Source organism: Tachypleus tridentatus, chromosome 12 (genome assembly GCF_004210375.1).
Source record: "Tachypleus tridentatus isolate NWPU-2018 chromosome 12, ASM421037v1, whole genome shotgun sequence".
Lineage (NCBI taxonomy): Eukaryota > Metazoa > Arthropoda > Merostomata > Xiphosura > Limulidae > Tachypleus > Tachypleus tridentatus.
The window spans coordinates 134,497,702-134,730,854 of record NC_134836.1 but is presented as its reverse complement, the minus strand read 5'-3'; the positions used below and the strand labels follow the sequence as shown (position 1 = coordinate 134,730,854).

Sequence of the window (233,153 nt, the reverse complement as noted above, 5' to 3'; positions counted from 1 at the left end):
GTTTGTCTTTGACATAATAAAAATTGTTCTAATTTTCTGTTGTACATCGTCCCCAGTCTCTTTATTTCTTAATGTACTATATTGATAACAATATGGCGCCACTAGTTAAGGAATAAAGGAGTCTTTTCAATATGCCATACGGATAATTAGGTGTTTCGTATTATTATTCGTGCCATCAAAAACAGTACAAAACTGGCGCCGAGGATGGAAAAAATCAACCGTTTTTGGTATAACCCAAATTTTGTAGAACAGATTATCTTTAGACACTCTTTTCAATACACGGATGGTCTATGTTGTGTAGGGTTTGATAGATTGAAATCATTCTCTAAATAACTGTTTAAAAGTAGAACTAGGATGACATTATGTTGCAAGAACACACTGCAGACCTACTGTACAACAATACTGTGTATATCTAATATTAGTTGAGCGAGTGCAGCAGAAACAGTAGGTAACCTAACATACCTTATACCACGAAATTAACCGACGTATCGGGAAATAGACGTAATTGAAAATGGCTGGAAAAGGATTTATCGGCCCCACTGGTTGTTGATTACATCCGAGAACTAAAGACTCTCTGTATTGCGTTTATATAAGTACTTTGCCAATAGCCTGAGATACATTTTCAAAAGAGGCCTATCCATTCCCGAAATTCAGGCCATACTCTTTCAAAAGAGGAAAAGTTGACATGAAAAGATGAATATCCGTTGTTAGCAATGGAAATTGTAGAAAAAGCATGTAAATGAAAGTAAAAAAGCTTGTAACTGGGATTGAAGACCTATAGCTATTCCATCTGGGGAAGTCCACAGTGTAATCAGAAAGATTAAATGTTACTGGCGTAATGGTATGGGCAAACAACTCAGTATCTGTTGACACAGAAATACTGAGTAATTTGGATGCCATAAAGTTAGACATTAGAAGAGAGCTTGCAATCCAAATGGTATTTAGGTTCATTAGAAGAGAGCTTGCAATCCAAATGGTATTTAGGTTCATTTGAAGAGAGCTTGCAATCCAAATGGTATTTAGGTTCACAAAATGCGGGTACTGGACGTGAACAAAATCAAAGCAGAAGCAAAGTTTCAAGTAAAAATAAAGTGAGCAAGACTCAATTGATGCAACAAGACAAACCCAACACCCAGGAAATTGGGGAGCCATACCAAGTTCCCCAATTGTAAACACTTTTCCACACTACAAAGTCAGAGAAAGAGGTCCCTGTATATGAAGTGCAAGTGTAATTGGGGTGCCAACACAGTGAATTTCACTTTAGACGTGGCAGCTTCTGTAATGTTTATAAGTGAAGCTGATCACAACAAACATTTCATTGCGTGATACCCAGTTCGCCTAAAGAGTTACACTGGTGGCCAAGTTCCACTTGCATGTAATTGTATGGTAAATGTTAAGTATGGTGGCAAGACTTATTATTTGTCATTAGTTGTGGTGAAAAGGAGAACTGGCACTTTTAAGCCAAAACTGGTTGGAAAAACAAACTAAATTGGAATGAAATCTTAAAATTCAGTATTGGAGATTTAAGAGAAAGATCCTTAAATATATTCTCAGAAACTCTGAGTCAGTATTTTTGCTTTAACTACTAGTTCTAAGAACAAAATTAAATGTCACATGGTAGAAGAGGAAACTGAAATGAAAAGTGTTCCAACATTCTTTAAAACTAGGATAGTTCCCTAATGAATTCAGTGGGTAAAGAACTGGACAGATCGGAGTTTAGTGGTATAATTAAAAAGGTCGTACATTCAAAATAGGCTTCACCGTTTATGATTGCCCCAAAATCTGATGGCAACACCAGAATTTGTGGAGAATATAAGATAACTGTGACTAAAGTTGTGGAGCAGATGTTTTCCCTTTACCTACTGTTGAAGATTTGCTTGCTACCTTATCAGGGGGAACAATATTTAGTGAACTTAATCTCAGAAATGTCACTCAGCAGTTAAAACTGACTGAGAAGAGTGAGGAGTTGCTTACTATTAACACTCACAAAAGGGTTGTATTAGTTACAAAGATTAACATTTGGTGTGTTGGTAGCAAACAAGCAATATTTCAGAGTGTTTTATAGATCAGATTTTAGGCAGAATTGATGGTGTTAGGTGTTTCCTAAATGAAAATTTGAAAAGTAATAAATCTGAAGAGGAACATATTAAAGTGCTGGATGAAGTATTATCAAGACTGCAAGAGCATGGATTAAAGAAAAAATAATAAAGCAAGTGTTGGTTTATAAAGTCTAGATGTGATCTGATTGGGCCATAAGATTGATGGGGATGAAATTATCCCATAAAAGACAGTTTTAAACCATCTTGCAGGAAAAAGTCCCACAAAATGTGGGTGAACTGGAAACCTTTATCAGCATAGGGGTGTACTGTTGTAAGTTCATCCCAGATTTATCAACCATCTTTGCACCTCTTTACTACCTACTGCAGGAAGGAGTGGAATGGAATTAGTATGTGGTGGCCAAGGAGTATTTGATGAAGTGAAAATCTTGTTTAGGAGGGATTAAGTGCTAGTATACTGTGACTCAAAGAAACCTTTAGTTTTAGCCTGTCATGCATAACCAGTAGGTTTTAGAAACCTTTAGTTTCAGCCCGTCATGCATAACCGGTAGGTTTTAAAAACCTTTAGTTTTAGCCCGTCATGCATGACCGGTAGGTTTTAAAAACCTTTAGTTTTAGCTCTCATGCATAACCGGTAGGTATTAGAAACATTTAGTTTTAGCCCGTCATGCATAACCAATAGATTTTAGAAACCTTTAGTTTTAGCCCGTCATGCATAACCGGTAGGTTTTAGAAACCTTTAGTTTTAGCCTGTCATGCATAACCATTAAGTTTTAGAAACCTTTAGTTTAGCCCGTGATGCATAACCACTAAGTTTTAGAAACCTTTAGTTTCAGCCTGTCATGCATAACCACTAGGTTTTAGAAACCTTTAGTTTTAGCCCGTGGTGCATAACCACTAGGTTTTATCACAAATCATGGAAAATTAAGAGGAAAAAAACTAGCAGACTGTACTTTTTACACTTTAATTGACTCTGTAGAAAACGAGGTATTATCGATTATCTGTGGGGTAACCAAGTTTCATAATTACTCGTATAGCAGGAGTTTACTGTCCAAACAGACCATGAAGTACCAACAATAATAATTGGGTCCAAAAATGGAATACCATCCTTCGCAGCGACAAGATTACAGATATTAGCATTACTTTTAATAGGTATGATTAGTCACTGGAAATTCGCAAATCATGTTCAGTGAAGATTTCCAGTGTTGGCTTGTGAGTGGGAAATCAATTACTTTATTCAGGACTTTCCTGTCTCATTAAGGATGAAACCAGAAAAGACCTAATCCAGAGCAAAGTTTTGTATTACGTCTTAAATTATTGACCTAAACAGAATGATGATGAAAGAATCAATGACTACTTTATTAGATCCAGTGAACTGACTACAGGTCAAGGTTGTGTTCAATGGGGGATTAAGAGTCTCAAAATATAGAGAGCGACTTCTTCAGGAAGAGTATATTAGAGTAATATATAATAACTAGAAGATCTTTTAGTACCTTAGACTTGACCAAGATATTGCCACCCGCTTGTAAGTCGACAGACTTACAACGCTAAAATCGGGGGTTCGATTCTCCTCAGTGGGCTCAGCAGATAGCCCGATGTGGCTTTGTTATAAGAAAAAAACACACACACAACCAAGATATTGGAGAGATGGTAAAAAATAATAAAGTTTTTGCATCGTTGCGAAACAAGTCTCCGAAAGCACCATTTGTTCCATGGTCACACACGACAAAACCATGGAAGAAGATATATATTGTCTTTTGTGAATTGGAAGGAAAATACTTTTCAGTTACAATTAATTGCTTCAGTAAATAGATTAATGTCGAAGCAATGTAAAAAAAAAAAGAACTGGTTCCAAAACCATAGAAGTGCTAAGGGGATTGTTTGCTATTTTTATCAGTTCAAATGAACTTTTGTTAGATAATAGATCCCCAATTTAGGTCGGACGTGCTGAGTTATTCACTTTGTCACCTCCATATGGTCCAGCTACAAATTGGGCAACTGAGATGAGTGCAAATTGACAAAATGCAATCACAAATGCATATTCATTGATAACTTTGGCAAAGAACCAAAAGTGTTATTGTGGCACTGACTAGATAATTTCTTGTTATACTATCGCATAACACAATATAAAGCACACCTTTGTCAACTGGCACTGGAAATATCCAGCTAGGCCAGTCCGCAGTAAAAGAACTGAAGATCTACGTTTTCTAACTCTCACGAGCCACCAAGAATTCAAAACCAAATTCAAGTTTCACTAGAACTGAGACAGGGATTAGTGATACAGAAGAGAAGGTTTAAAAATTGGGCACTCAGAAAGTCATCTGTATCTAATCCTTCATTGGTTCCCGCCTGTGATCCAAATCCCCTGGATAATACAACCTATCTCAGATATTAAAAGAGGGCAGTAAAAAAAAAAAGACCATAGATTAATTAAAAGTTTGATTCATATTAGTTCTTTTTTGTCACTTGCACATTGAACAGGTCAAAGTTAAACTAGTTGGTCTTTTTCATATTAAAAATGCTATTACTGTTTATAACCTTAAAAGAGTGAGATGAAACGTATATTGAACTTTGAACTCTAATGAGGGTAAAAGTATCCAACATGTTTTTGTTTTAGCATAGGGGAAGTGTGATAATTGATAGCTATACATGACTTTTCCAGTATTTCAAGGAAATAAGTGTGTTGTATCATTATTAGTGACACTCAAAACATTACACTTCAGTATCAGTTTGTGACTTATCCTACCAATCATTCAATTATGCAGCATACCAACCTAATACTCTTTGTGGAATTCGGTTTAACCTGAAGATACTACAAAAACATTATTTGCTGCAAATCACTGCATAATCTCCGACGGTACTACTGGTCATCAGTTAAATAATTTTACTTTTAACAAAGTTGGCGAGAGTGGTAAGGTTAAAGCCCTACCATATTTTAGGCTAGTGATTATATGACTTTAAAAATTGTACTGATTAATGCAGTAGAAAATCTTACTACTTTTATATAAACTACAAGTAAACGTACCCGTGGTAGGAAAAATTAAGTTAATCTATCAGTTTAAATTATTACATAGATTTTATAAAGGTTGTGCTCTATTACTGGTTTCACTCAAAGCCAAAGCTTTGAGCTATTTATTCTGCCTCCACGAAAAGTAACTGTTGAGCACTTGAGTCATGCTAAGAATCATTCGACAATACCATACAGTAAATCTCATTTTTATTATTTACGGTACGCCAGAGTTTGCGATGTGGATGACAGTATGATTAATTCCTAAACATTTAGTGTAGAATATCCTGCTTGTCAAATAAAACTTGACAACACGATTTATGTCTACTATCATGTCATTTCAAAAGTGAATCTTAAGACTTGCTGCGTGAACAGCTTTTCAATCGTAGCGCAAGAAGCAGCCACTGTAAACAGGAGACAGACAAACGCTCAAACAAACAACGCAGCTTCTAATATATAAAAAATGTAGCTTTCACTGGAATTGTTTAGAATGATTTAATATGTTAAGTAATATTCGTCGTGTTTATACAGCTATTAAAGATAAAACGAGATCTAGTGTCCTTGTATATACTTTCTGACATATTTTCGTAAAATGAAATTTGTTACATTTTCAGATAGAATTGTTTCTCCAGTCACAGCAAAGGAACAGCGGGGTAAACCGAAAGGGTCAAAACGCTTTCATTTGGAATGTGCAGTTATTTCTGAACACATCTGCATACATGCAACCACGTAAGTAAGTGGATTGGTACAAGGGATATTCAGCATAATCATGAAATTATTTCATAGCACCTTAGAATTACATTAAGTATAAATTATTTCATGGTCCACTAAAACATCTGTATTTACTCGGCAGCGGTTTAGTTTCTTATTGAGACGTCAGGTAGCGATGTGGCATCGGTGTCCTGTTTATAGATTTATTATTCATACATTTATTAGGCCTAGTAATAGTAACTATTTTAGATTTAGATCTGTGTGTAGCCTATAGTATTGATTAATATAATTCACAGAACCGCATATTTTTAGAAGTATTAGTGGATAATATGCTAACTTTGTATCGAAACAGACTTCTCGAAAGTCGTATGTTGCTGAATCGTATTAGGTTTTCTGTTGGCGAGAGGCATCTTAATAGGCCTAAGTCTATAATGCTCAAGTCCAAGTTTACTTATCGTCAATATCTATCGTACATTCAAAGCTCGCCTATTGTTACTAATTTCAAACATGATCATCTGTTGCCAAGGTATTACTCTGCACATATTGGTGGAACTATCAACGAATATCATCAGTCCATGACTAATGGATCGGATAAAAGTCGTAAGGCATTGTCTCTTGTAAGTTCTTTTACTATTACTACTAACAAAATGTGATTCCACAAAAACTAAACATTGAAAACGAAGAGAAATATTTCTTACAACAGAAACAGAAAATATAGATTCATGAAGTTTTTCATTTTTTTTATAATGAAAAAATCTGAAGATGGGTGTGTAAAACAGCAAAAAGTGTGAAACACCAAACTGGGATATGAAGAATCAACACATAATTGTTTTTAAGAGTAGAATCTGTTTATTAATTTGTATATGCTAACTTGTATACATTTGGAACCAATGTGCAATTGTTTTGCAATATATAAATATAGTAGAGATGTTTCAGTCAGATAAGAAACATTTTTTTTCCACAGTGTCTCGTGAATTTAAAAACTACATTTTGTGACTTATTCATACTGTTTCTTGGATATTAAATTCCACTTTTGATATCACACCACTTTTGAACAACTGTCACATTCTACAGCCTTGCTATTTAATTGCATACTTTTGTGCCAGCTGTACAGCCCATTACTTATTTCACTTATTTGCTAATATGACACTTTCCAGAAATTGAATAGAAAGTTGTCCACATACAAAATATCCAGTCAAAGAATATTTTGGCTCTTTATTGACTGTTTGTACCAAAAATATCAAAGCAATCCTCACATTACACATGACAATGTAAGTGTATAATAGTTTATACACTGAAATAAGAAGCTATCCTTTATGGCAGGATATCATTGTCAAAAAGTGAAAACAATAAACAACAACCAGAAAAGTGAAATTATAGAAGACAGGTAATTATAGAGTAATAAAGGTTTGGTTCTTATTGTCAAAATTGGTATAGCCAAATAATGCGTTACAAACAACACTTGAAATGAAACATTAACTGGCCATATGTTTTGTTGGTAACAGTATTGGATACTCATCAGTGCTAGTGGTGACTTGTACTGATTGAGTATGAAGACTACTCATGCCAGATACACCTGATGTGAATTTCTGAAATAAAGCAAAAACAAGTTAGTATACAAACAGTTGTACATTGGTTTCAGATGTATACGTGTTTGTAGAAAAACAGTTGTACATTGGTTTTAAGTGTATACAGGTTAGTATAAAAACAGTTGTACGTTGGCTTTAGGTGTATACAGGTTAGTATAAAAACAGTTGTATGTTGGCTTTAGGTGTATACAGGTTAGTATAAAAACAGTTGTACGTTGGTGTCAGGTGTGTAAATGTTAGTGTAAAAACAGTTGTACGTTGGTGTCAGGTGTATACAGGTTAGTGTAAAAACAGTTGTACGTTGGTGTCAGATGTATACAGGTTAGTGTAAAAACAGTTGTACGTTGGTGTCAGATGTATACAGGTCAGTGTAAAAACAGTTGTACGTTGGTGTCAGGTGTGTAAATGTTAGTGTAAAAACAGTTGTACGTTGGTGTCAGGTGTGTAAATGTTGGTGTAAAAACAGTTGTACGTTGGTGTCAGGTGTGTAAATGTTGGTGTAAAAACAGTTAGCGTTGGTGTCAGGTGTGTAAATGTTGGTGTAAAACAGTTATAACGTTGGTGTCAGGTGTGTAAACGTTGGTGTAAAACAGTTATATGCGTTGGTGTCAGGTGTGTAAATGTTGGTGTAAAACAGTTATAACGTTGGTGTCAGGTGTATACAGGTTAGTGTAAAACAGTTAACGTTGGTGTCAGGTGTATACAGGTTAGTGTAAAAACAGTTGTAACGTTGGTGTCAGGTGTGTAAATGTTGGTGTAAAAACAGTTGTACGTTGGTGTCAGGTGTGTAAATGTTGGTGTAAAAACAGTTGTACGTTGGTGTCAGGTGTGTAAATGTTGGTGTAAAAACAGTTGTACGTTGGTGTCAGGTGTGTAAATGTTGGTGTAAAACAGTTATAACGTTGGTGTCCAGGTGTGTAAACGTTGGTGTAAAAACAGTTGTACGTTGGTGTCAGGTGTGTAAATGTTGGTGTAAAAACAGTTGTACGTTGGTGTCAGGTGTGTAAATGTTGGTGTAAAAACAGTTGTACGTTGGTGTCAGGTGTGTAAATGTTGGTGTAAAACAGTTTATACGTTGGTGTCCAGGTGTGTAAACGTTGGTGTAAAACAGTTTATACGTTGGTGTCAGGTGTGTAAATGTTGGTGTAAAACAGTTATGCGTTGGTGTCAGGTGTGTAAACGTTGGTGTAAAACAGTTATAACGTTGGTGTCAGGTGTGTAAATGTTGGTGTAAAACAGTTGTAACGTTGGTGTCAGGTGTGTAAATGTTGGTGTAAAAACAGTTGTACGTTGGTGTCAGGTGTGTAAATGTTGGTGTAAAAACAGTTGTACGTTGGTGTCAGGTGTGTAAATGTTGGTGTAAAAACAGTTGTACGTTGGTGTCAGGTGTGTAAATGTTGGTGTAAAAACAGTTGTACGTTGGTGTCAGGTGTGTAAATGTTGGTGTAAAAACAGTTGTACGTTGGTGTCAGGTGTGTAAACGTTGGTGTAAAACAGTTATGCGTTGGTGTCAGGTGTGTAAATGTTGGTGTAAAACAGTTTAACGTTGGTGTCAGGTGTGTAAATGTTGGTGTAAAACAGTTATAACGTTGGTGTCAGGTGTGTAAATGTTGGTGTAAAACAGTTATGCGTTGGTGTCAGGTGTGTAAATGTTGGTGTAAAACAGTTATGCGTTGGTGTCAGGTGTGTAAATGTTGGTGTAAAACAGTTAATGCGTTGGTGTCAGGTGTGTAAATGTTGGTGTAAAAACAGTTGTACGTTGGTGTCAGGTGTGTAAATGTTGGTGTAAAAACAGTTGTACGTTGGTGTCAGGTGTGTAAATGTTAGTGTAAAAACAGTTGTAAGTAGGTTCCTAATGCTCTGACATGGAATTCTAATGAACCTTAAAAGACCAAAAATGATTTTTTTTTTACTTGTAAAGAATGTCAGACATAAAATATATTTAATTTTTAAAGAATTGTACTTTTCCTTTCTTACCAGTGTTTAGCCCAGATCAGAATTACTAGTTGTCTATACAAAAAATGAATAAATAACAGTGTAATAAACCTTGAATTATCAAAAAATGGTTTCTTTTATTGGTATCACTTCATTAGTAAAGTTAAAACAGACTATTAGGTTTGAAATCTTACTATAAAATTTTCATTCTTGAATATTCCAGCAGGTACAAGATATTAGGGTTAGTTCTTTTCAGTTGTTGTTTGTAAATGTTCAGTTTTTATACAGAGGAATTGATAATCAGCCCTTTGACTGTGTGTGATAAATTATTGACCATTGTAATTCTCCAACTTCTGTTTAACACTCCTACGAAAAGTGGGGCCTAATAGGCCCCAGAGCAACTTGAAAGGTTATTAATATTAGGCTAATAATTTTGTATTTAAATGAAATTGCCATTTAAATCCATTAATGAATGGATTAACGAGATTCCCACTGTCCCTATCTACTATCTAGCGAAACCACAGCCAGGGGAACGGGCTTGGAGAAATCAGGACTAGAAACGTCTTTTCGTAGGAGTGTTAAAATATCCTTTATGGCACACTAAAAATGATTAAAATATTAACACCATAATTCATTAGTTTTTATTTAAACTTCCACAAATGAAGCCAATCATTCTAAAAAATTACTGTTCTAGACTTTTATAAACCACACATCCAGATTAGAAGGAACTTGTTATTCAATAATATTATGTTGAAACAACTTTAGAAATGTAACTGGCATAAAAGATTAGGAAAAACAAAACAATCACAAATATTGACGTGATGAAAAACAGCAATAAATTAACAACACTTCTACTTGATATCATCCACTAAATTAGTAACACTTCTGATATCATATACTAAATTAACAACACTTCTATCTGATATCATCCATTAAATTAACAACACTTCTACTTGATATCTTCCACTAAATTAGCAACACTTCTGATATCATCCATTAAATTAACAACACTTCTGATATCATCCATTAAATTAACAACACTTATAACTGATATCATCCATTAAATTAACAACACTTATGACTGATATCATCCATTAAATTAACAACACTTATAACTGATATCATCCATTAAATTAACAACACTTATAACTGATATCATCCATTAAATTAACAACACTTATAACTGATATCATCCATTAAATTAACAACACTTATAACTGATATCATCCATTAAATTAACAACACTTATAACTGATATCATCCATTAAATTAACAACGCTTCTAACTGATATCATCCACTAAATTAACAACGCTTCTAACTGATATCATCCACTAAATTTACAACGCTTCTAACTGATATCATCCACTAAACTTACAACGCTTCTAACTGATATCATCCACTAAATTTACAACGCTTCTAACTGATATCATCCACTAAATTTACAACGCTTCTAACTGATATCATCCACTAAATTTACAACGCTTCTAACTGATATCATCCACTAAATTTACAACGCTTCTAACCGATATCATCCACTAAATTTACAACGCTTCTAACTGAACCGATTATCCTCCACTAAATTTACAACGCTTCTAACTGATATCATCCACTAAATTTACAACGCTTTAACTGATATCATCCACTAAATTTTCTAACAACGCTTAAACGCTTCTAACTGATATCATCCACTAAATTTACAACGCTTCTAACCGATATCATCCACTAAATTTACAACGCTTCTAACCGATATCATCCACTAAATTACAACGCTTCTAACCGATATCATCCACTAAATTTACAACGCTTCTAACTGATATCATCCACTAAATTTACAACGCTTCTAACTGATATCATCCACTAAATTTACAACGCTTCTAACTGATATCATCCACTAAATTTACAACGCTTCTAACTGATATCATCCACTAAATTTACAACGCTTCTAACTGATATCATCCACTAAATTTACAACGCTTCAACATATCATCCACTAAATTTACAACGCTTCTAACTGATATATCATCCACTAAATTTACAACGCTTTAACTGATATCATCCACTAAATTTACAACGCTTCTAACTGATATCATCCACTAAATTTACAACGCTTCTAACTGATATCATCCACTAAATTTTACAACGCTTCTAACTGATATCATCCACTAAATTTACAACGCTTCTAACTGATATCATCCACTAAATTTCATCCACTAAATTTACAACGCTTCTAACCGAGTATCATCCACTAAATTTACAACGCTTCTAACCGATATCATCCACTAAATTTACAACGCTTCCACTAATCATCCACTAAATTTACAACGCTTCTAACCGATATCATCCACTAAATTTACAACGCTTCTAACTGATATCATCCACTAAATTTACAACGCTTCTAACTGATATCATCCACTAAATTTACAACGCTTCTAACTGATATCATCCACTAAATTTACAACGCTTCTAACTGATATCATCCACTAAACTTTCAACGCTTCTAACTGATATCATCCATTAAACTTACAACGCTTCTAACTGATATCATCCACTAAACTTACAACGCTTCTAACTGATATCATCCACTAAACTTACAACGCTTCTAACTGATATCATCCACTAAATTTACAACGCTTCTAACTGATATCATCCACTAAATTTACAACGCTTCTAACTGATATCATCCACTAAATTTACAACGCTTCTAACTGATATCATCCACTAAATTTACAACGCTTCTAACTGATATCATCCACTAAATTTACAACGCTTCTAACTGATATCATCCACTAAATTTACAACGCTTCTAACTGATATCATCCACTAAATTTACAACGCTTCTAACTGATATCATCCACTAAATTTACAACGCTTCTAACTGATATCATCCACTAAATTTACAACGCTTCTAACTGATATCATCCACTAAATTTACAACGCTTCTAACTGATATCATCCACTAAATTTACAACGCTTCTAACTGATATCATCCACTAAATTTACAACGCTTCTAACTGATATCATCCACTAAATTTACAACGCTTCTAACTGATATCATCCACTAAATTAACAACACTTCTGATATCATCTACTAAATTAACAACACTTTTAACTGATTTTATCCTATAAATAAACAACACTTCTAACTGATATCATCCATATACCATATAACCTAGTAACAGAATTCTTACAAACATTTATTTGATATTTTACAAGTAAAACATACAATGGATGATATCATCTACTAAATAAACAACACTTCTAACTGATATCATCCATTGTATGTTTTACTTGTAAAATATCAAATAAATGTTTGTAAGAATTCTGTTATTAGGTTATCAACATTTCTGTTGTTATTAGTCTAGAATAAAGGAGTGTAAAGTTAAGATCTTTCTGACTGCACTACACCAGACTTGTTCATACAGTTTTGTTATTATTAGCCTAATACTTACTTTAGGCTATGCCATGCTTATGTACTCTAAAGACAACTAGCATGAGTATTAAACATTTAATTAAAAGGAAGTACAGTATAATGTTTTGACCTTTTTAGATCATTTTTAGGTTAACAAAAAGCCTGCATTTTGTCCTATTAAGATGACCTAAGAAGTTCAAAACATTGTTCTGTGCTTTATTTTAATCAAAGTTTTAATACCCATACCAGCTGTATTTTTCATACATTTTTACTTCAAGTGGGTTTCTCATCATTGTGAATGACATGCTTGCTTTGTTATCTCATGAAGTTCTTGAAATTTTCTTCTCAGTGATTATGCTGCAAAAATGTTTGTCACATCCTCATATAATGCTTTAATTGAACTTAACTGTCAAATACAAACTGCTCATTTTCTTTACTGTACAGAGAAGTTACACCTAAGTAAAACTTGATTACTTCTTCTGGTATAATTTCTGCAAGTTTTTCTCAGTTTTCCAGTTGTTGGTCTTATACAGTTTTATTGTTACAGAGTGTGTTGGAACATTTTGAAATGGTTAATTTAAGCAACTTGTTATACTATGAGATGAGTACATAATCATCACAAACATGGAGACTCCTTGAGCTGTATTAAAAATGAAAATAATTATATGTTATTGATTTTTTCCATTTTAATTTTTGAACTGCAAAAACTTTCATCCAATAGCATCAAATATTGTTATTAAAATAATTTTCTTAACTAAATGTAATTTCTTTGTTTTTTTTGTTTCTTATAAGGTATGTAGAACATTTCTGTTTCTACAAATGTATTAAAAACTTGCATTGTTATTAATAGTGTTTGTTGTATGTAGCTAATAATCAGGACTTTTGCTGACTTGTTATACTAACCTGAATATATATCTATTATTTTCTTCACATTATAGCACCAGGACCGACAGCTCATCCTAATGAGTTGCACAAGAGAAAGATATGACATAAGTTGACATAGTACCAAGACATACAGTTTGTCCTAATGAATTACACAATTGAAATACATAACACACTACACGGCCAAAAGTATGCAGACACCTGACCATCACACCCATATGTGTTTGTTGAACATCTCATTCCAAAACTATGGGTATTAATATGGAGTTGGTTCTCCCCCCTCTGCCTCCACTCTTCTGGGGAGGCTTTTCACAAAATTTGGAACATGGCTACAGGGATTCACTCCTATTCAGCCACAAGAGCATTAGTGAGGTTGGGCACTGATGTCGGGTGAGGAGGCCTGGCTCACAGTCAGCGTGCCAATTAATCCTGAAGGTGTTTGATGGGGTTGAATTCAGGGTTCTATGCAGGCCAGTCAAGTTCTTCCACACCAATTTTGGGAAATCATGTCTTTATGGATCTTGCTTTGTGCATGGAGACATTTTAATGCTGAAACAAAAAAGGTATTTCCTTAAATTGTTGCCACAAAGTTGGAAGCACACAATTATCTAGAATATCAGTGTATGATGTAGCATTAAGTTTTCCTTTCACTGGAACTAAAGATCCTAGCCCAAACCACAAAAAAAACAGCCCCATACCATTATTCCTTTTCCACAAAACTTTATAGTTTGCACTGTGCAATCAGGATGATAGCATTCTCGTGGCATCACCCTAACCCAGATTCATCCATAAGACTGCCAGAGAGTGAAGCATGATTCAACACTCCACAGAACACATTTCCACTGCTCCAGAGTCCAATGGCGATGTGCTTTATACCACTCCAACCAACTCTTGGCATTGTGCATGGTGATCTTACGCTTGTGTGCAGCTGTTCGGCCATGGAAACCCATTTCATAAAGCTCCCAACAAACAGTTCTTGTGTTGACATTGCTTCCAGAGGAAGTTTGGAACTTGGTAGTAAGTGTTGCAACTGTGGATAGACAATTTTTACATGCTTTAGCACTTGACAGTACTGTATTGTTTGTGACCTTGTGTGGCCTACTGCTTTGTGGCTGAGCTGTTGCTGCTCCTAGACATTTCCACTTCACAATAACAGCACTTACAATTGATTGGAGCAGCTCTAGCAGGCCAGAAATTTGATGAACTGACTTGTTAGAGAGGTGGCATCCTATGACAGTGCCACATTGAAAGCCACTGAGCTCTTCAGTACGACCCATTCTATTTCCAATGATTGTCATTGGAGATTGCAGGTCAGTATGCTTCATTGTATGCACCTGTTAGCAATAGGTGTGATAGAAATAGCCAAACCCACTAATTAGAAGGGGTGTCCACATACATTTGGCCATGTAGTGCAAGTTGACATACCATTGAGGCCTACAGCTTATTCTAATGAGTAACACAAAAGATATATATGACATTAGTTGACATAGCACCAAGATCTACAGCTTGTCCTAATGAGTTACACAAGAGAAAGATATGAAAATTCACATAGCACCATAGCTTGTCCTAATGAGTTACAGAAGTGAAACATGTGACATATGTAGACATAGCATTGAGGCCTAGTTTGTCCTAAGGAGTTACAGAAGAGAAAGATATGACATTAGTTGACATTGCACCAAACCTACAGTTTGCTCTAATGAGATACACAAGTGACATACATAAGTTGACATACCATTGAGGTCTACAGTTCCTCCTGATGAGTTACAGAAGAGAAAGATATGACATTACACTAAGAACTACAGCTTGTCCTAATGAGTTACACAAGTGAAATACATAATATAAGGTGACAAACCATTGAGGCTATGTTTTGTCCTAATGAGTTACACAAGGGAAATGCATGACAGATGTTGACATACCATTGAGGTGTGTGTTTTGTCCTAATGAGTTACACAAGCGAAATACATGACAAGTTCACATTGCACCAACACCTAGTTTGCCCTAATGAGTTACACAAGTGAAATACATGACATAACATTTAGGCCTCTAGTTTTTCCTAATGAGTTACAGAAGAGAAAGATATAAGATTAGTTGACATAGCACCAAGACCTACAGCTTGTACTATTGAGTTATGCAAGAGAAATACATGACATAAGTTGACATAGTACAAAGACCTACAGCTTGTTCTAAGGAGTTACACAAGAGATACATATAACATTAGTTGGCATACCATTGAGGCCCATAGCTTGTTTTAATGAGTTGCACAAGAAAAAGATATGACATAAGTTGATATAGCACCAAGACCTATAGCTTGTCCTAATAAGTTGCACAAGAAAAAGATATGACATAAGTTGATATACAATTGAGGGCTACAGTTTCTCCTAATGAGTTACACAAAGGAAATACATGACAAAAGTTGACATACCATTGGGGCCTATAGCTTGTCCTTATGAATTACCTAAGAGAAAGATATTATATTAGTTTACACAGCACCAAGAAGTACAGTTTGTCTTAATGAGTCACACAAGTGACATACATGACATAGCATTGAGGCCTGCTGTTTGTACTAATAAGTTACACAAGTGAAATAAATGATATAAGTTAACATACCATTGAGGCCTTCAGGTTGTCCTTACGAGTTTTATAGAAAAGAAAGATATGATCACAGTTGACATAGCACCAAGACATACAGCTTATTCTAATGAGTTATACAAGTGAAATACGTGACATAAGTTGACATATTATTGAGGTGTATAGTTTGCCCTAATGAGTTACACAAGAGAAAAATGAGATTAGTTGAGATGGCACCAAGACCTACAGCTTGTTCTAATGAGTTTCTTTTGTTACTATTTCAAGATGTTTTTAATTACTTGTTTTTAGTTCTTTATGTATTTCTTGTAAATTTCACTACAGTAAGGTTTTTGAACAAAGTCCAAGCTTTCTGGAAGTATCATAGATTAATTGAGAAATGTTTTTAGATAAGAGAAATTAACAATTTGCCCAACTGGATGCCTGAAAAGACAATAAAATTTATTGTGTTTCCTTATTAAATTATTTGAGAGTCTATTGGATACTATTTTATAGAAGGTTTAAATGAGTTACAAGATGGATTTAGCTGTGTACAAACTAGAAAAGAAATAGGACCTATTATGTGTTATTGTTTTTAATAAAATACTTCTATTTGTCACATATGAAGAAGTAAAAGTCAAACCATATTTAATGAAAAAGATACACATTTGAACCAGAACTCTACAAGTTTTGTTACCCTTATTAATGAAATCATACAAGAAAACATATCTTCAGTTAACTGGGTCACTGTTGAATTTTTTTGTTCCTCAGTAGACTAAAAAATTAAACTATAGTCTCATATATTATATTATTCAGAACACAGTGTAGATGATTTATTTATTTTTAATTGTCATTTCAGAAAATGAACTATGTTCATCTGAGGCATCAAGATCCATGTGCTGGAGTTGTTGATTTTTTAAGAAAGAACCTCAGTGCAACAAAAAACACTGTTGTACAACCTGTGTACATTGGACCTCTGGCAAAACAAATTAGAGTGGTAAAGTTTTTCTCCATTTCCACAAGTGCTTTAGGAACAGTACTGCAGCCATTCCTGTTACAAAGTTACTTGTCTTTCAGTCCACTTGCTGGTCTTCTAATAGGGTCATTCTTTACTTGTTTTATTGTTGTTACACCTATTCTGCTCCATTGGATAACAAAGAGTTACGTTGTGGAACTAAGTCTTGATCCAAGCACTCAAATGTTTACGGCAACAGTTCTCACTCTGTTGAACAGGAAGAAACAGCTGTTGTTCACAGCTGAAGACGTCCATGTCCCCGATCTACCTGGGATTTTTACCAGTTTTGTTATAAAAGGTGTACCTCTGTTTGTAGACTCCCGATATTTTGAAAACCCACAGATCTTCAAACATTTAATGGGGTATGACAAGCCCTTGAATTTACATTTAACAGAAGACAATGTATCAGATACAAAGCAAAAAGAAAAGACAAACTAGAAAATGAGATTATTTTAACAGCTTCATAAACCACTGGATTTTGTATAAAACTAGTATTTTGTCCTGTAAAGAATGGTGGTATTAGTATTTTTACCCAGTACGTTTCATTACTAAAACTCCATAAAATAAAAATCCACAGTGGATAACATTTTCACTAGTTAGGAATAAATCCATTAATTTTCAGTCACTCACAAAAGCCCTAGAAAAAACTGCATATCACAGGACTTTCTCTCTTACTACTTGCTTTTATTAGTGTAGTAACAACATATAACTCATGGTACTTGAATGTCTAACAGTTTTCAAGGAACAGGTGACTCAAACATTAATGAACAGTTAGAAGGTAGGAATTGAAATTTTAAAATAATTAATCTAGCTGCAGGTGTGATAGGTGTATGCTTCAGTGTTTATTACATAACTTGGATGAAAAGTGTCACAGGAACATACTAGGAATACATGTATGTAAAGCACAGGGAAGTTTTATGTAATTCAGTGGTAAAGAGTACTACCATATATATTTATTAATGTCACAGAAATAAAAATACTACTGTCTGTGAACCATTAAGATAAATACTACAATCTGTAAACCATTAAGATTTAAAAATTTTGTATGTATAGATAAGGTATTAGAGCTATAGTTTTATCATGTATCTTATAAAGAATAAATGTAGAAAAATAAACTGTAAAAATAACACTGAGTTAATTCTAAATCATCTCAAGTTAAATCTCAACTATAAAGGTTTAAATAACTGATCTACAATAAAAACTTAGTTAAGTATAAATAAACTGCACAAGCTCACTTAGATTTTTGATGATGAGAGACCTACTTGAAATAAAAATGTATCTCAGAATGGCTGCTATTGGCATTCATACTTTTACTGATAAGGAGAGAACAACATTTCAACCTTCCTAGGTCACCTCCAGATTATGAAAAACCTGAATATAACCTAGGAAGGTCAAAAGATTGTTCTTTCCTTATCAGTAAGTGTTAATAATCATACCAGCCATTCTGAGATACAAACTCATGCAGTATTAAAGGTAAATAAATAGTACAAGCTCATGCAAAAATAAATGTAAATAAACTATACAAGATCACACTGAATTAAATGTAAATAAACTACAAAATCACACTAAATTAAATGTAAATATACTGCAGAGGATCACACTAAGTTTAAAGTGGTTACAGTGTACAAAATTACACTAAATTAAGTGTAAATAAGTTGTACAAGTTCACACTGAAGTAAATGTAAATAAACTAGAAGTTCACACAGAAATGTAAATAAATTGTACACGTTCACACAAAATTAAATTATCTGTACAAGTTCTCCCTGAATTAAATACAAATAAACTAAAAGTTCACTCTGAATTAAATGTAAATAAACTGTTGAAGTTCACACAGTATATGTTTGTTTGTTTGTTTTTTTTAATTTCGCGCAAAGCTACTTAACAACTATCTGTGCTAGCCGTCCCTAATTTAGTAGTGTAAGACTAGAGGGAAGGCAGCTAGTCATCACCACCCACCGCCAACTCTTGGGTTACTCTTTTACCAACCAATAGTGGGATTGACCGTTACATTATAACTTCCCTACGGCTGAAAGGGCGAGCATGTTTGGCGCGACGGAGATGCGAACCCACGACCCTCAGATTACGAGTCGTACTCCTTAACGCGCTTGGCCATGCCGGGCCTCACACAGTATAAAACGTGGACGAGCTGTAGAAGTACACACACATTTAAATGTAAATAAAAGTCTACCAGTTCACATGAAGTTTAAAGTAAAAAATCACACCAAATTAAATCTAAATAAGTTCTCCAAGTTCACTCGAATTATAAATAAATTGTACAGAATCACTCTGAGTTAAATGTAAATTATAATCAGTGATGTCGATAAAACCCACTTGTAGAGAAATATATATGCAAAAACGGCTCGTTTGGGTTGAGAAAATATTTTACATAGAAGAGCGAACAACGTTTCGACCTTCTTCGGTCATCGTCAGTTTCACAAAGAAAGATGTAACTGACCGGAAGCTGACCATATGTTTGAAAGGGGTTGTGTAACTGAGTGTCAGAATGGAGAGGGCGGTGTTAGATGTTTGAATATATTCACACGTTTTCGAACACTGCAAGTCAAATAGACACAACATAACCATAGAAAACACTCAAATACTAAATAAAGAAACAAACATAAACAAACGCAAAATTGAAGAAGCCTTACTTATACAACAACTTAAACCCAAAATAAACCAATATAAAGGAACGCCTTTATACCTATATTAATATAATAAAATAAATAAAATTATATATTCAAACATCTAATACCGCTCTCTACATTCCGACACTCAGTTACACAACCCCTTTCAAACATGTGGTCAGCTTCCGGTCAGTTACCTCTATCTTTGTGAACCTGACGATGACCGAAGAAGGTCGAAACGTTGTTCGCTCTTCTATGTAAAATCTTTTCTCAACCCAAACGAGCCGTTTTTGCATTTTAAATGTAAATTAGCTGTACATATTCACACTGGATTAAATTCAAATAAACTGCACAAGTTCACTCTGAATTAAATGTAAATAAACTGTACAAGTTCACCTTGAATGAAATGTAAATATTAGGGTGCGTCAGCGGATAAAGGATAAAAATTAAAATGTCCCAATTTTTTTGCTCAGTTGTGCTACTGCATGAGAAAAGAACATAGACAAAGTTTCATTTCAATCGCGAAGTATTTAGGGGTCGTGCATCCCTCGCAAAGTTCACTATTTTCCTTAAATTTACCCTACATTACATTGTTAATGGTAATTAAATTATTTAAAGAAATTATTTAATATTTATTGATTATACAATTAGCAAAAACATAAAAACTTGAAAGAAAATTTATTTCATTGAAGTTTTATCTTGCCTGCCCCCTCGCATTATGTTCGCCGATGTTCATCTGCCACCTGAATCATATACTGAAATTGATCTTCGTTCTTGGTGCGGTCCTTTGCTGTAAACTGTTGAATTAAAGTTACTCCTCTTTCAGCTGCGTCATTTGTCACAAAAAGTTTCTTTACTCTGTCCTTTCCTTGTTTGTACTCTTCGGAGGCTTTATTCTTTCGGTGGTAATGATAAAAATGCGCTATTAATATCCAGATGGAAGAAAATTTTCTTCGTTGCCGAGGGAAAAAAATCTGGACGTTTTCTGGAAACAGCATTGCTTGCAGCATCAACTGTTAAACGTGGAGTTGGCCTAGGAGATCCTTTCACGGTATTCATATTTGAGACCATCTTGAGTTTGTCGCTATTCGTTACACCGTCATCAAAGAGCGCAAGCCCAACTGCAACCTCAGATAAATACCATAAATGCCGATTCATTGCCTTTGTACCAACTTCCTTAATCATATGATTTTCATGCAATGCAAGTTCCTTGAGTAGTGTAAGGTCCCTTCGAGCTGCCACGGAAGCATCCTTAGCTGTAAACCATGAGAGCAAGTAATGTTTAGTTATAAAGACACACAAATCGCCAAGTTTGCTGCAGAAATGTGCGTCAAATGAAACACGAGATGAAGCAAGCCGTGGTTGCAGTCTACCAAAGTCCTCTTGGAACATCCCAAATTTTTACAGAATATATTGCTCGAGCCATCCATCGTGCACGATGTACAGCACCAGAAGTACGGAAAGAAACTGAAGAACGTCCGTGTAGAAGAGATCCAAGAAAAATGACAGCTAATTCCAAGAGCTCTTTATAATCGTCCCGTGGTTGATGAGATTGAAGGAGATTCTGACAAAATTGAATAATATCATCCTTCCAAGGCTGTATTCGGAGTGGCATTGCTTCTACTGCTGTTATGTACTTAGTTTTATTAATTTTAGGCCAACAATCTCTAAAGTTTAAAAAACAAACTAATATCTGGACTTTTTTATGTCTCTATCACGAGAGTAGAGAATACAGCGCTCAGAAGAATCTCCAAAATGTGATGTCTTCAGGCAAGGTGCAAGAGCTCACGTTCAAGTAACATTTCAATCCTCAGACAGACGCCAGATTTGGATCTTGTATTGGTCGCCGTGGTGTCAAAGCAAAGGGATTTAATTCTGTCTTTTACATTCCATTCTACTAAAACTGATCCGATCTCAGAAGCTACTGAATTTGCATCCCCACTATCAATCTTGGGCACTGAAAGAATCTTCTCTACACCTTCACCTAAAACTAAAATTGCCAAACGTTCGATCTTCTCTCTGCCAACCAAGTCAGGCATCAGCTTACCATCCCAATGTAATGTCAAAGGAACGTTTGGAGAAAAATTTTCCTTCAATTCAGCTGCTAGAAGAGTGCGGTTAGTAATTCGTTTCCTCCTTATGGAACTTGGGCTAATGGCAAGATCCTCGATATTATGTCCAATATGAGCTGCAAAAGGAAGCAAAATTTGCGCGGCTTTTCGGTCACTGATCTGGGTTTTGTCTAAAGCCGAAGCTAGCCTTTCACTAATGCCAACTTTTCGTTTGGTTCCGGAAGCACGTTGTTATTTTGTATATTTCATATTTAACAATGTATTCCTTGGCAGCATTTCCAATAGAAACTGTCTCATCAGATTCATGTAAGGATTCATTGTTGTAGTCAAGTTCGGTGATGTTGCCATCAAGATATCTGGCTTGATGTATCTGACAAGTATATTTTTAACTTGTGTAATCAGAGTTCTATGCATAATGTGAATGCAAGGTTCTTCTCTTTGCAATATCAAATTGACTTGCTCAAATAGAGGAATTGCAGACTGAAGAAAAAGACAAAATAACAAGTACATTTGGTTCTCCAAGAAAACTGTTAACTTATCTAACTTGCTCTGTACATAACTTTTCTTGGTTACGTCCTTGCTAGCTTTCGTTTTCTTCTCTTTTTTTCATTGATTGTCTCTTCTTTAGTTCATGGTCAGACTGCCTAAACATATATTGAGTTATATCAAATGTTTCTTTGTCTGCTTTTGGAGACTGTTGTCTTGTGTCCCTGTGTGGCTGAGAAGGTGTCTTGACTGTGTTCCTGTGTGGCTGAGAGAATATCCTGACTGTTAAAGTCTTGCTGCCTGACTGAGATGCACGTTTAGATCCTTTTGAATCTAGTTTTTTCTTTTCAGAGTGAAAATACTTCTTCAATGGCTTCCACATGTCCAATATTCTGTTGAGGCACACCCCAAGTGATAGCCATCTTGTGTTAACAAGTTGTAGAATTTTTCTTGTTTCTTTGTCATACAACCCTTGAAACTCTTTGAAATGTTGTTTTCTGCTAGCACTTTTGTCCAGAAAATAGTAGATATCTATTAATATATCAGAAACTTGGCAGGGAAGTTCTCTGGAAGCTTTCTGGGCAGCAATAATCATGAGGTGACAGGCATAGCCCATGAAGTAAATGCTAGGCTGTCGTCTTGAGATGTGTCTCATCACACCTTTACTTATACCAGACATAACTGAAGCATTGTCTAAAGAAAAACTAAGTTTTCCCATGGAATTTTCCTCTTTGTCAGTTCGTGATCCAAAAGCTTGAAAATATTCTCTCCCGTTGAAGCTTCTTTCCATTCCACCATTGTCAAGAGAGAACAAACAATTTTTCCAAGCAAAATGTCAAGATATCGTACAACCACTGGATAGAGTTTTGTATCATCCATGTCTGTGGATCCATCTGTAGCTAAACTGTAAAAACTGTTAGTAAGTATGCTTGAAATTATTTTTTCATCTTCACAACCCAACATTTGTACAATGGATGTAGTTTTGGTTCTAGCACAGCCATATTTTTTCGCTATATCAGAGTCTGGGAACATTCTTTTGAATAGATGTCCTGCATTTGTCGTAGATTTTTCTGCAATAGATGTCTGGCTACAGCTAGGGGTAAATTATGAGCAATGACAAATTGCGTGAACATCACTTCAACATTTATGGTTTCATATTCTGAATTCTTACTCATAAATGCCGTTATCTGCATCGTTTTTGTCTTCGCCTCAGCCTGTTGTTGGTGAGATGCCAATTTTGAATGTCTGGAACAATCGTTTATCCCGCCATGCGCCACAGAAAAATCGATGTGACAAACTTTACAAAACGCATGACTGTCACTGACTTTTGATGCAATGACTGGATATTTTTCACTATACTTTTCCCTAAATTTTTGATTCACAGTTTTAGTCCTTTTAGATTTGATAGAAACTAGAAAACGAGAAATACCCATCTACGCGAGCGCTGATTGGCTGACAAGCACTGATGACGTAACTATGGATTCCCCCACGTAGTCAGTATGGAGAAGCACCGCACTCAAATTATTGTACACGTCGGATATACAAATAATTTTTATTATTTCAAGCACAAACATGATTATCGCAAGTACCTATTTGGACTATGTCTTTTATTTATTATCAAAATTTATTTGCATCTCACTAGAAATTTTCTTTTCACCCCTTTCAAGCCCTGGGGGACAATATATCACTTTATTGTATAGGCCTATATAATATTTAATAATTTGGGAGTTGCAACAAGTAATATTTGCCTGTATGAGCGTATTTTCGTAATGTTTACATCAAAATCGTAATGGTTGACATCTGTGTAAATGTAAATAAACTCTACAAACTCACACTAAGTTTAAATTAAATGTACAAAATCATTCTGAATTAATTATAAATGAATTACACATGTTCATCCTGAATTAAATGCAAATAAACTGTACGATTTCACAATGAATTAAATGTAAATCAACTGTACATGTTCACACTGAATTAAATACAAATAAACTGTACAACTTCACGCAAAAGTAAATGTCAGTAAACTGTAAAAGTTAACTCTGAAGTAAATGAAAGTGAACTGTAGAAGTTCACACTGAATTTAATGTAAATAAACTGTACAAGTTCGCCTTTAAATCAATCTTAATAAACTGTACAACTTCACGCAAAATTAAATGTTTTGTTTGTTTTTGTAATTTCGCACAAAGCTACTCGAGGGCTATCTGTGCTAGCCGTCCCTAATTTAGCAGTGTAAGACTAGAGGGAAGGCAGCTAGTCATCACCACCCACCGCCAACTCTTGGGCTACTCTTTTACCAACGAATAGTGGGATTGACCGTCACATTATAACGCCCCCACGGCTGGGAGGGCGAGCATGTTTAGCGCGACGCGGGCGCGAACCCGCGACCCTCGGATTACGAGTCGCACGCCTTACGCGCTTGGCCATGCCAGGCCAGTAAATGTAAGTAAACTGTAAAAGTTAACACTGAAGTAATGTAAATAAGTTGTACATGTCCACACTGAATTAAATGCAAATAAACTGTACAAATTCACGCAGAATTAAATGTATGTAAACTGTAGAAGTTCACACAGAATTAAATGCAAATAAGCTCTACAAACTCACACAAGTTTAAATAAGATGTACAAAATCACTCTGAATTAATTATAAATGAACTATAAATGTTCACACTGAATTAAAAGCAAATAAACTGTACGAACTCACGAACAATTAAATATAAATAAACTGTACAATTTCACAATGAATTAAATGTAAATAAACTGTACAAGTTCGCCTTGAATACAGCGTTAATAAACTGTACAAATTCACACAGAAATAAATGTAAATGTTCACAATGAATTAAATGCAAATAAACTGTACAAGTTCACACAGAATCAAATGTAAAGAAACTCTGCAAGTTCACACTGAATTTAATGTAACTAACCTGTACAAGCTCACTTTATTATAGCTCTAAAACAAAGATTACCAATGTTAAAAGATATACTATTCTAACTTTAAGACAAAGATTATTAGTGATAAGAAAATATACTATTATAACTTTAAAACAAAGATAATTACCACGGTATGTAACAATATAATATTATAACTTCAAAACAAACGCTATTAATGCTAAATAATATACTATTGAAACTTGAAAAGATAGATAATAACCACAGTATGTAACAAAATATTATATTAACTTTAAAACAAAGATAAACACCGCGATATGTAACAATACAGTATTACAACTTTAAAACAAAGATTATTAATGATAAACGATATACTATTGTAACTTTAAAATAAAGATAATTACCACGGTATGAAACAATATAGTATTATAACTTTAAAACAAGATTATTAATGATAAAAAAATACTTTTGTTACTTTGAGACAAAAATAATTACAATGGCATTACGCAGAATTAAATGTCTGTAAATTGTGGAAATTCAGACGGAAATAAATGTAAATAAGCTGTACAAACTCACACTAACTTTAAATAACATGTACAAAATCATTCCGAATTAATTATAAATGAACTACACATGTTCACACTGAATTAAATACATATAAACTGTACAAGTTCACGCAGAATTAAAGGTAAGTAAACTGTAAAAGTTAACACTGAATTAAATGCAAATAAATTGTACAAATCCACGCAGAATTAAATGTATGTAAACTGTAGAAGTTCACAAAGAATTAAATGTAAATAAGCTCTCACACTACGTTTAAATAAGATAAAAATCACTCTAGAATTAAATGTAAACGAACTGTAAATGTTCACAATGAATTAAATACAAATAAACTGTACAAGCTCACACAGAATCAAATGTAAAGAAACTCTACAAGTTCACACTGAATTTAACGTAAATAACCTGTACAAATTCACTTTATTATAACTTTAAAACAAAGATTACTAATGTTAAAAAATATACTATTATAACTTTAAAACAAAGATAATTACCACGGTATGTAACAATATAATATTATAACTTCAAAACAATCGCTATTAATGCTAAATAATATACTATTGAAACTTGAAAAGATAGATAATATTATAAATATTAACTTTATAAGTAAATATTATATTAACTTTAAAACAAAGATTATTAATGATAAACAATATACTATTGTAACTTTAAAATAAAGATAATTACCACGGTATGAAACAATATAGTATTATAACTTTAAAACAAGATTATTAATGATAAAAAAAATACTTTTGTTACTTTGAGACAAAAATAATTACAATGGTATGTAACAACATTACGCAGAATTAAATGTCTGTAAATTGTGGAAATTCAGACGGAAATAAATGTAAATAAGCTGTACAAACTCACACTAACTTTAAATAAGATGTACAAAATCATTCTGAATTAATTATAAATGAACTACACATGTTCACATTGAATTAAGTGCAAATAAACTGTACAAGTTCACGTAGAATTAAATGTAAATAAACTGTACAATTTCACAATGAATTAAATGTAAATTAACTGTACATGTTCACACTGAATTAAATACATATAAACTGTACAAGTTCACGCAGAATTAAAGGTAAGTAAACTGTAAAAGTTAACACTGAATTAAATGCAAATAAATTGTACAAATCCACGCAGAATTAAATGTATGTAAACTGTAGAAGTTCACAAAGAATTAAATGTAAATAAGCTCTCACACTAACTTTAAATAAGATAAAAATCACTCTAGAATTAAATGTAAACGAACTGTAAATGTTCACAATGAATTAAATACAAATAAACTGTACAAGCTCACACAGAATCAAATGTAAAGAAACTCTACAAGTTCACACTGAATTTAACGTAAATAACCTGTACAAATTCACTTTATTATAACTTTAAAACAAAGATTACTAATGTTAAAAGATATACTATTCTAACTTTAAGACAAAGATTATTAATGTTAAAAGACATACTATTATAACTTTAAAACAAAGATAATTACCATGGTATGTAGGAGTATAGTATTATAACTTTAAAACAAAGATTATTAATGTTGAACAATACACTACTGTAAGTTTGAAACAAAAATAATTACTATAGTATGTAACAATATACTATAATAACTTTAAAACAAAGGCTACATCCTTGAGCAAATTAATTGAAACAAATGATCGTTTTACAATATTTTCAGTATGGCGGCCGGTGTTGGCTCACTGGACCCGCTGATTTCCTTTAATAGTCATTTTTTTAAACAGATGGCGTCATTAGCTGTGTTTTGCAATATGGTCATCTAATTTTGAGATATATGACGAAATTTTGAGGAATATTACGTCATTCGAAATTAGAAGGGCAAGGAGACCAGTAGAAAAACTTCTTACCAACTCAATGAAGAAAAAACGGTATCAATGGGATCTGAAATACATGAACTGGACGTAAGTACAATGGAGGAAGGTATTATTCTGTGGCAAGACTCATTTCTTCGTACAGGGTCAAAGAAGTCTGCATGTTTGCAGATCTCCAGGTGAGAAACTTCGAGAATCTCACATTAATCAGTTCGTAAAACATCCCTTGAAGAAGATGTTTTGGGGCTTTTTCAGCTACTATGGTGTCGAAGGCTTACATATGGTAGAAGGTATGATGCAAGGACCACAGTACATCAAAGTTTTGCAGAGAAGAGTCGTTCCAGAATTGAAAAAGAGATTTCCAGATGGATCTGGCATTTTTCAGCAAGAACTGGCTCTACCACACATCGAAACTTGTGAAGAATTTTATAACTACAACGCGAATAAAGGTGCTGGACTGACCTGGAAACTCTTTGGACTTAAATGCTATTGAAAATCTTTGGGCGATTTGTAAAGAAAGACTTCGGGGGAAAGATTGTACTACGAAAGATAATCTAATTGAGGCAACAATTGAGGTGTGATACCGCGATCCAAAAATTAGTAAAGGTTGCAGTCAACTCGTGGACTCGATGCCAAAGCGGATTAATGATCTTCTGAAAAATAAAGGCGGTCATATCATGTATTAATTTCTGAGTAATTTTAGAATTCTCAGAAATAAAACGCAAAAACATTAAAAAAATCGTAATTTTCCGTCTTGTTTCAATTAATTTGCATAAGGGTGTATCAATGTTAAACAGTATACTATTGTAACATTAAAACAAAGATTATTATTGTTGAACAATATACTATTGTAAATTTAAAACAAAGATAATTACCACGGTATGTAACAATATAGTGTTATAGCTTTAAAACAAACGTTATTAATGCTGAACAATATAGTATTGTAACTTTAAAACAAAGATTATTAATGTTAAACAATATCCTATAAAACTTTAAAACAAAAATAATTACCACGGTATGTAACAAAATAGCATTATAACTTTAAAACAAAATTATTAATGATAAAGAAATACTATTCTTACTTTGAGACAAAAACAATTACAATGGCATGTAACAACATTACGCAGAATGAAATGTCTGTAAATTGTGGAAATTCAGACGGAAATAAATGTAAATAAGCTGTACAAACTCACACTAACTTTAAATAACATGTACAAAATCATTCTGAATTAAATGCAAATAAACTGTACAAGTTCACACAGAATCAAATGTAAATTATCTGTACAAGTTCACAATGAATTATGTGTAAAGAAATTGTACAAGTTTACACTGCATTGAAGGTAAATACAAGTTCATAAAAAATTAAATTGAAAAACCAGAAGTTCACACAGAATTAAATTAAGTAAATTGTACAAGTTCACACTTAATTAAATGTAAATAAATTATACAAGTTCACACAGAATTAAATGTATATAGAATTGTACAAGTTCACATGAAGTTAAAGATAAACAAAGTTTAAAAAAACCACACTTAATTAAGTATAAATAAGCTCTACAAGTTCACACTAATTTTAAAGTAAATATATGGCCTAGCGCGTTAAGGCGTGGGCTTCGTAATCTGAGGGTCGCGGGTTCGCGCCCGAGTCGCGTCAAACATGCTCACCCTCCCAGTCGTGGGGGCGTCATAATGTGACAGTCAATCCCACTATTCGTTGGTAAAAGAGTAGCCCAAGAGTTGGCGGTGGGTGGTGATGACTAGCTGCCTTCCCTCTAGTCTTACACTGCTAAATTAGGGACGGCTAGCACAGATAGTTGTTAAGTAGCTTTGCGCGAAATTCAAAAACAAAAAAATAAAGTAAATAAACAGTACAAAATCACACTAAGTTAAATGTAAATACGCTGTAAAAGTTCACAGCAAGTTTAAATAAGCTGTACACAATCAGCGATAATATTTAATTTTGTTTTTGTAGATCATTAGTTATTTGACGTTGGTTCGTAGTTTCAGTGATAATATTTCCATTTTGAATGTTTTTATGTAGATTACGAGTAGTTTAACGTTGGTCCATAGTGTCAGTAATAATAATTCCACATTTAATGTTTTAGTATAGATCAATACAAGTGTAACGTTCGTCCATAGTTTTTCAATGTTTAATGTTTTCACGTAGATTACTAGTAGTTTAACATTGATCCATAGTTTCACTCATAATATTTCAATTTAATGTTTTAATATAGATCACTAGTAGTTTAACGTTGGCCCGTAGTTTCAATGTTATTATTTCCATGTAGATCACTGGTAATTTAACATAGGTCCGTAGTTTCAGTGATAAAATGTCAATATTTAATGTGTTGACGTATATTAATAGTTCGACAACGCGAGTTTCCAGTTTGTGTAACATCGCGGATAAACAGTTGTAGATCTAATGTATCATATCACATAGTATAAACGAAAGTAAGCTTTGTCTAAACAACATCACCTCGTAAATAAACTACTTCTATATAATTCTGTATTTACAAAGTTCTCAATGTCCATATGAGTAGAAAGAAATCAGTAATATCCGGAAAATAGCCGTTCAAGTGTTAGCAACAGGATATTAAGTCAAACCACAAAACTTGAGAAACCAAAGGAAGGTCACGTCCTACGCAAGAGTATACAAACCAAACTTCGAAAACGAGTTCCTAACACCTATAACATTCCGTGCCCTGATAAACCAAGATTCAGAAGTGATTTCTCGTTACGACCAAAAGTTCTTCAAAAGGATCAGCTGACAAAAGTAAGTTGAAGTATGAACACTCTCTAGGGTGCATTGATTATAAAGAGCACTCTGTGAATGTCAACATTCTTAGTACCGTGTACAAAACTGAATGCTATTTGTAAGTATTTAACTTGTGAAGAAAGAAAGCTCTCTAAATATATAAGAATTAAAATCTCGCCAAATAATGAAAACGTATAATTTAACTTAAAAACATAATGATGTCAAGTAAAAAACAAAGATAATTACAGTGAGAAGTAACAATATAGTATTATAACTTTAAAACAAAGATTATTAATGTTAAACAATATACTATTGTAACTAGAAAACGAATATAACTACCTCGGTATGTAACAATATAGTATTATAACTTTAAAACAAAGATTATTAATGTTAAACAATATACTATTGTAACTAGAAAACGAACATAACTACCTCGGTATGTAACAATATAGTATTATAACTTTAAAACAAAGATTATTAATGTTAAACAATATACTATTGTAACTAGAAAACGAACATAACTACCTCGGTATGTAACAATATAGTATTATAACTTTAAAACAAAGATTATTAATGTTAAACAATATACTATTGTAACTAGAAAACGAATATAACTACCTTGGTATGTAACAATATAGTATTATAACTTTAAAACATATGATTATTAATGTTAAACAATATACTATTGTAACTAGAAAACGAATATATCTACCTCGGTATGTAACAATATAGTATTATAACTTTAAAACAAAGATTATTAATGTTAAACAATATACTATTGTAACTAGAAAACGAATATAACTACCTCGGTATGTAACAATATAGTATTATAACTTTAAAACAAAGATTATTAATGTTAAACAATATACTGCTGTAACCAGAAAACGAATATAACTACCTCGGTATGTAACAATATAGCATTATAACTTTAAAACAAAGATTATTAATGTTAAACAATATACTATTGCAACTAGAAAACGAATATAACTACCTTGGTATGTAACAATATAGTATTATAACTTTAAAACATATGATTATTAATCTTAAACAATATACTATTGTAACTAGAAAACGAATATATCTACCTCGGTATGTAACAATATAGTATTATAACTTTAAAACAAAGATTATTAATGTTAAACAATATACTATTGTAACTTTAAAACAAAGATAATTACCACGGTATGTGAGAATATAGAGTTATAATCTTAAAACAAAGATTATTAATATTAAATATTATAATATACTGTTCTTTTCTTTAATTTCTGTATTGAATATTATATTATATCGCAAATGTGATGCTATAAAGTCGTTTATTGTTGGAATTCATATACTATTATAGCTTTAAAATAAACATTACTGGGTTAAGAATATACTACTTTAATCTTAAAAACATAGTAAACTATAATAAACAACACACTACAACAAAACAGTAATTTTAGAATAGAAATAATCAGTTAAACAACGTACTAGAATAGCTTTACATAAGGTTTCGTTTGGCTTATTTTTAATTTTGCGCAAAGCTACACGTAGGCTATCTGCGCTTGAAATGAGGAGTTACGTTAAAATATTATGTTTTAGTAATAAATTTACTTTGAGCACGAGATAGAGTCACATTATGTAAAGGAAACATCTGTTTGAATAATACATTCTTACCTGGAGGTGTTTGAAATTTTTATTGTATGTTGAAAATGTTATGCTTAAACAAAGAAGCGTTATCACTTGACATTCTATCGAAGAGATTGGTTTATTTTAGAATAAGCTCCGCCCTTGTATTTCGTATTTCTTAGCTTGCATACTCATCGTGCAATATTGCGAGAAAATGTACGTGAATGTATGTGCGAAGAGACTTTCTTTCATGCTATCATATTTCATATCGTGTTTTCACAATCTACATACATCAAAATGTTTCCAAGAGACTCTTGTCTTTTATGTGAAAGCACCTTCCTGAAGTTATAGTAAGCAAAATAATGTGATTAAGGCTGAGATGACTTCATCAGTGAAAAATAATTATTTCAATACACTTTTCCATCTATTTTTGAAGAAGGGAATAAAAAGCAGTAGTTGGCTTCGTAGCACAAACAAAACATTTATAGCTTTGTTTACTGAATGAAATATTATATAATCAGCTGACAAACAAAGACTAATACTACAGTAAACAAATTCTAATGTTTCTCTCGCTATCAAAGTGATTAGCCCAGCCCCAGTCCTCAGCTGATTGTTGTAGTGTAACTAGGAGTGTTGTCCAGGTTTTGGAAAAGAAACCCTACTCTCTCTCTGTTTCCCTGTTCCATATTTCAATCGATAAAACTATTTTGTGAATTTATAGAAAGAAAAACTATCAAACTGGTTTATATCAGTGAGAAATAAACTACCCAACTCAGGGGTGTAGCCAAGTGAAGTTTCATAAAGATCCGTGATTGCATGGCAGATAATTTCACACACAACAAATGGTCAAATGCAAATTTCTGATTGAACACTCTTTTAATACAGCAAGTTTTTGTCAGAACTAGAGAAATACAATCGAATATCTATGAAAGGCTCAAATGCCTATTCGTTCTTGCCAGGACTTCTACAACACAGTTTGGTTCAACTTTAATATCACGGTGAATGTATAATGAGGCCAGGTCATTCAATCGATTTTCAGTGGTGGTATTTCTCAAATACGTTTTGAGTCTTCTGAGAGTTGAAAACGAACGCTCCACTGAGCTCGTTGACACAGGCAGCGTGACAAATACTTTCAACAGTCTAGAAATGACTGGGAACATTTCTGCATTGCACATTGCATATGCATCTATGACATTTTTTGGTCTGTTGTTCGCAAGTGATTTGTACCAAACCCTAAGTTCACCGACTGTACCTAGTGAAGTGCTGTCAATATCAGCCTTGTTTATATTGACCAACTCTTTAATTTGGTCACATTGTTGTTCTGTAGGTTCTGACCTTCTCTGGTAGATCCTGGTGGTAGTAGACACATGAAGTTTGTAAGGAGAGTTTTGTGACTGGACAGACGGTCACATATTTGTGAAAGAAAGTGATCAACAAATGGTACAAAAACAACAATACGAAAGTACTCCTCAGGACTAATGGTTTGTGGGTTAGCACGGTACACTGTCTTTTAGCCTGCCTTGTCATTATGATGTCAATTTGAAGCTCACTACACAGAGTTCGAGCCTCACAGAAAATGTTGTTAAATTTATTCACAGTATTATTTCTGAGTGAACGGATTACATCTTCCACTATTTTTGCGTGATGCATCATAGCACCTAAATCAATGTTCTGTTGCTGCAGTAAGTTGCACAGAGGTAAACCAAAGGAAAACAATTTAGCAATGGTAAGTAGAGTGATTATGCATTCTGGCTGTGTTATAGAACACAACAATTGATTGGCTTGCGTGGCAGAATCTCTGTCTTGCCAACCTGATATGGTCTCAAGGGCATCTGCAACTACATGGATTAATTCTAGAAAGACAATGACTGAGTCATGCCTCTCAACCCACCGGGTGGGGCAGAGACCTTTCAAACTTTTTTTCGATTCAGGTGCTTTATTCTCCACCGAAATAGCCAAAACGTGCTTTCGTTTGGTTGTATTAAGAAAATTTTCAATGCTAGAAATTACTCCCATGCAATTTCGCACAGGAACTTCTTTACAAGCATCAGAAATTGCCAAGTTTAGGGAATGGGCACTGCAGTGTACATAGGGTGCAAGTGGGAATTTATCAGTTATGTGTCTCTGGACACCATTAAATTTCCCACTCATAGAGGTAGCACCGTCGTACCCTTGTCCTCGCAGGTAAGCCATATCAATACCATATTTCGTCAAATTGGTTATGATAACATCAGCCAAATTTTTCTACCTGTCACATCATAAACAGGTATAAATTGCAAAAATATTTTCTCTCATTGCTACAGAGTTGTCATTGGCATGCAAATATCTAACACACAGCGAAAACTGTTCAATGCCTGAAATATCTGTTGTTTCATCAGCTAATATTGAGAAACACTTTGCAGCATTAACCCTGTTGACCAAAGCATCAAGAACATGAGTATTACAGGCATTGATGATTTCATTTTGAATTTGAGGACTCAGATACGTAGTATTCCTCTTTGTACTCTTAAGGCTTGCTGAAAGCTTGACATCACCCTTTGCCCTGTAGCGCAAAATTGCCCAAAAATTCCCATCAGTTTCATCAACAAACATTGGACCAGAATCATATTTTCCCCTCAAAGCTAAACCATGTCTCCCACACAGCAATACAGTGTCAATAATAGGCATTAGATATTGCCAGTTCTGTTCAATTTTTTGCTTGTAAGTTGCATCAAGCTGCAAGTGCACAGATGAACTTGTGTTTACGACCTGTAGAAAATTGTTAGCTTTTTCTTTGCTGACTTGGTGGTACTGTTTCAATTCATGTGCCTTGAAGTATTCAACAGCCTTCTTCCAGTTTGTGTATGGAAATTTTACTGGTTGTCCCAATTTATGGCTTCCAACACCAGCACCATCAGGAGCAAAAAGACAGCAGTACTTGCAGAAAGCACCCTTTGCATGTTGACTGTAGAGTAGCCATCTCCACTGTGAAAGCCAACGATGCTGAAAACGCAGCTTTCTTGGACCACACTGGGGGAAAATATAATCACTCCCTGGCTTCAAGGCATTCTCAAGGAGGCATTTGTTGGTTTCAGCGTTTACCTAAAAGAGACAGAAAGACATAGTTCTTATTACGCACATAGGAAAGTTTGTTACGAGAGTACAATAACCTCGAAGAGAAAGGCTTAGAGCTGTAATTCACAGAGCAGGCCTAACATCCTGTGGCTCTAGGCCTACAATCACTAGCAGCAATGAATATTCAGTCTAAAACTCATCATAGTGTTTGCATGATTTTTAATACAAAATTAATATAATGAGGAGTCGACTTACCTGTTTACCAATGCTGACATCATCAAAAATGTAATTTTCAATGTTCCAGACTGGACCTGAGGTGGTAGTAGCAGTACTGGTAGAAGGCCACAGTGATGACTCTGACAATTCAGTTGACAATTCTGATTAAACCTGATTGACTGCAGCAGATTGATCAGGTTCAGCCTCATGAATGGGTTTAAAGAACCCATGCAGTCTTTTGCTTTTTCAGGCTTGACATAGTGAATGATTGTTTATCGCAACTTCTGTTTGTCAACGTCACATTCACAGTACCATTGGCGCCAGGGTGCTGCCAGCCTGCCACGGTGCCACCCACTGTTTATTTGTAAAGTTAATTATTGAAATCCAGGGAATCTGAACATACACTGTCCATGATATTTGAATACAGATTATAGACACTATACATATATTTTGCACTCTGAGTGACTCTGTATTTTATATGTTGATGACAGGACTGTAGGCCAACTTTGCTGGGCCTGATAACTTTAAGTTATATATTATATATATAGGCCAATATATTTATTTATAATTTAAAAAAATAAGACAAACACCTCAGAATGCATAATTTAGGCTTTTCTTTTATGTTTTTATTTAAAAATGTCCCGGGGGGACATGCACCCCGGACCCCTTAGCATGGCTTCGCGCCTGCGGCACTTGCATCAAGCACTCAAACTAATCCCCCAAATGGCCATTTCTGGCTACGCCCCTGACCAAACTGGTTTAAATCAGTGATCCCTTATCAACGATGCTTCTTTTAATGGTTTGTTTGTTTTTCCCTCACTAGCCAGGGTAAATAAGCCCTTATGGAGGATGTTTATATTACCTATAATACACATATGAATATCCGTATTGGCGGACAGGATAAGCCTAGTTGTACAACCTATTCCCAATCATTCTTCCTCAAATATTAAAATTTCAAATGTAAATATGTGTATACCATTATATTCATTTTGTTTTACTATAAATTTAATATAATTTTAGGAATGTGATAGTGTATTCATATTATAACACTGACGTACGAAATAAACTACAACCAAAATGCGATATTGTCCTTTATAATATATTAAAAGACAAAATTCCACTTGCAGGTACCGAACCACTTGGAGGAAAAAGGTAGAATAAAATAAATTCGCTGATTTCACTCTCATTTTACACATTAAGTTTCATCATTTAAACTTTACTCTTTTTCACATAACATTTTAAGGTAAAAAGTATCATTTTATTTTATAGGCTAGATATATATTTCTTTTATGTGTGAGACTAAATATATAATGTATTAATAAATGTATAATTAATAATCTATAAATAAATAGGCTTACATATTCTAATTCTCATAAAAAAAACCCGCTAGTACAGCGGTATGTCTCCGGATTTACAACGCTAAAATCAGGGGTTCGATTCTCCTCGGTGGGCTGAGCAGATAGCCCTTTGTGGCTTTGCTATAAGAAAAACACACACACATAAAGAAGGTACAATTTTCAGGTTCAACCCATTTTCCACATCATGCAAGCGCTCTACCAATTACAGGTAGGCAGGGCGCTTCACTCGCAATCTGAGAGTCGGGTGCTCTAATCCACGTCCCATCAAATATGCTCGCCCTTTCATTCGTCGGACGTTATAATGTTATTGTCAATCCCGCTATTAGTTCGTAAATGAGTAGCCCAAGAATTGGCAGTGGGTGGTGATGATTAGTTGCCTTCTCTCTAGTTTTTCACTGCTAATTTAGGTATGGCTAGCGCAGATAGCACTCGGGTAACTTTACGCGAAATTCAAAATAAACCAAATATACCAGTTACTCATTGTACAGAATAAAATTTAAGCCTTATTCTTTTAGCGTTTTGTTTTATGACAGACTAGGCTGTTTGCTTTTTCACACATGACATTCTAATGCTGCATACATCTCTTTTGTGTGTGAGGTTTGATCTATAACCAACTAAGCCTATAATGAATATTCAAAATTAAATGTTAACTCAAACTTACCAAAAGTTATTCGTGTAATGTTTATGGTAACGACAAAATTAACAGCTCAGTTTGGACGGTAGATGCGTAGATCAACAAAAACTTTTCATTTTGCACATCTTCACTTCATGGAAATGTGGCCTGCGCAGAAAATGCGGTGGACAAACAAGCAGCAGAGACTTATATAAACAGGGTAGCCCGTAAGTCGCTACCCATCCGTATGTTAATGTTATATTCAACAATACTAATGATGAGTTGAAGGCAGCTGTTACCGCGGCATTTAGCAATAACCCCTGTTTTTTGTGGGGGAAAATGTCTCACAGACCATGGCGTCGCATAATATTATGCAGCAAGAATGAGGGACATCACACAGATACACTGGATTGATTAGATATATGGATGGGTAGGGACTTACGGGCCACTCTGTAGATTATCATTTGTACTACACTAAACTAATTAGAATATATATTTTGCTATAAAGTGGGGAAACGAAAGCTCTACATATACAGGTCTTACAAGTCATATTACAAAGTATTACTGTAACAACGTTCTTTACCTTTTTTTGAAAAATGTTGAAGGAGATGAAAATATCGTTATTCCTGTAGTGCATTATAACAATAGCATAGCATCGAGCTGTCTTTCAACTGGATTAAATGGAGAAAGTGTATTATGTTAAATAATGCAAAACTATTTTTTGTTAAGAAACTGAGCCATATTAAACAATACACGATTGTAACTTTAAAACAGACATGTCAAACAATATATTGCTACAGATTGAAATAAGTCTTGTCGATGAGATAAATAATTACGTCACTTATCTGATTACAGTTTCTTGTTAAATACGTAAAGTCTGAGAAATAAAACTTTCTTTTTCAGATGAACGACACCCAAGAAAATTGTACACCATCTGTAACTGAAGATTATTGTATTGTTGGAGCCTTTGGGGCCTCAGTCGTCATAATTCTGTCGATAGTCGGTAATCTTGCGGTGATTATGACAATTATTACGACAAAGAAATTAAGGACACCATCCAATATGCTTATCTTATTTATGTCAATAAACGATTTCCTATTTGTAGTGTGTGTTATGCCATTGTATGTTGATCCTATTCTGTACGGTAGGTGGCGTTTCGACAATGGGAAAGTCGGGCCTGTGTGTCTGTTTAATGCTTATGTTGGAACATTTTTCCAGATGACTAATCTATTTATTCTTGGGGTCATTTCGTTTAATAGATATATCACTATCGTCCATCCCAAGAATTCTCAGAAGCTACTTACTATGACGACAATGCTTATTTCCATCATAATATGTTATCTTCTCCCTGTTTTGACATTTATTCCATCCTTTGCTGGTTTTGCAAAGTTTGAGTTCAACCTTCAGATCAGACGTTGTAACTGGAATCGAGTAGACTCAGACGTCGTCATTAACGTTTTCTTCTTCACTGGCTTCTTCATACCACTTATCCTGATGGTTTTCAGCTACGTGAAGATTTTCATTGTCGTTCACAGGAGTCGAAATAGAGTTCAGCATGTCCATGGTCCAACAGGCAGTCAGAAATCCCGAGTTTCAGATAATGACACTAGAGAGTTCAAGCTGACCAAAATGATGGCTGCCATCTTCATTGCATATCTCATCACCTACCTTCCCTGTACAATACTTGTGCTTGGACATTTGGAATTTATTGTCCCTCGTTCCCTTGTTCTATCTTCATACATTATGTTGTGGAGCGGTTCTTGGATTAATCCTGTTATTTATGGTTTAATGAATCAACGTTATAGAAAGGCTTACAGATCCATGCTAAATTGTGGATATCTTAAGAATTCCAACCAATCTCATTCATCGACTTAGATTATACTTACAAGATAAAACATCTGCCACTAAGCAAAAATATAATTCATATTTTACTGACTAGATAAAAGTGTTGTATTTAGACAGAGAAAACACTCAATAAGGCTATAAACAACCTTTTTCTACCATGTTTAGAGGTTTTGCTAAATAAACAAAAACGTGTTATGTTTCAAAAGAAACCATACAATAAAATTCACAAATTACTTTTTAAAAAGGTAATAATTTACTATACACTGGAAGTAAAGCAATATACTATTTTGATGATGTCAAATGATAAGTGAAATCAGGATATTCCATTTAAATCACAAAATCAAACCTCTATATGTAAACAACAAAGTGACAGTACTTAAATTATAGTTTTTAAACATGATGAAAAATTTAGTCACAAAGTGAAGCCTCTACAAATAACGAACCAAATTACATCTTCTCTATTAAAATAACAGCAAGAAATTATTTAAGCATACATCTCAATATCTGATAAACAATTGTACAAGTTGACAAATTGAAACTATACAAACACACCAAATCATCTGGCAAACAATTTCTGTAGGGTCTTTCTAAGAAGACAGATGAATAAAGTAGTACTTGTGTATTACATAGTTAAATAAGGTAGTTTATCTATCAACACAGTTAAATAAAGTAGTGCTTATGTATTACATAATTAAATAAGGTAGTGTATCTACCAACACAGTTAAATAAAGTAATGTTTATACATTACATAGGTAAATAAGGTAGTGTATCTACCAACACAGTTAAATAAAGTAATGTTTATACATTACATAGGTAAATAAGGTAGTTTATGTATCAACACAGTTAAACAAAGTATTGTGTATGTCTTACACAAAGTTAAATAAAGTAGTTCATGTATCAACACAGTTAAATAAAGAAGTGTTTATGTACTAATAAAGTTAAATAAGATAGTTTATTTATCAACACAGTTGAATAAAGTAGTATTTATGTACTACCAAAAATGAAAAGGTATATTATGTATGAAGACAGTTGAATAAAGTACTGTTTATGTATTAACAATGTCAAATAATATGCATTTTCTATCAACACAGTTAAATAAAGTAGTGCTTCTGTACCAATGAAGTTAAATAAGGTAGTTTATGTATAAACAGTTACACAAAGCAGTATTTTTCTGTTTTACCCAGTTTAACAAAGTTAAATAAGGTAATTTAGCAATCAACACAGTTACATAAAGAAGTGTTCATGTATTACACACTTAAATAAAGTAACGTTTTTCTAATAACACAGTTAAAGAAAGTAGAGTTTATATATTACAGAGTTAAACAAAGTAGAGTCTATATATATTAAACAGTTAAATTAGGTATTTTCTCTATCAACAAGTTTAAACAAAGTCGTGTTTATGTATTAACACAGTTAAAGAAAGTAGTTTCTGTATCAAAACAGTTAAGCAGGGTAATGTTTATGTATTACACAGTTAAATAAGGTAGTTTCTGTATCAACACAGTTAAGCAAAGTAGTTGTTGTGTATTACACAGTTAAATAAGGTAGTTTCTGTATCAACAGAGTTAATCAAAGTAGTGTTCATGTATTACACCAATAAATTTGATAATTTCTGACTCAATACAGTTAAACACAGTAGTGTTTACGTAATAACACAGTGAAATAAAGTATTTTCTCTATAAATATAATTAAACAAGGTAGTATTTATGTATTAACCCAGTTAAATAAAATAGCTTCTGCATTAATACAGTTAACTAAAGTAGTACTTATGTATTACACAGTTAAACAAAGTAGTGTTTATGTATTAGCACTTTCAAATAAAGTAGTTTCTTTATCGACATAGTTAAACAACGTATTTGATGTATTACAGTCTTAAATAAGGTAGTTTATTTATCAACACAGGTTAACAAGGTAGTGTTTATATATTACACAGTTAAACATGGTAGTTTATGTACTACACAGTTAAATAAGTTAGTTTCTGTATCAACACACTTAAATAAAGTAGTTTTTATGCATTAACACAGTTAAATAATGTAATTGTATGTGTTAACGAAATTAAAAAGTGTTCTTGTAAAACGCAGTTAAACAAGGTAGTTTCTGTGATAACACAAAAATAAAGTAGCTTTTGGTTATTACACAGTTAAATAAGGTAGTTTATGTATCAACACAGTTAAACAAAGTAGTGTTTATGTGTTACACAGTTAAATAAGGTAGTTATATCAAAACAATTAACCAAAGTAGTTTATAAACTATATAGTTAAATAATGTAGCTTCTGTGTCAAGACAGTTAATCAAACTAGTGTTTATCTCTTACTGAGTTAAATAAGGTAGTTTCTTTATCAACATAGTTAAATAAAATAGAGTTTATGTGTTAACACAGTTAAACAAAGTACTTTCTGTATAAACACAGTTAATGAAAGTAGTGTTTATGTATAAATACACTTTAATAAAGTTGTTCTTGTGTATTACACAGTTAAATAAGGTACTTTCTGTATCAACACAGTTAAAGAAAGCAATGTTTATGTGCAACAGAGTTGAACAAAGTAGTTTATGTATTAACACAGTTAAATATGGAAGTTTCTTCATTAACAAAGTAATATTCATGTATTAACAAAGTTCAAAAAACTATTTGCTATATCAACACAATTAAACAAAGTAGTTTCTGTATTACACAGTTAAATACAGTAGTTTTTCTATCAACACAGTTAAACAAAGTAGTGTTTATTCAGTAACACAGTTAGATAAAGTAATTTTGTATCAAGACAGTTGAAGTATTTACGTATTACATATTGAGATAAGGTATTTTCTGTATCAATACAATTAAACTAAGTCGTATTTACATATTAAACATTTAAAAATGTACTTTCTGTATCAACACAGTTAGCCAAAGAAGTTTGTGTGTTAGAGAATTAAATAAGGTAGTTCATGTATCAACACTTTTAATCAATGTAGTTTATGAATTATATTTTAAATAAGGTCGTTTCTCTGTCAACACAGTTAATCAAAGTAGTGATTATGTATAAATACATTTAAACACAGTAGTTTTTACGTATTACACCATTAAAAAGGGAAGTTTCTGTATCAACACAGTTATATAAAGTAGCTTCTGTATCAACACTGATAATCAGAGTTCATTACATATTACACAGTTAAATAAGGTAGTTCATGTATCAACACAGTTAACTAAAATAATGTATTACACTGTTAAGTAAGGAAGTTTCTCTGTCAACACAGTTAAACAAGGTAGTTTTTGTATTAACACAGTTAAACAAGGTACTGTTTCTATATTAACACAGTTATACCAAGTAGTACTTATATATTACACAGTTAAACAAAGTTGTTTCTGTATTAACACAGTTAAATAAAGTAATTTCTCTAACAGCACAGATAATCAGTTCTTTACGTATTACATACTTAAATAAGGTAGTTTCTGTATCAACACAGTTAAACAGAGTAGTGTTTACGTATTATACAGTTAAATAAAATAATTTCTCCATCATGACAATTAAACAAAGTAGAGTTTTTGTATTATACAGTTTGATAAGGTAGTTTATGTATCAACACAGTTATCCAAAATAGTTTATGTATCACATAAATAAATAAGGTAGTTTCTCTGTCAACACAGTTAAACAAAGTAGTGTTTATTTTATGTATCACACCATTAAATAAGGTAGATTCTGTGTCAAAACAGTTAAATAAAATAGTGTTTATGTATTAACACAGTAAAATAAAGTATATTATGTATAAACACAGGTAAACAGAGTTGTTTACGTATTACATAGTTAAACAAAGTAGTGTTATGTATCAAAAAAAGATAAATAGAGTAGTTTCTGTATCAACATATTAAAGAAGGTAAATAATGTATTACAAAGTTAAATAAATTATTTTATTTATCAACACAGTTAAAGTAATGTTTAGGTAATACACAGTTAAATGAGGTACTTTATGTATCCACACAGTTGAAAAAGTAGTGTTTATGTGTTACAGAGTTGAACAAAGTAGAATTTATGTATTTCTGAGTTAAATAAGGTGCTTTCTATATCAGCACTGTGAAACACAATACTGTTTGTGTATTAGCACAGTTAAATAAGGTACTTTATGTATCAAGACAGTTAAAAAAAAGTAGTGTTTATGTACTACACAGTTAAATAAAGAAGTGTGTATGTATTAACTCAATTAAATGTAGTAGTATTTATATAGTACAGAGTGAAATAAATTAGTTACTGTATTGCGGATTTAAATGTGGTAGTTTCAGTTAAGCAAAATAGTTTATGTATTATATATGAAGATAAGGTACTTTCTGTGTCAACTCAATTAAACTAAGTTGTATTTATGTATTAAACATTTAAAAATGTAGTTTCTGTATCAACACAGTTAGACAAAGAAGTTTATGTGTTAGAGAGTTAAATAAGATAGTTTATTTATTAACACAGGTAGTGTTTATGTGTTACACAGTTAAACAAGGTTGTTTCTGTATCAACAGCTAAACAAAATAGTGTTTATGTAGTAACACAGTCAAATAAGGTAGTTTATGTATCAAGACAGTTAAACAAAGTAGTGTTTATGTATTACACAGTTAAATAAGTTAGTCTCTGTGCAAACATAGTTAACCAAATTAGTGTTTATGTAGCAACACAGTAAAATAAAGTAATTTATGTATCAACAGAGTTAAACAAAGTAGTTTATGTATTACATATTAAATAAGGTAGTTTCTGTATCAACATTGTTAAATAGTGTTTATGTATTACACAGTTCAATAAAGTAGTTTCTGTATCAACACAGTTAAAGAAAGTAGTGTTTATGTATTATACAGTTAAATAAAGTAGTGTTTATTCCCCATGTGAGGCTTGAACTCACAACCTCAACATATCCCACAAGTACTGTCTTATAAGTACCGTGCGCTAACCAATTTGCCTATGTCATGGGCGGGCACCTTGTAGCAAGCTGAGAAGCTGTATGTCTCTTGTTTTTTCTTTTCCTCGATAAAAATAGAAAAAGTAGTGTTTATGTATTGACACAGTTAAATAAGGTAGTGATTCTCTATTAACACAGTTAAATAAAAAAAGAGTATATATAAATTACATAGTTAAACAAAGTAGTATTTATGTATTAAGAAACTTAAAGCAGTTTATACATTAAAACAGTTAAACAAAATAGTGTTTCAGTACCATAATTAAATCTAGTAATGATTATTTTATTTACGAGAGATAGACAGTGTATTTGTTTAGTGGTTCTTTTACCCAAGAAAGATGGATGACATATGTTTAGTGGTTATTTTATTCAAGATAGAGTGCTAGTGTATTTGTTTAGTGGTTATTTTGTTCAAGATAGAGTGCTAGTGTATTTGTTCAGTGGTTATTTTATTCAGGAGAGAAGGTTAGTAGTGTATTTGTTAAGTGGTTATTTTATTAAACAGAGAAGGCTAGTGTTTGTTTAATACTTATTTTATTAAAGAGATATGGTTAGTATATTTTAGTAGTTATTTTATTAAAGACAGAAATGTAGTATATTTGTGTGGTGGTTATTTTATAGAGAGGTAGTGTATTTGTTGGATATTTTCTTCAAGAGGGATAAACTGTATATTTGTTTTGGAAATTTTCATTAATAAATACAGTGGCTCTTTGTGCTAGCTAGCCCTAATTTTGACTGGAGGGAATTCAGCTAATGAACAGCACCTTCTGACAACTCTCAGGCTACTGTTATGGAATTATAGAATTTGACTGTCATGTATGACCCCAAAGTGTGGAAGCTGTCAAAGAATGGACACTATGTGACTAATACAATTATGGTTTGTTACGTATGTTGCTACTTGTTGAATAAATCTGCCTACCTACCACCAAACATGAGATTTTTTTTTATCCAAACCAATATATTCTAGAAATAATTTTCGTAATATGAAAATAAATACTTGGATAAACAGAATTCATGCAACATTAATTTAATACTTGCTCTAGTATGTTCAGTTGTTAAAGAGGGAAAAAAATTATCTTTCTTGTGAACCTGAAACTTATCTCATGACATGTCATTGGAAAGAGCAAATGTAATATCTGTAATATTAATATATTGTACATAAAATAAAATACATAAAGTAAAAAACAACATTAATGTTATTTTTCTTTTTAATGCACTCATCATATGTGAATAGTCAATGTGTATATTTACACATATACATTGTACACGGGAGTAATGACTTAGTGAAGTTTGTTTAATGTATTTTTACTGCAGAAGTCTTTAGTTTTAACATGTAAAGAAAGCTAGAACCACAACTCACATCAAAATAGTTAAACATTGAAATAAAGTAAATTATAATACAGTTATCTTGTGAAATTTTGTCAAATCCAGTTGTAGTTAGGTGACACCCCACCTGTTGTCATGGTTGGTCAGTTATTATTTAAAATTATCAAGGACTCGTGACGAACAAATTAAAAATAAAACAACGTAGTTCACTAGTTCTATCATTAATTCAAAGCCAAGCAGAAATACATTTTCTCCCCAAAGATTTTTGTCAAGTTTATCACCCACCAACAGATACTGTACCATACAGAGTCAAGTAGTTGGAATGACTGTGGCTAACATTGCTAAACAAATTTTATTAGATATATTACTCTCATTCCAAATAAATTATTGCACGAACAGCAAAATGACAAAACAATCTTGTAAACAGAACTTACACAATTTTATTGGTTATTCTGTCATTTTATGAAGAAATAATTTTATCCTAAAATAAACTGTCATAGTTTTGCTATAATTTATGCTCCCAAATGGCACAGATATGCTGATCTGCAGATTTACAATGCTAGAAACCACGTTTTCGATACCTATAGTGGGAAGAGTACAGGTAGCTCTTTGTGCAAACAAAGCTATAATTTAGATTGCAAACAGTAATTAACAAGTATAATACATGTGTTTATACATATAAATGTTTACAACATCTAAATTTCAGAACACAATAAAGAAAATTATTGTTAATAGAAACATCAGGTTTAGGTTAACACTGCAAAAGATGGTGTCAAATAATTTGCTTTTACTTTGGACATTATAGACAAATACTATTTTGTGTTATGATCATGATTTTGTGCATAGATATCTACAGCTAAACTTTAATAATATTAAGAGTGTGATAGTATGTAAATTCATTTTTAAATAACAAAAATACTTCATCACAACAATCAAAATTCTATAAATTAGGATATTTTTAAAAAGCACAAAAAAGGTTTGTTTCACTAAAAACATCAGTAGCTTGATATACATTTTCCAAATGGTCATCATAACACTATAACATATTTTCATACTTTAAAATAAATCCCCAATTTTCCAGAGAAATTTGTGCTGTAAGTGACTTCCACTGTGGTACTGGTAACTACCTGTGGTAATCCTAAAAGAATCAATGATGTTTGGTCATTCTTAGCAAATTTGTGGAGTGCCTGAATATTAGTTGTTGTCACCATTGGAATAAGTGTTAATTTCACACTTTAAAATTTAGTTCATGAGATATCTGTAGCAAAGAATATAAAGAAAAATTTTCACATCAGTATTCTGTTCAGTAGTTAGCAGATTGAAAATTATATATTGAAAGGCTATAAGCAAGAACTAATCACTTACTAAGATAAAGGATGCATGGCAATAGCTATCTCAGTTTGGCCATTTGTCTGAGTCCACTCTTTGATGTAGGGTAAGCTTATCTTTAGGAGGAAGAAAGTTCAGTATTACATTATAATTTCTATCCTCATCTTATGCATAAAGTCTTCTCCAACACTGGCAAATTTGAATGTAAAGTAGTAAGAAGCCAGCCCAAATTGGTTGTTTTTTTTTGTTACTGTGAATAAAGGTATTACTTTTCCCTTGTGTATTTGCTTTTCCTTTGCTGTATGTGTACAATCGTTTTTTCATTTAATAGTTCTGAACCTGACTTTTACCTGTCAGACATCAGTGTACCATAATACCACACTATTCAGAAAGAACTTACAGGATACACATGTCTGGTTATTCCACGCATATGTGAAGTATTTCATTATACTCTGAGAAAACTCTTAGAACACATACAAGATTCCAGTATATTTAAGGAAACAGAAGAAATATCTTTCATTCATTAAACATTCTTTTATTTTGTTATTCACCAAAGAATTGATGTAGTTTTATTCAGTTAAGAGCTTTTAGTGTTTTTTTTTTTGTGAAGTTAATTAATGGTTGTAATTAACTGAGAAACATATGGTGATAAAATGGTTGTAATAAATTGAGAAACATATAGTGATAAAATGGTTGTAATAAACTAAGAAACACATAGTGATATAATGGATGTAATAAACTGAGAAACACATAGTGATATAATGGATGTAATAAACTGAGAAACACATAGTGATATAATGGATGTAATAAACTGAGAAACACATAGTGATATAATAGATGTAATAAACTGAGAAACATATAGTGATATAATAGATGTAATAAACTGAGAAACATATAGTGATATAATGGATGTAATAAACTGAGAAACATATAGTGATATAATGGATGTAATAAACTGAGAAACATATAGTGATATAATAGATGTAATAAACTGAGAAACATATAGTGATATAATGGATGTAATAAACTGAGAAACACATAGTGATATAATGGATGTAATAAACTGAAAAACACAGTGATATAATGGATGTAATAAACTGAAAAACACATAGTGATATAATGGATGTAATAAACTGAGAAACACATAGTGATATAATGGATGTAATAAACTGAGAAACACATAGTGATATAATGGATGTAATAAACTGAGAAACACATAGTGATATAATGGATGTAATAAACTGAGAAACACATAGTGATATAATATTATGAAACAAAGATTTATTTATATAAACTTATCCATATTTACTCTTCAATATTTGCAGCATTAATAGCAAAACTTTTTTTTTTTTTACTTTATTTGTTAAATAGTAGGACAATGTTTGTAAATGCTTATATATCTGGTACAAAGTAATTCATTCAATACTGGTATTCATTTGTGATAGTGATTGATTGAACAACAACACATTCATATAGCTGGTAAATACTTGTTTCTAAAGAACATTTTCAATTTACATCTCATCAAACAACCTTTATAATATAGATCATCAATGTCATGTATTACAGTGAAAAGAAGAAAACTGCACATTGTCTGCTGGAGAATGGAGATGTATATAACATTAATGTTAAACCTTCAAATACCTCTGTAAAAAGAAATTGTTGTTTTTATGTAAAGGACAACTTAAATGCCATTACAAACTTCATTTAAAATCCACACTAAATTTTTAGTGTTAGTTAAATGAAGTTTTGCTGATGTCTTAAGCACAGTTCAATGGAAATGAAACAATTTCTAGTTATGAGTTTGTTATAAGAAAATTTACATAATGAAGTTTTATAAAAGAGAATCATAACATAATGAAGATGGTCTGAAGACATCACATCTATATATTACCTAATGTTACTTTAATATTTTCAACTTATAAATAGACATAATTCCTCAAAAGATTAGGCCTGACTCACTAAACTCATCCAAAATTCACATATTCCTAAGTTTCACAGAGGAATGTCTCTAGAAATATCATTGTAAAATTAACATTTCTGTAAAGAACTCAATAAATAAATTATTTATAACCTTTCCATATTTTTAAGGAAATTAATCTCATTAAACAAGTTGCATAAAATTTCCACATTTTAAAGTTTGATCAACTAATAATTATGAAAAATTTCTGTTCCTAAGTAGGCACCAAGTATGTCACCAGTAACCATAGCTACTATTTTGACCTCCATTATCTCACTAGCAACAATAGCTACTATTTTTATCTATTATATCACAAGTAACATAAGATAATATTTTAATCTCCATTATATTATATATAACAATAGCGTGTATTTAAACCTCCATCATATAATAAAAAATAACAGCTAATGTTTTTATTTCCATTACATCAAAACTAACAACAGCTAATGTTTGGACTTCCATTACACCACAAGTAACAACAGCTAATGTTTGGACTTCCATTACACCACAAGTAACAACAGCTAATGTTTGGACTTCCATTACACCACAAGTAACAACAGCTAATGTTTGGACTTCCATTACATCACAACTAACAACAGCTAATGTTTGGACTTCCATTACATCACAACTAACAATACCTTATGTTTGGATTTCCATCATGTCACAAGTAACAATAGCTGATGTTTGGATTTTCATCACATCACAAGTAACAATAGCTGATGTTTGGATTTCCATCACGTCACAAGTAACAATAGCTTATGTTTGGATTTCCATCACGTCACAAGTAACAATAGCTTATGTTTGGATTTCCATCACGTCACAAGTAACAATAGCTTATGTTTGGATTTCCATCACGTCACAAGTAACAATAGCTTATGTTTGGATTTCCATCAATAGCGTCCACAAGTAACAATAGCTTATGTTTGGATTTCCATCACGTCACAAGTAACAATAGCTTATGTTTGGATTTCCATCACTTCACAAGTAACAATAGCTGATGTTTGGATTTCCATCACATCACAAGTAACAATAGCTGATGTTTGGATTTCCATCACATCACAAGTAACAATAGCTGATGTTTGGATTTCCATCACATCACAAGTAACAATAGCTGATGTTTGGATTTCCATCACATCACAAGTAACAATAGCTGATGTTTGGATTTAATCACATCACAAGTAACAATAGCTGATGTTTGGATTTCCATCACATCACAAGTAACAATAGCTGATGTTTGGATTTCCATCACATCACAAGTAACAATAGCTGATGTTTGGATTTCCATCACATCACAAGTAACAATGTCACAATTACTAATCTAAATCAAATAATTTTCTTACAAATGTATAGTTTCCAGATAACTAAAACTAATTTCTTTTTACACAAAAGCCATTGTTATTTCCTAAAGCTGAAATTTGTTAAAGTTTCCCGAGAGAGATGAACAAGACCATCCACGATTTTTACTGTTTTGCTGGTAAGTTCTTGAACATCATTATTGATTTTAGTAATAACCCACTCCACGGCTTGCTTACCCTGTTGGGAAAGATAAAGTAGATACTCCTAGTTTAGAAGATATTAAAAGAATACATAAAAAATATAAAGAAACTATGATCTCAGAACATCAAGACAGAATAACATAACCTAGTTTATACCTAACAGCCTCATTCTGATTCTAGGGAGACAAGACTGACATTATTTCATAGTTATTATACACACTACCACCAAAGAACAGAATAAATACAATGATTTAATTAATATCTGAGAGCTTTATTTTAACTCTGGGGAGACAGGACTGACATTATGCCACAGTTATTGCATACACTACCACCAAAGAACAGAATAAATAAAATGATTTAATTAATATCTGAGAGCTTTATTTTAAATCTAGGGAGACAGGACTGACATTATGCCACAGTTATTGCATACACTACCACCAAAGAACAGAATAAATACAATGATTTAGTTAATATCTGAGAGCTTTATTTTAAATCTGGGGAGACAAGACTGACATTATTTCATAGTTATTATACACACTACCACCAAAGAACAGAATAAATACAATGATTTAATTAATATCTGAGAGCTTTATTTTAAATCTGGGAGACAGGACTGACATTATGCCACAGTTATTGCATACACTACCACCAAAGAACAGAATAAATAAAATGATTTAATTAATATCTGAGAGCTTTATTTTAAATCTGGGGAGACAGGACTGACATTATGCCACAGTTATTGCATACACTACCACCAAAGAACAGAATAAATACAATGATTTAATTAATATCTGAGAGCTTTATTTTAAATCTAGGGAGACAGGACTGACATTATTTCATAGTTATTATACACACTACCACCAAAGAACAGAATAAATACAATGATTTAATTAATATCTGAGAGCTTTATTTTAACTCTGGGGAGACAGGACTGACATTATGCCACAGTTATTATATACACTACCACCAAAGAACAGAATAAATACAATGATTTAATTAATATCTGAGAGCTTTATTTTAAATCTGGGGAGACAGGACTGACATTATGCCACAGTTATTGCATACACTACCACCAAAGAACAGAATAAATACAATGATTTAATTAATATCTGAGAGCTTTATTTTAAATCTGGGGAGACAGGACTGACATTATTTCATAGTTATTATACACACTACCACTAAAGAACAGAATAAATACAATGATTTAATTAATATCCGAGAGCTTTATTTTAAATCTGGGGAGACAGGACTGACATTATGCCATGGTTATTGCATACACTACCACCAAAGAACAGAATAAATACAATGATTTAATTAATATCTGAGAGCTTTATTTTAAATCTGGGAATACATACAATGATTTAGTTAATATCTGAGAGCTTTATTTTAAATCTAGGGAGACAGGACTGACATTATGCCATGGTTATTGCATACACTACCACCAAAGAACAGAATAAATACAATGATTTAATTAATATCTGAGAGCTTTATTTTAAATCTGGGGAGACAAGACTGACATTATGCCATGGTTATTGCATACACTACCACCAAAGAACAGAATAAATAAAATGATTTAGTTAATATCTGAGAGCTTTATTTTAAGTCTAGAAAGACAGGACTGACATTATGCCATGGTTATTATACACAAAGGCACTAAAGAGTGGGATAAAGTTATATTTTCCTACATTGAAAATATAATTCAGATAGATCTTCACCTCCATTTATATAATAGCTTTTCTTGCACAATGCTTCCTTCTACATGTACAAATTTTTAGCTCATCACTAGCCTTTAAGTTCTTATCTATCCCATGTTTCAACATTTTTCAGTTACAATGCAGCATACAAATAAGAATGCAACAACCCTCCACCAACAGAAGCACAGAAAACTCTGGTGTCACAGCTGGCTCCCTTTTTATTGTAGGACCTAATTCTTCAGTTCAAGATTAGGTTCAAAAGAAGTATCAGAAGTAGGGAGGAAAGGTGGGTAGTGTCAGGGAAGGTATCTATCTATCTATCTATCTATCAGAAACATATTTTCAGTGTAGGAAAATATTAATTTCTGATACAACATCTTACTTCCTCTCACATAATAGAGAATCCCACACTGATCTGGAGGATGGACTGGTGCAAAACTGACCCAGATGAGCACTCTTCAGAAAATATCCAAATGCCCATGGAATGCAACTTCTCTTGTGGAAGGAACACAGTCATGGAAGATTGCACCACATCTGTACCTGGTATAATCTTCCCCCATAGTGAAAGTATGTGTGTGTGACTACATTGGGCAGAAAAAGAGGAACAAATCCGTGAGTATAAATACGTCCAACTCCTTTCTAAATCAGAAATTGGCTGGTCCCCCAGCCAACTACTATGTCCTTTGACTGGTCCAGCTACTTTACAAACTTTACAAAAAATGAACATCTTATCAGATACAAACAAATTTAAACTACTTAACACAAATCCAACTAAAACACATGAAAACCAATTAAACAAAATACTACTACAAATGAAAAAACCAACACAATATCAGAAGACATTTATTCTTACGTATAAAAGATCGACACACACACCACAACCATACAGCACCCCCAAACCTGATTGTCTGCTATGTCAAGCTATGAATAATTTGACTATAACCTCAGTAAATATATAGTGTGGACATTTTCTAAATACGTAACATCAGCCGGCTCCTTTTTCAAAGACTCTTTTAACTTTAAATATATTCTTAATCGACTAAATCACAAAGCCTTAATGGCCAGTTTTGATGTAATCTTCCTCTTCATGGAAGTCCCAACAACTGAAGCCTGAAAGATAACTTTAAAACTTTATATCAAAGACCACAACCCATTGATTCACATCCCTAGCAACCAATTAGCAACCATTATAGAATTCACTACTGCCAAAACTATATGTTCATTTACCAAAACTACCTAGAAATAAATAGCCTAAGTATGGGGAATCCTGTATCACAAGTTCTGGCCAACATTTTTATGACACAGATTGTAAGGCTGAATTGAACACTTGAGATTCACTCACCACTATACTGGTACAGGTATGTTGATGATACAATTGCTGGATTCACATCTACAGAACATACACTTAGTTTTCTCAATCACGTTAACTCTATACACCCCAACATTAAGTTCACCTGTGAACATGAAAAACTAACCAAATAGCATTTCTTAACCTTAAGATCACTAGAACTGATACACCATTCAAAACAAAAATCCACAGAAAAATCACCCATACTGGATTATACATTTCCTGGGACTCAGCACATGAAACAAAACAAAAACTCATCATATTAAGAAACCAAATAAACACAGCCATAAAACTATACTAATACAATAAAATTAATGAAGAAATCAACAAAATAAAACAACACTTCATCAACATCAACAAATTTCTTCAACAAAACATGGAAAAAATTATATGCACACACCTATACCAACAACAAACAAATAATAAATCCCAAGATACAACAAACTACAAAACCTTATACTGCTGCATATCATGTGCTTCTGACATCAGCAAAAAAATAACCAACATTTGGAGAAAAATTATAACAAAACACAACATTCCAGTGAACACCAAATTTATTCAAAAACCAGGTACAAAACTAAAGTTCATACTATGTAAAAACTACAATGACAAACATAACACCAACATCATTTGTAAAATACAGTGTGCTAACTGCCATGACTTCTGTATTGGAAAAACAAGTAGAAAAATTGAAACTAGGTTAAAAGAATACAAAAAAAAAACACTTCTGCACGTTTTTGAACACTGCAAGTCATATAAACACAACATAACCACAGTAAACAACCAGATACTAAGCAGGGAAACAAATATAAAGAAATGCAAAATCAAAGAAGCCCCACTTATACAGCAACTAAAACCAATATGAAGAAACACCTTTACACCTATACTAATTAATAATCTAACATCCAACTGCAACGTCCCTTAAAAAACCATACCCGTTTATACTTTTGTCTCTAAGACATGTGTCCAACAGCTGTCACTTGCAAACTCTCTCTTTCTTAACCTAAAGATGACCTAGGAAGGCCAACACATTGTCTTCTTCTTATCAATAAAAGTGGTAATACCCATACCAGCTATTCTGAGATACACAAGTGAAAAATGTTCTGTTCTTTTCTGTCTTCCTAGTTAGGACATTTGCACAGGTCCACAACCAATACCAGTCACTCAAGGACCTGACATCCAAGCAATGGAAGGAGGGGATTTACAATGTGGTAGTTCACTCAAATGCAAAACCAGACAAACTTTCTGAAGGTATGTCTGGCTACTTTCCAAAACCAAACTGTCTGGGAACAGAGTTCCAGGAGATGGTAGGATAGATGATATACTATGAGAGAATAAGGATGCACAGAAGTTAGATGAGCAAATGGTCTGGACAAACTCACAAGGGACCAAACAAAAGCCAGGCACCAACTCTGATATACTATGAGAGAATAAGGATGCACAGAAGCTAGATGTGCAAATGGTCTGGACAAACTCACAAGGGACCAAACAAAAGCCAGGCACTAACTCTGATATACTATGAGAGAATAAGGATGCACAGAAGCTAGATGTGCAAATGATCTGGACAAACTCACAAGGGACCAAACAAAAGCCAGGCGCCAACTCTGATATACTATGAGAGAATAAGGATGCACAGAAGATAGATGTGCAAATGGTCTGGACAAACTCACAAGAGACCAAACAAAAGCCAGGCACTAACTCTGATATACTATGAGAGAATAAGGATGCACAGAAGATAGATGTGCAAATGGTCTGGACAAACTCACAAGGAACCAAACAAAAGCCAACCACCAACTCTGATATACTATGAGAGAATAAGGATACACAGAAGCTAGATGTGCAAATGGTCTGGACAAACTCACAAGGGACCAAACAAAAGCCAGACACCAACTCTGATATACTATGAGAGAATAAGGATGCACAGAAGCTAGATGTGCAAATGGTCTGGACAAACTCACAAGGGACCAAACAAAAGCCAGATGCCAACTCTGATATACTATGAGAGAATAAGGATGCACAGAAGCTAGATGTGCAAATGGACTGGACAAACTCACAAGGGATCAAACAAAAGCCAGGCACCAACTCTGATATACTATGAGAGAATAAGGATGCACAGTGTGGTAAATGTGAGATGATATATTGGTGACCAGATAGTAGGATAAATATAACAATTCACTTATTACATCAGAGCTCTCTTCTGATTCTATAGAAGCTTTATGTCATGGTTATTATACACTACAAAACCAGATAGCAGGTTAAATATAATGATTCACTTACTACATCAGAGCACTCTTCTGATTCTATAGAAGCATTATGTTATGGTTTGTAAACATTATATAACCAGATAGCAGGATAAATATAATGATTCAGTTACTACATCAGAACCTTCCTCTCATTTCATGAAAGAACAACAAACATTGTCACAGTTTTTAAACCTAACAAAAACATAATACAAGATCCACACAGTATTCAAAAGCATGTTGAAGACACAGTTCATTAGCTTAATAACAGTGTCATTATGCTGCAGTGCATTATTGAACAAGTAAAGCACACAATTATTTATGAAATGTTCAGCTATAAACTTGCTATTTTAACAAGTTTCTATAAGAGTTAAATGTTTAAAGAAAAACACTTCATGTATAAAACTAAATCAAACTTTAAGCTCTGGGTAGGAGGATATTTGACACTCTGCAATAGGCTGCATATTTCTTGTAGAAATATTTTTTTCTTTCTGTGAATGTAACTATACCAGCAGAAAAGAAGGTCTGCAGTCTTACAGAAGCAATAAAAAATTCAGGGAAAGGCTATTTACCAACATCTAATGTTCTATAATTGTTTCCTTTCCCTAAAAGCATTTAAAGAATTATAGTTAACTTTTGTTAACCTTGAATTCTTCATATTTCTGTAAGTAAAATACTTTATAAGAGTAACAAGTGTGATATGTTAAAAGTGCAAGATTCTCCAACTGTCTTTTACAAAATAACAATAAGTAACTGAGATGGAAACATTAAGTTGTCTTACTTATAAACCATATTCAATAGCATTTCTTTTTTATAAAAGATGTAATCCATAATTAATGGATACCACCCAATATACTTCAGAACACATGGGGAATAATACAGCAACTGCCTTCCCTGCATGTCTATCTATTTATGGCACTTAATAAAGCCACCAAAGATTATTGTGTATCAACCAACTTATGGAACTTAATGAGGCCACACACCATCCCCATGTACTGATATATTTATAGAACTTAATAAAACCACACATCTTTCCTGTGTATTGATATATTTATGAAACTTGATGAAGCCACACAATGTTATGTAAAAGTTATATACTGATTGCCACTTTAAAATTGCTATATATTTTTGTTTTCATACACTGATAATAATACAATCCAGTAACCATCTCCATCTTTCTCTGGTGCTGGTAATGACTGTGAAACTTGTTAGGTTGACACTGCTGAGCTATATTCTTATAGTGATGACATGTTAATTGGTTTACTTGAAAAATATTTTAATCATATGGCACTATCAAAAGTTTTTTCCAATCACCTTTCCTCATGGGTGTAGCTGCATGTTTAAAATAGCTTGGCTTGAAAAATATCCATGTTTATTATAGCCACAATTGGATGGCACATTTTGTGGCCCTTGTGCTACCCTTCTTCCAGTGCATAACTTGACATGATAAACTAGTGCTTGTCAACAAATCATTTAACAACTAAGAAACAATTACTGATACATTAAGTAACCTTACTATGCTTGTTTATATATCGGGATTCTATACAGAAGGTTGATGCTTTAAAAAGTTTCCATTGAACATCCAGTAAAATTGATACTACTAACAATAGTGCCCTTCAATCATATATAAATATTCTTCATCAAGCTGTTTGTACCAAAGAAAACACTCCTTGCATTTCATGGTAAAAATACTGGGAGTTAGTTTGTATCATAAAGAGGCAAACAATGCTACATTATTTATCTTTTCACAAAATGATATCATCAGTGCTATAGGATATAATGTAATTCAAGTACAAATTACTGATGAAGTAAAAAAACTGCATTCTACTCTGTTCTTGCTGACAAAGTGTGTTCTCAGAATGTGGAACACTTAATAATATGACTCTACTTTGAAGATGACAACTGTGAAATTAAGAAAGAATTTATTCACTTTGTTATGCTACAGAGGGTCACAGCAACATATATTGTATTTGCAATTCTGAAGACAGTGACTGAGGTTGGACTTTCTCTAATCGAATTGCATAGTCCAGGACACAACAGAGGATCCACCATGGCTGATGAAAGATTTAGTGTTCAAAAATAAATTTGAGACATGCAAAGCAAGGCCTTGTATACTCATTCCACAGGTCATTCATTTACTATTGATATTATACATTCATGTTAAGTGCTACTAATACAAAGTTATGATGATCATGTTAAAGGGAAATATCTGGAATAAATCCTCACCTCAATGTGTGGAACTGTTAAAGGTAACCTATCAAATGTGCATCCAGCATGAAATAGTTTCATCACTTCTTCCACTACTCAACACGTGCATTACATACCAGATTGAGAAATATTAAAACTTCAAAAAAGTTCTATTTATATCATCCATTCTTACTTCACATGAGTGACGTTTTTTGTATAAGAAGATGATAATTCTAAGAGGTTTAACTACAACTGAGCTGGTGAAGGTAAAAAAATATACAGCTTTAATAAACAATACTTTGAAAATACTAGAATCCTTTGAATTTATTTTTGTTTAACAACTTTACATAGTTCCATTTACTATTTGGAAGAAGCTTCTGAAATCTGCAAGGTCCTAACCAAGACATTGTTCTGGCATTTCCCTAAATAACTATGATGTTAAAAGAAACTGACTTTACTAACAGTAAATAAAGATGATTTTTCACACTGTATCTATAAGCACTAATACACTGCTGGCCAAAATCTTAAGTCCGATGAACAAAAAGAAAAAATATAAAGAAGTCCTAAACAGGATAGGAAATGCTCAACAAGAGGTCTCAGTAGTGAGTTGCACGGCCATCATTGCGAATAACTTCAAACATTCACTTTGGCATGGTCAATATAAGCATTTGCAGAAAGGCTGGCCGGAATGTTATTCCAAGTAGTGAAGAAAGCTTCACAAAGATCATGCACTGTTGGGAATTGATGCCCATTTCTAAAGACTTCCCTTATCATCCCAAACATTTTCAATGGGGTTCAGTTTGGGCAAACACTCTGGATGGTCCAAAAGAATCACATTATTTGTCATGAAAAAGTCCTTTGTCCTGCGGGCATTGTGGATTGCAGCGTTGTCCTGCTAAAAGACCCAGTCATTTCCACACAAGCAAGGGCCTTCAGTCAATAAGGATGCTCTCTCCAACCTGCCAATGTAGCCAGCTGCTGTTTCACACCCCTGTACAACCTGAAGCTCATTATTCCATAGAAGGAGAAAGCACCCCAGATCATGATAGAATCTTCTCCACTGGGTTGTGTAGAAAACGTCTCCAGTGGGATATCCTTATCATGCCAGTAACGTTGGAAACCATCTGGACCATCCAGGTTAAATTATTTCTTCTCAGAGAACAAAACCTTCATCCACTTTTCTGCGGCCTATGTTTGATGCTTCTCAGCAAAGTTTAACCGAGCTGTTTTATGGTGTGGAAGGAGGCATGGCCTCTCGTAGATGCTGTCTTATTGGTCTTGAACTGCATTCTGCATCTGTAAGTGCCTTAATCTGGTTTGACGATCGGCTGGTGTCTTGCTGGACAACCCATCAAATCCTCCTGCTCAAAGCTGGGAAAATTTTCTTGGGCCAATCACTTGAAATACTTGTTCCATATCATTCAGGGTCTTTTAAGAAATTTGCAACAGCAGTTTTACTACACCAAATCTCACCAGCAATTGCACATTGAGAGAGACCTTGCTTTTGCAACTTGACAATTCTGCCACATTCAAACTCTGTCAACTTTTAAGCCTTTGCCATGTTTTTACCCAATGTAACACAGGAGATGTCAGTGGGAGATGTTGACAACGCTAATGCTTGAACACAAATGATTAAATTCCATTACTTGTTTACCAATTAATGCTTCATTTCAGTATGGTCTTAAACTTTTCACCAGCTAGTAATTAGGCTAATATCATAGTGTTCACATTTTCCCTACTAAATGCTAAAAAAAGTTTTTTATTTTTGTTTTTCCTTTTCTTATTTTCATCTTTCGAAGCTCTAGTCAAATAAACGGTTGAGTCTAAGAACGCAAAATACATATTTTTTCTTTATGTTCATTGGCCTTAAGATTTTGGCCAGCAGTGTATTATAAACAACATAATATTATTGTTAGCATAAGATCTATCAGTCAATCACAAGTCCATAGAAGTGGAAATGCAAAACAAATTTCTGTGGAGGATTACTTTAAGACAACCATTCCATGATATCAGTAATATGTCTTTCAGATCTGAGGTAAGAAACCCCAATTCAAAACTCACACAAGAGTTTTCTATCTCTAATATCAGACAGGGTACAGACAAATCCTGATAGTTTGGACAAAGAACTTCACCAGTGAAAGACAAGATCACTTTCTATACTCTCTCTGATAGGACTAAGATACTGATTGAAAGCTTAAAAGCATACTTCTGTGTACAAAATATGTTATTGAAACCCTGCCACTAAGTTCTTGCTTATATGAACTTTTAGCATCTGCTCTCCATTGGTTTAATAATTACCTGAAGTGTACGCAAACCAAAGAGAAACCAAGAACTCTTGCTTAAATACATAATCATTATGACACTTATCGACACTGAAATTCTACACAAATATTTTGTGGAAAAATACCCAAAACAATGGAGAATCCTAATATGTTATTTCAATAGTGCATGCATGTATATATATGCAAGGCAGCAATTAAAATAGTTAAGATACTATTATTGTACAACTGTTTGAATTACTAATAAAATTCAACAATTAACACCTACTCAGCATATACACAGTAGAGTACTTCACAGTAATAAAACAGTTATCCCCTGAAGAAAAGAGGACCACCTTTTGAAAGCACTCAGGTTATAGGATTTTTACTCATTTCTATCAAGACTTCTTGAATGTATATCTTTTTTCTGAGATAATGAATAAAACATACATATTTATGGTAATTTAGGTTTGGCTCCCCAAGTAATGTGACAACATAATGATGATCTGTTGACATTTCAATGGATGTTTGTGAATTTTATGTGAATAGTGGTGCAGTTATTAAAGATATATTTTATGCAAAACTGCTTCCACATTTTATCTCATAGCATCTACATATTACAAATTTTCTAGGAGGGCACACCTCAAACCCCTGAAGTATTAGCATGTACTGAGTGTTGATAGTGATTCACATAATATGTATTGGCTTTTGATCTCACAAATCAAAGCTCCACTTTAAAACACTGTATGGACCAAATAATATCCTATACTTTATTAGATCTCATTAATATTGCCCAAAGGATAAACCCTTCAAAATGGCTACTTAACGGAATACCACAGATAGTAATTTCTTGTTTAACCAAATAATGAACAAAAAAACTATAATCTCTTACCCTACAAGAATTAACCAATATTTTTCCAGTGATAAAGCCTTCATGGTAGCTACTTAAAGGAATAACATGGATTGTGACTTCTTTTTTTTACAAAAGCTTTAACAAACACATTATTATCTCTTATCTTACAAGAAGTAACTGCTATTTTTCTAAAGACAACACCTTCAAAATAGTTACTTAATGAAATGCCACAGATTGTAACTTCTCTCTTTTATCAAATATTTAACAAAAACACTATTATTTCTTACCCTACTACAAATAACTGATATTTATCCAGGGACAAAAATAACAAGGTAGCTACTTATTGGAATAACAGGGATTGTGACTTCTTTTTTTATCAAAGCTCTAACAAAAACACTATTATATCTTACCTTACTAGAATTAACCAATATTTTTCAGTGATAAAGCATTGAAGGAAGCTACTTAATGGAATACCATGGATCATAACTTCCTTTTTACCAGAGATTTAACAAAAACACTATTATATCTTACCTTATTAGAATTAACTGATATTTATCCAGTGATAAAGCATTGAAGGTAGCTACTCAACGGAATACCATGAATCATAACTTCCTTTTTACCTGAGCTTTAACAAAAACACTATTATATCTTACCTTACTAGAATTAACTGATATTTTTCAAGTGATAAAGCCTTCAAGGAATATCACAGATTCCAACTTCTTTTTTTACCAAAGCTTTAACAAAAACACTGTTATGTCTTACCCTACTTGAATTAACCGATATTTTACAAGTGACAAGGCATTCAAGGTAGCTACTTAATAGACTACCATGGATTGTAACTTCTTTTTTTACCAAAGCTTTCATAGAAACACTATTATCTCTTACCTTACTGGAATTAACCAATATTTTTCCAGTAGATAAAGACTTCAAGGTAACTACTAAATGGAATAACATGGATTGTAACTTCTTTTTACCAATGCTTTAACAAAAATGCCATTACCTCTTACCTTACTAGAATTAACTGATACTTTTGATGTGATAAAGCTTTCAAGGTAGCTACTTAATTCAATACTATGGATTGCAACTTCTTTTTCTGCCAAATATTTAACAAAAACACTTATCTCTTACCTTACAGATTTAACAGATATTTTTCCAATGATAAAGCCTCCAAGGTAGCTACTTAATGGAGTATTATGGATTGTGACTTCCTTTTTTACCAAAGCTTTAACAAAAACACTATTATTTCTTACCTTACTAGAATTAACTGATATTTTTCCAGTGATAAAGCCTTCAAGGTACCTACTTAATGGAATACCATGGATTGTAACTTCTGCTTCTTGTTTTACTAAGGTACTGCAAAATAATCACATGATAAGGAAAACATTAACTGGTAGTAACTCTTCAGATCATTTTATAGAAAGTATTATATATTGATGTATATATAGAAAGTATATATATATATATATATATATATTGATGTACTATAAGATATCTCCATTAAGTAATAAAGATCTTTATAAACACAGGACAAAGGCTAAGCTAGATTTACTACAATTTTTAGATACAATCTACAAAAAACACAAAATGAAAAATTCCTGATATATAATAAACTTTTCACCTCTTACTAGTATTAAAAGTTTTACTTACAATAATTATTCAACACAAAATACAAAAGAACCATAATTTGTAGTACATAAACAACAAAAACAGTTTTCCTTTAAACAGTTGGCCTATTGCATTTAGACACAAGGTATGAACAGCTGGATAAATGCATTAAGTAATTAAAATGTCAGCTTAGACATGAGATATGTACAGCTGGACACATACAATCTGTTAGTGTTTTTCAAAGTATATCTACTAGGATTGCTTTATATCTAAACATAGATTATTATCAGACTTAACAATTTAAACATAACTATCCAAAAATAAACATGCAATTCTTCTAAAAGGTTTATCTGAATACATAATTCAGACAGAATATGAAAAATCTGTAAAACTTGTTTTAGTATGCATTTGATCAAAATGTTAATCTCAGTCTACAATTATGAAATAATTTCTTTTTCAAACATAACAGATTAGAAAACCTGGGAAACATTTAACTTTATACACTTTCTGTGAATTTCTAAAAGTAAACATCTCAATTTTTATTTTCAATATCAAATCTTGAAAATAATCTTATTATATTTTTTGTCAGTGTTCATTTCAATGCTAACTTTCTGAACAGGAAGTTTCCTCAAACTTCATGTTAGCTGACTGAAGAACTTTCCTTTATATAACTTATTAAATATACAAATAATTATCAAATTAAAATAAAGCCTATTTCTCCATAACAGCTATAATAACCCTTTCACAATGGGCTCAGTATAATATATGGGTTACTTTACACATTTCCACGTTAAGTATTTGCACTACAACTTTTGATACAGCATGTATATCTTCACAAAATTTGATAGACTTTTTGTACAGATTACAAGTTTTTGTAAACAAAAAATTAGAATTTCTATGAAATGTTTTTAATAAATATTTCTTTGTGAAAATATCAAGTCTGTTTCATTACTACTCTGAGTGCAAAGTGATTCCATGTTACGATTAAAGACAAAAAACTATTCAGCATCCCAAAAATCTCAAATAATATTTGTGTAATTTCTAAAACTTCCTTAATATATTTCAAACATGTGTTTTCAGTGGAACTTTATAATTTGTGCTATTTTCTATATTCTAACTATGTGGGGTCTGTCACTTAATGAACCTCATAACCATCATTAAAAAAATTAAGAAATATATAGAAATTATGCTTTTTTCGTGGTAGAATAACTACACATTATAACACAAAAATAGAAATATTTAGCCTAAGTAGCTTTAGTCTCATAACATATATATTTATTATTTTTTATTAGATTGACCTTCCAGTCATGCCTAGCTAACATTACATAAGTGCATTGACATGATGCATGTGTACTCATGTTACATATCCAACAATATAAAATGGGCTATTAGTCTTCCCTGTCTCGGATGTGATTCAATATGCTAGTATTTTGTGATATACAGTCGCATTTCAATTATTATTATTATATATAGATTATTACTATTTAGAAACTAATTACTAAACTTATTTTTCTTAAGATATCAAACAATAAATCAAGAAGTAAAGTAAATGATTATTTATTCTTGCTACAACCTTTGAACTCAGTTGCTACTGGACATAGGTTGCTAAGCCTTTTAATATTTTGCATGTAGAAGATATCAAACAAATTTATTTTTTATTTTTTTATTTTATATATAGAGTCAAATAACCAAAAAATCATAAATAGCTACACTGATACCATAGAATTCCACTATAATTTATTAATCTTAGTAACTAAGATGTACTTAGGTTTAAAAAAATATGAAACTTCATGCAGACTAAAGACACGACCTACCTTCTTGAAATCTTGGTTCTAAAGAACATGGTAGTTTTTTGCAAATTAAAATAGCTGAAAAAGTCATCAGGAAGACAATCTGAGCTTTCAGTTGGTTATTCATATGTAATATATTAAAGTAAGTGTATATAAGTGACTGTTTCCAAAAATGGAAAGAGGTGAATGGGGTCACTGTGTTTAACTCAGTATATAAGCCATATCTCAGCAAAATAAAAAGATATGTAGTTCTTATTTTATATTCTAGCTTGTTAAATTGATAATTTGAGTTCTTAGGTTGTACAAAACTATAAGACATTTTGACATTACAAACATTTAACTTTAAACAGTGCTGCATTCAACATGCCACATGAATCACTAAAATCTGTACTTAGGTGTGTTATTTTAAGATTTACCTTTAAGAAATTAACTCATATAATATTTAAGTTTGGATCTCAATCTACAATTTGACATAAATTCATAAAATAGTTGTTCAATACAATTCTGAATGCAAGTCAATAAATGCAATGACATAGCCTTTGACCCATTACAAAAGGGTTAATTATTACTTGAATTATACAACTGTTAATTAACAGCTGTATTAAAACTACAGCACTAGCTTACCAGTCTTTTTTTGATGGATGTGGAGAATAAGTCATTTTCTCAACTATAGACACTTCTTTACAAAAAGTGATCTGAAAATGATACCAATTCCTTTAATTCACACAAAATATGAAAATAAAATTCACTAATTTCATAAACAACAGCCATAATTACTCATTACTTACTTTAAATTCTGACTAACACTGACTCTCTTCACAAGAAACTGACAATATACAAACATTAAACAGTAGCTACAATTATTAGGTTTAAAATTTGTAATAAAAATCATGTAAACTGTAGATGTTTTTTTCTACATTTCTCTTACTTTTCCACTTCAGATTTAATATCAGAGGTGTGTTTATATAGACAACACATAAACAGTTATACAATGGTCTCAATTACTCACTATTTATTTATTATGTTGTTGTAACCTGTTTTATCACTGGGTACATTCTTTTGGATTACATAGTAAAAAAATGCCAAATCCAATTTATGTAATAATAATTTATTTCTTAAATAATGTTTTCTACATTACAGGTTATATTTCTTGTAGGCCTAAATGCACAAAGAAAAGGTTCAAACAAAAACTCTGAAACTAATCATACACATCCTAATTCCTAAATCCACAAGAAGTTATCAAGTTACTTGCAAGACTTTCCTTTAATGGATCAATTACAAATAAGCTAACAAACTCACTGTTAATTAAATGACAGACAAATATATGCAATAGTTCTCATTGTCTAAATTAATAAAAGACAATAAACTTATAAATTCACTTAATCATTCTGGCATTTTTATTGCTTATTTACAATCTACACCAAGAAATTTCTGAATCATTATATCATTATCATGAAGTATTGAAATGTTCTTTCTACCATCAAAGTTAAAATATTAAAAATACAACTTACAATGATGACCTCTTAACAGATTGTGAAATTTCTTGAACAGCCCTAAAACAAAATAAAACAGTAAACAAAAGTTAACATTAATCAGTGATGTTGAGAAAACCCACTTGTAGAAAAATATATATGTAAAAAACAGCTCGTTTGGGTTGTTCACTCCTCTACGTAAAAAATTTTCTCAACCCAAATGCAACGTTTTTACATATATAAAGTTAACATTGTATCTCAGGACAGCTGGTATGGGTATTAACATTTACTACCAAAGCAGAGAACAACATTTCAACCTTTTTAGGTCATCTTCATACCAGTCATCCTGAGATACATTTTTTACTTCAAGTGGGCTTCTTGTCATCACGAATTGAAGTTAACATTTTCCTACACTGCAAATGTATTTCCAATAGATACTTACCTACCCTCAAAAATGGCTTTCCTCAATTTATGCTGCCCCCAAAATGCACAATTTTTTGTTCATCACTAGCCTTGATTTCCACCTACTTTCATATGTTTACACATAGTACAGCTGAGCTATAGCATGAAAATGAGCATGTGAAACATGTACAATTCTACCACAGCTAACTACTTTTATATTTTAAAGTAATATAGCAACTTTCATATTAGGCAAAAAAAAAGGAATGGAATGGACGTGAGGAGAATGAATGGAAAGTACGTACCAACCAGAAATACATTTTCAGTATAGGAAAATATTAATTTTCAAGATGATACCCCACATAAAAGCTAGAATCTCACAGTAAAAGAGCAGAAGAACCAGTGTAAAAGTAGATGAGTACTTTTCTGAAGGCACCTAAAGAGAACCTGCATAGGGCAATACCCTAAGGTACAGGATCATTCTCATGAAAGACCATACTTAATTAGTATCAACTATAATCTTTGTTCTGTAAAGATACATGTCACTAAACTGGGTAGAAGAGACACTAGTTCAATCTATAACTAAATGCAACAGATGATGTATAGTGGATAAGGCATGTCAAACAGTATATGATAGGTCAACTCCAATTCAAGAACAAGAGGCATCGACTATTTGTCTTCTAGTCCATGGTAGGAAGAGGGTCCCAAATGTCATCATCTCAATCACAGGAAGAAGGTAATAGTAACTTCCATTCTGACAACCTAGGCAGGGCAGCAACAGCAGGCCACCCAATAACCTGAAGAAAGGAGACTGTAAGAAGGATGAATACAAATACAGTGAATCAATTCCAGTCCAAAAGCAAGCAGCATAAGCAATTTTTCATCCATTCCACAGCAGGAGGAGGCTCTACCAACCACATGTCTAAGGAGTTATGCTGGATAATCCTACACCAATCCAATACCAGATCACCCAGGAACTCAGGAAACAAGAAGGTGGAGTAAAACCAGCCAGTGGAATGAATTGCACATGGTGTATTTGTCCAGTTCAAAACCATACAGCACTGAGAATTTGTCTTCTGGTCCATGGTAAAAGAAGAATACTCACCATCTACCCTGTAGGAAACCACTGCCCTGTTCTCAACTGTGTGAATTAAGTCTCATTCAGGAGGAAGCCTCCATGTTCTGCCACCCAGAGACTAAGAATATGAAGGCAAGTTTTCCAGATTTCTACCTTGGTCATTCAAAGAGCTGAAATGAGCAATCATCCCAGGTTGAGAAAAGACTCCATGGAGAAACACAGGAAGTAGAGAAATCAGTTCAGGTTCGAGAGATCAACATGTTGGGTCCCAAGCCAATTTTTCTGGTACTTTCCAGGGTCTAGAAAAGAAATGTTGACCTGATGCCCTACAATCATCTGTATCTGTATCTGTTGTGTCCCAGCCAATAAGTGGCCCTTTAAGAATAAAACAAATCACAACTCACCAATGTGTTGTGTGGGTCTTACTGAAAGACTATCACAACTCACTGATGGATCATGTGAGAGCCAATGTGTTAATAATATGATGCTGATACCCTATTTATTTTGAGACCATGAACAGAAGAAGGGAATAAAATCCCAGAAAAGAGAGAAACGTGTTTGATAGCATCCTTTTGCATGAGATTCTGGCAAGAAATTGGATCCTGAGGAGGAGGGACAAAATGCAAACTGGAAATAATGAAGGAGCAGAAGAAAAATGAAGAAACAGACCTTTTGCTAGCGCTTGAAGAACCCAAACAATTTCCACAAATGGGGATCATAGAAGTGCAAATCTGGCTAACCAAGCCCTCATGGTCTAGCATCTAAGAGGTAATCACTGTTGATACACACATCTGAAAGGACAACAATGGGTAACCTAACAACTCATAGCTAAAACATGGAAATATAGAGCAGATAGAAGACAGGATGCTGGAGGGTGAGACACAGGAATCAGAACAAAAGAGAAGTGAGAAAGATGAGAAATAAGAGAAGAAATAGAAGAATATTGCCACACAGCTTCCATCTGAGACTCTAAGGTATTAAAGATATTTCCAAAATCCAACTGATGCAAGAAAGAAATCAGACAAAGGCCACACAGATCAGAAGCAAACATTAAAAAAAAATAATTTGGTGGATATGATTAGCAAAAACTGCTAATCCATACTGAATTAGATAGGCAATTAGCAAATATTACTTAGCTTCTTTTAACATTCATGATTTTAACACATCATAGCAACTAAATCCAACACTAAAAGCCTTAACTCTTTGTAAAGACATCCACCAATGAAAATAGGTAAACTGTATATTTTTATTCTAATAACACTTTTTAATTTAGCTTCAAATCCTAATATTCCATTGTACTATACATGGCACTTCATGATCAAAATAGTTCTTGGTATATAAAGTTAAACTTCAAAACTGCAACTAATACCAAATACCTCAGCTGTCACAAAATAATGCAACAATTAATTAAGGAGAGAAATAAGTGACTCAAAGATATTGTACCTTAACAAGGTTGCTACAAATTATTTTTCAAATTAATTTAGCTTATTTATTTACTTTTGTGAGACCTCATCACTGTCTTCACAATGTGGTCTCCTTGGGTTTTTAAATAAGAAAACATTTAGTAACTTTTCAGCAGTAATTACTCCTCCAGTATGGGCACCCTTTACTGAAGATTTTAGTGAGTTACATTTACAATTTAATTGAACTAAATTTTGTTCATGTTATACTAATCAGTATAGGATAAAATCATAACTAATAATGATCCATATTTTATTAGTATACAAGTTTTGAGTTCTTAATTTCATAAAACAATACTTTTTTAAAAATCCTATATTTCCCCTAGTGTAAAAAATGTGAATTTTTTCTCTAGACATCTCCTCTTCTCTAATTTCTTTACCGCCCCTCCAAAAAGTACAAAATTTAACTTTAATTGCTCATTATAATATTGTCTTCATTCTGGCAAGGCATACTTTCCATAGTATTCAATTTTGTTTGGTTACAGAGCCACAAATAAAAAATCAGAACCCTCTTGCCATGCACACATGCCTGTTAAATCCACTGTGTCAGAATTTGTCAACAGTTCTCTCTTATATTTAACACTATATTATTTATAACCAATAGAAAGCAAAGATTTTTCATCTATAAAATGAAGTATTGTACTACACTGTCTTCTGTACAGAAAAAATGTTAATGTTTCAGTACAACTTTCATTCTCATGAGAAATACATCAATTTGCTTGAACAAATATATAATGACTCTTGTCACATAGTTAGAAAACTCAAAAAACTGTGGTAGTTATGGAGTATTGTCTGCTTTTGCATGTTATTAATCTATGTTCCTTGGTGCATTATATAATTAAATAAATTATTTAGTGCACTACTACCATTAGGATAAAAAAACACAGGATCAAATGTCACTGACAGTCACAGCAAAAGTAATATGTAAAACAAACTGTGCTCTCTGCTAGTTTTGTTCAGATGCTTTAGGCCTAGTAACTTCCATCAATAATTAAAAGCAGTGAGCAAACTTCTGTCACCATAAAGAATAAAAAACAGTACTTTATTCTAAAAGTTGTCACAAAAATAAATTGCTAAATTAACAAACACACATTAATGTCACTAAAAACAACACATTAATCTTATTAAACAGTTTCAAAAAATATTTTTGAATTATATTAAAAACAAAAACAAAACTGCAGACAGAGCAAATACTTAAAGTAACTTTGAACTGATTTACACTTGGATTTCTACCATTTGTCAGGTGTCTATGCAAAAGTTAAAGAAACATATGTAATTATACAAAAAAAGAAACATGACTTTTCCAGATTTAAAACATCACATTTTAATGAGTCTTTGCAATGAGTGACCAGAACCCTGTTTAAAATAAATGCAATATCCTTTCAAATAAAAAAAAAAAAAATCAACTATTTTAAGTAAAAGAAACCCAATTTGAAAACATTGTAGAATGATAGCATCTTGGAAATAAAGTAACAAAACAAATTTATGAAAGCTTGTGGTAGTTGAATTACTATATGTAGCATTATTTCATTCTGATAAGAATAAGTGATCTATCAAAACAGCCTTAATGTTATATTTTATATTTGATTATAGTTATGTAAGAATTTATTTTGTGACAGTGTTTGTTACATCTTTGTTGACTAGTTTAGTTTGATGAAGATTCTGCTTAACTTAACAACAGTAAACATGCATTTTTTTTTAAGAATAATACTATTGGGTAAGATTTTGGAACAAAACTTTGTAATGACTATTTTTGGAAAAACTAAATTTCTATTAGGCCACTTTCTGCAACTTACATTTTTGGACATAAGAATCATTGATTTCTTTACTGGATCCACTACAGAATGTTCACTTGCATAAAACATTCTGTCTGCTCCAAGCACCTGTAAGAGACAATGTGAAAAGTGCTTACAGAAAAATCTACCATACAAAAAAAATTAAAATCTAGTTGAATAACTAAAAGTCATTAAACTACAGGTTGTTCAGAAAGTCACTGTGCAGTTTTGTCTGTTAATAAATATTAAGTGCACAGTGACTTTCCGAACACCCTGCAGAAGTTCAAAGATAAAAAAACATTCTCACATACTATTAACTTTAAGAAATAATTTCAGTATTACTACTAGAACAAATACCAGAAACAAACTAAATGAGTGAAATGCCCAAAACAAACAAAGGCTTAATGCCAATGCTTTCACACAAGCTAACAGTAATGTTCAGAAATATTAAGCAAAAGTTTCAACTAAGCTTTCTAATAAGTTAAATTTCCACTTGAAAATAAACACATGCTTTGATAAATTTTCTCAAGAGATAAACTTCTTGAAAATATACACATCCTTCAACTACATTTTCTCATGAGCTAAACTTCCATGTAATGAGCATCACATGCAATACAGTAACTACAATCCAGTAAACAGAAAGAAGAACACCTTTCATCACAACCTCAGGAAGAGTAATGAGCATCACATGAAATACAGTAAATACAATCTAGGAAACAGACTGAAATACACCTTTTATCATAACCTCAGAGAGATAATGAGCATGACCTGAAATACAGTAAATACAATCTAGCAAACAAATCGAAGTACAACTTTTATCATAACCTCAGAGGGGTAATGAGCATCACATGAAATACAGTAAATACAATCTTGTAAAGAGAAAAAGTATACCTTTTACCATAACCTCAGAGAGGTAATAAGCATCAGATGAAATACAATAAATACAATCTAGTAAACAGAGAATAGTACAACACGTATCTTGATTTTCAGCAAAACATTAAAAAAGCAGGCAACTTTGATGAAAAAGTGTAGTAAGTACTATAAACAATACTCAAACGTTTTTCAATAAATCACTTAATAGATGTAAAAAAAGTTAGAAATGGTTAACAGTAACCAACATTAATTTCTAACCAAAGTAGGATACCAGCTTAAATCAAAATAAACCCATTAATAAATACTGTTAATTAAATATACTTGTTTTAGGTATAAAAACTAGAATACATTGTTTCATCAAATGGATAGATATGTCATTAACAATATTTTTACCTGTAATTCATTATGGAATCATTTAATGTTTCAATTGTAGTTACCTTCTTCATGGTAGTAAATTGGTTACATACAAATAAAATGTCAGCTTACTTTTGTCACTGAGGATGGTAAGCCCCACTTTGTACTGATCAGACGATGTGTTTTCAGTATTCCTTTTGTGACTCTCCTGTCAACAACATCAACACCCACTACTGCAGGATTCATGGGGTTTGGATATTTCTGCCACACAGCTTGTACAACAGTTTCCCATGGGTGACTAGAGAAAGAGTACACTAATTTTAGATGAAAAGTCTATAATAAGCACATTGGTGTAATCCTGTAGCATCATGGGAAGTTACAACCCTTCATTTTATATGCAGGTGTAATACAGTTCCCATAGCTCAAATACAGATTTTCAAGGATGGATTGATGGGATTGTAAAAATGCCTCTAATAGTAATATGAAACATTTTATATAAAATGAAATTTTATCAACTGAAAGCTCTCTGACCTTGCAATAATATACCTCAAGTAATTATTTTCTGAATTTCTAATTAATTTGTAAACATGACAGGCATATTAAATATTCACTTTTATGATAAGGATAAAGAGATAAGGGATTTTGTTGGATAAGGGAGATCTCAGCAACCCTTTCTAAATTTAACACTACATCAATGATTATACACACAGAACCCAAAACTAGTCATATAAGCAAAATATAGTTTGGTATAGATGGTTTAAAAGTGAAAAGTATGGTACTAGAACATTTCAACACAATATATAAAGTTATATAATATTAATGTAGTCCTGTCAAAAAGATGCCATGTTACTAGAGGCATGCCAAATGATGCTTGGTTTTGCCTTTACTCTTTCATATTTATATAAATGATTTTAATGGCACTCATAATAAATTAGAACTATTTTAAGATTTGGAAAAAGGCAGGCTAATTTTCAATTAAAACTGCTTTTTTTTTTCAATCCTTGAGAAAAAAAATTAAAATCACCCTTTACATTTTCAGATATCACTGATTCCCCTTCCTGCAGTAAAATTTGTATCTCCACTAATTTCACATGTTAATTGCCCTGATAATGTTATTGATGTTTGAAGCATATCCAAGTACTAATCTATCTAAGCTCACTAGTAATAGCAATTGATCCTCAATGACAAAGACCCTCACTATATCTTTGGTCATATCCTTCCTTGATGCAAGCAGCAGCAGTCAATGATTCAAATATGTTAGACTGGTATCTAGATGTTAAATGAGCCTGCCTCTATAGTCTTCAGTCTTTACTCTTTTGCTTACGTGCACCCTTATCAACTGAGTAGCTCCCCAGTGTCACAGCTGTATATCTGCAGACCCGCACCACTATAAATTGAATTTCTATACCTGTGGTGGGCAGAGCACAGATTGCCAATTGTGTAGCTTTGTGCTTAAATATAAACAATCAATCAACCCAGTAATCACGTTATTATCCTCTTTCAAAGTAACCTTTACCATAACTCTTTCCTATTCCTGTATGATTCAGTATCAAAAAACGACAGGTACCGTCTGCTTTCTTATCTTTCATTTGCTCTGACAATTTTCTAATTGTGGTAGATTCCACGTGTGACGTACTGGCTTCGTTTAACATCGCTTTCAAATGTGCTGGAAGCAACACCTTCACATTTCACTTTGTTATTAAGGGCGTAATGTTTCCCATTTACTAAACTAAACGAGAGTAATTAACCTTACCTAAAAATATGTTCAGTCGTCCAAATTTTCATCTTAGAAAATGATAAATAAATATAATATTTTGTCACACCTACAAATTATATTTCTTGATATATAGAAAAAACAGCGCCCTCCTACATAAACTGAATAAACGAGTTGATTAGGATTGGGCAATTATTACCCATGTAACTTCCAAATTTATGTGACCTTTTAAAAGTCTGAAAAATATCTCAATATGATTGGCTTTGACTAGACTGCTGGAAAAACCAATATTTCTTTCCGTTCGGAGAGGATAAATAGCATTTGTTAAATACATGGTGTTTTTAGTTTTAATTTTACTAACCACAGATAACGTACATTTATATAAAATTTGAGACATATGTCGAATTAATTCCACTAATTTATTATACAGAATTATTTGGTAAACAATTTATCCCCAGGTGTCTCAGCTGCAGGTCTAAAACTCTTTGAAATGCTGAAAATGAATAAATACTAATCTTGATCTATCCTCGAACCACAACTTCTCACAAAGTTAGATGTATAATATTCTGTTGCAAGGAGTATCTTAATAGTCCAATTTGCATACTTGCTAGATGATGCATGATAATATTTAGAAAGTTCATGAAAGTTAATAATATAAAGTTAACGCTTAATTAAAGGTAATGTTTAGGGACAACAAGAGATTTAGCAGTTAGTCTTAGTTGTCCTGTCATCTAAAGATCTCAACTAAAGCTGTCAAATAAACAGTAAAAACAAATGTACGATATAAATACGAGACTCGGTGAAGCGCTCAGTTAATGAATAAGTAATCAGCAAACAATATGCTATTTTTTAAATGTTTTAGTGGTTTATAAAAAAATTAAATATTTCAGTTAGTTAGTTTGTATGCCGTTTCAGCGTAAACCCGTGGTCCAAAATGATGTGGATATTGCTTTCGCTAGTTTGCTTTGACTGAATGTTACTGCTAACGAATTCTGTGAGAGAACAAAGGTCATGAGATAATACTGTTAACTGGACAAAGAAGTTGAATTTACCTGTGGAATTCAGGATTAATTTGATTTGTTTTGAATTTCATGAAAAGCTACACGATGGCTATTTACGTTAGCCATCCATAATTTAGCAGTGAAAAACTAGAGTGGAGGTAGCCAGTTATCACTCCCACTGTCAACTCTTAGGTTACTCTTTTACAAAGGAATAGTGGAATTTACTATTACATTCTGACGCCACTACAGCTGAAAAGATGAGCATGTCAGGTGGTATGGGGAATCAAACAAATGACCCACAGGTTACTAGCAGAGCACCCTAACCACATGTTCAAGTCAGGCTTTCTTCGTTTAGTTCTTATTGTTTTTAATCGGATTAGTTTGGAAGAAATTCATCTAGTGGGGCAGAAAGCTGACAAACTATTTGGTAATCCAGTAGAGACGACCGTCTGTTTATTTATGAAGGTACATGAGCTATTTTTATTATTATTCTTGTTATTGTATCTAAATAAAGATCATTTTCAGATCTAATTAAATGTTTATTTCTCACACAAATTACAACAGGCAATTTATCAAACACAGATTATTCTGCTTTTTTTCTTAATCGAATGTGTTATCATCAGTGGGTCTGACCATCTAATATTTGTTGGAAAATCAGAAATCCTAAAAATAAGTTTATTTATAAGTTAAGTTTATGTACCATTAGTCTTGAAATTTCTATTTAAGCATAATATGAGAAACAAATCAGGTTCAATTTGAAATAATTTACTGAGGGAATGGGACTAATACTGAACAACAAGTTAGTTGTGTTTCTGCTCTATGAAAAGACCAACTTAAACAACAACATTATCCAATTAACCAGCTGAGAGCCGTAAAAACTATCAAATACAATAAGCTTTTGTGACTACTTAATCCAGAAAGAAGTGTCCAAAACAGGATATGGAGGAAATAAGAGATCTTGGACAAACTTGTGAAAAATTGACAAAGGATCAGTTATCTTTTTCAAATTCTCTACGTGAGATGATTGATTTGCTAAAAAATGACAAATTTAAAAATGCCACTACAGATGAAGACGTGAGAATTAGGCTAAAGCCAAAGCAGATGTATATCTTTAAAGGAAGCTCTGGAGTTGATGATGGAACGTGAGTCAGTTAAAGTCGCAAATAAACTACTAAAGGTACCATTTAGAAGTTATGAGATCGTCATATCTTGTTATAATAAAACAGCAACTTCCCTTGGTAACAGTATATAAGAAGTGAGAAGATTAGTTAGGCAGTCAGTTATACATAATAATGGATAAAAACATCAAGATAATAAGTGTTTTAAGTATAACTTGAAAGGACATATTGCCAGGAAATGCTGAGTAAAAATGCTACTAAAAAGGAAATATTATAAATATGGGAAACATGACCATAGAAACCGAGATTGTGAGTAATAAACAGTTGTTAATACATCGAAGAGATGATGCACGAAAGGTCAGTTTTCGATCCATGCTAGACTAATAATACAACAAAGAGCTAACACGCACTATCTTGGTCAGGATCATGCAAATTCTGAGGCATTAACCCAAAGAACACATATTAGTGAAGAAAGTAAACACCATAAAAAGAAAGAAGCATACAATAGTCAAGGAAAATGGCAACAATATTAATTATGCCTCCAAATATGATTTACTATTCTCAAACCAGTACCTCTTATTTAGCTTGGGCTCTTCTAAGTGTAGAACTGTAACCAGTACCTTCTTGTGTTGTGCCACAGATGAACTGGTTTCCAGCAAACAGTTAGGACTATCCAAACTTTTTAATGATTTTTTTGTCACAGTAGGTTAATATAGTACATGTTTTACTCAGGAGCTGCAAGAACACTGGTAGATACTACCTTGTATCAAGTACTCCAACTAAAGTTACCACTCCAGCCAATGAACATACACTTTATTCAGTTAATGGAGGCATACTAGATGTCATTGGAGATGCATGTTTCCAGCTATAAGTAGGTCTTTGCTTACCTTGGTTCTGGGATTTTTAGTGGACGCAATTCAGAAGGTATTTATTTGATAATGTTGTTTTGTAACTCAAATTTAACTTGAGCGGAAAATGTATTTCGTGATGGTCAGAACTAATCGAAGAATAGTGGACTGCTCATGTGTACCTTGCAGAAGGAACAATATTAACTTAGTGTATTCAAAGAGTATGATATAGTTTACTGTGTTTGAGATACTGCATGTTGCCATTGTTTTATACAGCTCCAAAACCAATGCAAGAAACACACTGTTTTCTATCCAGAAAGCAGGCAGCAATGATACAGATGATTGATTGTAAGGTCATTTAGAAGGCTCTTGTAGTGGAGGAGACAGAGACTGTTCATAGCATTCAAAAGCATATATTAGGTTTTCAGTGCATCTGAGATAGCTAAATGAAGATTAATAAGGCAGCATTCTAGGCCCAACATATCAACAAAGACTAGTTTAATATGCTAATATATTTGTGGGACTGAACAGAAACTTTGATAGATCTATAATCACTAGCCATCACATAGAAACAGACACTATGAGTCCAATCAAACAAAGGTTGCATAGAATTTCCTGAAATACTAGAAATATAACTAGTGCAGGGATACAGTGGATATAAAGAACAAGATCATAAAGTCTTCCGATAGAGTAAAGTCGTTTCCAATGGTGATTATCAAGAAGAATGTTACATTAATGGGTTATGTGCAAATTTTCACGAAACGAATTCGTTGACACGTGCTGAATGGATGAACTTCTGGACGAATTAAAATGTGCCCAATAATAAAGCGCTCAAACTTGGTTCCTTGATACTACCAAGTCAAGCTAGAAGCTCTTAGCATTCGAGATTATGTTTCAGTTCTGAGTCATATCACTAAGAGTATAATGCTTTGTTCACTTGTGAAAACAATTTCTGAAGAATGTGATTTATCATATCATTTATACACCCTTTCCTGGTCTCGTTTGGAAGATTTAGTATGAAAAATATCAACTTAAAAAAACAAAAGAAATAGTCCTAGCTGGACATTAAAATTGTTTTTCCAAATGAAAATCAGGAACAGATAAGACAGGAAATACAAAGATAAATGAAAACCATGAGCATAATGTGGCACTTTCACTGAGAAACTAATAGAATTAGAGCCGCTAATAACAACAGTTTCGTTCAGGATTTTTTTTTTAATTTCGCGCAAAGCTACTTAACAACTATCTGCGCTAGCCGTCCCTAATTTAGCAGTGTAAGACTAGAGGGAAAGCAACTAGTCATCCCCACCCACTGCCAACTCTTGGGCTACTCTTTTGCTAACGAATAGTGGGATTGACCGTCACATTATAACGCCCACACGGCTGAAAGGGCGAGCATGTTTGGTGCGACAGAATTTCGAACCCATGACCCTCTGATTACGAGTCGTTCAGGAAAAAAATAGTAGTCTGTATATAACTGAGTTTTCTAAGTGTGCTCGAACTAATAAGACTGAATATGTTTGATAAAATCAGCACAATATTTATTATGAAAGAGGACAAAAAATAATCCAATATTACTAAGTATGTGTACTTGTACACATGAAAAGACAATTACTTCTAGGATACTGGACTCGCAACCTAAGAGTCGCAGGTTCGAATTTTCGTACTTCTAAATATGCTCACTCTTTCAGCCATGAGGGTGTTATAATTTGACAGTAAATCCAATTAGCCATTGGTAAAAGAGTATCATTGCTAAATTAGACGACTAGTGCAGATAGTCTTTGAGTAGCTTTGCGCGAAATTCAAACCAAACCACATCTTTTCTACTGGATCGTGATTAAATCTAAAAATTTCTTTCTGTTAATTTGAAAAAGGTATTCTTAAAGTATACGTTTATTATAATAACTACAGGTAGAACTAAGAAAATAAATATCAAGCTGGTAAACTGGTAAACTCTGCTTCCATGTCTATTAAACAGCATTACCTCGTACCCTTTATTCTCTGCCAGCATGGACCAGTTGTAGCACACAGACGGTGTCGCTTTGACCAGCAAAGTTTTATAATTTTTCTGTCATGATGTTAAGATGTGTACATGACATAAAGAAAGATGCATTATGTTTAACTTGTGTGTTTTTTCATAGCAAAGTAACATCAGTCTATCTACTGAGTCCAGCGAAGGGAATCGATCCGCTGATTTTAGCATTGTAAATCCCTAGACTTACCACTGCACTAGCGTGGGAATACATTTAACTTAAAAAGAAATTGTAACCGTCCATGTGTATGTGTAGAAATTAATAAAATATACCAAAATATTCTTGTCATGAAAAAATATGTTAATTAATGCACGTCTAGTCCAAGTTAAAACATGTAATATAAATATATAACCAATACAGATCAAACAGCTCATCATGGTTTTGTTTTGAATTTCGCGCAAAAATTCAAAAGGGCTGTTTGCGCTGCCGTCCCCGATTCAGCAATGACAGACTAGAGAGAAGGAAACTAATCATCATGACATACCGTCAACTCTTGGGCTATATTTTAGCAACGTATAATGAAGTTGACAGTCACATTATAACGCCTTCACGGTTTGAGGAGTGATAATGTTTGGTAGGACGGGGTTTCGAACTGGCTTATCTCCGATTGCGAATTGAGCGCCCTCACTACCTGGCTTTGTGGCTTTACCATAGAGATTAAGTACGATTTACAAAGAAATCTTTGTAAAATTTATTTTATTAAACTGAATAAATAATCAATTTTTAAGATAATTCCTTTGCCCAAATCTGTACATACACGGGAAATATAAATAATATAAGTTTCTCAGTGATGTCGAGAAAACCCATACGTAGAGAAAAATATATATGTAAAAACGGCTCGTTTGGGTTGAGAAAATTTTCTCAACCCAAACGAGCCGTTTTTACATATATAAATATTAGTTTCTATTTGAAAATACGGAAAAATAATTATGGTAAAACAATTGTTCAAGAATGCAAGATGTAGCTACGATGAGAAGTTACACCTCGAAATATTAGAAAGAAAGTTATAAAAACTTTTCGTTTGTAGATAAACACAGACATTCATAAGAGTATTCGTATTGTGTCCACAACGCGTATCGAAAACTGTTTTTAACATTACCAACCTCCAAACGTACCTCAATATCACTGGTGGATGTATAAATTTGAATTATAGCATGTTATATCTACTTCCTACTCATAAATTAATACTGTTGCTTCTTGATGACGAGAAACCCACTTGAAGTAAAAATGTATCTCAGAACGACTAGTACAGGTATTAACACTTTTAATAATAAAGCAGAGAACAACGTTTCGACCTTTTTTTGTTAACCTCAAGATGACTTAGGATAGTCGAAGCGTTATTCTCTGCTTTGTTTTTGGAATTTCGCACAAAGCTACTCGAGGGCTATCTGTGCTAGCCGTCCCTAATTTAGCAGTGTAAGACTAGAGGGAAGGCAGCTAGGCATCACCACCCACCGCCAACTCTTGGGCTACTCTTTTACCAACGAATAGTGGGATTGACCGTGACATTATAACGCCCCACGGCTGGGAGGGCGAGCACGTTTAGCGCGACGCGGGCGCGAACCCCCGACCCTCGGATTACGAGTCGCACGCCTTACGCGCTTGGCCATGCCAGGCCTATTCTCTGCTTTATTAGTAAAAGTGTTAATACCCGTATCAGTTGTTCTGAGATACAATATTGTCACTTGTAAGAAAACACTGTTTTTATTTAATTACATGTATAATTATTGGTAATATTATTTTTAACTTTCAAGATACCCAATGTTTTGAACAAAATTTCGAAGGAAATCAACAAAACATTTAAAATTCTGTATCAGAGAATCTGACCTAACTGTTTCGGTTGTGAAAAAAGAAAATAAAACGGCCTAAAGCAACCAATCGATATAATGAATTGCCATTAAAAAGGGCTTTTTCTCCCTCCTCAAGTTTCTCATCGTAGAGAAAATATTTTGTTTACACCCACTCGTAATGTGGAGTTGATGACGTGGATACAAACTGAAATGATTTCGTTCTCAATTTTATTAATTTTGGTGTTTTGTAGTAGCTTGAAATTTGTTTATGTAAGTACGAAGCCCCTTTGTTATACTAGATAATGTGTAATAAATCTGATTCAATATTACACAAAATACTTATATACAGTGTTATCTTGAGTTTTACTTTCAAAAAGTCGTGATTTATAAATGCCTTCACATTTATGCCACATCTAAATAATTGCCTGGAAAGATGTGGAAAGAAGATATGTTGTTTACGGATTGTAATAAAATATGAGCTGGTAAAACCATAAAATGTCAAATGAGGTGTACTGAAGAGTGTTTTGACTTTCACGCTTGGATCATGTGTTTATCTCAAAATATAGAGTTTTTCGTGTTTTAGAAGTTTTTTTAATCATCTATATATTTAAGCATTAAAATTGTGATTTTTAGATGCTTTCAAATTAGATATTGTTAATGTACTTATATATGGTATGAAAGAAAACAAAAACAAATATACGAAATTATGTGACGTGTAAAGTGGGAAAATATTTACTGTCACTATCAAAACAGTTAACAATAAAACATGTTTTGGAGGATTACAAATAACTTCTAACGATGTTTGTAGCTAATTATGCCAATATTAGATAAAATTGCAACAGTATTTATATCTTAGCATTATATTTAATTAATAACTAAGTTGGAAGTTTATAGTCTTGTAATGCTAATAGCATTACAGATAACTTATCATGCATATAGCTTGGCATTACAAAAACTACAATATTTGTAGCTTAGTATATACTCTAAAAATTACTGTTGCGTTTGTAGCTTAGCATTACACATAACTTACAACAAAGTATAATATCTGTATAGGTTAGAATGAACATAAATGACAAAAGTGTAGTTTAGTATCACAGATAACTGACTGCATATAACTCAACTACAAATCGTGACATAGACTTACAATGTCTATATATAATTCAATATCACAGATAACTGACTGCATATAACTCATTTCTACAAATCATGACATATAACTGACAATGTCTATATATAATTTAATATCAGATAACTGACTGCATATAACTACTACAAATTGTGACATATAATGTCTATAAATAATTTAATATCACAGATAACCTTCTATAACTGTATCTCGAGCATCATAAATTTCTATAACTGCTTGTTTGTTGTTAAATGTAAAATTATACAATTTACAAATTACAATGGGCTATCTTGATTAACTTAGGACAGTATTGATACTCCCATAACTGACACTATTGTATGTAGACTAGCATTATTTCTAATTTTATTACAGTATTTATTTCCTAGAATTAATTGGTACCTTAAATTAGTTTCTGTATCAAAACATTTGTTATATCTTACTAGTTGATCATCTGTTAATGTTGGACTTTACAGTATATGATTTTATTCTTCTAGGGAGAAGATGCTGTCGTTACTGATAAAGTAATTTTTGAAGTTGCTATTGATGGAGATCCAGCTGGAACAGTTGTATTGGGCTTGTTTGGAAAAGTTGTGCCTAAAACTGTTGCTAACTTTAAGGCTTTTGCTGGAAAAGGTTTCAAAGGATATAAGTATGAGGGTTCCAAGTTTCACAGAGTTATCAAAAACTTCATGATACAAGGTATTATTCTTGTGTGGTTTGCTACTGCTAAAAGCAATGATTATTTCTTTAGTTCAGTCCAAATACATTTCTCCCTTATCTATGAAACACCTGTATATTTAGTTTTTTGAATTAATAGATATCATAATTGTTGTGGTACAAATAGTCTCATTGCTTTGTGCCATAAAATAGTAACCAACCATAATTATGATCTTGCTTGTTTATGTTTGATATAACTAATTTCCAGGCATTTAGAAATTTAAAACAGTAAAATAAAATTCAGGTATCTGAAGTGCTTGTATTTTGAAAGATAGCATGTCAGTTGTGGAAGTAAATATGCACAGGATAAAATCCATACTTATATTGTGATGCTTTAATCCTCAGTTATTGGAGCTTTAATGCCATATGATCCTAGGCCTCAAATCTTTGTTATGGATAGAACAGTTCTTATGGATTTTTTTTACTCATTAATGATATGTATCATGAATCTTGATAATTATTCTGAAAGGGATTCTACAGCTCTGAATATGGAAGTGTTGAATATTTGATAGGGATTCTACAGCACTGAATATGGAAGTGTTGAATATTTGATAGGGATTCTACAGCACTGAATATGGAAGTGTTGAATATTTGATAGGGATTCTACAGCACTGAATATGGAAGTGTTGAATATTTGATAGGGATTCTACAGCACTGAATATGGAAGTGTTGAATATTTGATAGGGATTCTACAGCACTGAATATGGAAGTGTTGAATATGTGATAGGGATCCTGCCACACTGAATATGGAAGTGTTGAATATTTGATAGGGATTCTACAGCACTAAATATGGAAGTGTTGAATATGTGATAGGGATCCTGCCACACTGAATATGGAAGTGTTGAATATTTGATAGGGATTTTACAGCACTGAATATGGAAGTGTTGAATATTTGATAGGGATTCTACAGCTCTGAATATGGAAGTGTTGAATATTTGATAGGGATTCTACAGCACTAAATATGGAAGTGTTGAATATTTGATAGGGATTCTACAGCACTAAATATGGAAGTGTTGAATATTTGATAGGGATTCTACAGCACTAAATATGGAAGTGTTGAATATGTGATAGGGATCCTGCCACACTGAATATAGAAGTGTTGAATATTTGATAGGGATTCTACAGCATTGAATATGGAAGTGTTGAATATTTGAAAGGGATTTTACAGCACTGAATACAGAAGTGTTGAATATTTGATAGGGATCCTACAGCACTGAATATGGAAGTGTTGAATATTTGATAGGGATCCTGCCACACTGAATACGGAAGTGTTGAATATTTGATAGGGATCCTACAGCACTGAATATGGAAGTGTTGAATATTTGATAGGGATCTTGCCACATTGAATATAAAAGTGTTGAATATTTGATAGGGATCCTACAGCACTGAATATGGAAGTGTTCAATATTTGATAGGGATTCTACAGCACTGAATATGGAAGTGTTGAATATTTGATAGGGATTCTACAGCTCTGAATATGGAATTGTTGAATATTTGATAGGGATTCTACAGCTCTGAATATGGAAGTGTTGAATATTTGATAGGGATTCTACAGCACTAAATATGGAAGTGTTGAATATTTGATAGGGATTCTACAGCACTAAATATGAAAGTGTTGAATATGTGATAGGGATCCTGCCACACTGAATATGGAAGTGTTGAATATTTGATAGGGATTTTACAGCACTGAATATGGAAGTGTTGAATATTTGATAGGGATTTTACAGCACTGAATATGGAAGTGTTGAATATTTGATAGGGATCCTGCCACACTGAATATAGAAGTGTTGAATATTTGATAGGGATTCTACAGCATTGAATATGGAAGTGTTGAATATTTGAAAGGGATTTTACAGCACTGAATACAGAAGTGTTGAATATTTGATAGGGATCCTACAGCACTGAATATGGAAGTGTTGAATATTTGATAGGGATCCTACAGCACTGAATATGGAAGTGTTGAATATTTGATAAGAATCCTGCCACACTGAATACGGAAGTGTTGAATATTTGATAGGGATCCTGCCACACTGAATACGGAAGTGTTGAATATTTGATAGGGATCCTACAGCACTGAATATGGAAGTGTTGAATATTTGATAGGGATCTTGCCACATTGAATATAAAAGTGTTGAATATTTGATAGGGATCCTACAGCACTGAATATGGAAGTGTTCAATATTTGATAGGGTCCTACAGCACTGAATATGGAAGTGTTGAATATTTGATAGGGATCCTGCCACACTAAATATGGAAGTGTTGAATATTTGATAGGGATCCTGCCACACTGAATATAGAAGTGTTGAATATTTGATAGGGATCCTACAGCACTGAATATAGAAGTGTTGAATATTTGGTAGGGATCCTGCTACACTAGAAAAAGTTTTGTGGTATGTTAGTTCTACACAGTTAATTGTTAACATTGCTAAGTATCTGAAACAGTATAAGTTACTTATATGTATTTACCAATTTTCTTACAATGTTACAATGTGTAATATATTGAAATATTTAAGAATATTGTATTTTCAAAAGTTTATTCCTGTAATCTAAAGGAGGAGATGTGATCAGTGGAGATGGTACAGGATCAATTTGTATTTATGATGAGGGTGATGGCAAGTATTTCCCTGATGAGAACTTTGAGCTGAAACACAACTATCCAGGAATTCTTAGTATGGCCAATGCAGGTGAGCAGCTGGCTTTATGATTTAAAATACTTCATAAAGAAGTAGATCAAACTGATATGTCACTTTTATAAATATATTTTAGCAGCTTTATTTTGAAGATAAGAATTGAATTTGTACACATGGAAGAAGTTTCACACAATGTAGATTATAATTTTTAATCCTGCACTTTAAATATTCACTTGTTTTTGTATCAATAAGATTTCAGTCTTAAGTTGCAGTATTATTGGGTAGTAACTTCCATGTCATACATATTAATTAATATGCTGAGGCTTTTGTACTTAAAGTAGATAAGAAAAATCATTGAGAATAAAGAAAATAATCTGAAGTTTTCTAAATAAATACACATTAGCATAAAAATGTTTTTCACAAGTTTTAATTTCTAAACTTTTAAAAATGTTTCTCTCCATTTAAAGATTTTAAAGAACACTATAAAACATATGTAACTACAGGGAACAAATTATCCGTGGCATTACTCATGGATAGTACAGCCAGGTAACCTAGTTTCATTTTAATTTCTTTTGTATTCAAACTCAGACTATGAGTTTTAGTAACAGCAGTATTTCTTTAAATTTTACATGTGTAGTGTAGAAATATCAAACAATAACTCAAAAATATAATTAAATATTCAATAACTAACTGTACAGGATAAGGGGAAAAAATCCATGGAAATAAAAACAGTCTCGTACACTCAACATATTTTGATTTCAGGAGTGTAGAGTTTTGCAAGAATCACACTTATTTATACCATTACAAAAATCTTCATAATACAATTTACATATTAAAGAATTTCATACCATCTACTGATAATGGTCTGTTATCCTTATTTCATATTTTAATTTTTTTATTTGATTATCTGAATAGATTTGCACATGTATATACACTAATTCAAATTTTAGGTTGTGCTACAATAACATTTTTTCCATTGAATTGTGTTTAGTTTCAGTAATGTTTTCTGTAAATGGAAAAATAGCAGTATCAACTTAATGATTTCATCCCTTGTCCATGATGAAGAGAAAACCCACTTGTTGAGAAATATATATGTAAAAATGGCTGGCTTTATGTAGCAGAGCAAACAACATTTCAACCTTCTTCGGTCATCATCAGGTTCATAAAGAAAGAAAGAGGTAACTGATCAATAGCTGACCACATGTTTGAAGGGGGTTGTGTAATTGAATGTAGGAATGTAGAGGGCATGCTCAGATGTTTGATTATATTTATTAATATAGGAATAAAGGTGTTCTTTTGTATTGGTTTATTTTGGGTTTGAGTTGTTGTATAAGTAAGGCTTCTTTAATTTTACATTTGTTTATGTTTGTTTGATTATATTTATTAATATAGGTATAAAGGTGTTCTTTTGTATTGGTTTATTTTGGGTTTGAGTTGTATAAGTAAGGCTTCTTTAATTTTACATTTGTTTATGTTTGTTTCTTTATTTAGTATTTGAGTGTTTTCTATGGTTATGTTGTGTTTATTTGATTTGCAGTGTTCAAAAATGTGTGAAAGTGACTTTTTGTGTTCTTTGAATCTGGTTTCCATTTTTCTACTTGTTTCTCCAATATAGAAGTCATGACAGTTATCACATTGTATTTTATAAATAATGTTGGTGTGGTGTTTGTCAGTGTAGTTTTTACACAGTATAGACCTTAGTTTTGTGCCTGGTTTTCGTATAAATTTGGTATTAACTGGAATGTCATATTTTGTTACTAGCTTTTCCCAAATGTTGGTTATTTTTCTGCTGATGTCGAGAATACATGGTATACAGCAGTACATGTTTCATGATTTTTTAAATTGTGGGATATATTTACTTTTGTTGGTTGAGTTTGCTTTTTGTCTAGGTGTGTGCATATAATGTTTTGTACGGTTTGTGGAGAAAACTTATTGATGTTGGTGAAGTATTTTGTTTTATTTTGTCTAATTCATCGTTAATTTTATTGGGTGAGCATAGCTTCATGGCTGTGTTTATTTATTTTCATAGTATGTTGAGTTTTTGTTTTGTTTCATGTGCTGTGTCCCAAGGAATGTATAGTCCAGTATGGGTGATTTTTTGGTGGATTCCTGTTTTAAATTGTGTATCAGTTCTTGTAATTTTGAGGTTAAGAAATGATATTTGACATTTATTTCATTCAACAATGTATAAAGGAACAACTAACCTCTAACTTTGTAAATATAAAACTGTAAAAAAAATGTTAACACACAAACATACAAAATTTACAGAAAAAAAACTACTTAAAGCCATGTTGAACACAAAATACAAAGAACTGCATGACTTACAAAACAAAAATGAACCTAGACTATCAACTGCATGTTGCATTAAACCAGAGATTTACGAACCTATACAATTAAACATCAACCAAACCAAAACTAGGAATGACAGGGTCTGCCACAACAAAAAACTAGAGAAACTAAGATGCAAACAACAGAAAAGACACCAACATGACAAACCATTGACTAACTTCATAATTAACAGATCAGACCGACCGACAATCAAACACAAGTGAGATACATCTACTTAACAAAGGACTCAACTTTGCAATAGCACCAAGGTACCGTCCAACCTTAGAAATCAAAACATGTTTAGGAGACCTAATCAGGAGACTTGTGGTACTTTCCACTGAAAACAACCAACAGAAAGAAGACAACTTTGACAATTTTATTGGCATCTTACAGCCAAATTTCCCAGAAAAAATTAAATTTTATATTTTCCAGAAACACCTAATAACAACAATTTTTTCAAAGAATTTTCTCACAAAACCATCAATATAATTTCACCAAACAGAAAACAAAAAACAATCTTACAAAAAGAGACATTAATTCCATTAAAAACCTAAAACAAGACATAAACATAAAAATTCTAAAAGCAGATAAAGGAAATGCTATAGTCATAATGAAAATAAATTAATACATCCAAAAAATGAAGAATATCCTATCAGACACAAACAAATTTAAACCAATACACACAAATCCAACAAAGATGCATGAAACACAACTAAACAAAATACTACCCTAAACGGAAAAAGCCAACACAATTTCAAAAACACTTTATTCCTACCTATGCAATACAGACTCACGCACACCACAAATATATGGCATCCCCAAACCTCATAAACTAGATTGTTCATTATGACCAATAATGCCCACATATTAATCGTTTAATTACTATCTTGGTAAATACATAGCATGGGGATTCTCCAAATATGTAACATCGCGGCATTGTTTCATTGTCCTTGTTTGGCATTGTAGTGCATTCCCTTGTAGGGCTTCATGGTGGGTTGGGTCAGTGGATACTGAAATATTCTTTTTTTACTATGGATCCTCCAAATAAAAACTTAAATAAAATAGTGAAAAACAATCCATAGGTAAATGACCACATCTTGAATATTCTGAGCAGCAATCTTCAACATCTGTAACACCTGTACCTCATTTTCTTATACTACACTCTCTTTCAGATGAACTTTCAGGGCAAATGTCTCCCTTTTTCATTGATAAGGGACAAGAAGGGCTTGCTGGCTCTCCAAAGTCAGTCAAAAAGCTTTGCTCTGGTGACATATTGGTGGAAATATCCACATATAAACACAGTGAACTCCTCTTACATTGAAAGGCGATTGGGGATATACTTGTGTATGTAAAAACAGTTGGTGGTGCTTTCTCTACCCATACCAGCCATTTTTACATATATATTTTTCTCTACAAGTGGGTTTTCTTGTCATCACAGATGGGGATATACCTGTTGAGGTTACACCTCATGCTACTTTGAATTCATTGTGAGGATTTATTGTTAAAGGGATTTGAAAAACATCCCAGAGTCAGAGATTCTTGTTAGTTTCTTCACTCAAGGGGTTTCTGCAGTGAGGCGCATCTCCTCTCGCAAAGATGGAATTACGATGCCGACTAGTATCCTCATTTTAACATTTACATCACCACATCCACCTGCTACCATCAAGGCAGGTTATTTCAATTGCAAGGTACAGTGATACATTCCAAATCCTCTCAGATGTTTCCAGTGTCAGTGGTTCGGTCAATCGAAGACATCATGTTGTGGTTCCTTGACGTCACTTTCGTTCTTGCACTAAGTGGTTGGAAGGAAAAGAGGATCAGCATTTGAAGACGATTCAAAACATTTCTTACCCTGAGGCTCGAAAGTTGCTGTCCACCACTTCATCTCGGACGTATGCTGCTGCACTTCATTCCGATACTACAGTGAAAGTGCAGCCAGATTTCCCTGTCCCTACAAAAGAATCATTCTAAAACCAAATGAAAAGTCTTTTGGTCTCCATGGTTAAAAAAGTTGATGAATCAACTTCAGCACCTATCTCTGTCCCTAACATACATTCCAGCAAACCCCAAGATCCACTTCCTTTGGTTTTGGGTATGGGCAGTTTTCTTTGTACAGAAATGACAGGCTGTGTGATGGATGAGTGCATGGAGGGGTGACACTGTTGGTTGATCAGTATGTGCCCACCCTGTCTTTGCCACTCGACACACCTTTGGAGGCCATAGCCATCCATGTTTTCTTGGGTCACACCATTACTGTTTATTCTCTCTACCTGTTGGAAAGATCTATGATCAATCAGACTTTGATGCTCTCATTGAACAGTTGCCGTCTCCCTTTTTAATCCTGAGGAACATTAATGAATATCATCCCCTCTGCAGAAGTGCTAATAATGATAGGAGGGGTTGCTCCAAAGACCATATGCTCCCTGATTACAACCTTTCTCTTTTCAATATTGGTTCTTATACTTATTTTCATGCACCTTGTCAGTTCTTTACTTCTATTGATCTTTCAATTTGCTCCCATTCACTGTTCTCCCACTTTTCATGGAGGATTGACAATAACCCATGAAGCAGTGATCATTTTTTATAATTTTGAGAGAGACTGACTGTGGTTGATGCCACCCGACCCATGTGCCCGATGGAAGCTGGATCATACAAACTGTCCCATTTCACTGCTTTTGCAGAACTTGATCCTGCCATCATCTGTAAGCCATCAGTAGACATCTGTGAGGTAGCAGTAACTGACTGTATTATATAGGCAGCTGCTCAATGTATTTCTAAAACCTCAACATGTTTTCCATGATATTCTCATCCGTGATGGAATTCTGCCTGCTACATAGCATGGAAGGCTCAGAACTGGGCCTGGTATACTTTTTGTAAGTATCCCATACTGCTTTCCAGCAGGTCCGTGCACGTGCTCAGTGGGTAAGAAGTCAAAGCCAGAAGGACTCTTGGATTACATTCACAACCAGCATACCATCCACCACAAGTTCAAAGGTCATATATGACAAGATTCAAAACGTCAGTGGGCAATATAATTCTGTCCCCCTCTCGATCTTACTCTCTGATGGCTAGGAAGTAGCTGAAAGCTGTAGCATCACCAATTCTTTAAGTGAAAGCTTTTGCCAGGTATCTAGCACTTCTGCTTCATCCTCCACCTTCTTAGCCATCAAGAATATGTGCCCCATGGGCTTCTTCATTACTTTAATTGCAAGACTTGGGCAGAGCAATCACCTTTTTTCCTTTTAAGCTGATTGACTATAATTCTCCTTTTTCACTAGTGGAACTCAAACTGGCCCTTCATCAGCCTGGCAGTACATTGGTTTGGACCTGATGATGTACACTACAAAATACTGTGCCATCTATCTTCTACTTCTCTTGCTGTTCTTCTGATTGTTTTTAACCAGATCTTGCAGGAGAATGTTTTTCCTGATGCCTGGCATAGGACTATTGTCCTGCCTTTCTCCAACCCTGGGAAGGATCCCAAGATTCTTTCAAACTACTGTTTAATTGCTTTGCCAAGCTATCTCTGTAAGACATGTGAGAGGATGGTTTATGCTCATCTTGTTTTGTTCCTTGAATCAAACAACCTCCTCTCGCCCACCCAGTGTTGGTTCCGACAACAGTGTTCCACCATGGACCACCTGAATTGACTTGAAACGTCAATCAGAGAAGCCTTTCTCAAATGACAACATCTTGTATCAATATTCTTTAACATTGAGAAGCCTTATGATACAACATGGAGGTTTGGCATTTTGCAAGTCTAATTATATGGGTTTCATGGCCATTTGCCCATCTTTATTAAAATTTTTCAATGGACTGGCAGTTCCAAATTCGTGTGGGTTCGACACTTTCCCGTTCTTTTCTACAGAACTTGGAGTCCCTCAGGGCTATGTTTTGAGTGTCACACTTTTCAGTATAAAGATTCATGCCATCACCGAACAACTTCCTATCAGTTGCAAATGAGCTCTATGTCGAGGACATTCACATCTCACGTCAGTTGTCAAACATATTGCTTCATGTTAGTTCTCACCCTGTTCTTGCAGATATTAAAAATTGACTGTCCCATTTCTCTTTAACATCTACTTCTATCCAGTTTTTCTGGATACCAGGCCACGTTGGTATTTGCGGGAAGGAGCATGCCGACACTGCAGCTAAGTCTATCTCCTCTGGCACTATCACTGCTGTGACATTTTAAACATGTTTTGTTCCAAAGTTTATCCATAATACTTGATGGTGTTATTGGTGATGGTGGCACTGTCCACCTTAGAAACGTTTTTAGTTTTTTAAAGGCCATTAATCTTTTTAGTGCTATTTAAGTTTTTAAATTTACACATTAGACCCTTTTTTAATGTGATTCCCTTTTAAGAATCTAAGTACACCTAGTTCAATTTGAAATTAGAGTGGCTATAACATTAAATAACTTGAAACCAGGACTGGAAAGGCAAACTTCAGGTGACTAATGCTGATGTTTGAACCACAAGTTAGTCATCCTGGTGTGTTATAATAATTAAAATTGTGCTATAAGTCTTTTAAAACTTGTATTACTTTACTCTCTGAAAACTGCTGTAACGTCAAATAACTCTAAACCAGGACTGGAAAGGCGAACTTCAGGTGACTAATGCTGATTTTTTTAACTTCCCGTTAAAAAGGTCCTTTGCAACTTGTATTACTGTGATTTTTCTCTCACTGCTGTAGACTAGATGTAAAAATTGGATTTAATGTTATTAATTCAAAAATTAAAGTTTGTTTTGTTTTACCTTAATTTCCTTTTATGAATTTTAATAATTTTACTTTAATTTTTTTTTACCAGAAGTTTGGTGCAGATAGCCTAGTTACTTTGCACCATAAAACACCAAACCAACCAACTAACAATTAAGCTTCAAAGTTTCCAACAATAAGTCACATAATAATGGAGATAAAGAAGAACCCACAGCTAAACCATTGTTCTGTTTATAAACGTTACTGTTAATTTTAAAAAACTAAGTTCTTAACACATACTTCTGTGAGGTTAATCATATCCATTACTTATAATACCAAATTTTCTTTTGTTTTGTTTTTTTCCTCAAAATATGCTTTTGAGTTATATGCCATAAGGTCATCCTCATTGAAGATAACAGTGGTATTTCTGCATGATGAATTCTGTAACACAGGACAGAACATTTCTTCTGACAGGAAACAGAATGAACATCATAATCAAATTCAAGCATGGTAAAAATAAAAGATAATTATTTATTGTGAACTTTCTAATCCTAGCCAGTTATTTTGTGTGTTATGAGATAATGAATATTACAGGGTAAATGTACTGTTGCTACAACATTTAGGACTATTGGTAATGGAGATTGTTTAGTTCGTGTTCCTTGCCAGGGGTGATGGGGGTGTACACCCCCCTTCATTTTAGGTGGGGGTATGGTCCATACAGTCATCTCCCCTACAGTTTGGTCTGTTGAATTGTTTTATTGCATCACAGGCCAACAAATTATGTGTTTATTCTTGTGATTCTTGTGTTTTTACCAATCAAATTACATAATTGGACCTAGATGTAGGCCTTTTCAGCAGCCGAAATGTACATCTTTAATATAGGCGTGCTTCGAAGCTTTTCGATCTAAGTGATAGTTCATAAGTATCGGTCAGTAGTCCTAAGTATACATGCAAGGCTCACAAGCACTATCATGAAATCTACCTACATCTTGTACATAGTGTAAGATTAAGTAAACTTTTCATCACAACAGATTGAACAGAGCATGAAATTCGAAAATATTACTCCCAAGGATAAACTCCTGTGATCTTGATCTGGCAGGCCATTTGTAGCTTGTAGCTACTGCGGTTTTCCTACACCATTTGTTCTAATGCATGTCTAGCCGGTTTTATTGTTGAATGCCTTACTCTCCTTAGCTGCAAAGCCGCTGACCATAGTGTACGTTTAGTGTACAGTTAACAACATGTTCGGGCTGCTTGGATCAAGATGCTCCCTACATCACTTCCTTCCGCTCCCTTTAGTCTGAGCCTCGATTTTACAACAGGGCTCATTAGACCTGTGTTTGTGGCCCTCATTATTCCATCAAATTTCGGATTATCACCGCCCTCTAATAAAGTGCTGGTGCTTTATGGTAAAAACATTATATTCTCTTATCATAGACATTAAAAAATATTGTATTTTCTTGTGTAATTATAACACAAAAGGAGCTATTTCAATGGCCTGAAGCCTCTACTCGAATTGTATTGTTAGTTTTTGTTTAGGTGTTTTTATTTAATAGACGTGCTTACAGACATTATATCACAACGTGTTTGCCTTTTGATGAGCTTTAACAGGAATATAATATATTTGTGATTGTTTAAGTATTTTTCAAGAAACTTGCAATTACTTGTGTTGTAACTAGCACACATTATTGTCCCAGCGATGCCCAGGCGGTCAGTTGGCTCGGTAGTCACTATGAGGTTTGCACATTCAACTTAAATACATTGTACAGTTCAGTCCTACTTCCATTCTGTTCTATCTTCGTTCGTTGTACGTTAGAGTTTTTCAGTACAGACTGTATTTTAGCATGTTGAGTCATCTGGGAAGTATTATTATGACAAGTAAGCATCTGAAACTTTCCAACATTAGACAGTTCTACAAGCCAGTTACAAGTACTACAAGTGACAATGCAGATGCAGATAATCCAACAACCTGAAGCAAAGGAATAGAAACTTGCCATACAGAGGAAATACCATGTTCATCAGAGGACGAGTCTGAAAATGCTTATGCAACTATTGCACATCATGAACCACCAGATAGTTGTGAAACAAGTTTGTGCAGTAATAAAAAAATCTGACACTCCACAGATACAGTGTGGAAAGCCATATCATCCAGACGTACAACTAGTACCACGACAGAAAGCAAAATCTCAAAATATCAACTTCCAGGGCAAGTGGTTTGATGAGTTCCCATGGCTCCACTTCAACAGTCAGACTCAAAAAGTCATATGCTTTCATTGTGCCAAGGCAGATAATAGAGGCCTTTTTACAGGGAAATAGGAGAGGCCAGTGGAGTATACTTTCATATCCATCAGTTTTTGCAACTGGAAAAAGCCAAAACAGAAATTCAACGAACACCAATCCTCCTATCAGCACAGATTTGCTATATCTTCAGAAGGTTCATTTGATGTAACTCCAATGACTGTCCACCTACAGGATGGAAAAAGAAGCAGCAGGAAGAATGCAAAAGAAGTCTAGCCAAAATATACAGAAGTTTACGTTTCTTACTGTGTCAAGGTTTAGCATTACGTGAACATACTGATATGGAGGGGAACTTCCTGCAGTTAATGAAGCTACTGGAAAAGGAAGATCCTGAGTTGACAGCCTACTTGTCAAAGAAAACCATATTCACATTATCCCAAGCTCAGAATGAAATAATGAAGATGTTCAGCCATCAAATACTGAGGAACATAGCACACGAAGTGCAGCAAAGTAAAATCTTTGCATTAATGGTTGATGGCACTCAAGATGTTACAGGTGCCGAACAGGAAGCAATATGTGTACGATACTTAGATGAGAACCTTGATGTCTATGAGACATTTCTTGGTTTGTACAGTGTTTCCATTACAACTGGTGAAACAATACCCTCGACTATACTTGATGTACTGACTAGACTCAATTTACCACTGTCAGGATTAAGAGCACAAACTTATGATGGAGCCGCTAACATGAGTGGTGCGTACAGTGGATGTCAGGCAAAAATAAAAGAGAAGCAACCGTCAGCTTTGTTTTTTCACTGCGGAGCACACAAGGCTAATTTAATAATACAACATGCAGTTGAAGCTTGTGAATGTGTTTGAGATTCTGTCCAGTGGGTACAAGAACTTGGTGTCTTGCTTCAGAGGTCAGGCAAATACAAGACAATCTGAAAATATTGTATCGTCAGACAGCCACAATGGTCCAGTTAAATACATCCACCCACTGTGTCCAACATGCTGGTTGTACTGCCTATCTCCAATTACATGTGCTAATGATCACTACAGTGACATTGTTGATTCTTTGTCTGAATTAGCAAATGAAAAAATCAGATGTAGCAGTGAAAGTACGTGGTCTGCTGGACAGATTTGACAAAGGAAAGACAATTTTAGGATTGTTGATGGCTCAGCATCCATTAGCTGCATTAGAGGAACTAAACCGTGCATTCCAAGCAAAATCAGTGACAGTATCTGGCATGATTGAAGCATCTGCAATGACAGTTGAGCAATTGCAGGTATTGCGAATAGAGGAAAATTACAACAAGATATTTGATGAAGCTGAGAAAAAGGTAACTTCCCTGGATCTAGTGCCTATTGAACTACCACGCATTTGCAAACCCCCCCAGAAGGATCACAGGTGATGCCTCAGCACACCATTCTGCAACAGCTAGAGATTACTGCAGAAGCCAATATTTTGAATTTGTGGATACAGTCATAGAACATCTGACCACTAGATTCAATGCAGACAACATAGACTTGAGGCAATATTTGGCACTTGAGATCATGATCACATCTGGCTAGATTGACAATTTAGTTATACACTTCTATCCAGAAATCTCTGCACAATGGCTCGAGTTTCAGTTGCCCATGTTCAAATGAACAACAAAAGCAGTATCTCTGAAAGGTGCAAAGGATGCTTACTGTAAAATGCATGAAACAAGCCAGCAGATGTTTAGTGAAGTGTTTCTTCGCATGAAAATTTTGCTTGTATGTCCAGTATCCAGCTGTGAATGTAAACACATCTTTTCTTATTAAGATGGTTGAAGACGTGGTTAAGGTCAATTTTGTTTCAGTGCCGCCTCAACCATGTAGCAGTTTGTCACACTTACTAAGATGAGGTCGACAAGATAAATATAGAAGAGCTCATGAAAGAATTCATAAACAGATCATCATAAAGGAGGTCTATGTTTGGAAACATGTAGACTAGAGGACTACATGAATCTTACATCAATGAAAAGTATGAATAATTATGTGCTACATTGTATTGATGTGTAATTTTCAAGAGTTTGCAAAGACATTTTAATTATTTTTATCAAACAACATGAACAGTTTTTCAGTAGATATAAAATTATCAAGGGTAATTACTAATTTTATTAATTATTGAAAACGCAATTCATGCAATGAAAGTTATTAGTAACCTTGTCAAGTTTTATGGCCATCTTTTATACTGTGCAGTGTGCAGGAATAAATTCATGTGACAGTTAATTTGTGATACATTTGCTTTATTCTATTAACATTTTGAAAACTGTTCACAACACTTCACTTATACAAACATACATGGAAACCTTGAAGTATCGTGGCAACAAGATTACTCTGCGACTGTATGTTTACAGCTTTCAGGTTCACGAATTCAGAGATTACCAATTTGCAAATTGATCAGTCCACATAAGTGGTTGCAAAAATCATCTCCCCCATCAGATGTAAAAAATCTATGCTTCTGTTCCTAGCCAGTTCTCAAGTTTAAGAGATAAAGAATATTAGAGGGTAAATGTTCTGTTGCTACAACATTTAGGACTGCTGGTTATGGACAGAACCTTTAATGTTAGACAACTAATTGGTGTGTTTGCTATTCTTTTGTTACCCTGACATCCATGCACAATTTTCATGGATACTGACTTGTGTGTTTTACCCTTTTCCAAACCCTCTGATGATTGAGTATTGCCTATACTTGTCATACTTATTTGTTTATTGTGTGTTCTCTGTATGTTTGACAAATTAAAGAGTACATTGGGTTGCTTCACTTTAAATAACTGAAATTTCCAAAATGACATGAAACAAAGGTCTTGTGGGTTTCTAAAATTTTTTACTTAGTTTAAGAATTTGACTTCTGGTAAATTTATGTGTCTTATATGCTAATTAGTTTTGACACATTTCAATTTTTACATTGTTTACATTTTTCAATGTTTATATTGATATTGGATATCATTACAAGAGTATCTTTTGTAGGATAGGGCATCTAATTCATCATTTACATATGATGATGTGTTAGTTTTATGCCATTTTGTACAAAATATCTGTTTTCATAATGGTTGGTGCAACATTTTGTTTAGATAAGTGGTTGACAGTTAAAAGAGGGGTGACAAGTCTCTGATGAAAGTTAAAGAGATTATTTGATATGTCTTCAGGTAAAGACACAAATGGATGCCAGTTCTTTATCACCACCATAAATACTCCATGGTTAGATGGTCACCACGTAGTTTTTGGGAAGGTTCTTGAAGGAATGAATGTCATCGAAAAGATAGAAAGCTTGAAAACAAATGATGAAGACCAGCCTCTTCACAATGTGGTAATAAGCCAATCAAAAGTTGAAGAAAATGTAGCTGTGTAATATCTTGCTTTTTTTTGTAATGGCTGCATTAATAGTGAAAATTAAATTTTGTATTTTTCTAATATACATTATTATAAGGGTTACAAGTGCATTTAATGTTATTAATGACTTAACAACTCATATTAGTAGTTTTCACCATGAATTTCTAAATTTTTTATTGAATATACTTTTTTTTCAAAGTTCATGAAGTTAGTGTTTTTCTAGTACAATGTTTTTCATCTGAATAAATGTAATTATATATATTCTTACTTGTGTGTTTGTCTCAAATCTTTTGTTATATCCATCTCATACGTTATCTTGATTCTATTTTTACCAATCTGACACACACAACACTTTTTTTCCATAACATTCTAGTTTAGTCTGCAATGGATGAAACCAATGTTATGCTCACATACATGCTTTATAGGTGTTGGATATTGAATATTACACTTGGCAACTATTGTGTAGCAGAATCTCATTTAAATAAGTTTAAGTTTTCCCCAGAGAACATTTATACTTGTACATTTTTATGTATTAGTTTTAGGAACAAAGAATTAGCTAAAAGATTCTTTAATCATGTTTTATTTTTAAAATCCTTTTTTATTACGTTGTACAAAATGTAACATAGTTGATGTTACAATTGTTACTAGTACAAAATGTCATAATTGTTACTTCAAATGTCTCTAGCACAAAATGTAACACAGTTAATACCTCATTTGTTACTACTACAAAATGTGTCATAATTGATACTTCTAATGTATCTACCACAAAATATGACACAGTTAATACCTCAGTTCTTATTAGTACAAAATATGTCACATTTACTTTCAGCTAAATTAATCTAACAATGTACTATACATCAGCTTAGTTTTGTTTCAGTTTAAGTTTTAAAATTAACCAACAGCTACTTTTCAGACTTACGATGAAGTGTCTTCACAAGATTTTTCCAAATATTGATACATTACATGTTTTCGTATGTAGGTTTTTCTGTGACAAGGTGTAACCAACTGGATATGTGAACTACAAGAGCTATTGGTGCATCACATTACATGTTTTCGTATGTAGGTTTTTCTGTGACAAGGTGTAACCAAGTGGATATGTGAACTATAAGAGCTATTGGTGCATCACATTACATGTTTTCGTATGTAGGTTTTTCTGTGACAAGGTGTAACCAAGTGGATATGTGAACTACAAGAGCTGTTGGTGGATCACATTACATGTTTCTGTATGTAGGTTTCCTCTATCACAAGATGTAACCAAGTGAATATGTGAACAACAAGTGGTCAATTCCCTTATGATCATTTGCAATATCTGACAACAAAAACAAGTCTGCTTATCCATTGGTTGGAGATAGAGGCTGTCAGTTGTCTCTCCCCTTGTGTGTATACCAACATTCTTGTTTTTAATACTTCATCAAAGTGCCAGCTCACTTCCTTTTTAGGAAGTTTCAAGCTCGACAATTATAAATCATCTGCAGCTTTAGCCCATACTACAGCATCTTCAAGCAGTTAGAAGTTCTTTCTGGTTCCATTTTGTTAATGCAGCATCCATAGCTTGCATAACCCTTTTACTGACCTTGATAGCATCAGCTCATTACACTGGAAAGCTTAACATGTTTTTCCTCGAGTCATCGTCTTTATATAATTGTCTTTTTGTTTTTATACTTCAGTGCCTATACTTCACTGGATCAAACAATTATGTACTAATTATTACACACAATTATTCGAGGCATTTAAAATATCCAGCAATGCCTCAGAACCAAGATAAAATCAAAACTGGAGATGAAGCCTCATTACATCATTTAACAAGATGACTTGCTTTTGGAGAACAGGATTTCAGAAGGATAAAGCTATGCAGGAAGGAGGAGTAAATTATAAAGCAGAACATAACCACTATGTCCTGCATGGACTACAAGAAGATAAATAAAATCACAAAGGTGGATGCCGACCCATTGCCAAGGACTGACTCCACTTTGAATGCTCTTATCTGAATCAAATTTATTTTCATCACTGGATTTTAAGTGGATATTGCCAAATGCAAGTAAAGAGAAGACAGCCTTACTGTAAGAATTTGATTTTAGGAATATGTTAAGTATAATTGCATGTCAATGAACCAAAACATTGTATGTTTGTTACAAAAATACAATATTTCACTTGTATAATAACACTGTATTTATCAAGAATTTATTATTATAGAACTTACTGTTGTTTTATACAACAATTTACAAAAAACAAATTTTCTTGTAATGTTTTATGTTGAAAGTAATGTTTTAAAATTTCTCTAGGATTAGTGTTTTATTAATATGCCACTAGAAACAAAACAAAAAGTACAATCTACAAATAAAAATGTTAATGATATAAACATACAGAAAATCAGCATATTTTTGTTCACCTTCTTTCTTTGTTCCCCCCTTGTTCTCTACATCTTTATTGGGTATTTTGTTATTGATCAAGTTGTGTAAACAAAGCACACCATTGAAGTAAGGTACACAACCAACATCTGATCATTTGTCTTGATGTAGAGGGATTTGAAAAAAACTGAAGCTGACACATCAGGAACAAGATGGAAGATGTTTTGCAGCTGATAGTCTGATTTACAGAAAATTTTGCTGACATAACCTGTGTTCACAAACCAAATTGTCAGTTATTGGAAAAGGCATTTGTAAGGAAAATGTATATCATCTAGTTTTAATAATTTTAATTGAATCTCGTCTTGATTCATTCTTAGAAGTGATTATATTTTTGAGGTTAAGTTTATCCAGAATTGAGGAAATTGAAGACAATTGGACAATTTGCAAAGACATTATGTATTCAAACATATGTTTAAACAAAGAACAAATGCAAAGAGGCCACTGGCTTCGAGAAGTAGTATCATGCTTCTATCAGTGGAGAGCTATCGGATGAACGTTTGTATGTGGATGTGCTGAAGTGGAAGGCTAGTTGTGTGCATTGAAAATTTAAAATATATGCCAATAGAGGGCAGTGCTACTCAAGAAAAGTTATTTTCTAAGAGGAGGAAAATATCTCTCAGAAACACATTTTCACTGTAGGAAAATGCTAACTCACGTTACCCTTCCATTATTTGTTTTATTTGTATCTTATTTCTCTTTAAATAGTTGCTGGAGTTTTTCTGCAACATTTTTTTTCTGCTTATTGTGTATATTTAGGAAGACAATTGCTGCATGTTACCTGTAGTTAAGCTTCAATTTGGCCATTACAGCTCAGGTTTAATATTAATATCCAGGAAGACCCCAAGATAAAAAAGTGGTGGCCCTTATTTAGTGATACCTTACCACCATTTGATAAAAACAACACGCATAACTGTTTTAAAGTAACATCACATACATTAATTGGTGGTCCTTATCTGATGATACATCACCACCATTTGATAACAAACAATATGTATAACTGTTTTAAAGTAACATCATATACATTAATTGGTGGTCCTTATCTGATAATACATTACCATCATTTGATAACAAACAATATGTATAACTGTTTTAAAGTAACATCATATACATTAATTGGTGGTCCTTATCTGATAATACATTACCACCATTTGATAACAAACAATATGCAAAACTGTTTTAAAGTAACATTATATACATTAATTGGTGGTCCTTATCTGATGATACATTACCACCATTTGATAACAAACAATATGTATAACTGTTTTAAAGTAACATTATATACATTAATTGGTGGTCCTTATCTGATGATACATTACCATCATTTGATAACAAACAATATGTATAACTGTTTTAAAGTAACATCATATACATTAATTGGTGGTCCTTATCTGATGATACATTACCACCATTTGATAACAAACAGTATAGAACAAAATGAAATAAAAGTAAACCATCTTACATACCAGTGCACAAAGTTTTAAATTAGTTTAATAAGGAGAGAGATGAGCCTTACATAAATGGCGCATTTATTTTATTCCTCGTTCTTTAATCATGCATATAGGTTTATATCTTTTCATTTAGAGAAACGAACATGAAAGTTACAGTGATTGGAAGAATGTTGAAAAATAGCCTTTAGCATTTCATGTTCACACAACCAACCATAAAATTGAAATAAAATCAAAGATCACTACTGAGCTAAAAATTATTCTGTCAGTGAAACACAAGACAATTAATAGAAATATTTGGAAGCAGAGAAAAATGCTCAATAATGCAATGACATCTGAAGTTATCTTTATGTGGTAGTTTTTGTTTTTCTGAATTAATTAGTCTTACTAGAACTAATACATTTTCCCTAAAGGAGTTTAAGACAATTACAAATCTCGGCCAAAGGATTTCTGAGTGTAAAGCTGCAATTTCAAAGATGTTTTGTTTTTGTAAAGTTAAGCACAAAGCTACACAATAGGCTATCTGTGCTCTGCCCACTATAAGTATCAAATTCTGGTTTCTACAATTGTAAGTCTTCAAGAATACCACTAAGGGCTACAAAGATATAAATCTCCTCTAAACAAAATACTAAATTATTGTACACCAAACATTAATTGAAAAAAGTCTACAGTACTAATGCATGCTGTGTGTGTATGTATATTTCAAGGTAACCATACTGCTACTATGTGTTTTGGTATGGGTATCAAAACTTTATAATTAAAGTTCAGAACAATGTTTCATCATTCTTAAATCACCTTCAGATTAACAAAAAGAGTTTGCATCATACTCCCAATAGTTTTAAACAATTTAACATTGTCATGATTGTTGAACTTTCCTCCACTATTTTGTGGAAACAAATTGGCAAAGTTATCACCAAAAATGGGGCATTAACAAGTGGGTGCTTGACCAATAAGGGTTAGTAATATATGAAATATCTCTCTTCATTGGACTGGACATTTTATATCCAGAAGCCTTTTATATTTTAAAACACAGAAGTAAAACTTTAAATCAATTAATAAATACCTACTGGTCATTTAATTTAAAGAAACACAATACAATAAACTATGTGGTCTGAATTACATAATTCATAAACTGATATATGGGTATGCCCAATTCTAATTAACATGTCAAAAATAATGTATTGGAACTGTAAGCAAACTATTGTAAAGATAACGTATCATCTGCTAACAGTTCCAATGCATCATTTTTTGACACATCTGTTAATCATGAAATCAACTGAAAATATCTCTTTAATATGTGAATATGCAAGTTTGTACTTAAGTTTTTAACAGTTTTGACTTTATTTATCAATATAATATAAATCCAAGTGTATGGGTTTTAAACCGAAGTATTTTACCATGGTTAAACTTTTATCTTACAAAGTATAGTCATTTTATTTGCATTGTTTCACTTAGACATTCAGATGGTGCAAAAAGTCAATTTACATATTACAAGTATGATTACTAATTGTTTACCGTTAATTATTAAATAGATAATTCAAATTGCAGTAAAAAATCAACTAATTTCTAACGGTAGCATCTAATAGTAGCACTTGATTTGTTATTTTCAGTATTTAAAAATCAACAAAAAACTTTATTTCTCAATGTTATTAGTTGATACAAAAGTAGTCATGAAATTCTAATCAATATCGTTTAGATACTGACAATAAAACTCTTTGATACGTCCCCCTCCTTCATTTTAGGTGGGGGTATGGTGCATACAATCATCCCCTCCCCTACAGTTTGGTCTGTTGAATTGTTTTATTGCATCACAGGCTTACAAATTGTGTGTTTGTTCTTGTGATTCTTATGTTCTTACCAATCGAATTACATAATTAGGCCTAGATGTAGGCTTTTTCAGTATCCGAAATGTACATCTTTAATATAGGCGTGCTTCTAAGCTTTTCGATCTAAGCGATAGTTCGTAAATTTCAGTCAGTAGGCCTAAGTATACATGCAAGTATCGTGCGAACAAGATTACTCTATGACTCCATGTTTACAGCTTTCAGGTTCACGTAATCAGAGATTACCAATTTGCAAATTGAACAGTTCACATAAGTGGTTGCAAAATTCATCCCTTTCCCCATCGTGTGTAAAAAAATATACGCCTCTGATCTTTAGCCTAACAAAAGGTATTTTAACATAATCAGTTAAAAACCTTTGCTGTACCACAACGAAACTGAAATGTGTATCTGAAACGAAAAGTAAGTTTATATAAATTTCTGCAAAAAAAAATCATTAGCATTCCATGCGCCTCTTCAACATCAATCTCTTGTGTATATATGTATATAAATCAGCGCTCTTCAATTTCACGAATCTTCATTGTTGCCATTTAGTGGTAATGTTAAAGAGCATCAAGAAACTAAAAAGGAAAATAAATAACTTACTGGATGTATAATAAACGTCAAGAAATAAACCAAAAAAGATTAAAATCAGCTGCTGAAAAACATGCTGTCAAAATAATGCTTCAAGAAACAAAAAACGTTGCGTCAACTAAAAGAAAATTAGCAATTCCTAAAACTTCAATAACGGTCCTTAAAGTAACAAATAAAAATTGAATCAGGAACTTTAAAGCAACAATTATCATATGACATATTATTGTTTGTTTGTTTTTGAATTTCGCGCAAAGCTACACGCTATCTGCTCTAGCCGTCCCTAGTTTAGCAGTGTAAGACTGGAGGGAAGGCAGCGAGTCATCACCATCCAACGCCAACTCTTGGGTTACTCTTTTACTAACGAATAGTGGGATTGACCGTAACTTTATAACGTCCTCAAGGTTGAAAGGGCAAGTATGTTTGGTGTGACAGGGATTAGAACCCGCGATCTTCGGATTACGAGTCGAGTGCCTTAACCACCTGGCCATGCTGGGTCGGACACATTATTATTGATCATGTTAAGAAAGCACATGCGTTCACAACTTTTTCTTTAACTTGCAAGTTTTGGAATATATCAGATTTTAAAGCGTGAGATAAGTATGCTATAATAGTTAAGTTTCTGTTACTGTATATCAGAAATTTTCACTTCTAAGTAGCATCAGGGTAATTGTTTTATGGTTTTTTTTTGACAGGATACTTAATACAAACGTTCATGATGTACTTTCAATTAGTTGTGATGCAAAATGATAAAAAACATATAACTCGAGCGCTTTCGAAAGGTGCACCTTTCTTCTTGAAGGCCAAGCTTTTAACAAAAGCAGAATTTTTCGCAAATTGCTTTGTTTTTTGAATTTCGCCCAAAGCTACTTGAGGGCTCTCTGCTCTAGCCGTTCCTAATTTAGCAGTATAAGATTAGAGGGAAGGCAGTTAGTCATCACCACCTACCCCTAACTCTTGGGCCATTCTTTTACCAACCAAAAGTGGGATTGACTGTAACATTATAACGTCCCAACGGCTGAAAAAGCGAGCATGTTTGGGGCGACTAGGATTCGAACCCGCGACCCTTGGATTACGAATCGAACGCCTTAACCAACCTCACCATGCCGGACTCGCAAATTGCTTACCTTACATTAAATCAATTATGACGCATTTTCAAGTTCTAGATTTTGGATTTCAACAGCACTGTTTTTTGTAAGTTTCTAAATGCAAAACGTTATTCAAACCTATTGCTAAGATACACATCATGAAATGCCTGAAAAAATCCTACACAATAGAACTACTACTCTAAGCATTAAGCAAACTATTTTCAAAACGAGATACGATAAAAGAAGTTTAACTAAGATATTTATTAATAATTTTATAATTATAGATGGCGGATAGAATGCCGGTTATTGTGCACAAGGCTTAAGCAAAAGAAGGCTTTAAATTCGTTGAGCAGAACAGGTGTGAATTTAATTAATTTTGTTGTTATTTATATACAGTATAAAAAATTTGTTTTGCCTTATACTCAACATCTTTTAGACTCACGATTGCTTGTGTGTGTATATAGGTATACATATAATTAGACTTAGTGAGTGTTTCTTACTTGTATCAGTCGTAGAATTTGAATTTGCATGTAATTTACATCGTTACAATCTTATTGTTAATAACTAGTTACTATTATTAAGTTAAATCGGGGGAATGACAGATTCACAAAATGTTACTTCACTAAAACTAAAATAAAATCCACAGCTTGTTGACTACATTTAAGATCAACTAATAATAGTGATACAGCTAGTGTACAATAGTAAAAGAAGTCTTATTTTGAAATGACATTAACCTGAGTATGTGAAACCAAAGACTATATACATGATACAACAGTCTACGTTTTTGGTAGGTTATCAATTGCACGGTCTGTAGAAAATCTAGATTTTCTACCTGAAATTAGATAGAAAATTAATTTTCCTCAAGACTTGACAAATCCATTATATCTATCATGAATTTTGAGTTTGCAATACTGGCTGTATGGTCTTCAATAAAATTGGAGATCTAGTGAAAAAAAAAAAAGACAAAAGATAGACTTTAAAGGTATAACAGACACACAGAGCTATGTAAATAAAATATTTATTTATGGTAAATCATCATGCCAGAAAAGGATAACTTAAAATATATTGGAATAATACTAAAATAATGAGCAAAACTAACATTTCATATTGTTTCATGCAATTGCTGAAATTGTGATCAGTATACAATACCCACCATAAGCTTTACTAATGTTTTTAATTATTCTGAAAACTGATATCTGTAGTATTAATTTTTTTAAAATAGTACAGTAATTTGTTTATGTTAATTTCTTGAAGTTAGCACTTGAATGTTCATGTAAAAAATGTTTCAATAATAACTTTTAAAATTTGAAATGGATGTGAATAATACCAGGCTTAAAACTTCATTGAATTAGCCTTGTATAAAGTGCTTATTCAAATCTTTGTTAAAACAATTTTGAAATTTACACAGTATGTTATAAAACTGTTCAAGACAGCCTGTATCTAACAGTTTCTACGTTTCAGTGAGTCACGATCATAAAGAGGGAGACAATAGTGAAGAACTGTATTGCATTCTTTGAAAAGTGAAAAAAATAACGTTTTTGAATAACAATGAGCCTAGGCATGGCTGCTATGTAATTATCCTTATTTTAATATAAATTCCAGAAAATAAATTTGTGAACCATAATTTCTGTATAAAATTAACTTTGACCTCTTAATTATTATCTCATATATAATTCTATTAATTATTGGAATATTTAATCAATCTGATATTGTTTCAGTTAAAACAAAAGACTGTCTTTGCTTTTCTTGAACAATATCATCTTTCACCATGTGTATATAGAAAGGTGCATATATAGAAGAGTTAATATCAGAATTAGATTTACTGAAATATGTTGCCATTGACAGAGAATTATAAATTGAAACGTCATTGATATAACTTATTTTAAATTGTGTAACAAATTAAAAATTTCACAATGTGTTAAACATACTAAGGTAAAGAGGAAAGGTGTGTGTTAACCATATGTTTAAATATATTTCCCCTTGATACATAATATTTGTTTATAAAAAAGATTAGGACATGGTGATAAACATTCTTTAGTTACTTAAACAGATAAACAGTCCAGGATTCTACAGATTACTTCTTCAGTATTTAAAGTAATTTCTTTACATTTTTTGGTTTATTTATTGTTGAGTGTAGCATTGTAATTACAACAGAAATTAAATGTTATGACAGATATAGCCATCTCTAAGACTTCTCTAAAGATGGGAGCAGATTTGTAGCCAAAACATAAGAAAAAACAAGTTAGTAATTAATAAAGTAATAACTAATAGTTATACTTAGGTTATTATACCTGCAGTTACTGCACATAACATAGTGCTGTTGCAGTAATGGAAAGTAAAAGTCTCATTTGTATACTTTAAAAGTTGTGGTGTTATAATGATAGCTGACTGTATAATTTAAAGTAGTGGTGTTATAATGATAACTGACTGTATAATTTAAAGTTGTGTTATATTGATAGCTGACTGTATACTTTAAAAGTTGTGGATGACACCAAAATGCTGATTGTTTTCTACCATTCTGTGTGTCTTTCCTTACAGGAAACATTTTTGAAACCTACAGTCACCTTTTGGCAGTTTTCTTTGTACAGGAATGACAGGCTGTGTGATGGACGAGTGCATGGAAGGGTGGCACTGTTGGTTGATCAGCATGTGCCCACCTTGTCCTTACCACTCGACACACCCTTGGAGGCTATAGCTATCTGTGTTTCCTTGGGTCATACAATCACTGTTTGTTTTCTCTACCTCTCACCTGGAGAGACATATGATCAACCAGACCTTGATGCTCTCACTGAACAGTCGCCGTCTCCCTTTTTAATCATGAGGAACATTAATGAACATCATCCCCTCTGGGGAAGTTCTGATATTGATGGGAGGGGTCTCTCCATAGAGAATATGCTTTCTGATCACAATCTTTCTCTTTTCACTACTGGTTCTTCTACTTATATTCATCCTGTCATCGTCTATAAGCCATCAGTAGATGACTATGTGGCAGCAGTAATTCACTGTATTATACAAGCAGCTGCTCAATGTATTCCTAAAACCTTGACATGTTTTCTATGATATCTTCATCTCTGGTGTAATCCTGTCTGCCACATGGCAAGGAAGGCCCAAAAACAGGCCTGGGATACTTTTTGTAGGCTCGTGCACATTCTCGGTGGGTAAGATGTCAAAGCAAGAAGGAATCTTGGACAAAGATCACAACAAGCATATCTTCTACCACCAGTTTCAAATTCATATGGGACAAGATTCTAAAGGTCAGTTGGCTATATAATTCTGTCTCCTCTCAATCTTGCTCTCTGATGGCCAGGAAGTAGCTGATACCTGGAGCATCACCAATACTCTAGGTGTAAGTTTTGACTGGGTGTTCAACATTTCTGCTTCTTCCTCAACCTTCTTAGTCATCAAGACTCAGGCAGAGCAATCACCTTTTTTGTTTTGAACTGATTTTCTCTATGACTATAAACGTCCCTTTATACTGGTGGAACACAAACTGGCTTTTCATCGGTCTGGTAGTACACCAGTTGGACCTGATGATGTTCACTATGAAATGCTGCACCATCTATTTCTTGCATCTCTTGCTATTCTTCTAATTGTTTTTAACCGGATTTGGCAGGAGAATGTTTTTCCTGATGCCTGGTGCCAGGCTATTGTCCTACCATTCTCCAACATTCCTTCAAACTACTGCCAAGTTACTTTGATGAGCTGCCATTTTGCGACACCTCCATATATATGGGTTACATGGCCATTTGCCTATTTTTATTAAAAATTTATTAATGGACAGGAGATTCCTAGTTAATGTGGGTTTGACACTTTCCTGTTTTCTTCTACAGGAACATGGAGTCTCTCACGGCTGTGTTTTGAATGTCACACTTTTCAGTATAAAGATTAATGCCATCACTGAACAATTCCCTCTTACTGTTGCAAATGGGCTCTATGTCAATGACTTTTACATCTCCTGTCAATCGTCGAACATGAGGTATATTGAGTGACAGCTACAGATTGCCCTCAATTGTTTACTGAAGTGGACCACAGTAAATGGCTTTAACTTCTTTCTCTCTAAAACTGTTTACATGCACTTTTGCCACCAGTGGGGTATTCAACCTGATCCTGAACTCTGGATTGATGAAGGTTTGCTGCCTGTTGTCCCTGAGACAAAGTTCTTGGAGCTTATCTTTGACTGTAAGCTGACCTTTATACCACACATCAAGCAGCTGTGGGTCAAATGTACAAGAGCACTGAACATCCTCCGTGTTCTCTCTTCTATTACCTGGGGAGTGGATCGATGTTCTGTGCTAAAGATATATTGTGCTCTTATTCATTTGAAACTCGATTATGGATCACTGGTCTATGGTTCTGCTAGGACTTCTGCCTTAAAGATGCTGGACCCCATTCATTATCAAGGATTTCGGCTCACACTTCCCCATTTCAGAGCTTATACGTAGAGTCTCATGAAACTTCTTTACACCTCTGCCATTTGCTACTGTCTTTATTATATGCTTTGAAACTTCATTCCTTACCAAAGCATCACACCTGGGGTTGTGTTTTTCTTCTTTGGTAGGTCTATGTTCAGAACAGATGAACTTCCATTGCTCCTTTTGGCCTTCATATCCAGGTACAGTTGGATGAATTGGGTCTGTCCTTGGATAACATTGCTGTATCCACTGCTCAGCCCATTCCACCATGGTTATTTATGGTCCCAAAATGTGACCTGTCTTTAAGTCATTTGAGAAAAGCAGACACTCCTGATTGGAAATGCTGTCTGTTATTTGCTAAACATTCTTTGAACCATCCTTCCATTTGTATTTATAAAGATGGTTTGAAATCAGGTGACTGTATGAGTTTGTTGTGGTTTGGTGGTTGTGTGCATAATCACCTGCACAGCTTCTGTGTTTGCTGCTGAACTGTATGCCATTTCTCTTACCATGGATCACATTAGAAGCTAAGCAGTATTCAAACTGTATTATTTACATTGACTCTTTTAGTTCTCTGCTGGCCTTGGAATCACTTCATGCTAGTTCTTGCCCTGTTATTGCCAATATTCAAAACCGACTGGCCCAGTTATCTTTAACATCTACTTCTATCCAGTTTTTCTGGATGCTGGGCCATTTTAGTATTCGTGGGAACAAGCTTGCTGGTGCTGCAGCAAAATTATCTGCTCTGGCACTTTCACCACTGTGCCTGTTCCATACATGGACTATGGTCCTGTATTCAAAGCTTGGCTCTGTGCTAGTTGGCAGTTGATTTGGAGTGAGCAACGTGACAACAAGCTTTTCCAAATAAAACCCTATATCAGACTTTGGCTGTCTTGCTTTTGTAAGGATCGGAAAGAGGAAGTTGTTCTACTTAGACTACGCATTGGTCACATTGTTTTCCTTTATCTGCAGTTGATGCACCAGTGTGTAGTCTGTGTGATACTCATGTCACAGTAAACCACATTTTACTTTCTTGCCGTCGTTATGATTCTCAATGATGGCACCATTTTCGCTATATTCTGTCTCAAGATTTGTCCATAAAGTTAGACAGTGTTATTGGTGATGATGACACTGTCCACCTTGGAAATGTTTTTAGTTTTTTAAAGGCCATCAATGTTTTTAATGCCATTTAAGTTTTGACCTTTTTTAATGAGATTTTTTTTAAAGAATCACAGTCCCCCTAGTTTGATTTGATATTAGAAAATGGCCGTAATATCAAATAACTGAAAACCAGGACCAGAAAGGTTAACTTTAGGTGACTAGTGCTGCTGTTTGAACTACCTTTTAGTCATCCTGGCGAGTTATTATTAAAGTTTTGCTGCAAGTCTTTTAAAACTTTTATTACTTTCTGAAAATGGCCATAATGTCAAATAACTCTGAATAGCCTAGCTGCTTTGTGACATAAAACACCAAACCAACCAACTAACTAATAAGTTTACTTAAAAAACAATCACTGACTAATTGAACTGAGTTGCTAATGGCATATGCCTGTGTATTCTGTTCACTGTTGTAGGTTTTGAAGGTTCTAAGTACGTGAATTTATGCTTCATGGAAGGTCACCATGTTTTGTTTTATAAAATTTTAAAATTACACAGTTATATTTATTACATTTCAGGTCTGAAGAAGCTGAAGATGACATCCAATATGTATGCTTTTCACAAGCAGACTCATCCACCAACAGGAGTTGAGCATTGTCTTTACTGTAACTTTTACAACATGGAAGAACAAAATTTGATTGTTGCCCAAGCATCACATCTCAAAGTTTTTAGACTTGTACCAGAAGCAGAGGTGTGGAATAAATATTTCATAAAGATAAATGAAGAAACATATCTTAGACATGTGTTCTTTGATATCTCCTAACCACTTAATTTTTATAAATAACCAGAACCTAAATAATGAAAAAAACTCAAGTAATACTAAATGTGTATGTATGTGTGTGTGTGTATATATATATATATATATATATATATATATATGGGGAAAAAAAGAAATCACTGACTGATAACTTTGTTTCTTCAGCTGTTAGAAATTATAGATGTAAAACTAAGAAGTATGCCAAAGTTTTATGTAATAGAAGTTAATAAGTATTATGTACTGAAACATTTTATATATATTACATAGGTTTCTGATAAGCCAGGAGAAAATGACAAACAACCAAAGCTGAAATTAGAGTGCACCCAATCTTTTTCTCTGCATGGCAACATCATGTCACTTCAAGCTGTTAGACTCACTGGGTCACCTCGTAATGCTCTTTTACTCAGCTTTCAGGAAGCAAAGGTAATAAATAATGAGATCTAGTGATTGTTAAACCACAAGAAATGTGATAATTAGCTATCATTGTTCAATTATTGAAAACCTGTGAACAAAATAGACATCTTAGTTATTCTGTATTCTGATTGATTAAGTTTTCTTTAATGGAAGTGTGCATTGATTATAAATTGCTGTCATGTTAAGTTCAGTACTAATGTGAGGATAATTATATATATCAACTTACTTCCTACATGTTCTACCTTTTCACTGTCTTCTAATCTTAAAACAAATTGCTACTAGTTCCTCATTCATAAAAAGTAAGACATTTAATCTTTTGTCCAGAAACTGTTAGAAGTTCTCTGAAGAGTGTGTTATACTTAAGAGTGTTTTTAGTGGAATCTTAGCCTTCCTTGCCAATGATTTTGTTGCCCAAACTAGCTTGGTAATAGCTACATGCAGGCTTTAATGTAGTGAGGAGAGTATAATCTTACTTTAAACAAGAACCATTGCGTGTGTGTTAGCATCCATTACACAGAGCTGACTGGTTCAATTACCTTAAAGAGAAAATCTGATAGTGCATATAAACTATTTTGTTTTATGATTTATACCTGAGAAGAGAAATGAAAACACACTGAAATAGAGCTCACTTCTACTTTTTTTTTTCTTCTTGTTATATAGACTTCTGGCTTTGAACTTAAAAGTATAAAGTACATATTTTAATTAGTCAATAATAACCTTCTACAGTTTGCTCCTGAAGAAAAGAGGTCTGCTTGGGTTATAGGGTTTTTACTTCTACATGGTAAGATATTCAGTCAGCATTTAATAAAGTCATTATGGATTTAACAACAAGAAGGAAAAAAGGGGAACATAATTTTTGTTTTCTTAACTGATACTTTTTAATTAATTACACTCTGATTTAAGTCTTAATAACCAATACATTATAATATAAATAAATGTTTTTTAAATATTTCTCTAGCTGTCGGTAGTAGAATATGATCCTAGCACTCATGACTTGAAAACTCTCTCTCTTCACTATTTTGAAGATTATGATATGAAGGTAAGGCTAAGTAAATTAACACAGACTATTCTGGGAAGATGTTGATGTTTGATAGTTTCTCTTCATATTTTGGTATTAGTAAAATAATATTGATGACTTCAAGTCACTACAATGATTGTTATTGTAAAAAGAATACAAAGAAAACTTGAGGAAGATTCAGCATATTTTCATACTAAGGATACTTTATACTTTTACCTGTAATCAGGTGAAGTTTTCCAGTTTACTACATATATTGTTATCAAATACAGACTTTCTACATAGTTAATAGCTGAAACTCATATTCCACCTTAGTCTACTACATGTGTTCTCACCAAATACAGACTTTCTACACAGTTAACACATGGAACTCATGTTTCATCATGACTACTATATGTGTTGTTATCAACATAGTTAACAGATGGAACTGATATTTTATCTTAGTCTGCTGTAGGTGTTGTTATCAAGTATAGACTTTCTACATAGTTAATAGATAGAACTCTTGCTTCATCTTAGTTTACTATATGTGTTATCAAGTGAGGACTTTCTACATAGTTAAGAGATGGAACTCATGTTTAGTCTTACTCTGCAATGTGTGTTGATATCAAAATAGGTTAGAGATGGAATTGGTATTCCACCATACTCTACTGTATGTGTTATGAAGTACTGATTTTCTAAATAGTTATCAGATGGAACTCATGTTTCATCTTAGTCTACTATATGTGTTGTTATGAAATACAGGGTTTCTGCAATGTTAACAGATGGAACTCATAATCCACCTGACTCTGCTATATGTGTTGTTATCAAGTACTGACTTTCTACATAGTTAACAGATGGAACTCATATTTCATCTTAGTCTACTATTTGTGTTGTGATCAAATATAGAATTTCTAAGTAGTTAAGAGATGGAACTCATGTTCTTCTTTTTTCTACTATATATGTTGTTATCAAATACAGACTTTCTACATAGTTAACAGATAGAACTCATATTTCACCTTAGTCTGCTATGTGTGTTGTTATCCAACAGTTACTTTCTACATAGTTAAGATATGGAACTCTCGTTCCACCTTAATGTACAATATGTGTTGTTATCATGTATAGACTTTCTACATAGTTAGCAGATAGTACTGATATTTCATCTTTGTCTACTATGTATGTTGTTATCAAATACAGACTTTCTATATAGTTAACAGATGGAACTCATATTTCACCTTAGTCTGCTATGTGTGTTGTTATCCAACAGTTACTTTCTACATAGTTAAGATATGGAACTCTCGTTCCACCTTAATGTACAATATGTGTTGTTATCATGTATAGACTTTCTACATAGTTAGCAGATAGTACTGATATTTCATCTTTGTCTACTATGTATGTTGTTATCAAATACAGACTTTCTACATAGTTAACAGATAGAACTCATATTCCACCTTAGTATACTATATATTTTGTTATCAAGTACGGACCTTCTACTTAGTTAACGGATGATCTCGTATTTCACCTTAGTCTGCTATGTGTGTTGTTATCCAACAGTTACTTTCTACATAGTTAAGATATGGAACTCTCGTTCCACCTTAATGTACAATATGTGTTGTTATCATGTATAGACTTTCTACATAGTTAACAGATAGTACTGATATTTCATCTTTGTCTACTATGTATGTTGTTATCAAATACAGACTTTCTATATAGTTAACAGATGGAACTCATATTTCACCTTAGTCTGCTATGTGTGTTGTTATCCAACAGTTACTTTCTACATAGTTAAGATATGGAACTCTCGTTCCACCTTAATGTACAATATGTGTTGTTATCATGTATAGACTTTCTACATAGTTAGCAGATAGTACTGATATTTCATCTTTGTCTACTATGTATGTTGTTATCAAATACAGACTTTCTATATAGTTAACAGATGGAACTCATATTTCATGTTAGTGTTCTGTATGTGTTGTTATCATGTATAGTCTTTCTACATAGTTAAGAGATGGAACTCATGTTCCATTTTAGTTTATTAGATGTATTGTTATGTACTGAATATATACATCTTACATGGTTTAAAATATAACACTTGTGGTAAATTATGATCTATCAAATCCAACTGAATAACTTGTGAATGTTGTGCTCCCTTTAGATCTACTACAATCATGTTATGTATGAAAATGGGCTGTCTGTTTAGATAGATATGCTGCAAAGTCTTTGTTTTGGAATACTGGACATTCTTTAATCTTTTCAAGTTTAATAAGACCTTAGTAAATGTAACACTTTGTATATAGCTAAGTCAGAGTGTACATGTTACATTTATATATGGTTAAATAGGCTACTTCATTACAAATGTATATGAATAATCTTTTGTGTTATATGAATTTTTATTTATTAATTTTTAATGGAAATATTTAAATACACAATGTGTAACTATCAGAGTCATGTGACTTAATATCACAGTAATTTCTCATTTATAAATTTTTTTCTATTTCCTTGTAAGCATTTTAAGTTATTCAGCCAACATTGTGTAGATACTGACAAGTTGTGATGTGAAATTTCAGCCTCTTGCTTTAGTGATATAACACCATCAGTGACACTACTTTCCTATGCCCTCTGGCTTTTAATAAATGTTGATCATTCTCTTTGACATTAATGTTGTTTTTTTTAAAACGTATAAAGAACACATTCTAATGTAGACTAGCCTTGTGTTTGTTTGGTTTTTGCAGTAACTCAGAACAAAGGATATCTGTTAAGTAAAGTTGTTTCAATGAGCAGTAACTGAGCTTTTAATATTTGTTTAGGAGGTTATGAAAATGAAATATGAAAAGTATTATATTACAAGAAATTTTCTATTCTTAACATGGAAATCACCTTGCATTTAGGCTAACTCAGTAAAGGCTTTGTAATTTGAGACACAAATCTTCAGTAAAAATGCTCTATTAAAAACTGCTTTTATGTGTACAACAAACTTGTAATGTTTACTAAAAGCTTCACAAATTATGTAGAGTTGCACTTCCTACAAACAAAGTTACAGTATTCTTTGATAGATTGTTTAGGCAGATTATTCATGATGAAACTTTGTAGAATGGACAGCAACTGACTTTTGTGGAAAGACAAGTGTAGAGGACAACGTATTGAAACTTATCTTCAGGCGGAAGATTTTTAAAACATCATCCTCTACACTTGTGTCTCCACAACAGGCAGATGCCATCTGTTCTACAAAGTTACAGTATGTATAGTTTCATAATTATATGGAGAGATAATAGAACATCTGTTCTACAAAGTTACAGTATGTATAGTTTCATAATTATATGGAGAGATAATAGAACATCTGTTCTACAAAGTTACAGTATGTATAGTTTCATAATTATATGGAGAGATAATAGAACAGATGCCATCTGTTCTACAAAGTTACAGTATGTATAGTTTCATAATTATATGGAGAGATAAAGGTAATATGACAAAGTGTTTAGACTTCTTTGTTTGTTGCTTTTTCAGAATTTTAGGAAATTTATGATATGATTTTCTTCTATTATTCTTAGTATATTTTTTGATGACTCCGGATTGTTTTATATAGAAGGCTGTTAATGTTTTTGTACATTTTCAGGGTGGATTTACTCAGCATTATCAGATACCATTTGTACGAGTAGACCCAGAAGGTCGATGTGCTGCTATGATGGTGTATGGGAAGAATTTAGTTATACTTCCTTTTCGTAAAGATTCTGCTACTGAAGACCAGGATTCTAATATTCTTCCTGGCAGGTCAGTAAGTCCAAAATGAAAAACCAGGATTCTAATATTCTTCCTGGCAGGTCAGTAAGACCAAAATGAAAAACCAGGATTCTAATATTCTTCCTGGCAGGTTAGTAAGTCCAAAATGAAAAACCAGGATTCTAATATTCTTCCTGACAGGTCAGTAAGTCCAAAATGAAAAACCAGGATTCTAATATTCTTCCTGGCAGGTTAGTAAGTCCAAAATGAAAAGTGCTTATTAGGTTTTTTTTTTCAAATAAAATAAAATAATGTATAAGATTACTCTCTATATTTTTGTGTTTTGTTTAAACTTTTAGGTAAGAATTTTAATGTTTTGTTTTTATACTTTATAAAAGAATGTTCCTTTTAACATTTTCGTGGAAGGATCATCCTTTTTACACATAACGTTCTAATAAAACTATATTATCTTTATTAGTTTCCTAGAAGAATGTTCCTCCCTACACTTATCCTTCTAAGAAAACTGTATTATCTTTATTGGTTTCCTGGAGGAATGTTCCTCCCTACACTTACCCTTCTAAGAAAACTATATTATCTTTATTAGTTTCCTAAAGGAATGTTCCTCCCTACATTTACCCTTCTAAAAAAAGAATATTATCTTTATTAGTTTCCTAGAAGGATATTCCTCCCTACACTTACCCTTCTAAGAAAAGAATATTATCTTTATTAGTTTCCTAGAAGGATATTCCTCCCTACACTTACCCTTCTAAGAAAAGAATATTATCTTTATTGGTTTCCTGGAGGAATGTTCCTCCCTACACTTACCCTTCTAAGAAAATAATATTATCTATATTAGTTTCCTTGAGGAATATTTCTCCCTACACTTACCCTACTAAGAAAAGAATATTATCTTTATTAGTTTCCTAGAGGAATATTTCTCCCTACACTTACCCTTCTAAGAAAAGAATATTATCTTTATTAGTTTCCTAGAAGGATATTCCTCCCTACACTTACTTTTCTACAAAGAATATTCTTTTTAATAGTTTCCTAGAAGGATATTTCTTTCTGCATTCACTTTTCCACAAAAGAATATTCTTTTTAATAGTTTCCTAGAAGGATATTTCTTCCTGCATTCACTTTTCCACAAAAGAATATTCTTTTTGATAGTTTTCTAGAAGGATATTTCTTCCTACATTTACTTTTCTATAAAATAATATTGTTTTTAGTAATTTCCTAGAAGGATATTTCTTCCTACATTTACTTTTCTGCAAAAGAATATTCTTTTTAAAAGTTTTCTAGAAGGATATTTCTTTCTGCATTTACTTTTCTGCAAAATAATATTCTTTTTAATAGTTTTCTAGAAGGATATTTCTTTCTGCATTCACTTTTCCACAAAAGAATATTCTTTTTAATAGTTTCCTAGAAGGATATTTCTTCCTGCATTCACTTTCCACAAAAGAATATTCTTTTGATAGTTTTCTAGAAGGATATTTCTTCCTGCATTTACTTTTCAACAAAATTAAATTCATTTTAATAGTTTTCTAGAGGGATGTTCTTTCCTACACCCCTTAAAGTGAATTTCTGTATTTGGTGAGGTTACCTCACAGAGAAAGTTCTGCACTTGCAATTTACCTCTTGTGGGATGTGAACATTCACCCACTGTTGCAGTGCATGGTGACCTGCAAAGAGGAGAAGAGAATCCTACTACTTTGGCCTTAAATTCATTTAGGTGGTCAATAAGCTGGTCCTGTTGGGCTTGGGTCTCCTGAGTACCATTGTTGGACATTGTGTCTGATGCTGTTGTTTGGGTACAGTGCTCATGAAACCCTGGCATTGTTGCAGTGTCCTTGTTTGTAGTGTGTCCCCTCATAAGGCTTTATGGTGAGTGCTATCAGTGGGCACTGAAATTTTCTTTGTTTATTATGGATATCCACAATTGAGGAAAAAAAGAGCTAATTGGAAAATTACCTTGCATGGATGACTCGGTTGCACAGTCATCATCACAGCCTGGTTTCATACTTTGATTTCTCGTGTTTCATTTGTTATCTCAGAAATCAGGACATTTTGGTTGAAACATCTACACCACAGCACACAAAACTTCTGAATTTAAAGGCCATTGGAGATATACCCATTGAGGTTACTCCCACACTACTTTGAATCCTTAAGAGGATTTTTGTTGTGAGGGATTTAAAGAACATTCTTGGATGGGAGATCCTCGCTAGTTTTTCCAGTCAAGGTGTTTAGGTGGTGTACCATGTCTCTACTTTGAAGGACAGAATAATGGTACCTACAAGTGTTTTTATTTTGATATTCCTATTGCGACATCCATCTGCCACTGTTAAGGAAGGTTACTTGAAGTGCAAAGTACAGCCATATATTTCTAGTCATCTCCAATGTTTCCATTGTCAGTGGTTCAATAATTTATAAGATATCTTGTCGTGGTTAATGTGTGCTTGTTGTGGTGGAAAAGACCTGGATGCCTACGAGTGTGAACTGGAACTACACTGTGTTAGCTGGAGTGTTTCCCACCCCTATTGCCTCAAGTAGGTGGAGGAGAAAAAGGTGCAAAATTTAAGAACTGTGAACAATATTTCTTACCCTAACTCTCGAATGTCACTGTCCTCCACTCCATCTCAGACAGATGCTGCTACACTATGTTCCACTGCTACAGTGGGAGTGTAGACCATTGTGTCTGTGCCACCAACAGAGTCATTCTCCAACCACATGAAGAGTCTTTTGCCCTCAATGGTTAGGAGAGTTGAAGACAATGTCTGTTCCTATCTCAGTCCCCACCATTTTTGCTAGTAACTCCCTGGATCCACTTCATTCAGGTCTGACTTGTCGCGTCTGCTCAGGCCCATCTTCTTCATTCCTAAGATGCAGAACGATTATTTATTCATGCTCTCAGTTGCTGGAATCTACACCCACAAACATAGACCTGCTCATTTGACCCAAGGAAAGATCCATGGAGGTCAACAAATCTCCTTCTACTAAAGAAAAACAGCATGGTTGAAAACAGAAGGGTTCACCACTCAGTTCTCCATCTAAGTAAAAATTTCCACTTTGACACAAAGAACTGTTGATATTTCCATTTTAATGTGGATGACATTAAGACTTTAATTTATTCGTTTCATCCTGTGTGTCTTTCCTTGCTGGAAACATTTTTGAAACCTGCCGATACAGTTATCTTTTGGCAGTTTTCTTTGTACTGGAATGACAGGTTGTGTGATGGAAGGATGGCACTGCTGGTTGACCAGCATGTGCTTATCCTGTCTTTGCCACTCAACACACCGAGGAGGCCTTAGCCATCTGTGTTTCCTTGGGTCATACCATAACTGTTTGTTCTCTCTACCTGTCACCTGGAGAAACCTATGATCAATCAGACCTTGATGCTCTCATTGAACAGTTGCCATCTTCCTTTTTCATCCTGGGGGACTTTAATGGATATCATCCCCTCTGGGGAAGTGCTGATATTGATAGGAGGGGTTCCTCTGTAGAGTGTATGCTCTCTGATCACAACCTTTCTCTTTTCAATACTGGTTCTTCTACTTATTTCCATGTGCCTAGTCAGTCCTTTACTGCTATTGATCTCTCAATTTGCTTCCCTTCATTATTTTCCCATTTTTCATGGAGGGTTGACAATAATCCATGAGGCAGTGATTATTTTACTTTAATCTTGAGAGAGATTGGCTGTGGTTGATGCTACCCAACCCATGTGCCCTGGTGGAAACTGGATCAGGCAGACTGGCCCTCTTTTATTGCTCTTGCAGGACATGATCCTGCCATTGTCTGTAAGCCATCAGTCGATGACTGTGTGCCAGCAGTAACTGACTATATTATATAAGCAGCTGCTCAATGTATTCCTAAAACCTTGACATGTTTTCAACTATATCTTCATCCATGGTGGAATTCTACCTGCCACATGGCACGGAAGGCTCAAAAATGAGCCTGGGATACCTTCCGTAGATATCCCATACTCTCGAATGCATTGGGTAAGACGTCAAAGTCAGAAGCAATCTTGGATAAAGTTCACAACCAGCATATCCTCTACCACTAGTTCCAAAGTGATATGGGACAAGATTCAATAGGTTGGTGGGCATTATCACTCAGTCACCCTCTCAATCTTGCTCTCTGATGGCCAGGAAGTGGCTGATACCCAGAGCATCACTAATACTCTAGGTGAAAGCCAGATATCTAGCACTTTTACTCTTTCTTATACCCTCTTAGCCATCAAGACTCGGGCAGAGCAATCACCTCTTTCCTTTCGAGCTGATTGTCTCTATGACTATAATCGTCCCTTTACATTAGTGGAACTAAAACTGGTCCTTCATCGGTCTGGCAGTACATCGGTTGGACCTGATGATGTACACTATGACATGCTGCACCATTTATCTCCTGCTTCTCTTGCTATTATTCTGATTGTTTTTAACAGGATCAGGCAGGAGAATGTTTTTCCCTATGCCCCTTCACTAGGTTATTGTTTTACCTTTCTCTAAGTCTGAGAAGGATCCCAAGATCCCTTCAAACTTCCGTCCAATTGCTTTAACAAGCTGTCTCTGTAAGACCTTAGAGAGGATGGTTAATGCTCATTTTGTTTGGTTTCTTGAATCAAAAAACCTCCTCTCACTCATCCAGCATTTGTTCCGATGATAGGGCTCCACCATGGACCACCTGATTTGACTTGAAACGCCAGTTAGAGAAGCCTTTCTCAAACGACAACATCTAGTGTCAGTATTCTTTGACATTGAGAAGGCTTATGATACAACATGGAGTTATGGCATTTTGCGAGACCTCCATATGTATGGGCTACGTGGCCATTTGCCCATTTTTATTAAAATTTTTTTTAATGATCAGGAGATTCCAAGTTCGTGTGGGTTTGACACTTTCCTGTTCTTTTTTATAGGAACTTGAAGTCCCTCAAGGCTGTGTTTTGAGTGTCACACTTTTCAATATAAAGATTAATGCCATTACTGAACAACTCCCTCTTACTGTTGCAAATGGGCTTTATGTAGACGACTTTCACATCTTATATCAGTCGTCGAACATGAGGTATATTGAGTGACAGCTTCAGACTAGCCTCAGTCATTCACTGAAGTGGACCACAGCAAATGGCCTTAACTTTACTCTCTCTAAAACCTTTGCAGGCCACGTTGGTATTCATGGGAACGAGCTCGCTGACACTGCAGCCAAGTCTATCTGCTCTGGCACTATCACTGCTGTGCCTGTCCCATACATGGACTGTGGTCCTGTATTCAAGGCTCAGCTCCGTGCCAGCTGGCAGTCAACTTGGATTGAGCAACACAAAAACAAGCTTTTCCAAATTAAACCCTTTTTTGAACTATGTCTGTCTTGCTTCTGTAAGGATCAAAAAGAGGAAGGTGTTCTAACTTGATTACACATTGGCCACAGTTTTTTAACTTATCATTTTCTTTTATCTGGAACTAATGCACCAGTGTGTAGTTTGTGTAACACTCAGATCGCAATAAGCCACATTTTACTGTCTTGTTGTCATTACGACTCTCAACGACAGCACCATTTTAAACATGTTCTGTCCCAAGGTTTATCTGTGATGTTAGACAGTGTTATTGGTGATGGTGACACTGTCCACATTGGAAATGTTTTTAATTTTTTTAAAGGCCATTAATCTTTTTAATGTTATTTAAGTTTCTGATTTATACATTACAACTTTTTAATGTGGCTCCCTTTTAAAAACCACAGTTCATCTAGTTTGATTTGCAATTAGAAGCTGGCCGTAACATTAAATAATTCAAAACCAGGACTGGAAAGGCCAACTTCAGGTGACTGATGGTGGTTTTTGTACTTACATGTTAGTCTTCTTGGCAATGTATGATAATTACAATTACACTACAGAAAATCCTTTACAACTTGAATTACTGTAGTTTTTCTCCTAATGTTGTAGACTAAATGTAAACATTGGTTTTATGCTATTCATGTTTTTTTAAAAAACCTTTTGTTTAATTTAATTTCATTTTATGAATTTTACTAAATTTACTTTTAACTTTTTACTGGATGTTTGGCACAGATAGCCTAGCTGCTTTGTGCTATAAAACACTAAATCAACCAACAAACCAACCATGCGGAACTGATGCACCAACATGTGACCTTTGTAACAGTCAAGTCGCAATAGCCCGCATTTTGCTGTCATGCCATTGTTGCAACTCTGAACGATAGCACCATGTGTTTTTTTTCTTCGGGTTCATCCCTGATGCTCAATAGTGTCATTGGCAATGGTGACACTGCCCACCTTACTTGTATTTTTTTAATTTTCAAGGGCCATTGGCCTTTACAATTCTATTTAAGATTTTTCCAGTTTTTTGTACTGTTTTTACTTTGAATCATTTTTAAATTTAATGATTATTTTACTTTTATGTTTTTACTACTGGTTGTTTGGTTCAGATTATCCAATTGCATTATGCCAGTAAATACCAAACAACCAACCAAAACCTTCCTACCCATTATCTTTCATATCTTCTTTTCAATAGTTCTTTTTGCAATTTTTTGTTAAAGACTTTATATTTTGCAAGTTTTGTGACTTCACTTTGTGAAGTAATAAATAAGAAATTAGTAAAAGTAAAAATGTACAACAAAAACTGATTCAGAGTTTTCAACAAATAACTTTCAAATTAATGTGTTTGACTTTACAAAGTCATTTGTATATTAATTAATTCTCTTTTTCTCCAGTAAGTCATCAGTTTTGGCTTCATATACCATAAAGTTGTCAGAATTGGATGAAAAGGTTGATAACATCATTGATCTCCAGTTTTTGCATGGTTACTATGAACCTACATTGCTTATATTGTTTGAACCCCTGAAAACTTGGCCTGGGTAAGAAGTGGCATCTCATATAGTAAATTTCAAATCAGAAAATTAACATTATATCCTTGTATGAACAAATTAAAAAGTAATCTTGGTAAAAGACAATTTTAAATATAATGTCAGACAATTGTATGATATTACGTTTTTGAAAACACAGTGTGGTTAAATGCTGGGTGTGTAGGATGAAATCTGACTTGTGTATCAGTTTGGGACAGTTAACATTGTAACATATTGTTTGAAATTTTAAAAACTAGGTATGTAGAGTGAAATCTTGATTTGGGACAGTTAACATTGTAACACAATGGTTGAAATCTTAAAAACTGTGTGTGTAGAGTGAACTCTTGACTTAGGACAGTTAATGTAACATATTTGAAATCTTAAAAACTAGGTGTGTTGAGTGAACTCTTGACTTAGGATAGTTAACATTGTAACATATTGTTTGAAATCTTAAAAACTAGGTGTGTAGAGTGAACTCTTGACTTAGGATAGTTAACATTGTAACATTGTTTGAAATCTTAAAAACTAGGTGTGCTGAGTGAATTCTTGACTTAGGATAGTTAACATTGTAACATATTGTTTGAAATCTTAAAAACTAGGTATGTAGAGTGAAATCTTGATTTGGGGCAGTTAACATTGTAACATATTGTTTGAAATCTTAAAAACTATGTGTGTAGAGTGAACTCTTGACTTGGGACAGTTAATGTAACATATTTGAAATTTTAAAAACTAAAACTACTTAGGATAGTGTTGTTTGAAATCTGTGAACTCTTGACTTAGGATAGTTAACATTGTAACATATTGTTTGAAATCTTAAAACTAGGTGTGTAGAGTGAACTCTTGACTTAGGATAGTTAACATTGTAACATATGTTTGAAATCTTAAAACTAGGTGTGTAGAGTGAACTCTTGAGTAGAACATTCTTGACTTAGGATAGTTAACATTGTAACATATTGTTTGAAATCTTAAAAACTAGGTGTGTTGAGTGAACTCTTGACTTAGGATAGTTAACATTGTAACATATTGTTTGAAATTTTAAAAACTAGGTATGTAGAGTGAAATCTTGACTTAGGATAGTTAACATTGTAACATATTGTTTGAAATCTGAAAAACTAGGTGTGTTGAGTGAACTCTTGACTTAGGATAGTTAACATTGTAACATATTGTTTGAAATCTTAAAAACTAGGTGTGTTGAGTGAACTCTTGACTTAGGATAGGTAACATTGTAACATATTGTTTGAAATCTTAAAAACTAGGTGTGTAGAGTGAACTCTTGACTTAGGATAGTTAACATTGTTACATATTGTTTGAAATCTTAAAAACTAGGTGTGTAGAGTGAACTCTTGACTTAGGATAGTTAACATTGTAACATATTGTTTGAAATTTTAAAAACTAGGTATGTAGAGTGAAATCTTGATTTGGAACAGTTTACATTGTAACACATTGGTTGAAATCTTAAAAACTATGTGTGTAGAGTGAACTCTTGACTTAGGACAGTTAATGTAACATATTTGAAATCTTAAAAACTAGGTGTGTTGAGTGAACTCTTGACTTAGGATAGTTAACATTGTAACATATTGTTTGAAATCTGAAAAACTAGGTGTGTTGAGTGAACTCTTGACTTAGGATAGTTAACATTGTAACATATTGTTTGAAATCTTAAAAACTAGGTGTGTTGAGTGAACTCTTGACTTAGGATAGTTAACATTGTAACATATTATTTGAAATCTTAAAAGCTAGGTGTGTAGAGTGAACTCTTGACTTAGGATAGTTAACATTGTAACATATTGTTTGAAATCTTAAAAACTAGGTGTGTAGAGTGAACTCTTGACAGTTAATGTAACATATTGTTTGAAATCTTGTACCAAGTAGAGTAATATCTTAATTATTTTTTGAACTGTTGAAACATATTTTGTGAAAGGAATGGTAATGTAATTATTATTCTAATGATATTATGTACTGTGTATAACCTTTAAAATGTGGTCCGAGTGAAGAGTGATAATTTGAATATTGTTAACACTTTGAAACTATTTATAATGTTGAGTGAAGAGTGATAATTTTGTGGTGGGTGGGTTCAGTAGGCACTGAAATTTTTATGGATCTCCCAAATAAAAAAAACAGAATAGTGAAAGAACATAACATAGGTAAATGACCACATCTTGAAGATTCTGAACAGCAATATTCAACATCTGTACCTCCTTTTTGGATATTACATTTTTTTGTCAGACAAATCATTAGTGCATATGTCTCCCTTTTTTATTCAGAAGGGACTAGAGGGGCTTGCTGGCTCTCCTAAGTCAGTAAAAAATATGTTCTAAGGACATCTTGGTGGAAACATCCACTTCAAAATGCAGTGAACTTTCCTTGCATTCAAAGGCCATCAGGGTATACCCATTATTGTTACTCCCCATGCTACTTTGAATTTGTTGCAAAGAGTTATTGTTGAGAGGGATTTGAAGAACATCCCCAAGTCAAAGATCCTACGTGGTTTCTCCACCCACGGAGTTTTTGCTGTGAGACATACCTCCATTCACAAAGATGGAATTACGATGCCAACCAGTGTTTTGTTTTTGACATTTACATCACCACAACCTCCAGCCACTATCAAGGAAGGTTTTCTAAAAGGTAAAGTATGGCCATACATTCTGAACTCTCTCAGATGTTTCCAATGTCAGTGGTTTAGTCACTCAAAGGCATCACATCATGGATCCTTGACATGTGTTCATTGTGGTGGCAAGGACCATGATGCCTACAAATGCAAAATAGACCCTCATTGTGTTAATTGTAATGGCTGTCACCCTCTTACTTTTGTTCCTGCCCTTGGTGGATAGAGGAGAAAGAGGCACAGTGTTTGACAATGGTTCACAAGATTTTTTACACCAAAATTCGAAAGTTACTGTCCACCCTCCATCTCGGATATATGCTGCTGCACTCTGTTCTACCATTATAGTGGGAATTTGGACAGATTTTTCTGTGCCTTCATTAGAGTTGTTCTCCAACTATCTGAAGAGTCTTTAGCCCTCCATGGTTAATAGAGCGAGTCGGTGACTGCTCACATCCACTTTCAACTTCAGCTTCTGATGTATGCTTGGGCCCATCTTCTTCTGCCCCAAGATGTCAAATAATTATTCATTCTTGCCCTCAGTCACTGGACTCTTCTTCTACTGACAGAGACTTTCTGTTTCTTGTCACCACAAGAGACCTGCCCACTCGATGGATTCTGCCCTAGAAGTTGAAAGACATCCTTCTAATAAAGAAAAATTACATGGTTGTAAACTGAAAGATTGTCCACCTATTTCCCCACATAAATATAAATGGCCACATTGTTACAAAGGAATTGTCAAAGTTTCTGTTTGAGTACAGATGACATTAAAGATTTGATTGATTATTATCACCCTGTGTCTCTCCTTAGAGGAGACATTTCTGAAACCTGCCAATGCAGTTACCTTTTACTCTTTCTGCTCCCCTTCACTCTTATTTCTTTGACTTTGACACCTTTTTCGCGGTATCCTCGTCCATAGTAGAATCCTGCCTGCCACATAGAACAGAAGGCTTGAAAACGGGCCTGGGATACTTTTATAGGTATCCCATACTTTCAAACCACATAACTATTTTAGCAGGCTTGTGCACATGCTTGGCAGATAAGATGTCAAAGCCAGAAGGAATCTTGAATTACGTTTACAACTAGCATCTCTTCTAATTCCAGTTCCAAAGTCATGTGTGACAAGATTTGGAAGGTCGGTAGGCAATATGCTTTTGCCCTCTTTTCACTACTACTCTCTGATGGCTAGGAAGTTGCTGATGCCCAAAGCATCACCGTTATTCTTGGTGAAAACTTTTCTTATGCATCTAGCACTTCTAATTCACTCCTGACCTTTTTAGGCATCAATACTAAGGTAGAGTGGTTGCCTCCTTCCTTTCAGGCTGATTGTCTCTATTATTATTATCACCCCTTTTCACTGCTGGAACTCAAGCTTGCTCTTCAGTGCTCTGGCAGACATAAGTTGGACTGATGATATTCATTGTGAGATAATACACCATCTCTCTCCTGCCTCTCTTGCTCTTCTTCTATATGTTTTTCCCTCGGTGTGGATTCCTTACGTGGTGAGGGGACCTTCTTTCAGTTTACCTTCTCTGGTATCTAAACAATCCACCAATGTGTTTGTCTTGTGTGGCAACCCATGAAGGGGAGGAGAGGATCCTGGTGGTTGAGGGGTCAAACCATAACACACCACTTTGGCCTTGAATTTTTATAGATGGGCAGCCTTGGGGTGCCCCTCCTTGGGTCAGTTGGCTGGTCCATTCAGGCTAGGGTCAACCAAGTACCAGTGTTGGATGTTCTCAACAGATGTTGTGGACATTCTATCTGATGCTGGTGTTTGGGTATAGTGCTTACAAAACCATGGCATTGTTGCAGTGTTCTTGTTTGACATTGTAGTGCATCCCCTCATAGGGCTCCATGGTGGGTGGGGTCAGTGGGCACCAAAGTTTCCCTTTCTTTATTATAGATAATCCAATTAAAAATCTTAATAGAATAGTGAAAAACAGTCCATATGTAAATGACCATGTCTTGAAGATTCTGAGCAGCAATCCTCCTCATCCGTACCACCTGTTGTACCTCATTTTCTTATATTGCACGCACTTTTAGACAAACCTAAGGGCAAATTTCTCCCTTTTTCATTCAGAAGGGACTAGAGGGACTTGCTGGCCCTCCAAAGTCAGTAAAAAGCTTTGATCTGGTGACACTGGTTGAAACATCCACATCTCAACACAGTGAACTCCTGTTGCATTCAAAAGCAATTGGGGATATACCTATAGAGGTCACACCACATGCTACTTTGAATTCATCATGAGGAGTTATTGTTGAGAGGAATTTGAAGAACATCCCAGAGTCAGAGATTCTCGCTGGTTTCTCCACCCAATGAGTTTCTGCAGTGAGGTGTATCTCCACTCCCAAATTATGGTGCCGACTAATTTTCTCATTCTGACATTTATGCCACCACGTCTGCCTCCCACCATCAAGGCAGGTTATTTTAATTGCAGAGTACGGCCATACATTCCAAACCCTCTCCAATGTTTTCAGTGTCAACGGTTCGGTCACTCGAAGATGTCTTGTCGTGGTTCCATGACATGTGCTCGTTGCAGTGGTAAGGACCATGATGCTTGTGAATGTGAAATGGACCTCCATTGCATCAGTTGCAATGGCTCTCACCCATTTTACTTTTGTTCTTGCCCTAAATGGTTGGAAGAAAAAGAGGTGCAACATTTGAAAACAATTCACAACATCACCTATCCTGAGGCTTGAAAATTGCTGTCCACTACCTCATCTCGAATGTATGCTGCTGCTGCTTTGTTCCACAGCTACTGTGGGAATGCAGACAGATCTTTCTGTGCCTCCAAAAGAATCATTCTCCAAACAAAAGGAAAAGTCTTTTGGCCTCCATGGTTAAGAAAGTTGATGAATCAACCTACCTCTGTCCCTGATATACATTCCACCAAACACCAAGATCCACATCCATTGCTTCCAGGTACAGGCATTTCCTTGGATCTATCTTCCTCTCTCACCCCAAGAAGCAAAACAATCATTTCTCTTGTCCTCAGTCCCTGGAATCCCCTTCCAACAGCAAAGACCTGCTTAATCGACCCAGAGCAGGTTCCATGGAGGTCGATAGACCTCCTTTGAATAAGGAAATTAAAGAAAAAAGACATGGTCATAAACAGAAGGGTTCTCTGCCCAACTCGCCTACACATAAATAAAAATGGTCACCCTGATACAAGGGATCTGTTGAGGTTTACGTTCTAATCTGGATGACATCAAAACACTGATTGCTTCCTACCATCCTGTTTGTCTCTCCTTACAAGAAACATTTCTGAAACCTGCTGATAAAGTTACCTTGTGGCAGTGTTCTTTATACAGAAATGACAGGCTGTATGATGGATGAGTGCATGGGGAGGGGTGGCACTGTTGATTGATCAGCAGGTGCCCACCCTGTCTTTGCCACTCAACACACCCTTGGAGGCCATAGTTATCCGTGTTTCCTTGGGTCATACCATCACTGTTTGTTCTCACTATCTGTCACCTGGAGAGACATATGATTATTCAGACCTTGATGCTCTCATTTAACAGTTGCCATCTCCGTTTTCATTCTGGGGACTTTAATGGATATCATCCCCTCTTGGGAAGTGCTAATATTGATAGGAGGGGTCGCTCTGTAGAGTGTATGCTCTCTGATCACACCCTTTCTCTTTTTTTTTTACTGATTATTCTACTTATTTCCATGTGCCTTGTCAGTCATTTACTGCTATTGATCTCTCATTTTGCTTCCTTTCATTATTTTCCCATTTTTCATGGATGGTTGACAATAATCCATGAGGCAGTGATCATTTTCCTATAATCTTGAGAGAGACTGGCGGTGGTCTGCCACCCAACCCACATGTCCCGGTGGAAGCTAAGTCAGGAAACTTCACAACCAGCATATCCTCTACTACCAGTCCCAAATTCATTTTGGACAAGATTCAAAAGATCAGTGGGCAATACCACTCTGTCTCCCTCTCGATCTTGCTCTCTGATAGCCAGGAAGTAACTGAAACTTAGAGCATTGCCGATACTCTAGGTGAAAGATTTTGATGGAAATCTAGCACTTCTGCCTCTTCTTTCACCTTCTTAGCCATCAAGACTCAGGCAGAGCAATCACCTCTTTCCTTTGAAGCTGATTGTCTCTATGTCTATAATCATCCCTTTACACTGGTGGAACTCAAACTGGCCCTTCATCGGTCTGGCAGTACATTGGTTGGACTTGATGACATACACTATGAGATGCTATGCCATCTGTCTTCTGCTTCTGTTGCTATCCATCTGATTGTTTTTAACCAGATCTGGCAGGAGATTATTTTCCTGATGCCTGGTGCCAGGTTATTGTCCTGCTTTCTTCAAACCTGGGAAGGATCCCAAGATTCCTTCAAACTTCCATCCAATTGCTTTGACGAACTGTCTCTGTATGACCTAAGGAAGGATGGTTAATGCTCATCTTGTTTGGTTCTTCGAATTAAATGACCTCCTCTCGCCCACTCAGTGTGAGTTCTGACAACATTGCTTCACCATGGACCATCTGATTTGACTTGAAACGTCAATCAGAGAAGTCTTTCTCAAACAACAACATCCTGTATCAGTATTTTCTGACATTGAGAAGGCTTATGATACAACATGGAGGTTTATCAAAATTTTTTCATGGACAGGAGATTCCAAGTGTGTGTAGGTTTGACACTTTCCCATTCTTTTTTATAGGAACTTGGAGGCCCTCAGGGCTGTGTTCTGAGTGTCACACTTTTCAGAATGAAATTTAATGCCATCACTGAACAACTCCCTCTCACTGTTGCAAACGGGCTCTTTGTTGATGACTTTCACATCTCATGTCAGTCATCGAACATGAGGTATATTGAGCAACAGCTACAGACTGCCCTCAGTTGTTTACTGAAGTGGATCATGGCAAACGGCCTTAACTTTTCTCTTTCTGAAAACGTTCGCATGAACTTTTGCTGCTGACGGGGTATTCACTCTGATCCTGTACTCCGTGTCGACAAAGTTGTGCTGCCTGTAGTTCCTGAGACAAAGTTCTTGGGGCTTATCTTTGATCGTAAGCTGACCTTTATACCACACATCAAGCAGCTATGGGTCAGATGTACAAGAGCACTGAACAGCCTTCGTGTACTCTCTACCACCACTTGGGGAGCAGATTGATGTTCTATGCTAAAGATATATTGTGCTCTCATTCAATCAATAAGACTATGGATCACTGGTTTACAGCTCTGCCAGACCATCGGCCTTAAAGATGCTAGACCCTATTCATCATCAAGGATTTTGGCTCTGCACTGAGGCTTTCTGCACTTCCCCAATTCAGAGCTTATACATAGAGTCTCATGAACCTTCTTTGCACCTCTGCCTTTTGCAACTGTCTTTACTATATGCTTGAACTTCGTTCCTTTTCAAAGCATCCCACCTGGGGTTGTGCTTTCCTTCCTCAATGGGCCACTCTTTTTTCAGACCAGACTGTTTGCCATTGCTCCTTTTGGCCTTCATATCCAGGTGCAATTAAATGAATTGAGTTTGTCCTTGGATAACATTGCTGTATCCACTGGTCAGCCCATCCCACCATGGCTTCTTACAGTCCCAAATTGTGACCTATCTTTAAGTCGTCTGAGAAAAGTAGACACTCCTGATTGGAATTACTGTCTGCTGAACATCTTTTGAACCATCCTTTCATTCCTATTTATACAGATGGTTTGAAATCAGTTGACTGTGTGGGCTCTGCCATGGTTTGTTGTGGTAGTTGCATGTAGAATCCCCTCTACAGCTTCTGTGTTCACTTCTGAACTGTATGCCATTTCTCTTGTCCTGGATCACATAGAAGCTAAGCAGTACTTGAACTGCACAATTTATACTGACTCACTAGGTCCTCTACTGGCCCTGGAATTGCATCATGTTTGTTGACACTCTGTTCTCGCCGATATTCAAAACCAACTGGCCCATTTCTCTAACATCTACTTCTATCCAGTTTTTCTAGACACCTGGCCATGTTGGTAATCACAGGAACGAGCTTGCAGACACTGCATCTAAGTCTATCTGCTCTGGCACTATCACCACTGTACCTTTCCCATACATGGACTGTGTTCCTTTATTCAAGGCTCAGCTCTGGCACTATCACCACTGTACGTTACCCTTACATGGACTGTGGTCCTGTATTCAAGGCTCAGCTCTGTCCCAGCAGACAGTTGACTTCAAGTGAGCAATGCAAAAACAAGCTTTTCCAAATAAAACCCTATCTTGCTATTTGGCTGTCTTGTTACTGTAAGGATCGGAAAGAGGAAGTTGTTCTAATGAGACTACACATTGGTTACAGTTTTTTAACTCATCATTTTCTTTTATCTAGAACTGATGTACCAGTGTGTAGTTTGTGTAACATTCAGATCACAGTAAGCCTCATATTACTTTCTTGTCATTGTTTCTCAAGTGATAACATCTTGTTTTTGTGAGAAGGCTTATGATACTATGTGGAGGTATGGCATCCTGCAAGACCTCCACTCCTGGGTAACATGGCCATTTGTTCCATTTTATTGAACATTTTTAATGGACAGGTGTTTCCAATTCCATGTGGGTTTGACACTTTCCCATATTTTTCCACAGGAACTTATAGTCCTCCAGGGCTATGTCTTGAGTGTCACACTTTTCATTATAAAGGTTAATGCCATCAGTGGACAACTTTTATAAATTTGCAAATGGACAAGGTTTATTGAGTGGCAGCTACAGACTGCCCTCAATCATTTACTAAGTGGACTGCAACAAATGGTTTTACTTTCTCTCTCTCAAAAATTATTTGTGTGCACTTTGGCAGGGTATTCATCCCAGAAATCCAGTGAAAAATCATGCATACTGGACTATACATTCATTGGGACTCAGCACATGAAACAAAAGAAAAACTCAACATACTAAGAAACCAAAGAAACAGCCATAAAACTATGCTCACCAGATAAAATTAATGAAGAATTAGATAATATAAAACAATACTTCATCAACATCAGTAAGTTTCCTCCACAAAACAAAGAAAACATTATGCACACACACCTAGACAAAAAGCAAAATCAACTAAAAGTAAATATATCCCACGATCTAAAAAATCACGAAACCATATACAGCTGCATACCATATATTCCCAACATCAGCAGAAAAATAACCAACATTTGGCAAAAACTAGTAACAAGATATGACATTCCAGTTAATAGCAAATTTATTCAAAAACCAGGCACAAAACTAAGGTCTATACTATATAAAAACTACACTGACACACACACCACCAACATTATTTATAAAATACAATGTGATAACTTCCATGACTTCTGTATTGGAGAAACAAGTAGAAAAATGGAAACCAGATTTACAGAACACAAAAAGTCACCTTCACATGTTTTTTAGGACTGCAAATCAAATAAATATAACTGTAGAAAACACCCAAATACTAAATAAACAGGTGAACCTTATGTTGACCGAAGAAGGTCGAAACGTTGTTTGCTCCTCTATTAGTGCTTTCTCTACCCATATCAGCTGTTTTTAAATATATAATTCTCTACAAGTGGGTTTTCTAGTCATCATGAAACATAAACAAATGCAAAATTAAAGAGGCCCTACTTATAAAACAACTGAAGCAGAAAATAGAACCAATACAAAGGGACACCTTTTTACCTATATTAATAAATATAATCCAACATCTAAGCACGCCCTCTATGTTACTAGCCTTAATTACACACCTGCCTTCAAACATGGTAAGCTATCAGTCAGTTACCTCTTTCTTTGTGAACCTGACGATGACTGAAGAAGGTCAAAACATTGTTCACTGTTCTACATGTGCTTTCTCCACCCACATCAGTTGTTTTTACATATATATTGGACTAGGGCTCTGTCTTGAAGATATTGGGCCCTGTTCGCTATCTGGAGCTTCAGCTCAGCATGGGGGCTTTCCACACTTTTCCAGTCTAGAGTTTGTAAACCTCCACCATTTGCAACTGTTTTTACTGTATACTTCTAAACTTTGATCCTTACCATAGTATCCCACCTTGGGTTGTGTTTTCCTTTTTCAGTGGGCCATTATGTTTCAGAATAGAAGCTATGCAGTTCATAAACTGTACTATTTCTACTGATTTACTTAGCTCTCTACTGGATCTGGAATCATTTCACATTAGTTCTCACCCAGCTTTTGTCAATATTCAAAACCAGCTTTTACTTTATCATCCATTTCTATCCAGTTCTTCTGGATACTAGACCACATCAGTATTCTAGGAAACAAGATTACTGACACTGCAGCTAAGTCTTTCTTGTGTTCAAGGCTTGTTTCCACACCATTTGGTAGATGACTTGGAGTGAGCAACATGATAACAAGCTTTTCCAGATCAAACCTTCTACTGCTCTTGGGCCATCTCACTTCCATAAGGATCGGAAGGAGAAAGTTATCCTAGCTGGACTATACGTTGGTCACAGTTTTCTAACTCATCATTTTCTTTTAACTTAAATTGATGCATTAATATGTGGTTTGTGTGACACTCAAGTGGTTAGCCCATATTTTACTGTCATTACGATTGTGAGCAACGGCACCATTTTAGACATATTTTTACCATGGGTTCATCCTTGACGTTGGACAGTGTCATTGGTGATGGTTACACTGCCCACCTCAGTTGTGTTTTTAAATTTTTAAGTGCCAGTGGTCTTTCAATTCTATTTAAGTTTTTATTTCAAAATTGAGCTTTGTTTTAACTTGATTCCTTTTTACTTATTTTATAATTTTACTTCATTTTTTACTGGTTGTTTGGTGCAGATAGCCTAGTTGCTTTGCACCAATAAAATCAAACAACTAGCATACTTATGTTCACTATACAAACATTTTTGTATAACTGTTGCTCCAAGTTTTCTTTTTTATGAACTTAGATATTAAATTAATTTATAAACATCTTAATGTGTATATTCTCTGCTGCATGGTAAACTAGATTCACCTAATTCTTTTTTTCTTCCAGACGAGTAGCTGTGAGACAAGACACTTGCTCTATGATATCCCTTTCCCTTAATATTCATGAGAAAGTTCATCCGGTTATCTGGTCCCTGAGTAGTTTGCCATATGATTGTACACAGGCATTGGCAGTACCAAAACCTATAGGTATGTCTTCATAAATTTGCATGTTTTATACAAGCTGGGCAGTGTCCAAACCTATAGGTATGTCTTCATAAATTTGCATGTTTTATACAAGCTGGGCAGTGTCCAAACCTATAGGTATGTCTTCATAAATTTGCATGTTTTATACAAGCTGGGCAGTGTCCAAACCTGTAAGTAAACCTTTGAAAATTTCTTTGTTTTATACACACAGGGAAACACCCAAACCTATAGGCTGTTTGTTGTGGACCTAAAAATTTAGGTAAGTATTTATAAAGCTCTGTTGTACACCAGCAGTACCAGTACCTAAAATTATTTTAATTTCAATGTTCGGAACTGTTTTGTTTTTGTATTACGTCCTTGAGATAAAAGAGTTGTGTGTTATGATTGTTTTATGTTTCTTTAGGTGGTGTGCTTATATTTGCTGTGAATTCTTTATTGTATTTGAACCAGAGTGTTCCACCGTATGGAGTTTCATTGAACAGTTTTACGGAACACAGCACTGCTTTTCCCCTGAGTAAGTTATATGTGTTGAAATAGGTTTTAGCTTTGTAGGTAATATTACATATGAAAAAGTAATATGTTTGTATATATACATGCACATGAAAATATGAGACCCCATAAGTCACTTTTAGAAGGTGGACCTTTCTTCATCATTAATGAACAATGGTAAATCTTAAGTGATTGGTTTATAGGGTTTTGTATCTTTGTCATTAATTGGTTCTTCATCGTTTTATAAGAACATGAATAAATAACTATATTTGTAATGTGTTTTGTAGGGCTGGATGACCAGTGGTTACCAATTGATAGCTTAACAATTAGTGATTGTGGTACAATGTTTTAATAGCTTTATTGTAACCAAAGCCATCTGAAGCTTAAATTGGGTATAGATAGCTCAGTTTTTAGCTGTATGCTTAATAACAAGCACAGATAATACCAGTAATCTAATTACTTGCTTAGTTGGAATAATTGAGTATGGTAAGAATTGTAAACTCTAATTTTGATTACAGTTGTTTTCGTAACATTTGATGTAATTTTCAGTAGTTGTTTTTGTATTAATTGTTAATCACTAATAAGCTGAAACACTAATTTCTAATAGGTAACTGTCTTCATGAGAATATATTTAATTGTAATTAATTGGTCATTAAAATAATTGAAAACATTAGTTTCTGTTGATCAATTTGATTGTAGTTCCAATTAATTGATTGGTTTATATGACAGTAATTGACATAATTGCAGTTCAGAAGTAAAGAATTAAACTGATTAGCTGTAGCTTTGTTTGAGTGTGGTTGTGAACTGAACAAGATATACTGGTTGTGAACTGAACACGATATACTGGTTGTTAACTTAACAAGGATATACTGGTTGTGAACTGAACATGATATACTGGTTGTTAACTTAACAAAGATATACTGGTTGTGAACTGAACAAGTAATACTGGTTGTGAAACGAACAAGATATGCTGGTTGTGAACTGAACAAGATATACTGAGATATCAATCTTTTACTTTATTTGTGATAACTTCAGTTGGTTGGTACTGTTAAATAAAAACAGTAATTAACCACAGAGATAGTAGAACTAATGGAAGTATGCAAAAATCTTAAACAGTATACTGTTGTGGAACTTTTACAGTAGTAGAACTAATGGAAGTATGCAAAAATCTTAAACAGTATACTGTTGTGGAACTTTTACAGAACCTCAGGATGGCTTGAAAATCTCTCTTGATTGTGCACAAGGATGCTTTATTTCTTATGATAAGCTGGTCATATCTTTAAAAGGTGGAGAATTGTGAGTATTGATTTAAAACACTGAGGTGGTCATATCTTTAAAAGGTGGAGAATTGTTGTTATTGATTTAAAGCACTAAGTTGGTCATATCTTTATAATGTGGAGAATTGTTGTTATTGATTTAAAGCACTAAGTTGGTCATATCTTTAAAATGTGGAGAATTGTGGATGTTGATTTAAAGCACTAAGCTGGTCATATCTTTAAAAGGTGGAAAATTGTGGATGTTGATTTAAAGCACTAAGTTGGTCATACCTTTAAAAGATGGAAAATTGTGAGTCATGATTTAAAGCCCAAAGTTTGTTATCTCTTTTAACTTTTGCTGTGTGCTTGGTCAATACAACCAAGTTTTCAGTAACTATTAAGACATATTTGTATTTTCAGTAAAACTTTCTATAACAATTTGTTGAGTCAGAAGATGGTATATCTAGTGAGCAAATGTCACAATTCTCATACTATGGGAATTAATATATTCTTTTTAATGTTTCCTTATAAAGTTAAGAAATTAAAACTAATATTAAAATTTGGATTAGTAGCTATTTTGTGATACCAAGTTTCTTCAGATACCATAACAATAAAGTGCTTTTAATTACAGTTTGAATGTAAATCACTAAAACCTCGAGATATGAGCAATAAAGGATACCTATAACAAGAGGGTTAGGATTTTTAGGATAAACAAATTCATACTTCCATTACAATTACTCTAGCAAGAAAAAAGGATAAGTTACGTTTATTTTATTTTTTTGTGGTGGTTATGAGTTTGCTTAAACTGATCAACCTCATATAAATTTAGGGTAGCAAAATAATAAATAAAATATAAAATTTGAAATTTATTTAGGAGATTTTTAAAAATATTTGAGATTTTTCAGATAAAGAGAGTGTTTATAAATTATCATGAAAAAACTTTATACACTGAACATTAAGCACTTGGACTCTATATTTCAGGAGAAATGTTTTGTAAAAGCTTGTTTTTTTGTCTACAAAGGACTTGTAATGTTAACTGAAATGCTTGTGAAAATTCACAAAACATATAAGTTATAGTGTCGAAATTTGAAATCTCAGTTTTAGGTTGTGAAATTGAGCAAATTGACAGAGCTTGTAGGGAGAGAATAAAAATGTTTATAACTGCTTAAAGCACTAAGCTAATCATGGACAGCTGTGACTGTTTGATTGAAATTCTAGTGAAACACCCCAGTAAATCCAGCTTGCTTAATTACATCTCATTTTAAAAACATAATTTCCTTGAAACATTTGATAAACTTTAATGAAGAAAAGGTTCTGTTAACTTTCTATCTTGTGTATATCATTAAGAGTAAGATATTTTTTCTTATAATTATATATTAAATATTCCTTTTTCTCTTAGGTATGTTCTAACACTATTTAATGATGGGATGAGAAGTGTAAGGAATTTTAGTTTTGACCGAGCAGCAGCCAGTGTACTGACTACTTGTGTAAGTTTTATTCTAAAGAACAGATTAATCATATTCAATGATTCTTTTGTTATTACAATAACTAAGTAGTGTCTATGTTTTAGAACATTATCCTAAGTCTGATGCATATTAAGGAGAAGTTAATACATGTTAACAGATTATTGTTACAATAACCAAATTTATATTTTAAAATGTTATTGTAATATTAAGGAATATTCTAGTAAAGTTTATTAGTACCTTTCTAATCATATTTTTGCAGTATTATATACACAGTGTCAAAAACTATCACTGTTGAAAAGGTTTTTATCTTGAGAGCCATATTACCTTTTATGTTTGTTTCTTATGTCGGATCTTTTTCTTGTTGGTTTTAATGCTACTTTTGTAATGTAGATGTTATCTGTGTGAGATGAAAATAATGGTTTAATATATTTGGGGGTTGCTGTTTTGACTAGAATATTATCAGAGTATGTCTTCATTTGTAGCATTGATGGATAAATAAATTCATTTTTAGCCAGTGTAGAAATTAAATTAGTTACTAAGTTAAAGTAACTTTTCTTATGATCTATTTGAATAAAGAGCAGCAGATTATAGTTTGAAAAACCCAGGAGAATTGAAACATATATTAAACTTTAACTAAAAACTGTATATTTAAGTTTTCAAGGTAATTTTGGTGCAGCCTACTTCACTGTCATACAGTGTTTAGGGTTTTTATGATATTCAAACTTTTTCTCAATACAAATTGGTATGATCCATCATGGGATATGCAATTTATAATTTATTTTTGCATATATTTAACACAAAATGTGCTTCTCACTTTGGGACAGTGAGTGCAGTGTAAGAATGACAGTCAAATTCCATTATCCAACTGTAGAAATCCAAGATGATGGTGGTTTAATAACTGCTTTGTGCCTGACCTATTCCTTGAAAGTTCCAGACAGCTAGTGCAGATATCCATTCTGTAGGTTTACTGAATATTCTAAACAAGCTAATATGTATCCATTTTGACACAACTTATTTCATCAGTAATTTGTATTTTCCATCTCATTGGATCGTACTTATCTGATCATTGTGACAATTATCTTCCACAAAATTGATTCGTACTGTCTGAGCAGTGTGACAGTTATTCTCCACTTACTTGGATCATACTGTCTGAGTAATATGACAGTTATCTTCTGATTGGATCATACTGTCTATCAGTGTGACAGTTATCTTTCATTGGATCATATTGTCTGAGCAGTGTGACAGTTATCTTCTAACTAATTGGATCATACTGTCTATCAGTGTGCTAGTTATCTTCTAACTAATTGGATTATACTGTCAGTGTACCAGTTACCTTCCATTGGATCATATTGTTTGAGCAGTGTGACAGTTATCTTCTAACTAATTGGATCATACAGTCTATCAGTGTGCCAGTTATTTTCCATTGGATCATACAGTTTGAGCAGTGTGACATTTATCTTCTGATTACTTGGATCATACTGTTTGAGCAGTGTGACATTTATGTGAAATTTATCTTCTAACTACTTGGATCATACTGTTTGAGCAGTGTGACACTAATCTTCTAACTAATTGGATTATGCTGTCTATCAGTGAGCCAGTTACCTTCCATTGGATCATATTGTCTATCAGTGTGCCAGTTACCTTCCATTGGATCATACTGTTTGTGCAGTGTGACAGTTATCTTCTAACTATTGGGTTGAGGAATAATTCGTGAGCGTTTTTTCAAGTTAACAAAATATATTCATAAATGAAATGCTTTCGCAAAATATTTCATGTCATTTGGTAGATAATTTTTTGCTCTAATAGATGGTGTGTTTGATTTTCATATGTCTTTAATTTTTGCTTTCATTTTCAGCTCATTAAATGGAATGTCAAGTGGATAAAATCGAGCATTTTCGACACCACCTGCTTTTCTCATTTAATTTCTTGCAATTTCATTTCAAACAATGCATACTATATACCTAGGTATTACATGAAATAAAGTATCATAATAAATGTTTTGGGTGTAATGTGTTCATGCATTGAAGTATTGTATAGTCTTGCATATAATGCTTGAATGAAATTATTTAAAAATGCTCACGAATTATTCCTCAACCTAATACTTGGATCATACTGTCTATCAGTGTGTCAGTTATCTTCTAACTACTTGGATCATACTGTCTATCAGTGTGATATTTATCTTCCATTGGATCATATTGTCTGAGCAGCGTGACAGTTATCTTCCATTGTATCATACTGTCTGTCAGTGCAACAGTTATCTTCCATTGTATCATACTGTCTATCAGTGTGACAGTTATCTTCCATTGGATCATACTGTTTATCAGTGTGACAGTTATTGTACCATGTCACTTCTGAGTTCCTTTCTTTTTCTTTTGGCTTCAGTTTGTTTAGGTTTTTGCCATATTAATCTGTAATTGATTAAGACTGCTTATCTTGTTTGTGGTAATTAATTTTCTTCCATTCATATTCTTCAGGAGTTGGTCAGTCTTGCCTTTTCCTTCAGGATGTTTATTGATGCTTTGTCATTTCTTAGTCTTGTTCCTTTTAGCTGTCAGATGGCTTCTGAGTTGTCTTGATGGTAGTTGGTTAGAACAAATACCAAAAAAACGAACTTCATCAAATAAATGGTCAACTGTTATATTCAAAATCATTAATCCTTTCATACTGGTAGGTCAAAGCGTACATGTCACAAACTTTCACAGACTTGCATTCAAAATTTTATTAAATTACTTTATTATCAAGGCACATGAATAAATTTGGTATCAGCACATAGTTCATAAACTAAATATTAATATTACTATGAATAAATTTGGTATCAACACATAGTTCATAAACCAAATATTAATATTATATAAGTTTTTTAAGTATTTAATTTTCAAAAACAATATTAAATATCTCCAACTTCACTTAGTATTAGAATCATGACATTTGTTCTCCAAAATCTTCCCTGGTATATTTACCATGTAATTTAATGTAAATCACTTATTATGACAGATATTACTCAGGCAAAGAATAATTGTTTGTAGCCTTCAATCTTGTTTGTGGTAACATTCAACTGATGAAGTAGGATTTTTGTTTGTATACAGAGATATTGACATATGCACTATGTTCATTGAAGTGAGGTTTTAAGAGCCAATACATATCTAAATACATAAGCTAATCTCATTTTACAAGCAGAATATTTTTCATAAATATTCTTTGTTTAGATTATTGTAGAATTCATGTAACTTATTTATTTTATATTGATTTAAATCTGTATAAATAAACGTGTGTCTGTGTGTATTTGTTTCATACACATTTCAACACTTTATGTTAGATCAGCACCAAACTTGACACAGTTATACAGGATGCCATGAGGAGTGGGGAAGGTCATGGGGTGGAATACACCTCAACTCTAATTTCAGAAACTACAAATGTTGTACATTCCTCAGCATTAGAATGAATTATGTAACAACTTTTGTTAAACATTTTTGTAAACAGTATGTCTTTCTCTTTGTTATTGGTACCTTTTTGTTTTTTTATCTACAAAAATAAACGTCACTGTCTGTGGGTGTGTCTGTTCCTTATACATTTCTATTTCTTCAGCATCAAACTTAACACAGCGATATGGGATAACACAAGAAATGTCATGTGGGTGTATGTATCTCACCATTAGAATGAAGTATATAACCAGTATTGTTAGAATTCTTAAGAATATAGTATGTCTTTCCTTTCATTAATGGAACTTTATAATTTTTGATTTCCACTTAATGTTTATATATAAGCACAGTTTTTTGCCCTCTGCTACAAACAGGTTTTTACTTCATCAGTCCAATGGATGGGCACTCCAGCTAGTAATCATTTAATCTTGTATTTTATAGGGGATTGTTACACAACACTACTGTTTCTGGCTGTCTTTAGAACATTGACCTGTATATATGCTATTGTTTAATGTTTATAAATCACACTAGTTTCAACTGTTACAGAAATAGGAAAATGTGTGGTAGATATTTGTGTTGAAGATTGTGATATATATATACTCAGATGACAATCTGTGAAGAAGGATATTTATTCTTGGGTTCTCGACTTGGGAACTCCCTGTTGCTTCGATACATGGAGAAAGTGAAAGATACAACTGCAGAAGAGACCAAAACAGAAGACAAGGTAGGTGTATCCATAATGTTTATACAACTAGAGATCAAAATAGGAGATAAAGTATGTGTATATATTATGTTTATAACTAGAGACTAGAATTAAAAACATGGTAGGAGTATCCATTATGTTTATAACTAAATCAAAACAGAAGACAGAGTAGGTATACCCATTATATTTATAACTAGACCAAAACAGAAGATAAGGTAGGTGTATCCATTCTGTTTATATAACTAGAGATCAAACAGAAGGTAAGGTAGGTGTATTCAATATGTATATAACTAGATCAAAGCAGAAGACAGAATAGGTGAATATTTTATGTTTATAAAACTGGAGATCATAGAATAACTATATATAAAATTCCAACTCTCATAAGTCATCCTGAAGTAGAACAAATCAAGATAATAAAACTAGCTTTCAGTTAAATGTGAACTGTATGCTAAGGTGTTTTGAAATTCTTTTACTCACAGAATAACTATATATAAAATTCCAACCCTCACAAGTAACCCTGAAGAAGAGCAAATTAAGACAATAAGAATAGGTTTAAATTAATTGTGAACCATATCTTTATGGTATTTTGAAATTCTTTTACTGATAGAATAATTATGTGAAAAATTCCAATCCTCATAAGTAACCCTGAAGAAGAGCAAACTGTGACAATAAGACTGTTTTTAAGTTAATTGTGAACTGTATCTTATGGTGTTTTGAAATTCTTTTACTCATAGAATAACTATATATAAAAATTCTTTGTTAGTTAGTTTTCTAACTTCCTGTAACTTTAAAGGACGTTAATTAGTGTTTATTTTATTTTTGTCTTTCAATAGGAATTTTGATTGTTTAACTTTTTATTGGCTTTTTAAAAGGAACTGTGTTGGTTTGTTTTTTTGTTAGTCTGAAGAAGCATTTTTTTCTTGGTTTGTTTTTCCTAACCCTCAAGAGGAGTTCAGTTGGTTTTATCTTTTTAGTTATTGTAAAGGAGCTTGATTAGTTTTGTTTCTGTCTTGGCAGAGGACTTTTAGTTAGATTTGTATTCCTTTTCTTCAGTTATTGTAAAGGATCTTGGTTAGTTTTTCTGTCTTGCAAGAGGACTTTAGTTAGTTTTCTATTTCTCTTCAGTTATTGTAAAGAAGCTTGGCTAGTTTTGTTTCTGTCTTGCAAGAGGAGTTAATTTTGTATTTCTCTTCTTCAGTTATTGTATAAAGGAGCTTTGTTAGTTTTCTATTTGCAAGAGGGCTTTAGTTGGTTTTCCTTTTCTGTTATTCATAAGAGCTTTGTTAGCTAGCTTTTTGTTTTTATGTTATTCAAGACATTCTTGATTACTTAGTTTTTTATGTTCTATGAGAAATTTTTACATAATTAACTTCCTTTTCTTTTATCTTAAGTCTAGTTTGTCAGATTAGCTGGTAGATTTTTATCTTAAAGATGAGTAGACTCTTACAACTTGATGAAGTATCATGACAACAAAACATGTAATTGTTTTGTTTTTAATTAAATAAATATTATTTTAGAACACACCAGGAGAGCCACCTACTAAAAAAAAGAAACTGGAGACTCTTGGAGATTGGATGGGTAATTCAGTTTGAATGTTTTTTTAAATAAACAGTGAATGATTAAGGTAAACTTATAAGAGAAAAACAAAACTTGAAATATTAATATCACTTTTAAATCCATATTATTATTTATACTTTAATGGGTTTTTAATTAATTTTATCAAGCAATAGTATCGCATGGTTTGGTGATGATTTCATTTTTGTAGCATCTGATGTGGCATTAATAGAGGATCCAGATGAACTGGAAGTGTATGGTACTGCTATGCAAGCAACAAAACAGCTTACAGCTTTCACCTTTGAGGTAACTAACTCATTTTTGTATTCATATCTTAACCTGTGTTTCTTATGATCTGTTTAGTAAGACAGTTTGTAAGCTAAGGTCTTGCTAGCTTGTGTACAAATAGCTTCAAATACTTTTTTACAAATAATAAAACTTTTTTTGATCTTAGATAATAACAAAGTCAATCATTAGCTGTAATAGACAAGTTGCTGCACTGAATATTTATTGTGCAAGTTTATTATTGTAATATATTGCCATGACACAGTGGAATAAGTTAAAAAGATCTAAGTTTATAAGTGTTCTACTGAACATAATTGTTTTCTAGTATATGATTGACAACTACAGTCCATATCTTGTTATTTTTATTTATTTAAATAATTTAAATTTTCTGTGTTTGTCTGTTTTAACCCATTGTGTAAATGAACTGTTTATACTTTTCTGTATTACATAAATACATTTTCTCTATTAATATCTACCTGGTTGTTTTATTATTATTATTAGACAGATAAAATGTATTTAAATATGTGATTGCTTTCTTGCACAACACATGGGTATGGATTAGCTGTATGATAGAGATTTTACAACTGGCTAGTGGAGTTTCAATGAGTGCATTGGATTAGCTGTATGATAGAGATTTTACAACTGGCTAGTGGAGTTTCAATCAGTGCATTGGATTAGCTGTATAGTAGAGATTTTACAACTGGCTAGTGGAGTTTTAATCAGTGCATTGGATTAGCTGTTTGATAGAGAACTTACAACTGGCTAGTGGAGGTTCAATCAGTGCATTGAATTAGCTGTTTGATAGAGAACTTACAACTGGCTAGTGGAGGTTCAGTCAGTGCATTGAATTAGCTGTATAATAGAAATTTTACAACTGGCTAGTGGAGGTTCAGTCAGTGCATTGGATTAGCTGTATGGTAGAGATTTTACAACTGGCTAGTGGAGTTTCAATTAGTGCATTGGATTAGCTGTATGATAGAGATTTTACAACTGGCTAGTGGAGTTTCAATCAGTGCATTGGATTAGCTGTATGATAGAGAATTTACAACTGGCTAGTGGAGTTTCAATCAGTGCATTGGATTAGCTGTATAGTAGAGATTTTACAACTGAGTTTCAATCAGTGCATTGGATTAGCTGTAATAGAGAACTGGCTAGTGGAGGTTCAGTCAGTGCATTGGATTAGTTGTATGGTAGAGAATTTACAACTGACTAGTGGAGTTTCAATCAGTGCATTGGATTAGCTGTATGATAGAATTTACAACTGGCTAGTGGAGTTTCAATCAGTGCATTGGATTAGCTGTATGATAGAGATTTTACAACTGGCTAGTGGAGTTTCAATCAGTGCATTGGATTAGCTGTATGATAGAGATTTTACAACTGGCTAGTAGAGTTTCAATCAGTGCATTACTTTAAAATATGTTGTTGTTCTTCATTAATATCTTTTTATTTTCTCTACCCTAACTTTATAAGAACTTGAGCAATTTGAGTAATGTTGTAATCACCATGAAAAAGTATGAAATAAATTTAAATTACCATTTTTCTATCTAGAATGACTACCTATTGTAACAGGAACCTACATTTGTTTATTTGGAATAGCTGTTTATACTTACATAAAAGTAAATATAAACAGCTGTTTGAAAAATGAATATACACGAAAACAAAAAGTATAATAGTTACCTTTTTCTCTCTCTCTCCATTTTTTACTATTAGTTTCCAATGAATTGTAACTTTTTTCATTATGCTAATGATACTAATACATGAAATAATTGACATTTACTTAAATAATGCAAATAAAATACAGAAAAATTATGTGAACAAAGGAAACAGTGCCCTATAACTATCATAATTTAACTCACTTCATCTCTGACAAAACAAATAGAGCCAGTATTTTCAGTCATAGAACATTACTCTGTAGTAGAACAGTAAAGTTTAAAAATGTACAATGGTGAAAGCTGAGATTCTGTTAAAATACCAAGCTTTTGATAGACAAAGTGGGGAAGCCAGTAGCATGGGGATTTTATTCTCCATTTAAAGTAGGGACAGTTTAGTCTGCTGTGGTCAGTAGCTGGATCAAGTTATATATTGCTTCCATCCATATCTTGTTTGGTTCCTTTTCTTTTGAAGTTCAGTTGCTAGTCTTACGTCTTTTTTTATTTTATGACATATTTTTTCCTTCTACTTGTATTATACACTGTATCAATAATTCTTTGTGTATTTATAATGGTGTCAATTTATTAAAATTTACCTAATTATTTTATAATATCTGATATAAACAATTTGTTATACACATCTATTGTATTAACCTTATTTGTCTTTTATTTTCTTTTGTACATTTTTATTAACTTAGTGTATTAGTTGGGCGTGTAAATGAATCAATTTTTGTAAACATTTTTCCGATACTTAAAAATATCATTTTATTGTTCAATACTGTAAATGAATCTGCTAACAGTGAGAATAAAATAACATTGCTTTTATGTTATTTGCACAGTTTGTACATTTAGCTAAAAATACACATTTTCTAAGGTGCATATTTGTGTACATTTAATGGTCATTTCACATGGTTATGTTGTGTAAACTTGACCAAAGATACAACCAATTCTTCTGAGTGATCGGAAAATATACCTTTCAGGTTTGTGATAGTTTGCTAAATATTGCTCCATGTGGGCAAATAAGTATGGGAGAACCAGCTTTTCTGTCAGAAGAGTTTTCTGGAAATCCTGATCCTGATGTTGAATTGGTTAGCACAGCTGGGTATGGCAAAAATGGAGCTCTTTGTATTCTACAGGTAACTTTTCTTTGCTAGTTATGTACCTCTGGAACTGTAACAGCAATACTGTACATACATAAACTTGATTGGTCAAATGTATTTAGTGTTCAAAGTTAACAACCAGCAGGATTTTAAGTTTACATAAACTTGATTGGTAAAATGTATTTAGTGTTCAAAGTTAACAACCAGCAGGATTTTAGAAGCAGAATATGCTGTTCTTTTTTCATACATGCTTGATCATTTCTTGGTAACTTAACAATGCTGTTAAATGTATCATGTTAAAATGTCCTGTTTTGTACATAATGGTATCGTGGTCTTTTTTTGTTTGTCATTTGCTCTGGTGTTTTCTTGTTTGTTTGATTTTCAGAAGATAATTAATGATAATGCATGGTGTATACATTTTACTTATATAGTGAAATTTTACATTATATTATCTTTAATTTAATAATAATACTGAACCTTTTAGCGTATTACCTGTGTACCTCTAGTAAGATATCTGTGAATCAATCAGTTTACTGTTATGTAAGTTTACAGCTTTGACAATCAAGCTGTTGCAGTCAAGATACCATGAAAAAGAACAGTGGTAGTAGGATTGTTTAAGGCACTTCAGTAAAAGCAATTACAGCAAATTTAGACCATTGGATGTGTCAGTTTAGACCCAAGACAATTCATTTACAGCAAACTTAGACTATTGGATGTGTCAGTTTAGACCCAAGACAATTCATTTAAAGTTTTAACAGGGTGATGGAAGAATATTGGATGTGTTAAATCATATCCAAGACAATTCATTTAAAGTTATATCATTATAAGTAGTGATATGGACAGCAGAAGGCTACTGAATATGTTAGTTTGGATTTAAATTATATCATTTTAAGTAGTGATAGACAGCAGAAAGCTATTGGATGTGTTAGTTTTAATTTAAGTTATATAATTTAAAGTAGTGATGTGGACAGTAGAAGGCTATTGGATGCATTAGTTTGGATTTAAGTCATATCATTTTATAGTAGTGATATGGACAGTAGAAGGCTATTGGATATGTTAGTTCAAATCCAAGACATTCTTTTTGAAGTTATGATGGGGCAATGGAAGATTACTGCAAGTGGTAGTTTAGAACCAAGACACACGAGTAAAAGTAATTATATGGGCAATGGAAGACTTTCATGTTCTAGTTTATAAACAGGAATCTTCAATACAAGTTGGGATATATGCAAAGGAAGACTATTGAATGTGTTAGTTCAAATCCAAGACACTTTTGTAGAAGTAATGATATAGGTAGTGGAAGCTTGTTGGATGTGCTAGTTTAGATTCTTCATCTGGTGACTTCATATTGGTTTTTTGCTTAGTGTATCAATTCTTCGACCTTCACCATGAAATGAAACTGTGATTTTAATTACCCTGCAGTCCAGTAAACCCTACTTGTGTCCAAAGTTCAATTCTGCATCCCATAAGCTGTTCATCATGGGCAGGAATGTAAGGTTTTAGCTTCCTTTATGCTACAAGTTCCAGAATTGGGATAAAATCATCATGTGTGTGTGGTGTGTATAAGATAGGTTTCCATTTATCAAAAATACAGAGAATGTATTGTGAAATATTATTATATTGTCTTGACCATGAAGAACAATGGTGATTGTAGCATGATGTTAGCCTATTTTAGGTGGTTTGGGTTTATTCTAATAATAATACTTAAAAAGGGTCACGAATGACTTCTCAAGTTCTGATTATATTTCATGTTGTTCTCAGCAGTAATTAAGGACGAATGCTTAGAAACTGCCTCGTCCAGACCAATCCCCGTTCTGGATCCTGTTATACCATTCATAAACATTTTTAAACACCTTTTGAGAGACACCAACTTTTGTTGTTTTACAAGAGGAATGAGAATCTGTTTTCAGCACATGTTGTTGTTAAGAACTAATTACTGAGCCCAGGCTGTGAATAATGGCCTCTCTGTTTCTTTAAATAAGGCCAAACCACAAGAAATCTTTTTTTAAGGAGTTGAAATAGATGTTTTGTTCTTTCAAAACTTGTAGAATAATAGTTATCTTAATTACTGTAAGGTATAATTATAAAATGAGTTGTAACTTAATTTTTGGCTTTTTGAAATATTGTGAAACCAAATATATTATTACATGGTTTACATGCAATAGTAACTGTGTATAGACTTCATTAAGAAATTAGGTAACTGGTGAACAAATAAAGGATTTGTTGTTGCAGAGATCGGTGAGACCACAAGTTGTCACTACCTTTGAACTTCCAGGATGTGTAGACATGTGGACAGTGGTTGGACCACCAGAAACATCAGTGCAGGAAGTAAAGGTAACTTGAGAATTTATAAAAGTTAGTAAAAGTGTATTAATTTTGTGTTTGTTAGTATAAAAACTCAGTCCAAGTAACCTGAGATTTTGTGGAAGCTAGTAATAGTGTTTTAATTATGTGTTTGTTAGTATAAACACTCAGTCTGAGTATCCTGAGATTTCGTGGAAGTTAGTAATAGTGTTTTAATTATGTGTTTGTTAGTATAAACACTCAGTCCATGTAATTTGAGATTTTGTGAAAGTTAGTAATACTGTTGTAATTATGTGTTTGTTAGTATAAACTCTCAGTCAAAGTAACCTGAGATTTTGTGGTAGTTAGTAATAGTGTTTTAATTATGTGTTTGTTAGTATAACCACTTAGTCTGAGTAATGTGAGATTTTGTGGAAGTTGGTAATAGTGTTTTAATTATGTTTATTAGTATAAACACTCATTCTAAGTATCCTGAGATTTTGTGGAAGTAAGTAATAGTGTTTTAATTATGTGTTTGTTCATATAAACACTCAGTTGAAGTAACCTGAGATTTTGTGAAAGTTAGTAATAGTGTTTTAATTATGTGTTTGTTCATATAAACACTCAGTTGAAGTAACCTGAGATTTTGTGGAAGTTAGTAATAGTGTTTTAATTATGTGTTTGTTAGTATAAACACTCACTCTGAGTATCCTGAGATTTTGTAGTAGTTAGTAATAGTGTTTTAAATACGTGTTTGTTGGTATAAACACTCAGTTGAAGTAACCTGAGATTTTGTGGAAGTTAGTAATAGTGTTTTAATTATGTGTTTGTTAGTATAAACACTCACTCTGAGTATCCTGAGATTTTGTGGAAGTTAGTAATAGTGTTTTAATTATGTGTTTGTTCATATAAACACTCAGTTGAAGTAACCTGAGATTTTGTGGAAGTTAGTAATAGTGTTTTAATTATGTGTTTGTTAGTATAAACACTCACTCTGAGTATCCTGAGATTTTGTGGAAGTTAGTAATAGTGTTTTAAATACGTGTTTGTTGGTATAAACACTCAGTCTGAGTGTCCTGAGATTTTGTGGAAGTTAGTAATAGTGTTTTAATTATGTGTTTGTTAGTATAACCATCCAGTCCAAGTAACCTGAGATTTTGTGGAAGTTAGTAATAGTGTTTTAATTATGTGTTTGTTGGTATAAACACTCAGTCTGAGTATCCTGAGATTTTGTGGAAGTTAGTAAAAGTTCTTTAATTTGATTTCTAAGATAAACTGTTTTGAATTATGAATAAGGTTTGAAGGTGACCTTATATTTGTTTTACAGTAAATAATTTGAGTACTATTTTGAGAAAATTGTTCTGATTTATAACATATTGTTCAAACAGATATATTTAGAAAATATTTGCTTTTATTTGTTATAAAGAAGAAACATGTTTTCTACATTTCACTATTATTTTCATGTATTTATGAGAAAAACTTGGATATCACAACAAAATTGTCAGTAGATGAAAGTTAAACTTTAATTTATGAGTTAAAGATCATGTATTCAAAAGATAAGTAACTTAGCTGTCAGTCTGAAGGCTTACAATGCTCAAAATCAGGTTTCAGTACTAGTGGTAGGCACAGCACATATAACCCATTTTATGGCTTTGCAGTTAGCGGCAAACTATAATGATAAATCTTTATTTAGTACTAGACATAATCATTAAATTCACAGGTAGCCAAGACTTAGAGTATCTTTTATTTTCTTCTTTCTTTTTTTTCAACACATTGTCTTTGTCATGACTGAAAACCTAGAAGAAAAAACTGTGTATATTTCTTATAGTAATTAACATTTTGCTATGTTGAGAAGTGTATTGTATGTGGTGTTTGTTCTAGTTTGATACACAACCTGGAACTGTGAGTAGTATGTTACTCTTAAGTACTTATTCAAAAAGGTAATAAAACAAATAATTTAAAGGGTTAACAGAAATCTTTGGAAACTATTTATTTTTTGACAGGTAATTAAAACTAAAAGAAAACAATAAAATGTTTGTGGGTAATATTTGAGTATGAAATTAATATACTTAGAAGAAAAGTTGTGTAGAACTAGAAGAATGCTTTAAGACAGGATGAATTATCCTTTTTATAGTATGTAGTGACTTATTCTCTCCTTATCCAAGTGTATGTAGTTAATAGTGATTTGTACTTTGTAATCAGTGTTAACGTATCCTTATGTAATGACTTATCCCCTCTCTAGTAAGTGTAACTTATTCTCTCGGAGGCCAAATATGATATGACTTCTGTGTAGTCATTTGTAACTTATACTCTGTATGATAAATTGTTGACATTTCAGGAAGTTGAAGATAAGAAGGAAAAAGATTCTGAATCAACTGATCAGCTAAAAAAGGAAGAACAGAACCTAGTTAACACTCACGCTTTTTTGATTCTCAGTCGACTGGATAGCAGTATGGTAAGTCATATTATATTTTAAGAGAATAAGATGCAGTCTGTTGCTGTTATCGGACTAAATTATTATGATTCAATTCTGACCATAGTCATTTTACAATTCAAGATTGTACTCCTTCTAATCCAATTTTAAGTAGCTGTAGGGAATTAGGACATGTTTTATAAGGTATACTAAATTGTAACACCACTGTAGTGCACAATATATCTTATAAACTGTAGTGAACTGTACACCACCTTGGTGTATTGTATATGTTATAAATAATTTGTAGATAACTATACACCACCTTAGTTAACTGTATATCTTATGAATAATGTGTAGTGAACTGTACACCACCTTAGTTAACTGTATATCTTATAAATAATGTGTAGTGAACTGTACACCACCTTGATGTATTGTATATGTTATAAATAATTTGTATATAACTATACACCACCTTAGTTAACTGTATATCTTATGAATAATGTGTAGTGAACTGTACACCACCTTAGTTAACTGTATATCTTATAAATAATGTGTAGTGAACTGACTACACCACCTTGATGTATTGTATATGTTATAAATAATGTGTAGATAACTATACACCACCTACGTTTACTGTATACCTTATAAATAATGTGTAGTGAACTGTACACCACCTTGGTGTATTGTATATGTTATAAATAATGTGTAGATAACTATACACCACCTAAGTTTACTGTATATCTTATGAATAATGTGTAGTTAACTGTACACCACCTTAGTTAACTGTATATCTTATGAATAATGTGTAGTGAACTGAACACCACCTTAGTTAACTGTATATCTTATAAATAATGTGTAGTGAACTGTACACCACCTTGGTGTATTGTATATGTTATAAATAATGTGTAGATAATTATATACCACCTAAGTTTACTGTATACCTTATAAATAATGTGTAGTGAACTGTACACCACCTTGGTGTATTGTATATGTTATAAATAATGTGTAGATAACTATACACCACCTAAGTTTACTGTATATCTTAAGAATAATGTGTAGTTAACTGTACACCACCTTAGTTAACTGTATATCTTATAAATAATGTGTAATGAACTGTACACCACCTTGGTGTATTGTATATGTTATAAATAATGTGTAGATAACTATACACCACTTAAGTTTACTGTATATCTTATGAATAATGTGTAGTGAACTGTACACCACCTAAGTTTACTGTATATCTTATAAATAATGTGAAGTGAACTGTACACAACCTGGTTTACAACATATTTTATAAAGTTTAGTGAATTGTCCACCACCTTCATTTACAACATATCTTGTAAAGTTTAGTGAATTATGCACAACCTTGATTTACACCGTATCTTAATGAATTCAGTCAGTTTTACTCTACCTTGGTTTACAACATATGTTATAAACCTTAGTAAATTGTACACCACATTGCTTTACAACATATCTTATAAATTTTAGTGAATTTTAAACCCCCGTGGTTTACAATATATCTTATAAAATTTAGTGGATTGTACACCACATTGGTTTACAACTAATTTTATAGAATTCAGTCAATTGTACACTACCTTGGTTTACAACATATCTTATAAAATTCAGTCAGTTGTGCACCCTCTTAGTTTACAAATATCTTATCAAGTTCAGTGAATTGTGCATCACCTTAGTTAACAGCATATCTCATAAAGCTTAGTGAATTATGCACCTCCTTTGTTTACAGCATATCTTATATACTTTAGTGAATTGTACACTGCCTTGATTAACAACATATCTTATAAAATATAGTGTGTTATACACCACCTTGGATTATAACACATTTTATAAAATTCAGTCAGTTGTGCACCACCTTGGTTTACAACATATCTTATAAAATTTACTGAATTGTACAACATTTGGGTTTACAACATATAAAGTTTAGTGAATTGTGCTCCTCCTTGGTTTACAGCATATCTTATGAAGTTTAGTGAATTGTATGCTACCTTGGTTAATAATGAATCTTATAAAATTTAATGAATTGTATACCATATTGGTTTACAAGATGTCTTATAACTGTAGTGTATTGTACACCACTTTAGTTTACAACATATCTTATGAAGTTCAGTAAATTGTGCACCACCTTGGTTTACAGCATATCTTATAAAGCCTAGTGAATTGTGCACCTCCTTGGTTTACAGCATATCGTATAAAGCCTAGTGAATTGTGCACCTCCTTGGTTTACAAGATATCTTATAAAATTTAGTGTATTGTACACCACGTTGGTTTAAACAATATAAAATTTAGTCTATTGTACACCACCTTAGTTTACAACTTATTTTATGAAGTTCAGTAAATTGTGCACACTTTGGTATACAGCATAACTTTTAAAATTTAGTGTATTGTACACCACCTTGGTTTTGCAACATATTTTGTAAAATTCAGTCAGTTGTGCACTACCTTGGTGCACAACATATTTTATGAAGTTCTGTAAATTGTGCACCACCTTGGTTTATAGTATATATTTTAAAATTTACTTAATTATGCACTATCGTGGTTTACAGCTCATGTAATAAAGTTTAATGAATATTACACTACCTTGGTTTACAACACATGTAATAAAGTTTAATGAATATTACACTACCTTGGTTTACAACACATTTTATAAAGTTCAGTGAATTGCACACCGTCATGGTTTATAGCATATCTTATAAAGTGTAGTGAACTATATATCACCTTGGGTTACTGTATATCTATAAATATGCATATATTCATGTGCTGACTTTTCAAGGTAGTTGGCATAGTTGAAGTTTCTATGAAAGTTATCAAGGAAACAGAAACTAAAATTTATGGCATTTGAGAGATAGTTGAGTGATTATATATGTCTGCTGTTTCATGTGTTTAGTTTTATGGGACAGTGAAATGTGTTACATTAGCTCATCAACCTAGTTAACTGTAACTGTTTTGACAACATACTTTATACCTCTGTATTTATTATATATATATATTTTGTAGTGATACATGGTGCTGTATATTAACAATGTGTGGTTTCTAGAGATAAGTGTTTTATTTTCTAGATTCTTCAGACTGGTCAGGAAATCAATGAACTTGATCACAGTGGGTTTAGTACTCAAGCTGCTACTGTATATGCTGGAAATATTGGAAACAATCGGTATATACTGCAGGTATCTCCCATGGGAGTGAGGCTTCTTGAAGGAGTGAAACAGTTACAGCACATTCCATTAGATGTAGGTTCTCCCATTGTGCTAGCATCTATTGCTGATCCATATGTGATCATTATGAGTGCAGAGGGGCTTGCTATCCAACTTACTCTGAGACAGGAGCACAGTGTCTTTTTGGGAGTCTCAAGGCCATTATTAGCTGCAGGTGTAAGTAAGAGTTATGCTCTGTAAGTAAGAGTTATGCTCTGTAAGTAAGAGTTATGTTCTGTAGGTGTAAGTAAGAGTTATGCTTTGTAAGTAAGAGTTATGCTCTGTAGGTGTAAGTAAGAGTTATGCTCTGCAGGTGTAATCAGTGATGTCGAGAAACCCACTTGTTGAGAAATTTATATGCAAAAACGGCTCGTTTGGGTTCTATGTAAAATATTTTCTCAACCCAAACGAGCTGTTTTTGCATATAAATTTCTGCAGGTGTAAGTAAGAGTTATGCTCTGTAGGTGTAAGTAAGAGTTATGCTCTGTAGGTGTAAGTAAGAGTTATGCTTTGCAGGTGTAAGTAAGAGTTATGCTCTGCAGGTGTAAGTAAGAGTTATGCTCTGCAGGTGTAAGAGTTATGCTCTGCAGGTGTAAGTAAGAGTTATGCTCTGCAGGTGTAAGTAAGAGTTATGCTCTGCAGGTGTAAGTAAGAGTTATGCTCTGTTTGAAAGTGTATTTTGCTAAGAGCCTCATGTTCCTATGATGCTGATATTTGACCTAAGTAACTGAGGTTTGAAGGCAGTTATTGGAAAAAGTTAAACCTCTGTGTACGGGCTTGGATCGTTTTAAATAACCTAGTAACCACATAACTGTGAAACTTTACATAGCGTTATTCTGAATTTACTAAATATATCTTCACAAAAGCTATTTTAGTTACATTAGAGTGCAGAGAAAATTATATTGTTTAATAAACTATTAAATTATTGAATCAGTGTGACACAGACAAGTTTGAATTCAAAGTAATAAAGAATAAAAATACTGTAACCTTAGTTTGGACATTTCATGTTTAAAACTTCTATAAATGAAAATTAAAAAAAATATATTTCATTTCCCATTGACTTCTCAATGTACAGTGATATGAAAAGTTGTAAAATATGAAATGAAATTACCTTTGTTTTCTTCTATGAATGTGTTACATGTTTCTAAATCTACAAGTTAATCATCTTACAAGTTTAAATGTATACATTTTCATGTCTAGTTTATTTTAATTTTATAGTTTTATTGCCTAGTTTCTACCATATACAGTTTATTTATTCCTGAAGTATGGAAGACATTGACAGATTCTATAGACTGATGTATCAGTCACATGAAGCTCTGCAGTCACACCCTTAGCTGCCTAACCTTAGCTATTTATCTCTAAGTTTCTTGTAGAAATGTATGTTTTTGTACCCTTTAAGTGTGTATTTTAAAATATGTATAATTCATAGACTACTAAAACAGAATGTCAAAGAAACACAGTTGTAAATTAACTGGCTTTCTAAGTAAGCTTTAAAAAAGTTGAAAACTTTCTTAATACTTTGAACAAGCATATCCCAAACTTTTTCGGTTCATAGCACCCTTAGTGTCTCAGCAAATTTTTTCAAGGTGTTCCTAGGCAAAAAGAAACACCTAACAGTTCCATTTATTAAGTAGTTAGGTCTGAACAACTTAACAATTAATAAGTATTTATGTCCTAACAACTTATTAACCATTTGAAAGAATAATACACATAAACTGAAAGTAAAACTTTTTTTCATTTCTAAATAACCACAATTACTAATGGAATATGTGAATCTGTTGGGCACTGCACAGCTTCTCAAATCTTGAAATCAGATTGGACACTGCAACCCTCATTTCCTGTTCCACATTGATTTTTGTGTGGTACTTACTTTTTATTGCAGCAACCACCAAAAACCCAGCTTTGCAGAGATATGATGATGCAAATTGAATTAGGATTTGCTGAGCTTTAGCACTTAGCAACAGATATTCATCTTTTACTGATATCCAAAACTCAGTTAGTTTCATGCTGCCAACTTTTGTTTTTAAAGTCTTGTCACAAGACAGCTCAATAAGATATTCTTCTTCTGCATAGGTAAATTCAGATGGGGCCTTAGCCTTGAATGAGTCTTGGATCCATGCAAACTTCTCTGTATCTTCTGGAAAGTAACTTTCACACCAGTCACTGAGCTGTGCTAGGTGCTTCTCAGAAACAGATTTTAGTTTGTGGGTCGAATCAACTTCATTGGATGTAACAAACTGCTGTAACATGAGGAAACAGTCTTTGCCACCATCTTTATTCATTTTTTTTTCTTCTGAAGGCTGAAACCTTCTCTGCAAGTTTCAGAATGTGCATGTTGCTTCCTTGCAGAGAGAGATTCAACGCATTCAGTTTTTTGAAGAGATCACACAGGTATGCTAATTTTGACCAAAAATCAGCATCCAAGAAGTTTTTGTCATATTTGTGTTCTTCTTCTTCGAGATAAGAGTAGAGGTCCTGTTATAATTCAAACACATGGGAGAACCATTGCGAGCTACAGTAGTACAACAAAGGTGTGTGTGCTCACATCCCATATCTTCACACAGTTTTTCAAAAGCCTCGTCTTCTGTGTCTGAGTTTTTATAAAGTTCACCACTTTCAACACACTTTCCAGGAGGAGGACTCAGGTGCTTTGATGCAAGGGCTTCCCTGTGGATTATGCAGTGGGTCCACAGTGCATCAAGAGCTTTGCTTCATACGAGTGCCTGCAATCCTTCAAAACAGCTGGACATAGAGCGACCACCATTGGTACAAATGTCAGTGCACTGAGTTGTTTTCACACATAAAAGAGTAAAGGATCTCAAACAAGTCTTGAGCCTTTGTACCTGCAGTGACTCTTTTATGAATGAGGAGGTCTTCCGCAATTTTGTCACCATCCACGAACTGTGTGAAGCAAATCAGATGTACATCCTTGTTACTATATGTCGCCTCATTTAGCTGTAACCCAAATTCCTTCCCTTTCATTTTTTCAACTAGCTGAACATTGAGGTTTTTGGCCATGTGTTGGATTCTATGGCTGAAGGTATTGTTGGATAAAAGCACCTTTCAAAGCAGTCTTCCTGCAGATTCACCAACCATAATGTTCACTATATCCACTGCAGGCAGTAAAATCAGTTCTTTTGCAATGGTGTGAAGCTTTCTACATTTTGTGACTACATGCCACTTTGTAGGATGCTAGCAAAACATTGCTTGGTATTGATGCTTGTTTCAAAAACATACCTTTTTATTCTTTCAATTCTTTTAGATTTCTGGTAAAATAATCACAGGATTTACTAGCCACATTAGGATGATTGGTCTCTAAGTGTCATTTTAGTTAACTTGGAAGCATGCACTTTGGAGCCAAATCTTTTAGACATAATACATGTTGCAGATACTCTTCATGATTGACATCTCTTGAAGTAAAACAAAAATCTAGATAACTATCATCATATTTTTGTTTCTTCACAACTTGGCAACTAGTTGCCATCCTTTTGTTCACTCCCACACTTATAAATGTTCAAAATTCTTTCCATTTTTATGAACAAGGACTAAAAATCAACAAAATAATTCACTGAACTTCACTAGACCTTACAGACACTTGATCACAACACATTTCAGCTACTTCGATTAATGAAGGACCAAGATAGTCAACAGGTATTTATTTACAAAATCTAAGAAACAAAGTTTGAGAAAATACTGGCACAGCTGAAAGTACAAGTAACAAAAACATATTTCAGACATTCAAGAATGTCATCGAAAGGACTGTAGCTTGATCTAGTTTTAAAACTGCTACTGATGTTGGGAATATATGGTATGCAGCAGTATGTGGTTTCTTGATTTTCTATGACACAAGTTGAAAGACAAGCAATTTACACAGCATTACATCCACCACTATACTGGTACAGATATGTAAACAACACATTTGTGGGATTCACATGTACAGAACACACACTTAATTTTTTCAATCACATTAACTTTATACATCTCATCATTAACTTCACATGTGAACAGGAAGAAAGCAATCAAATGTCATTTCTTAACCTCAAAATTACAAGAACTGATACACAATTTAAAATGGGAATCCACCAAAAAATCACCCATACTGGACTATACATTCCTTAGAACTTAGCACATGAAACAAAACAAAAACTCAGCATACTAAGAAAGCAAATAAACACAGCCATAAAACTATGCTTACTAGATAAAATTAATGATGAATTAGACAAAATAAAACAATACTTCATCAACATCAATAAGTTTCCTCCATGAACCCTAGAAAACATTATATGCACACACACCTAGACAGAAAGCAAAATCAACTAACAAAAGTAAATATACCCCACGATTTAAAAAATCATGAAACCATATACTGCTGCATACCATATATTCCCAACATCAGCAGAAAATTAACCAACTTTTGGCAAAAACTAGTAACAAAATATGACATTCCAGTTAATACAAAATTTATTCAAAAACCAGACACAAAACTAAGGTCTATACTATGTAAAAACTACACTGACAAACACCACACCAACATTATTTACAAAATACAATGTGATAACTGCCACGACTTATATATTGGAGAAACAAATAGAAAAATGGAAACCAGATTAAAAGAACATAAAAAGTCACCTTCACACGTTTTCTAACACTGCAAATCAAATAAACACAACATAACCATAGAAAACACTCAAATACAAAATAAAGAAACAAACATAAACAAATGCAAAATTAAAGAAGCCAAACTCAAACCCAAAATAAACCAATACAGAGGAACACCTTTATACCTATATTATTAAATATATTCAACATCTAAGCACCCCTCTGCATTTCTACACTCAGTTACACAACTGCCTTCAAACATGTGGTCAGCTACGTTTTTCTTTCTTTGTGAACCTGACGATGATTGAGAAGGTCGAAACGTTGTTTGCTCCTTTACATAGTGCTTTCTCTACTCGTACTAGCCATTTTTACTTATTTAATTAAGGATAGGGTGTTATGTAAGAACATGGTTTTAAAAACTGTCTTGAGAGTTGGTGATAGGGTGTTGAGTGAAAACGTGGTTTTAAAAACTCTTGAGAGTTAAGGATAGGATGTTAAGTAAGAACTTGAAAGTTAAGGATAGGGCATTAAGTAAGAACATGTGGTTTTGAAAACTCTTGAATGTTAAGGATAGGATGTTAAGTAAGAACTTCAAAGTTAAGGATAGGGCATTAAGTAAGAACATGTGGTTTTAAAAACTCTTGAATGTTAAGGATAGGATGTTAAGTAAGAACTTGAAAGTTAAGGATAGGATGTTAAGTAAGAACTTGAAAGTTAAGGATAGGGCATTAAGTAAGAACATGTGGTTTTAAAAACTCTTGAATGTTAAGGATAGGATGTTAAGTAAGAACTTGAAAGTTTAGGATAGGGCATTAAATAAGAACATGTGGTTTTAAAAACTCTTGAATGTTAAGGATAAGATATTAAGTAAGAACATGTGGTTTTAAAAACTTTTGAATGTTAAGGATAGGATGTTAAGTAAGAACTTGAAAGTTAAGGATAGGATGTTAAGTAAGATTGAGCTTCTGTAGTAATTTTAGAAGATTTTTTTATCTTTCTAAAGGGAGAAGTATCAAACTGTACATTTGATCTTGAAAGTACCAATAGATTAAGTTTACACTATCATTCTAGATACTATACATGCTACTGAAGTTATACAAATTAAGTTCTGACAAATGTCACTATGAAAACTGAAAGCTTTTGTTGGTGTTTCTTGAATGTGGTAGGAGTATTACATTATATAGATGTTTGAAAGTAGATAAATGTTGGTGTTTTCTGAATGTGGTAGAAATCTAACGTGATATAGTGTGTGAGAGTGTTGTTGGTGTTTCTTGAATATGGTAGAAATCTAACATGATATGGTGTTTAAGAGTGGACAGTTGTTGGTGTTTTGTAAATGTGGTAGGAGTATTACATTATATAGATGTTTGAAAGTAGATAAATGTTGGTGTTTTCTGAATGTGGTAGAAATCTAACGTGATATAGTGTGTGAGAGTGGACAGTTGTTGATGTTTCATGAATATGGTAGAAATCTAACATGATATGGTGTTTAAGAGTGGACAGTTGTTGGAGTTTTGTAAATGTGGTAGGAGTATTACATTATATAGGTGTTTGAAAGTAGATAATTGTTGGTGTTTCTTGAATGTGGTAGAAATGTAACATGATATGGTGTGTGAGAGTGGACAGTCGTTGGTGTTTTCTGAATGTGGTTGACGTCTGCCTTACAGGACACAAGCTTAATTCAGTACATGTATCAGGTTTGGATGTGCATTATTTTGAAATGTAACATATTTCTTCTATGAGTTAATAGAATGAGTAATTTTTTTCCTGTAATTTCTGACTTTCTATGATAGTGATTGTTTCAGTGATTTTGTGAATATTCCTGTAGAAATCTAAAATAGTTACGCTCTGCTTGTACAAAGACATTAGTGGGCTCTTTAACACATCACCTCGACAAGATATTAATGAAGATATCCAGCAGAAGGCATCTAATGTAAGAGGTACTGAAACTAGAAACTCTTTCTCATTTGAAACAAGGTAAGAGTTATTTGAATATTGCCTGAGGGTTGTTATTTTCTTGTTTTTTCCTCCTTAACTCTTGTAAAAGTTAGTTTTTGTTCAAAGCTTTGTCTAGTCACACTACAGAGGTATTGCAAACCTATTTAGGTGTGGTTATTTATATTTTGTATGAAAAACAGTTTATGTAATATTCAATGCTTGAAGTATTTCCAGAAGAATGTGACAGAAACACAAGTGTTGTATTTAAATGTGATAATTTTAACAGTTCACCCTTCTGATTATAATTTCCATTTTTTTGTGTTTGAATGGAAATGTTTTGAGAAAATTTTCAAATTGATTAATGAAACTTTGATTACAACATGAATCCTCACTTGTTTTTGTGTCTGACCTATATAGAGATTAAAAGAGGGCTGGATATTGATGTAACTTGTTGGTAAGTGACTTGGTTCGGTATTTTCAAATACAGCGTCTGACCTATATAGAGATTAAGAGAGGGCTGAATATTGATGTAACTTGTTGGTAAGTGACTTGGTTCGGTATTTTCAAATACAGGGTCTGACCTATATAGAGATTAAGAGAGGGCTGGATATTGATGTAACTTGTTGGTAAGTGACTTGGTTTGGTATTTTCAAATACAGCGTCTGACCTATATAGAGATTAAGAGAGGGCTGGATATTGATGTAACTTGTTGGTAAGTGACTTGGTTAGGTATTTTCAAATACAGGGTCTAACCTATATAGAGATTAAGAGAGGGCTGAATATTGATGTGACTTGATGGTAAGTGACTTGGTTCGGTATTTTCAAATACAGCATCTGACCTATATAGAGATTAAGAGAGGGCTGGATATTGATGTAACTTGTTGGTAAGTGACTTGGTTAGGTATTTTCATATACAGTGTCTGACCTATATAGAGATTAAGAGAGGGCTGGATATTGATGTAACTTGTTGGTAAGTGACTTGGTTTGGTATTTTCAAATACAGCGTCTGACCTATATAGAGATTAAGAGAGGGCTGGATATTGATGTAACTTGTTGGTAAGTGACTTGGTTAGGTATTTTCAAATACAGGGTCTAACCTATATAGAGATTAAGAGAGGGCTGAATATTGATGTGACTTGATGGTAAGTGACTTGGTTCGGTATTTTCAAATACAGTGTCTGACCTATATAGAGATTAAGAGAGGGCTGGATATTGATGTAACTTGTTGGTAAGTGACTTGGTTAGGTATTTTCAAATACAGTGTCTGACCTATATAGAGATTAAGAGAGGGCTGGATATTGATGTAACTTGATGGTGACTTGGTTCGGTATTTTCAAATACAGCGTCTAACCTATATAGAGATTAAGAGAGGGCTGGATATTGATGTAAATTGTTGGTAAGTGACTTGGTTCGGTATTTTCAAATACAGCCTGATAGAAAATGGTAGAAAATCTTGATTGATATAAAAAAGCTATCTACATTTTTTACATTGTATGTTGTAAAGTTTTTAAAATATTATAGTACTCTTGCATTCTTCTACACATTCAATCTGTTATTTGTTTAGTTAGTTTTTTAAATGAATCTTCATTTTGAGCAGTAAACTGTATTTTTTATCTCTAGATGGTCTCATTATTTATTTTTATATTACTAGTAACAAAATTTGCAGAACTAGTAACTGTGTAATAAGTATAAATTACAAAAAATAAACAATATTTGATATTTCTCCCTTATAAGCTAGCCAGTTATTTAGGAACCCTTTGCTACTCAGTAGAACCTCAATATGTATGTATTGTATCATTTTGAATGTTGTTCTCTGTGATTTTCTTCTCAAACTTGGGAAGTATGCAGCACCCTGGTTACTCTATTAATGTGGAACAGAAAACGTTTGCTTTCCAGTAGAGTTTTGTAATTTGTGGTTTTTATTAATTGATTGGTTATCAGGCTCATTAATTGTTTTTTTTACCTACAAGATTAATTTTAGTCAATGAAAATTAACATTACATCCTAATACTGATTAAAATTTAGAAAATTGTAACTATAATAATGGTTTGTGACATTACTTGTTAGGTGCAGTTTAACCTGAGTTACACATGCTTAGTCCTTGGGACTGAGTTTATAAAAAAGCAACTGTATTGAGAACATGTGAATACATTTAGGTGATTAAGCTTTCTAGGTGCTGTATAAAGTTGCAGTAAACTTAACAACACATCCCACTTTCACCTGTTAAAGGTATGCAAGAAACATGGGTATAAATAAATGATTATTTTGAACACAACACTATCCTAGAGAGCCGACAATTTATTGTTTTGAATCAGTAAAGTTGTGTCCGTATTATTTTTTTGTCATGGTATGTTAGACCAATACTGTGTGCAGTTTAAACTTATTGATACTGTTTGTAACATTGAGGCTACTTTACATTGTGCATTACAGTACAACATGTTGGCATCATAGATACAACCTAATTATTGGGGCTACACTACAGCAGAAAATTTGTTGGTTAGGCCTGAATGATTCTATAAATTTATCACTACTCCTGATTGCTTACCTCTCTCCACATTGGAAAGTTCTGTATTTTTAGAAAAATACATAGAAATGTTACATCATTTGCATTGTAAATTGTTAGCTAAAAGTGTCTGAACAACACTAAGTTTACACTAAACTAAAAGTGTCATAAAAACTCCAGTTTATGTTAAACAGTTAATATTTTTTTTATAATGAATGGTTGAAGCAAAGCAAATATTTTAGGTACATTATATATCCTTGTATAAAATATAATGTATGTCTTGTATGAAAAGAAAACAAGTATTAACTTAGAAATAAAATCTGGTTAATATTAAGACTTGTATACATTTAACAGGAAATGTATTGATAAGCATAGAAAGTTCTGGGAAATTGTTGATTTGTGTTAGGAGTTAACTTTAAGAAAGTTGTTGATCATTACTGTGAGTTAATGTTCAGAAATCTGTTGACTATTTCTTTGAGTTAACCTAAATGTATTGGTTATTGCTTTGGGAGATAACTTACAGAAATCTGTTGATTAGTACTAACCTTGAGATACATTGATGCATAATTGTTTTTAAAGTTGATGTTATTTGTTTTAAACTGTGATAATATAGATGGCATAATACTAGTTATCATGTGTCAATCACAAAATATGTTAATGAATGTTTTTCAATATTTAATTAGTAAAAGCTCACAGCTGTAGTCTGGCTACCCCAAAAGTTTTAAGGTCGATATGTCCAGGAATCCAATTCCAGCAGTATTACCTTATTCACACAATATTGTTAAAGATATTTTCTCCTCTGTAAATAGCTTGTCCATAAACACATTAAGTTTATATTTAAATACATTTTGAGAAAAAGAACTTTAACTTTGAGGATATTATTTTTATAACTAAGCAGTTTATCCTTTATAAATTAGGTCCTTACGTATGGAGGAACATAAACACAGTTGCCACTAGGAGGTAGCCAACCTATATATATATATATATATATATATATAATTATTATTAAACTCAAGACCTATGGGTATGTTTTGGTACTTTGAGACAAGTAATGATGGTGAAGGTTAACAGTAACCAAGGAAGTGTCAGGTGATTACCATAGTGAAGCCAATTTTAAATAATTCAGCACTTCTTTCTCTCTGTATTCTGCAGTATTTACTTTGATTGAATTAGTTGTCTGATATTTCAACTAGTATAAAATGGTGTTATTGTTTTAATCACCAGTGGGGTGGATGATGAAGATGAACTGCTGTACGGAGATTCTGCCAATAAAAATGGAGATCTTCATCCATCATTTTCACTTCCCTCTGTAAAATCACCCAGGTAGGTATTTTTCTTGGGTTCACTTTTGGCTCTGAATACCTTTGATTTGTTTATTTATTACTTATGGTTGTTAATTTTTTTTTGTTTTCATCTTTTCTGTGTACTACTTTTCATCATTATTTTGTGGTGATTTTTGTCTGCTGTTGTCTTTCACAAGTTTTTGTTTGTCGTTATCTATCAGTGTGTCATTATCCATCACTGTGTGTTTTTTCATGTTCAGTTTTACTTACTGTTAGCTTTCATCATTTAATTTCATCCATATCTTTTCTTTTGCTTTTTTTTCTTACCGTTAATGTTTACATTTGTCATCATGTTTCTTGTTTACATTTTTTGTCATTATCTTTGTTGTTTCAACTTTTTGTTTTATGCATTGTTTGTTATTATCTTATGATCACACTTTATTTCTCTTTCTTGTGTTAATTTGTATATTCCCCCAGTGGCTCAGCAGTAAGTATGACTGTCCTTAATGCACTTTGAAACCCATATTGGGCATAGCACAGATACCTCATTTTGTTTCCTTTTTCTTAACAAGAAATAAATAACCGAGTCATTATTAACTTTTGTTTATCATTATATTTCTTATGTTTATTTCTCAGTACCTTGTATTTAACTATGCTTGTTGGTATCTTGTTTTATTTGTCATAATCTTTTGTGTCTTCTTTGTCATTACGCTTCTTGTACTTGGTGTTATGTCAACTTTGTGATCACTTATTTATCAGTATCTTTTTCAATTTTGCTTTGATTCCATCATCAGATGTTCATTTTTCAGCATTTTTATTTGTGTTTCTCAGTATATTTCTGCTGTTCAATGTTATTTTACCTTTATGAAATAGATGTACCTTCATAAGGTGAATCTGTTTATATGAAGAGATGAATTTCTGGGGTTGTGATTATCTTAGTAAATTCCTTATGCTATCATGCACTTCTAATGCTCTGTTTATTGTGTAATCTTTCATAACATTAAAAAATTGTACCGATTTATGTTTTCAACCTGAATAGTATTTGACAGTGAGATATTTTTATTAATTTTCTATTAATTATTGTTTTTTCATCAGTAATTTAGTGTTGTGTTGCTCTTGTACGTGACAGTTTTATATGATGCACCATTAATCTTACAAATAACAACAGGGTTAGTGGTATCATACAAAGACAGAAAATTGTGTAAAAATCAAAAATATAAGTAAACATTTCCAAAGCTATAATCTAGTTGTTTTTCAGATTTTAATTTAAAAAAAAAATTATCTTTTCTTTTTCTTTCTGCAGTGTTTCCAAGATATTTGAAGTAATTGAAGTAAAGCCAACATATTGGTTATTTGTTGTGAGGGGAGAATGGAGTATTAGAGGTAATATTATTAAATACTTAGACTGCTCATAGATAAATATTACAATCATTGGTTGGTTGTTGTAACAAAAAATAGAGGACTTTAGGTAATGTTATTAAACATTTAAACTGTTTATAGACAGTTGTAATTATTACAAGCCTTGTCATTGGTTGTTTATTGTGAAAGAGAACAATGTACTGATTAACCAACAGCCCAATTAATTGATTAATACAGTATTCCTAGGTCCTTGGTTGAACATAAGTTCTATGTTCTCTTCATAATTACAGGGGCAAACAGAATATTCCTTGTCCACTTGGTTGGAGTGTGAGAATGACTGTTTGTAATTCCAGACTGGATGAGTTTTGTTCCTTTAGTTGAGTAAGGCATATATGATCCCATAATTCTGAGTTTTGGGTGTTGCCTTTTGGAATTTTTCAGGTGGAGGAGAATGTTTGTCCACTTTGGTGTTACTTACTTTCTCATAGTGATTCGAGTGATTTGAAATGCATCAGCTCATGGATACAGATTTTTATATATATATATACACACTGCTGGCAAAAATCTTAAGGCCAATGAACATAAAAAATAATATGCATTTTGCATTGTTAGACTCAACCACTTATTTGAGTAGAGTTTTGAAAAATGAAAATAACAAGAGGGAAAATAAAAATAAAAAACTTTTTTAGCATTTAATAGCAAAATGTGAACACTATGAAATTAGCTTAAATACTAGCTGGTCAAAAGTTTAAGACCATACTGAAATGAAGCATTAATTGGTAAACATGTAGCGAAATTAAGTCATTTGTGTTCAAGCATTAGCGTTGTCAACATCTCCCACTAACATTTCCTGTGTTACATTGGGTAAAAACATGGCAAAGGCTAAAAAGTTGACAGAGTTTTAACGTGACAGAATTGTCGAACTGCAAAAGCAAGGTCTCTCTCAACGTGCCATCACTGGTGAGATTGTGAATAGTAAAACTACTGTTGCAGTCTTAAAAGACCCTGAGGGATACGGAACGAGAATTTCAAGTGGTTGGCCCAAGAAAATTTCATTAGCGTTGAGCAGGAGGATTTGACAGGTTATCCGGCAAGACACCAACCAATTGTCAAACCAGATTAAGGCACTTATGGATGCAGAATGCAGCTCAACTACAATAAGACGGCATTTACGAGAGAAAGGCTTTAACAACTGTAAAAGTCTTCAAAAGCCATACCTCCTTCCACACCAAGAATCAGCTCGGTTAAACTTTGCTGAGAAACAAAGTGGACAAAGGTTTTGTTCTCTGATGAGAAAATATTTAACCTGGATGGTCCAGATGGCTTCCAACGTTACTGGCAAGATAAGGATATTCCACTGGAGACATTTTCTACACGACACAATGGGGGAGGTTCCATCATGATCTGGGGTGCTTTTTCCTTCCACGGAACAATGGAACTTCAGGTTATATAGGGACGTGAAACAGCAGCTGGCTACATTGGCATGTTGGAGTGAGCATCCTTATTGACTAAAGGCCCTTGCTTGTGTGGAAATGACTGGATCTTTCAGCAGAACAATGCTGCAATCCACAATGCCTGCAGGACAAAAGACTTTTTCATGGTGAATAACATGAATTTTTTTACCATTCAGCATGTTTGCTCGAACTGAACCCCATTGAAAATATTTGGGGGTGGATTGCAAGGGAAATTTATAGAAATGGACGTCAATTCCAAACAGTGCATGATCTTCGTGAAGCCATCTTCACCACTTGGAATAACATTCCATCCAACCTTCTGCAAATGCTTATATTGACCATGCCAAAGCGAATGTTTGCAGTTATTCGTAATGACGGCCGTGCAACTCACTACTGAGACCTCTTGTTGGGCATTTCGTACCCTGTTTAGGACTTCTTTTTGGTATGATCTTAAATTTTTGACCAGCTGGTATTTAGGCTAATCTCACAGTGTTCACATTTTCCCTGTTAAATGCTAAAAAGTTTTTTGATTTTATTTTCCCTCTTGTTATTTTCATTTTCTGAAGCTCTATTCAAATAAGTGGTTAAGTCTAACAATGCAAAATGCATATTTTTTCTTTATGTTCATTGGCCTTAAGATTTTGGCCAGCAGTGTATATCTTTAACATTACAGTCCAATAGCTTATATTATACCTATAATGCTTAATCATGTACTTTTTCACCCTTGATACAGGAACTCTGTTCTGGGTGAAGAGCATTCCTGTTCTGGATGTAGTATAGTAATTTTATCTTGGTACACCAGTGTTCTATGCAGACTCTTTCTGTATGAATCAGTCCCGCATCAGCCTCTCCATCTCCTCAATGTGGGATTCTAGCTACATTGTTAGTGGATGTTATGTTTTGGAAGATAAAATATTCCTAAACTGAAAATATATTTCCAATAATACCTTCGCTGATGCTCTCCTGTCCTGCCTCCCCACTAAGAGCCTGTATAAGTCTCAAAAAAATAAGTGCTTCTATACAGTGCTTGGATAGAGAAAATTTCTTGATGGAACAATGATACATCTATAAACTTAGTGATAAAATATGAGGGCTCATTTCCTTGTGGTAGACATAGAAAATAGCATGATGGAACAATGGTACACCTATAAACTTAGTGATAAAATATGAGGGCTCATTTCCTTGTGGTAGACGTAGAAAATAGCATGATGGAACAATGGTACATCTATAAACTTAGTGATAAAATATGATGGCTCATTTCCTTGTGGTAGATGTATAAAATAGCATGATGGAACAATGGTACATCTATAAACTTAGTGATAAAATATGATGGCTCATTTCCTTGTGGTAGATGTATAAAATAGCATGATGGAACAATGGTACATCTATAAACTTAGTGATAAAATATGATGGCTCATTTCCTTGTGGTAGATGTAGAAAATAGCATGATGGAACAATGGTACATCTATAAACTTAGTGACAAAATATGAGGGCTCATTTCCTTGTGGTAGACGTAGAAAATAGCATGATGGAACAATGGTACATCTATAAACTTAGTGATAAAATATGATGGCTCATTTCCTTGTGGTAGATGTATAAAATAGCATGATGGAACAATGGTACATCTATAAACTTAGAGATAAAATATGAGGACTCATTTTCTTGTGGTAGATGTAGAAAATAGCATGATGGAACAATGGTACATCTATAAACTTAGTGACAAAATATGAGGGCTCATTTCCTTGTGGTAGACGTAGAAAATAGCATGATGGAACAATGGTACATCTATAAACTTAGTGATAAAATATGAGGGCTCATTTCCTTGTGGTAGATGTAGAAAATAGCATGATGGAACAATGGTACATCTATAAACTTAGTGATAAAATATGAGGGCTCATTTCCTTGTGGTAGACGTAGAAAATAGCATGATGGAACAATGGTACATCTATAAACTTAGTGATAAAATATGAGGGCTCATTTCCTTGTGGTAGACGTAGAAAATAGCATGATGGAACAATGGTACATCTATAAACTTAGTGATAAAATATGAGGGCTCATTTCCTTGTGGTAGACGTAGAAAATAGCATGATGGAACAATGGTACATCTATAAACTTAGTGATAAAATATGAGGGCTCATTTCCTTGTGGTAGATGTAGAAAATAGCTTTATGTGGCTGTGGTCTAATAACAAAACAAAATATAATAATAAGAAAAATAAGTTGGTGTTGTGTGCAGCCAGGTAGTTGAGTGCAGCCAGGTAGTTGAGTGCAGCCAGGTAGTTGTCTTCTCTCTCTGGTCAGCAGAAAAGGAAAAAAACAAAAAAATGAACAGCAAGTGCTTCCATACAGTTGCCTTTCCTCCAGTCAGAAGTTCAAGAAGGGGAAAATAAAAGTTGGTGGTGGGTGACAGTTGCTATTCCCCTACTCAGTGGTTTACAGAAGAAGAAAAAAAGTAAAAAAGCTGTAGGTGAATTCTAATAGACAATTCATTTTCCTGTAAACAGCAGTTCAAAATAGCAACATAAGCAGATGGCCTTAGTAGTTTTGCTATGATAAAAATAGGACAAGTTAAAGAACAAACAAACATAATAACATTATTTTTAATATTTGAGTTGTTTTCTAGAAGGATGGGCCCATTGTGTAATTTCACTTTTTGATGGGATATGAAATTAATCTAGTTTTGTTAAAGTTACATTTATATGATAAAATTTTCCAAATATCTGCCAGATATCCCCTGATTTTTTTTCTATGTATGCTGGTGACTAGGTTTGCTTCATTTTGTGAAGCATTGTTTTAAATCTGTTTGTTGGTTATGCTTGTTAAATTGGTTAACAGTTTGTTTAAATATTGTGATAGTAATTGGTTTGTTGGTGAAGCATTAAATTAGGTGTGTAATTTTTTTTATTGATGTTTCCTGTGATGCATATAGTGCGTGTATAGTACATTTAGAATGCATAGTTTTACGATGAATTATAAGATAGGAAACTAATTTATATAGTTTAATTTGCAACTATAATTGTATGTTTTTATCTATTCTTTTTATGACAGATTTACAGTCTGCCCGATTATAAACTCTGCTATTTAGTTAAGAACTTCCCAATGGGTCAGAAGGTGCTAGTAGACAGTGTACAGATGACACTGAGCTCAGGGTAAGGTTTTCATTATTAATAAGAAATCTTATTAAATAGATCTTGAGGTGAAAGCTTTCAGTGTTACTGTACAAAAATGATCAGAACTTATGAACAAATGTCATGGTTTGTAAAGTTAATCTTGCTCATTTCTCAAGTTATTAGGACATGAAATCACATCACAGAGTGTGAAAAGCTATTAACCCTTTTGCCTCAGGCTCATGCAGTTTATGGAAGTCAAGTCACAAAGTTCATTTCTACAACAATGCATGTGATAACTCTGAGATTTCTTGACATTATTTCAGAAACTGGTAAAATTTTGCTAAAAGATTATAAGTAACTTGTACACAAAGTGCAAATGATGTTATTATAATTAGATATTTTTATTTAAAGTAATTAACTTGTACACAAAGAACAACATTATTATTATTAGGTATGTTTATTGGAAATAAGTAAATTGTACAGATGATGTTATTATAATTTAGCTGTTTTTATTTAAAATAATTAACTTGTACATAAAGAATAACGTTATTATAATTAGGTATGTTGATCAGAAGTAAGTAAATTGTACAGATGATGTTATTATAATTATCTGTTATAAGTAGCATGTATAGAAAGAATAACATTATTATAATAAGATATATTTATTGAAAATAAGGAACATGTACACAAAGAATGACATTATTATGATTAAATGTTTTATTAAAATTAAGTAGCTTGTACACAAAGAATAACATCATTATAATTGTTTTTACTCAAAATATGTTATTTTTCTATTGTAGTTACTTGCACTCAAACTTGTAACAAATGAGTGCAAAGTGATTTTCATTTTAAGTGTAAAAATACTTTTCTTCATTATATAATTTTCATATTTCAATTTGCATAATCTTCAGAGCTTCATAAAAGCATATCAAAAGTTTTTAAGGTAAATGTTTATACTGTATTTTAAATTTTCTCTGCCATCTCACTAATTCTAGCTATTAGCTTCAACATACAATGAAATATTTAAAATTACGAAGTAGGAAAATACAAACCTTTTATTTTTTATAGAATACCTATAAATATTTTCCTTTTCCATTAATTTGTAATTTCAAGTCTTTCCTTTTCACAAATAGTTAACTTTTAGTATTTTATTTTTCTTTCTTGTCCTTTACAACTTATATTTTCATTATTACACAGGTCAATGGTGTCCTTGAGGCATAGTACAGTTTCTTTGAGATACATGTGCAACTCTTCAGTAAAGTTTTCATTAAACACATAATATTGTAAGACTTGAGAATGGACACAAAGTACAATGTATATTTAAAAAAATGTTTAAACCTTTTAGTTATACATTTTCAAACATAACTAACAGTTATTGTGTAAAATGATCTCTTTCTAATGATATTACACCCGTGTATGTAACATCTACATGTAGTCTATAAAGCTCAAACAAATCTACTGAAGTTGGGTGTGGCACATGTCATGAATTGGAAACATTTATTGCTTGTTTTTACTTTTGTCATTCAGAACACTTTTCAATATATAAGTCAAATGGTCATGTTAACATCTTTGTATTGTTGAAGATACAGTGAGTCAAACTAGTGATTCATAGCTCATGAGTCATGTGACAATAATGTGAAGTTTTAATTAATTCACTAATGATTCATAGCTCATGAGTCATGTGATAATAATGTGAAGTTTTAATTAATTCACTGGTGATTCATAGCTTGTGAGTCATGTGCCAATAATGTGAAGTTTTAATTAATTCACTAATGATTCATAGCTCATGAGTCGTGATAATAATGTGAAGTTTTCAAATGAAGGACTTAAACTTTGAATTATAAAACACATTATGTTAATAATATTAATTATGAAACACATTGTAATATAAATTATGAAACACATTTGTAATATTAATTATAAAACACACTAATATATAATTATAAAACGCATTGTAATATTAATTTTATTCACATATATTGATTGTAAAACTGTTTAAATAAATTTGTAATGTAACATAGTGATTTTAACAGAAAAACATTTAAAAGGACTCCCATTGTAAAAGGGTTAACCTAGTGCATTTATCAGGTGTTGATATGTGCAAAAACAGTAAGGCTTGTGAACAAATATCTTCTAAAGCTATTAATATGTAGAAAAAGATCAAAAGTTGAGAACAAGTGTGAGTGTTTGTAATAAAAATGTTTTTGATAAATGCTAACTACTATCTAAGTTTCTGTTTGAATATAGAGTCCTTAAACTGTTTTACAATAAAATTGTTTGGTTTTTGTCATGTTATTTTCAAGGTAATTTATTATCTTTCTCAGGCAGACAAAACAGAAGTTATTTCAAGTCAACTAATATGTTGTAAGTTAGTAGTAGAAATGTATCTGGCTACGTTTTGAACCAAATTTCTGGATATTGTAAGCAAGTAATAAATACATAAATCCAAACAGGTTTGGAACCTTGGATAAACAACAGGATAAGCAGCATGAGGCTATGCCACTTGTTCATGAAATACTGATGGTGGGATTAGGAATGAGACAATCCAGACCAATTTTATTGGTGAGTTATCAGGAACAGGATTTTATTTGTTTTTAAATATTCAACTTACAAATCAGTTGTCAGGTTTTCAGTCATTTATCTCATTTTAAGATATCCAAAATATACTCTAGGATTTATTCTGGCCTGTTTAACCTGATTGACGTGATGTCGACTTGTGTTGGATGTTCCCTGGTGTGTCCTGTTGCTTGAGGCTCAGTTTTTAGCACATATTACACATTACACATGTCCCTTGATAACTACAGAAGAAAATTTGTAGTGCTTTGTTGCCTGAAAATAATAATAATACCCAACTACTTATCTGGGGACAAAAGTTTTGAGATGGTTTGGCTGGGTAATGAAACAATCTTGTTAGAAGTGTACAATGTTACAATGTACAAAATCTTGTTGAAACATAATACATTTATATTAACATACTGAGAGGCATTAAAAATACAACAATGTACATACAGTTAAACAATTTTAATAAACTAGGTTAAACATAAGTTTTGTACAAAACAAATCATTTCATTGTTGCATTTTTAATGCTGTTCAGTATATTTGTTTTCATTATCTAATCAAACCTTCTCAAAATTTTTTTCTAAAATGGATTTCTCATTATCAAGTTTAACTGGCAATGTTGGAGTTTCGTGTTACAAACACTCCCATGCTATTGTACACCTATGTTCCTGTGTGTAACACATTTCCTTGTTTTTTGCTATTCGATATAGGTTTGTTATTATTCTCATCTTGAAAAGAAACTGACGTTATGTAGTTCCTGCTTTCTGCCTTACCAAATTGTAAACTTAATTGTAGTGGATATGTGTTTATTTTTACTAGAAAATGTCCTGTCCATATGTTGAAATAAAACAAACCATGTTACAAATAGGGTATAAAGATACTGAAATTAACAAGCAACTTGAGAAGGTGAATAACACTCAGTAGAAAAACATACTGAATGAGAGTAATACTAAAATTTCAAATATAATTCCTCTTGTTATTACCTATCAGTTTAAACACAGAAATGTTTCACAAGTTCTGAAAAAAACATTTTCATCTACTACAACTCGACAGTCATCTCAAACAGATATTTCCTGAAGTTCCTGTTGTCTCCTTCCAAAAAAGCAGAACTCTAAAAGATATCCTTGTTCACACAAAAATAAATTACATCCTACCCCAAAATGGTTGTCATCCATGCAATAAAGCCTGTTGTCAAACCTGCAAATTCATAAAAACCCACTGAGTCATTTTCTGAACTAGTACAATCAAAGAAGTTTTAAAATATCTAAATAAATCACTTGTGAAACAAAAAAATACCATTTATTTTATACAGTGTAAAAAGTGCAATCATCAATATATATAGGACATACACAAACAACTCTAAGAGAATGTTTTAACAATCATAAAATCTTCTATTAACAGGACATACGCTAATAACTCCAAGACAATGTTTTAACTATGTTATTCTCACTGGCCTTGAAACAGGATAAAAACTAAAGCAGATAGAGAAATGAAAGAAGCATATTGGATTTCCAAGTTAAACACTGTTCAACCTTTTGAAATTAATGTAGTGCCAGGAATCAGCAACCTGAAATTAATGTAGTGCCAGGAATCAGCAACCTCTATATATAAACACTGTTCAACCTTTTGAAATTAATGTAGTGCCAGGAATCAGCAACCTGAAATCAATGTAGTGCCAGGAATCAGCAACCTGAAATTAATGTAGTGCCAGGAATCAGCAACCTCTATATATAAACACTGTTCAACCTTTTGAAATTAATGTAGTGCCAGGAATCAGCAACCTGAAATTAATGTAGTGTCAGGAATCAGCAACCTCCGTCATTTGTTTCATCTCTGTCAGAAAAAGAAACAAAAAAAACTTTATTCTTTGCTTATTTTTTAATGAACTATCAAAATTGATTTTTTAATTGATTAGTATAACATATCTTTTTTAATCATTCTCTGTGTGTTATCTTTATTTTATTTTACTTAAACACCTAAGGATATTTTTTTAAAGATACATATACATTTAGCCATTTCAAAATTAAAATATCACTAACACCTTTTCACACACACACTCACCATTGGCTACATTGCACAGGAAATGAGACGCTCACAACAGTACACGTTGAAATAAAGAATTACCGGAAAACTGGATAACCCCCATGATGTCACTAAACACCGTCTGTATATATCACTCATTCAAATACCCTTCCCAGTTTGCCTCTGAAAAAGAAAGGCCCACCTTTCGAAAGTGCTCGGGTTATAGGGTTTCTATTTCATTGAAATAATTTTGATATTGTTTGTCTGATATTCATATAATACTAGAGTCTTGCCCCTGTTTTGGAAAGAAAGTAGCATTTTGTATCTTGTATAAGTCTAAGAGCTTTTTCATATGTTAGGAACAAACAAAGTGATATTCATGTAAAATTAGATTTCAATATGGTACTTCCCTCCACTCTCAAGAAGAGCTATTCATGTTCATTGTTGCACTTGGTATTTATTTTCAATATGGTACTACTCTCCACTTTCAAGATTAATTATTCTTGTTCAGTGTTGCCCTCTGTATGTATTTTCGATATGATACTTCCCTCCTTTTAATTTCAAGTCTAATCTTAATCAACTTAATGATAAAGCCTTAATGGCCAGTTTCAATGTTATATCCCTCTTTGCAGAAGTCCCAACCCCTGAAGCCTGCAAGATAGCTATGGAACTCTATATCCGAGACCCTAACCCATCAATAAACATTCCCAGCAACCAATTAGCAACTCTCATAGAATTCACCACAATAAAGACAAGCTTTATTTTTAACAACCACAATTATACACAAACAAATGGCCTAAGCATGGTCAGCCCAGTATCACCAGTTCTTGCCAATATTTTAATGACACAAGTTGAAACACAAGCAATTAACACAGCATTACATCCACCACTACACTGGTACAGATACGTAGACACAATTGTGGGATTCACATCTACAGAACACACACTTAATTTTTTCAATCACATTAACTCTATACATCCCAGCATTAACTTCACATGTGAACAGAAAGAAAACAATCAAATATCATTTCTTAACCTCAAAATTACAAGAACCGACACACAATTTAAAACAGAAATCCACCGAAAAATCACCCATACTGGACTATACATTCCTTGGGACTCAGCACATGAAACAAAACAAAAACTCAACATACTAAGAAACCAAATAAACACAGCCATAAAACTATGCTCACCAGATAAAATTAACAACGAATTAGACAAAATAAAACAATACTTCACCAACATCAATAAGTTTCCTCCACAAACCGTAGAAAACATTATACACACACACCTAGACAAAAAGCAAAATCAACTAACAAAAATAAATATACCCCACGATTTAAAAAATCACGAAACCATATACTGCTCTATACCATGTATTCCTGATATCAGCAGAAAAATAACCAACATTTGGCAAAAACTAGTTACAAAATATGACATTCCAGTTAATACCAAATTTATTCAAAAACCAGACACAAAACTAAGGTTTATACTATGTAAAAACTACAATGAAAAACCACACCAACATTATTTATAAAATACAATGTGATAACTGCCACGACTTTTATATTGGAGAAACAAGTAGAAAAATGGAAACCAGATTCAAAGAACACAGAAAGTCACATTCACATGTTTTTGAACACTGCAAATCAAATAAACACAACATAACCATAGAAAACACCTAAATACTAAATAAAGACACAAACATAAGCAAATGCAAAATTAAAGAAGCCTTATTTATACAACAACTCAAAATAAACCAATACAAAGGAACCCCTTTATACCTATATTAATAAATATAATCAAACATCTAAGCATACCCTCTACATTCCTACACTCAGTTACACAACTGCCTTCAAATATGTGGTGAACTATCAGTCAGTTACCTCTTTCTTTCTTCGTAAACTTGACAATGACCGAAGAAGGTCAAAACGTTGTTCGCTCCTCTGCATAAAAAATTTTCTCAACCCAAACCAGACGTTTTTACATATATATTTTTCTCTACAAGTGGGTTTTCTCGTCATCACTGATTATTCTGGTTCATTGTTGCCCTCTGTATTGTTATGGTACTTCCTCTGTATTAGTTTTCTTGTTCTTTGTTGCCCTCTGTATGTATTTTCGATATGGTACTTCCCTCTGCTTTCAAGATTAGTTATTCTTGTTCATTGTTGCCCTCTGTATGTATTTTTGATATGGTACTTCCCTCCACTTTCAAGATTAGTTATTCTTGTTTATTGTTGCTTTCTGTATGTATTTTCGATATGGTACTTCCCTCCGCTCTCAAGATTAGGTATTCTTGTTCATTGTTGCCCTCTGTATGTATTTTCGATATACTTCCCTCCACTCTCAAGATTAGTTATTCTTGTTCATTGTTGCTCTCTGTATGTGAACTTTTTTTTATTCATGCCGCAAGCCTTCTGCTTCCCCCCTGTTTAAATCAAGTGTTTCTAATGTGTCATTCGTGTAAATCATGATGTGTCACCTATTTAAGAATAGGAGCAGAGTACACTCACATGATGCATGTGTCTCCTTTTACATTCTTTTACTGAACTATCACTTATTGTTTGGCAGTATTTGAGTTTGCGTGTGTTATTTCCTCATGAAATGGTTATTTTTCAACCAAATTTGATTTATTCAACCACATTCATTTGTTCCTATTTATCATGCAGTTAAAATTGCTTTATTTCTGCATTTGAGTTTGGTGAAACCTTTATATGCAATGAATTCCAAACTTTACCAAACCACTTTGGGGGTTACATCAGGGACTAGCATGTTTCTCAGGCCTCAGGTGTGGGTGATCCAATACTGGATTTACCTAACATAACATAACATTTACCTAACATATTCATGGACTTTGTCAAGGCTCATATTAACAACTGAACCTTTACTTTTATCATCTTTTTCTGCAACTAGAGATTGCCAATTATTCCCTTTCCCAACCTGGGAATTCTCTTAGGCCTAATTCAGACTTCATAGATTTTATGTCAGTTATTTCTTTTTCACCTTGTTCCTCCTTATTACATAAACATTCTTCCCAACCTAATGTTTTTCTTCCTTCCTGTTACATTTAGGTTCTTGTTGGTCCATAAACCTTGTAGTTATGAGAGGAGATTGCCATGTTGTGCCCCCCAAAGACTTTTGATTATTTCATCTTTGCCTTACATTGTTTTGTCTAGTCATTTTTACATCAACAGTTGTTTAGATACTTGTTATCTGTTTGGGTTTGGCTCCTGAATTGTATGTCTATCTTCCACTTGTCTGATATACTTGCTTGATTTTTCCTCTTATCAACTTCTTACAGTATCTTTCTTTTGAGGTTCTTCATAGAAATCCTGTGGTGTTTTCTGGAAATACGCTGTCCTGCTCTCCTCCACTTTAGCATGCATCTCATTGTTAGCTTTGGCATATGCTATGTGGTTTTTCTTTGTTCTTGGGACCTTACAAGTTGTGATGCCATATTGGCTTAGGTCCATTTTCCATTGACTTTTCTTAGGATTTTATGTATGACCCTGTTTCTTGGATGTAAAATATTGATACTGTTCCAGATATTATCATGCCTCAAATAATATTAGTCCACTGGCATTTCACCATTCCAAATATTATATTTCATTTGTTTCCATCAGAGTATTATATTCCTTTAATTATCATTTCTTTCTCCATTTTCTTCCCTCCTCCTTGAAATCCCTTGACCAACATCTTTTAGAAAAGGTTCAAGTGTTACTTTTAAAGTAAGCAATCAGACCTTTTTCAGGGAGTTTTTATCCTCACCTTTTTCATTTCCCTAAGCAAACTGGGGATTAACAGTCAGTATCTGATTTATCTTTCTTCAACCACTTCATTTCAGTATGCTAGTTCACCATGTAGTCTTTCCTCACCCTGAAATGGGTTTTCTCTTGGGTTGTGGATAACTTCATGGTATGTCTCCAATACTTACCAACATATACCAATATCACATCAGTCTCATCCTTATCTATGGTTTATCCATTTTGAGCACTTCCCTTTGGACATTGTTCAGCATCTTACATGTTTTATTGTATTGTCCAGACTTTTCCGTGGCATCTGCATGTTCAGCTACTGGGATTTCATTAGAATGTGGATGGTTGGTTTGGTCTGGCTTATTACAAACAGAAATTTGACAATTCCATTAAGCTGCTACTTTCTGTGGCACCTATAAAACTCCTTCCTCAGACCCCACTTTATGTCTTGTCTATTTCAGGGTCTTTTTTTGACAAGAATATCATTTGAGCATGCCTTTTCCTTTACAGCTTAGTTCAATTGAACTTTGGGTTCCTTGTGTCCTCTAGGCTCCTTTACTTACAGTTCATAAGGTTTTTTTCTGTTTTGGTGGTGTGATCTTACATGACATCAGTAATCCCTCTCAGTCATTCCCATGTGAGATTCTTTCCCTGGGCACTTCACAAACAATTGAACTTTGACTGAGATCCTCTTTCCACCCCCAGTTCTCTTCCTCCTTCTATGTGAGACAATCTGCATTCATGACTGGACTAAGCATATATGCCAGCTGTTGTGCTGCTGCTTTATCCTCCTTCAGACTTAGGTCTTTTTGGGAATGAAGAATGTGGGTCAATCCCTGGGGAACTTTGTTTCATTGATCTGTGGATGAAGCAGTTTGAATATTGCTGTTATTAAATTTCTGTCCATAGATTGAACTTTACGTCAGTTTCTTCTTCTCACTTGACATTGTATGAGGCTAATTCCTTTGGATGTTTCAAGGGTGGCAAGGGGTTCCCTTTTCCAGAGATCTATGTTTTTGGATATTGTCTCTCTTATTCTGGAACTTTGCATATCACATTCATCTTATTGCATGTCACATGCAGAGTGCTTTTAGTCTGGTTGCAGCTTTTCTTTATGTGAATGTAGGTGACATAATATCCTCCAATTTGCAATAATCAATATAACAGAATGAGATGTTAATATGCAGTTCACCCCTTCAGTTGGGAGCCCTCATCCTATCCTTGCATGGATATTGGTATCCCATGAGCACGTTTTACGTTTAGAGTGACCCAATTAACAAAAGTCCTCACACAAGTTTCGGGTTTTCTATATTCTTCCCTCACAGTGGTGATGGTGGGATTGTTATAATTCTGTCCTTGGTTATTCCTCATTTTCTGTTCTTATGGGGATGTTATTGCCAACTGGATAGTTCTGGCCCATTTCATGGTTGCGGGCAGTTGTGGGATTAAAAATTTCAAAACTGGTTCTATCTCACTTTACACACCCCGATGTTTTGCAATGGAAAATAATAACGAAAATATCTTACTGAAATAATTTATTTAGCATACTTTAAATATTTCCAAATTGCCACTTGATTATCATCAAAATCTTTATTCCTTCCACGTTTGATTCTGTTCTTATCATCTGTGAGGTTTTTTTCTTAGCCACATTTGAATTGAAGAAGTGGGATCCCATGAATCCAATGGGAGGCCAATCAAATTAATTGTCATCAGGTTTTTAACTGTAAGGTGGCTCCTTTCATCTGAATATATGGTATTCATTATTGACAACCCTCTTTGTGTCTTTGTGGAACTAAGAGCAACAGTATTGATGATATTTTTAGTTTTTTGTACAGTTCATGGAATCTCATGATTATGGCAGTTCATCGGACATTGTCCACATAGTCATGGAAATCATTTATGCTGATTTTTCTGATGAAAGCAGCTCACTGAATTTGTTCAATTTTTCTTCTGTGGCTTCCCAGTGGACAACAACTTCATCAGTATTCCAAGAATCTGGTTCAAGTATGTTTACCAATTAATGAATTTTATTGTCATTTTAAGTTATCACAATCCATCATATATCTTATTCCAGTAGTTTTTGATGAGGAAGGCTGACATATCTTTGATTTTCAAAAAACTCAATATTTCTAAAGGCATCAGAAACAATGGTTTTCTTTTCAAAGGTTCACTTACTTCCTTTTAGCATTTCAAATGCCCAAATTTTAAGAGCAGGTTCTTACAAACCAGTGTGAACCACCTGAATCCCACCACTGGTTGCAGGAGTTGATTGCATGCCATGTTCATCCTTTCAATACCAAATGCCAAGTTTCTAGATCAGTAGCTCAGAGCTAATTCTTGTGTCATACCTGGAATTTTAGTGGTTCTTAATTCCCTAGTTTTTGGGTTTAAGATGAAAATTGTATGATCCTCATCCTATTTTCATGTGGATGTTGGTACCTCATAAGGTTTTGGATATAGTTGAGTTACTGAATACAGTCTGTTGTGCCCTATATACTCTACACCCATGGGCACATTCTAGTTTACTCACTTTTCTTATTGTGGGATTGAGTTAAAATATCTTTCTTTTGTAAGAATAACTTTCCTACAACATTCTCTCTCACTTGTGTGTGTCCCTTTCATTTTACACCCTAATATCTTACACATTCTGCATATGAGTGAAGAGTATATCTCCTTCAGAAGTGGGGTGGCTCCCCTCTTCAGATTTTTGATCTGACCCTCTCAGCTACAGAGGTATTCTTTGTATTTTTTAAGGGGGTACACTTGTTTTCCTTCACGCCAGTCCTTTCTCCTAATCAGTGTGGGATTCTAACTAATCTTGTGAACTGAGTGAAGTACGTTATTGGAAATTACGATTATCCTATGCCAAAAATGTATTTCTGATAGGTACTTCTGACCCTTCTTTCCCATACTATTCTAGTGTTTTAGTTTTCTGCTAAACTTCAAAATCATAGATTAGTAAAGGTGCACAGAGGGAATCACATGTGTCACACGAGTATACTGTACTCCTGTTGACGTGCCTCCTGGTGGCACAGCAGTTTACCTCCTGACTTACACCTCTAGAAACTGGGTTTTGATAACCATGGTGGGCAAAGCACAGATAACTCTTTGTGTAGGTTTCTGTTTAACTACAAACAATAATCTATTGGTGGAGAGATAAAACATGATGTTTTACATGAGACACATTGGAATTACTTGATTACAGTAAGGGGGAAGGAATAGAAGACCCGTGGCATGCTTAAAGAAAATATTTGCATATTGTGGGTAGCAATAAATAGTTAAGCTTGTGAATGGAGTTAAGTACCCATTGGAAGTACATTTTCAGTATAGGAAAATTATAATGTTTTGTCCCTGTGTTTGGAACAAACAAATTGATATTGTTTGTCTTATATTTATATAAGACCAGAATCATCTCCCTCTGTAGGAAACAAATAAACTGGTATTATTTGTCTTATATTTATATAAAACTAGAATCTTGTCCTTCTGTAATAAATGAAGAAACTGGTATTGTTTATCTGATATTTATGTAAAACTAGACTCATGTCCCTCTGTTGGGAACAAACAAAGTTGTACTGTTTGTGTGATATTTATATAAAAGTAGAATTGTGGCCTTTTGCTGGGAACAAATAAACTGGTTTTGTTTGTCTGATATGTATATAATAATGTCCTTCTGTTGGGAGCAAACACACTAGTATGGTATATCACAAGAGATTTCCAGTATCATGGAGTGACTGGCATTGTTTATATCTGATATACACAGATAAACATAAAGTTGCAGCACTTCCACCAATCTTACAATGGCACTGATAATTGTTAGACATGGTTCAAAGAGCAGTAAAATGATATACTTTAACTGTAAGTAAATCAATACAGTTTGAAGTTATTCTAGGAATGAAAAAGGATAACTTGGATTTATTTCAATTTTTTTTTTCTTGTGTGTGTGTGTTGTTATGAGGCTGGTCAAATTTACCATTCTCATATGGAGATAAGGTAGAGAAAATAACAGATAAGACCTAAAGTTTCTGTAAAAGTAAATGTTTGAAATATATTTAGCAGATGTTATGGATTACACAAAGGATTGATTGGTTGGTTGGTTGATTTAGTGTTTTATGGCACAAAGCAGCTCAGGCTATCTGTGCCTACACAAATGAACTTTGAGATTTTTAAGATGAGGAAAACTGTTTTTAATGTTGACAAAAATTACTTTGCACATGGAATAGTCAAAAGAAGTACTCACTATATCCATGAAAATAAAAACTACCTCACTGAAAATGTTTTTTATGTGTGAAAGACATAATATGTTAACTGAAAAACTGTCAAATATTGTGAATGTATGTGCACTGTATTGAAAGTTACAAATAGAGACTTTAAACAAGTAGAGAGAGGCTACATGGTTGCCAAAACTACAAAACTAATGTAGTTTTTCAGCAGTTTTGTTTGTAGACTGGCTTTATAAACATAGCTAATACAACCATACACATCTATGTTACTTTTAATTATGTAAATAAATCCTGTGATTGGTTTCACAATATTTAAAATTCAAATATATTATGGCTTAGTGTAATCAAGAGAAAAAAAACTGATTTCAACCACTCAGAAGAAGATTTCTTGTGGTTTGGCCTTGTTTAAAGAAACAGAAGCCATTATTCACAGCCTGGGCTCAGTAATTAGTTCTTAACAACAACATGCACTGGAAACAGAATCCCATTCCTCTTGTAAAACAACAAAAGTTGGTGTCTCTCAAAAGGTGTTTTAAAATGTTTATGAATGGTATAACAGGATCCAGAACGGGGATTGGTCTGGACAAGGCAGTTTCTAAGCATTCGTCCTTAATTACTGCTGAGAACAACATGAAACATAATCAGAACCTATCTTATACACACATGATGATTTTATTGCAATTCTGGAACTTGTAGCATAAGGGAAGCTAAAACCATACATACTAGTTGATCATTCTACTTTCTATATGTAGATAATTGTTTATTCAAAGGCTACAGTTTTTATTTTGCTGTGATGCTATTTTCTAGGCTCGAGTAGATGAGGAATTGCTCATATATGAAGCTTTTCCATTCTATGAAACACAGACAGAAAATCATTTGAAACTTCGTTTCAAGAAGGTTCGTTTTAAATTCATTATTTATTTGAAATATGCATTGCTTGCTTGTACTTTTCACGTTAATTCCAGACTGTTTTTTTATGTTACTATTGTTCTGAATTAAAGAAAAAGTACAAACATACAATAGAAAAACAGTCTAGACACTGTCTACATGACTATTCTTTGTTTGTACTTTAATTCTACATCGTTTATGTATGTCACTATTCTTTGTTTCCACTTTTGCTTTAATTCTATACTGTTTATGCATGTTACTATCCTTTGTTTGTACTTTTATTTTAATTCTCCACTGTTTATGTATGTGACTATTCTTTCTTTGTACTTTTTACTTTAATTCTCCACTGTTTATGTATGTTATTATTCTTTATTTCTACTTTAATTGGGCCCGGCATGGCCTAGCGCATTAAGGCGTGCGCTACGTAATCTGAGGGTTGCAGGTTCGCGCCCGAGTCGCGTAAACATGCTCGCCCTCCCAGACGTGGGGGCGTTATAATGTGACGGTCAATCCCACTATTCGTTGGTAAAAGAATAGCCCAAGAGTTGGCAGTGGGTGGTGATGACTAGCTGCCTTCCCTCTAGTCTTACACTGCTAAATTAGGGACGGCTAGCACAGATAGCCCTCGAGTAGCTTTGTGCAAAATTCCAAAAAACAAACAAACAATCTACTTTAATTCTATACTGTTTATGTGTGTGACTATTCCTTGTACACTGTTTATGTATATTACTATCCTTTGTTTGTACTTTTATTTTAATTCTACACTGTTTATGTATCTGACCATTCTTTATTTGTATGTTTTACTGTAATTCTACACTGTTTATGCATGTGACAATTCTTTGTACTTTTATTTTAATTCTACACTGTTTATGCATGTGACTATTCTTTGTTTCTATTTTTACTTTAATTCTACACTGTTTATGTATGTTACTATCCTTTGTACTTTTACTTTAATTCTACACTGTTTATCTATGTTACTATTCTTTGTTTCTACTTTTTCATTTTTACACTGTTTATGTATGTGACATTATTTGCTTGTTGTTTTACTTTAATTCTACACTGTTTATGTATGCGACTATTCTTTGTAAATTTTACTTTAATTATACACTGTTTATGTATGTGACTATTCTTTGTTTGTACTTTTATTTTAATTCTACGCTTGTACATTTAATTCTGCATGATTTATGTATGTTACTATTCTTTGTTTGTACTTTTTACTTTAATTCTACATTTTAATGTATGTGACTATTCTTTGTCTCTACTTTTACTTTAATTGTACACTGTTTGTGTGTCATTATTCATTGTTTCTACTTTCACTTTAATTTTACACTGTTGATGTGTGTTACTATTCTTTGTTTGTACTTTTATTTTAATTCTACACTGTTTATGTATGTGAATGTTCTTTATTTGTACTTTTACTTTTATTCTACATTGTTTATGTATGTGACAATTCTTTAATTATCTTACATGAGTATCTTGTGAGAAATCTTTGAACTTTGAATTTAATTTGATGTATTTTTCAGCTCTCTCATGGTATAATCTTAAAGGAAAGGAGAATGTTCAAAGCTAGAAGAAAACCAGAAGCAGTGGATCAGGAGAGAGTTATTGATCGTCATTGTTCACTGCGCTACTATGCCGATATTTCTGGTTATTCTGGAGTAAGAAGTTCTTTCTTGTCACAAGTGTTTGAATTTTTAATATTCATCCAAACTTAGCTAATGAGCATTCTTCACTTCTTGATTTAAATATTTGTGGTTCTAGCTCTTCAGAACTAATGATAAGGTTGATAATTTCAGGTTTTTATCTGTGGACCATATCCACACTGGCTTTTCATGACCACTCGAGGAGAATTGCGCTCGCATCCAATGGGAATTGATGGTGGTGTTTCATGCTTTGCTGCTTTCCACAATGTAAATTGTCCAAAAGGCTTTCTGTATTTCAATAAACAGGTATATCTATAAGTGTTTATATTCTTATTTTTTACTTGAATAGATCAGAAACAGTTTTAAATAATACAGTATTATGTTCTTTCCAAGTGTGACTCACTATACACAGAGTTAATATTTATCAAGTAAACTTGTAGTCAGTGTGAATCACTATAGACAGAGTTGTTCTTCATTAAGTAAACTTATAGTCAGTGTGACTCACTATAGACAGAGTTGATCTTCATTAAGTAAACTTATAGTCAGTGTGACTTACTATAGAAAGAGTTGATCTTCAATAACTAACTTTATCTAGTAACAAGTTAATGTGGAAGTATTTGTTTGCTAAGATGTAAACACACAATGTGGAGTGTAGCTTTGTGTAGTGCAAGCATAATATAATATCTAGTTTACAGGTTAATTCTTGTAAGATATTAATATCATAGTGTCAGTTTACATAAGATATAAACATACGATGTACAGAATAGGATTGTGTAGTGCAAGCATAATATAAACTTTAGCTTACAAGTTAATTCTAGTTAGATATTATATCATATTGTCAGTTTACATAAGATTAAACATATAATGTACAGACAAGCATTGTTTAGTGCAAGCATAATGTAAACTTTAGTTTACAGGTTAATTGTAGTTAGATATTATGGAAGTATCAGTTTACAAAGATGTAAACACATATTAAATATTAACAGTAACAGTTGAACTCTTTTTACCCTTAAATATACATTTTAAATGTACATTTTATTTTCACAAAGAAAATAAATACAGATGAATTTTAATTACAATTTGAATTTTATTACCTTTGTTTCAGGATGAACTCCGAATTTGTGTTCTACCTACACATCTGAGTTATGATGCTCCTTGGCCTGTCAGGAAAGTCCCGCTTCGTTCCACCCCACACTTTGTTAGCTACCATTTGGAAAGCAAAACTTACTGTGTAGTAACTAGTACAATGACTCCTTGCAGTTATATAGTTAGATTAAATGGAGATGAGAAGGAATATGAGGTTTTAGAAAGAGGTAAGATTGTTCTTATATTTTAATTGTTTAAAACTTGTAACGTTTTACTTTATACAGAATAATGAAATATCAATGTGTATGTTGTTACAGAAATGAGAATATTATTATGTAATATAGCAAGTTTTAGAGATGGTAAGATCATAATCATGAAACACGTGGTGTAACTTTTCAAAATTGTTAGTGTAAATTTACTGAGTTTTATTTATTATTCCATAAAATCCCCTCTTGCCAGATTGGTAAAGTGTTGAGAATACAAGTCCTTGCTACTGTTTAAGTCCTTGAGGCAGCTCCTGACAATAAATGATAGAGACTTGCTCACAACATGAATGTAAAGCGGTATGACTCAAACTTTTTCACAGCATGTGAATGTAAAGCAGTATGACTCAAACTTTTTCACAACATGTGAATGTAAAGCAGTATGACTCAAACTTTTTCACAGCATGTGAATGTAAAGCAGTATGACTCAAACTTTTTCACAACATGTGAATGTAAAGCAGTATGACTCAAACTTTTTCACAACATGTGAATGTAAAGCAGTATGACTCAAACTTTTTCACAGCATGTGAATGTAAAGCAGTATGACTCAAACATTTTCACAACATGTGAATGTAAAGCAGTATGACTCAAACTTTTTCACAACATGTGAATGTAAAGCAGTATGACTCAAACTTTTTCACAGCATGTGAATGTAAAGCAGTATGACTCAAACGTTTTCACAGCATGTGAATGTAAAGCAGTATGACTCAAACGTTTTCACAGCATGTGAATGTAAAGCAGTATGACTCAAACATTTTCACAACATGTGAATGTAAAGCAGTATGACTCAAACTTTTTCACAACATGTGAATGTAAAGTAGTATGACTCAAACATTTTCACAACGTGTGAATGTAAAGCAGTATGACTCAAACATTTTCACAACGTGTGAATGTAAAGCAGTATGACTCAAACTTTTTCACAACATGTGAATGTAAAGCAGTATGACTCAAACATTTTCACAACGTGTGAATGTAAAGCAGTATGACTCAAACTTTTCACAACATGTGAATGTAAAGCAGTATGACTCAAACGTTTTCACAGCATGTGAATGTAAAGCAGTATGACTCAAACGTTTTCACCACATGTGAATGTAAAGCAGTATGACTCAAACTTTTTCACAACATGTGAATGTAAAGTAGTATGACTCAAACATTTTCACAATGTGTGAATGTAAAGCAGTATGACTCAAACATTTTCTGGCGATGTGAATGTAAAGCAGTATGACTCAAACTTTTTCACAACATGTGAATGTAAAGCAGTATGACTCAAACATTTTCACAACGTGTGAATGTAAAGCAGTATGACTCAAACTTTTTCACAACATGTGAATGTAAAGCAGTATGACTCAAACGTTTTCACAGCATGTGAATGTAAAGCAGTATGACTCAAACGTTTTCACCACATGTGAATGTAAAGCAGTATGACTCAAACTTTTTCACAACATGTGAATGTAAAGCAGTATGACTCAAACTTTTTCACATGTGAATGTAAAGCAGTATGACTCAAACTTTTTCACAGCATGTGAATGTAAAGCAGTATGACTCAAACTTTTTCACAACATGTGAATGTAAAGCAGTATGACTCAAACTTTTTCACAACATGTGAATGTAAAGCAGTATGACTCAAACTTTTTCACAGCATGTGAATGTAAAGCAGTATGACTCAAACGTTTCACAACATGTGAATGTAAAGCAGTATGACTCAAACGTTTTCACAGCATGTGAATGTAAAGCAGTATGACTCAAACGTTTTCACAACATGTGAATGTAAAGCAGTATGACTCAAACTTTTCACAACATGTGAATGTAAAGCAGTATGACTCAAACTTTTTCACAACATGTGAATGTAAAGCAGTATGACTCAAACTTTTTCACAGCATGTGAATGTAAAGCAGTATGACTCAAACTTTTTCACAACATGTGAATGTAAAGCAGTATGACTCAAACATTTTCACAGCATGTGAATGTAAAGCAGTATGACTCAAACATTTTCACAACATGTGAATGTAAAGCAGTATGACTCAAACATTTTCACAACATGTGAATGTAAAGCAGTATGACTCAAACTTTTTCACAACATGTGAATGTAAAGCAGTATGACTCAAACATTTTCACAAAGTGTGAATGTAAAGCAGTATGACTCAAACTTTTTCACAACATGTGAATGTAAAGCAGTATGACTCAAACTTTTTCACAACATGTGAATGTAAAGCAGTATGACTCAAACTTTTTCACAACATGTGAATGTAAAGCAGTATGACTCAAACGTTTTCACAGCATGTGAATGTAAAGCAGTATGACTCAAACTTTTCTCAAGTAGAAGAGAAAGATAGGAGTCTCAATAATTTATTACAAGCTGGTGTAATCAAACATTACTTCACCTATAATTTTATGTCTTACTTACTTTTGTTAAAATATACAAAAATTTCTATCCTTATCTTAACAAATGGGCATATTTGTACTTTAAAATTTTAAAATAAAAATTGTACTCGATAAGACTGCTTTTATCCTATTACTTTGATGTTTTATGAAGTAACTCATGTTACTTTCAGGCAGTAGATTTAAACGTCTGAAAAGTTAATGTAATTTAGTCATATAAAGGTTTAAAAATTCCTTTACAACTTGGAGCATTGACTGTAGTTAACACTGGCTTTGAGGGAAGAAACACAAGAGTCATCAGGTTCACATGGATCAGAAATTACTGATTGTTATTAGTTATAAACATTTTTAATAATACCATCTGAAAGAGTTTTGTTCATCTCTTGGAAGAGGCAGGACATATCATATTAGTATAAAACATTTAGTGATATCTCGTGAAAGCTAAAGGACTGATTGCTCAAACTTTACAGGCTGTAATTAGTTAGGCACAGTGAATTTCTCACAAACTAGAATGAGAAATTCAGAGTGCAGGTGTGTCATGATACAGGGAAGTGAAGACAGAATTAATTTAACCCTAACCATCCTTGTATCTTTTACTGCACATAACACAAAGTTTTAGTGTCTTATATTCAGAATTTTATAAACTACAACTTGTTTACGTTATTTCAATTAGTACAGCATAAAATCTTAGCTAATAATCCATATTTTAATAGCATAAAATTTTATGTTCTTCAATATCTTAAAAAATCCTGAACTTCCCTTAGTGTGACACACATGACACATTTTCTCGTGGCATGTCATCATCCCTATTTTATCTACCACCCCTTGAGAAAGTACAAAATAAAACATAAATTACTCACTAAAAATCATCATTGGTCAGATAAACTACATTTATTATAGTCTTTGACTTTTGTTAAAGAGATATCAAATAGAAAATCCGAACCCTCCTGCCACAGCCACTTGTCACATTTCATAAGTTGTTAATAATTCACTCTTATGTTTAAATATATATTACCTATAACCAATAGAAACTTCTTGTTTATATCAATCAAATTATGTATTATATAATATTATGTTCTCAACAGGTAAATGTTCATTTCTCTCAAGAGTACAAACATCGTTCTCATAAGAAAGTTAAAGGCTAGCTTGGGTGAATTTGTAACAACTGTTGTCACAGAGCTTGAGAGCTAGAAAATGTTTAAAAGATAAGAGAATTTGACTACTTTTTGCATGTTATTACTCTATATTGTTTGGAGCATTATTTAATTAAATAAAAATATTAATTGAAATACTGTGAGTAGTATAAACAAATTAGGGCGAACTCTTTCAGACAACTGAAAACGAGAAAAAAGATTTGATAATTATTTCTTGTTTTTCATGTTTATTCTTTATGTATAGTTATAAAAACAATATATGAATGTAAAAATGATGTTTTTGAGTTAATTAAGGTTAGATTGAGTAAAATGAATAATAATAATAAAATAAAAATGTTTTACAAGGCATGCATGAGAGTTGCTTGTACCAGTTGTAGTAGCTGATAGATAACGTAATTCAGTAGCTTAACATGAGCTCCACATTCTTTGAGTGATTTACAACTTATAACTGTTGCAGACAGTAGGTAGTCAGGTTGAAAGTGCATTAAAATTTAACTGTACAATAGATTTATATTGTTACAAACCTAGAGATGATTAGGATAGACAAATGTAGTTTTATATTACAATATGAAATCAATATAGAAAGAAAGAAAGGCATTTAGATTTATATTGTTAAAAACCTAGAGATGATTAAGATAGACAAATGTAGTTTTATATTACAATATGAAATCAGTATAGAAAGAAAGAAAGGGGTTTAGATTTATATTGTTACAAACCTAGAGATGATTAGGACAAACAAATATAGTTTTGCATTACAATATGAAATAAGTATAGAAAGAAAGAAAGAAAGGGGTTTAGATTTATATTTTTAAAAACCTGGAGATGATTAAGATAGACAAATGTAGTTTTGTATTACAATATGTAATCAATATAGCAAGAAATAAAAAGGTAATTCAGATTTATGTTGTCACAAACCTAGAGATGATTAGGATAGACAAATGTAGTTTTATATTACAATATGAAATCAATATAGAAAGAAAGAAAGGGTAATATAGATTTATATTGTTAAAAACCTAGAGATGATTAGGATAGACAAATGTAGTTTTATATTTCAATATTAAATCAAAGGCATTTCAAAATAATGAAGAGTATGTTTAGTTTTAACATGAAAATTACTTTGCACATGGACTGTTGAAAACAAATACTCAATGTATTTTAGGAAAGATCTTTATTTTATTTTATTTGAACTCCTTTACTAAAAATATTAGTTTTTTTATGTGTTTAAAACTTATAATATTGAATGAAATACTGCCAGATTTTGTGAATATACACACTGTTGATACGTGTTTATTCACTGAGAGTACATGTACAGAAAAAAAAATATTCCTAACTGCAGGTGGCAGCACTTATCTCAATATTCTTAATGCTCCCACTTAATTTTAAGTTTTACACAAACTTACAATTACTGTCAGTGATTTAACCATACACAGCCATTCATTTCATCTTGAACAACACTGAGTCCAAGGATGTAATGGAGCTTTCCAAGGTCTTTCATGCAGAATTTTACCTTCAGTGCTTCCTTTATAGTGATTATTTCATCATCACTATCAGCAACCAAAATAATGTTATCCACATATACTGCAACTATTGCTAGATTTTCACCCTTCCGTTTGTAAACACATGGATCTGCTGAACTCTGAACAAATTCCAGTTCCATCATCTGTTCATGAAATGATTTATTCCAAAAGTTTGGTGACTGTCTAAATCCATACAGTGATTTTTTCAGTTTACACACAAAGTTTTCCTTTCCTGAAACAGCATAGCCTTCTGGTTGTTCCATGTATATCTTTTCATCCAGATTTCCATTCGGAAATGCAGTTATGGCATCCATGTGGTGAATTTTCAAGTTGTTCTGCACAGCAAATGCAATCAAGGAGCAAATTGATGCATAGCACACCACTGAGGAGAAGGTTTCCTCGTAATCCAGACCATAATTATGCTAGTAACCTTTGGCCCCCAGCCTACTCTTGAACGTCTCTATATTTCCAGTATTTCCATACTTAACTTTGAACACCCACTTACAACCTATAGGTTTTCTTCCAGCTGGTAATTCTACCAGATTCCAGGTGTCATTTTCTTGTAAAGACTCAAATTCCAGATCTGTGGCTGACTTCCTTTCCTTTGCATTGCTTCACTCAGTGTGCTTGGCTCTAACATACTGCATAAGTTTGCAGTGTGACAAACTGATTCATTTGCTGCTGCTATATCAGCATACTTATCATATTCATAGCGGATGGGGGTTTCCTGTTTCTTGCTGGTCATTCAGCTTTATCTTTAGCTTTAACTTCTGTTTCTTGGTCCACTATCTGTTCACTTGATGAGATATACTTATTTGTCACAGGCTTTTGACCAAATTCTGATTCATTAAAGATAACATCTCATCGTATGAAAATCTTCCTGGATTTTTCATCATACAGTCGATATCCCTTGATGCAGTTATCATATCCAATGAAACGTACCTTCATAGACTTCATGTCTAATTTCTGTCTTGACGCATCTTGCACATGTGAATATGCAAGACATCCGAACACTTTCACGTGTTCTACATCTGGTTTCTTCCCATACCATTTCTCATGTGGCATACTACCATCTTTTATTGTCAATGTGGATACTCTGTTACCCACATACGCTGCAGTAGCTACAGCTTCTGCCCAGTACATTCTTGGTAACTTAGCATGTGACAGCATGCTTCTTGCTGATTCCACAAGAGTTCTGTTCTTTCTCTCACTAACACCATTTTGTTCTGGACAATATGCTACTGACATCTCATGATGAATGCCTCTTAACTTCAAATATTGCTGGAACTCATTTGATGTATATTCTCTGCCATTATCTGTGTGCAGGGTTTTTATGTGCTCTTCAGGTTCATTTGAGTACAACTTCTCAAATTCCTTGAATTTCTCAAAGACTTCTGAATTCTGTTTCAAGAAATACACTCTGCAGCATCTTGAGTAATCATCAATAAATGTAACAAAGTACTTGCTACCTCCAATAGATGGAGTTTGCATAGGACCACAGACATCACTGTGTACCAGTTGCAGTCTTCTCTTTGATCTGATTACTCCCACTGACTTAAATGGCTTCCTGTGCATTTTACCTTTAGTGCATCCCTCACAGAAACTGGCTTCACCAGACTTATGGAATTTGATTCCACTTACATTTCCACTCCTGACAAGCTTCTGTAACTGTGAAACACTGACATGCCCTAGTCATTGATGCCATATATCCAAGCCATTCATGCTGCTGTTTGAGGCTACTAAGGCATTCTCAATAACACTGGTCTTACAGTCCAGTTGGTATAGACCATTATTCTTTCTTGTACCCATGTCATGGAGTTGTCCTGATTTACCTTGAATGTAACAGTGATTAACTCCAAACTGCACAATATTTCCTTTTTCAGTTGCAGCTCCTACTGAAAATAGATTGTTAGCTAATTTTGGTGTATGAAGGACACTCTGCATTGTGACATGCTTTGAATTACTGGCTTTAAAATATCATTTCTAGTTTACAGTTTCTTCCATCACCAATCCTAACTTGCTGAGGTGTGCTAAACTTGTGATAATTTGATTATGTGTTCCTCTGGTGTATCATATGCCTAGATGCACCAGAATCCACCAACCATTCCCCATTTCCTGTTCCTTTATCTTGGTTTGTTACAAAGGCAACACCATTGTTTCCATCAGTATAATCTTCTGCCACATTAATATCCACATTCTTAGCTTTGTAGACCATTTCCTTCTGTGTTGGACAATTGCATTTTATCTGTCCCTCTCTGCCATACTTGTAACACTTGAAGCTGTTACCCCTTTTCTTTGTTTCTTGTGTTCCATGTGGTTTGAAGTTGCTACGAGTGGCTAATGCAGTTGATGATGTTTCATTCGATGTGGTCTTTTTCTTCTTTTGTTTTTCATTAATCAGTCTCTGTTGCACAAATTCTAATGAGATATCATCAATTTTGGTTTCTAGTGCTGTTACAATTGTATCACAGTTAGTTGGCAGACTACCAAGTAAGGTAACATTCTGATCTTCTTCTGCTATTTCCGTCCCAACCGCAGCAAGTAGATCTGTTAATTCCTTCATTTGTTTCAAATGTTCCTGGACCGTCATGCTTTCTTTCATCTCACATCGAAAATACTTCTTTTTCAGGAATAGTTTATTTGCTAGTGTGTTCTTATCAAAGTGAGAACGCAGTACATTCCATGCTTCTTTCAGGAGTTGTGCATGAGGTGACAAGATAGAGTTGTGCACCTTGAATATTCAGAACAACTGTTGAAAATGTTCTTTCCCTTTTCCTGTTGAAATCTGCCCTTGTTTAATCATTGGCTGTCTCTGCCAATACCTCTGTTTCAGTCACCTGGCCCCATAGACCTTTTCCTCTCAATAAATGTTCCATTTGAAATTTCCATGTGGCCCAATTATTTTCTCCCAACTTATGAATTGATATTTTATCTTCCATTGTCAAACTATTTCAACCACAACTGTAATATTCCTTTCTTTGATTTAGGTCTATTTCTCCCTTTATATGACTTGAGAAAATAGAATGTCAATCAATATTTTATCTTGGTATTTCACAATGGCTTCCAGACAAAGGAACGGATCACCCAGCACTTGTGATAAAGTATCCATGTAAATCCTGTGCTATCCAACAAAAATTTTCATCCAAAACTGTTCTACAGTAATCCTCAGTATCTCCTGGATTACTTGTACTAACAACTTTAAAACAGTTTCATCTGTATAAGCACTATTAGAGCATTCCTGTGCCCATAACCTGTTGATACATGTTTATTCATTGAGAGCACATGTACAGAAAAAAAATATTCCTAACTACAGGTGGCAGCACTTATCTCAATATTCTTAACACACAGTATATTGAATATTAAAACTACAGGGTGTTCAGAAAGTCACTGTGCAGTTTTGTCTGTTAATAAATATATAAGTGCACAGGGTGTTTGGAAAGTCATGTTGTGAGTTAACTTAAATATTTCCTTTTGAAAATACAAAAGTTTGAAATATAAAATATATACACACTTGCACACTAAGTATTTGCACTATAATGCTTGATTTAGCATGTGTATCTTCACAAAATTTGTAGACTTTTATTATTTCATTTTGAAAATACAAAAGTTTGAATTATAAAATATATTTTATGCCACACTTATTGAAATACATTAAGAATGAAGTAGTTTGATGAAATTTGAATGTGATTCTGTGAAAAAAAGTTGTAGTGTTTACATTTTACCTACCCATATCCATGGCTGACAGGTATTTGTAACTAATTAACCCACTCACATCCATGGCTTATTGGCATATCTGTAACTAATCAACCCATCCATATCCATGGTTTATGGACATATGTGTAACTAATCAACCCGCCCATATCCATAGGTGAGAGACAAATTTGTAACTAATCAACACACCCATATCCATGGCTGACATACGTATTTGTGACTAATCAGCCCACCCATATCCATGGCTGATGGACTTATTTGTAACCAATCGAACCTTACCTTCTCCCTTGTTATACATCACTAAGCCTGAAAGCTTATGATGCTAAAAATTAGGTTTTAATATACCCATTTTGGGTAGAGTGCAGACAACCCATTGTGTAGCTTCACTACTAACAAATCAAATGACAGGTTCATCTCTGCATAACCCTACAATTCCATATTTTGTTTACCCGCTGTTGGCATTTAGCAACAAGAATTGCTTAGTTTGTGTTGAACAAGTTTTGTTCTGTGAACAGTAATAAAAAAGTTTTTTACCTATTTATAGTAAACTTGTATAAATGAATAAACTATACTGATTTCAGGATATTCCATTATAGTGCTTGACATATTTTTTATGTCTAAAATACATATTTGAAAGCTACTTAAATTCTTTTGGATACCCAAATTTGAGATACTTAATAAAGTTTAGAGGAAAACATCGTACAGTTATGACAGAAAGTGTTTGTACCCCTGTGTCCTGAGTAGTTTACACAGTTATGACAGAAAGTGTTTGTACCCCTGCGTCCTGAGTAGTTTACACAGTTATGACAGAAAGTGTTTGTACCCCTGCATCCTGAGTAGTTTACACAGTTATGACAGAAAGTGTTTGTACCCCTGCGTCCTGAGTAGTTTATACAGTTATGACAGAAAGTGTTTGTACCCCTGCATCCTGAGTAGTTTACACAGTTATGACAGAAAGTGTTTGTACCCCTGTGTCCTGAGTAGTTTACACAGTTATGACAGAAGGTGTTTGTACCCCTGCGTCCTGAGTAGTTTACACAGTTATGACAGAAAGTGTTTGTACCCTCGTCCTGAGTAGTTTACACAGTTATGACAGAAAGTGTTTGTACCCTATGTCCTGAGTAGTTTACACAGTTATGACAGAAAGTGTTTGTACCCCTGTGTCCTGAGTAGTTTACACAGTTATGACAGAAAGTGTTTGTACCCCTGCGTCCTGAGTAGTTTACACAGTTATGACAGAAAGTGTTTGTACCCCTATGTCCTGAGTAGTTTACACAGTTATGACAGAAAGTGTTTGTACCCCTGTGTCCTGAGTAGTTTACACAGTTATGACAGAAAGTGTTTGTACCCCTGCGTCCTGAGTAGTTTACACAGTTATGACAGAAAGTGTTTGTACCCCTGTGTCCTGAGTAGTTTACACAGTTATGACAAAGTGTTTGTACCCCTGCATCCTGAGTAGTTTACACAGTTATGACAGAAAGTGTTTGTACCCCTGCGTCCTGAGTAGTTTACACAGTTATGACAGAAAGTGTTTGTACCCCTGTGTCCTGAGTAGCTTACACAGTTATGACAGAAAGTGTTTGTACCCCTGCGTCCTGAGTAGTTTACACAGTTATGACAGAAAGTGTTTGTACCCCTGCGTCCTGAGTAGTTTACACAGTTATGACAGAAAGTGTTTGTACCCCTGTGTCCTGAGTAGTTTACACAGTTATGACAGAAAGTGTTTGTACCCCTGTGTCCTGAGTAGTTTACACAGTTATGACAGAAAGTGTTTGTACCCTGTGTCCTGAGTAGTTTACACAGTTATGACAGAAAGTGTTTGTACCCTGCGTCCTGAGTAGTTTACACAGTTATGACAGAAAGTGTTTGTACCCTGTGTCCTGAGTAGTTTACACAGTTATGACAGAAAGTGTTTGTACCCTTGCGTCCTGAGTAGTTTTTTGCTCAGAACTTAAAAAAGTGTCATGATTAGGCTAATAGACATATAATATATTATAAATATTATACTAACACACATCTACATAAATTTTTGTGTAAATTAAATGACAAATAAACTGTTTATAAACAAATAACCAAAAATAGGAGGAGCAGAAAGTGTTCGTACAGTTCAGAACATGTGAACAAACTGATATCCCCGTAACAATTTTGTTTAGTTTGGCGAATAAACTACATTATTCCATTCCAGAACTAGACACTTGGTTCATAATTATTGGAATTTAGCCAGCAAAAAATTTACTTTGGGCAATTTAGCCCCGTCTCTGTCATTATCTGCTTGGTCATCATGGCGAACAGGAAACAACTGTCCAACCATTTAAAAAACCAAATTATTGTAAAATACAAGTCTCGTGTGTCTCTTTCTGGTATTGCTACACAACTTAATGTGCCGAAATGTACTGTTCAAAGCATAATTGCCAAGTTTAAGCTTACAGGGTCAACTGCTAACCTTCTTCATTCTGGATGTCACACCAAAATTCAAGGGGGGAACCAAGAGGAAGGTTCTCAGAGAAGCTAGTAAGAACCCTCATTTAACACGTAATGACATACAGAAACTGGTAAGGGAAACTGGGGTTGAAGTAAGCATTTATGCAGTTACGAACATGTTACGCACTTCTGGGTTCAAAGCATGCCATCCTCTTAGAACTCCATATTTAAAGCCTGTTCATTTTGAAGCATGATTGACGTATGCAAGAAAACATAGATAAATGCTTTACCTATTGGAAGAGTATTCTTTGGTCAGATGAGACTAAAATCGAGCTTTTCGACCGCAATGATGCTCACAATATTTTCCGTAAGAAGAGAGAACTAAATCTTCCAAAGAACACCGTCTCTACAGTTAAACATGGAAGTGGCTCGATTATGCTTTGGGGTTCCTTCAACTCTTCTGGTGCAGGCAGCCTTCACCGCATCAATGGAATCATGAAAAAAGAAGAGTACATTGATATATTAGGCACTTATATCAAGAATAATGCTCGGAACTTGTGGCTTGGGCGTCGTTGGATCTTCCAGCATGACATTGACCCTAAGCACACATTGACATATGTGCAATCCTGTTTGCAGAGGAACCATGTAAGTGTTCTGGAGTGGCCATTGCAGTCACCCGATCTCAACCCAATTGAAAACGTTTGGCATGAGTTGAAGACCAGGGTTCATCAGCATCATCCGAAAAAATTCCAAGAGTTGGAGGCCTTTTGTAAAGAACAGTGGAAGAAAATACCAGTCATGTACTGTCAAACGATCATGGAAGGCAATGAGGAGAGATTGCGCTACGTAATTCACCTGAAAGGCTACACAACTGACCATTAAAGTAGACACACAAAAACTTTTCACCCCTCCTATGTTTGGTTATTTGTTTATAAACAGTTTATTCTTTATTCAATTTACATAAAAATTTATGTAGATATGTGTTGGTATAATATTTATAATATACTCTACTTTCATCATCCTAATCATGATACTTTTTAAGTTATGAGTAAAAAACTACTCACGACACAAGGGTACAAACACTTTCTGTCGTAACTGTATACTTTTACTTGAGTGCAAAGACCTTGAGTATGCATTGAATACTAGAAAAACTTTATCGTTCATTATTTTCTTGTTGTATATGGATATTCTTATTGGTATAGATTTTCTTTGGTGCAGGGCATATAATATGTTAATTTCATAGTTTTGAAATTAACTTATGTAATTATGTTGTGGTAATGGTACATTTTTGTAACACTTGATTGTGTTCTTTTTTCTTTCTTGTTATATATAAAAAACTTTCATTAGTATTGTTTTATTTCCTTGTGTTGTTCAGAACATTTTCATTTGTACAGTTTTGTGTTCTTTTCTGAGGTAAGTAGAACGCTTTGTTTTGAGAGTGTAATACAATCCTGTAGTAAGTGGGACATTTTTGCTGACTCATTGTTTTTTTGTTTTTTTTCTTGTGTTAGATGAAAGGTTTATTTACCCCACAATAGACAAGTTTTCATTGCAGCTGTTTTCTCCTGTGAGTTGGGATGTCATACCAAATACCAAGATGGAGCTGGAAGACTGGGAACATGTCAGTTGTCTGAAGAATGTCAGTCTTGCTTCAGAAGGAACCCACAGTGGAATGAAAGGATATCTTGCCATTGGAACAAATTACAATTATGGAGAGGATGTTACAAGTCGAGGAAGGGTGAGTTAGAGATTATTACACTTGGACGTTCTTTACTATATTTATTGGACTCGTACGATAAGTTTCAGTACTGCTGCTGCCTTGAAAAAAGCTTTCATGTATATTTAATGTTGCGATATTTGGTTTTATAGCAGTAAAAATAGTAGTTTATTTTTTGTTTTTTTATCACAGTGACTTGAGTTTTGTAATTTTATTTCATTATTTAAGAAAACCGTGTCTGTAAGTGTGTTTATGTAATAATTATAATTGATAATTGCATTTTACACAGGAGACTAATTAACACGTACGAGAATATATTGTGCTTTCTGTTTAAATAATAGTAATTAACACATATGAGAACATATTGATAGTAATTAACACACGTATGAGAACATATTGATAGTAATTAACATGTATGAGAACATATTGTGCTTTCTGTTTAAATAATAGTAATTAACACATATCAAAACATATTTTTTTTTGTTTAAATAATAGTAATTAACACATATGAGAACATATTGATAGTAATTAACACATATGAGAACATTGTTTTCTGTTTAAACAATAGTAATTAACACGTATGAGAACATATTGTGTTTTCTGTTTAAATAATAGTAATTAACACGTATGAGAACATATTGTGTTTTCTGTTTAAATAATAGTAATTAACACATATCAGAACATATTGATAGTAATTAACACGTATGAGAACATATTGTGTTTTCTGTTTAAATAATAGTAATTAACATGTATGAGAACATATTGTTTTCTGTTTAAATAATAGTAATTAACACGTATGAGAACATATTGTGTTTTCTGTTTAAATAATAGTAATTAACACATATGAGAACATATTGTGTTTTCTGTTTAAATAATAGTAATTAACATGTATTAGAACATATTGTGTTTTCTGTTTAAATAATAGTAATTAACACGTATGAGAACATATTGTGTTTTCTGTTTAAATAATAGTAATTAACACATATGAGAACATATTGTTTTCTGTTTAAATAATAGTAATTAACACGTATGAGAACATATTGTGTTTTCTGTTTAAATAATAGTAATTAACACATATGAGAACATATTGTTTTCTGTTTAAATAATAGTAATTAACACGTATGAGAACATATTGTGTTTTCTGTTTAAATAATAGTAATTAACACATATGAGAACATATTGTGTTTTCTGTTTAAATAATAGTAATTAACACGTATGAGAACATATTGTGTTTTTTGTTTAAATAATAGTAATTAACACATATGAGAACATATTGTGTTTTCTGTTTAAATAATAGTAATTAACATGTATTAGAACATATTGTGTTTTCTGTTTAAATAATAGTAATTAACACGTATGAGAACATATTGTGTTTTCTGTTTAAATAATAGTAATTAACACGTATGAGAACATATTGTGTTTTCTGTTTAAATAATAGTAATTAACACATATCAGAACATATTGATAGTAATTAACACGTATGAGAACATATTGTGTTTTCTGTTTAAATAATAGTAATTAACACGTATGAGAACATATTGTTTTCTGTTTAAATAATAGTAATTAACACGTATGAGAACATATTGTGTTTTCTGTTTAAATAATAGTAATTAACACATGAGAACATATTGATAGTAATTAAGACGTATGAGAACATATTGTGCTTTCTGTTTAAATAATAGTAATTAACACGTATGAGAACATATTGTGTTTTCTGTTTAAATAATAGTAATTAACACGTATGAGAACATATTGTGTTTTCTGTAATATTTTTGTTGCAGATTTTTATATTAGATGTTATTGACGTTGTGCCAGAACCAGGACAACCTCTTACAAAAAATAAGATCAAAGTAAGTGGAAATTGTGAGATAAGAATGTATCCAAACTTCAAGTATTTCATAATGTAATATTTATTAAAAGTGTTTCATAATGTAATATTAATTGTTTGACACTTGAAACCTGCCCCGGGTTTCCTTAACTACACAACATAAAATTTGGGTGTCTTACATTGATTATTCAACTACATTTAGTTTATGTTATACCAATTATTATAGCATAAAATCTTAGCTAATAATCCATATTTAAATACTATATAAATTTTAAGTTTTTTTAATTCTACAAGGCAATATTTTAAAATCCTGAATTTCCCTCAGTGTGACACACATGACACATTTTCTCTTTGCATGTCATCATCCCTATTTTATCCATCACTCTTTCAAAAAGTATGAAATTAAACATAAATTACTCACTATAAAGTTTCTTTGCTCAAATGAAACATAATTTTTATAACCTTCAATTTTGTTTGGTTACATAGCTATCAAATAGAAAGTCAGACCTCTCCTGCCGAACCTGCCTGTCACATCTCCTCTTTAAGGATTTGTTAATAATTAACTCTTACTTTTAATTCCATATTACTAATAACCAATAGAAACTCAAGGTCTTCATCTATCAAATTACATGATGTGTAACATTATATTCTGAATGGTTAAATGTCAGTTTCACTCAGAGTGAAAGCAACATTCCCATGAGAAACTTAATGACTTGCTTAGATGAATCTTCAGCAGCTCTTGTCACATAGTTAGAAAGCCAGTAAAATGTTGAGAGTTTGGGAAAATTGTTTGTTTTTCACATGTTATTAGTCTATGATTGTCGGTGTATTATTTAATTAAATAAAAATTAATTAGTGCATTACTACCATTAGTATAAAGTAGTAGGCTTGTATGTCCTTTACAATCAAAAGCAAGAAAAATGATTTGGTAAGTACTTTATTTCTTGTTTTTTATGCTCAATCTCTATTTAGTATTATAAAAGTAAGGACCATTTTTGGTTAGTTAAGATTAATATAATAAAACTGTGTCACAAGACACATGCATGAACAGCAAGTAGATAATGTAATTCAGTAAGATAACATGAGCTGCACATATTCTGAGAGATTTGCAACTTACAATGGCACAGATAGTAATTAGACACTGTTTAACCTTTTTGCTACAGGATCAGTATAATATACAAGAGCTTGTCTACACATATGCACATATTAAGTATTTGCATTATAACACTTGATACAGCATGTGTATCTTTGCAAAATTTGTGGAATTTTATTAGAGGTGCAAGTATTTTGCATATAAAAAATCAGATTTTTTAATGAAATATTTTTACTAAAGATTTGTTTATGAAAATAGAGTCTGTTTTGTTACTAGTTTGAGTATAAATGATTTCATGTTATGAATAAATAAACTGTTTTTGGTTCCAAAAATCTCAAATGTTATTTGCTTAAACTCTGAAACTTCACAAATACATTTGAAACATTTGATTTCAGTAATACTTTATATTTTGTGTTATTTTCTATATTCTAACTATGTGGGGTCTTTCACTTTAATAACCTCATAACCATCATAAAAAAATTAGGAAATAAATATAAAGTTTACTTTTTTCTTGCTAGAATGACTACATATAACATTAAAATTCAAATGTTTGGTTGGAATAACTTAAGTCTCATAATGCTATATATTTATCATGTTTTATTATATTAACCTTCCAGTCATTCATATCTAACATTATATAACTTGTATTGACATGGTGCACATGCACTGATGTTACGTATCCAGTAATATAAAAATGACCTTTAGTCTTCTCTATCTTGTCTGTCTTTTAGTGGACTAGTATTTTGTAATATACAGTCACATTTCAATTATCATGCATTATATATATGTATATAGATTATTAATATTTAAAATAAGTTATTAAACTTATTTTTCTTCGAATATAGAATAATAAATCCTGAAGTCAAGCAAATGGTTTTCTCTCTATGATCTTTTTTACTTGGTTGTTGCTGGACACAGGTTGCTAAGCCTTTTAAAGGTTTGCATGTGGAGGATATCAAACAAAATTAGTTTAGGTTTTATATATACAGTTAAATAACCAAAAAATCATAAATAACTACACTGATACCATAGAATTCCATTAGAATTCATTATGCATAGTAACTAAGATGTATTCAGATTTTTAAAAATACAAAACTTTGAGCAGACTAAAGATGGAACCCACATCCTTAAGAACTTGGATCAAAAGAACATTGTAGTCTTTTCACAAATTAAAATGGCTGAGAAAACTTCTGTTGACTGGTTATTCACATGTCATACATTGTAATAAGGGTAAATAAGAAACCATTTTAAAAAATGGAAAGAATTGAACTGGGCCACCATGTTTGATTCATTACATAAGCCATATCTCAACAAAACATAAAGATATTAGTTTCATATTTTATATTCTAGCTTCTTAATATTAGTAATTTGAGTTTCTAATTTGTATGAAACTATAGACTTTGTATTTTGATATAACAAGCATCTAATTTTAAACAGTGCTACATTCATCATACCATGTGATTCACTGAAATCTATATTTAGGTGTGTTATTTTAATATTTAATTTTAAATTAATAAATTAAATCATATATAATATTAAAGTTTGAATTATAATCTAGAATTTCATTTTAAATTTATTAACATAAATTCATAAAATAGTTCAATGAAATTTTGAATACAAGTCAACAAATGCAATGATATGGCATTTGACCTATTGTGAAAGGGCTAAAGGGCACTAAAACAATAAAATTTACTTATAAACAGTTATATACTGTTACAAGCTTAGAGCTACTTAGGATAAATTATTGTAGTTTTATAATACAATTTGGAATAATTCTATAAAGAGAAAAAGTATTTTTGTTGTTTTTTGTCACCACGTTGGTCAAATTAACCAGTCCCATTTTGACTTTGAGATATGGTAGAGAAAGAAACAGATAAAGTTTAAAATTTTTTTCAACTAAAAAAGGAAGTGTTTTTGGATTTACACCAAGGAAATATGAGATCAGGAAAAGTATGTGTACTTATGTTTTAGGATTTACACCAAGGAAATATGAGATGAAAAGTATGTGTACTTATGTTTTAGGATTTACACCAAGGAAATATGAGATGAAAAGTATGAGTACTTATGTTTTAGGATTTACACCAAAGAAATATGAGATGAAAAGTATGAGTACTTAGGTTTTAGGATTTACATCAAGGAAATATGACATCAGGAAAAGTATGAGTACTTAGATTTAGGATTTACACCAAGGAAATATGAGATGAAAAGTATGTTTAATTTTAACATCAAAATTACTTTGCACACAGATTATTCAAAACAAACACTTACAAATACTTCACTGAAAAGTATGTTTTTCATATATGAAAGACTAATCTTGACTGAGAAAGTTAACAACTAAAAGATAATTCTTTTTATATCATAGATGATGAAAAGTTAATAATAAGAGAAACTGGTCAACAGTTGATAGTGTTTATCATAAATGAACATTAAAGAACACTAAAATCAGTTCCACTGAGGCAGTGGTTCATGTGGACTATATACAGTTGAGTAAACCTGGTGTTTCATCAAGACCGAATACAGTAGATTAAACCTGGTGTTTCATGTATTACACACATAGTGGATTCATCCTCGTGTTTCATTTAGACCATACATAATAGAGTAAACCTGGTGTTTCATGTATACCACACATAGTGGATTTATCCTCGTGTTTCATTTAGACCATACATAATAGAGTAAACCTGGTGTTTCATGTATACCACACATAGTGGATTTATCCTCGTGTTTCATTTAGACCATACATAATAGAGTAAACCTGGTGTTTCATGTATGCCACACATAGTGGATTCATCTTCGTGTTTCATTTAGATCATACATAATAGAGTAAACCTGGTGTTTCATGTACACCATACATAGTAGAGTAAACCTGGTGTTTCATATATACTGTACATCGTAGAGTAAACCTGGTGTTTCATGTATATCCTATACAGTAGATTAAACCTGGTGTTTCTTGAAGACCATATGCAGTAGAGTAAACCTGGTGTTTCATGTATACCACCAATCAATGTGAATTCCTGTACATGGTGAGGGACCTCCTGGGGAAGGTTCTGTTCTTTCAGTTTATCTCCTCTGTGATCTAAACATCCACCCACATGTTTGCCGTGCATGGCAACCTTTGAAGGGAAGGAGAGGATCCTGGTGGTTGAGGGAACTAATCCTAACACACCACTTTGGCCTTGAATTCCTGTAAACTGGTGGCCTTGAGGTGGCCCCCCTTGGGTCAGCCGGCTGGTTCACTCAGGCTAAGGTCAAGCAAGTACCATTGTTGGATGTTCTCAACAGGCATTGTGGACAGTGGATCTGATGCTGGTGTTTGGGTATAGTGCTCACAAAACCCTGGCATTGCTGCAGTATCCTTGTTTAACATTGCAGTACGTCCCCTTGTAGGGTTTCATGGTGGGTGGGGTCAGTGGGCACTGAAATATTCCTTTTTTTTATCATGGATCCACCAAATAAAAACTTAAATAAAATAGTGAAAAACAGTTCATATGTAAACGACCACATCTTGAAGATTCTGAGCAGCAGCCTTCAGTGTCTGTAACACCTGCTGTGCCTCAGTTTCTTATCCTACATTCTCTTTCAGACAAACTTTTCGAGCAATGTCTCCCTTTTCTATTCAGAAGAGACTAAAGGGAGTTGCTAGCTCTCCAAAGTCACATAAGTCAGTAAAGAAGCTTCGATCTGGTGACATAGTGGTGGAAACATCCATTGCTCAACACAGTGAACTCCTCTTGCATTCAAAGGAAATTGGGGATATACCTGTTGAGGTTACACCTCATGCTAATTTGAATTCATCATGAGAAGTTATTGTTGGTAGGGATTTGAAGAACATCCTCGAGTCAGAGATTCTCGCTGGTTTCTCCACTCAAGGAGTTTCTGCAGTGAGGCGTATCTCCACTCGCAAAGATGGAATTATGATGCCGACTAATATCCTTATTCTGACATTTACATCACCAAGTCCACCTACTACCATCAAGGCAGGTTATCTTAATTGCAGGGTATGGTCATACATTCCAAACCCTCTCCGATGTTTCCAGTGTCATCGGTTCAGTCTCTCGTCTTGTCGTGGTTCCTTGATGTGTGCTTGTTGAGGTGGCAAGGACCATGATGTCTACGAGTGTGAAATGGACCCTCATTGTGTCAGTTGCAATAGCTCTCACCCATCCTATTTTTGTTCTTGCTCTAAATGGTTGGAAGAAAAAGAGGTGCAGCGTTTTTTGAAAACGATTCATAACATTACTTAACCTGAGGCTTGAAAGTTGCTGTCAACCACTTCATCTCGGACATATATTGCTGCACTTCATTCCACTACTACAGTGGGAGTGTAGATGGATCTCTCTGTGTTTCCAGAAGAATCGTTCTCAAAACAAATGAAATGCCTTTTGATGAATCGACTTCTACATCCAACTCTGTCACTTACACACATTCCAACAAATTTCAAGATCCACTTCCTTTGGTTCTGGGTACAGGCATTTCCTCAGATACATCTCGTTCTCCCACCTTAAGGTGCAAAAAGATCATTTGTTCATGTACTCGGTCACTGGAATCTTTTTCCAACAGCTGCCCAATCAACCCAGGACAGGATCCGTGGAGGTCGATATACCTTCCTCAAATAAAGACAGTAAAGAAAAAATGTGGTAATAAACAGAAAGGTTCTCCACCCAATTCACCTACACATAAATAAAAATGGTCACCTTGATACAATGGAACTGTCGAGGATTACATTCTAATCTGGATGGCATCAAAGCACTGATTGCTTCCTACTATCCTGTATGTCTTTCCTTACATGAAAAAGTTCTGAATCCTGCCAGTACAGTCATCTTTTGGCAGTTTTCTTTGTACAGAAATGACAGGCTGTGTGATGGATGAGTGCATGGAGGGGTGGCACTGTTGGTTGATCAGCATATGCCCACTCTGTCTTTGCCACTCGACATGCCCTTGGAGGCCATAGCCATCCAAATTTCCTTGGGTCATACCATCAATGTTTGTTCTCTCTACCTGTCACCTGGAGAGACCTATGATTAATCAGATCTTGATGCTCTCATTGAACAGTTGACGTCTCCCTTTTTAATCCTGGGGGACTTTAATGGACATCATCCCCCTGGTGAAGTGCTGATATTAATAGGAGGGGTGGCTCTGTAGAGCATATGCTCTATGATCACAACCTTTCTCTTTTCAATAGTGGTTCTTCTACTTATTTTCATGCATCTAGTCAGTCCTTTACTGCTATTGATCTCTCAATTTGCTCCCCTTCACTATTCTCCTATTTTTCATGGAGGATTGATAATAATCCTCGAGGCAGTGATCATTTTCCTATAAATTTCAGAAAGACTGACCATGGTCGATACCACCCAACCCGAGTGCCCCAGTGGAAGCTGGATCATGTAAACTGGCCCTCTTTCACTGCTCTCACAGAACTTGATCCTGCCATCGTCTGTAAGCCTTCCGATAGATGACTGTGTGGCAGCAGTAACTGACTGTATTATACAAGCAGCTGCTTAATGTATTCCTAAAACCTCAACATGTTTTCCACAATATCCTTGTCTGTGGTGAAATCATGTCTGCAACATGGCATGGAAGAGTCAAAAAACAGGCCTGGGGTACTTTCCGTAGATATCTCGTACTCTCAAGCCGCATCACATTCCAGTAGGCCCATGCATATGCTTGGTGGATAAGATGTCAAAGCCAGAAGGAATCTTGGATGAAGTTCACAACCAGCATATCTTCTATCACCACTTCCAAAGTCATATGGAACAAGATTCAAATGGTCAGTGGGCAATATAATTCTGTCCACCTCTCAATCTTGCTCTCTGATGGCCAGGAAGTAGCTGATACCTGGAGCATTGGTTGCTGAATCTCTAGATGAAAGCTTTTGCTGGGTATCTAACATTTCTGCTTCTTCCTCCACCTTCTTAGCCATTAAGACAGAGCGATCACCTCTTTCCTTTCGAGCTGATTGTCTCTATGACTGTATTCATCCCTTTACGCTGGTGGAACTCAAACTGACCCTTCATTGGTCTGGCAGTACATCGGTTGGACCTGATGATGTACACTATGAAATGCTGCATCATCTATCTCCTGCTTCTCTTGCTATTATTCTGATTGTTTGTTTTTTGCAAGACCTCCATATATATAGGTTATATGGTCATTTGCCCATTTTTATTATTCAAGTTTGTGTAAGTTTGACACTTTCCTGTTCTTTTCTGTAGGAACTTGGAGTCCCTCAGGGCTGTGTTTTGAGTGTCACACTTTTCAATATAAAGATTAATGCCATCACCGAACAACTCCTTCTCACTGTTGCAAACGTGCTCTATGTCGCCGAGTTTCACATTTTTTGTCGTTCGTTGAACATAAGATATCTTGAGGGGCAGTTACAGATTGCCCTCAATCGTTTACTGAAGTGGACCACATCAAATGGTTTTAACTTCCCTCTCTCTAAAACTGTTTACATGCACTTTTGCCACCAATTGGGTATTCACCCTGATCCTGAACTCCATATCGATGAATTTGTGCTGCCTGTGGTCCCTGAGACAAAGTTCTTGGTGCTTATCTTTGATCGTAAGCTGACCTTTATACCACACATCAAGCAACTATGGTTCAAATGTACAAGAGCACTGAACATCTTCCATGCTCTCTCTTCCGCCACTTGGGGAGCTGAGCGATGTTCTATGCTAAAATAATCAATCTCATATTCAATCGAAACTCAGCTATGGATCACTGGTATATGGCTGTGCCAGAACCTCAGCCTTAAAGATGCTGGATCCCATTCATCATTAAGGACTTCAGCTCTGCACTGGGGCTTTCCGTGCTTCCCCAGTTCAGGGGTTAAACATAGTCTCATGAACCATCTTTGCACCTCCGCTGTTTGCAACTGTCCTTACTATATGCTTCGAAACTTCGTTCCTTACCAAAGCATCCCACCTGGTATTATGTTTTTCTTCCTCAGTGGCCCATACTTTTTCAGAACACGACGATCTGCCATTGCTCCTTTTGACCTTCGTATCCAGGTGCAGTTGAATGAATTGGGTCTGTCATTGGATAACATTGCTGTATCCACTAGTTAGCCCATCCCACGATGGCTTCTTACGGTTCCCAAATGTGACCTATCTTTTAGTCGTCTGAGAAAAGCAGACACTTACAATTGGAAATACTCTGTTATTTGCTGAACATCTTTCTTACCATCCTTCCATTCTTATTTATACAGATGGTTTGAAATCAGGTGACTGTGTGGGCTCAGCCATGGTTTGTTGTGGTTCAGTTGCTGCGTGCAAAATCCCCTCTACAGTCTCTGTGTTCACTGCTGAACTCTATGCCATTTCGCCTACCATGGATCACATAGAAGCTAAGCAGTACTCAAACTGCACTATTTATTCTAACTAGATTAGTTCTCTACTGGCCTTGGAATCGCTTCATGTTAGTTCACACCATTCTTGCTGATATTCAAAACCAACTTGCACATTTCTCTTTAACATTTACTTTTATCCAGTTTTTTGGAGACCGGGCCACGTTGGTATTTATGGGAACAAGCACGCCGACACCACAGCTAAATCTATCTGCTCTGGCACTATCACCGCTGTGCCTATTCCATACATGGACTATGGTCCTGTATTCAAAACTTGGCACTTTGCCAGCTGGCAGTTGACTTGAAGTGAGCAATGTGAAAACAAGCTTTTCCAAGTAAAATCCTATATTGGACTTTGGCCATCTTGCTTCCATAAGGATTGAAAAGAGGAAGTTGTTCTAATTATACTAGGCATTGGTCACAGTTTTTAATCTCCTTATTTTCTTTTATCTGGAACTGATGCATCAATGTGTAGTCTGTGTAACACTCAGGTCACAATAAGCCACATTTTACTTTCTTGCCGTCATTGAGAATCGTAACGACAGCACCATTTTAAACATGTTCTGGTCCAAGGTTTGTGCATAACATTAGTCAGTGTTATTGGTGATGGTGACACTGTCCACATTGGAAATGGTTTTAGTTTTTTAAAGGCCATTAATCTTTTTAACACCATTTGAGTTTTTTAATTTATATATTAGACCTTTTTTAATGTGGTTCCCTTTGAAGAATCACAGTCCATCTAGTTTGATTTGAAATTAGAAAATGGCCGTAAAGTCAAATAACTTGAAACCAGGACTGGAAAGGTCAACTTCAGATGACTATTCTGCTGTTTGTACTACCTCTTAGTCATCCTGGTGAGTTATTATTAAACTTTTCCTACAAGTCTTTTAATACTTTTATTATTTTACTTTCTGAAAATGGCCATAACGTCAAATAACTTGGAACCAGGACTGGAAAGGCCAACTTCAGGTGACTGACGGTGGTTTTTGTACTTACCTGTTAGTCTTTCTGGTGAGATGTGATAATTACAGTTATGCAGCAGAAAGTCCTTTACAACTTGTGTTACTGTAGTTTTTCTCTTACTGCTGTAGACTAAATGTAAACATTGGTTTTTATGCTATTTATGTGTTTTTTAAACTTATTTTGTTTCACCTTAATTTCATTTTATGAATTTTTCTAAATTTACTTTTAACTTTTTACCAGATGTTTGGCACAGATATCCAAGCTGCTTTGTGCTATAAAACACAAAATCAACCAACCAACCAATCATGTATACCATACACAGTAGATTAATCCTGGTGTTTCATGGAGACCATATTCAGTAGATTAAACTTGGCATTTTGTGTTGACCATACAAAATAGATTAAACCTGGTGTTTTATATAGATGTACATATTAGATTAAACCTGGTGTTTTATGTAGACATACATATTAGATTAAACTTGGTGTTTCATTTAGACCATACACAGTAGAGTAAATCTGGTGTTTCATGAATACCATATACAGTAGATTAAACCTGGTGTTTAATGTAAACCATACATAGTAGAGTAAATCTTGTGTTTCATGGAGACCATACACAGTAGAGTAAATCTGGTGTTTCATGTAGACTATACACAGTAGAGTAAATCTGGTTTGTTATGTACACCATGTACAGTAGATTAAATCTGGTGTTTCATGTAGATCATACATAGTAGATTAAATTTGTTGTTTCATGTAGACCATACATTAAGTCTGATAAAGAGATAAAGATCAGACATGGGTATTAATTAGTCATTAAGAAGTAAAGAACTTTTTCTTTTAGGTTGTTTACTATAAAGACCAAACTGAATTTGGTGTATTCAGTAAAAAAACGTTGTTGTTTTTATCCTAGGTGGTTTATTGTAAAGAACAGAAAGGTCCAGTAACAGCAATCTGTCAAGTTGGTGGTTTTCTACTTAGTGCCATTGGGCAGAAGGTGATATTGTGGTCATATAATACTAGAAGTTATTCTTAAATAGTCATAACTAATTGAAAAAAACTTAACAGTAATCAAAAAACAAGTGAAAATCGCTTTTAAAATTGAATTTTTTTATTTCTAATACCTGTAAATTAAAAGGGAAGATAAAAGAAACATGTTTATGAATTACTTTTCATGAGACTCTGAACCTTGAAATGTATCAATGACATTTGAGAATAGTTTTTATTTAGTTCACTGTGGCTAAATTGTATTGTTTCAGATATATGTAAAATAAAATGCATTCAAACTGTATATAATGTTGACAATTTTAGCATCACGTATATTCAAAGACCTCATCACACAGAATAGCTTAATTTCTTGTACATCTGCCTGTTAGGTTTGATTGCTATTAGTTTTGACCGAATTCCCAACTAAACGTATTTAACGTGAATGGTCCTAGTGCATGATGACATTGTGTGTAATAACTCCACTTAAGTGACTTCCCACAGACATTGTCATTTCATTTTACCTCCTTTTTCAGTTATGTTAGATTTTCACTAGTGAACAAAACTTCATTTTTGTTTTGGTTTAATTTTTTCATTATTGCTAAAGGGGAGAGGATACACTTCTGTTTTTTTTCTGCTAGCTCATTATGGGTTTTCATGTGACAGTAATTTTCCACTTCCTATGATAGCAACATAGTTCCTAACAGAGAGGACCTGTCCCTTATTCTTGTTACTGGGGGTTTGTTATCTCTTTGGGGGGAGGTGGTTGACAGCCATTGCTCAATGTGTTGTGAGTTCCTCTCCTCCCATATGTTTGGCTGATGTTACTTCTTCCAGGTTTGACATAATCAGAATGATATGACCAAGGTTTGCTCTAGACACATTTTTACCAAGTGAACAAGTTCTCACTCTTCTTATCTAGTACTTGTCATTATTTCACACTTTATTCTTTTTTCCCCCATTTATGTCCTGAATCTGCCCCTGTTTTACTACATGAAACCCATACTCAAGATTACTTTGTTTTCCCATTTTCACCTGATATTAGGGCCCATGATGGCTCATTTCTAGATGAACTACATACAGTACTAACATATCTTGTGTACTTAACTGCTTTATCCTGTCTTAAACCATTCTTCATTTTTGTTCATTCATTCCCAATCTTTGGAATCTCTTTTTACTTCCTTTGGAGGTGGACCCCTTGACTTCTATTTTTTGTACTTTGGTTTCTTTCTTACCACACTTCTGTGTTACCTCTTCCTGTTTTACTTCACATTCTCTTCACTCTGTTGACCCACACCAGTACTTCTGTTTTATCTTTTTTCTTGATTCACCTCATGGTTCTTCAACTGTCGCGTTCATCATACTTGGTCTTCACCACCCTGCATACAAGAGACAGAATGTATTTCTCCTTTTCACCATGCACATGCAGTTTTTTTGCTTTTAGGAACTTTATCTTCCCCTGTACCACTCATTCATTTGTGATGTACAAATGTGCCTCTTACAGGTTTGGTTGCAGAATTAGTGACACCTTTTTCAAAATTTGGTGTTCTCAATTTGTGTTCCTTGTTCTTGTGGATTTGTCTTTGTAGCTCACTCATGCCAAAACGACATTGAACATCCCATTTATGCCCTCAACCATATATCCACCTTTTTACTTTACTATTGCTGGTTTTTGGTAGCTTTATCAACTACATATTGCCTTATTGTTGCTCGGTGGAATTTCCTCTCCACTCTGTTTTCAACCTTCCTTTAACAATTCTCTTATCATACTCCTGTGCCTCTCTGCAACTTTGATTTATATTTTTTGTGAGAGATGTTGGCTTCATGTTCATTCTTCCATCTTTCTCTGAAAACAAAATTTTCTTATCCATCTTACATGTAAGCACTTTTGTATGGATGTGTATGCCATTGATGTGTTCTGCACTCTCATTTACCATCTGTACTCTTTCATCTAGGTCAGCATTTACTTCTTGACAATTCATCTGCTCTAGAGAATGTTTCTCAACTTGTTCACTGAGAAAGATGGGGTGAATAAGTATTACTAATTGTACAATAAATTCGAGAGCCAAAAATCATTAGTTCTTATTATTCATTCCAGTTGTAGTTTGATAAATCTATCAATACACTTATTTTATATTGTATTTAGTATAGTGACAGTTTGATATAGAAATTTATGTTTTATTCGATCCAGTTATAGTTTCATAAATGCATTTATTTTATGTTGTATTCAGTCTAGTGTGTTTTGATAAATACATTCATGTTGTACTCAGTCTAGTTGCAGTTTGATAAATACATTTATTTTATGTCATATTCAGTCTAGTTCTAGTTTGATAAATACATTTATTTTATGTTCTATTTAGTCTAGTTCTAGTTTGATAAATACATTTATTTTATGTTCTATTTAGTCTAGTTGTAGTTTTATAAATACACTTATGTTTTATTTAGTCTAGTTGTATTTTGAAAAATACATTTATATTATATTGTATTCATTCTAGTTGTAGTTTGATGAATACATTTATTTTATGTTGTATTCATTCTAATTGTAGTTTGACAACTGCATTTATTTTATGTTGTATTCAGTCTTGTTGTAGTTTTATAAATACATTTATGTTGTATTCAGTTGTTGTAGTTTGACAACTGCATTTATTTTATGTTGTATTCAGTCTTGTTGTAGTTTTATAAATACGTTTATGTTGTATTCAGTCTTGTTGTAGTTTTATAAATACGTTTATGTTGTATTCAGTCTTGTTGTAGTTTTATAAATACATTTATGTTGTGTTCAGTCTAGTTGTGGTTTGATAAATACATTTATTCTGTATTCAGTCTATTTGTGGTTTGATAAATACATTTATGTTGTGTTGTATTTAATCTAGTTGTAGTTTTATAATTACATTTATGTTTTATTCAGTCTAGTTGTAGTTCGATAAATATATTTATTTTATATTGTATTCATTCTAGTTGCAGTTTTATAAATACATTAATTTAAGTTATATTCAGTCTAGTTCTGGTTTGATAAATACCTTTAGTATATGTTGTATTTAGTCCAGATAGTTTTATAACTACATTTATTTTTTGTTGTATTTAATCTAGTTGTAGTTTTATAAATACATTGGTTGTATTCAGTCCAGTTGTTATTTGATAAATACATTTATATTATGTTGTATTGAGTGTAGTTTTAGTTTCATAGCTACATTTGTTAGATGTTGTATTTAGTCGTGTTATAGGTCGATAAATACACTTATTTTATATTGTATTCATTCTAGTTGTAGTTCGAGAAATACATTAATTTAATTTGTATTCAGTCTTGTTGAAGTTTTATAAATACATTAATTTAAGTTATATTCAGTCTAGTTCTGCTTTGATAAATACCTTTAGTATATGTTGTATTCAGTCCAGATAGTTTTATAGCTACATTTGTTTGATGTTGTATTTAGTTGTGTTATAGGTTGATAACACAAATAGATTATTCGAGAAATACATTAATTTAATTTGTATTCAGTCTAGTTGAAGTTTCAAAAATACATTTATTTTATGCTGTATTCCATCTAGTTGTAGTTTGATAAATACGTTTATCTTATATTGTATTCAGTCTTGTTGTAATTTGATAAATAAATTTATTTTATGTTGTATTCAGTCTGGTTGTAGTTAGAAAGTATCATAGGCAGATGTATGAGGAATCAAGTTATTCTGGGTGAAGAAGTATTTACTGGAAATATATTTTGAGATAAGAAAAAATGTTAACTTTTTAATTTATAAAGGAACTTGTTTTAACTTTTAAAAGGTTAGTAAGAATTGAATAATTAATATACACAATTACATCAAAAGATGTCCTTTCAATTACCACTTCACCTTTTACAGAACATACTCTATCCTTTTTTTAAGTTCCATGTACTCTCATACAGAACATACTCTACCTCTTTGTAGGTTTATGTTCCACCTTTTACAGAACATACTGTACCTATTTGCAGGTTGAAATTATACTTTTTACAGAACACTGTATGTGTTTGCAGGTTCATATTTTACATTTTATGGAACATACTCTACCTATTTGTAGGTTCATATTTTACCTATTACAGAAAACACTGTACCCATTTGTAGGTTTTTATATTGCTTTTTACTCAGTGCACTACACTTGTTTATTTGTTTCTGTACTACATTTCACACAGTGTAATGTAATTGTTATTTCACATAACATTGCTGTGCCAATGTAATGTAGTAGGTCATTCTTTAACAATGGGTTGTAGTTAAATGGCAGTTACATAATTTTGCTCATGTACTTTCTATGTTGGTTCTTAGAGACTTTGTTTTTAGGTCTATATATGGCAGCTAAAGAACAATGACCTCGCTGGAGTTGCATTCATAGACACTCAAATCTACATTCATCTTGCCATCTCCATAAAAACCTCATTTTGGTTGGTGATTTCTGTAAGTCAGTGTCTCTGCTTCGATATCAGGAGGAAAGCAGGACACTGTCTTTGGTCAGTAGAGTAAGTAGCTGATGTGTTTTTATCCAGTACTTTTAGACAAAATGTAATTAATAGCTTTTGATTCAGCCAGACTTTCTTTTCTCATAACCATAACTTTACAAATTACAAATAATAAGTTTTAACTTTCCATAATAAATTAGAATTATTGCTTTTCCAGTATACTAACTGGGGTGAATGTGCACTGCACTTAGTAGCAACAAATCTATACACTCATTACAGTTGAACCAGTGACACACAGTACTTTCTTTATTGTTATAACCAGTAGTAACAAGAAATCTGTATTACTCATCACAGGTTGAACTAGTGATGCACAGTACCTTCCTCATCATTATAACCTTTAGTGACAACAAACCTGTATTACACATCACAGGTTGAACTAGTGACACACAGAACCTTTCTCATCATTATAACCATTAGTAACAACAGATCTGTATTACTCATCACAGGTTGAACTAGTGACACACTATCTTCCTCATCATTATAACCTTTAGTGACAACAAATCTGTATTACACATCACACGTTGAACCAGTGACACACAGTACCTTTCTCATCATTATAACCATTAGTAACAACAGATCTGTATTACTCATCACAGGTTGAACTAGTGACACACAGAACCTTTCTCATCATTATAACCATTAGTAACAACAGATCTGTATTACTCATCACAGGTTGAACTAGTGACACACTATTTTCCTCATCTTTATAACCATTAGTAACAACAGATCTGTATTACTCATCACAGGTTGAACTAGTGACACAGTATCTTCCTCATCATTATAACCATTAGTAACAACAGATCTGTATTACTCATCACAGGTTGAACTAGTGACACACAGTACATGTCTCATCATTATAACCATTAGTAACAACAGATCTGTATTACTCATCACAGGTTGAACTAGTGACACACAGTACCTTCGTCATCATTATAACCTTTAGTAACAACAGATCTGTATTACTCATCACAGGTTGAACTAGTGACACACAGAACCTTCGTTATCATTATAACCACTGGTAACAACAAATCTGTATTACTCATCACAGGTTGAACTAGTGACACACAGTACCTTTCTCATCATTATAACCATTAGTAACAACAGATCTGTATTACTCATCACAGGTTGAACTAGTGACACACAGTACCTTCGTCATCATTATAACCTTTAGTAACAACAGATCTGTATTACTCATCACAGGTTGAACTAGTGACACACAGTACCTTTCTCATCATTATAACCATTAGTAACAATAGATCTGTATTACTCATCACAGGTTGAACTAGTGACACACAGAACCTTTCTCATCATTATAACCATTAGTAACAACAGATCTGTATTACTCATCACAGGTTGAACTAGTGACACAGTATCTTCCTCATCATTATAACCATTAGTAACAACAAATCTGTATTACTCATCACAGGTTGAACTAGTGACACACAGTATCTTCCTCATCATTATAACCATTAGTAACAACAAATCTGTATTACTCATCACAGGTTGAACTAGTGACACAGTATCTTCCTCATCATTATAACCATTAGTAACAACAAATCTGTATTACTCATCACAGGTTGAACTAGTGACACAGTATCTTCCTCATCATTATAACCATAAGTAACAACAGATCTGTATTACTCATCACAGGTTTAACTAGTGACACACAGAACCTTCCTCATCATTAGAACCATTAGTAAAAGGAAATGTGTTAGCTAATATTAAAATAAGGATTTGAGATCATATTTGAATAGAGTATATCGAATGCACACTAAATGTTTTTGTCATCTATTAAAGAATATAACAAATAACATTTTTAAATTAGAAACTAACTGATATATTTGAATTATGATCTATTTAATACCAAGATTGTTATTATACGAGGTCTGTTCAAAAAATATGCGGACTGACGTCATAAAACAGAATGTACTTTATTTAGAAGTTACAGGTCTGGGACCCCTTCAAAGTACTCTCCTCCCCAACGCACACACTTATCCCAACAGTGTTTCCACTTGTTGAAACAGTCCTGGTACGCTTCTTTTGTAATGTCCTCCAGCTTCTTCGTCGCATTTGCCTTAATCGCGGGAATTGTCTCAAATCTTCTTCCTTTCAAGGGTCTTTTGAGTTTGGGGAACAAGAAAAAATCACAAGGAGCAAGGTCAGGTGAGTAGGGGGGGGGAGAATAGTGATCGAGTGTTTGGCCAAAAACTCACGAATTCTGAGGGCTGAATGGGCTGGAGCGTTGTCGTGATGGAAAAACCAGTTGCCACTCCTCCACATTTCTGGCCTTTTGTGATGGATGGCATCCCTCAGACATTTCAGAACTTCAATGTAGTAAGTCTGGTTCACTGTGGAGCCTTCGGGGAGGTACTCGTGGTGAACAACACCCTTAGCATCGAAGAAAACTGTCAGCATCACCTTGACCTTGGATCGAACTTGGCGAGCTTTTTTGGATCTGGGGGATGTTTCACCCATCCACTGGGACGATTGGACCTTTGTTTCAATGTCATAACCATAAACCCATGATTCATCACCTGTTATGATCCTTGACAAGAAGTTTTCATCTTCTTCTGAATGATCAAGCAGTTCCTGACAAACCTGGACGCGATGTGCTTTTTGTTCGTCCGTCATCAGGCGTGGCACAAATTTCGCAGCAACGTGGTGCATCTTCAATTTTTCGGTCAAAATCTCGTAACAAGATCCAACTGATATCTCACACTCTTCAGCAAGCTCCCTGACAGTCAGACGTCGATTTGCCCGCACCAGGGTGTTGATTTTGTCGACGTGTGGGTCGTCAGTTGACGTGGAAGGACGTCCAGGACGCTCATCATCTTTAATGGACTTTCAACCATCCTTAAAACGTTCATGTCACTTGAAACATGCCGTACGCTTCATAGCAACATCACCGTAAGCCGTGTTAAGCATAGCAAAAGTTTCAGTCGCAGATTTTCCAAGTTTAACACAAAATTTCACAGCAAGTCGTTGCTCCTTCAGGTCATTCATTCTGAAATTCACCAAACGAAAAAATCGCACTTCACTTAGCTAATACACAAATGAAGATATCTGCAATCGGGAAATGGCGTCGTAATCAGCTGATCTGTGCGAACCTAGCGACACCAAGCGGATTCCCCTGGAACCAACTGGAGCCGCGCAATTCAAACAGTCCGCGTATTTTGTTAACAGACCTCGTACTGTGAGAAAATAACAGTTTCAATAAAATATGTAATGTGAGTCAACATGTACACTATGAAATAGCCTGTGACCTGTAGCAATAGAGTTAAAGTGTTTTAAGCAACTGCCTGGAAATAGGAAAACCCATTTAATCATAGTTGATGACAAACATTTATATAATTTTTTAATTATGCTCAGATCTTCTAACATTTTATCTCTGTATTGAAGGATGTCAAACCGTTGGAGGTGTTTGGTATTGATTTTGTTGTTGACAATACACAGCTAGGATTTCTAGGTAAGATATTATTGTGATATATTAAAATATTAATAGAAGTTTTTAGAGTATGAAATGTGATAAACTAAGTAAACATATCTAAAAATCTCCTGTTTATCATTAGACATACTTGGTATCTAAACCGTAGTTTGGTATGTGTTTTTCACACTGAATCAAATAATGTTATGTGTGTTGGGCTTTCTTTAGTATTCAGTAAATCCTAGGGAAAAGACTGGATAAAGGGTACCTTTAACTAAGGTTAATTAAAGATGTTCTTCATTAGTGACAGTTAAAGTCATTGTGTTCTATTGCTTTCTTTAGATTTTCACTTGTCTGAAATTTAACACAGTGTGGGTCTTTTAATAGTAACAGATTCTGAGAAGAACTTGGTCCTCTATATGTACCAACCAGAGGCTAGGGAAAGCTGTGGAGGGCACAGGCTATTGAGAAAAGCTGATTTCCATGTTGGATCCTCGATCATGACGATGTTTAGAATACGCTGTAGGATAGGAGATATGTGGAATGTGGACAGAAGGCAAGCTGCTATTGTAGAGAAGCGACACATAACAATGTATGGTGGGTAAACATGAAACACTCAGTCTTAGGTTGCTTTCAAAGGATGTCAATTTTCAAAGATTTTTCCATTGAAGTTTTGCACATGGTATTTAGGCCTTGATAGGTTTTCAAAACTGAAGGTTAAGAAAAGATACCAGTGAATTTTCTGAATAAAAAACTAGATGCTAGGGGTTGGAATGTATATGCCCCCTCATAGGTAGTAGTGTTACATTTTAATTTCCTATTTAACCTAATATGGAAAAGTTTGTTGCCATGATTAAATTAAGATTATTGAGAAATTCATCTGAGATATTCTATAATTTCTTAAGACAGCATCATTGTTGCTGACATCTCTTTCTTGGAAACTTCTGTGAAAATATCACATGAAATTTTCACCATGTTTCATAACTTGTCTGATAAAAACATCACTTACTGTCTGTTTTAAATGTTCAATAAGTTTTATATAGCTTGTCAAATAAAACAATTACCTACTTCCTTTTATAAATGTTCACTGAGCTTCAGTGTTTGTCAGATAGAAAAATAATGCACTTTCTGTTATTAGATATTCTGTTAGCTAGAAAGATTACCTTCTTTCTGTTATAAGTATTCAGTATGCTTCATTAGTGCTAGATAGAAAAAATTACCTTCTTTCTGTTATCAGATGTTCTCTGTGTTTCACTGTTTGCCTGATAGAGAAGTAACTAGTTTCATGTTTTAGCAACTCTGGATGGGAGTTTGGGATTTGTGCTTCCAGTTCCTGAGAAAAATTATCGTCGTCTCCTCATGCTCCAGAATGTTCTGGTCACCCACATTCCTCACACTGCTGGTCTTAACCCAAAGGCCTTTAGGTATTGTTAAAATAATTTGAACTTCTTGACAGAGATGCTTAATATTATCATATTTTCTCTAGAGTTATAGCTACAAATACTTTCTTTGCTTTTTTATGTTAAAAGTTTTGATAAGGTCTGTGTATTAAAGAAATTATAAAAAATCTAAAAGTTACATAAATACTGTAATTTTATGTAACATAGTTCTAAATGAATTTGAATATTTTTATATTTATGACATAGCTTTTGTGTCAGATTTTTGCTTTGAATTCTAAACCAGCATATCCTTGATTGTTAGGTTTTGTGACAATAGAATTTCTATGGATTTACTATCTTGAATTTCTATTTACACACTGACAGTCAGTAATATACTGCCCAGAATTTCTGTCAGTTTACTACTTAAAACTTGTGTTTATACACTCGCTGTCAGTAACATGCTGTCCATAATTTGTCTGACACTAATAATGTACAACAGACATTTTATATGTGCATGTTCAGTAACATATATAATCCATCTTCAGTAAACTATGTTAAACAGGGTAGATTATTAGGTACATACATTTACAAATTTAAACATCTAATATAAATAATTAAACTAGAAAATAAAAGGATGAAGTAAATGTAAAGACAACCAAATAAACAAACAATAGGATAGTGAAACAATATTATATGAGTATTTAGAACAGACTTAATTGTAGTAAAGTTGTGTTATTATTTATAGTTGGGAGTTCACTTATAATGGAAAATTTTAAATTGTAAGTAATACAAAGTGATTAGTGTTTTCACTGTGTGTGCAAATTGTGGACGCTTGTCAGTCTGATAGTTTTTTACCTGTTCTTCTTGGTAGTTGTTCACAAGCATCAATGGTGTATAGTTTTTCCATTATAAGTGACATTACAGCTACCACGTGTAGTTATATATGATTCTGGAACACATAGGGGTAGGTAATGTCTTAAAATCTGAATAGATTTGGTACTTTGAATTTAATATTATTTGTAGTTAAACTTGTGGATAAAAAGTTTTAAAGTTCAGCCATTCAAATTCATACACATAATGAAAACACCAACCACCACATCTTAATTGTGAATTTCAAAATCATCTCATCTAAATCATCCAACATTGAACATTTAATTAAAGAAAGTTTTCCATCATAAGTGAACTCCCAACTATGAATAATAACACAACTTTACTACAATTAAGTCTGTTCTGAATACTCATATATTGTTTCACTATCCTATTGTTTGTTTATTTGGTTGTCTTTACATTTACTTCATCCTTTTATTCTCTAATTTAATTATTTTTATAAGTTGTTTAAATTTATAAATGTTTGTACCTAATTATCTACCCTGTTTAACATAATGTTTGTACCTAATAACTACCCTGTTTAACATAGTTTGCTGAATATAAAATGTTTGTTGTTGCTGCCACCATTCTGTTGTTCATTATAAAACTTCTTGTTGAATGAATATGTTACCTGCCTATCACTATAATGAAGGTCAAGATAAAAGAATACATTTACATATATATCAAACACAGGATACATCGTAGTCATCGAAGGTTCTTAGTGAATCCTCACAAGAACGTCCTTGATGGTGACTTGCTGTGGAAATTCCTGAACCTCTCTGTATTAGAGAAGACAGAATTGGCTAAGAAAATTGGAACTACAACAGAACAGGTGAAACTTGCTTTAGAATAGTTCACTACTACAATTGTTTGGGTATCAATAGAACCATAACTTTCATTCATACATAAAATCACCTAGTACTTGTAATATCTTTTTTCCACTGTAAGTGAAACGTTATATGAAAGGAGGAAATGTAATTTTAATGTATGTGTTCTGTTATCAGTAATTAACATACTTTATTAATCTATGCATCACCAGTCTCAGTTAATAACTTATGATCTTAAAGGATAACTGAAGTGTTTATATGAACAGCAACTTTTGTTAATGATTTAAAAACAACACTGGTGTAAAGTATAGTTACAATTGAAAAGAATAAGCATTAATATTATTACACAATAAATAGTGATTAAAGTGTTTTTGTTTCTCTATAGATCACAGAAGACATTGTGGAGATCAGTCGCTACACTGCCCATTTCTGATCCTGGGTTTGAAGAAGTTTGTCTACATATATTTGTAAATAAGACACTAAACTTTTCAACTTTTGTACTAAAGTATTTCATATTAAAGTGTTTGTAGGTTGGTCATTTTATTCCTCATAGATATATAATGTAACTAGAAAGTTGTAATGACAAACACCATCACTGTTGACCTGCTCCTTTCAACCTTGGGCTTATCATCTGTTAAAGGTTATACATAATGAATCTCGTTTATCAGAGCCTCATTTGTTAACTTCAAGGTAATATGGTAATTTTTTATAATATATACGAGACCCATCGACAGGGGGTGACACCTGCCAAGCAAATGAAACTTGGTTATGCCATGAAGCTGTATCATCATTTAATTATAAAAGCATAGTTTTGGTTTTCTTTACACACAGATGCTTAACACAGTAAAAGTTAATGAAATAATAAATATATAGTTGATTCTTTATATATTTAATAGATTTTTCTTGTTACTATATTAACATACACTGTAGGCTATAAATGCTGCATCCACAGTTTTTCCCGTTTTTTTTATAAACTTGTGGTCCTACTAAAGGATCTTATTTTTTAATAAGTTGTTTAAAATGTTGAAAAGGGGGCCCAGTGAGGATGTTTTCCCCAGCCTTTGGACCCTCCTGAATACATTAATTCATTTTCCCCTGCAGCTTAACATGTGCAGTTTTTCACTGATGCATAACTCTGAAAATTTCAAGAAATGTAACTTTACTATATCTGTAACATAACTGACTGAAGTTTGTTGAACCAATTGTTTATTGTCTCTGAAAGATGTGGGTAAACATCTTAATGAAGATCACATGGACCTTAACACTAATCTTGTGTAGAACAAAATGTGGGATTTTTTTCTCCTTACCATCACAACATTGATGAAAGTGAACACTTGTTAGACTGCACTGTATACATTTCATAAGCTACTGTTTTTCTTGAGTTGTTATACTTTTATCTGCTGACATTGAATAATAATTCATGAATTAATGTATATGTTCATGGTCCCTGAAAATGTTCTGTTTCAAGAGTAACAAATATCTCTATTTTGTTTTTGATGTCAGAATGCACTCAGATTTCATGAGATGCTTACGTTTTGCAACAGTACAAGTTACCGTGTTAAGCATCTCTTATGTGACATTATTTTATTATCTCCTGACAGACAAAAACACCCATTGAATAGTGGTGAGAGTGGCTAAAACAGGTGACCTTTGGTCCTTCTTTAAAGAAAAATGTTTAGTTACAAAACTTAAACTCATCCTTGCTGCCTGTAGTAAAACATCAAACTAAGTCAACTTTGTATACCAATGTTACCTATTACCCACTTTTGTAAATTACAAATAATTCTAAAATATTCATTTCTAGTAATTCCTTATTTTTTAAAAATGTTTCCTGAAAGGTTTGACTAACAACTTAAGATTAAAATCTCCTATAACAATGACCTTATTAATAGCTCAATTCTTAATGTCACTGTAAAGTTTATTGATTTCAACTTGTGGTCTGTAACAATTTCAGCTAAAACCCTTCCCCCTATATACAAGTTAACAGAAACTCTCGCACATTTTGTCATTTTGCTTATCATGGATACCCTTAACTTCATGATATATAATGCCATTGTTTTTATAAGGGTTTATATATTAAGGGTACTCAGAAATTTCTTCGCAATACAAAAATATAAACATCAAACTTGTGTGCATTAAAAAACGTTTTAATGGTTCCTATCACATCGAAATCTTTCATTCTAACAAGTGATCTTAAGTCATCTCTCATTTGTAGACTTAGAATGGTAGCAATTTGGCTTACCCCTACAACTGTTTCCATCCTTTGTTCCTAGACTAAAATTTTTTTCTATGTTTACCTTAGTCATTACCAGTTTAACCCTACCCTTACAGCTCAGTTAACCTTTGCAAAAAAACTACCCCTACCCCACAAGTTAAACTACTTATTATTATTTCCTCCCCACAGTTAAAATTGTGGCCCTTTAATCTGAAGGCCTTTACAAAGCTCATTAGCCTAATGTGCACAAAGACTGCATCACTTCCATCCTCCACTCCTGCCCCTGGATAGCAACACTCTCTCTCCACATGGAAAGATGTGGAGGAAATGTTTACAACAAATAAACACTGTTAGATCCCAATCTGTATGATATTGTGGTGTACAGAACAGCTAAGAAAGAATATGCGAGTGGTTAACATCAGCACACCAGGTCATTCCATAGCTTTAATATGCTGATGTGTGAGAAGCATTTTTTCAACTCCAGATCTAAGGAACTGAAAGTTGCATGTAGAAAAGCAACAATGAACAGTTAGTATTTTATTAAAATTTAGACTTTAGCACAGAGAAAGGCATACCTTTCCTACAAGTATGGTTATCATGTAGCTGAGGTAAAAGTTTCTTTGTTACCAAAGCTACAATTTAGATGGACATTACAGCATTCATTAACAAAACATTCTTTAAATTGGACCACAGTAGTTAGTGATACAAAAACAAAAAATTCACCATTATTACAATATATTCTCACATTTGAACTTTCATGAATCACAAAACTTCTAAAAGTGCTCAATTCTTTAATTTCCTACTAAAGCATTTTTTTAACCTAGCTGTAGATTGTAACATTGAAGTTTTGAAAAATTATTTACAGACTTTCCATGTTTATAACTGACTAAATCTAAGCTTAATGACAAATCGCTGTATATCACTAATTTCCTGACTACCTGTTACATTCAGTGATAAAACGAAAGCCCAAACTTTGTAGTTTAATAAAATAAATATTTATATGCAATGATGTGTGTGTGTATTAACATAATGAAAGTAGCAGTTTATTTTCTTAAACTGTAAAATGTCTTACAGAAAAATTAACACAGCAGTGGAATGTTAATTCTTCACTAGAATAAATGAAACAAAAGCACACACTATTTTATATAAAAGTTAGTGAATATTTTTAGTCTTTTAGAAGCATGTAAACTCCAACTAACTTTAATGTTAGAGCACAGAAATTAAAAAGTGCTATTTCAGAAGAATTAGAAAAGCCAAAACAACAAAGGTTTCCCTTTATTCACTTTATTGTCTTCTCGACTATGTAACTTAGATGTTGTACAAACTTAGTAAACATTATTTTTTCTTGGGAGCTGAAGCCATGAGTTCTTCTGCTGCTTCCTTTGCCTTCTTCTGTCTCATGCCCCAAAGTCTGGCATGAGAGCGTGCTTGTCTTAAGGTGACAAAGGCCTGGAATTTTTTATCTTCTTCTGTCACAACACGAGCCTTTTCTCGACGAACTAGCTGACTGACAGGCATGACAATACCTGACAGCTGAGTAGCCATCTTCATTTCTTCAGCCTGTAAAAGAAATGACATTGCAACTGTAACTTGGAGAAATACCAATCCCATATTATTATCAAATCAGTACTCACATTATTAAACAAACTTTGATTTAGATGATGAAAGAATAACAGGATGTTCAGTGCACCAAACAGCATATGATGATGCTGTTCAATGAAAAATATCCATTTTTCACTAGATTCACATTTATCCAGGTTGAGTTAATACAGTACATTCACACTAATACATGTCACTAAACAATCCAATCTCTCTCAGGACAACCTTGCCAAAACAAAAGGTTTTACAAATATCCAGCATGATAAAGTTTTTATATTTTTAACAGACCTTAACACTTTCAACTTCTCTGTAATAACTAAATACTAAACACATGACTTACAGAAGAATCTCCTTTCCTAGGCTTTGACATATTCTTAGGGAAAAGGATAAGTTTGGATCTGTACTCCTTTATACGTTGAACATTCTGCTGCAAAGATTCAACACTCTTGTTCTGTCTCCTGTAGTCAATGGCTATTCCAATGGTTTGAGCCTCTCGCTTGTGTATTCCAGCAGCCTCAACAAATGTTTCAAAAAGTATTGATAAACATAGAGAAACAAGACATTTAGCAGATTAATATTTAAAACTAAATCTGTACAAGTTTAAATGTAACCAGTATTTGTTAGCAGCCACAAATCAAATATTCATATTCTAACAATCTGTTAAACTGCATTTCTGAACCCTAGAAAAAAATTAGTTTACTCTTAATGGTATCTTTCTCAAGTACATTAATATCAAACAAAAATACAAATAATGTAAAAACATACAAAATATGTACTGAGTAATAAACATCAATGTAAGCACACGCCTTAACATTTATGTAATTTCACCCAAAATTCATTGATCTTAAACATGTGCACACATTAAAACATGCACAAAATCCTGTACCATTATGCAGAAAACACCTGTTAACCATTCAAAACAAGCACAAAATCTTGTACATTATGTTGAAAACACGTGTTGATCATACAAAACAAGCACAAAATCCTGAACTGTTATGTAAAAAACACAAATAGCAAATATCTAAACATGCACAAAATCCTATACTGTTATGTAAAAAACATCTGTTGACCATACAAAACACAAATAACAAGCACAAATTCCTGTAGTTATGTAAAAAACGTGTTGAGCGTACAAAACACAAATAGCAAATGTCTAAACAAGCACAAAATCCTATACTGTTATATAAAAAAACGTGTTGACCATACAACACAAATAACACACATCAAAACAAGCACAAAATCCTGTTACGCTGATGTAAAAAAACATGTTGACCATACAAAACAGAAAGAGCAAATGTCTAAAGCACAAAATCCTGTACTGTTATGTAAAATACACACATGTTGATAATATAAAACAACTACTCTATCCCCTTACTATAAACACTTCCACTTCATGATTACCTTGAGCTCCTCCAAAGTGAAACCACGTCCCAGACGAATCTTGTTGTTATACCGAATAGTGGGGCATCTGACGATTGGACGTAGGGGACCACCTACAGGACGTGGAGCTATCTTGTGAGCTTTCTTCACTCGCCGGTCGTGCCTTCGTTTTTTACGCATTGGTTGGTTGAACCAGGTCTTAACATACCTTTGCCAGTACTTGTGGAAATGCCCATTGGGCACCATATTGTTCCTTTTGGGAGCCATTCTGAAATCTAGATGTTACCAAAACATTTCATTGCACTTACTTAAAACAGAGCTCCAAATAAACTTTCAATACCAGTTTCTTACTCCTGAAAATCTTGCAAGTCTTAAGGTTTCAGTGACTTTTAATGAAACTCCTAATATTTTGTTATTACTAAATGTTTGCTCTTATTTTTAAATTAATGCTCTTTTAAAAGCAATTATGATAGCAAATTAATAGAGTAATAGCTTTGTTGTTATCAATCTAATTTCTCATAACATTTAGTTCAACAGTGATTTTTAACTACTGGTAATTATCAAACTATAATCTCTACATAACACAATTGTGAATTTTTTTAAACAACTATCTTGTTATTTCTGTGACAAAAAAAATTACTGAATTATGCAGTGGCTAATCTATTATTCTATTCAATATTACCTCTACAGTAGAGTATAGTTTTGTACAATCACAGTTCTTTAATATTGAGGCCCGGCATGGCCAAGTGTGTTAAGGCGTGGGACTCGTAATCCGAGGGTCGCGGGTTTGCATCCCCGTTGTGCCAAACATGCTTGCCCTTTCAGGCGTGGGGGCATTATAAAGTGACGGTCAATCCCACTATTTGTTGGTAAAAGAGTAGCCTAAGAGTTGATGGTGGATGGTGATGACTAGCTGCCTTCCCTCTAGTCTTACACTACTAAATTAGGGATGGCTAGCACAGATAGCCCACAAGTAGCTTTGTGCGAAATTTAAAAAAAAACAATCTTTAATATTGCTTAGGAGAGTTAACCTATAGATATAGTAGTGGAATGTAAACAGTTTGTAAGATACGACATATAGAACTTTACACATCTACAATCAGTTCACAATAAATATAGAGCTGTTTACAACTTGTAAAATATAAAAAAAGCAGATGGCATTGATACTATCTTTAAAATATGGCATATTTCTGTAATGGTACCAACAGGTTCTAGAAAAAACAAAACAACAGAAAACTCAATTACCTTCTACTTTATTCCCAGATACGTTAAAAATGTCACATTTTTGAAAACCTATAGGTTAAAATATAAAGTATGCTGTATTTTATCACTAAAATTTGAGTTATTCCAACTACTCATATCTTTGTCATGCATAACTTCATTATGACGAGGAACCCACTTGAAATAAAAACATATCTCAAGAAGGATAGTATGGGTGTTAAAACTTCTATTAAAAATAAAATGTTTCAGCCTTATTAGATCCAAACACTGCTCTCTCCTTTATTTTAGTAAGTTTTAATATCCATTCCAGCCACCTTGAGATGCATATATTACTTCCTTTTTACTTCTAGAAGTTTCTTTAAATGTCATAAAACAGAAAATAAATATCTGCATTTGTTATTTATAACAAACTTTCCATATTCATTCCTTCACGTTTATCTTGTGTAGATTCTGTTTTTGTACGTGACCAGTAACACAGCATTAGCAGTTTTCAAATGTTACTTCAAGATACGAGGCTGGTGCGTCACGTAATTTAATGCTTAATTGAGGTTCTAGTACTTAAAAACTCTTCTGTCACGAAAATGTAGCCAACTCAAGGGCACATTAAATTTGCATTTTGTTTAGTTCATCCCAATATTCCACCGTCACATGCAACAAGATACGACACGAGTGTATCTGGTACTCATACACTTAACACGAAGTCTTTGTAAGAAAGCTAAGTGCTTAACTATTCTTTTCTTGCAAATTATAATTATTATATAAATGCATTATTTTTAAGTTTAGTTACTACATACTTTCTAGAACTGTACGAACATGGTAAGAATAGCTGATAACTATTGTTTATTAGGAATGGAACCACATATTTATCCAGCACAGTGTGATCAATATTACGGTCTGAGTAGCCGTTAGGCTTAATAATAGAAAATTTCTTATGATAATAAAATATGTATACTAACTTACTAAAAGAGAAAAATATAATCCAATCAGTAAATAATATATTATAACGAGTATAGTCGTGAAATAAAAGCCGGTACTACGTTGAATACAAAGATGAACAGTGATATAAACTACTCCATATTAATAACCATTATCGTACCTTTGCTCCTTGACGTAAAAAAAGGAAAATGTTAAGCTTTTCGGGACACCTATACGTATCAGCTCCCTCTATAATTAATTGTGGTCTATATGTGATAAAAACAACTCACTTGTTAAAATAATTATATATAGAAATAAATAATAATAATCGCCGTACATCAGTAAACGTCATAATAAGGATCTAAGTAATTACAGATAAATGAGCCAATTTCCAATCAATAGCTTTCACGTCTATGCGGATAGTTCCTTCCATTAGTTCTTCACATAAATATAATTTTCCCAATAAAACTGTCTTGGCCACTGTATCTAAGAGATAAATTGTCACTTGATTTATAAATAATTGGTTAATACGTGTTTTCTTTACGATCCTTTTCATTCCAGCAAATTTGAAACAGTTGCATCATGGTCAGTGCGTTATAATTTATGAGCACACCAATGTTGGTAATGTATGTAAGAGAACATTGAGCCAATTATATAGGTTGTAAGTGACCAGATCGAAGTTGAAATACCATTTTTATTCGATCTGAATAAAACGACCATCATCACCAGGAAAATAGTTTTAGTTACATTCTGACGTTTTGATTTCCACTTTCTTCAAGGGATTTTTGTGGACAAGACTCGATTACAATTGAAGAATGACTAAGATACTCGAGCTTGAGCATTTTCAGTTGTTTTTGTATCAGACTAATTTGTTGTTAGGTGTGTATTTTCAATATTTTTATTGTTCCTCCTCTTTTCACAGTTCAAGTATTTTACTTTCCTTTCTTAGTTAGAAGTTAATTTTCTTGAACCTTAAATACTAGTACTGGGGTGTTCTGCTTACAGCAATAATTTTGGTAAATGCTTGGAATTTAGCTATAAGTTCTACACATATAATTTGATGGCCGCTTAGTGATTTGGTTATTTAATGAAGCAGACTACTTGTATCTTTGTGTGCGTATTTATATTGACGCAGGGTTTATATCACCTCTCTTTGTTTGTTTAAGAAAGACTGAAGATTTTTGGTTGTTGAAGATGTATCTGAGTAATTCTTACAAATTGCCACAACGTATTCAACTGCACATTAGGTGCAATAATGTTTGCCTAGTAGTGGTAGTTGCTTACGTACATAATAGGACATGAGTAACTTTCCTTTCTTTTGGTACAATTGTCTGATGAGTAAAATACCCTGAGTGTGTGCTTTCCACACTGTCCAGTTTGAGAAATTTGGAACCAGAACCCATTTATGCTATACAGCGGTAAAAGCTTTGGAGGAAAGAAAAAAACGGAACAAGTCATTATTTTTATCCTTAAAGCTTTGTATAGTTGTGTATGTTAGTCTAATGAAATTGCCAGTAGTTTTTTCTAAATTTTTAAACTCATTTTGTCCGTTTGATAATTTTATTGTCAAGTTTCAAAAATAGAGAAAGGTAGTTATGACTACTTTTCAAGAATTTTGTCAAGAGAACTTGTAAGACTTAGTGTATGCATCTTTAAAATTTATTAGTTGACTTTATTTCGATATGAAACACGATGACGTGCGCCTTCTTCCAAAAGTAAACCGCGTACCTTAACCGCGTAAATTCTTACCCTTATTTTACTTTCTAAGTAATTCGATAAATACTTACACTTCAACGATTTGATATTGTTTACATGAAATAGTTATCGTTCGAACCATTTTGTAACGTAGTGCCGACGAGCCCTGCTCTCAAATGAGGACACCTCGTCAGCGATAGTTAGAGCAGATGTGATGTGTTTGACATATTGTTATAACTTCTTTTCTTTCATTGATACATTCTCATAACACACGCAAAAAAACAGTCAAACGTTCATCCTATCAGGCTCACACACCCTTTTTTTAATGAGAATTATTTGTTTTTGTATTGCCTTTATCACGAGATATGTTTTAACTCATAGTAACAATGATTGGTTTCAGTAGTAATGTATATAACTTAACCTACCAGGGAGAAAGAGTTAATATGAGTTAGTTTCTATTACTTAGGCCCCTGTCAATGAATCGCTTTAAATGTTTTTGGAAATTTTGAGTCTAGTAGTGAGCAGAATCCTCCCAGTTTTTTTATAATATGCTTATCATTTATTTATGCGTTGTTTCTGAATGTATTTAGATGTTGGTGATTTGTCGATTTCTTGTATTAATGTATATTTATCTTAATCTTTTGCATTCTTTGCTAATGTTTATTGTTTGTCAATTTATATGCCAACTGATATATGATTTTTCTGTTGAGAATATTTCTGAATGTTTCTGAAATACACTCAGTAATTATATAATGCATGTTGGATTATCGGCTATAATAATGGCACCAAGTGTCCATAAAATGGACGCATATTATGGTCAGTTAGCCTTACTGTAATTGTAACTAATTAGTTAAATATGGTATTAGATTATATTCACATTAGAGTATAAGAGGATTGATAATATTATCATATTCAACACTGATAGAAACAAAATGAGAAGAGGATGCTGGTGAATGACGCGTTAATTAATATCTGTTATTTCAATGTTCTGAACAATAATGATAACGAGTTATCGTTCAGAACACTGGGACAGTAAATAAGTGTACGAAAGTTATGACACATTAGGTATGAGTCGAAGAGTTAACGTTCAAAACGTTGGCATAGCAGATAGGAGTAAGGGATTTATGAG

At 33.3% G+C, this 233,153-nt stretch overlaps 6 protein-coding genes and 1 long non-coding RNA gene across 18 annotated transcripts; 4 read left to right on the top strand and 3 right to left on the bottom strand.

Annotated features, from left to right (window-relative positions):
* Positions 1–5,921: 5,921 nt before the first annotated feature.
* On the top strand, positions 5,922–18,295 carry LOC143234760 (transmembrane protein 70 homolog, mitochondrial). Its single transcript, XM_076472344.1, has 2 exons — positions 5,922–6,392; positions 17,016–18,295. Exons 1-2 carry the CDS (start codon positions 6,105–6,107, stop codon positions 17,607–17,609), a joined length of 882 nt encoding a protein of 293 aa, XP_076328459.1. The 5' UTR covers positions 5,922–6,104; the 3' UTR covers positions 17,610–18,295.
* LOC143234761 (uncharacterized) lies at positions 12,933–18,511 on the bottom strand. Its single transcript, XR_013018791.1, has 3 exons — positions 18,434–18,511; positions 16,014–16,046; positions 12,933–13,349 (listed from the first exon to the last, which is right to left on the bottom strand). It is a non-coding gene; the product is annotated as an uncharacterized LOC143234761 (long non-coding RNA).
* An 11,516-nt stretch (positions 18,512–30,027) lies between these two features.
* On the top strand, positions 30,028–44,808 carry LOC143234753 (melanopsin-like). Of its 2 annotated transcripts, XR_013018789.1 has the most exons (3): positions 30,028–30,401; positions 38,136–39,449; positions 39,503–44,808. XR_013018789.1 is itself a non-coding variant. In XM_076472330.1 (2 exons), the coding sequence occupies exon 2, from the start codon at positions 38,136–38,138 to the stop codon at positions 39,105–39,107; it is 972 nt and encodes a 323-aa protein (XP_076328445.1). In that variant the 5' UTR covers positions 30,028–30,401; the 3' UTR covers positions 39,108–44,808. The 2 variants fall into 2 exon arrangements, 1 of the variants encoding a protein (XP_076328445.1); XM_076472330.1 differs by having other exon boundaries at positions 38,136–44,808.
* Positions 44,809–45,649: 841 nt separating this feature from the next.
* Positions 45,650–73,647, bottom strand: LOC143234754 (protein slowmo-like). 7 transcript variants are annotated; one of them, XM_076472332.1, is made up of 7 exons: positions 73,236–73,394; positions 71,615–71,780; positions 70,277–70,363; positions 64,696–64,766; positions 61,927–62,029; positions 46,680–46,759; positions 45,650–46,452 (listed from the first exon to the last, which is right to left on the bottom strand). In XM_076472332.1, coding segments are annotated over exons 1-7 (540 nt in total). In that variant the 5' UTR covers positions 73,268–73,394; the 3' UTR covers positions 45,650–46,451. The 7 variants fall into 7 exon arrangements, with proteins under 7 accessions (XP_076328447.1, XP_076328452.1, XP_076328449.1 ...); XM_076472337.1 differs by lacking the exon at positions 46,680–46,759; XM_076472334.1 differs by lacking the exons at positions 45,650–46,452; positions 46,680–46,759 and adding an exon at positions 47,903–50,133 and having other exon boundaries at positions 72,681–73,647.
* A 6,435-nt stretch (positions 73,648–80,082) lies between these two features.
* LOC143234751 (peptidyl-prolyl cis-trans isomerase B-like) lies at positions 80,083–97,352 on the top strand. 4 transcript variants are annotated; one of them, XM_076472329.1, is made up of 5 exons: positions 80,083–80,256; positions 81,607–81,811; positions 84,382–84,513; positions 84,927–85,005; positions 85,525–87,314. In XM_076472329.1, exons 1-5 carry the CDS (start codon positions 80,176–80,178, stop codon positions 85,643–85,645), a joined length of 618 nt encoding a protein of 205 aa, XP_076328444.1. In that variant the 5' UTR covers positions 80,083–80,175; the 3' UTR covers positions 85,646–87,314. The 4 variants fall into 4 exon arrangements, with proteins under 4 accessions (XP_076328444.1, XP_076328442.1, XP_076328441.1 ...); XM_076472327.1 differs by having other exon boundaries at positions 85,451–87,314; XM_076472326.1 differs by lacking the exons at positions 84,927–85,005; positions 85,525–87,314 and adding exons at positions 91,960–91,995; positions 96,902–97,352 and having other exon boundaries at positions 80,090–80,256.
* A 7,309-nt stretch (positions 97,353–104,661) lies between these two features.
* On the top strand, positions 104,662–223,537 carry LOC143234743 (cleavage and polyadenylation specificity factor subunit 1-like). Its single transcript, XM_076472318.1, is given in 37 exon segments — positions 104,662–104,795; positions 110,525–110,697; positions 111,031–111,186; positions 112,136–112,216; positions 115,782–115,936; positions 122,588–122,731; positions 134,276–134,415; positions 134,816–134,926; positions 136,104–136,197; positions 137,557–137,644; positions 141,647–141,766; positions 143,263–143,323; positions 143,511–143,605; positions 146,214–146,369; positions 148,563–148,664; positions 150,952–151,068; positions 154,101–154,412; positions 160,663–160,811; positions 164,500–164,598; positions 165,862–165,922; positions 165,924–165,941; positions 170,419–170,519; positions 172,934–173,042; positions 183,844–183,933; positions 185,448–185,582; positions 185,721–185,873; positions 186,673–186,880; positions 199,610–199,836; positions 201,597–201,665; positions 211,945–212,028; positions 216,327–216,408; positions 216,411–216,502; positions 219,902–219,968; positions 220,314–220,523; positions 221,221–221,350; positions 222,866–223,004; positions 223,385–223,537. Coding segments are annotated over 36 exon segments (4,359 nt in total). The 5' UTR covers positions 104,662–104,795; positions 110,525–110,541; the 3' UTR covers positions 223,433–223,537.
* A 2,945-nt stretch (positions 223,538–226,482) lies between these two features.
* On the bottom strand, positions 226,483–230,649 carry LOC143234749 (large ribosomal subunit protein eL13-like). Of its 2 annotated transcripts, none has more exons than XM_076472325.1 (4): positions 230,511–230,649; positions 228,215–228,468; positions 227,154–227,327; positions 226,483–226,774 (listed from the first exon to the last, which is right to left on the bottom strand). In XM_076472325.1, the coding sequence occupies exons 2-4, from the start codon at positions 228,458–228,460 to the stop codon at positions 226,550–226,552; spliced, it is 645 nt and encodes a 214-aa protein (XP_076328440.1). In that variant the 5' UTR covers positions 228,461–228,468; positions 230,511–230,649; the 3' UTR covers positions 226,483–226,549. The 2 variants fall into 2 exon arrangements, with proteins under 2 accessions (XP_076328440.1, XP_076328439.1); XM_076472324.1 differs by having other exon boundaries at positions 230,375–230,544.
* Positions 230,650–233,153: the final 2,504 nt, after the last annotated feature.

Excerpts from the sequence above, each read along its gene's own strand:
- LOC143234760 (XM_076472344.1), top strand. The coding sequence starts at position 6,105 with ATGCTAACTTTGTATCGAAACAGACTTCTCGAAAGTCGTATGTTGCTG. Across the intron at positions 6,393-17,015 it reads GTCGTAAGGCATTGTCTCTT|AAAATGAACTATGTTCATCT; the intron begins GTAAGTTCTTTT and ends TTGTCATTTCAG.
- LOC143234753 (XM_076472330.1), top strand. The coding sequence starts at position 38,136 with ATGAACGACACCCAAGAAAATTGTACACCATCTGTAACTGAAGATTAT.
- LOC143234754 (XM_076472331.1), bottom strand. The coding sequence starts at position 73,267 with ATGAAAATTTGGACGACTGAACATATTTTTAG. Across the intron at positions 64,767-70,276 it reads TGATTCTTATGTCCAAAAAT|ATCACTTTTTGTAAAGAAGT; the intron begins GTAAGTTGCAGA and ends TATCATTTTCAG. Across the intron at positions 50,134-61,926 it reads TATCAGTTAATTCTAGTAAG|GGTAAGCAAGCCGTGGAGTG; the intron begins GTAAGAAATAAT and ends CTTTCCCAACAG.
- LOC143234751 (XM_076472326.1), top strand. The coding sequence starts at position 80,176 with ATGACGTGGATACAAACTGAAATGATTTCGTTCTCAATTTTATTAATT. Across the intron at positions 80,257-81,606 it reads GTAGCTTGAAATTTGTTTAT|GGAGAAGATGCTGTCGTTAC; the intron begins GTAAGTACGAAG and ends TTATTCTTCTAG. Across the intron at positions 84,514-91,959 it reads TCTTAGTATGGCCAATGCAG|GAAACAGAATGAACATCATA; the intron begins GTGAGCAGCTGG and ends TTCTTCTGACAG.
- LOC143234749 (XM_076472325.1), bottom strand. The coding sequence starts at position 228,460 with ATGGCTCCCAAAAGGAACAATATGGTGCCCAATGGGCATTTCCACAAG. Across the intron at positions 227,328-228,214 it reads TCACTTTGGAGGAGCTCAAG|GCTGCTGGAATACACAAGCG; the intron begins GTAATCATGAAG and ends ACATTTGTTGAG. Across the intron at positions 226,775-227,153 it reads CTAGGAAAGGAGATTCTTCT|GCTGAAGAAATGAAGATGGC; the intron begins GTAAGTCATGTG and ends TTTCTTTTACAG.